We start from the raw sequence: 271,487 nt of genomic DNA, 5'->3' as shown, positions 1-271,487 counted from the left end.
GTGTCTGCTCAACTGCCCATGTTGCTGGACCTCAGCTTAGAAGAAGAGAAGAGTTTGGATTTGATATCCCGCTTTATCACTACCCGAAGGAGTCTCAAAGCGGCTAACTTTCTCCTTTCCCTTCCTCCCCCACAACAAACACTCTGTGAGGTGAGTGGGGCTGAGAGATTCCAAAGAAGTGTGACTAGCCCAAGGTCACCCAGCAGCTGCATGTGGAGGAGCAGAGACGCAAACCCGGTTCACCAGATTATGAGACTACCGCTCTTAACCACTATACCTCACTGGCTCGCTCCAGGACCACTATGGGTTTGTGCTTCCTGACTGCTGTACTTCAGACTTTGGATTGTCCCTGGACTGTGTTTCCTGACCATTGGGCTTTGGACTTGACATACTGTTTTCGCCAGTGGGACTTGCTGTCAGGTAGGCTGGGGGTACAGTGTAAGAAAAACACTGGGGCCTCATTTGATCAGTAGAATGTCTGGTATCTGGTGAGTGGGGCTTGTATGTTCTCCTCTGGAATCATCCTCTCCCCTCAGGGAGAGGACGGGGGACTACGCACAGGACGGGCGCCGCTTCAACGTGCTCCTGGCGCAGTTTGCCCCATGCTCCTGGCTGCATAGCGTAAGGTCACGGATATAAGCCTCACTTTAACTTCTCACAGATGGAATATGGGAAAAAAGTGAGGCTTATATTCAGGCCAATACGGTATTTAGTTTCTCTCATCATGTTATTTTGTTAGTTTTCTTTATCATTGAAGCTTAGCTTACACTTAGGTGAGCCACTTATTTTTCTCAAAGAAAGAGAAACTCTGCCGAGGAAAGGTATGGGGTGTCCTAAACTGTGGGAGTGAGAGGATATTCCCAGTTTGCCAGGAGGTTTCCTGACCACTGGGCTTTGGACTTTGCTTATATGGATTGATCCCAGACCGTGTTTCCTGACTGCTGAACTTTGGACTTGACGTACTGTATATGCCATCTAGATGGCTCTTCATATGTTCTTATATGAATTTCAGCTCGATGTGATGTTGGTTTGGATGGAGGTGGGGGAGTTGATAGGGGGAAAGATTAAATGGTTGATTTTGTCTGATGCATTAATGTGTGAAATGTACATATCTGTCTGGCATTTTCTGCTGCAACAAGCAAAATCCCCACTATCGATCTATGCTATCCCTGCTAAAGAGGTCTTTATTGACACTAAGCAAGTGTGACGTGGCATTCCGGATTACCCTTTCCTTGCAGAAAGAGTCTCCCTTTTCTCGTCGCAGCAGAGAGTGGCCATCCAGTCTCATTTTGGTGACCCTGATGCTCTGAAGCAAAGTTTTTCCAGCTCCAGTAAGCAGCCTAAACAGGTTGAGTTTTTGACACTAGCAAGTTGTAGTGGAGGCAGGTAGAGAGAGTGGTGGCCAGACATGGCCTATGGTAGAACTGTAGAGTTGGAAGAGACCCCAAGGGTTCTCTGGTCTAATCTCCTGCCGTGCAGAAATTGCAGCTAAGAATCCCTGACCGGTGACCATCCCTCCTCTGCCTAAAAACCTCCTATGAAGAAGAGTCCACCACCTTCTGAAAGAGTCCATTGCACTGTTGAGCATCTATTGCCACCAGAAAGTCAGAATCTTGTTTTTTGTTTGAATCCTTTAGTTTGGGTACTATCCTCTGGAGGAAGACAAAACAAGCTCCATCTTCCATGTGACAGCCCTTTAGATATTTGAAGTGAGGGGCATCTCAGAGGGGCTTTGGGGCTGATTAGGTCAGCATCAGGCTATGCAAGTGAGAGATCAGGATTGTATCTGCTCTGGCTCCAGAAACATCTAGGCAGGGCCACAGAGGCAACTGTAGAGCTCGCTAGAAGCCGTACGTAGCACCAGTGTGGCAGTAGGCAATCTAAGGTTGAAACAGGGGAAGCTTCCTTATGCTGAGCCATAGCATTGGTCTTTCTAGCTCAGTATTGTCTGCACTGACTGGCAGCAGCTCCCCATGATTTTAGGTAGGGGTCTCTTCCTGTCCTACCTGTAGATTCCAGGGATTGAAACTGGGATCATCTGCATGCAAAACAAATGCTCTAGCATTGAGATACTGCCTCCCACTCCCTATTTGGCATGGTACAGACAGAGGTATGTGGCACATCTCTCAGGGATGGTTGCCAGCTCTTGAAATAAAAAACTCTGAAACCTTTTGGGTCATGATGGAAGAGCTCTCTTGTTAAGGAGCAGAGTGGAGAGCAGGTCTGACCCTGGATCCCTGTGTTTATTGGTGGGTTTGGGGAGGGGAAGCTGAGCATCAAGGAGATTTGATCACTTAAAACCCTCTGTGTATGTTCAGACAATATGTGTGGGCATCCAGAGCACCACCCCAGCCCTAACATCCCCTTCGTGCCTGAACTTCCTGAATTGAACAGGAAGGTCAGAAGGGGGATTATAATAGCATTCTTCTGGTGAAGCAGGGGGTTCTGAAAACAGCCCTTCAGAGATTTGAATATGGTTCTCATATCATCCCGCAGTCTCCTCTTCTCCAGGCTAAACATACTCAGCTCTCTCAACCATTTCTCATAAGGCTTGGCTTCCAGACCTTTGATCAGCTTGGAGGGACATGGAACTGGGATGGCATTCATTCCACTCTCCATGTACACATTTATGTCCATGCATGTTTTTTTTGAATGCCCCACATATCCACTGAACTATAGCTACCGCTGTTCAGCTTTTTAAAAACTGCTTGAAGCTCTCTCTCTCTCTCTGTAATGTGTGTGTGAAAGGCTTATCCCCTCCCCACTCTTCTGAAACTGATGCCACAGCAACACACACACACACACACACAGAGAGAGAGAGAGAGAGAGAGAGAGAGAGAGAGAGAGAGATGGGGCAGTCCTTGCCACTCTCCTGGTCAGTTTGTACTTTTTGATTGCTTGTGGCTGTGAGTTCCGTTCCATGTATAAATCACATACATTTGCTAAATGGTCACTTATTTTGCATAAAATAAATTATTTTGCATAAAGGGAAAGGGCTATATCTTAAAACTCATCTAGATGGAGCAATGGTCTCACCTAGTATAAGACAGATTCCTATGTTCCTATACATTGCTAAAGTTTTTCATCTCCTTTTCCTTTTAAAAAAGCGTTTGTGTAATTGTAACTCTGCTTCTTCTCCTCATTCATGCATCAATGGATCCCAAACTGTATCTCAAGAGAAAAAAAATGAGGGGCACAGTGCTCATGGGAGGGAGGGAGGGAGGGAGAGATGGGGAGAAATGGCACGCACTAGAAAGATTTCCCTCCATGGTCATGTCTGCCCATTTAATCACAGGTTAATTGCCATGAAGCGGGCATCAGGGGGAGAAGCTTCCAGGCCAGTTACATCGTTAGAAGAGGGATAAATAAATAAAAAATGCATTGTCTTCCAAAGCCCACTGTGTGCAAGTTACATGGTAGCCATAATTACTTTTTTTTGGAGATGCAATTACTGGGCAATGTGGTGGAACGTGTAATTTTCAGAGTATTGACACAAGCCCTTTCCCAAGAACCCTCTTTATGTCTGGGGAAGGGGTCAGACTCTAACATCTTGCTGAAAAGTGGTCAGAAATCAAGAGCTCCTGCTGATTTTAAACAAGTCTGTAGTGGATAACCCATCTGAACTTCGTTGTTGTTACACATAAAGGGAAATGACCCATATGTAATGTTCACCAGCAGATGACTCCATAATCAGCATATGGAATTCACTGCCACAGGATGGCATGAAGGCACCTACTCTGAGGGCTTCAAAAGTGGATTAGGGAAAGCTCATGGAGGGGAGGTCTTTTCACAGCCAGAATAGCTTAAAAAACACCCAGTGCTGTTACCCGCAAGACCTGCAGTACACTTGACAGAGGGATGTACAGCAGAGTTTTATAACATTATTCAGGATGTGTGGGAAACGGATTTTCTCCTTCTCTTATACTGCTGGAACTCAGTGGGCTCATTCAAAAGCCTGAAGATAAAGGACAGACAAGAGGAAGGAATTGTTTACACAATGCATAGTTAACCTATGGTATTCACTGTCACAAGATGTGATGGTGCTCAGCAGCTTAAAGGTAAAGGGACCCCTGACCGTTGGGTCCAGTCGTGGCCGACCCTGGGGTTGCGGCGCTCATCCCACTTTATTGGCCGAGGGAGCCGGCGTACATCTTCTGGGTCATGTGGCCAGCATGACTAAGCCGCTTCTGGAGAACCAGAGCAGCGCACGGAAACGCCGTTTACCTTCCCGCCAGAGCGGTACCTATTTATCTACTTGTACTTTGACGTGCTTTCGAGCTGCTAGGTTGGCAGGAGCAGGGACCGAGCAACGGAAGCTCACCCCGTTGTGGGGATTCAAACCGCCAACCCTCTGATTGGCAAGTCCTAGGCTCTGTGGTTTAACCCACGGCGCCACCCGCGTCCCTTCCTGGTCAGTAGCTTAGATGGCTTTAAAAGAGGGTTAGACAAATTCTAGGAGGATAAGGATATCAACGGCTGTTCATCATTATGGCTATATATTAGGGGTTTGCAAACTATATGTGCTGTGTTCATATATATTTTGTGTCTTGAAGTAGCCTGATCTGCTTTGGATCTGCTCTGTGTTGTTCTGATTCATTATTGTGCTCTAAATCTGATCTGCTAAATCTGAAGCCCTTTCTCACCCCCACTGATTCTAATTGGGAATGTAAAAATGTCTATATCCTTTCCCCCACTTCGCATAAGTGGATAAAATTTGCAGGCGAAGGAGTCCCTCCAGAGTGGTTTAACATGCCCTTGTAACTCTTGTCTAATTATTGTATTTTCAAATGCATTGTAATAAGCCTCCTCAAGAACTTAATCAGTAGGTGAGGGAATAAACATGCCATGTAAACACATAATAGATATTAGACCTCCACAAATCTCATATATTGAGTCATTCCAAGCAAACTTAATATGGCACAACCTTGGTTGTAGCTGTGACATTTCTGTCCAGAGAAATCTGGAAGAAGAAGCAGGGGAGCCATGAGCATAGCAATGGAACTGCCAAGCCAAGGTGAGAATTTTGCAAAGGGGAAAGAGCATCGGCGAGAGCAAGATTTGCTCCAGGGCTCCAGCATTTCAGTAATGTGACCGATGTTTTTGAATGCGAAGCTGTTGACCCAATCAGGCTTGATCACTCTCGGCCATTCATCTTGTTGACTTGGCAAAGCACTCGCCTGTTCCAGCAAAGCATGGTGGGGGTAGTGGGGGAGAGGAGGCGATGTATTAAGAGCTGAAATGGTTTCACTGTCAGGAGCTGGAAGGAACACGATGCATGAATCAGCCCTCTTAGTCCCAGGAAGAAATAAGCAAACAAGCCCAATTAATCCAACATGTTTATACTTCCACAAATGTTTTGTTACTAATAATATTTCGGGAGGACTCATCCATCTTGCAGATGTCCACGGGCTGCCTAGCATTCATTCCATGAACACTTCAAGCTCAGGAACATGTGATCAGAGTCACATGCCGTGCTTTCTTTTCAGGGAGTACCTAATAATAATAATAATTTATTATTTATACCCCACCCATCTGGCTGGGACCGACACCTCTTTTTTGTTGTTGCTAAAATGTGTGGCACTTAGTGTAACAACTTCCTGGTGAGTACCAACACCTATTTTTATAGAAAAGAAACACTGGTCACATGTAACCTGGGATTATTAGATGCCAAGAGCAGATTCAGACAAACAATTCTTCACGCTGTGGCTGCAGGCCAAAGCCACCTCTTGTTGAACTTTGGGAGAGAGATCTTGCAGTGTTCTTGTGAATGACTACAGCATTCACTGCATTAATTGAATCAATGGCTAAATCCCAGGTGGGAAATGGGCACAGTCTCAGAGCTCTGGCCTCTGATGGCTATAGTAAAGGTAAAGGGACCCCTGACCATTAGGTCCAGTCGTGGCCGACTCTGGGGTTGCGGCGCTCATCTCGCTTTATTGGCTGAGGGAGCCAGCGTACATGTGACCAGCATGACTAAGCCGCTTCTGGCGAACCAGAGCAGTGCACGGAAATGCCGTTTACCTTCCCGCCGGAGCGGTACCTATTTATCTACTTGCACTTTGACGTGCTTTCGAGCTGCTAGGTTGGCAGGAGCAGGGACCAAGCAATGGGAGCTCACCCCGTCGCAGGGATTCAAACCGCTGACCTTCTGATCGGCAAGTCCTAGGCTCTGTGGTTTAACCCACAGCGCCACCCGCGTCCCCTTGATGGGTATAGGCCTTGTATAAAGCAGCTTTCTGGATGTCCCTTTGGGGTTCCATGGCTGGAGAAGCCAGAAAGCTCCTGTTTCAGAGAAACAGCAAAGGAATTTGGAAGTGAAGTAAAGAGAGGTTTCAATAAGACCAGACGAATTGTTAAGCCTTTCCATGTTTTCACTCCGCTGAACCCCCTCGTAACCCCTTTGGGCCTGCCTGATTGCAAAATGACGTTGAATCTCGGTGGCAATTTCTGAAGGGATGAAAAGTGGGTCAAGGCAATCTGTGAGAAGATCTCTCCCCCCACAACACACACCATTTTGTGTGTGAGGGGGGAGTGACGACGAGAGACAAGGAAAATCCGAGGACATGATGGAATACGAGTGAGATAACAAAGCCGTTTTGCTTGTGTCCTAGAAACAAGGTGCAAAAATGCCAATAAGAAGAAGACTGTAAACAGGAATGAATCACTAACAGTTGGGAAGTGAGTGACAAATGATGTGATTTTAAGAAATGTGTTCACAAAAGACCTTGTGTGTAAGCAGGCGCTTTTGTAAGATTTTATGGGGGTTTTTTGCGTGTGCATGAGTAATTCTATACATTTTTAATAACAGACCCTGGAAAGGGAAGTCAATCACAGGGTGCACCTGCTGTTTCCTCTAGCATGATGGTGAATGCAATGCGCACTTAGCGGCAAACACATCACTTGCAGCCCTGCAGCCCCAAGACACAGCACAAGGGAGCTGTCCGTGGAAGGAGGGAAGGAAGTTTTGGGTCAGAATTTGTTTAAGCAGGGAGATGCACAAACCCTGTCCCATGATTTTCATTGATTCCACCACCTTCTTGCATGCTTGTATCACATGATCAGGATTACTTAATCACAGCCACCAAAGTAGACTGGAGAGTTGCACACACTGGATCTGAATTCCATTTCTGTGTTATTTATCATTGTACACTGAACTAGATGGACCAATGCAGTCTGTCTGGGTATAAGGGGTTTTTCTGTGTTCTTCCCCTTTGAATCAGCGCTCAGTGAGAGAACATCAGCTCTGCATGCTGAACGTCTCCAGTTCAATCTCCAGCAGCATTTCCAGGTAGGGCTTGGAAAGAACACTGTTTGAAATTCCTGAGAGTTGGTCAGTGTGGCCAACACTGAGCTAGATGGACTTGTGGATCCAGAATTGGCCTCCACAGTCATTTACAGACTCATTGTTAAAACCATTTTTATGGAAGACAATCTTGCTTGGCTACGAGTGATCGCCAAAGGAGGAGGAGCTCATTTCTGTGCCCTGTTCCTGGAAACAGAATGCTGGAGGGCATGGGCAGGATTCTAACGATGGTATGAGGAACACATATCAAGCTGACCTTAACAGTGACCAATGCCAGATCACAGTGGCAGAGCACCTGCCTTGTACCCAGAAGGCAGGGTTCAGTCTCTGGGTTCAGTCTTTACAGAGGGCTGGGAATGCCTCCTGCCTGAAACACTGGAGGGCTGCTGCTAGTCAGTGCAGGCAGCACTGCACCAGATGGGCCAATGCTCAGAGTCAGTATAAGGCAGTTTCCTGTGCCTAGGCTCCGTTAGGATCAAGAATTCCCAGCACATTTAATCAGGTGCCACTGCATGGTCAGTGCAGGGGGAGGGGCTTTTCCCTTCACTTAGGCTCCCCTGAATCTCCATACCAGCTGTGCTAGTGTGAAGAGCTTTCCCTTTTGAGCTGTGGTCCAGAATCTTCTATCACCTGCCATGCCATTTCTGTTCACTATTCCTGATCCAATCATGTTACTTCTGCATTGTCTGTTTTGTGATGAACAAGGTTTTCTCTTTCTGACACTGATTATTAGACTTCTATTTATATTTAATTTATTTGATTTGCATGACATAACTGAACAGCGAATGCAAAAGGGGAGGTGATGTCTGACCTACCTTAGCTGCATAACTTAATCTCACCCTTAGTTTCTCTTGTGCAGTGAGCCGGTGGGGAAAGGAATTATTTTTAGAAAGGGGAGTGTTCAGGTATGTTTCAGAATGAGCAAACATTTGTTCTTTCACATATTTCTGGTGGTAAGTGGGCGGGTGGGGGCCCAGAACAACTAACTTCCTTTTCTAACTTCTAAAATGCTTTATGAAGTGTAACATCCATCTCCAATCCACCCTAAGCACACCAGCAACAGGAAACCATATACATAAGCAGCCTTCTTTGCACACTCTGAATATGGGTGCTATTGTCTCAGCACCATCACCATCGTGACATCCATCCTGGACCTGCTAAAGTGGCTGGCTATGTCTTTTGATGGAGACCAGCGGGGATGCCTGAATGCTTTATTTTCATTTCAAGTCAGTTTCATATTCGTTTAACAAAATTTCTGTGATGCTTGATTGTAATAAAACCTCTAGGTGGTTTACAAGAAATATTAAAACTCATCAATAGAAAACAACAAGTAATGAATAGCATTTAAAAGACGATTAAAGTTAACAAGAAAAGATTAAAACACATCAACGTCTACATGCCTGGATAGGCTTGCCTAAATGAGCAGGTATTGAAAAGTGTATAGCAAAGGCATGAGATGCTTTGCAGGAAGTACTTCATCAATGAAAACAACAACAACAATGTCTCTAGAAGGTCTGGTGCCTGGTGGACCCATTCCTAACCCTGTGACCTGCTCTACGTCTACCTCAGAATGTTGTGGCTCAGGACAGTGCTGTTAATCCATGCCACCAGAAAGGAGAGCATAACCCCCCCCCCCCCGACCATCTTTCACTATCCTTAGGCGAATATCCTGACGGTAATCTCAATTCTCCTGGTCCTTGATCTCAACTGAAGTTCTGTAATTTTCACTACCATCCTTTCAATTTTTTTCTGGTGCTTTAATTCTATCTCCATAGTATTTTCTGCCATCAAAGCAACATCAGGCACCTTTGAGATGAATTTTTGCAGTCTATCCTATGTGCAATGCAGATGCTCTAACACTGAGCTATGGCCCCTCTCTAAATACCAAATATCACTGAGAAGACAGTCCCTGTCCTCAGACTCACAAACAAAGAGGCATGGCACACAAGGAAAGGGGAGGAGGAAAAAAAAGCAAGAGTAGGCACTAATTCTTTTTTAAACAGATCATGTAGTGAGCAGCAGGGAAGTAATTTGGGAGAGGGTGGAAAGTTGGTGGTCTCTCAGCAGAGTGGAAAGAGAGGCCCTGCAGTATCCATCTAAACATGCAGATAACTGGGTGTTCTGATATTGATAAAAGGGAGCATTTTATTTACATTAGATGATGCCAGCCTGAGGCTGTACAGATTTTAATAATTAGACGTTTCAGACACCTGCAGTTTGGACAAGTGTGTGCATGTGTGAGAGAGCATGTTCTGTATTGTAGTACGTTATACAGCAAACCTAATTCCAAGGAGTTGTGAGTGGTGGGGGCGAGGGGAGGGGTGACATTATCCAAGCTAATTTTGTAGCATGTTCAGGTCTGAATTGAATCTCTGTTCCAGCCTCCCACGTTCCAGCTGGAAGCTTTGAAAGCAGCATAGCAAGGTGGAGTGTAAATGCAACGAGGCCCAGAGACAGAGAGAGGGAGAGAGAGCCAGACAGGAAATGTGTGTGCTGAGAAATTGAATTTTTATCTGTTTCTATGTAGATTGCGTTTATTCATGTGCCAGCTATTCATCTCCGTCTGCATCACCTGATTCTCTTTACAAAATGACTTTCCTCCCTTGCCCTAATTTTGTTTGTACAGATAGCAGCTGCTTTCTCCCATTTCAGCATTTTAAAAAAGCCACCTTAAATGATGTGCTATATATCCCTGTTAGAAGTTTTAGCGGCTGCCTGACACACATTAGCTGCTTGCTCCAGCCAGGCTGATTTTCCATCACAAAGAGAGAAATGTTTTTGCTTGCCCTTGCAGATAAGGGTTCTGTCACTTTAGCCATTGAAGGCAAACTGGGGGTGGTGACTCCGTCGGGTACATAATAGGAGCCCCAGAGAACAAGAATACCTTGGGCATCCTTGCCTCTTTTCCTGCCCTGCCACCAATTATGCCATTAAAGGGCCTGGTGGGGCAGCCAGTTGGATTCCACTATGGGCACACCAGAGAATCAGAGTGGACAAAAGAGCTGGACCTTCATCCAGCAAAAGTCAGCACCCCAGGCCTGCCATGCAGTTGTCCTGCATAAATGCAAGTACCAACTTACCCATCATCCAGTCTTCTGTGGTCACCAATGCTCCTCATCCTGAGATGCCAAGTTCAGGAAAAATCCCAGGAGAGCCAGAATGAAACTGAAGGGGAGATCAGGAGGCCTCATTACAAGCTGAAATTGGTAATCTCCGAAGGTGGCGAGAGGCTGCTGCCTTTGTGCTGTCAGTTTTGAGGCCCAAGCATCAAAGAAGATGGGCACCAGAGGAGGTGGGGGTGAGAAGGAACAGCCAACGTTGCAAGGCCCCCCAAGGCCATGTGTGTGCCTGGCAGAGATGGAGAGTGGGGCTTTGTTGGGGCTGTTGCTGTTGCTGCCTGCCTCTCTCCCCTGGTAGCTCCTGGCTCCTTGCAGACAACCTGTTGTCTCTGAAGTGATCCATGGGGGGAAAGGATGAGCGGAAGAAGAAGAAGAAAGGGACATAAATGACAGTGGTAATAAAAGATGACAAATGGAGAGAGGGAAGAATCAGAGGGCTCCAGTGGGGTTTGTATTTGCACAGAACTGCCAGGAGCAGATATGTCATAGTGTGCATGGCGGGGGGGGGGGGATGCTGAGGTGTGAGAGAGTGAGAGTGAGAGAGCAGGATGTGTGTGTATGGAGAAGGAGACCCTTCTCAGTCTCTATCAGTTAAATCTATCAGGCTTTGCCACTTGTTTGAGGGGATCAAGGCAACCTGAGCTTCACCTAGTCAACCATGATCTGGTTGAGAGCAAAGAGCAAAAGATATTCCAGACACAGAGGAAGCCTGAAATCCTGGGTCTGCCTAGTTCAGTAGTGTCCACACTGACTGGCAGTGGCTCACCAAAATTTCAGGCAGGGACATTCTTACCTGGAGATGCCTGGGATTGAACCTAGGACCTTCTCGGTGCAAAGCAGATGTTTTGCCACTAAACTACTGCCATCCTGCAACTTGCTATTTCAGATATACTGTCTGTCCCCTGACTGAGGCCAGGTGGGAGACCCCCGGACCTCCCAATACCACTCCTCCAGTCAGTTTGCAAAGCAATTCACAGAAATGGAGTATTGTACATAAGAATCAGGCAACCACAGGCAGTTGTGGATTTGAGTACAGAGTTTATCTATGAGCACGTGTATAAACCTACTTTGTCCCTCTCGCTTGCAGAAACTAGCCACTAGCCTCCCATTCTTGCAATCCTGCAGTTCATATAAGTGCTTTTGCATAAGCATAATTACAACCAAGAGAAACAAACGAAAAATAATAATGAAAGAAATGGTTGTCATTGAGCTCCTGCAGGCTTTTATTTGCCATGCTATTTTTTAAAAAGGACACTAATTTCAGAATGGCATATTACACTCAGTATGGTCGCATCTTACACAGCAGTTTGGTTCCAAGGCTTCTGCATATACAGACTTGAACCTCTCCCATGTGAGCATCTGGAGCCATTGCACTGAACGGGCCTTGCCCACTAAGCAAGGCAGAGAGCTTAAAAGCTATTTCTGCCTTCGCTGCCTTGGTTATTAGAAGCTCTTTTCATGCCAGGAAAATGCTGTGGGCATTTAATTTGCACCATTTCAACTGGACAGACTTCAACAGCGAAAGGTTGAAATCACGCAAGTTAAATGTAGGTAAGATGCAATCATACTGTATTGTTACAATTATCCTCTTCCAGATCTGTTATGGGTAGGTGCCTAAACACTGATTTTGGAGTCTAAAATATTTTTCACCATCTGTAGACCCTTCCTGCTTGCAACCCTGTGTTGTAAAGGTGAGAAGAAGGTAGATCCAGATCTACTAGCAGATTTCTATGGAAGCTCTGGTAGAGCACCATGGGTTTCTGCCTCCCACTTGTTTAATGATAGTGACAACTCTTCTCCCTAAATTAGACTCCTCAGAGAAAGAAAACTTGTTGGAGGAGAGCAGGAATAGATTTTTGTGTGTAAGGACTGTGAGCTCAGTTCTGGTACTGAAAACTAATTCCTGGTCTGAGATGCACTTAGATGAGATGTCTGGTTCTTTTATTCTAAGCACATGCCTTCCATCACCCCCTCCACTATGTTACACTTGGCTGCAGCTGGTGGGAAACCGGTGAAAGGGGGTACTAAATAGGTCCTACAAGCTTGAAGTCTGCCCACCTCCATGGCTCTACTGCCAGTTGTGCAGGAGTTTTAGGTACACCAGTGGAATAAACATCTGGATTGTTTTACGCACTTGCTTTAAAAAGTGCTGTGCTGAAACCAATTTCTCCAAAGTTTTCTTCCCCATGAAAGGAGGCTTACATTTTTCTTCCTCATTCTCAGGATGCTTTAGAATTTCTTTAGGATTTCCGTGGCTGCAGCAGTGGGTGTGCTTTTCTTTCCATTAAACATGTTCTACTTTAGAAGGCTCCAGTGCTCAGCTGTCTACCTAGCTGGCCACACTTTTTGAGCTGGAAAAGGCCCAGGAGAGAAGTTATCTCATGACATCTTCCCCAGGACTTTAATTCAAATGCAGAAAGCTGGGTTGGTTTTAGGTAGAGGCCATTTAGTCCAACACATCCAACTTCTACCTTAAAACATCCAATGATGTTTTTCCACCTTCCAATGTTGCCCATTCCACTATCAAACAGCTCATCCCATCAGAAAGTTATTTCTAAAGTTTAGTCGAGTCTCCTTTCTTGTAATTTCAAACCATTAGTTCAGGTCCTATCCTTTGGAGCCGCGGAAAACAAGCTCACTTCATCTTGAGGGCATCATTGTTTTCCTAGGAAATGGGGGCACCCAGGAAGGCTACTGGCTGAAGAGTACTGGTAAGTTCTAGAATGAAAGAAAAGACAGTCACAACCCCCCTCAGTCACCTTTGAAAGCAAGGGAATCACAACCAAACCAAACCCCACCCCACACCCATCGGAATATCACTGATTTCTTTCTCTCCCCTTTGCTAAATTTCAAATGCTATTTTTTATTTTTGTTAATTGAGGGAGAAGGGAGGGGTAGGAGAAATTTTCAGCACAGCACTAGTTCAAAGTACACACATTATCTCGTGATTTTAAAACCTAAATAATCTCTGCCTCTCTCTCTGTCTCTTAAAATAAAACCCCAATATGTTTCTCACCTGTTCTATTTTAAATGGCTTTTGTTTAATGGCCCATATGCTGCCTGGTAAAATTAGATGGCTCCAATTCTGTTTTGTTCTTGGTCACTTGCTGATCCCAAAGCTCCAGACGTTTGGGGGGAGGTGTCAGGGACACTCAAGATCCAGACTTCCGGGTTAGCGCCTCCGGCAATGGCGGAGCTCCTCCGATCGGGAGGAACTTGCTCCGTGGAAAGTAGGGTCTGAACCGCCACGGCGAAGGCGGAGACCCATTGAAATCACAGGCGGAAGAAGCCTGTGAACTTGGGATTCGGCTGGCACCCTTTGCGCCTCCCCTACTCACAGGGAAACCCAGTTTTGGGGATCCAGAGTGATGTGGGGTGAGCGGCGCAGTGCTTTGAATCGACTGCTTTTTTCATGGAGTGAAGCCGCTTTGCTGCTGCCAAGAGTGCTGACTTTAAACAACAACCTGTGAGTAGTACGGAAAATTGGATCTTTAAATACCTTAATTTGACATCGAACGGGGAAGGTTCAAAACAGGAAGTCCGCCTTCCCCTTTTGTAAATAGACTGAAGCAAAGAGCTTACAAGTTAAGGTCTTGGAAAGCCTTATGTAAAGGATTAAACTTCCATCGATTGAAATTATTAGACCCCCCTTGGAAGCAAGAGAAGAGGGGGGAAATTTTGGACCATGTAACCTGCAGGAGAGAGTGATTAGAATTAAATTGCCACTGCTCTGAATCTGGGAACGGACTGACAGTGATTGATATTTTGGGAGAGTTCATTGACAGCGAAGAGAACGGATGTTGACAGTCGGTTGAATAAGAGGAATATATTGTTTCCATTGTCCGCTTCTGCGTTTATTTTATTTTTTTTATAATAATTTTTATTGCATTTTTCACAAAAAAGAACAAAAAAACAGATTTTCACAAACATTACAAAAGAAAAGGAAAACATAGACAAAAAAAGATAAGAAAAAAAGAAAGAGATTTTAACATAAAAAAACTCACTTTCCAGTTATAACCTTTAAAACCTTATTTTCCTTACTTCCACCCGCCTCCCGATCTTGTATTCTATGTAATAATTAGTTCAGCAAGCTCAATCTTGTTCGTTTTGATTCTTGATCCCTCCCTTTGTACTCTTATTTAACTCAGTCACTAGAACCCCTTCTTTTCCTTTTCAATGTCCTCAACATTCAAAGATTTTACAGTGTTTTTGTAAATAGACTTTAAACTTCTTCCAATCTTCTTCCACCTGCTCTTCTCCTTGATCTCAAATTCTGCCGGTCATTTCAGCCAGTTCCATATAGTCTATTACTTGCATCTGCCATTCTTCCAGGGTGGGTAGGTCTTGCGTCTTCCAATGCTTTGCGATAAGTACTCTTGCTGCTGCTGTAGCATACATAAAAAATGTTCTGTCCTTCTTTGGCACCAATTGGCCGACCATGCCCAGAAGAAAGGCCTCTGGTTTCTTCAAGAAGGTATACTTAAATACCTTTTTCAGTTCATTATATATCATCTCCCAGAAAGCCTTAATCCTTGGGCACGTCCACCAAAGGTGAAAGAATGTCCCTTCAGTTTCTTTACATTTCCAACATTTATTATTGGGCAAATGGTAGATTTTTGCAAGTTTGACTGGGGTCATGTACCACCTGTATATCATTTTCATAATATTCTCTCTTAAGGCATTACATGCCATGAATTTCATACCGGTGGTCCACAACTTTTCCCAGTCAACAAACATGATATTATGACCAACATCTTGTGCCCATTTTATCATAGCCGATTTTACCATTTCATCCTCAGTGTTCCACTTCAACAGCAGATTATACCTTCTCGACAGTGTCTTAGCATTGGGTTCTAACAATTCTGTTTCCAACTTTGATTTTTCCACTTGGAAACCAATTTTCCTGTCAAAATGATAGGCCTCTCTTACTTGAAAATAGTGTAACCAGTCTCGCACCTTGTCCTTAAGTTTCTCATAGCTCTGCAATTTCACTTTGTCTCCCTCCTGCTCCAAAATTTCCCAATATTTTGGCCAGTTAGATTCCATATTAAGCTTTTTCAGGGCCTTTGCCTCCATAGGTGAAAGCCACCTTGGGGTTTTATTTTCCAATAAATCTTTATATTTCATCCAGACATTAAACAATGCTTTCCTGACAATATGGTTTTTAAATGCTTTATAAATTTTAGCTTTACCGTACCACAAATATGCATGCCACCAAAAAACATTATCATATCCTTCCAAATCTAAAACGTCCGTGTCTTCAAGAAGTAGCCAATCCTTCAGCCAGCAGAAAGCTGCTGCTTCATAATATAACTTAAGGTCCGGCAGGGCAAACCCCCCTCTTTCCTTTGCATCAGTAAGAATTTTATATTTTATTCTGGGCTTTTTGCCCTGCCAGACAAATCTAGAAATTTCTTTTTGCCACTTCTCGAAGCAGTCCATTTTGTCAATGATTTGTAACGTCTGAAACAAAAACAACATTCTTGGCAATACATTCATTTTGATAATAGCTATTCTACCCAGTAAGGAAAGCTTCAAATTTGTCCAAATTTCAAGATCTTTTTTCACTTCTGACCAACACTTCTCATGATTTTTTTTTTAATACATATTTATTAAAGTTTTTTTGGATACAAATGCATAAATAATAAACAACATTACTTATATCATAACATAATTTCGTCACTTCTTTGGACTCCCTCACATCTCCCGCTCCCACTTACATCGTTACGAAAAAATTTTTTTCCAAGCAAATTACCCACTTGTTTACAATCTTATCTCCGCTCATTTAAATAAAATCTAGAAGTTTTCCAGAAAGTTTATATTTTCCTTAATCTCACTTATCGTCAAATTCAAATCTAATTCAGTGGTGGGCAGTTATTTATGATCTAGCATCCTTCTTAACATTCAACCAGATTACAATATTTTTGTAAATAAATCTTGAATTTCCTCCAGTCCTCCTCAACCCTCTCCTCTCCCAGGTCTCGGATTCTACCAGTCATCTCGGCCAGTTGCATATAGTCCATCAGCTGCATCTGCCACTCTTCCAGTGTGGGTAGATCTTGAGTTTTCCAATTCTTAGCGATGAGTATCCTTGCTGCCGTTGTTGCATACATAAAAAATGTTCGGTCCTTCTTTAACACCTTCTGGCCGACAATACCCAGAAGGAAGGCCTCTGGTTTCTTAGTAAAGGTATACTTAAATACCTTTTTCAACTCATTATATATCATTTCCCAGAAGGCCTTCACTTTAGGGCAGGTCCACCAGAGGTGAAAGAATGTTCCTTCATGTTCTTTACATTTCCAACATTTATTATCAGACAAATGGTATATTTTGGCAAGTTTAACTGGGGTCATGTACCATCTATATATCATTTTCATTACATTTTCCTTCAGAGCATTACATGCGGTGAAGTTCAGCCCAGTGGTCCACAACCTTTCCCAGTCCTCAAACATAATATTATACCCAATGTCCTGAGCCCACTTTATCATAACCGATTTAACCATTTCGTCTTGTGTATTCCATTTTAACAGCAAGTTATACATTCTTGATAATACCTTAGTCTTTGGTTCTAACAATTCTGTTTCCAACTTCGATTTCTCCACCTGGAACCCTACCTTTTTATCATTTTTAAAGACTTCTTTAATCTGAGCGTAATGTAACCAGTCTCGCACTTTATCCTTCATTTTCTCCAAACTCTGCAATTTCCAATTGTCTCCATCTTTTTCTAATATTTCCCAATATTTTGGCCATTTGGCCTCCATATTGGGTCTTTTTTGGGCCTTAGCTTCCAGAGGTGAAAGCCACCTCGGAGTTTTGTTTTCCAATAAGTCTTTGTATTTTGTCCAAACATTGAATACTGCTTTCCTGACAATATGGTTCTTAAAGACCTTGTTGATCTTAACCTTATCATACCATAAGTATGCATGCCAACCAAAAGCGTTGTTAAAACCTTCCAGGTCCAATACATCAGTGTCTTCGAGAAGTAGCCAGTCTTTTAGCCAGCAGAAAGCTGCGGCTTCATAGTACAGCTTTAAGTCTGGCAGGGCGAAGCCCCCTCTTTCTTTCGCATCAGTTAGTATCTTAAACTTAATTCTGGGCTTTTTGCCCTGCCAGACAAATTTAGATATATCTCTCTGCCACTTCCGGAAGCACTCCGTCTTGTCCACAATCTGCAATGTTTGGAACAAAAACAACATCTTTGGCAATACATTCATCTTAACAGCAGCAATTCGGCCTAACAAGGAAAGCTTCAATTTTGTCCAACTATCCAAGTCTCTCTTAATTTCAGACCAGCATTTTTCATAGTTATCCTTAAATAGACTCAGATTCTTTGCTGTTATATTTACCCCTAGGTACTTTACTTTTTTAACCACAGTTAGTTCTGTTTCTCTCTGAAACCGTTCCGACTCTGTATCTGTCAGATTTTTTCCCAGCACCTTAGTTTTCTGTTTATTTAGTTTGAATCCCGCCACCCGACCAAAATCTTGAATCAATTGTAATACTCTTATTGTACTAGATTCTGGCTCCTGCAGGATCAGAACTAGGTCATCTGCAAAAGCTTTAAGTTTATATTGTTTCGCTCCGACCTGAATCCCTTCCACCAACCGGTCCCCTCAAATCATATTCAAGAGCACCTCCAGAACCGATATAAATAGCAAAGGGGAAATCGGGCAGCCTTGTCGTGTTCCTTTTTCAATTTTAAACTCTTCTGTAACCACATTGTTTACTATCAATTTAGCCTTTTGTTCTGAATATATTGCATCAATCCCATTCTCAAAACCCCGACCCACTCCCATTTCTTTTAAGTTTCCCTTCATAAATTTCCAAGAGATATTATCAAAGGCTTTCTCCGCATCTATGAAAATTAGCACTGCTTTTGTATTTATGTCTGTTTGCAAAAGTTCCAAGATGTCAATAAAGTTCCTTGTATTAGCAAACATGTGTCTACCTGGGAGAAAGCCTGCCTGGTCTTTGTGAATTACTTCATTTAAAACTTTTTTAAGTCTACTTGCCAGGACATCTGCAAATATTTTGTAATCCACATTTAACAGGGAGATGGGACGGTAGTTCTTAAGTTGTGTCTTTTCAGAATCCGATTTAGGTATCAATGTGATGAATGCTTCCTTCCACGAATCCGGCGCCCTCCTCCCCTCCATAATTTCATTGCTAACCTCCATCAGTGGTTGTATCAAGTAGTCTTTTAATGTCTTATAATACTTGGAGGTTAGCCCATCTGGCCCTGGAGATTTGCCCAATTTCATGTTCTGAATGGCTTTTTCAATCTCTTGGCGTGTTATTTTACTGTTCAGGAGTGATCTATTTTCTTGTGACAGTTTTTTAAGTCCATTTTTCTCCAAAAATTGTTTAATCTCAACCTCATCCTGCGGCCCTTGAGTATATAATTTTTTGAAATATTTCTGGAAACACTTTCTGATCTCCGTGGGGTTCTGAATGTTTCTTCCTTCAATTTCCAAATTTGTAACTGTATTTAATTTTTGTCTCTTCTTCAACTGCCAAGCTAGCAGTTTCCCACATTTATTTGCCGATTCAAAAGTTTTTTGTTTCATTAATTTAATCTTCCACTCTATTTCCTGGTTTATCAATTTAGAATATTGTGCTTGATGGAGTTTGATTTCTCTCAAGATCGGCTGTGACTTCGGGTTTAATCTTAACTTCTCTAGTTCTTTTAGTTTCTCCAAAATCTTATCTTTTCTATCATTTTGTATCCTCTTCCTTACAGCATTCTGTTGTATCAAGAACCCCCTCATCACAGCTTTACTTGCATCCCAAATAATTCTTTTTTCCACCGTAGTGTTCATATTTATCTCAAAGTAATCCTTCAAAGCTTTCTGGGCCTTCTTAATAGTCTCCTGATCTCTGAACAAATTGTCATTCATCTTCCATCTAAAGGAGCCGGTTGGTAATAGTTTCATGTCCATTTTCAATGCGTTATGGTCGGAGCAGGTTTTTGGGCAGATTTCCACCTTTCTGACCTTGGGTGCCAGACCTCTAGTTATCCATATTTGGTCGATTCTTGTCCAAGTCAGCTGGGCTTCAGAGAAAAATGTTCCTTCTTTTCCCAAGGGGTTCTTCGTTCTCCAAATGTCAATCCAGTCCATATTGTCTGTCAATTCAAAAAAGGTCTTTGGTAGTCTGCCGTCTTTTGTGACATTTTGGCTTTGTGACTTATCCATGTTAGTTGATATGACCCCGTTCATGTCTCCCATCATAATGATGTTGTCATAGTCCAGATAATCCAGCATGGTCTCATGCAACTTCTTGAAGAATTCCGATTTCCCTTCATTTGGTGCATAAATTCCTAATATCAGAATCTTTTCTCCTTGATGTTGTATTTCAATTGCCAGAATTCTTCCATGTTCATCTTTAAATAAAAATTTAGGTGACAGGCTCTCTTTTGCATATATCACCACGCCTCTCTTCTTTACTTTGTCTGAAGATATAAATTCCTGGCCAAGTCTTTTGTTTATTAATACTTTTCTGTGGAGCCTAGTCACATGTGTTTCTTGTAAGCAGATAATGACCAGTTGTTCCTTTTTTAATATATGAAAAAAAATTCTCATTTTTTCCGGGATGTTGCAGCCATTTATATTCCAGCTCAAAAGTTGCAGAGACATCCTGAATAAATCTGGTTATTTTTCTAGGGGTGGTACCTTGTTCGCTGGATCTTCAGGATCCGAGGGTGCAGGCACCCCTGGTGCTCCAGGCCCCGAAGGTAGTTCAAGTCCTTTTTGAAGGTCCTCTCCGTAGGCGATCAGAAACTTGTCTCTATCTTCCAGTGTTCTGATTTTAATCTTCTTCCCTCTAAAAGTGAAAGATAATCCTTGAGGAAAATCCCACCTGAAGATGATTGAGTTGCTCCTCAACAGTCTTGCTAGTTCCAAATAATCAGATCTAAGGTCCAACAGTTGTTTAGGAATATCCTTGTAAATTTCAATTCTTTTGTCCAGAATATCCAGTGACTTTCCGTAATGCAGGCCCAAAATCTTGTCCCTTTCCTCCTTTGATCTCAATGTTATTAAACAGTCTCTGGGCTTCTCTTTCTTTATAAGTCTTCCAAGCCTGAAGGCTGATATGATTTTAAGATCTTTTTCCTCTAAGTTCCAAAACTTGGAAAGTTCTTTAGTCAAAAACTCAGCTAGGTTGCCTTCTTCCACCTCTGGTACCGACCTTATCCTTAAATTGGTCTCCCTGTTCCGCAGTTCTATCATGGAAAGATAGGTCTGGTGTTCACCTACTTGTTTGCTGAGTGGTCTTACCTCTTTTTCTAAATTTCCCAGTCTCTGGCTGGTATCCTCAGCCAATTTCCGATTTTCACCTGCAGTCTCCTTCAGTTCTCCAATTGCTTGTACATTCTGTGCGACTTGTCCAGTTAATCTATTTAAACATTCTGTGTTTTGATCAATTTTAGCTGTTTGCTGATCAACTTTTTTATCCAAAGATTCCAATTTTTCAAGAATTTTCTCTAAAATAGAGCCAGTTGCTCCTGAGGCCATCTCTTCCAATTGTAATTCCTCAGTTTCTCCCTCCCCTGCCCGTGGCAGAGAAGCAGCTTCTTCCTCAGAAGTCAAAATAGGCAAAGTAGGCAAAGTAGGCACAGATGATCTACGTGCCTGAGAGGCTGCGGTAAAGTTGTTAAAGTTGTTTGTCTGGTTCTCGGTCCCTTTTTTCTTGCACCACTCATTCCAGAGTTATCTAAGAGTCAAGGTCAAGCTGAGTTGTTCCCATGAGAAAACAACGGCCCAGATGGTAACAGTCAAACAGGAGGCCGGGAAAAGGAAAGTAAAACAATGTCACTGCTGTAAATCCCAAATCCTCTAGGGGGAGCTTAAAATGTCTTTAGGGAAGAAATCAATTCCAATAAAATTAATAAAGTCTAGTTTAATGTCCAGGAACCTTCAATAAGGTAGGTTTTAGCAGAGTTAGTATTTAAAAAGCCACAGTATTTCAGACAGTGCTTACTGGTGTTCCGAAAGGTGTTTCAAAATAGTCAGTCCAAACTCCCTCAGATTGTTTCAAAGTTTAAGTTCAAAGTATCCAGCCCTGCAGACTGACTGCTCAGTTACTCAGGCAGTTCCAGCACCTGGGTTTCTTGCTTAAATTGTAATCCAAATGGAAGAAAGGTATCACAGTCCAAATAGAAGTCATATAATCAATTACTTAAAGTCCTTATTCTGCTTAGAAATAATTTCCACGGGTGCCCAGATCAGTTAAGTTAAAAGTTCACTCTTTGCCTCCACTCCTCCAGCTCTTTGCTTTGAAGTTCAGTGTCAGCGGAAGACGGACTTCCTATTTTTCGTCACTCCGCTTTCAGCCAAATTCAATTCAATGTTTTTAGGTCTCAAAATTTTGTAAGATCCTTATTACTCACGGATTGTTGCTTTCCGAATCAGAAGTTTAGGAAGAAAGGTCAGCGCTCACCGGCAGCAGCAACGCGGCTTCACTCCGTTGACTGCGGAACGACCCACAGCGCTGCAACCCCCTCCGCGATCCGGAGCCCCTTACGGGGTTCCTTCAACGTTTTGGGGACTGCTCCTGGCGCCCGCCGGGTCCCAAGACCACAGGCTTCTGCCACCTGTGGTTTTCCAAAATGGGTCTCCGCTTCGCCGCAGCGGACGACCCGTTCTCAGCGGAGCTTCCCTCTCCTGATTAGAAGAGGGCAGCCATTGCCGTTCGCGCCGTCGAAGTCAGATTCACTCCTAGGTATTTCACTTTTTTCACCAATGTTAAACCTGTTTCTTCCTGAAACCTTTCCTTCTCTGCTGTTGTTAAATTTTTCTCTAAAACCATAGTTTTAGATTTATTCAATTTAAAACCTGCCACCTGACCAAATTCTTGTATTATTTCCAAAGCTCTTTTAGAGCTAGGGATTGGCTCCTGTAATGTCAGTACTAGGTCATCTGCGAAGGCTTTAAGTTTATAGTGTTTAACTCCGACCTGTATACCCTGAATCTGTTGGTCCCTTCTAATCATGTTCAGCAAGACCTCCAGGACTGAGATAAAAAGCAAAGGGGAAATTGGGCAGCCTTGTCGTGTCCCTTTCTCAATCTTAACTTCTTCTGTAACTGCATTGTTCACTATTAATTTTGCCTTTTGTTCTGAATATATCGCACCTATGCCGTTTCCAAACCTATCTCCAACCCCCATCCCTTGTAAATTTTTCTTCATAAAGCTCCAAGAAATATTGTCAAAGGCTTTCTCCGCATCAATAAATATCAATACAGCTTTTGTATTTATATTAACTTGTAATTTTTCCAAAATGTCAATTAAATTTCTCGTATTATTTGACAGTTGCCTACCTGGGAGAAAGCCCGCTTGGTCTTTATGTATCATTGTTACTAAAACTTTTTTCAATCTTTTAGCCAAAATATCAGCAAAAATTTTATAATCCACATTAAGTAGGGATATGGGGCGGTAGTTCTTGAGTTGTGTCTTTTCTGTCTCATTTTTCGGGATCAACGTGATGTAAGCTTCTTTCCACGACTCCGGCGCTTTTTTCCCTTCCATAATTTCATTGCAAACCTCCCTTAGAGGTTGAATTAAGTAGTCTTTCATATCTTTATAATATTTGGAGGTTAGCCCATCCGGGCCTGGAGACTTGCCTAGTTGCAGATTCTTGATGGCACCTTCAATCTCCTGTTCAGAAATTTTGTCATTCAGTGTTAATTTGTTCTCTTGAGATATTTTTTGTAATCCATTTGTTACCAAAAATTCCTCAATTTTACTTTCATTCTGTGGCCCTTGTGTGTACAATTGATTGAAGTATCTCTGGAAACAGTCCTGAATCTCCCTTGGGTTTTGTATATTTCTTCCATTTAGTTCAAGATTGGTAACAGTGTTTAATTTCTGTCTTTTCTTCAGCTGCCAAGCTAGCAGCTTTGCACACTTATTGGCCGATTCAAACATTTTTTGTCTCATTTGCTTAATTTTCCATTCTATGTCCTGATTAACCATTTTCAAATATTGTGCCTGATGTAGTTTAATTTCTCGTAGGATGTCTTGTGACTTAGGTTTAATCCTTAATCTCCTCTCACCTTCTCTAATTTTCTCTAGAATCTTTTCTTTCTTCTCCTCTTGAAGTTTCCTCTTTATGGCATTTTGCTGAATCAAAAACCCCCTCATTACAGCTTTGCTTGCGTCCCAGATTACTCTTTTCTCCACAGTAGTCTTCAAATTTATTTCAAAATAGTCTTTCAAAGTTTTTTGGGCCTTCTTAACAATTTCAGAGTCTCTAAACAAGGTGTCATTCATTCTCCATCTAAAGGAACCAGTCGGTGTTAGTTTCATATCCATCCTCACTGGGTTATGGTCGGAGCAGATTTTTGGGCAGATTTCCACCTTTCGAATTTTGGGCGCCATCCCTCTTGTAATCCAAATTTGGTCTATTCTTGTCCACGTCAAATTGGCTTCAGAGAAGAAGGTCCCCTCTCTACCTAGGGGATTTTTAGTTCTCCAAATGTCAATCAAATCCATATTGTCTGTCAGTTCAAAGAAGGTCTTTGGTAGTCTTCCATCTTTTGTAACTACCTGTCTTTCAGATTTATCCATATGTGTCATTCATGTCAACGCCATTCATGTCTCCCATCAAAATGATGTTTTGATCTATAAAGTCCATTAACGTCTCATGCAGTTTCTTATAAAACTCTGATTTCCCCTCATTAGGTGCATAGACTCCAATTATTACTAATTTCTCTCCTTGAAATTGTATTTCAATTGCCACAAATCGTCCATGTTCATCTTTAAGGAGAAACTTTGGTGATAACTTCTCTTTTGCATAAATCACAACTCCTCTTTTTTTTTACTTTGTCTGAAGAGATGAATTCTTGGCCTAACTTTTTATTTATCAATAATTTCCTATGGAGTCTTGTTATATGTGTTTCTTGTAGACGAATTAAGTCCAATTGTTCTTTTTTTCAACATGTGAAAAATCCTCTTCCTTTTACTAGGGGAGTTCAAACCTCTAATATTCCAGGTTAACATCTGCAGAGACATGTTGTTGTTTTTATGATGTTCCTCCAACTGCTCCTAGGAGTTGCTCTTGGTTTGTCGGCTGTGTCTCCTTCTCTAGTTGGTCCAGTCCCAAGGGGGCTCTTCCTAGGTCAAGCGGTCCCAGTCCTGGCATTTCCGGGTCTTTTGTTCTGGCCTCTCTTTGTAATTCTTCTCCAAAGTCTCTCAGGAAACTCACTTTATCCTCCTCTGATCTTATCTTTATTTTCCTTCCTTTAAATGTAAACGAGAGGCCTTGCGGAAATTCCCACCTGAACAGAATACTGTTTCTTCTTAACAGGTCCACCAAATCTCCGTAGTTGGCTCTGAGGTCAAGTAAATATTTCGGAATATCTTTGAAAATCTCAAATCTCACCCCTTGTATCTCCAGTGCTTTCTTGTAGTGGAGACTCAATATTTTATCTCTTTCTTCTTTTGACCTTAAGGCAATCAAACAGTCTCTCGCTCTGTTCTTCCTTTTGACCCTTCCCAATCGAAAAGCTCTCACTATCTTGAACTCTTCTTCTTCTGGATCCAGGTCCCAGCACTCCTTGAATTCCGATGTAAGGAGTTCTATCAAATCTCCTTCTTCTGTTTCTGGGACCGCCCTAATTCTCAAATTAGTCTGTTTCTCTTTAAGTTCAATCAGAGAGAATTGTGCCTTGTATTCATCCAGTTTTTTATTTATCGGCGGTATCTTTTGTTCTACTGCCAGTACCCTCTCTTTCGCCTCCTCCGCTGTCTTCTTTGTCTCCTTGGATTCCTGCAGCAATCTGTCAATCGCCTGAGTGTTAGAATTCACATTCGTCCCCAAGTCATTTACTTTTTGCCCCAGGTCATTAATAGTTGAAGTATTTAAATCAATCTTAACTGTCAAATTTTGTAAAGCCAGTAAAATCTTGTCTAGTGTTGCAGAGTCCGAGCCTGTTCCTTTTGGTTCTTCCCTTTCTGTAACTTGTGGGGCAGAAAGTCCTGCTGATGATGTTCTTCTATGCAGAAATTGTTGCTGTGCCTGCAGCTGCTGCTGTTGTTTAGCTTTGGCTCTTGTGGATACTTTTTCTGGAGGCTTTTCTTGCAGCTTATCTAGTCACACACACAGTTCTCAAACTTCCTTCTTGACCATAAGCAATAACAGCTGCAGTGGAAAATCCCCAGCTATGACACAAAGTTCCTCTAGGGGAGCAGAGTACCAAATTGTCTCATCAATGGTTGTTATACAGTAACTTCATCAACTCCCCAGTTGTCTTCCCAGTTGTTGCAGGAATAAAACAGTTACAAACTTAAAAGCTCCCTTAAATTGTTGCCAGTCCTTCTCAGAGTTCAACAACAAAAGTTACAATGTCCATAAAACGGTGCTTTCAGAGTAGCCTTGCAGTTGTTTAAAGCAGACCAACAGACCAATATCAAATGTAGAGCAGTGGATTTTTTCTTTTAAATTGACAGTGAAATTTAGCTCTATATGAAAGAAAAATCAATGGTTCAAAGCTCCCTTGTCCCTTGCTTTCATTCTATTTACAGGATCGGCAAAGCGGACTTCCTGTTTGCACTTTACCGATTTCAGGTCCGAGTTTAAATTCAAGTTCAAAGTCCCGATCAAAGTATCAAGTTCAAATTCAAAGTCCAATCAATTCAAATTCAAAGTCCAATCAAGTTCAAATTCAAAGTCCAAATTTTATAGGTCTTAAGCTTTGATCTTTTCCAAGTTCCAAATTCTTACTCATGGATAGCTGTTTTAATCTGACGTTTCTCAGGGAAAAGGCCAGCGCTCTCCGGTAACTGCTATGCAGCTTCTCTCCGCAGAAGTAGCAATCGGCTCCAGCACAGCGCTGAACCCCTGCCCCGCTCCGGAGCTCTTTTCAGAGCTCCTTTGACAGTTCGGGGGGCGCAAAGCGTGCCCACTGAGCCCCACGGCCCCAGGCTTCTCCCGCCTGCGGGTTTTTTAAGGGTCCTCCGCTTCGCTGTAGCGGTGGACCCGATTTCTGCGGAGCTTCTCCCTCCGTTTCAGAGGGAATCCGCCATTACCTATGGCGCCGCCTCCGGAAGTGTCCGCTTCTGCGTTTAAAAGGGAGGAAAAGTAACTGAAAATTGAAACCAACTTTACTTTTTGAACTTTCTTTGAAAGGATTGATACAAGTGGAGACTGTTCCCCTCTAGAGGGAGCTGTTGAAACTGTTATAAGAGTGGAGCTGGGAAATCTCCAGCTTCTTGATAAGAAGTGTGGGAACTAGAGATTGACCTTGGACATTCGAGATGTCGACAGGAGAAGACTTAGTAACTGCATTTTGCAAGATAAACTATTTGTTGGAACAGCTTCATAAAAAAATGGATGTTATGACTACTAAAACTGATATTTTGGGACCAAAAGTGAGCACCAATACAGAAATTATTCAGGATTTGGCACAGGAATCTATTTTAACAGGACAAATTGTTGAAAAGGAGAAGGAGAAAGTTGCTGTTGTCGAACCTAAAGCAATACAAGGGGGAGCCTTAGTCTTACAGAGGCAAATTGAAGACTATAAGTTGAGGCCCTTTATGATTGAAACTAGGAAAAGTCAGACTCTGAAGATCGGAGCCCGGCCTGGACTGGAAAAGGAAAGTTGGAAAGATCCCTCTATGCAGGGATTAACTGACTTTTGGAATATGGACTTGGGTCAGGAGGAGATTGGAGCTTGGGGGGCCTTTGGAGTTGGAGGAATTTTGAAATATGTCCTGAAATACTTTATGGATCCTAGCTTTAATTGTGGAAATTTGGCTGACCTGTCGAGAGGGAGTGGAGGTGTCGTTGGATTGGAGTTTCCTCGAGATCTGCTCTTTAGCATCAAAGAATATGAAGAAGAACTGCAGAAGGGACGTGGAAAAGAGTTAAGAGCCTCGGACATAAGATCTCCAGGTTGATGGACTGTATGGAGTGGACGGAAGTGTCTGGCAGAGCCCAAGACTGGGGAGAGGAGATGGTGGAAGAAGATTGGAAGATTTAAAGTCTATATATAGAAATATTGTAAAATTAATGAGTGAGTGACAGGAAAATGTTGGAATGAATTTTTATGGCCTTAGTAGAAATGCTATAAGGAGTTAAGCTTAAATAAGTATACTAATTTTAATGGAAATAAGATTAAAAATAGGTTAAGATATTTATATGATAGAAAATGGAGAAAGATGGAAAGGAATTTCTGAAACAATTAATGGAAGTGGAATACAAAGAGGGAGGTGAGAGGAGGCCGATGATATAAGGGAATGAAAGTTAGAATATGGAAAAGGTATGATGTATGTTTTTAAATTGTTTTTGTTTTGTTTTGTTTAGTTCATTGTGTTAGATAATGTGTTAAGGTTGTGTTTTGTATGGTTTACATATTGTATTGTATTGTTTTATTTTTTCTTGATCTTCTTGTTTTTTTCTCTCTCTTGTCTCTTTTTCCTTTTTAAAAAGTAATATATATATATATATATATATATATATATATATATATATATATTTAAAAAAGGGACACTCAAGATCCAAAACCTCACAGCAAGAGGGTGGAACCTTGTGGCCTGAGGTTTCATGTCCTCAAGTCCTCTGCAGGCACAAATGATCAGCTGGCAATATATGGCCTCTGGTCAGACCGGATATAAACATAAGAACCTGGACTTCTGCTCTTAACAGGTCAACACAGCAGGACTTTTCCTGGAAGGTCCCAGGTCTGAACACCTGCGCATGCATGCATGTATGCACGCACGCACGCGCGCACGCGCGCACACACACACACACACACAAATATATATTCCAGTCTTAAGTTTAGTTCACTCCATTTCTTCATTAGCTAGCTATTTTAAAAAATCTGTATATTTTTGTGTGCATTTCTCCTAATACATTTGTAAATGTAAATGTGCCTAAAATGCACTTCTACCCACCATCCTGGATCCAGGGTTAGCAATCCCTGAAAATAATGCTTCTTTTATTATTTGATTTATATCCCACCTTCCCTCCAAGGAGCTCAAGGTGGCCCATGTAGTTTCCCCTCTCCCCATTTCATTTTCAGAACAACCCTTAGGTTACAAGATCCCCCACTGAGATTCTTGGCAGAGTGGAGAGTTGAACCATGGTCTCCTAGTTCTAGTCCAACACTCAAACCACTACAGCACACTGGCTTTCTCAGGAAGCTGCAGCGTAGAGAATGAGAGCACCTAGCTCATGACAATCTATGCTGGCAGCATCTCTCTATGGTTGCAGATGGACTCTCTCCCAGCCCCACCTACAGATGCCTTTAGGGGTTGAACCACTGAGTGATGGCCCTTCCCCAAAAGCAGGATGACTGCTCTGACCTGAAAAAACTAACAAGCCAGATGTTTCTGCTGCATTATACCATTTCTGTTTTCTCCAACTTTGTGATTTCCAGTAGAGTTCCTGCTTTATTCAATTTTATTCTCTACAGATTGTCACTTGTTTAGCAGTTCTCACCTCCATCTCCATCCTTCTTGCTCCCAAGTCCATTTTCACTGCTAATGATCCACTTTTTCCCCTCCCCTCCCGGCACAAAAAATGCCATCTGCCTTTTCACCCTGCATCTTCCTCTGACACGCACACACACGGCACTGAATTAAGATTCGTTTACCCGGCCTCTAAAAACTCCCCGAGTCGATAATTTTCCTGCAAGCAATTAAGGGAAGCCATTTCTCCTACATCAGTCCCATTTGAATATGGAAATGATTTTTAATTACTTGGAGTCAATATCATTTTATCACCCAAATGTGTTTGAATTAGGTTTGCCCGTATTTGTAGGGTGTTCTAATAAGCTTCATGCAAATTTTCAATCCAATTCATGTGGGTTTGTGGGTTTTTTTTTAATGTTATCATTAGCTGGGAAAGGCTTTGTCCTTTTCAGGTTTGGAAGCATTTAATTTATGGGTTTCTTAGCAGAGCACAAAATGCCTGGGCTGCCATGTCATCTTCCTGAGATGAAGGGGAAATATTCCTCTTCATACAATGAGAAACTGAACCTCCAGCCTCTGCAGCAAGAACCCTTTTCTTCACAGGATGTGAGATACCATCCTCTCAACCTTGGTTTTCCCTGTCTCCCCAAACCTTATAAATTAAATGACCCAGAAACCCAAATGTTGTGATCTGAAAAAAATCTGCATATTAAGTCTATTTGTGTGTGTTTTGAACAATGTACTCTGAGATGCATGTGATGATCCACTTGCCAGATGCTACTGCTGCTGACTTCTGCACCGTCTTGGCAACTCTGTACATGCAGTGAATGAATATGCTTGTGCTTAAATAGGACCTTGGGGTCATCTTTGGTGAGTCTACATCTGAATAGATATAAGGGAGCTGGGGAGACACTTTGATCCAGTCAGGAGAGTCAGAATTGGATCTAGGGAGGCAGGTTTCACCCCCAAGGTGTTTCCTTCTGAGAACCTGAAGCTACTGTCACCTGTGAAGATGATCCTCATAATAGGTGTGTGTGTGTGTGTGTGTGTGTGTGTGTGTGTGTGTATGAGTTCCCACCATTCTGTCACATTCTAGAATGGGTAGAAATAGAACTCAACCCAGGATGGAGCTTTTGCAGACATTGCCAAGGTTCACTGAGGAGCAGATTTAACCCCTGCCTCACTAGTGTCTCTTTCCTTCTTTTGTTGTAAATGTACAGTCACCACTCATAAAAAGGAAATGATCCTGGTCTAGGGACTGGGTCTGAGTCCTGCTCATTTGGGGAGCTTCTGTGATGTTTCTCAGTATGTGTGTTTTAATTTTTTCCAAACTTTGTAGCTCCTCAGCATTCAGTGATCTATTTTATTTGGATGCTGATTTTATACCATTGCTGCTTAAGGCTAATTGCATATATTGGCAATTTTATGGCATTTTCAATACTTTGTTGTTAACTGCCCTGATACTGTATTTGTTTTTTTTTTTTTAAAAAAATATTTATTACCTTTTCCAACAATTTAAACACTACAAAAAATAAAAACCATACAATACAATACAATACAATACAATACAATACAATACAATACAAAAAACACACACACTACATTACACTAACAAAACACTAACATTAAACCAACAAAACAAAACAAACACAATTTAAAACACATCAAATAATTTCAATATCTTATCTTTCATTCCCTTATTTCTGCGACCTCCTCACACCTCCCTTTTCGTATTCCACTTCTATTAATTTTTTCAGCAATTCCTTTCCATCTTCCCCTATTTTTAATCCTATAATTATCTTAACACATTCTAACCTTATTTTCCCTTTAATACTCTATTAATCTATTTATCCTTAATTCCTTATAACATTTCTACTAAAGCCATATAACTTCATTCCAACATTTTTCTTGAATCAGTTCCAATACCCTTTTAGTACTAGATTCTGGCTCCTGTAAAGCCAACACTAAGTCATCAGCAAATGCTTTCCGTTTGTACTGTTTAACTCCCACTTGTATACCTTTAACCTCTTGGTCCTTTCTAATCATATTTAACAAAACCTCAAGGACCGATATAAAGAGCAATGGAGAGATTGGGCAACCTTGTTGTGTCCCTTTCTCAATCTTGAATTCTTCTGTCACCACATTGTTCACAATTAGTTTTGCCTTTTGTTCTGAGTAAATTGCACCTATACCATTTTCAAAACCTTGGCCTGCCCCCATCCCCTGTAGATTCTTCTTCATAAAACTCCATGAGATGTTGTCAAAGCCTTTCTCTGCATCCACAAATATCAAAACTGCCTTGGTATTGATATTCATTTGTAATTTTTCTAGAATATTAATTATATTCCTCGTGTTGTCAGACAAGTGTCTGCCCGGGAGAAAGCCCACTTGGTCTTTATGAATTTCTTCTACTAGAACCTTTTTTAGTCTTTTAGCCAAGATGTCTGCAAAAATTTTGTAATCCACATTGAGCAGCGATATGGGGCGGTAGTTCTTAAGCTATGTCTTTTCAGTCTCTGTTTTTGGTATAAGTGTAATACAAGCTTCCTTCCACGACTCTGGTGCCTTTCTCCCTTCCAAATTTCATTCAATGGTTGTATTAGCCATTCTTTCAAAGATCTGTAATATCTTGAAGTCAAACCATCTGGTCCTGGAGATATACCTAATTGCATATTCTGGATGGGCCCTTCCACCTCCTGATCTGTTATTTTATAATTCAACATTAGCTGTTTTTCCTGAGAGATTTTGTGTAGTCCGTTTATTTTCAGAAATTGATTGATGTCTATTTCTTTCTGCTTCTCCTGTGTATAAAGTTGTTTGAAATAACTCTGAAATATCTCTGATCTCCACTGGGTTCTGTATATTCTTTCCTTCCACATCCAAATTCGTAATAGTATTTAGTTTTTGTCTTTTTTTCATTTGCCAGGCCAATAATTTTTCACACAAATTTTCCATTTGCTGATTCAAATGTCTTTTGCCTCATCTGTTTGATCTTCCATTCTATTTCCTGATTCATCAGCTTTGTAAACTGCCCTGATACTGTATTTGCAAGGGTGGAGTATACATCTAAATATTAAATTCCATTCTGCTGGATTTAGTTGCAGATAAAGCTAGCAAGTTTTATTATTGGGGAGCTCCTATGCCATCTTGATTCAAGGAGGGAGAAGTTCAGTTTGGTTCACATTTTAACACAGTCCTAACTAATTCATCCTTCCTAAAGCAATATGCAGACCCGAACACAGGATCCTTTAGAATTTGCATTTCTCCAAATTTTGGGATGCAGTTTTCCAACCAAACAAGGTACACAAATATCTGTATGTCAGGGGAAAGTGTGCATACAAATTAATATATAAATAATGCACAGAAATGCATTAATTTTTGGGGGATTACTTGCAAAAATGTGTATATTAGGCAAAAGTGCATACAGGTGATTATATTTTAGGATTGTATATTCATGGCTTTACATGAGGTGTCCCCCCCCTTTTTAACTTGCAAACTGATGCAGAAATGTGGCAAACTGTCTTGGCTCCCGCCTAAAACACACAGACAGAGGCTCTCACTTGTAAGAAAGAAAAGGGTTCAGGCAAGTAAGGGTATAGGTTTGGCAGAGGACACTCTGTTAAGCAGTTCAGGAGAAGACAAAAAAACTCTGAACTTGGATGGAAGCAATGGAGATATCCCAACAAGTTTCCTGACCCTTTCCCAGCAAACTCTGAAAGATAAGATGGGACTTCTCTTGCCTTGCACAGATACACTGCATTGGGGCAAATGGGTCTGCTCCCTTCTGTGATGGCCACGCCTGGTTTTGGTCAACAGGGTTGCACTCTCCTTTTAATCACTGCCACCTCCTGTTCAGCCTCTTGCATGGGCTGATCACAGTCCGCCACAGTCTCCACTGCTTTCCCTTCCAAAATGACTGAGGTCAGGGCAGAAATGGGAGATCTTCCCTCCTCCAGCCCAGGTTGCCATAGCTCAGCTCCCTTCTGTTTCCTCCTCCTCCATCTAGGGTGCAGGCTTGGACTAGCAGGCCAAGAGCACTGCAGGCATCATGACACAAAATGAACTTAAACTGGAAAAGCGGGAGACAGAGAGAAACCAAAATGGGCAGGTCTGCCCATCACCAGAAGGTGCCTAGAGAACACCCTGCTTCCTGTCATCCCTACTTTGACTACACGCTGCCTTTGGCTCTGATGCCGCTTCAGATCTCCAGGAGCTGAGGCTTGTTACCAGCAGTGAGTGCTGACCTAGAAAAGGGAATCCCCAAGTTCTAACATCTAGCCAACCTGAAATGACTGAATTATTTGAAGTTGGTTGCATGACCTGGGTTGCAAGACGCCAACGTGCCTTAGGGCCCTAAAGTGCTTTTTGCATTAACCTTGTTGTTGTGACACAGCTGCTGGGAGGGCCCCTGCCCCACAAGGTGCGAAGCACCAACCCAACCCTTCTGAAATCCATCACTGCCTGTCCCCTGGTGGTTGTGAAGGGCTCTGTACAGGATGTTGCAGATTTCCAGGATGCTCTTTATCAAGTTAAAGCAGCCTCTGGCTGTGATGACAGAGTGCAATAGCACGTCTTCATCTCCATGCTACTTACAGGGTCTTGTATTTTGCTTGATAGGGTCAGCTATCCTGTATGCATAATTGTTTTGACATTTCTTCATTAGGAATCCCACCACCACTTTGAGTCAGGGGTGTGTGCATTTTGTACATAGGCAATTGTACCCTTTAAGGATGAAGTCTGGTATGGGGCACAAAATGTAACCTCTTGATAAACTCAGCAAGCTTCTGGTTCTCATGAATATGGAGATACACATGAGACATGAGTGGTTCTTGTGCCTTGTGAAAATCTCAAAGCCCAATTTTCACCTTTTTGTAGTTCTTGGCTTCTTTCTCTTGCTGCCTACCCCTAGCATTAAGCCCTAATCTCTCAGATCTTTTCAGCAACAGCAGAGGCTTCAGGACTAGGAAATTAGATGTTCCCAACAATCCCCATTTGCTACAGCAAGCCACAGTTTTCTTTCTCTGTCCTGATGAAAACAAGGAAGAATACTGTGGCACCCTGAAGACTAGCAAACTTATGAGGAGCATCTTATTCATTGAAAAGTGAGCTATGGATCACATGAATGAATGAAATAATAAATGAACAAACATGGCGTTAATACAGTTATTTGATTGTATACACTAGGGGCTTGATATTCATTATGGTTTGTTTTCACAATAAAGGTATAATAAACCCCTATAAGAACTTTAGAATGTTTCCTCTTGGTCTCTGGGTTTTAGCTGCCTTTTCCATCTTACTTTTTTCTGCCATTTTACCTTCTAACAGGATCACCTCACAGTGCCATTGAACCCATAGCTTCAGATTTTCATGCATGCGCTTTGGTGGCCTAGAATCCTCTTCGTCTAACACTTTCCACATTCCCTCTTTGGGGTCAGACTTTGGGGGTGTCATTTGGTGAAGCGGGGAATGCACCTTGACTTGTTCACCCCATCAGTCTACCAGTTCACACACTGGAACTGCTGTGGCTCATTTTGAACTGTTGAGACATTGCAGGCCAATTCTGAATCAAATGAGCTTCTTAGGTGGTTCCTGGCTGCAGTGAGAACTTATTTGGCCCAGAAATGGAAGACACTATACAACTTAAACCTCCCATTGTGGTGCAAGGATATGTGGGCTCTGGCTGCTGCAGAGATAACTCACAAATTGCACATTTCTAAGGATAAGGAAGTCCTGGAACATTTCTATGATGTTTGATGGGATTTCATTTCATATGTATCAAATTCAGATATACAAAACTCTCCACCCTCCCACCAAATTGTGAAATTTGGCTTTCATGATCTGTTTTGTTGCTTTTATTTTTCTTCATTATCTGCTCTCTACCTATTTGGAAAAATAGATAGCATTGTACTGTTCCTATGTCTTATAATTTTGATTAGGGTTTTTTGTACTTTTGTAAATATTAGGAGAAAGAGTGTATAAAGATTTATGGATTGGTAAATATAACAGCAGCGGCTTGCCAGCCAAGGAGGTAGGCAGCAGAACGACTATGCCAGTCTCCCAGCAGGTGGGTTGCTGTTGCTTCATGAGAAGGATTGGGGAGGTGTTTAGGAGGTTGGCAGAGTGCAAAGGCACCAGCAGGATTGGCTCAGCCTGATGAGATTGGTCAGTGCATTTGCACTGTGCCAACCTCCCCTCCATCCCCCCTTCCTCCTGGGAAGCAACAGTGACCCACCTGCCTGGAAGATATCTTAGTGGTTCTGCCCCTCCTGATGAGCCACTTCTGGAAAATGAAATACATTATATGGGGGAAATTGCTTGCAAATGGTGTGTAGGAGGCACTATTTAGCCGGGAATGTGTATATTAGGAGAAATGTACACTGACAAATCTTCAAAAATTGTCCCCCCCCCCCCAAAAAAAAATGCAAAATGATGTGGAAATGTGGCAAGCCAAAATTAAGATGGCAGAGAAAGAATCCAAGAGAAACCAGGACTGACAGGTCCAGCCATCCCAATCTGCTGTCCCCGCTAAATTTTCTAACTGAAAAGCAGCACACCCATCTTGTTTTTTCAAATCAGTACTGGGGAAATGATTGCATAATAACTATGGTGTACAACAGAGCCTTGAGCAACCTGCCACGGTGGTCCATGGCATGTGTGCAGTCCAGGCACTGAGTCCCTGTGCGGGAGGAGGGTCATTATGAGCACAAAAGCATGTCCTGATCTTCATCTGTAAAATATCAGAGGCTGCACAATGGCAATTTGGAGCCATTAACTCCTCTGCTCCTTTTCTCCCAGGTGATCTACTAAGGTGGCTCTCTTTCCAGGAGAAGCTGGCTTGGAGGGTCAGATGCTTTTATGGATGCCTTCTGTGCAGGCTCAAGAGGCATTGTCAGCCGTGGTCCTACAGGGCACTTATTCTGTGTGACAGTCAAGTTCCAATGCTCTGCTGCTGCACTCTCTCCCCCTCTTCCTCTATCCTCATTGTCTGTGAGCCACGCTGTTTAAAGAGCCACTGGCAAGAATATGGTGTGTTGTTGACATAGACCCCTGCCTGGCACGTCCTGCTGGTTTCTGCCTTCCGAGTTGAAATGAATCTGCTGTTTCCATGTTAGCCAACAGCTCAGGAGTTGGAGAGCTACAGGCTCCATGACAAAAGAGTGGACTGTACTGCTGGAGGGGAAATCAGTTCTTGGTGTGAGGGCCAAAACAAAGTAAAACATTGCAAGGCTCATGTGCTTGTTTCTTTAATTGTTAAAGTTTTCACAAGCAGGCTTTTGACTTAAAATCTCCAAGTGGTTCACAAAGTGAAGCTCAGGTAGCTTCAGACAGACTGAGATGATATCATATAAAACCAAAATGAATTAAGGAATGGCCATTGCTAAAATTCTGTCAAGAGCCATCAGTTTTCATACAAATGTAAGAAGAGCACTGCAGGTTCAGCTCAGAGATCCAACCTGGAGCTTTCTGAGTGTTTTGGACCACAACTCCCATCAGCCCCAGCCAAGGCCATGTTCACTAGGGCTGATGGGAATTGTAGTACTAAACATCTAAAGGGCACCAAGTTGGCAAAGGTTGAGCTTGTCCACAGTAGCCAATCAAATTCCTGTGGGGCACCTGGGAGCAGGGCAAGAAAGCAATAGCAGTTCTCCTCTCCATAATTAATCTTGAAAAGCTCTCTGGAAGAGGGTTGTTTGAGATGGAGCCTGAAAGCTGCCAATGAAGGAGTGAGGCAAACTTGGTGTAACAGGTAGTTAGTGAAGAACAGGTGGTGCCCAGCCTGGAATCTAAGTAAATGAACTAATAATAAAGCAGATGGTGTCTCTGAGCACACTGAGAGTACTGTCAGCAATGTGTGGTCATAAGCAGCCCAGAACTAAGAGGCCCCTTCCCCTAGGATTCACCAAGCACAGGGGAAATACCAATGGCTGCCCAGTGGGGCTAGCCCAAGATACATTCTGCTTCCTGGGGTGAAAGACAAGATAGTGCCCCCTCCCAAGCTTCCCACAGAATTTCTGAAGGGCTGACATGTGGAAAATGGAGCACACTTATTTTCTGCTGCTCCAGAGGGTACGACCCACACCAATGGATTCAAATTATCCAAAAGGAGAATCTGACTAAACATTAGGAAAAACTTTCTAATGGGAAGAGCTGTTTGACAGTGAAGTGGACACAACACCTTGGAAGGTGGTGTGGTCTCCATTGGTTTTGTTTTGTTTTAAAGAAAGATTGGGTTGCCATCTGCCAGGCATTCTTCAGTGATTCCTGCATTGCAGGGGATTGTGCTAAATAACCCTTGGTTTCTCTTCCAAATCTAGAATTCTATGATTCTATGGTTATGTTTTAATCCAGCCAGAGAATCTTTTGAACAGTTTAGGATTTGTTGCTAGCAGCACTCCAGATTTCTCTGGTCCCCTTCTGAATCCCAGACACCACCTTTAGAAAGCCTGTGCAGGTAGCTTCAGATTTTTGCAGCTGAGCGTTGTCCACTCCAAGCATGCTTTTATTTCCTGATGATTCAGAAGCACTCCCTGCTCTGAGTGCCGATTGCTCCTGGGACAGAACCCTCCAAGGCCTTTTGACTCACAGAGCTGAGGCAGCCCCCTTTCTCCTTATCTTCCCCATTTGAGATGCAAGGCCTCCTCAAAGATTCCTTTTCAGCTTCAAAAGCTTCTCCCGCCCCCACCTCCTTTGACTTTCAAGATGTTCTGCCCCACAACAACTCTCCTACTCAGATTTGTCACAGTTCAGACAGAGGCAATTGTAAACATGGCTTTGTTCTCTGTTCAAAATGGCAAGTAACTGATTTGAGCCTCCACTGAGCTCGGCTGAATTAGTAAGAGCCAGAAAGAGTCTCCTGTCATTGAAGGGCTTCCAGTGGAAACTTTTGTAAGCCAGTTAGTGTTAGTTCCACCCCCAAGTGTTTGACTAGAACTCCCCACATCTCTGACAATTGGCCATGCTGTCTGGGGATGATGAGATATTCCAATATATGGAGGGTCACGGATTTTCCACTCTTGCATTAAGAATTATCTTATCTGGCTGGTCCAAGACAATTTGCTGCCTGAAATAAAGGGCAAGATGGTGCCAAGTCTCCATTCTACATATAAAAGCCAACTTGACCAGAAGATGAACTTCAGCCCTGCTGATTGGGCAGCTTCCTTCACTCTACTTGAGAGCAACAAGCTGGCCTAGGAAGTGCAGGGTAGACCACATGGCACACCAACCCAATGCTATCCCTCACTCCCCACTCCACCTGGACCCTAGCTGATGCCCATTCAAGCAAATGGTGCAGGGTTTCCTAACTCCTCCCCAAATATGCAGACAGGCTCTTGTAAGTAAGTAAGTAAGTAAGTAAGTAAGTAAGTAAGTAGCCTTTGTTCAGGGAAGTAACAGTACAGGCTGGGCAGTGGACATGATGCAGGGCAAGAAGTTCAGAACCAGATGGAAGCGACAAAGGTGGTTCTGAGCAACAAGGCTGCATCCTCCTGTTCAGTCACAGCCTCCCTCACCAGCTGATCAAAGCCCTCTCCAGCCACTACGGAGGTTCTCCATTCCATAGGAAAGTCAAAGGGAAGAGCCAGCATCCCTCTTCCAAGGTGACTAAAGACAGGGTGGAAAGGGGCTATCTAAACTCCTTCAACCTAGGTTCCCCCAGGTTCCCCACCTACCCATTTCTGCCTCTTCCTGCACCAAAGCCTGCCAAACTGGTCCCAATCCTGACAACGCTGTAGGCTTCATGACACAAGGCAGCAGTGGGGCCAGCATGGATCATATTAGTAGACCAGTGCATGTGTAATGCTGCTGGGGTGCATTGCCTAGACTGGCTCTTTCTGTCAGTGAGGAGCCTTTTCCAATCATACTAGCTGTGATGCACTGGGAGAAGGTCAGTGTATGAGGCAGGCAGCACAGTCAAGCCACAAGGAAGCACTCCTACCCCTGGTCCATGATGTGGGGGCTTCTGGTAGTTCCAAGGGCCAGAAAGAAAGGGCCACAGGGCTGCATTCAGCCTCCAGGCTTGAGGTTCCACACACCTGGAATTCCAGGAGGGAGCCGCCGGCAAAGGGGACATTGAAGGAGAAGGACTGGAAACACTCATGGGGGGTAGCTGAGAGCAAGGCTGCTGGAGGTATGTGGGGATCACTCTGCCCTGCTGTCACACTTCCTATGAAACCAGTTATTCAGTCACAGCTGAGGTGTCTCAGGATAGAAATTAAAGCTTTTGTGTCCCTGAGAAATAGTTGTGGAAGGTCCCTTTTTGAGAAAAAGAAAAAGCCTTTCATTGTTCACTGCTTCAAGGTGTTCCGTTGCCCGCTGCATAAATGGGGCCAGGCGGTTAAGCTGTGTGTTCCACAGTGGGGGGGGGGCTGGGAGGCTGATTTTCCCATACATTAGAAGGAGAAGCCACTTTGGTTAGCTGCTTTGAAAAAAAGCTGCTGGGTGTATTTTCTTCCCCATAAAACGCCTCGCGACAGGGTGCGGGTGGGGAAAGGAGCAAAAAAAAAGAGATAACACTCCCATGAAAAGCTCAGACAGCGTCTTTTGCAGCTCTCATGTATATTAATTACCATGAATATTTATGGCAACTTTCTTGCTCCAGAGCACTTCCTGCTCTTGTAGAATCTTTTAATTTCCAATGTTAGTTCATAAAGCAAAAGTAGAGTGGCATTATATGCCAGGGTGTGTGGTTTTAGAATCTAAAGTTTAGATCCGAAGCAGATCTGGGGTCACAGCTGTCCCACAGGCTAATTTCATGAGAGGGGGGGTGAGAACGGGTGCAGAAAGAAAGAGAGAAAGGGATGGCCCACATTTATCTATGACTCTCTGGCCCCTGACAGATTACCGACCAAGGGAATGTGACCTTCAATAGAAAAAACGATTATCCACCCTGGTTTGGATGGTCTTGTGAACCTTCTTCACACCCAGACTTTCCTGATGGATGTAGCAAACTGTCAGTCACCCACAGAAATGTTGACCCAAGTTGGATTAATGCTAGAAATTCTAGCTGATGGGAGCTGGAGTCTCATTTGCCACCCCTGATTTAGGGTTGCCAAAGGGTATCCTGCTGACATACGGACCCACTTGCTGCATTCCGGATGATGTCATAAGGACAGAAATAGGATGCAAATCTCTGGCTTACAACTTGGCTTGGAAATAACTGACACACACACACACACACACAATATATATATATATATATATATATATATATATATATATATATATATATATAAATGGAGGCCAATTACAAATCATGCGAAGGGGGCCAGGGAAGGGAGATGGAACCACCACAACACCAGACTGTGGTAAATTTTCCTCAACTGACACTTGTGTTCCTGAAGTGACCCAGGGTCATTTCCCATTGCTTTAGGCATGAATGTCTGAACCAGGCCTTTGGACAGCCTTCCCCTAACCTCACATCCTCCAGATATATTGGACTATAATGCCTATTAGTCCCAACTGACTGGGACTGATGGGGATTAGATTGTTATACGATGTACATTTTTTTGTTTCTTCAGTTTGTAATCCGCCTTGAGTATAGTAAGATAGAAAGACGGTATACAAATTAAAAATGATGATGATAATGATTGTACACCCACGCTTCTGGCTGGCCTCTGGTTGGGAAAGGGCTGCCCTAGAAGCTCAGACGCCTGGTTCAGCTGATCTGATGCTGTCTTTTCTGGAATAGCAGCAAGGAGCCTTCCTCTCTCTGTGTGCCTCACTGACTCCCCCCTCTGCAGCCTTTCCTTGGAGCTGTCGAGATTTAATCCCTTGTCGAAAGGTCCCAGATGTTGCAAATGGATATGCACATCTTTTAGCAATCCCGTGGCCGCCCTTCATTAACATGTACCTGTTTCCACGTGCCCCGCCATGTTAGTTAAAGGTTGTGTAAGTGTCAGTTGCTACGGTAACCAGGGGGCTTGAGAAGAATGATAAATCCACCCACGAGAAGTCAACAGGGGGAGATTTGCCAATAACTTCAGCAGGCATATGGCTGCTGGAAATACAGATATCCAGGAAGGGAGCAGGCTTGAGCGACTGTCTTATTACTCATATTCAAGCCAGCCAAAAGCCCACCCCCCCACCCTGCCTTTTACCCCATATACCTTTTACCTCTCCCAGGTTGAACTAGGCAAGGACACATTTGTCCATTTCAGTATCCATCAATTTCTCCCTTTTCCAATCTGAAATTGTCCACATTTCCACATATGTTTTCATTAAAAATAAATAAATCTAATATACACACTTCGGCAATCTTGTCTACTGTACATATCTTTTTGCAAAGCAAGTTCCACTAATACAGGGGTGGCCAATTCCCAAGACACTACGATCTGCTCACACATGAAGGTTGTTGAGCTTTCTTTAGGAAGGAAAGCCCTGTTTCTTGGGGTTCAGGTCAAAGTTGCTGAGCTTCTTTGGGGGGAGCCAGTAATCTACCAGTGATCTACCACAGACGTCCAGTGATCTACCGGTAGATTGTGATCTACCTGTTGGACGTGCCTGCACTAATATAATCCCTTTTAACGTTACTTTCATAAATGTATGCATTTCCATGCACAGTTGCCCCTGGTATATGCATTTGTTTTACACACTGCTTGGCTGCGGAGCCACCTTGCAAAAGTCAAAGAAGTGCCAATTTCAAAGGACAGCTGTATCTCTGTTTTGAAAGTGCAAATTAGAGAGGCTGGTGTCATGAGCCCAAAAGAAACATCATGGAGAAGCTGGTTGGAGCAGGATACGTGGTGGGACTTGCCTGCTGGGGTGGGGGCCAGTGGGTTGGAAGAGGCTGCATCAGGAGTCAGGACCCTGGGGGGCAGAGGAGTCATCCCAGGAGGGGGGTTACAGATGAGGAGTCATATCCTGGGGAGGGTTTTAGCAATGTAACCACCCAAAAAAACTCTACCTTGTTCTCTCTTATATCATCCAGGCACACTGTGCCCACTTCACCCCTAATTCCTGTGCCAGCCTTGCCTCTGATTCATGAGAAATTGAGCTTAGAGCTCCAGTTCACCCCACATTTTGTTGCCCTAACAGTGGATGCAACCAGATGGACTAACTGGAAGCCAAACTCTTGAAGCACAGAGCCTGAGGTGCCTTTGAAATGTCTTCCATGTTCTGCCTCAGGACCCCAACAGTTGCCTCACCCAGGGGCAGAGGAAGGGGGTGTGGTGGGGGCGGTTCACCCTGGGTGTCACCACTGGGGGGGGTGACAAAATGCCGGGCGCACGCAGGCTCCACGCTGCCCCAAATGGTACACCCACTGCCTCCCCCTCAGCTCTGCTGCTGGTCCAACCTTCACCATTGAAATATACTCAGAGTCACAAAGTGATTTCATGCTCTTTAGTCAGCTCATAGTGGTGAGGAGGAATGAATGAAAGTCCCCTCAAGGTATCTGCTTTATATACATTATTTACACAATGGGCTGCACATGATTGGCTAATTCCGGAATTCTACTGTAAGCCAATCAGGTTGTGGATTCACTTCTATCTGGAGCATGATTGGGTAGTTCCTGCCAACCAATCATACTGCTGCATTGTTCTAGGACCAATCAGACTGCTGCATTCTGAATCCTATTGTTCTAGGACCAATCAGGCTGCTGCCTTTTGGATCCTATTGTTCTAGGGCCAATCAGACTGCTGCAGTTTGGATCATATTCAACCCAGTACATAACAACCATCCTCCAGAGCCTGCCATTTGTTAACCAACACCATCTCCCCTGCTCTCCCCCTTCCCTGTCACTTTTTGGTATAACCCTCCATACATTTATGTACTGTTTCCTAAATCTCTGCTGCACAATGTGTGCTTTATGTAAGCAGTTCTTGTTCTGTAAATTACCGTTTTGTTTTGTTTAATGTTGTTGTTGTTCCTTTTTTTAAAAAAAATCGCTAATCAGCCTTAAGGTGAGGCAACCTCCTGACTTAATACATCGAACAACCCGGTAAGAGCCTAGATAAATCTGTGTTCTTGTCAATATTTTCATTCAGGCTGAACAACTTGTCCAAGCTGAACTTATAATTGCAGAGAGATGCATTCCAGACTTGTTTTAAAAATGGAATCTCTGCATTGATTTAAACACTAGGGTGAGTACACAGACTGTTACAGTGTTACTTATGTGCACACACGTGCATATTAAATATTTTCAACATAGTCCACCCTCCACATTGCTTAATCTACACATCTGTTAAAGTATTGGACTGCCTTTTAGGACATCACTATAGTTGTTGAGAGATAGATGAGATACCAAATTAAAGCTCAGAACATCTAAATGAGCAAGATGTTCAACAGCAGGGATGGGATGATCTCAATTGCAACCATAGTGCAGAAGGAAGGGTGTTTGACTCTTCATCCCAGCCAATTTCTCAGTGGAAATCCATCCCCAATAATTCCTCTCTCCTTGCACTGTGCTCCCTGTCTGGATTGGGCTCTACAGGAATACTTTATGGGTTTTTTTTTATGGGTAGCTATATTAATGTAACAAATCAATGAACATCTGGGGGTAGGGTTTTAAAGAGGAGATGCATTCACCCCACTCTGTCATCAAGCCTGGTTATTTGCTTACACAATAACCAGGCTAGCCTTCTATGGCTCAGTGCTGGAGTATCTGCCTTGCATGTGGAAGGTTCCAGGATCAATCTCTAGCATCTCCAGGTAGCCCTGAGAGAGAACACTGTCTGGAATCCTGGGGAGCCATAGCGCAAACAATATTGAACTAGAAGGACCAGTGGTCTTACTCAGTTTAAGGCACTTTCCAATAGCCACACTCACAAATGCTACTCAGATGTGCCAGTCACAGAGCCCCATCATAACATGCAGTTTGGTCCTGAGTAATAGCCTGACAATGAAATGGTACAAGACTGTTAGCCCTACTCAAGCACTGTTGTAAACTGGGAAGCCTTTTCTATTCATTCCAAGCAGAGGTTGTGTAGGATCCTGGAAAAACCAAAGAACAGATGGGGAACCTAGAACAGCAAGCTCCCTTCCTTCTTCACTCAGTCAGCCTTTACCTCATGGAGAAGAGGTGGGGATAAACGAAAGAGCCATCATGTATGGGAGTAAGAGGTCCTGAAGAGGGCTGTAGAGATCCTGTTGCACATGCACATCCCAAGCAAACTATGAATTGCACATGCCTCCACTCGTTCAGAGATATTTTTGGGGAATGCTGTACATCAAGGCTTTTAGGAAGTTGTATGTGTGTGTGCGCAGTGTATTTGTAATGTGAAAGTTTTGCCTCTGGTTTCTCTCCATCTTTCCAGCCTTGAGTTCAATTTGCTCTATTTTCACAACTTGCTCCATTTCCATAAATCTATGATTTTTTTTAAAGTCACATTAAGTCACATTAATTTAGGGCACATTTTTCTGAATATATAAAATTCGTAGGTGTTGTCGCCTGATAGAACATTTTAGTGAGCAATTTTCTTTAATGCCTTTTATTAGGGAAACAGAGCCAGTATGTTGCAGTGGTTAAAGTCTTGGACTAGGATCTGGAAGACCAGGGTTCAAATCCCCACTCAATCATGAAAGTTCACTGGGAGACCTTGGGCCAATCACTGGCTCTCAGCCTAACCTACCTCACAGGGTAAAATGAGTGTGTGTGGGACCATGTACATACTCCCTGAGCTCCCTGAAGGAAAGGTGGAATAGAAATGTAACAGATGAATAAATAATACATAAATGTGCTATGTTACCTATAGATTTTCCATGTGCACTTTAATATGCACATTCCTTGTTCAAGATCTGAAAGGCAGAATTTGGAGAAGTGTGGGCTTTGAAGTATAGCTGTGCGTCAGTTCACATTTTTTGCTTGGGGTACGTGTGAATAAGGGCAGGTTCTCCTTAAAATGCCAACCAAATTAATCTCCCCACAAGTGCCTACTAGGGAGCTGTCTGTGGTGCTGAATCTGTAAGCCCAGCTAGAATGGCCGCCTTCTTCAGATTCCTGTTTGGCCATTTCCTCTTTCCACCCCATTGGTGGGTGAAAATTATAAGAAGGCACCCAGGTTCATTGATCCTTAGCAAAGCCCTCCATCTGAACACATTTCATATTGCTGATCCTCTAGCTAACATGAGTGCAACTGTTAAACTCAGCCTTATATTATCTCTCCCTCCCTCCAAATCCCTCCTCAAAAGCCACCTCTTCCGTGAAGTGTTGGATTCGATGCTTTCGACTTCATCCCCAGCAGAGATGAATCCTAAGTTCACAAAACTGCAATTTGCTCACGTCCACCCGCTTTCTTTGCCTTCCACCCTTTCCTCTTTCCTTGTGTCGTCTCTCACACTGTTGAAATTCAGATTGCAAAAATTCAACTTGGCAGGGCCTTGCACTTTCAGTGGCTGCTGTTTACAGTGGTACCTCAGGTTAACTATTTAATTCGTTCTGGAGGTCTGTTCTTAACCTGAAACTGTTCTTAACCTGAAGCACCACTTTAGCTAATGGGGCCTTGCACCGCCGGAGCACGATTTATGTTCTCATCCTGAAGCAAAGTTCTTAACCCGAGGTAGTATTTCTGGGTTAGCAGAGTCTGTAACCTGAAGCGTATGTAACCTGAAGTGTATGTAACCCAAGTTACCACTGTATTGTACTCAGCACAGCTTCACTTTTGTTGCTGGAGTTATGTAACGAAATGCACCATATGGGGTCAGTTTCTCATCATGCTCCCCACCCTGAACTGGCATTTCATTTGAACTGTAGGGCATATTGTGGACAATAATACTCTGACTGGGATGCCCTGGAGAAAGGGGGGGCTAGCTCCCTACATCTCCCACTAAAACAGATCCTTCGGGAAAATCAATTCCTCCTTTTTATGGCTACGTATATTGACCCATCCCAAACTTCCTTTCCTTTCCTTTCCTTCCCCTTCCCCTTCCCCTTCCCCTTCCCCTTCCCCTTCCCCTTCCCTTCTTTGTGAAGTTTTATGGAAGGATTGGTCAGTGAGGACATGGTGGCTACAGTTGGGGTGTAACATTACTTACTGGCATTTGGAACATCTTTGTGGCCTTTGAGAGATTTGTGGAGCGAAACCTGGCCCTTTTGTGATTTCCTGTGAAATCAGCAACATCTGTAGGGCCAAAGGTCAGCCATGTCTGCACTATTGCCTCATGCCAACTTTGTTTGATGGCAACTGGAAGGCTGGGGTGTGAGCAAGTGGCATTTCCAGGAAGATGAGGGGAAGTCTCACTGAATAACTCCAGAATCAGTATCCTTTCAGCCCGTCTCTAAGATTCTTTTGTACCAACATTAAGGCTGATATGCCTGATTGTCAAAACAGACATGTAAATATTACTAGTTATTATTGCCCCAAAGGACAGGCCCAATTTCCCCTCTTTCCCACAATGCCCTGGTCTTATAACCTTCATAATTGCGTCTGCCATTCTAATTGCAACCTCTGTGTGCAGCCACAGTTAAATTTGATCTGCAGTGCCATGGAAATTTGCATTAATTGGTTCATAATGCACTGCCGGGAACTTTTAATATCTTTATGGGTGACAGAAAACATCACTTGAAAGAGGGCATGGAAGAGGTTAGGCTTCAGTCACTTGGGTGAATCCAATCCCACATTACAGATAGTAAGTGCTCTAAAGGATGGCTTGGTTTTTAAGTGGACATGGATGTTTTTCTAATGACCACTAGGGGGCACATCCTAAACTTAAAAACAAAACAAATCCCTGACCTGTTAATGCTATTTCAGTGCCTCAGAAGTGTAGTTAAAAGTCCCACTGACCTCACAGGAATCTGGCATTCAAGGAAAGTCACTTAGCACCACCATCTTAGCTACCTTTTAAGAAACTGAAGCCAAATGAGATCGCTGCAAATACCTTATTTAATAGTTGGGTTTTGGAGTTTACATGAAATTTCATTTAGACTCTGAGTGGAATGAGTTCCAGAGGCATCCCAAATTGGTAGCAGCCAAGATTTGCCTGCCTGCATGAAGGGATCAGAGCAGGCAAAAAGCTCCAGGTTCAATCCCTGGTGTCTCCAGATAGAATTGGAAAAGGCTCTCCATCAGAAACTCTGGAGAGATACTGCTAGTCTGTGTAGGCCAGACGTGGGGAGCCTCAGGCCTGTGAGCCAAATGTGGGTGACCAGTGATCTCTGCCAGGCCTATGGTTCCTCCCCAGGCCACACAACCCACTCAGCCACGGGCTTTACTCTTAATTTTTGACCATGTGTGGGGAACCCTTTTCACTCAGAGGGCATCTGGGTAACCTTCTGGGGTCCACCTGCCAGTGCTGGGTGGGGCTAGAGGCCAATGTGGGCAGAGCAGCCAATGGAAAATTTACGTTTGCGCAGCTGGCTAGTTTCTACACACACCTCCCTGTCTTCCATCAAGACATGCAAAAGACATATCACAACCAGCACAGACAATCAGGGCGCGTAGTGGGGTCAGTGAGGGACATGGCCGGAGGAAGAGTTCCAAGGACCAGGTGGAGAGGTTAGGGAGGGGGGCTGGATTTGGCACCTGCGCCCAAGTTTTCCCACCCAAGACACATGCATTGTTATTTTTTCACTGATGTCAGCTGCTTTGAGCACAACATTCAGAGTGAGAAGGTAGGATAAACACCTGACAATCAGATGAAGCATTGCATGGACTTTGCATGACCCTTGCAAACGCACACACACACACACACACCATGCTTTGTCTAGTCTAGAAAGTAAAGGCAGGATTTTCTTCTGCCTATAAATCTTTCCAAGTTTAAATCCATTGTCTGATGAGAAAAGATGCTTGTGCCTTAATGGTGACCACAGCCAGATTCGGTTGCCACTTATCTGCATAGAGTTACTGCAGGGCATTTTTCTCTAATGTAGCTACAACATATCAGCATTTGCATATATTAATCCCTGGGTAGTCCCTGCATTATACACTTATTAATTGCATTTATGAGGATATAGCTATATTATTGTGTCCTAGACTTTCTCTGCTAATTGCTTTTAATTACAGTTTCTTTCTCCCTGTTTATTACCACATAGACACTAATTTGCCATTATTGGTGGCACACATTTAACCAGGGGGTGGCAGCTCAACTAATGATGATTCCTATACCCCACCGCCCCGCCCTTCATCAACAAAGAGAACAGTGTTTCTTGTGTAATTATTTGATGCATCAAAGGCTTTTAAAGCAGTAGAAGGTCTGTGGCATATTAGAAAGCAGCTCTAAAATCATCCACTAGAGGGCAGCAGTGCATACAAGAAAAGGCCAGTTGGATTTGACCAAAGGCCTGTCTAGTTCAGCATCCTGTTGCAACCACTGGAAACAGCCAGCTCACAAGCAAGGTGTTCTCAACACCTATTATTCAGAGGTGTACTGCCTCTGAATCTGGATGATCCATTTAGCTATCAAAGTGGTGGGAAATAATGCACAGTTCTCTGCACCAATAGACAGCTGTTGCCCCCCAAATTTAGTTGCTTATATCAAAGGAATACATGCAACACAGACCTTCTTCTACTACCTCCATATTTCCCCATCTCAATGACCTGTTGGATATGTTCCCAGCAACTGAAAACATGTCATTCCTGTCCCTAGGTTTTTCCTCCATCCAAAGTGACTTTTTGCCCTGGTTGTCAACATCCAGTCCTTGGCCTTCCCTCTCAGAAGTCTGAATGTGTGACAACAGTCTATGACATCACAGTAGCTCAACCAGTTAAAAATTGGCACTGCTAGTGAAAGGCAGCAGCCATTTTGAACAAATTTTAAAATATACTTATGAAGTCCAACGTGATCTGATAAGAACTTCTGCATTTTAATTTCTGGCTCTTAGAGCTTCTTTGGATACTTACTTCTAATGGTCACATGACCAACACACACACACCACATGCAGCAAAGTTGTTTGGGTTTGTGCAGCCCAGTGTTGGCCAATACTGCAGAGTCTCCTGTGGATACTACAAAATCTCAGACTACACTGTTGTTGTTTTTAGTTTGGGACCTATCCTCAAATAAAAGGTTATGTCTCTTCTGAAGAAACCCCCAAAAGAGGGTTGGGGTGCTGTAGCCTCCCAAATGCTATTGTTTGACTTCAGCTACTATCATCTCAGACCCTCCAAGTGTCCCTATTTTCCAGGGATGTCCCTGATACATGTAAGCCGTCCTAGTTTCTGATTTGATCCTGGAATGTCCCACTTTTCCTTTGGATGTCCCTATTTTCATGGGAGAAATGTTGGAGGGTATGGAGTTATTGAAGGCAATCCTGTATAAGGTAGGTTTTTTAAAATGTTGAATGCGTTGTTATGTTTTTATATATGTTGGAAGCTGCGCAGAGTGGCTGGGGCAACCCAGTAAGATGTGTGGGGTATAAATAGTAAAATTATCATTATGGAATGGGACGTCCCTATTTTCATGTTGGAGGGTATGTCATCTCCATAACCAGCATGGCCAATGGACACAGATAAGGCAGTTGTAGCCTTCCAGACGTTGTTGGACTACAACTTTCCTAATCCATGAGGAACGGACATCAGCATGAACACAGGAAGCTACCTTATACTGTGTCAGACCATTGGTCCAGCTAGCTCTGTACTTTCCTACTGGCAGGGCCTCTCCAGGATTTCAGACAGGCTTCTCTCCCAGCTGAACCTGGAGATGCTCCTGGGATCGAGCCTGGGATCTTCTGCATGTAAAGAAGATGCTCTACCACTGAGCTACGCACCTTCCTCCTCAGTGAATGAGAATGAGAGATTCCTTATAGCATGTATCCCAGGGCAACTTGCCCAGTCGCTATGAACTTCCTCCAGGTGCCCACGGTATCTGAGGTGGCAACCAGAAATGGGATGTTCTCAGCTATGATTTCATGTCAAGGGAATTCTTTCCCAATGAAATTTATATGATACCAGTTTTGTCATCATTGAGGAACCAGGTAAAAAGGTTTTTGTTCTTTTAGTCTTTGCCAACATGATGCCCTCCAGTTGTTCTGGACTCCAACTCCCATCAGTCAACCAGCACAGCCGTATGATGCTGAGATCCCAGCTGTTCTTATGGGACTTATAGTCTGAAGCACACAGAGGGCACCAGATCTCCAAAGGCCTTTTAGGATGTGGGTTTTAATATTTGCAGTGTTCTAAAACTTGGTCTTGTTGGCCACTCTCTAGTTTGCTGCCTTTAGTGTCGTTAACGTTTATGTGTTATAAGTGTTTGATTTATTTTGCTGTCCAATTACTGTAAAACGCCTCCTTTGAATCCTGCTGACATCAGAGCTCAGGCATCGGCTAGGGCAGGGCCTCAAAGATTTCTGCAGCATCAGGAAGTGGGATTCTGACGTCAGATCTCCCTTTCTGACACCAGAGCTGTGTCCAATAACTGGGGACCATATATTTCTTACGGGTCGCCCACCATGGGGATGTGGAACTGCACCCTAAATGAACAAACATGTGTGGTTATCATTGTCTGAAACAGAGTTCTGTATAATTCAGAAGTTAGTGTCTCTTTTTCTCAAAACATCAATGTGTGAATGAACCTCTGGGGAACCACAGAACTTGGGTCCAAATGTGGCCCTCCAGACCTCTCAGTCTGGCTTTCAAGGTTCTCCTCCAGTCACATGCCTCTTTCACAAACCTTGAGTGCTTGGCTGAATTGTGTTCCTGAACTCCAATAATGCCTCTTGCCTTCTTAGATGGATGACAGAGAGGGATGCAAGGGTGTGTGTAGAAACAAGCTGACTGCACAAAGGTAAAATTCACATTTGATGCCCTGCCTTCTTTTCACAATGGCCCTGCCCACCACTGGCATGTAGCCCCCAGAAGGTTGCCCAGAAGACAATGCTCCCCCACCTGCTCTACATGGGCAGGACAACCAGCTGGACATGCTATCCACACCTTGACGAGCTGGGCAGGAAAGTGGCAACATGTCACACAGGAGACAGGGAAGAGACTCCATCGTTCATCCCACCAACCCTCTTCATCATCATTCATAGTCTTCCCCTTCCTCCAGAAAACCTCAGAGTTGTGTGCCCACGTCTCTTCCTGCCTTTCAACCCAACAACAGCCCTGTCACATGTGGGTGCTTCCAGAAGATGTGGGCTCTGGTTGCATCAGAGAAAATAACTCACCAATGATGCATTTCTAAGGGTTATGAAGACCCAGCACATTTCTACTCCGTTGGGTGGGATTTCATTTCTTATGCGTCAAGATTAGATATAAAAAACTCTCTTCCCTCAGAAAATCGTGAAATTTGGCTTTCATAATGTGTTTTGCTGCTCTTATTTTTCTATATTTTCACCTCTTTCTTTACTCGACAAAATACAACTGCTGCAACGCTCCAGTTTTGTAACTTTGATTGTGCTCCTTTGTTTCATTTCTAATTTTGATTTTCCATTAATTATTTTTTTAAAACAACAACAACAACACATGGGTGATTCTTCCAGGCTGTTGCTATTTTCAGGACGGATTCCATCACAGGCAGGTAAATTCAGATCGCTCAAGTAAAGCTGCTCTGGAACTCCTGGTTGTGGGTGTCCCAAAGGCATCTGGCTGGCCACTGGATGTAGGATTAGATGATCCACTGGCTTGATCCAACTGCAGGTCTCTTTTTATGTTGTGTTCTGAAAATGCCTGAGGTTGGGCTGTGAGAAAGTGATTGTCCTCCTAGCTTTTGTGCCTTAGCTGGGTTTGGAGCTGGATCTTCCTTGCATAGGACACCCTGTTTCTTAAGCAGTCAGGCTGATTGGTCTGCACAATGTGTGTGATGAGGTTCTACAGCATCTATGGTTCATTGGGCATTTGTTCTAATGTGTTTTTGAGGAGGTGAGATGACATCACATCAAGCTACTGGGATCCCACACGTTATAGTGCATTTCCCCTTCATTTTCCTCAGCACAAAGTCAATGTTCAATTAATTTTCTTAAAAGTGAGCCCCCCTCCCCAGCGTCTGATGCATTTTGCTTTTTTATAAATTGTTTATTGAGGTTTTCAATTAAGTACTGACAAAAGAGATAATGGAAGGAAAAACATCACTTAAGCTGCAACATAATTTAACATAAACATTTCTTTTGTAGGTGGCAATGTGGATGAAAGCAGAAGTGGATATCACTGGAGAGGAGTCAGTTCACATGAAAATAAGCTCAGGTATGTGTATTTTCTTTAAAAAAATACTTTCTTTAAAAAAATATGTAGATGCTGTTTCTTCTTGATTTTTGAAGGTTATAAAGTGCCACTACTCTGCAGTGAAAGAGTCTTTTTAATAGAATTATAGAGCTGGAAGGGATCTCGAGGGCCATCTAGACCAGGCATAGGCAACCTTTGGCCCTCCTGATGTTTTGGACTACAATTTCCATCACCCCTGACCACTGGTCCTGTTAGCTAGGGATCATGGGAGTTGTAGGCCAAAACATCTGTAGGGCGGAAGGTTGCCTATGCCTGATCTAGACTAATCCACTGCAGAACAGGAATCACAGAAAAATAATCCCTGAGATGTGGCCACCCAACCTCTATTAAAAAAACCTCCAATGAAGGAGTCCACCACCTTCTAAGGTAGCTCAATCCACTATCAAACAGCTCTTCCTATCAGAAAGTTCTTGCTAATGTTTAATCAGAAACTCCTTTACGATAATTTGAATCAATTAATCTGAGACCTACCTTCTGCCGCTGCAAAAAACCAAGCTTGCTCCATCTTCCATGTGAAAGCCCTTGAGATAGTTGAAGGTGGCTATCACATCACCTCTTCTCTTCTCCAGGCTAGACATACCCAACTCACCATGGCAAAATAGCACCTGTCTCCCTTGAGCCCTGGCTTGGATCATGCCCTGGGGCCCTTTACCAGCAATAGCATTATATCTCTTACCGTAATACCGGAATAAATATCTACTGTGCTGGCCACCAGTGATCTACAGGGTCCAGTTCAAGGTGTTGGGGATAGCATACAAGCCTGACATGGACTGGGACCTGAATAGTCCAATATCAATTGGCTTGGGCCCTGCAGTCAACAGAGGAGGCCATGTTGGTGCTGCTGCTGCTGCTAGATGTTGCCTGCTTGGCTATGCCTCACCACAACGGGGACTGCTTGGTGGTGGCTCCTCCTTTGTGGAATCCCCTGGAGGGATGCACCTGCCTATTTCCTTATTATTTTATGGTTGAAAGAGTCTGCTTTTGGCAATCTTGGAATAATTAACTCTGAGGGTATCTGACGATTTAGAAATGTTTTTAGATGTTCTGAATTGTTTTTATTTTAATTTATCTCAGGAAGCAGGGGCCTGTCTAGGAACATAAGATCCGGTGGATGGGGCCAAAGGCTTATCTCGTCCTGCATTTGCTTATCACAGCGGCCAACTAGATGTATGTGGGCAGCTCACAAGCAGGACATGAGGGAGTCCATAAGGCACCCTGACGGTATGGCAGAGGACTTGCTTGTCTTCTTCTTGCCTCGCTTTTTAACCCATTGTGTTCTTTGTGTACTTCTAAGGTATTCCATAGAAGTGTCATTCCAGTACTGGGGTATTGATTGGTTTACATCCTCGTCAGAGTGGGGTTTGGAAGGACGAGGGTGGAAACCAATCAATACCCCAGTATTGGAAAGACAGGCTGGAATGTACGCAGAGGAGGGCGACCAAGATGATCAAGGGTCTAGAAACCAAGCCTTATGAGGAATGGTTGAGGAGATGAATATGTTTAGCCTGGAAGAGAGGAGACAAGGAGGAGATATGATAGCCATCTTCAAGTATCTCAAGGATTGGCACCTGGAAGAGGAAACAAGCTTGTTTTCTCCTGCTCTGGAGGGTGGGATCTAAACCAAGGGCTTCAAGTTACAAGAAAGGAAATTCGGCAAGGAAACATTAGGAAGAACTTTCCGACAGCAAAGGCCGTTTGACATTGGAATGAACTCCCTTGCAAGGTGGTGGCCTCTTCCTTGGAGGTTTCTAAGCAGAGGTTCAGTGGGCATCTGTGAGGGATGCTTTAGCTGCGACTCCTGCTTTGCAGAGGGTTAGACCAGATGATCCTTAGGATCCCTTCCAACTGTACAGTTCGATGACATATGAGACAACGATCCAGCGCTAAACTCGGCTTTACCTCTACCTCGCGTGTGAACCGGTCCTTACTCCCGGGCGAGCCCGAATTAGGACTGCAGCTTTACGGGGACGTCTGAACGAGCCACTTCCCCACCCGCACTGTCGGAAAGCGGGTCGCCCGCATTTCCAAGCCTCGATCTGTCCGGGGCTTCCTTAAAGCCCAGGAAGTCCTTTTCCTCTCTTCTCTCCCTCTCTCCTCTCCTCCTCCTCTTTGGGTCCCCCCCTCCCTCCTTCCTTTCCGCGCAAACTCTTCGCCATGCCTGCTGCTGCCGCCGCTGCCGCCGCCGCCGCTGCCATTGGTATCACACACACTCCAGCGAGAGCCCTGCAGGAGCCGGAGCAGCGCGAGCCCAACCCTGCTGCTGCTGCTGCTGCTGCTGCTGTTGCAAGGAGAGGCGAGGGAAGAGGATCAGCGGCGGCGGCGCCCGGCAGCCCCGGGGCCAGGCGCGCGTGCCTGCCCGCCTGCCTGCCCGCCCGCCTGCCAGAGGGAGGAAGGATGCGAGCCGCTGGCTGCGTTTGCTCCGCAAGGGTCCGTCGTCTGCAGCAGCAGCAGCCCAACCGCTGCCGCCGCCGCCGCCGCCACCAGATCTGGGAAGCGCTTGTGCAATAGTTCAAGTGACGCACCGAGGGAGTAGGGAGGGGGGAATCTCCCCCTCCTCCTCTAATTTTCTTTCTTTCTTCTTTTTTGGGAAGAAGGTGGAGACTTTTTCATTTTTTGTATCAACTACGGGGTTCATCCGCAGTGCAAGTTAAAAGGAGCCTTTTTAAATGAATCTTCCTTGCATTTGCGCCCCATCATTTTCTTTCTTTCTTTCTTTTATTAAAAATAATAATATAAATGAATCACCCCCAACGCAAGGGATGGCAAACTTCAGCTCTCTGGCTGCTTCATCGTGGAAGATCTTAAAGTCCTGCTGAACAAAGATCAGGTAAGGAGCACAGGGCTTTGTCCGAGGATGGAAGGAACGGAGAGAGGTGGGCAAAGGCGAGCGCTTGGTCCCCACGCGTTAGCCGCTCGTCGGAATGCCAGCAAACGGCGCTCCCCGCCGCGCCATCGCACCCACCTGCCTTGCCCATCAAGTGCCCGCGGAGAAGCCGCCGCCGCCGCCGCCGCCGGGCTCCGGAGTAAAGTTGGTTGCGATTGATTGCAGGATGAGTTCTCTTTTCACCCCCTCTTTCCATCCAGCACCTTCCTGCTCCTCTCTTATCTCCCCCCTTCCCCTCCCCACCGGATTCCATCCCGATTCCTCCTCCTTTCAAATTGATGGCATGGAACGCCAATTAATTATTAGTATCTCTATTTTACTGTTATTCCTAATTGCCCCGCTTGTGAACGCCGCTCGCTAAATGGCACAACTACTAATCGCAACCTGCCCTCCCCCACGCAAAATTTTCTCCCTCCGTCTAAGGTAGCAAGTTTGCTTCTGCTTTTTAGAGCTTGCACATTTAAATAAATAAACTATAAAAAGGTAGCTTTTCTAATGATGATGATTGCAAATGAGAACGACTCCCCCCCCCCACGGATGAGTCGGTTTGGAAGTTTTTTAGACTGATATTTATAGTGGCAGATTGCGGCGGCGTGGGGGTGGCAGAGGCGAGAGAATAAATATCTTTTTGTATGTGTTTCTCGCTCTCGTCTTTGGCCGGGGAGGCGAAAGATACAAGTGTCCGGTTCTTCTTCCTCCTTCTGCTGCATTCACGCGAAAGGTTCTCTTCCCTCCCCTCCTCCCCGCCAAATTCAGCTGTCCGCCCCCCCCCCCGGCTGCTTTTTGCTGCTAGCTTTTAACGCCATGAAAACGAATCAGCGTAAATCGGCAACGTTTAATTCGAGGCTTTTAGGTGGTTTTGTTTTTTTGTTTTTTAATGCGTATGTGGATTTATTGATGCAAAAGAGCCGGGGGGTGGGAGGGAAGGAGGGAAGGAGATTTTCCCAGCGGATTCCTTTCTTTTGTGCATGCAACTTCCCAACATCGTTTGCATCTGAAATGGGTGCGATCTGAATCATCGCCTGCAAATTTTGGAGAGGTCTCTGTGCATCGGCGGGGGGGCGGGGGGAGAGGAAGAGAAAATCGGTGGTCGTTTGGTGTTGCATTACCTAATGCCAGGAAGAAGAAGAAAGAAGGAGAAAAAAATTCTCTTTCTCTCGGCGGAAGGCAACAGAGTGTCTCGTTAGCTGGCTAAATTGCAATTGGATTCGGCGGCTCCGGCAGTTTAATTGCTTTGGCTTGCAAGCCGCAGTGTTTCTTCTTTGGGGGGTGGCAACAGGATGCAGGACTCTCCACCCGCCTCCCTTCCCCAAAAGGAACAGATCCAGAATACGGAAAGGCTTCTGCTTTGAAGAGAGAAGGTCGATGACAGAAGGCGAGGCGAAGAAGGAAACGGGATTCATTAGGGAAGCTTCACTTCCAACTCCCGTTTTTAAAAAAAGTAATACTGCCCTTTTTTCTTTTTCTTTTACAAGGTGGGTGATTCTGTTCAGAAGTGTTTTCTGGCGCCCACTCTAGGAGAAGGAAGAAATGACACTTGGTGGCCAGAGTGCCCTTCTGTCTAAAACACACACTCTTTTTCCTGGTAATGATGATTGGTTCTCACATGTATGTAATCCCTTGCTTTCTCATGACTGACATGTGCATGTGTGAACCAACACCATTAAAAAGGCTTGTGTTTTGGGGTACAGGCATATTCTATCAGTGGTGGTGACAGCTGGATAGCTCATGTATACAACCCCATTTCCACTTGATGCCATAGGCACTGGGTTTTGACTCTTGAGTTGTATCTTAAAATAAAATTGTGTTATGGGTGCTAGGAGCAGGGTTGAAGTTTATTTCCCGATAGATTCTTGTTTGCTTGTGTTGCATTGAGTTACCACTGATTGGAGGTTGGCTTGTAAACATGCCAGCTATCGCTTGGCGTAAAACTCTCAAGAGGTAAAATGCAACATGCCTACATATTTTCTATTCTTACAACCCATGTCTCACTGACCTCTGCACCTTTGTAAGTTGTGCCATCCATGTTCTCAGGCAGTGTCTTAAGAGTGTGGCAGTGAGGCCTTCCAAATAGCTCCGGAGCACAGAATTTTCCCTGGAGATTCGCCAAAGTCAGAATCTGAGCTTTATTTTATTATCTCTTTGTACCGTCTTTCAGCAGCTGTGGTTAGAGAGAGAACACTTAGGGCATGCTGTTCCGTCTATATTTTAATAAAAAATGTGGGTTACTTGCTCCTAACCCTTCTAGTGTGTGAACTAAATATCTTCATATATCTAAATCAACTTTTGCCAGCCTGGTCATTGCTAGATGTTTTGGACTACGATTCTTATCAGCCTCAGCCAAAACATATGGAAGGGAGCACCAGGTTGAAGGCTGGTCTCAATATAAAGTATTTGGCTGGATTCAAATACCTGCAGCAGCTTTTGCTATAGACGCTAGTCTGACATTATTCTTTTTGGAGCGATGAATAAGAGGATGTGTGTGTAACATGACAGGGAGTGAAAATGTGCATTTAGATGCTGGTGGGGAGGTGTAGTGAAATGAGTCACTTCTTTGCATCTGCCTTGTTTTTTTCCTTCCCTTCCCTCATTTGCACTGTTGGTTAACATTCTGCTCCGTTCCTCTATGCACTCGCCTCACTGCATTCAGAGGGACAGATTTTGTTGCAATTTCTGGGAACACTTCTGTGACACAAAGGGCGGCTTCAGCTCCCGCGGACCATAGAACAGGGGTGTTGAACATGTGGCTGCCCATCAAACGATGTCGGACTCCCAACTTCCATCAGCCCCGGTGAGCATCTTCAAGGATGATGGGAGCTGTAGTCCAGCGGCATCTGTAGGGCCACAGGTTCCTCGCCCCGGCTTTAGAGACTAGTGATCCCTTCAAACCCTATTTATTTAATGGGTGCATATGGAACAGTGGGGCAGTTTTTCTGTTTGGTTGAGAGCGCAAGCCACTAGGGGTTGGGGAAGGGCTGGAACTCAGTGGTGGAGCACCTGATCTGCAGGCAGAAGCTTCCAGGTTCAGTCCCCAATGGCAACTCCAGGCAGGGCTGGGAGAGACTCCTGCCTAAGCCCTGGTGGGGATTCCCTGCCAGTCAGTGATACTGACCAATGGTCTGACTCAGTATAAGGCAGCTTTCTGTGTTCCAGGAGCAGAGCAAATGCTTTGCATGCAGAAGGACTTAGGTTCAGTCCCCAGCAGCATCTCCAGGTGTGGCTGGGATAGAGCCCTGCCTGAAGCTCTGGAATGTTGCTGCTGGTTGAAGTTTCCAGAGCCAGAAGGACCAAGGATCTCATTTGTTGTAAGGCAGCCAAGAGGTCCTCCTGGTCCCCTCCCCACACCTCAGTGAAGATATACTTGCCAGGAGGGTTGCAGGGTTGTGTGTGTGTGTGTGGGGGAACTATGCTCTCAGCTTCATCTCCTTCTCAACCATATGAGGGTGATATTAATCCTGACCTGCCTTACAGCATCATTGGAAGGATTCGCCAGATAGACATGGAGCATTTTGCATGCTCAAATGTGCTACAGATATTCTCAAGTGTTGTTCAGTGTAGAGAATACTATTTTTTTTTGGAAAATCTTACAATTAAATCTTAGGCAGGCTTTCCTAGAAGTAGGTTCTATGGAATCCAACAGCTCTCACATTCTAGTAAGTGTGCTAAGAATTTGAGCCCATTCTTAAGTGCTATGGTTTTGGGTGATTGTGTGTGTGTGTTTTGCAGGATGTTTTATGATCATATTGTTACATAAATCAATATATGTTTAGTGAGAAGCATGCCCCTTGCTGTTCATGGGGCTTGTTCATTAGTAAATGTGTTTTGAATTACAGCCTAAACGTGATTTCTGGATTGCAGAGAAATCTCTGTGTGTATTATATCAAACGTTTTTTGGCATGGCATGCTACAAGACCTTATGGAGCTGGTTCGTTTACTTGCCTCATCACTGAGATTCTTAAGCCAGACTTATAAAATAGTCACTCATCTGCAGTGAGTAGGTTTACCTACTTCCCTTTGCTCATTGTTTGATGCTATGGATTTACAGGTGGGAAGGATTTTCTTTTTTCCTGCCACATCTGATTAGTTAGTGATTCTGGGGCTTTACCTTCTCCAGGATCATGCACCTTGCCTCAGTTTCTTGAACTGCTTTGAGCTGGGACTCTGCTCCAGAGCTTGTTTGAACTTCAGGGCTGGAGGCTGTCAAATAACCAGAGCATGTGCAGAGTGCCTATGGCCAAGTAACAGCAGCTAGGCTCCCCAAATTTGGTTTGGGAAGCATGGGTCTCCAGGATGCATCACACATTTTACATGCAAGCTCAAACCCACCCCCTTCAGCCTCTCTCTTTTTAGAAATGAACCGCTGCTAGGATTTCTCTGCTCTGTACAGTTGCCTGCCTTGCTCTCCTTCCTTTAGATGCATTAGAATCTGGATTGTGTCAATCAATCCAGGAGAGATTAATTGTGTGTGTGTGTGTGTGTGTGTGTGTGTGTGTCTCCATCTGGGACAGCCTTCCCCAAGCTGGTGCCCTCCAGATGTTTTAGATTGCAGCACCTATCAACCACAGCACAGCATGACTACTTAGGGCTGGTGAGAGCTGGAGTCCAAAGCATCAGCTTGGGGACAGGCAGAGCTAGGAAATCCTTGCACCCCTCTTGCTGTACAACTCTGTGGAGAGCTTTGCAGATTGGAGGCAGTGGGCCTCAAGTTGACCGGATGTGTCCCCCACCCTCCACAGCAAGAAAGCCAGCTTAGAGCGGGCTGATGGGTTTTATTTAGTCCTGGTCTCAGCTGGCCATGAGATTGGCAGCATCTTCACTCACAGGAAAGGGCCAGTGATGGCAGCCCCCTCCGCTGCTCTAGAAATATGTCTCTCACTGAGTGACCCCTTTTGCCTTTCTAGTCCACTGCTTAACGCTTTGCTCTCTGCGACACGCTCTTGAGATGGCTCCATTTGGCATCTCATTCAGGCACAAGAAGGCAGAAATTGTGAAGTTGCGGAACGGGCATCTCTAGTGTACAGCTGTGAATGGAACCTCTACCCCCAGATGGCGGTGGAGACAGTGCTGGTTGGGCCCCAGGCAGATCTGTCATCACAGGGTCTTTCCATCTGTGGGATGGAGCTGCAAGCGAGAAATGGAACCAAGGGTAGTGCATGGAGCAGCTTCTGTGGCAGAGTGGGGGACTGGGGTGCCTGGGAATGTGCGCAGGGAATGAAACAAAGCCACCATGCTAAATGTGGAGTGTTTAAGTAAGTGGGCTGTTGCTTCTGTGTTCCCAGTAAAGTGACAAGTTCCAGTGGTGGTGGTGGGGGTGTTGTATTTTAAGGAGCTGAATTTGGACATTCAGAGTAAGAATCACCTTCACTGGAATATGCTAAAAGGTTTGGTGGTGGCCACGAAATCATTGCCAGTGATTGGCTGAGATGCCGGAGTATCACAGAAGAGCACAAAGCAGGCTGCCATTGGACTGAGCTGCTCTGATGATGGAGAAGGGGAAGGCCATGCTAGAGTGGGAAAATAGAAAGAAGTCTGCCTAAGAAACTGAGCATTCTAAGAAGGAAGCTTTGAAGACTTATCCAGTGGAACAAGGTTCACTCAGCCAGGAGGTGGAGAGGTGAAGATAAAAGGGCCCATTCACATTCAACCAATGGCCAACTCTTTGGCTGCAGGCTTTCAGCAGAACTCTTAACCTCATATCTGATGAATGTCTGAAGCTGCTTATGCTGCCGTCTATTCTAGCTGGCAGTGGTTTTCCAGGGTCTTAAGGAGAGGGAAGCCTTTTGTAGTTCTCCACTTCAGACCACATCAGGGATTGAACTCAGAAATATCTGTGTGCAGAGCAAGAGATAGACCACTGGAAGGGACCAGGGCTTTATTTTGTGAATTCCGAGAACAGGAGATATCTGGACAGGATAAGAAACAGTCTCCAAACCCCTACAGCAGCTGTGCCCAACCTGGTGCCCTTCAGATCAGCTTCCATCAGCCCCCAGTCAGCATGGCCATTCATCTGTGGCTGCCCCTCCCTTGCAGATCAACTCAGGAAATCCAGTTGTAATTCGGTGAGAGTGCTTAGCTTCTGTTTCATCCAGAGTCTGTAATTCCTCCCGATGCGACAGCTGTCACGGCGCAAGGGAGAGCACGAGGAACGTGTCACATTTGATAAGGACACTCTAGCCAGCTAATTTCTGCCCAGGAGGACAGGGAGAAATTGCTCTGAAATCCAGTGCAATCCTGCAATGCTCTTTTCCATGCATCTCCTCCCAAGTCCCTTTGCCTGTGTTTTGCATGACAGAATTACATCGCATGGCATAGTTAGAGAAGTTGTGCTTAAAACAGCTCCCTCCTCCCCTCCTGCCCCTTGGAAGACTCCCGTTTTCTTGCTTCATCAAGGGAGCTGTGCATTTTGAAGCAAACTGACCCAATTTGCAACTCCCAGATAAATACATAGATTAGAACGTACTTATACTTTGGATTTTGCACTTGTGAATTTTGCAGCGGAGTTCTCTGCTCAAAAAACATGTCACGATTAATAAAAAAAATAGTTTTGAATAAAATACATTTAGAAATGCATTCATTGAGATAAAATACTTTTTTAAAAAATCACAAATTAATGTGGGAGCACAAATTAATGTGCACCTGCAAAATGAGCAGAGACCAGAAATAGACTGATCTGTCTGTTCTTAACCCCTTTTGTAAAAGAAGCCCCTTGTGCAGAGATGTTTGTAAGGCTGTGGTTGGATATACACTTGGGGAACCTTTTTCAGACAGGGGGTCACATGCCGGGGTAGGCAGGGCCAGAGGAAGTAGTGGGTGGGGCAATGGGTAGGCAGCTCCCACTTTTGTAGTCAGCTGCATTCCAATCACACACAAAAAGTCAGAGGCTTCCACCCCAAGCCATCTTTCCATCTTTCCAGCTTCCAAGCAAGCAAAGAGATTTTCCAGCTGCAGAACTGCACTTGCAGGAGTAGGCCTGGGGAGCGATATAGCCTCAGAAGGGGAACCATGGCTTGGGAAGAGTCCTGTTGGCCAGATAGAGAGACCTGGAGGACCTATGGGTCACTTCCACCTGGGTTGGGAAACCTCAGGCTGGTTCCCCAACCAGGGTGGGAGTGGCCCATAGGTCTCTTCGGGGGAAGGGGTTGGAGTCTTTGGACTATTAGAGGGTTGAGTGACATAAGAGAACTTTGTGACTGCTGTGCAGGAACCTGTCCTTTTCTTAATTTTGGTTGTCAACAGAGATAGAAGCCATGTTAAGTTAGAGTAGGTCCATTGAAATTAGTGAATGCTAATTTCATGCTATGAGTTCATAGAATTATAGAGTTGTAAGGGACCCCAAGGGTCATGTAGTCCAACCCCATTCACTGCAGGAATCACAGCTAAAGAAACCCTGACAGATGGCCATCCAACCTCTGTTTCAAACCACCTTCTGAGTTAGGTCCATTGATTTCAATAGATCTGCCCTGAGTAAAACTTTAGTTGAGTATTATCCAATGTTGGGGCAAGCCTGTTTATCATAGTGAAGGACAATGAGCCAATGCTGCAACTAAGGCAGGTATCCCGCTTTCTCATAGACCTCTGTGGTCCCTTTTCACTTTCAGGGAGATTGTGAGAGAGTCCTGCTAGGAACATGGGGAGCTGCCTTACACTAATTTGGGCTGTCGGATGATCTAGATTCTAGCTCATGTTCAAGCAAGCCACAGTTTGCCTAGACAAACTCTGTCTTTGTGTTATGTGCTAACCAGGCCATTTTGTGATTTAAGACAGTTTAATACCTGCCAATATATTACATGCAGAGCCTACTGCAAAGATTGTTATAGGTTTAACTCTTTTTTACCACGAAATGGAAACACAGCTTTGGCATGGTTTTCCAGTGTGGTTGCCTGGAGACCAATCTTTTTCATCCACAGGGGACTTGGTTCCTTTTCTGGAGGTTTGCATTATGCTCATCACACCATCCAATTAAGCTGCACCCCATGAGGCATCAGGGATCTGAAGCAGCCGGAAAGACTGGGTTTGAGGGCTATTGCCAATGTGGGTCAGCATTGCTGGATGAGACCAGCAGGCCATTGGTCTGGCTTGGCAGGATGCAGCTCCTTCTATCATTAGAGAAGCCTTTTTTGGAAGTGCTGTCCACTGCCCAGGAGAGTCAGCATCTCTTGATTGTAGCAAGTATCTGGGTCTCCTGTCAGCTCCTATCTCAGAAGCAGATCTTCCAGAGCAAAGCAGTCTGTTCTCTTGAGGTTTGCAGGATTTGACTAATAAAAGTCAAGATTGAGAAGATAAGAAAAGGAGAGGCAAGGAGAGATTAGTGATTAGACAAGGAGCAGAGAGAGAGACATAAAAATACTCATTGTCTTAAGAGCCCAAGGACTGCCTTAGTAGATCAGACCAATGGTCCAGTTTAGGCTGGGGACATTCCAGCTGTGGCCCACAAGAAGAGTGTGAGGGCAACAGTCATCAGGCCTCAAGGATTGGTATTTGCTGTTGTTGTTTTCAGTCTGCACATGTTATGTAATTGATTATGTCCTCCCCCCATCCCAATTTGCAGAGTGATTCCTTTGCATTGAAATGAATGGGGTGTAATGATATAATGGCAATGTAATTTACTTTAAGTGATGTGATGAATTACATAATTTTGCTACAGTGGACAATAACAGCATGAGAAGAGCCTGTTGGATTAGGCCAATGGCCTCTCTAGTCCACCCTCCTATTCTCATGTGGAAGGCCTGCAAGCAAGACCTGAGCACATAAGCACTTTCCTCTCCTGTGGATCCCAGCAACTGAGATTCAGAAGCATTTCTGCATCCAGCTGTAGACACTGATAGCCTTCTTCAACTTGAATCTGCCCAGTCCTCTTTTAAAGCCACCCGAGTTGGTAGCCATCACTGCCATCATAATGAAACAAACAATGCCATTTTTGGCAGAAGACAAAGTGCAGCCCACTGCAGAGAACAAGGTTTCCTTACATCCCTAGAGGCAAGGCAGGGGTTGACTTCCAAGGAGAAATAGATGGTTGGAGGGGCAGAAGTTGAAAGGCAGGCAGGGAGGGCTCACAATTGAATGCAACAGTCAGGAAACAGCAGCTGCTGCTGAGTGGGTAACAGGATGCTTAAGAGGGATGAGCTGGGTTGGTTGCAAGGGCCTGGTGCTTCCTGATTGGCTTGCAGAGTCAGCTGAATATATTCAAGCAGGATGTCAGTTGACTTTCTTTAGGCTGGAACTGCAGTCTAGGGGGCTCCCTTCCCACCTAAGACCTGGCCACATCCACACCTCACATTTAAAACCCTATGATACCACATTAAACCATCATGGCTCCCCACAGGGAGTTTGTTAAGGGTGCTGAGAGCTACAACCCCCAAAGTTCCTTGTGCAAAGGGATTTATTACTAAACCACTCTGAGAACTGTAGCTCTGAGAGGGGAGCGGGGGTCTCCTAATACAGTAACTCTCAGTATCTGGAACAAACTACAGATCCCAGGATTCTTTGAGGGAAGCCATCCCTGTTCACAGTGGCATCATGGTGATACTGCAGCCCCAAGGAACACAGGAAGCTGCCTTATACTGAATCAGGCCTCTGGCCCATCTAACTCCATGTTTGTCCAATACTATTTTAACACTATTGAAATACAACTCTCCTCAGCCCCAGCCAGAAGAATGCACCCGGAGAGCACCAGTGCAGTGAAGGCCCTTCTACATCCCCTCCACACAGCAAAACGGGGGCCCATCTGTGAAAATAGCATAGCAGCAAGCTTAAAAAAATGAAGAGAAGGAACTCCATATAAATAGCCAGTGAAATTAATTGCTATGGGATGCTGGGAGTGGCCATTGCCTCAACTGCCTTTAAAAACAAATTAGAGAAATGCACTCGGATTGGGCCTCTTCATGACTGCCAGACGTGACAGCTAGTGGAGCGGTACTCCCCCCACCCACCCCAATCTGGAGACAGACTGCAGCAACTGCGGATCACATGGGACTCCCCCTGCCACCACCGCCCCTCACACAAAATACAGCAGATAAGAAACATATGAAGAGGGAATCTGTGGCAGAGAGAAAGGAAGAGAACAGGAAACACAATCCTAATAGGGCATGGATTTTGCCATTGTATGTAGTCATTGATTTACAGTGGCTTTCACCAAGCTGCTGCTCTCCAGATAAACATCTGGAGGGCACCAGGTTGGTGAAGGCTGTTCATGGAGGAAAAGGCTACCAATGGCTACTAGCCATGATAGCTCTGCTCTGCTTCCATAGTTGGAGGCAGTAATGCTTCTGAATACCAGTTGCTGGAAGCCACAGGAGGGCAGAGCGCTCTTGTGCGTGGGTCTTGCCTTTGGGTTTCCCACAGGCGTCTGGTTGGCCACTGGGAGCCCAGCTTAGTGGCCTAGGTGTGTCATTGGCCTGATTCAACAGCAGGGCTCCTCTTACATTCTTAACCAAGTTCTGCTTTTTGTTTTTCCCTGCTTTACAATGCCAGCTCCCAGACTAAGCTAAGGAGAGTATGCTACGTTAACATTTCTCAAACTTCCAGTAACCGGGGTACACACTTCTTTGTTCTGTGCTGAAATTGGGGTTGTGCTTTGCTTCTCAAAGTTACAAAGCCAGAGTTGCCTGTGATTGTCACAGGTGCAAAACTGGTCATGTGGCAAGGAAAGGAGGAAGGAAGGTCGACCCAGTGTAAGCAGATCCTGAAAACCTCTTGGCATGGTTCTACTGCTAATGTCCACTCCTCCATTGGGTATCCCAGGGCCATTTGCCTCCTGCTGCAGCCTCGATCCAGGTCAGCCCTTCTGCATCTCCAAATAAGGCTCCCACTGATGTGCTGGGAGGTTTCTTTCCAGTGCAAATAGCAATTCTGTGTTTGTCTCTCTGTGTATGTGTCTGCTCCAGATCAGGGCAACAGCAGGGAACAGAAAATGTTTAACCCCCTTCTGCTACTCCTAAGAACACAAACAGAGCCTGCTGGATCAGCCCAGTGGTCCATCTTGTCCACCCTCCTGTTCTCATAGTGGTCAACCAAATGCCCCAATCGGAAGCCCCAAAATAGGACCTGATCACCTGCCCCCCACAGTTTGTACTCTACTCTGCCAGGTAGCTGATCTGGATTCAGCTCATGTACCTGTGTGTTGTTAAACCATTCTTGCAATTGTTCGTGTGGTATAGATGTTAGAGTGTCAGACTAGGACCTGGGAGACCAGGGTTCAAATCCTCACTCAGACAGGGAGCTCTCAGGGTGACCACAGGCCAGTCACTGTCTCTCAGCCTAAACATACCTCACAGGACTGTTATGAAGATAAAATGGGGGTGGCAGGGAGAAGAGTCTACATCTACCTGAGTTCATAGCAGGAAAGGTGAGGTGTAAACTAATTGCAAATTGGGGTCACAGGGAAAAGGAGGCCCTAAATCCAGGTGTTCCCTTATTAGGATGACTGCATGTGAATTAGTAGTTATGAAGGTTCAATGTTGAGCTAGATGTGCCTTGGGGCAAAGCAAGTCACAGCAGCTCTTATACTGGTGCAAAGCAAAGGATGTTACAGTATTCCATTGGATTAGCTTAGTGGTGGAAAGACTGATGCATGAATTGGGAGGTCCATTCCATGTTCAGATTTTTGCCTCTTCCAGGAACTCTCTGGGGTGTCTTAGAATGGTCAGCCCCATATCTGTCTGCACTGTGAGACTAACAGTGCCCGCCTACCTTGCAGGGTGGTTGTAAGGATGGTAGTATAGTAATGTGAAAGACTTTTTTTAATAAATAATAATAATAATAATAATAATAATAATAATAATAATAATTTATTTATACACTGTCCATCTGTCTGGGCTTCCCCAGCCATTCTGGGCAGCTTCCAAAAAAATATTAAAATACTGTAATACATCAAACATTAAAAGCTTCCCTAAACAGGGCTGCCTTCAGATGTCTTCTAAAAGTCTGGTAGTTGTTGTTCTCTTTGACATCTGGTGGGAGGGCATTCCACAGGGAGGGCGCCACTACCGATGTTCAATGTTTCTGTTGCTGCTGTTGCCCCCAACTCTAGTCCCAGTGCTCTCCCTGATCTCACCACTCTCTCCCTCTCTCTCTCTCTCCCCCTCTCCCCCCTCCCCCCCCACCAGGCATGGGCAGTCCTGTAAATCACTCAAGGCTATAAGGCAGGCACAGAGTGTTCTCTGGCAGGGAATAATCCTTAATCTTGGAGCAGCTTTTAAACTCAAACTCGCATTTGGAAGACCTTTGAAAAAATTTTTTTTAATGACAGTTAAGGTAAAATAAATTCCCAAAAAGGGCCGCCTGGCTGCCAGTGATAGCGACTCTGATCCAGCGATTGGCAAAAAGCATCGCTGTTAACGACATCAGCTTGGTGAATTGTGCCAAAGATGCATTCAGGCTCCTTGGAATGGAGAGTGGCAGCGGGCCAGGAAGGGAGAAAAGGAGCCTTCCCCTGGCTCCCGGCCCAGTGGGATGTTCTGTAGGCACTTCTGGGCAAACCCCTCTCCTTCCCCCACCAACCTCCCTCAACAGTGGGCTGTACTCTGGAGAGCTTTCATTGCATGCCACACGAAAGCCAGTTTGCTGGGATTGTCTTTTTTTTTTTTAATATAATTTTTATTAATTTTCCAACATAGATTTAAAACAAAATAACATACACACATAGACATACAAAAACATATAAACAAGTATAATTTCAGATCCTCTTTTCATAAACCTTCTTTCTCGGACTTCCCCTTACCTCCCCCTCTCTGCATCCTTATTTTAAATTTTTTCAACAACCCTTCGTTCCAATTAAATAATAACTTATTTTCTTTTTCAATTTTTTCTTCTAATTCATCAACCAAATACAGCTATAATTCTATCTTTTCCTTTCCTTTGACATTTTAGCACTCATCAATTTTACAACAGTTCTTAAGATATACTTTAAATGTCTTCCAATCTTCTTGGCTCCTTTCTTGGGGCTTGAGCTGGCTTCCAAGTTTGCTGGGATTGTCTCCCTTGTGCAGCCTCCTGTGAAACCATTCTTCAGTCTGGGGCCTGCCATTTACCAGGCAAGCACTGGGGCTCTCAAAGAGGAGATCCCAGCCACTTTGCTCCTCCCCAGACCTCCTTGGCTTGGTTAAGAAGGGAAGAGCTCAGCCCTAAGCCTGGATTCAGATGACCTGCTAAGCCAAAGTGTGGCTTAGCTCAGTGTGGCCAGGGAGCAGAAGGGACCAGAGAGGAGCACAGCAGCTGCAGCTCCTCTCTGAAGGCACGACCTGTTTCAGTGAGCCATAGTTTGGCTTACAGTGTCATGAGAATCCATATTTTTTTTTTGAAATTGGGTGCAAGTGTCAAGCTGATGTCTGAATGCAAAACAGGATTATGAGTTCCAAATTTCATTGTGATGTCTCACTGCTTGAGGGAGGTATTAGTGTGCTCTACAACTTTCTTGGCTCCTTTCTTGGGGCTTGAGCTGGCTTCCAAACTTCAAATGGAGAAATTTGCCCAGAATTTGCAATTTTCATACCTCTGTGTTTGAAGCAGATACTATTTTGCTAAGGTTCAAGTTTTGCAAGCAAACAGGGGGCTGGCATACTGCCAAATTAGACCAAAATCTCGCTGTGCTCATGCCTCCCCTGCCTCCAATAGCTCTTGCATACTTTGGCTAGAAATGGCCCCAGAGGTCTAGTAAAACCCCAAAGGAGGATCATTTGCTAACAACAATTAGCCCCAACGAGAGCAGACAGAGGTTGGCCAAGGGCCCCTTCTAACTGTCAGTTAGGCTGCTTTGGCATCACAGAGAGAGAGAGAGAGAGAGAGAGAGAGAGTGTCTGAAGCATGAAAAGCAAAAATGGAGATTTCCCAAACACAAGGAGTGAATGTGGTGGTGAGGACATCTCTTCTTCACATCTGTGGGAAGAAGAGAGGCAAAACTATTAAGGATGGCCTGAAAAATGAGTCCAAAGCCTGAAAAATGAAAGAACATGTAAGGCCACATCATCTTAAAAAAGGAAACACATCCTGCTTCTAGTCTGCTAACCACCAGGGCATACAGGTGCCTTCCAATTACTCTTTAAGTTGTGCAGGTTCCCTTGGTGGGAAGACTCACTTCAGAATCTAGAGCAGTTGCACTTTAATAGCAACAGCCCCAAAGGGACATCCAAAGATGTAAGGAAGAAGTGCAGATCAACTGAGGAGGAGGAGGAGGAGTTATTGTCCCTTCTCTTTTCATCAAACAGTCAGTCTGATGACCAGGGAGAGAGTGGATGGCAGGTCCATCAATTAGTGCACTGCACTCTTCCCAATTACTTCATTTCCCCCTATGGTCACTGAAATTGGTGGGGTCACAGTGGAGCCACCAAGCTCAAGGTTTAGTGCCCTTGCCTTAAGGTATACTACATCTAAGCCATGTACAGCTTTAAAGGTACTCAACAACACTTTGAACTGTGCACTGAAACAGATGGATAACCACCAAGGCAGCTGTTGCAGAATTAGTGCAACACATGTGCGATCACCAACATCCTTGCATCTGCATACTGGAACAGCTGATGCTTTTTGAGGATTTTCCATGGAGAATGTGTTTCAGTCATCCACCCTGGATGTAACTGTGGAGGCTTGTGTTCCTATGGTCAAGATGGATGAGTGCAGCTAGCTCAACAGCTTCAGCTGGCCAAAAAAACACTCCTGGATGGAGTTGCCAGCTGGCCATCCAGGTATAATGCCTCCTCCAGTGTGATCCAGCGTGTCTTGTAAATTTAGTGCATCTTCACAGGGAATGAAAGGAGGATTTTGAGTCTTTTGCTATGCACTTTTGACTGCAGCCGTAGTCAAGAGGTCCAGGGGTCTTAAAAACTTCCTGGTGAACATTGTAGACCATGGTTTGGATACAGCTGAATTTGACAGCAGTGACCAGGCTTAGTTGCTGATAGGTCTTGTTGCTGCTCAGGAGGTACGACAATTCCTTGCTGATCCCACAGAAGTCAGGAGTGCAGCTTCCTCGTGCCTGATATAGACAGACCTGGCTTCTAGATAGCTCCTTGCTTGGTCTCCCATGATAAATACATTTTGTCTCCCAGGTGACCAGGAATCAAAAGCTTTGTGAACGCTTTGTCCCAACTCCCTGGCCACAAATGACTGAACTTGGGTCTGTGTGGCCCTATGGATTACTCAAAATGGTGACAGGCTGGTCTTTACCATGGCCATTCTTAGAAGATGGCACAGAACTGTAATTCATGTGGGTCTTGCATTTTACCCCGCAATGTGTGTGGGTGAGATTGACGTAGCACTGCAGAATCTCTGCCTGCCTCTCTTATCCTCTGCCCTCCAAGCTGATGCTGCTCCTTCCTTTCTTCTGTGAGACACCCTCACAGAAGTCATTCAGTCACTTCTAGCTTTGGGGAACGAGAAGCTTTGTCTGGCTTTTCTTTTCTCTTTTCTTTCTTTTCTGCCCTTAATTGAAATTCTGTGAAGTCTCTCTGAATTATAATCAGGTCTTTGAGGAATTGCCCTATCTTCCTGTTGCTACTATGATGTTATCAGGAAAACATCTATACCCTTTTGAAGAAATCTGTCTTCTGATGGAAGAGCAGAGGAGGAGCCGTTCTCTGGCATTACGGAGCTTAAATTCTGCTTTCAAGGTAAAAATTGTGGGGATGCCCCTTTCCACAAAGCCAAAACATGGGACTCTCCTTTTTTTTCCTCTGCAAAACATACATTCCTTTCCTGAAAACATCACCCACAGAGGGGAATCCAGCAACAGCAGTTGTGTTGTGGCCCCAGACCAGGACTCCATGAAGCCAGAGTCCTCTGGCAGCTGCAACTCCAAGGATAAGCTGGATCTACTTCTTGGTCCATCCTGTGCAGGTCTGTGGGCACAGGAGCCTCACCTGAGAAGGCATCTCTGCTGCTAAATGCCAACGTCTGATCCACAGACTCCTCAGGGGACCATGAGAGGGCCCCAAGGAGAGAGCCCCACATTTGAAAAACACATTGCCTTGAAGGAGGCAACAGCAGTACAGCACGTTGCAGAACCCAGCTAAGCACCCAACACACCCTAAAGCAGCCTTCACCAACCTGGTGCTTTCCAAATTTTTTGGACAACAACTCCCATCATCTTCAGCCAATGCAGAACTTGCCGGATGGCTGATCCATCCCAATTCAACAGCTTCAAAAATACCTTAAAAACATCAACAACTGGATAATGCCAAAACATGCTTTCTAGTGCTGGTCAGCAAGAGTCCCTTGGAAGCTCACAAAGAGGTGGTGGCTACCCCACCATTTATTCCCAGCATCTAATCATTTTGTAGTCTGCCTCCCTAAGTGGAGGCTCAGTTCAGCTGCTATGGTTAAAAGCCTTTGACTTGACCCATCTTTCATTAATTCCTCCGAGCCTTCTTTTTAAAAGCTGCATCTGTTAACATTGCTGTATTATTTTTGATCCTCCTCCTCCTCCAAGGAACTCATGGCAGAAAATACGGTTCTCTTCTACCATTTTTATCACCACAATTGCCTTGTGAGGTGGGTTAGACTGACAGATGGTGACTGGCCCAGGCTCGCCTAATGAATTTTATAGCTGTATGGAGAACTGAGCTGTGCTTTCCTGATCTGAGTCCAATACTCTAAGAGGTTGATGGAGTTCATCTCCCATCAGTCTCAGCCAGCCTGGCCAATGATCATGGATGGTGGGAGATAGAATCCAGCTCCATTTGCAGAGCAGCAGGTTCCTTTCCTCTGCTTCAGGCCACTACACCACGCTATTCCCCATTGCCAACCTAGTGCTCTCAAGCCAGCACAGCCAGGATGATAGCACCTGAACTAAGTTAATATTTTATTGAACAATATGCCTTTTGGCACGATGAAAAATGTCTGGTCGGTGGGATAGGCCTGCCAATAACTCTTTCCTGGAGGCTGTGCAGAGGAATCCTGGGTTCCGCCACCCAACTGGGGAGGCATCTGCAGCTTGGCTTTGGGATTATGAGATGGGGAAGCTGGATTGCAGTGGGCCAGCTTTTCTGCAGCAGAGCACTCCCTTATTCTCACACACCCCCTTGCCGGCTGCTGCTGAGTGAGATAATGAACATTCTAAACAAAGGCTAATTGTCTTATAACTGCGCCGGCCTCTCTTGGCTGCGGAAAAAGACCTCACAGGCTCCCCTCTGCCTGGTAAATGACTGGATTGGGGCTGCGGAAAAGGCAGCGAGGGGGCATCACTGCCTCCCGGTGCTCAGTTCTCCTGCTGCTTGTGATGCAACTGTCTGGTGCTACTAGGGAGGGAGGAAGAGTTTTGTCAGTTTGTACAGTGGTACCTCAAGTTACAGATGCTTTAGGTTACAGATGATTCAGGTTACAGACTCCACTAACCCAGAAATAGTGCTTCAGGTTAAGAACTTTGCTTCAGGACAAGAACAGAAATCATGCTCTGGTGGTGCGGTGGCAGCGGGAGGCCCCATTAGCTAAAGTGGTACCTCAGGTTAAGAACAGTTTCAGGTTAAGAACAGACCTCCAGAACGAATTAAGTTCTTAACCCGAGGTACCACTGTATTTTAGAGTGGGGGGGGGGACTAGCAGCGCCATCCCAGATGGTGTTGTTGGGCTTCAGCTCACATCATCCCTAATCATTATTGGCCGTGTTGACTGTGGCTAATGGGAATTGGAGTTCCAAGAGGAAGGGTCGTAGCTCAGTGGTAGAGCAACTGCCTTGCATGCAGAAGGCGGCATCTCCAGGTAGAGTTGTTAAAGATTTCTCCCTGAAACCCTGGAGAGCTGCTGTCAGTCTGTGTAGACAATACTGAGCTGGATGGAACAATGGTCTGATTCATCACAAAGCAGCTCCCTAACATCTGGAGTGCCAGCGGTTCTCCGCCTTTGCCTTAAAGCACTCTGACCTCATTGGCTGGCTTACATGCAGATTGGAACATATTTCTCCAAAATCTGTGGTGCAGGTTTGGTAGGAAAACATGTATAGAATTGTAGAGTTGGAAGGGAACCTGGGGTCATCTAGTTCAACCCCCTGCAATGCAGGAATCTCCATTCAAGCATATGTACCAATGTGCAATTTCTGGGGAATATTTCTACAAAAATGCATATTTTAGGGAATATGTCTAAAAAACCTGCATATTTTAGAGGAAGAGCATGTGGAAAATTAGATATTGGGGGTTGTTCATTGGAAACAAGATGGACTACATCTGTGTCTGAGCATGTGCTAAACTGACACGGAATGGAATGAAGCTGATCTGCACTACCAAGAGCAGCTGAATGTAAGTGAATGGATATGCATAAATCTGGATTAATAAGCAAGGCTCTGGGGTGCAAGGGGCTGCGTTGTTGAAGTGACATGACTTTTGTTTCCTCACCAATCCTGAAAAGTGTTGGGATCTTTTTAGTCTTTTAAGTGAAATTGAGGCTTTTGAAGCCCATGGTGGTCAGATGCCTGCTTCTGTTCCCACTACCTTTTCCAGTTCTTCCTGGCGTAAACGTTTTTACAAAGATGGCTGGCAATGCAGAACATCTGCTTCTTTACTTGCCTGGGTTCTTGCGGGGTAAGCAGATGAGCAAATCCTCCTGCTTCTGATCCCCTCTTTGCTGCATCTTCCCTTTGGGGTAACTTCACAACGGGGGAAGCTCAGAGCACATTAAACGGCTTACAGCATCTTAACCAGCCGTTAAGCGATTAAAAGCCCATGTAAAACACTTTGCTTGGCAGCTTAGGCCGGGTTCATGCATGCAAAGGGATGAGGTGGTAGAGGCCTGTGGCGGATAGAATGGACTGTACCACTTCAGACTGCAGGTGGGGAATCATATGTTTAAAGGCACCCCAGCAGTTTTCTTTTAAATCACTACTAGTAGAAAAAGAACGGTTTAGCAAGGGATAAGGTAGGATAGCATCTTTCCCCTGGTGTCTTTTCTTTTCTTTTCTTTTCTTTTCTTTTCTTTTCTTTTCTTTTCTTTTCTTTTCTTTTCTTTTTTCTTTTCTTTTCTTTTCCTTCCTTCTTTTTCCATGCAAAAATATTGGGGTGGTGAACCAAAAAGGCATACAAAAAAAACCAAAACCCGAACACCAAATTTAAAAGACTAAAAGTACATTAAATCCATCTGTACAACCAATACTTGTGTTCTCTGTAAACATGAGTCTTCAAAAATTGCATTTTGCACCTGTGTTCCAAAACAATCCAGTCTTCTTTACCGCTTTGCTCTGCTGCCCTAAATGTAGTCTACGTATTCAGAAGAACTGAGTGGTAAAAGCTTTTCCTGATCCGAAGGCAAAATATTGAATGTCTGAATACAAGGAGGGCCCAGTAGCATCAGGGTGTAGTAGGGTAGGAAATATCTATATCTCAGGGAACCTCAGCCTCTTACTCATTTGGTGGTTATTATTATTTTTATTACTAGCCACCCACTGGCTTCTGGATTTTCGCCAAAGTACTGTTGCAGGTTTTCAAACTCTCCCCTGCAACCCTGAGGACTAGACACACGTGTTTGCAGAAATGGTTGAATGCTTGTGACTGAGCAGATTTGAGGTGACCCAGTTACCTTAACCTTGGAGAGGTGAAGGAAACAAATAACAGGCATTGAGAGGCAAAGCTTGATGCTGCTTCCCTGCTGAGGGTGATGGGTCTTGCAGTCTCAATATGGGACCTTCTCAGCATTTGCCCCAGCTGTTTGTCTCCAGTTAAACATTAGGAAGAACTTTCTGACAGTGGGATTGAATACCTTTTTTTAAAAAACAGAAGTTGGATGTCCATTTGTCAGGGATTCTTTAGCCGAGATTCCTGCGTTGCAGGGGGCTGGACTAGATGACCCTTGAGATTCCTTCCAACTCTCTGTTTCTGTGTCTTTGATTCGATGATTCCTTACGCTCTCCAAGGAGGCATGCCCCTGGAGCATCAGTGAGCATTTGACTCAGGTGCGCAGAAAGGCACAGCCTTTTCCAGGTCTAACTTTGGGATGCAGGAAATTCTTGTGCAGCTGCTTATGGGAATTACTCTTGCCCTGCCTTTCGCTCAGCAGAAGCTCCTTTTGCAAAGTGGCTTTTTAATCATTTGGAAACATTTCAGGCAACCCTTCCTCCTTTATTCCCCCTCTGCTCCCCTCCCCCGACTTGTGCTTTTGTGCTGATCATCCCAGTGGGCGCCTGGGGCGAGTTTCTCAAGTGGACGACCATGATAATTTCTTAACAGGGTGACCAAGAACAGAATATTATCTCGTTACAGTTCACGGCGTCTCCTCGTAAAGATAGAACCAGTAAAAAGCATGGCTTGTACTGCCTGTTTATGAGCTTGTACTTTGGCCGTGTCCTCCATCAGGCAGGACGTCTCTCAGAGGCAGCCATCGTCACCCTGGGAGGAAGGGGAGGGGGCAGGAGCAGCAGAGAAGAGGCAGCACAGCCCTCAAAATGGAAAAATTCTGAGAAGGGCAGATTTCAAAGGATTGCTGTGTTTCTGTTATGTTTCAGACGGTTTTGCTTTAAAATGTGATCCAAACCGAATTTCTCCCCCAGTGATGGCACAGGCTTTTCTGGCTGTTTTGGAAACGGTGACAGGTGAACTCTTTATGGCCTCCTCCCCACCTCACCTAATTACAGTGGTACCTCGGGTTAAGTACTTAATTCGTTCCGGAGGTCCGTACTTAACCTGAAACTGTTCTTAACCTGAAGCACCACTTTAGCTAATGGGGGCTCCTGCTGCCGCCACACCACCAGAGCACGATTTCTGTTCTCATCCTGAAGCAAAGTTCTTAACCTGAAGCACTATTTCTGGGTTAGTGGAGTCTGTAACCTGAAGCGTATGTAACCTGAAGCGTATGTAACCTGAAGTATGTAAGCCGAGGTACCACTGTACTAGCATCGTGCTTTTGAGCTTACTTGAGTGAGGCGGAAGGTTGCAGGAATATCATTTTGCCTTCAAGGATGCAGGAATATCAGTTTGCTGGGTTTAAAAAAGGGAATCAGGCCCCTTTGAACATTTGCCTTAAAATATTGAAGCCCCTCAAAGGGAAGGATTGATGTTTGACTCACTGATCAAAGGGCAGATTCTGTTTATGTTGGCTGGCCAGGAAGCTTCTTTGAGGTGCAAACTTGAAAGGCGGTTGTTGAAAGCCACCCATGGGTGGCCACGACTTCCGGCCCTCATCTTCTAGTTTTGGTTCCTGAAGGTGCTTTTTCCTGTGGTTGTTTTTTCATACGTGGCATAGGTGGGGGCTGAAAGCCACATCAGTGGATAATCATGACCTTCATTCTCCGCACTCTTACTAATTTGATTGTATGGGAAAGACTCTGGGGAGGAGGAGTCCTAGTGGGCACTGGGAAGGTGGGAACCATCAGGCACCAGCAGAGCTCTGCAGATCTGTAGCAAGATGATTTTCTCTGTTCAAGATAATTATTAGCTAGTTATGACTGAGCATAGTTTAAAAGTCCCTGCCCTGCTTATGATGAAGTGCTAACAAAGAAATCCCCTCTCCCCCAGCCCTGCTGCTCTCTCAGCCACTTATGGGTTTTGAAGGAAGTAAAGCTCATCTAATTCTGTAATTTTTCATAGAGCCAGGTTCATAGACAGGTTTTGATGAGACTAGCTCAATTTCTCCAGTGTTTTTGCACGTGCCTGGATTAAGAACGGATGGATCTGTCAATTTCATTTTCCTTCATTTTCTTGTTTTTCCAGTCTTCGGTTCAGTTCCTCACATAATCTTCAAACAAGTTGTCAGCACTTTAGACCACTTTTCTTCTAATTTTTGTATGCAATATTGCCTAAAATGCACACTTTTTGCAATATTCTCTCTTTGAAAGATCTGGAGAATTTCAGAGGGTAGCTGCATTTTAAGCCAACTTTCATTAAAAGGGGAACCAAACGGACTTTCTCTCACTTGCCCACTGAATTTTGCCAGTTTAGGAGAAACTTGCCTTGCCTTCTTGGATGTCACATTTGAGGAATTTCAGTGGAAGAGTAAAACAGTTTTTGCAAATCAAACACAATTCACCTGAAGGGGTCTGGGCAGCCCTAACATCTGGCTTATTGGGATGTGGGTGGCGCTGTGGGTAAAACCTCAGCGCCTAGGACTTGCCGATCGCATGGTCGGCGGTTCGAATCCCCATGGCGGGATGCGCTCCCGTCGTTCGGTCCCAGCGCCTGCCAACCTAGCAGTTCGAAAGCACCTCCAGGTGCAAGTAGATAAATAGGGACCGCTTACTAGCGGGAAGGTAAATGGCGTTCCGTGTGCTGCGCTGGCTCGCCAGATGCAGCTTGTCACGCTGGCCATGTGACCCGGAAGTGTCTGCGGACAGCGCTGGCTCCCGGCCTATAGAGTGAGATGAGTGCCCAATCCTAGAGTCTGGCAAGACTGGCCCGAACGGGCAGGGGTACCTTTACCTTTACCTTTAACATCTGGCTTGTATCTACCCTTTCAAGCAGGAGCAAAGTACCTTTGTTTTGCAGTGCCCACCCTGAGAATGCAATGGGGAGTCAGCTACTTCTGTGGGTCCACCTGTACCAAGAAGAAGTATTTTACTGCTAGAATTTGTGAGGGCAGGTGACGCTGCACACACACACACACACACACACACACACACACGAACTTAATTGGTAAGGTGAGGCAGCATCACTTGCATCAGTGTGACACAAGGGGGCGCTGTGCTGCAGACTTTGATGAAGCAATTAATGACTGCTTTCTTTGACTTTTTGAATTTAAAGAATTTACAGAACCACTGCCGTATTGAAAGCAGTTAACTTTCCCAATTGCTTTTGCACCTTCAGCTTTTGTTTTGTTCCTTTTGTTATGAGTTTGCTCCTGCCTCCTGCTTCAGAGCCAGCTAGAAGCTTCAGGCATGTCTGTCCTCACCAACTTGGTGCTTTCCAGATGCTTTGGACTACAACTTCCATCTGCCCCTGCCACCATGAGAACTGTAGACCAAAACATATGGAAAGCACCAGGATTGGGAGAGTGTGATACATCTTCTCTTGCCGATTCTGACCATGATCTAGACAGAAATCTCATGGTGAAAGCCATTCAGATATGGATGTTTGTACCTGTTAGGACTCTTTTGAAGCAGGCATGCAGAGAATGGTTGTAGTTCAATGGTCAAACTGCATGCAGAAGGTCTCAGGTTCCATCACCTGGGAGGGCCAAGAAAGACCCTCTTCTGAGGTCCTGCAGAGCCACTTGCGTTCAATGCAGAGTTGCAGACGATGCTGAGCAACACAAGGGAAATTCCTCTGCAGTAAAACAAAATACCATCTTAATATCTGCTTTGGGAAAGGGCTGTAGGGCACATGCTTTGCATGTAGATGACCCCTGGGTTCAGTGTTGACTATGTTGAGCTGGATCAGGGTGGTGGACCGTTTCTCATTGAGGGTTCACTCTTGGCTAACTGTTTGTCAGTGGTGGTGTGGTCACCTCCTTCTCTCTCTCTCTCTCCTGCTCACACAGCTCTCTCTTCAGCTGTGGGGTAGGAGATAGCCAGGAGAGGAGGCCTCTCTTCCTCTTCTCCGCAGGGGAAAGCATGCAGTTGAGCGCTCCAGTGATTCTCAAGCGACAGTAGTGATTGCTGAGCACGCTTAGGAGAAAGCAGAGCGCTTGGCCGCCTACTTCCACCTCAGCACCCCCATCTGCTCGGATGTTTCCTGAGCACCAACGACAATAACCAAGCACTCAGGGAAGACTGGAGCGCAGTAGCTCAGCTGCTACTTGGAGTTCGCCGCTGCCACCAATGACTTCCACTTCAATGGTCTCGGGGAAGGCGAGGGGAAGGGATTCCACCCCCCCCCACTTCAGCAGCCACTGGCTACTGCACAGATGTTGCTTTTCAATGATTTTATTATTCTAGCACTGAAAGGAAACATGGTAGGGGGCTGGCAGGCCACTGGAAATGGCTTGGGGGGCGCAGGAGATTCCCCAGCCTTGAGTGAGATGGTGAGTGGCCTGACTCTGTATGAAGCACCTTCTTGTGTCCCTTCTGCTTCATTGGCTTACATGGTGACTGCACAGCCAGTGTGTGGACTCATCCTATTGGCAAGTGGGGTGCCTGAGAGGCAGCCTATAAATGCTGTCTGTGGTATTATAATCTGTGCTGGCCCATTCACATAAACCAGCCTTTGATGCTGAAGTTGCCAATGGCATGCAATCACCAGCCCTTAGTGGCTGGCAGCTGAATGTGTGAATGGATTTCCATTTTTTTAAGACAAAGCATGGGCATTCTCTGGACGGGAGGCTTGGCCCACAAAGGTATATCAACCACCGAATTTATCATCCCTTGACGACTCATGGCTGAATGTGTGAATGGAGTGCAAGTCCACTGCAATGCCTCAAGGCGATGTGAGGAGATAGGAAATTTTCAGCTGTGGTAATACAGGAAGGCATTGATTTCCATTCCATCCATCTGCGTCATGGGCAGTGCTGTTTCTGTTCTGCTGCAATTTGGCTTCATCTTGCTGTCTTCTAGGGCAGAATTTGCATAATTACATTATCTGTATGTTATTCCACAGCATTTCAAGTCAAAGGCCATTCATTTCATAGCAAAGGAAAAGCAGTACAAATGGAGGGGAAACACCATCAATCAGAAGGTGGTGGACTTCTTTGGAGGTTTTAAAGCAGAGGTTGGATGGCTGTCTGCCATGGATGCTTTAGCCGAGATTTCTGCATTGCAGGGGGTTGGACTAGATGACCCTTGGGTCCCTTCCAACTCTACAATTCTATTATTTTAATTATGCCTCATTTGCCAACACAAAGCAGCAACAGCAGCATATACTGATCATACTTGCTGGATTAATTTCCATTCTGGACATGGGACAAATAAGTAACCATCCCCAATTTTCACTCTGGTTTTCACTTGCATTGGAATTATTTGACATCCCTGATTGTTCATAGTAGCATTTATCATTTTGATGACTTTTCACACTTGCATCACTCGTTGAAGGGTGGAGCATCCACCGGGGAGGCAGTCTCAGTTTTTGCCCAGGACTGACTTTTTCCCATGAAATGGTGGCTCTGAAGGGACCACATGAATCTTAACTGTGAAATGGCTGCAATGCAGACCTGGCGAAAGCACTACGCCTCCGTTTCACAGCTGGGACAAGGGCCAGCAATGAGCTGCCCAGCAGAAAGGTGGGATCAAATTTAATAAGAATAGTAATGCCCTTTCATGGGGTGCTTGCCTAATAATAATAATAATAATAATAATAATAAATTTTATTTATACCCCGCCCTCGCCACCCAAGACCAGGCTCAGGGCGGCTAACAACCAATAATAAAAACAAGTTGATTAAAATACAACTTAAAAACAAGATTAAAATACAACATTAAAACATTAAGATGCAGCCTCTTCATAGGAGGAGAAAGGAAAAAAGAAAGAGGGGGAGGGAATCAAATTGATTCTAAGCCAAAGGCCAGGTGGAACAACTCTGTCTTACAGGCCCTGCAGAAGGAAATCAGATCCCACAGGGCCCTGGTCTCATGAGACAGAATGTTCCACCAGGCTAGATCCAGTGTTGAAAAGGCCCTGGCTCTGGTTGAGGCTAATCTAACTTCCTTAGAGCCCGGGACCTCTAGGGTGTTGCTATTTATGGACCTTAAGGTCCTCCGTGGGGCATACCAGGAGAGGTGCAGCTGTCCCATGCAGGAATTGAACCTACAACCTTGGTGTTACCAGCATCACACTCTAACCATCTGAGCTAGCCAGGCTGTAGGCATGCATGGTTAAGGGTTAAGCTGCCACTATTTTATTTTAGCAAATGCCTACCATTATGACCTACCAAAACATCACAAAAGTGTGAGCAAGCTTTTGAGTCCACCAGGGGTCTTTCTCAGGCTGGATGTCGAGCAAAATGTGTAGCTGAGAGCCAGCAAGAAGCTGGCTTAGTACACTCCTGCCATCATCTCTGCCCTGTTCAAACTCTGATTTCTGTTTCTTAGAAGCGACTGGGAGGGGGTGCGTGTTGTTGTCACAAAGAGGGTCTGCACTTCAGAACTTATCCGCTCCGCCACTGCCTCTGAAGCCTGGGAGCGGTCTTTCATAGGATGTCCCCACCTGACCCGCCACTTTGCTGTGCAGCTCACAGCTGTTGGGGGTGCAAGGGAGGGTGTGTGCGATGGAGAAAGCTTCCCCTGTGGAGGGCAGCCGAGTCTCTAATGGAGGCTTTAAAAATATCAACAGGAAATTAGTCCCTGGCACCCCCCTCCTGCTCTTTCTTGTCAGCCGGCTCTCCATTATCGCAACAAAACAGTCGCCTTTTTTTCTGAAAGCTGCGCTGGGCTGGGATCTCTCGCTGCCTCTCAGTAGTTGTTTGCCTCTGGCTTTGAGAGCTGATGGGGGATTAATAGGAGGGGGATGCTGTGGGGAGCAAGGCGGAGGGGTGCTTGCCTTCAGCCCTTGGCGGGTTCATGCAGAGAGGGCTTACGTGCCTGTCTCGGAGCGACTGCACCATTTGGCGGCCTGCCGTGTGTGTGTGGTGTGTGTGTGTGTGTGTGTGTGTGTGTCTTGGGCAAACGGGAAGGGAGATTGAGAGCTTTGCATCAAGGTAATTGAGCTTCCGTGCCGGGAGAACTGGGATTCTGTAGAACTCCGAAACCGCTGTTCAGCTTGGCATGATGTCTCTTATTTTGCATAATGTCCGGTTTCTGCCATTTCAATATAATAATGATTACTCTTTATTATTCTGCTCTTCTGCTTAATGTACCCAGAGTGACACACAGCCATATAACCAACAAGGTTTCTCTTCCTAGATTTGAGCATGACTTTGTTGTGAGACTCTCTTTCGTAAGCCACTTTGCTAACCTCTCAGGGCCTTAAAGCAGGACCTGAGTGTACTGAATGGATAACTGGAGTCAGTAAAATACTGTCACAGGTCCAGGGTAACAGAGTTTGGGGGTGCACCCATAACTGTCAGAGTTAGGGAATGTTGGCAATTAATACAGTGGTACCCCTGGTTACGTACTTAATTCGTTCCATAGGTCTGTTCTTAACCTGAAACTGTTCTTAACCTGAAGCACCACTTTAGCTAATGGGGACTCCTGCTGCTGCCGCACCGCCGCCGTGCCATTTCTGTTCTTATCCTGAAGCAAAGTTCTTAACCCGGGGTACTATTTCTGGGTTAACGGAGTCTGTAACCTGAAGCGTATGTAACCTGAAGCATATGTAACCCGAGGTACCACTGTGCATGGTAGAATTTAGATAATATGTGCAGTATTGAAGGGAAGGTGCCAGGGCTGGTCTGAGACAGAAGGTGATAAGAATGGTAAGTCATTAATGAAAGCAAGTCATTAACCCCTCAATGAAAACCATCAACCGGGTAGGAGGCTCTACTGGGTGAAGGCAGGAGGCTGCCAAGGTAATGGGAGCTGTGGCTATAGGGAGAAGGTGTCATTTTACACAAGGCTTCAGTTTTTTCTGGCAAGGGTCTTTGGGAAGGAGAAGGGTGGAGCCACAACTCAAGGCAGAGGCCATGCAGGGCAGAACCATCTTGGCAGATTGGGACAGAGGCACCGAGAAGTTTTGCAGGATGCCTTGGGCTCCAATGTTGCACTGCTCTGGGGAACAAGCCCCTCTTGAGATGTAATGCTCTGAACTCTCTTCAGTGCAGACCCAGGTGTAAATATGTGTACAAGAAACCATATTTCTTAAAGACACTACTCTCCACTGTGCCTTGATTTCCCATAGAAAACAGAACCCTAGGTGAGCACCTGGAACCCTTAGGATCTCGTGCAGTTATTTGGTGGAGATTGGGGTGGGATGCAGCAATAATTATCTGGTTTTGGGGGACAGGCCATGGCCCCATCAGGCCACCAGAAATCTCAGCTGACCTTTCTCTCTTCCACCTGAGAGATTAGCTGGCAAAGAATCACAGAATTGTAGAGTTGGAAGGGAACCAAAGGGCCATCTAGTCCAACCTTTGCAATGTGGGAATCACAGTATCGCCTTCACTCATTTTTGCTGTTTTTTAAAAGGGTTCTGAGATCTTTAGGGAGCTGAATTTTGCATCAGGGCCACGTTGTGTGCACAGAATCCTGGCCCATGCACAGCCCTAATTGTAGTGGCAAGGGATCCTCAGAGCCCATGTTGCAGCCAAGATGCTTATGAACCTCCAGCCACCAAGCCTCCCTCCCTGGCAATGCCTGTGTTGCTTCACTCAAGGCACCTTCCTCCTGCAGTGTGCTGCCTATCAGTATTCTAAGCCTTGCATTGCATCCCTCCCTGGGCAGGTATAAGGGGATTGTTCCTTGTGATCCAGGCTGTGTCAGATGCCTTTTGCCTCATGCAGTCCCCAGAGTTCCGTTGCTCCAGAAATCAAAGGCAAAAGGGATCAAGGAATGTCATGGCTGCAATTGCAGGCATAGGTGACATTTCGGCATCGGACCAGATTGTGCCTTGCGCCCATCCTGGGGGAGTGGCCTGTTGAACGCCCTTTGATCCCTGGGTCCCCTGAGGGAATAGGCACAAATGGGACTCAACAAGAGAGTGCATGAACCTTGGTTTTATCCTTTGTTGCAGACAAAACAACAAACATTACATTCATTATAATATCAAGTGCAGTAGTGTATAAATGAAGCAAACAGCAACAAATTCATCAAAATAATACAATTCAATAATTGGAGTCCCTGGGGTGATACAGTATCTGAAGTTGTCTCAAAATACAGTGTACAGTAACTAGACAATTCAGATACTTCAGCACCACCTAGCCTGGACAGCTGCCCAACCTCTGGAGAGCATCATGTCAGCCACCCTGGTGTAGGTTTTAGTCTCAGCTGGTTAGGAGGAGGCAAATAATGGCAAGGGAGTAAAGGGGAGGCGCTGGATCCCTCACCCCTGTGGCTTTTTCTAGATCAGCCCACTGACCTACTTGCTCTCGCATCCAGTTCTCAGGATTGTCTGGGGGAGCTATGTGTGTGCAACCGGTTGCTGCCTAATGGTCCCATGCGTGTGCTCTGATGGAATCCTGCCATTAAAATAAATAAATTCTAGAGGTAGTGCCAAGCGTTCCATGCCAGATGTTCCCTGAGCCTCGGATAAAGGCTTGCAACTCCTTCACACAGTCCTGTTATCTGACACAAGTTGAGCTTTTTGCACTGGGGTCAACAGCTCTCTTAATATATGGCTCCTGCTGCAGCTGCACCGCTAATGGGTCTGTCGCTCAGGTGAGAGCTGCTGAGAGAGATCTGGGCATCCTTCCGGCATTCCAGGTCATTGGGAGGAAAGTGTGGAATGAGGCAGCTGCTTGCGCCTGGGGCAAGCTGACCTGCCCCCCCCTGCCTTGACTGTCTTCTGCAGCTACAGAAAGACTGTCAAATCCTCCTCCCTCTGGTTGGCAAAGGGACCCTGGGATTCTGCAGAGGGGAAACCAGAAGACCTGAATTCTGTGCTCGAAACAAGTGATGTAAATTCTCACCTCATGATTTACATCATTGCATAATTTGTGGGGAGTGTGTGAGGAGGAATTGCACAATTCAGAATGTAGTGTTCAGTGTTGTGTGTGTTGCAGTGAAGAAGGATTTTAAAAGCCTATTTGGGATGAAGGAACATGCAGAGACAGAGAATCATGTGAGAAGGAGCTATGAGGAGTGGGCTGAGCTAGTGTGGCATAATGGTTAGAGAATTGGGCTAGGATTTTGGAGGCCAGAGTTCAAATCCCTAGTCAGCCATGAAACTCACTGGGTGACTTGGCCCAGCCACCATCTCTCAACCTAACCTACCTCGCAGGGTTGTTGTGAGGGCAAAATGAAGAATGGGAGGGAGGAGAAACATGTATGCCAACTTGAGCAGCTCCAGAGAGGACCCTCCTGAGAAGATGGGGGCAGTGGGGGAGAGGACATGAATGTGTTGCACCAGTGGAACTCTTGCCCATGCCACTGTGGATGCAACCCTTTCAAGGAGGTGCACAGAACCCCAGTTTGGTACTATGCTGCATGATACAGATTAGGCCCTGTGCTGGTTTCCAAATAATTCTCCCTGGTATGTCTTTTTGGGGTGCATGGGTGGGTCCTGTTTTCTGCAACTGCACCCGTGGAGGCAAAGAGCAGCTGGGAGGCAAAAAAACCCACACAGGGGCCCACTCTGGATCAGCAGCCCAGCCCAGACCAGGACTCTGTGTTGCTGCTTTCCCTTCAAAATAAAGTGGCTTGGTTTGTTTATTTATGAAATTTCTATTCTGACCTGCCTCCCAAAGGAGCCCAGGGCAGTAAACACAGAAGTGATAAAATGATACAATTATCACATTTTAAACAATTAAAGGCATTTTGAAACATATAAAAACCAGCTTGTTAAGCATGCTGTTTGAAAAAGATACAGAACCTCCCTGCTTTGAGTCAGCAAGGGGGCTGCATCACCTGCCTTCGGACTGTGTCCTGGGACTCACTTGGATACCTTCCTTTCACCATGGGGTTAGCTGACCCTCTTGGCTGCCCTTTGTCACACAGTTCCTTTACAACAAAGGTAGCCTGCATGTTCCTGGTCTACAACTCCCATTATTTCTGGACCACTGCCCATGCTGACTGCAGGGGCTGATGTGAGCTGGTCATCCATCAACATGGGGAAAGCCACAGGCTCCCCTAATGCTGCCCTATGGGATCCATCTGCTATCATGCTTTGGATATCCACCCCCCCCAACCTGGCCAAAGCAGCCCAAAGGCATGTTGAAGGTGGACCCTGGACCATAGGTGCCAACTCCTAGAGGCCGAGATCCTTCCCCACCCCAATAAAATATTTGAAGGGGCCAGGGGCCCCCTCAAAATTGATGGGCATTGCTATTCAAATGGTGTAATTGGACAGCGTCGTCTGATTGATTATGTGGAATGGGGCTTATCTGAGCTCCCAGTTATTTTATTCTAGTTGCCACCACCCTGCCTGGCCTTGACAAAATGTGGTGCGTTGGGGCAGAGCCTGGGCAGAATCTGGAATGAATGGGCTTTTCTTCCAGTTCTTCCATTTGCAAGGCTGAGGCGTCCCAGATTTGTAGAATCCCATTAAAAGGCAGCAAATTCTCCATCACTGGCTGTGCTGTTGTTTTTTGCCAAGCCCCAGAGCATCTTTGCTCCAACTCTGCTTACCTGACGAAACATGGCTTTGTTGGTTGGATCCATAGCACGCTAGCTGGTGGGCATCTCCGCCTCCCAGTCTACTGAAGATACTGTACTTAGCAGCGAATGCTTTCCTCCGCCTCAGGGAAGTTGTCAGACTCTTCCCTGCAGCTAACCAACGTCAGGTAGGCCACTGTGTCTTCTTCCTTGACCTCTTTATCCCCCCTCCACTGTGCAACTCCTTCTCTCACTGGGCCAGAGCAGGGATCAGAGCAGGCAGAAACGATCCTGAGCCATCAGGAGGAATGACTGTCAGAGGCTTGCTCTGTTGGAACTAATTAAAGCAAAGAGACAAGAAGTTGGGAGAAGAGTGCCCTAGGGGAGCATTTTGCTGCCGCTTCCCCCACTTCATGCAGGCCAGCTTGACAGAGTAGAAAGATGGCAGGACATCCGTCTTCGTGGAACAAATTGTGGGGGAGTGGGGTGAGAGAGGGGTCCCCAGCTGTGTGTTGGGTCCAGGCCAGATTTAGACTCAAGACAGGTGTTTCCAGTGTACTGTAGGGATGGATATATTTGTCAATTTCAATTTAGGAATGTAGGAAGCTGCCTTATACAGAGTCAGTCAGTCTATTCAGCTCAGTATTGTCTACACTGGCTGGCAGCAGCTCTCCAGGGTCTTAGGAAGGCTCTTTTTCCACCTCTACCTTGGAGATGTCAGAGGTAAAACCAGGCAAAAGCACTTTGCTGTGGACCCTCTCAACTTCTCATTTTTCCAAGCTAAGTTCCGTTGGACACATTTCTGCATTAGTTTGTCATTTTTTAAAATAAATAAATTATAAGATACGCATGTTTGTATGCAGACATTTTTGCAACTAATTTTTCACCAATACAATGATATATGTGCCTTTATGCCCACTTTCTCCTAGTATAATTGTGTGTTTTTGTACACATTTTTGGTTGGAGAACTGCACTGCAAAATTTGGAGAAGTGCAAATTTCAAAGGATGGCTGCATTTCAGTTTATAGGTAGATTCAGGAGGGGCGAATTGGGAAGGCTTGCATAAAACCTAAACAGAACCAAATTTCTCCGCCTTCCCGAGCCCAGGACCCCTGCGACCTGTGGCTAAAGATCCACGAGCAAATGATCTGCTCTGTTCACCAGCCAAGATCCCATCTCGGCCAGGCCAATCCAGAAGCTTCACACTGCCAGCAAATTTCAGGAGCTGATGCTGCTCCCCCTTGCTTCCTGTGCTGCCTTGCTGAGAAAGTCCTGCATGTCTGCCATGGAATTATGTGCAAAAGCCCAGGTTCAATCCACAGGTTCCCTAAATCTTGGAGAGCTGTTGCCAGTCAGTATAGGGAATCCTGAGCTAGATGGACCTGTGGTTTGAGTCTGCTTCCTATAACCTTTAACCACCAAACTGTCTCAGTTAGTGATGGTTGTTGTTTTAAGCTCCTAGGCAAACGGCACCCAGGGTTTAAAATGTGCATGTACATACACTTACTTTTTTTCTACTTTGGCAGTCTACCCTGAACTGCAAACACTATTGGTTTTTCTTGTCTTTCAGAGCTGCTCTTGACTTTACTCTGGGAGCAGCAAATCAGCTTTCACGTCAGCACAATAGGTGCGAACGTGAAATTTGCTCAGAAAATCCTAATGGTTATGTATCTCCAGCCCTCCATCAGGGCTAATTGTCTGGAAGTTCAATGGAAATTCTCTCAAGACTAGAGATGGGGAAGAAACTGAGACAGGGAAAACTGAGAAAACCAGAACAGAAAGAGCCATCCATCCCTACTCAGGAGGACAGATATGGTTTTGCTGACTTTAACAAATGCTCCCAAGCAAGAAATGGGTGGGCTGGAGTGATGTAGCAGGCAGAGACTTGGATAGAAGACCTGAGTTCAAATCTCTGCAGATGCCAGCGCATTGTTTGGCCCTGCACACCCAGGCAGCGTCCTTCCCTCCACTTAGCCATACCCCATAGGGTCGTTGTGATGATAAAATACAATAGCCCTTTGAACCCCCTTGGAAAAAGTGCTGGATGTAAATGTAACATAAATGTGTGTGTTGTTAGCTTTTGCACTAAGAAGTGCAAGTTATTTGGTTGTGATTTCTGCATTGCAGGCAGTTAGATTAGGGGCTTTCCACACTTCCACTTGCCCCATGCCTAGAAAGCAGGGGTCCAAGCAGTTTCCCCCTTGCCCCGCTCCTTTCCCAGGGAAAAACCCGCTCTTTAGTGCTTAATTGGAGCAAACATCAATCCAGCAGAAATCTGAATTGCCATTTGCTCCAATTGAGCTCTAAAGGGCAGTTTCCCCCCGGGGGGGGGGGGGAAAGCAGTGAAACAAGAGGGAATGTGAGTAAGCCCTAGTTAACCCTTTGGGTCCCTTCCAACTCTACAATTCTATGTTTCTGGGTGAAACTGAATGGTGTGTGTGGTTCCCTCTGCCCATTTTCTGCTCTGTAAATTTAGGAGAGTCAAGTGGTAAAGCTTTTCACGGCCTGCACCAGTTCAGGCTGCACGAGGTGGTGATGTTGAAATTTTGTATTATACTTCAAAGCAACTGGAACGTTTAATGTATCCCTGTGGTCCAAAGCCCCAACTTGGCCAGCAGTCAGGGATGAGGATGGAAGTTGCAGTTCCAACAAAACCTGGAAGGTCACAGGTTCTCAATCCTTGGTTCTGCCTTTTCCTTCTCTCTTTTTCTGAAAGGCAGCTGTGAGTTACAGAAAGATGGGAAAGGGAAGAGGGTGGTGTTTGTTTGTTTGTTGCAATGAATCTGCTGACTAGTTTGACCCCATTTCTGTAATTGTCTAAAACCCACAGCAAATTGCACACACATAGATCATGTAGATCTTTAGCAACCAACACAAATGGGTACAGACACCAGCCCTGTACTCATTTCTCTGAGTGCAAGCCTCATTGAACTCAATGGGACTTACTTCTGAGTAGACATATATAGAATTGCACCTATACAGTCAAATCTAGTAGTGCAGACTTAGCTGCTCAGCCCATCCCTATTTTTTGCATCTATTTAATCCTGTAATTATTTTACTCTCTCTGTGTTTGTGTGGTGTAGCAGCAGGTTCCTATCTCTGTTCCACTGTGTTTCCACCAGGGATTTGAATTAAGTTTGCCAGCCATATGTTGTGAACTACAATTCCCATCTTCCTAGACCATTGGCCATGATGGCTGGAGCTGATGGGAGTTGAAGTCCAGTAACAACTGGAGAACACCCAGGTTGAAGAAAGTTGGGCTAGAGTGGGCGATTGCTGGGTGTAAATCCCTTTGGGGCCATAAAGCTCATTGAATGATCCTGAGCCAGCCACCATCTCTCAGCCTGAACTACCCAACAGGGCAGGCATTAAAGGGGAGAAACCCAGTGCACGCATGTCACCCTCTTCGCCTTGGAGGAAAGACGAGACACATACATACAGACATCATTTTATCTGTGTGACACTTTACCATAGTTAAAACCATGCTCAAGGAGGCTTTATAATATGCGGGGGGACAGGACATAATTACAAATAACAAAAGCAGACATAAATGAATAAATAAATCACATCAAAAAGTGCATGACCAAACTGAATGATTTCCACATAAATAATAGAAAGATCTAAAAAAAAGAGATACACAAAATTAATAACAGCAGCAGCAACAAAACACAATACCCCAACAGAAGAGTCTGTTATGTTTTTATATGTGTTGGAATTTGCTCTGAGTGGCCGGGACAACTCAGCCAGATGGGTTGGGTATAAATAAAAAAATTATTTTTATTAAATTATTACCAGACACAGCTTCTCTATTCAGTCAGAGCCCTGCCCTCCGAGGCCAGGTGCAAAAAGGCCTGCAAGGCAGGGAGCAGGTCTTCCAGGACTCACAGCCAAGAGGGGCTCAGCTGCAGTGTAATAATAGTTGGATCTCTCTAACTTTTAAGAGTTTCAGGTAGATACTTCTTTGTTCCTCTGTGTCTTTGGGGGCTGCCTTCTTGAGCTTGGAGCATCTCCAAATAATTGCTCTATTGCCCCCATGGTCCCTTCTGCTGTATTGGATCACCAGTCCCAATCTCCCTGGTGTGCAAGGGCTGAGCAGGCATGAATGGAGGGGAATTGATTTTCTTATCTCTTTGGATCAACCTCCAGCCCTTTCCCTCCACCTCTCTGCAGACCTTCGACCCCTCCTTGGCACCGCTTTACCTTCTCCACATGTCTCTTTGCAACTGTGTGGCTCCAAGGTGGCCTTAAACCCATTATGCATTCAGAGCCCTGACTTAAGAAGGCAGCCCCAGCCTCATTACTTTATTAATGAGTTATCAAATAGCTGTTTGAAGGCTAAAAGGCTCTGCATGTTGGATTATTTTCCAGAAATCAAGTATCTCTTCCAAAAAAAGATCCTTTAGCCTTGCTTTTAAAAAACAAAAAAGACTTGGAAGCATTCTTACTTGTGTAGGTGCTGGTGTGGGGAGGGCGTTCTCAGAGGTTTTCATTCCCCATGTTATTCAGCACCCTTTGCAGATTTTTTTAAATAAAAAAATATCTAAGGCAGGGGTGACTATCCTTTGGCCTTCCAGGTGTTACTGGACTACAACTCCCATAATCCCTGACTGTTGGTCATGCTGGTGGGGGCTGATGGGTATCAGAGTCCAACAACACCTGAAGATCACATGCTCCTTGACCCTGGTCTAATGCGTCAGCTGACTTAATATACCCTCCTGCCCACCTGAAACTAATGAGTTGGGATGAGAAATGGGGCCCTGGTTAATTCAGGGGCTGTCAAAACTCTCTTAAAAACATCTGATTCATCCATTGAATGCATTTAAAAATAACCTTTAGCTGAAGTAGGCTGGTACTTGAAATGAAATGAATTTGCTTCCCAAAAAATTCCTCCAAATTTTGATGTCTAATCTAGTATTCATCAGGTGTTTTCTGACTATTTCTGTATTAGTCCAAATATTTGCCAAATATTAGATCTCTTTTTATTTTATTGCAGTCTTTAATATTCGACAGTACTGAAGGGCTGACAGTCAGTGGCTTTCAAGAGTTGATGGTATTCAATGACTGGCATGTGATCATTTTTAGTAGTAACAATTTAAGGCTTCAGAGATTTCATATTTGACAGGGCCACCATACTCAAGAGATGCCAACGAGTCTGACACAGTCAAATGCCAGGGTTTTTCTGGCAAAATTAAACTAAAGTAGTTTCCAGTCCCTGGTGATCCCCCTCTCTTGGTCATTTATGATTGACAATGTGAGCATCACCAAAGCTCCGCCTCTTCATCTGCACAGCCGTATTCTGGGTTCTTTTCCATTCATGATGCTTGGTGGAAAGTTGGGAACCAGTGCATATATTGGGAGAGCAGGGGAAATGTGGTGCTGCTGTATGTTTTATTTCCCTGACAACAGCTTTGCATTCGGAGTACACCTGAGCATTCATATGGAAATTAGAATGAATTTAAATACAATTACAAGAAGCATTGTGTCACAACAGGGCTGCATTCCATGTAACAGCATGCTCAAAAGGCAGAAGTAAGAACGTCCGTAAACCTTCCTTCCGAATGCCTTTGGGAAATAGTTTACTCCATTTGCTAGGATATAAAGTGCTTTGTAAAAAAATGACAACTGAAAGTTCTTGGCGGAAGGCGGTGATTTTTCAGATGACGCTCCAGGGAGCCTGATAGTTCCTCAGAAATTTATCAAGGGTTCCTCAAGGAGAGGATCAGTAATGGCGGACCAACTTCCCTGGAAGACAGTTTATGTGCTGCTGCCAATCTCCCATAGCAGCGCACAGTATCTCTGGCAATATTCACAGCACACTCCCTGCTCACTCAGAACAGTGGCACTGCACTGGCCAATATCCCCTGTGAGCAGAGGGTGCCACCTCAAGCACTTCCCAGAATCCTCTGCAACCCACAGACATTCCATATCCACCACAAATTTTGGTCTCTGGCTCAAGATCTGGGATGAGAAACCTTTTTTCATGCTGAGGGCAGCATGCACTTTTCCTGAGGGGTGCATGCCAGCAATGGGCAGTGCCAGAGACAAAAGTAAGCACAGCAACAGATGAGGCTCTTTCCTTTCTAGAGTAGGCTACATCCCAGTCATGCAACAGCCAGTATTTTCGATAAATGTACATCTAGTAGTTGATGGCATGGTGGGGCAGAGACACTTACCTGACCTCCCGGACGTTGAGTTGCTGCTGATTAGCAGGAGGGAGGAAGGTGAGTCAGTGAGGAGGGGTGTGCCGTACCAACACACCAGCAGAAGCGCCCGGTTGGTGCAACAGTGCATTTGCACTGCATCGGCCTCGTAGTGCCTTTCCTGGTAAACAGTCAGGTAAGCCCCTCTACCCCATCACACTGTCCAATTCAGTGTGGGAATGTTCAGGGTGGCAGGAGAGGATATATTGTTTATTAATATCCTTCCTAACTTGCGCTAGTAAGTTACTTTACTTAGCAGAGTTACATCCCCCTTTTTAGATGCACAGCAGATAGCTGGTTGCAGTCTCGTGTGAGCCTCTCACTATTATACAGTTTAGTCTGTCTCAGATTGAATTGTATGTTCCTGGTAAGTTCCACTGAATCCTTCTTAAAAGAATAAAGATGCCACAATCTTATTCAAAGTCAATAAAAGAAGTTTACTTACATCAGTTCACAGTTGGATCTCTGAAAGCAGACTTAATTACAAATATGTACATGTGGATCTACCCCTTATGGGGGAATAATCCCAGTGCTTCTGCTAGCTGAGAGCTAACAGAGCAGTTCTAGCTAAAAGCTGCTCAAACGAAGAAGAAAGTCAAAAAGAAAGAGGAGGTGCTGCATGACTCATCCTTTTGTTACCTAGACAGGTTAGGTCATGCCCACCTTCTATCACATACAAAAGGAAGGAGGCTCCAGCCAGGAGGAACAGGAAATTTCGACTGGCTGGACCAAATTTTCCCTCGCATGTCTTTTCTAGCATTACAAGGAATGTTGTACTTGACTGCCTCTCATGGATCACATCCCATATTCAGCATCTTCTCTTCTTCCAAGCAGGCATCATGACAGGGTCAAGGACAAATCCTCTCCAGGCAAAAGTGCTCAAACAGGACTTGGAGCAGGGCCAGTGAGGGTGACAGCCTGGACGAGTGGGCATAGGACCACAAGAAGCTATTGGTCCATCTATAGTCAGGCTATTGGTCCATCAAGCTCTCCAGGGTTTCAAGCAGGAGTCTTTCCCATCAGTACTTTGAGGCACCAAGAATCTGAGAACTTCTGCATGCTAAGCATGTGCTCTGCCCCGAAGCTATGGCCTTTTCCCAATGGCCTGCGGAGACCCCTGACGGCTATAAGGCTGCATTCAGGACAGAGGCCCTTCACCCCAGTTCTAGATGTATTGATTCTTATTTCATTAGGAGAACTTGCTGAATCAGGCCAGTGGCCCACCTAGTCCAGCATCTTGTTCTCACAGTGGCCAACCAGATTCCTGTGGGAAACCTGTAAGCAGGATTTGAGAACACAAGCCACTCCCCTTCTGTGGTTTCTTGCAGCTGGTATTCAGAAGTATTTACGCCTCTGACTGTGGAGACAGAGCATAGCCAACATGGCTAGTATCCATTGATGAATTTGTCCTCTCCTCTTTTAAAGCCACCCAAGTTGGTGACCATTGCTGCCTCCTGCGACAGCAAGTTGTTGTGTCTGTGCTGTTGTGTCTTATTAATTGTGGGGAAGCACACAGCTCAGGGTAACAAGCCTGCCACAGCTCCATTGACCCCTGAGCTGAAGTCAAGGTGTTCGTTAAAAGACCCTCCAAGGATTAATTAGATTGCCTGACCAATAAAGGAGAAGTGATCCCCTTGCTCCTGTCCTTGAACCAAGATGCAGCCGTTAATTTGTGTCTATAGGGAGAAATCAGGTTGAGGGGTGGACCAGAGTGTGACCACAGAAGAAAAATATCTCTCTCTACATGCTTAGCAGGAACAGGTGGCATAGCAGGGGAAATCTCTATCACAACCCTTAACATTTATAATTCCCTGTTGACACATATCTAAAATTCAAAGTCAGTGCTTGAAGATGTGGAGCAAGGCAGGGCAAGTTTGCAGCAGGCTTGGAATGTAAGATGTACGATTGCTATGTGAACGGTTACACAATGGCAGCCTGTGCTGCTATTTCACATCTGTTCCATTGCCAGCAGTGTGATGGTTTTTCCTCCAAGAACACAAGCGTCACAGTCTCTTCCTAAGGGGCTAAGTTTAGGGAATCAGATCCTGGACAAATCCACCTTTCTTTGATGTGGTGCCAGGTCCCACAATGACCAATCCAGAGAGGATTGTGGTGGGACGGATAATTTTGGAACCACATTGAGGGATGTTGAATTGGGCCTTCCACGCACAGCATTTTATCTCCCCACAAGTCCAAAAGGTCTGGCTATGGTTCCTCTAATCCATAAGGGAACATGGACATGTTTGGAGACACTCTATGTTTCACAATTACATCATTTCCCTTATTGTTTAATGTTTTAAAAGCTGGCATCAGTCATTCAAAACCAAGTTGTGCTCCTGAGAACTAATACCCTTCTGCTCAAGTCCTGTTGATGGGATCATCTTCATAGCACTAGAACAAAATAAAAGCCCTGTTGGATCTGGCCACAAAGCCCTTTTGGCTGCTGACAACTTACTCGAGATGCCCCAAGAAGACCATGAAGAAAAGAGTCCTTTCTTGTTGTTTTCTCCCTAGCAGTCAGTATTTAGAGGTACACTGCCTCAGATCATGGAAGTTCTATTGACTTCTCATCATGACTGATAGTCATTAATAGACCTATGCTCCCTGCCTCTCTTTCTCCCTAATTCAAGGATGGGGAGTCTGGCTCTCTGGATGTTGCTGGGCTCCAACTCCCAGCATCCCTGTCCACTGGCTGTCCTGGGAGTCGGAATCCAACAACATCTGGAAGGGCCTCAGATACCCCAGCCTTGCTCTGACTTCGCCTCCGTCCCCCTGAAGGCCAACTAAGCTAGGTAAGGGAGGTCTGCTCTGCTCCCACACTGCTTATTTCCCATGCTTGCATGCACACTTTCCAACGTGGCTGCCTCCTTGACAGCAGCTCATTTGTCTCAGTGTCAGGAACTACCTTTCAGCTCTAAATTTAGAAGGAGAGGTGCTTCTGTTTCTGTGGGGCTCCTGTGTGCAGGATACACCCTCTTTTACGCTCCCCGGGCTATTTCCGCTCGCCACTGCCTAGTAGCAACATAGCAGGTGCAGGCTGAGCGTGATAGTTTGTTGAGGAGCTGAGGGCTTCGCAGAGACAGTGGACTGCCAGAGCCTCTGGTTCAGTGCTGCTTTGGGGATTATTTTGATTGGGTGGGTTGAGTGGTGAGGAAAGAAAGTAGTGTGGTGCAGTGGTTTCAATGTTGGACTAAGACTTGGGAGTTCGCACACGGGTGGAGGGAAGTACTGGGTTGTGGGGGAGGGAGGTGAAGGGATTAATTGAAATTGTTAAAGACTGGTATAGGATTTAAGAGATTTAAATTTTTATAAAGATTCTATAAGGAAAGCAGAAAGCAGCAAGAAATATCAAGTAAAAGTATCGGAGAGGAGATCAGGGTAAATGAAAACATGAGATTTACAGTTTTGTTAGATATGATTTTATTTTGGAGTTGTCTGCTTATTTTGGAGTTGTTTGCTGTAAAGAATGTATATTATGTCAATAAAATAATGAAGGATTTGGAAAAATAAAAAAATCTATAAAAAGACTTGGGAGTTCGAATCCCTGCTCAGCCATGAAGTTCACTGCATAACCTTGGGCCATTCACAGTCTCTCAAGCCTAGTCTGGCTCTCATGGGGTTGTTGTGAGTATAAAAAGGGTTGAAGAGAACCGTGCTCTTTGAGCTCTTCGGATGGAAGGTGGGGTATAAAGGCAATAAAACAAATAAAACAATAAATACAGAGCTGGAGCCCTTCAGGTCTGGACACAATACCAGATTCGATTTGTAGCAGACCTACTGGAGTGGCTTGTAACACCAACTGAGGCAGAGGCTGGCCTAACCTATGTGATATCCCAAGCACCGTGTGACCCAAAGATGTGCATGTGTATGCATAGATGCAAATGTAGACACGATAGAATTGTGGAGCTACAAGGGACTACGAGGGTCATCTAGTCCATCCCCTGCAGTGCAGGAATCTGTTTACCCTATCTTGGACTCAGACTCACAATCCTCAGTTTAAGAGTCACACACTCTACTAGCTGAGCTAAAAGGGGTTGCGTGTTGGTGTCTGGGTGTGTTAAGCTGAGCCAGGCTTTCTAGTTGGACCAATAATCTGTTTGGCAAATGAATCATTCTGGTTTGAGATATGGGTTCAGGATTCCATAGGCCTGGCTCTCCTTGCAACTCTGCCTGCTTCTTTTGGGCGTAGGGGTTGCCCTCTCTGCCTCTCTAGACTCTGCTGCCCCTACCACCACCACTCCATGCACAATGCTCTGGCTCAATCACACCACACAAGTTCCATAATTTCAAGTGGTAATTTTTGCATGCATGCACCTTCCGTTACAGTTAAAAGGTGAGAAGCCTGTATTGTATCCAATTCATCTCCTCCTCACTGGAATTAATTCTTTTTTCTTTTCTCCCTTCCCCTCCCTGCCACAATTTCCCACAATTTTGCAGTTCCCACAATTTGCAGTTGCTGGGTATCTCATCAAGCCAGCAGACTCTGCGGATTTCACCTTTTATCTTTCTTGGGGTGAAGAGGCAACTCTAGCCTGGCTCTCATTTTGTGTCTGCACAGGGGGCAGCATGAGTTGTGGCCCTAGATGATGGAATTCCTGAACTTGAGCCCCGCGCCCTCTTTGGAGGAGCAAGGCAAGTGAGAGGTGACATGGGAGAAGTACATGGCTTGGAGAAAGAAAAGTTTCCGGACAAATAAAAGAAAGTTCTTTTTTATTCAGAGCATAGTTGAACTATGGAACTCTCTCCCACAGGAGGCAGTGAAGGCTACCAACCTTTAGACAAAGTCATGGAGAAGAAGGCTAGTATCAACAGATACTAGCCATGATTGCTATCTTCTGCATCCATAGCTGAAGACAGGAATGCTTCTGAAAACATGTTTGCTGGAAACCATTGGAGGGGAGAGCGCTGTTGTGCTTGGGTCCTGTTTGTGGGGCTTCCCATAGTCATCTGGTTGGCCACTGTGAAAACTGGATGCTGGCCTGGATGGTTTGGCCTGATCCAGCAGGCTATTCTTTTGTTCTTTAGCTGATGGACTTTGCACACGGACTCTCAGGGCAGAAAAATCAGAGGAGCTGGGTACCCAGACATTTAAGGCAACTCTGGTGCTTCCTCCTGAAAAATGATTTTATGCTGGTGCCCTGGCACTGGAAATGCTTCTTTCAACAGCCATTTCCTCTCTTTGGTGCAGCTGGGAATTCTGCTGGGTTTCCATATTCCCTCCCTGGATTGGGAAACCTCTCAGCTTCCCGACTCCACATCCTGCAGGCTTTATGAGGCTGAGGTCTGGCTCTTTATGACTCCATAAACAGCACTTACCCGTGGCCAGCTTGTTCGCACTTAACGGCTTGGTAGATTAAAACGAAAATGCGGCAAGTGGGTGGGGCGGGGTGGGGGGGGGAGAGAAGAGAATTCTAGAGGGTGAGTGTAAATGGGTTGTTCCTCTGTACAGAAGAGACGACACTCCCCAAACCGTTTGGTGGAGTGGTGTCTGAGAAACTATGTTATGGTCTCTGCAGTTTGCCTAACTGGTGTTTAGAAGCCTAGGCTTGCATGCTTTTCAGATCACACTGACCTCCTTCATGCTTCAGTTTTGATGCTGGAGCAGTGGCAAGGAAGGAGGTGACTGCAATGATACCCATCTGGGCAGGTAGCAAAGTCATACCTCCTTTACCACAAAGAAGGAAATTCTAGCAAGGAATTGCGTTAATTGTTTTTAAGGTTGATCCACAGCTAGAAGAAAATATCATGTGGTACAGTCCTCCTGGGATTGTACCTCTTGAAGATGGAGGTGGATGTGGAGCATTTTATGTGTGTGATTCTCCCCATCCCCTGGTCAAACATTCCCTAAAGGAAATCAGGGAGAAAGGAGCTAGCCTCATGTTGTTTTTGCCATGTTAGTTTTCTGAGTGCCCCTCACCCCTTCCTTGGAGAGTATGCAGTCATGCTGTCTCTCACTTGCTATCTGAAGTGGCACAGTCCTCAGAGGGGCAGTACCGCATAATGTATCATTATATGATAATATTAGGGTTGCCATATGTCTGGAATTTTCTGGACATAGCCGATATTCAGCCCCCTTAAGCAGCTCAACAACTTTTGTGTCCAGAATTTTCACTTTTTGAAATATGGCAACCCTATGATTGCTCATATGGGACGCAGGTGGCACTGTGGGTTAAAGCCTCAGCGCCTAGGGCTTGCCGATCGAAAGGTCGGCGGTTCGAATCCCTGTGGCGGGGTGCGCTCCCGCTGCTCGGTCCCAGCGCCTGCCAACCTAGCAGTTCGAAAGCACCTCCGGGTGCAAGTAGATAAATAGGGACCGCTTACCAGCGGGAAGGTAAACGGCGTTTCCGTGTGCGGCTCTGGCTCGCCAGAGCAGCGATGTCACGCTGGCCACGTGACCCGGAAGTGTCTCCGGACAGCGCTGGCCCCTGGCCTCTTAAGTGAGATGGGCGCACAACCCCAGAGTCTGTCAAGACTGGCCCGTACGGGCAGGGGTACCTTTACCTTTACCTTTACCTATGATTGCTCAGCAATTAGTCATAGGCAGGCACCCCAATTCAAAGCATCCAGGGGCAAATTCCTAGTTGTCTTTGCAAAAGTCACTGTCCTTTACATATTTCCTGACCAGAAAGAGGCAAGCTGAGACAAGAGGCTTGTACAGAGAAACAACAGGCAGCCATCTCAGAGGGTGGGGTGCATTTACCGTTTTTGCAGTGTAAAAATACATGGGGGGGGGGGGGGGTGAGTGTGAAATGTGGTTCCAATATACATTTGTGTGTGTGTTTGGGGGATGGGGGTTGAAGGAGGCAGACATTTGGCTTCTGTTGCTCATCTGTGAGCAAAATGCACTTTACACATGCTTGGAGGTTTTTTCATCAGTAATAATGATGAACTAAAGATGCTGTTATTTTAGGCCCAGCAAGACTTTACACAGAGTCATCTAGGAGGGAGACAGAGTTGGATATCTGAATATGGCGGGGGGGGGGGAGAGACCCTGCTCTTGCTGGCACATTCTGGTCTTTCTCCCTGCTCCTTGCATTCCTGGAGGGATGGAGAGAATTCATTTCGTTCACATTTAATGCAATTATGCCTCATTTGCACTTCCCAAGCCAAAACACAAAGCAAAACACCACTGCCCTTCAAAATGCACACCCCTCAAACAAACAGAAAAAGTGCCAATAGCCACAGTGCCCCTATGTGTTGCTTTAATGGGGCTGTTTTATCACACATTTTAATAATGATCAGTTTTATAGTAATATCTTAATGGGTATATTCTATTGTTTTAAATATGCTGTGTTTTCAATTCTTCTGTATTTTAACAACATTGTGCAGTCAGTATTTATGTCTTGTTAAACTGCTTAGAAACCGTCTGGGCATTAAGTGGCCTAGGAATCAATTAATAATAATTATAAGTATTGTGCAATAGTTGTGTACAAAAATATGTATGCGGGAAGGAATGCATATTCCTTATTGGGCAACCTGAACCTAAGCTTGGTAAAATGCCCAACATATTGGGCAACCTGAACCTAAGCTTGGTAAAATGGCAAGCCAAGAAGAACCAAAATTGACAATTCTGTCCATTGTTACATTTCAGACAGCGAGGCTCCAGCTTGCCCCAAAGCCACAGCCTTTCTCCAGAGTTGGGATTTTTCCCCTCTAAGGACAGCCTGCCAGTTGCTGTGGCTCCAGGGTTAGCAGAAAGCGCAGCCCACCCCTGACCATTGTTTTTCAGCTCTAGCCCCCTTTTGCACCTTCAGCTTCCTGTGTTTCAGGGCTGGGTTGCAGGCCTTGGGGTGGGAGATAAATTCCATTCACTGCGAATTTATGGGCAATCCTGTCTAATTCAAATTCTCTGAAACATAGCAACCCTTCAAAATTCATGGTTTTTTTGAATTTTTCAATGTGGTTCTCTAGCCACTCAATGTGTATGAAATTGCATATGCAAGTGTGCATTAAAATGCATGTGAAAATAACATACCACAAATGCATTATATAAGTGAAATTTCATTTGCAAAAATGTGTATATAAGGCCAAACTACAAAGAAGGGCATGTATACAGTGGTACCTCGGGTTAAGTACTTAAATCACTCCGGAGGTCTGTTCTTAACCTGAAACTGTTCCTAACCTGAAGCACCACTTTAGCTAATGGGGCCTCCTGCTGCCGCTGCACCACTGGAGCACAATTTCTGTTCTCATCCTGAAGCAAAGTTCTTAACTCGGGGTACTATTTCTGGGTTAGCGGAGTGTACCAGTGTATTAGGAGAAATCGGCAGCAAAATGCTGCCAAATTTCCATAAGAACATTAAAAAAGACAATCTGCAAACTGGTGTGAAAATGTGGAGAAATGAACTGGAAAATTGCTAAGCGGAAGAAACCAAAATTGTCAAATTTGAACAACCCTAGACTTGCAACTTTGAAAATAGATTCCAGGGTTAAGACTCTTCCCCCAGTTAAACTCTTCTTTTTCTTCTTTTAAGGGCAAATGTCATAGGATGAACCCTGCTGGACCACTCTTACTGTCTGTGATATCGTGTCTCCTGTGGCTGTCCCGGGGCTTTGACCCAGCTCCCAGCGCCTGCTCCGCCTTGGCCTCCGGGGTTCTCTACGGCTCCTTCTCACTGAAGGACCTCTTCCCCACCGTTTCCACTGGCTGCTCGTGGACCCTGGAGAACCCCGACCCCACCAAGTACTCCTTGTACCTCAGGTTCAACCGGGAGGAGCAGGTCTGCACCCACTACTCGCCCATGGTGCTGCCACTGGACCATTACCTCTCCAACGACACCTGCAGCCAGCCAGAAGTGACAGCCTCAACCCGGGAAGAAGAGGAGGAAGACGGAGGGGAGGTCAGGTTGGAGCTGTGCCAGGGAGGGGGCCCCTTCACCTTTTTCCACTTCGACAAGAACTTTGTGCAGCTGTGCCTGGCAGAGGAACCCGAAGCGGCCACCCGGCTCCTGCCCCCCGAGGCTGTGGAGTTCCGCTTCGTGGAAGTCCTCCTGATCAACAACAACAACTCCAGCCAGTTCACCTGCAGCATCTTGTGCCGCTGGCTCGAAGAGTGCCTTCGCCTGGGCACCAGCCAATCCTGTGGCCTCTCACAAACCGGCTGCACCTGCCAGACCCCCCAGACCCTACCGGCTCCTCCCCAATCCAACCAGTCGCTCTCCAATGCTCTGACACCACCCTCGACAAGCAGCAGCAGCAGCAGCAGCAGCAGTGATTGCTGCGTGACCGAATTGCATTCTGGGAATGCGAATGATGTATACTCTCCGGAGATTAAATACGGTGAGTGTGGATGCATGGTAGGGGGTTCAGGCATTGTGGAAATGGGTCCTGCAGTAAACGTCACAGAAAGGGTCACTTGTGGAAGTCTCTGCCCTTTGTATGTTCAGAGTGCTTCAAATAATTTTGAATTACTCACTGGTTCTACTAATGACTGGTGTCAGGGATGAGCTGAAATGGGATTGGGACATATTTTGCAAAAGAATTTACCCCTTGCAAAGGGTTAGGTGATAATGCTATTTCTTTAAAAACATTTTCTTAAAAAATACTTGAGCAAAATATAACAATATTTGACCAGTCAACCATTCAAGCCTTTTTTTTATTATACCATGCCATGTGATACATTGTGTAAAAGGAAGTGTGGACACTGAAGTATGGAGACTACGGAAGGGCTGACAGGCATGCACAGCACATTTTGTTGGGTTGCACATCCAGGGAATATTTTTAAAAAATTATTTCAAGAAAGGACAAGATAAAAAAATGGTAAAGTTAAAAAGGCAAAAGACTAACAAAACAACCATATCACAAGAGGTAAAAAAGCCAAAACAAGAGATTTTCCCTCCAGAGAAAAAGACCAGTGCTAAGCTGACCAGAGGCAGGGCAGATCAGGAGGGCCAGGGCCAGGGTGGTATCTCCTCCTCCTCCTCCTTGCTTGTGCACTACAAAAGCAGCTCCACACCCCCACCCATCTCTCTCCACAAAAGGTGATGAGTGGACCTCACATGGAGACAGCCATGAGACAGATATAGGCAGAGGAAAAACACTGGAATGGATCTGCAGCTTCTGCCTGTGTCCATCTCTGGAAGTGATGGTGGGGTGATTGGCTCCAGAAACAGCAGCCCCTCCTCTTCCCTTACTGCTGCTACTGCCAGAGTCAATCACCCCACCACCTCTTCCAGAAATGGACGCAGGCAGAAGCTGAGGATCCACTCCAGATCCATTCTAGCCTTTTTATTCTGCCCGCATCTCTCTGGCTGCTTCCCTCCCCCTGCTGCCTTTTGCCTTCCTCTCTCACTAGCCACCTCTTCCCTGGTCCGTACCCTCTTCTCCTTGCCACAATCCACAGTTTTTAGAACAGGATGTGCCAGGGCACACCCAGCAAACCCTGTGCACATACCTATGGAAGGGCTAAGCATTTGACCTGTTACTTGTGCAAAGATCCTGTATTTCTGTGTTGTGTGAATGGGATAAGGGGAAGCAGGGAGCTCCTGTGCCCAAGAAGCAAATATGGCTTGAATCCCTCTTCTGAAGGAGCTGAAGTTTGTTTTCTTGACAGCTCCGTGAGTATTGGAGGCTGGGTCTGTAGGTACCTCTGGCCCCACCCACCACTAGCATGTGCCCCCTCCCCCAGAAAGTTTCTCACAATGGTATGTGGCCCTCAGACTGGAAAAAACTTCCCCACGTCTGCTTCAGTGCCATTAGTTAACCATGTCCTGTGTCAGAATGAAGTATCTCATTTGTGTGTGTTACGGATGTGTTTTGTGGTCCTGAATTAACACGTTATGAGAGAAGGAGAGTAACATCTCTCTCTAGCACTCATATCTTCTGAGCTGGAAGGTGTTGCTTCTTAAGCGGGTCTTTTGCCCCAGCTGAGCCACTCTTGCTTCTCCCCCGCTGACCTTCCACTCCCTGAGCTGATGAGGAGGCAGAAGTGTGTGAGGAGGCCCTGTTGTCACTCTGCCTTGGCAGAGACATAGAAAACAATTTACAGGGAAAATGACCCCTTTTCCCGTGGCAAATTACCCATGACTATGATGGCCCAGGTGCCTGTTATTCCAAGCCGGAATATAAAGGAGCTGCAATTCAGTCCGAGCAGACTATTAACCAGGCTGAATGAGGCCATTTGCTTGTTAGACGGTAGCGCAAGCTGAAAGTGGAATGAAACCTTTTCTCTCTGGTCCAGCGGACGACCGCCTGTGAAGTGATTCCCTTGGGAAAAGGTTGTTCCTCCCGCTCCACTCCCCACCCTGCCTGATCTGGAGCCCTCTCTTGCACACTGGCCTAAGTGTGCCAGCCCCCTTAAGGTGGGGTCTCTCAAGTGACTTCCCTTCCTTTCTGGGAGGGAATTTGATCTTTGCAGATTCTAATACAAACCAATATGATCCTTATCTCCCAGACTAAACTGACAATCAGAACTTAGCTGCCCACTGGTTTTTTGCTCTTCCTATAAGCTTCAACACAGTACCTGACTCATAAAGCATACCAAAATACATTTTGAAACGTGTGTTTTGAAAGATGGGGGCATTATTTGTTTTAAACTGCTTCTAATTACTGTATTTTTAAATTGTTGTGACGTGCCCTGGGACCTTTGAGTGAAGAATCCCATGAAGAGATAACTGGTAATCATTTTTGCCTTGAAGAAAGTGGCTCCTCCTTCTCTTCTTCCTTGACACGCCTTCCTTGACATGGTGGTGTATCTGGTACAGAGTGCCATCCCCATGGAAGCTTGCTGGACCCCATAAGCACCTACTTTTTATCCATACTCTTTGATTGTGTAAACTGATGGCTGCCTGTGACTTGTTGCAGCTGCGTGGCTGTGGTTTTGCCACTTCCCTTAGTTTTCAACATGCTTTTGACTGATAGTTGTTAGCTGATTTGAATTTTTTTGAAAAAAACACACAACAATTATTATTTGAGGCCTTTATGTTGTGCTGTTGAGTGTTCAAAGTACATCACATCACATGAACCCGGGGATCTTTACAACAGAGTTGGGCTGAATGTGGCCTGTGTAGGAGTGTCCTGTGACCTTCACAGGCTGCCCCGCTGCCCTCTGACCTGACCTCACTCACCTGACCTGCCGCCAAATTCATTACAGTGACTTGCACTCTCCTCATCCTCCTGAAAAGCTGTTTGGCAGGCTGCAGTGAACACAAGTAACATGTTTCTGTGGTGGGGGAGACATACTTCGCTCATCTCAGCTGCTCAACCCCAAAGCTCAGCTTGGAGTTCTGCCTTCTCTGCTGAGCTGCTGGGGCCGAGTGTCAGCGAGGAGAAATCTTCGGGGTGGGGTGGAGTGTGGGGAGAGTAATCTCCCAGCCTTCTGCTGCGGCAAGCATGTGGATAAATTTGCAATCGCCAGAGCCGCTATTGCTTTCGAAGGGCAGTAGCTTGAACTCTCCGTTACCTTCCTCAAATTATGTTTGACATTCAATTAAAACCCCGAGGCACCTGGACGTAAAACGTTAGTGTAGCTGGAAAGTCGCGGGGGTAATGTGTTTTTTTATACATTATTTTATTTGCAGAGTCATCAGACACTGGGCCAGAGGGAATTGGACTTGTCCTCGACTGCAGTTGTGGGGCGGTGGCAGGGGGTGGGGAAGAGAGGTGGCTGAAAAAGAGCCAGGCTGGGGCTGGGCATCATGTAAGAGCTGAGTTTCAAGGAAGGTGTCTCTGCTAAGGATGAGGGAAAGATTCAGTTCTACATGGATTCAAAGGCAAACCTGCCTAGTACAGTGGTACCTCGGGTTAAGTACTTAATTCATTCCGGAGGTCCGTTCTTAACCTGAAACTGTTCTTAACCTGAAGCACTACTTTAGCTAATGGGGCCTCCTGCTGCTGCCGTGCTGCTGGAGCATGATTTCTGTTCTTATCCTGAAGCAAAGTTCTTAACCTGAAGCACTATTTCTGGGTTAGCAGAGTCTGTAACCTGAAGCATATGTAACCTGAAGCGTATGTAACCCGAGGTAACACTGCACTCTCTTTCTTAAACAATGCACAGCCTGAAACTCAGCCATCTTTCAGAACTCACAGGTCTCTTGATTTTGCAGTGTAGTTCTCTTTCCAAATAATGTGCACACAGATTCATATACTAGGGTAAAGTGTACATAAAAACACACATATTCGTGAAAAATATTAGGAAAGGTTCTTTGCAATAAGGTATGTATTAGGGGAAAAATATGGATGAATATTCATGAATACTTTTTTAAAAAAATTATCATCATCACAAACAGATATAGAAAAGTAAGAAAATCAGGCAGAGGGCCTTCTCAGTAGTGGAGCTCACCCTGTGGAACACAACCCCCCCACCATTAAATGTCAAGGAGATGAGTGACTATATAACCTTTAGAAGACATCTGAAGGCAGCCCTGTATAGGTAATCTTGTTAATGTTGAATGTTTTATTATGTTTTTATATATTCTGGAAGATACCCAAAGTGGCTGGGAAAACCCAGTCAGATGAGTGGGGTACAAATAATAAATTATTAGTAGTTTTAACATTAGTTTTAGTAGCAGTATTAACTAAAATTGACAGATTTGCCAGTCCATACTACCAGTCTTGCAGAAATTTGAGATTATGCAAAAGTGGACTTGTATTGAGTAGGTTCAAGGAAAGTGGCAGGCAGGAAAAAGAGTCCTGGATGGAGCCCCAGACTGTAGGTCTCATTGTCTCATGTTTTGCTAGGGAAATGCCTCACCTCTTTCACTGGCAGCTTCCAAGTGGATGTGGGTGTCCTCTTCTCATTCTACAAATCATCTCACAGCTGATCTGCATTCTGCAACCTTCCTGGGTGCAACACTGCCTGAAAACACCATGATGTCCTTGCCTTTCCCAACATGAAATATGGAGACCATAATGTCGACTTGCCTGTTGTACTGATTACTTTGCAGTAAGGATCCCTGACATAATTATGGGAAGCTCATTCAGCACTCTACGGTGCTATATAAATACAGAGCTTCGTTATTTTAAGCATTCAGTTTTTCAGCTCTAACAGAGTTGCAGAAAACCTGATTCATCATGTATCTGATGAAGTAGACTGTTTGTGGAAGTTTGTTTCACCATAATAAAATGGTTATTCCTTAAGGTTCCATTTTGCAGAAAACCTATTGACTCTTCAGCCCAGTTTGGACATAACTCTAACCATGGCCAAATGTGAACATGCAAGGATGCAGGTGCCCACAGTAAATATTGTGGCAGCTTTATTCTTTCTTTGGTCCTGCTTCTACTGCACCATCCAGAGCTAAACCATGACTTGGCTTAGCATTATGTCCAAACTCAGGTATATGGTTTGTCTCAAGCCCTACAAACCATGAAATGTAGCCAAGGCTTGTTCTTGGCTTAAAGGTTGTGGCTCATGAGTTCAGAGGTAATGGTAAGCCAAAGCATGACTTATTTATGGGTAATGTGACAGCAGTAGGGATGGAGGAGAAATTTAACTTGGTTTTCATTTAAAGACAAACTTGCCTAAGTGCCACTTTCCAAAAAGATACGAGAACAGAAAAAAACAGCCATCCTTCAGAATTCACACTTGTCTGAATTTTGCAGTGCAATTCTCCAGCCAAATATTGTGCACACAAATACTTATATGACGGTGAAGTGTGCAATGTAAATGCAAGTATTAGTGAAAACAGCACACAAAACTACATTATAATAGGAAAAAATGCTTTGCAAAGATTTGAATATTAGGCAAAATTGTGACAGCTCCTCAAAGTAGTTTACCCTGAAACAATAACAGGAAAAGCTTTAACTACCCTTCTCCCCCACCCTCTGTCAAATCTCCCCAATTCTGTTGGTTGCATAAATTGGTCCTGATTGTGTCCTCTAGACAGTTCCCTCCAGGACTCATGAGTGCATCTGAGCATGTGGTTGAAATATACAGCATGAGAATGTGCTCAGAATAGTGGTTTTTTGGGAATCTGGGGATGATTGACAGAGGACGGAAAACTCCACTCAGTCACTTTGTTCTGGCTGCTGTCAGAGTCAGGACTGTGGGCCTGCTGGACTCACACCATGGCCGGAGCTGGCACCTCTCGCATCTTTAATTCGCAGTTCTGGGCTTTGATGGTTCCCAGCTGTCTTTTCTGCGGGCTGTGTGTGTCTATCTCGCTGGCATCTCTTCTGGCCCATTTGTCACTGTGGCTCACAGATGTCATGCAATTTCTCCGCTGCCCGGGTGCAGCTCGCTGGCACGCAGAGCTCCTTTCTTACTGTGCGAGAGAATCTTCCAAAAACCCCTGCAGGGCCAATATGCCTTCTGTGGCACTAAAACATGGGCCTGTGGAGGCACCCCCTCCCCTCGTGCCATGCTGGCTGGCTGGCTCTTTGGGAAACGAATCAATTCACAGGCCCCTGCCCCCCCCCCAATTCAGGCATGTGCCACACCGGCCTTGGAGACTACTCTGCTGAGGAGGTTAGAATGAAGATTGCAAGAAACCATCAGGTCACCATGGCAACTGGTATACCAGAGGGAATTGCCTTATGCAAGGATGATTAGGGAGAGGAGAGAAATATGTATGATCTTCAGCTTGGTTTTATGGGGTGGAGGGGAATCAATAGCTCACGGAAAGAGGAGCAGTGCTGGTAGGTTGGGGTTTGTGATGGGTGGTCTGTTCTTTGGAAGGCAGGTACGCCACAAAATAACACTATGATGTTCTGGGTTCGAGTCTATTCAGCCAATCAGAAGCAGAACTTCAGGCTTCACATAGTTGCCAGGTTCTATCAAGGACAGGCAAGAGGGGATCAGGCCTTTGGTGTTGCGCTGTGGTGGCTGATGCCCATTTGGACTGGTATGGTGGAAGGCAAGGAGGCCGTAGTAGGTGGAGCCAGACTGAATGATGGGCAGAGTCAGAGCCAATGACAGGTGGAGCCAGCTAATTCTAGTTCACTCCTCATCCTCTTTGCCTGATGTCGTCTTTGAGGTAAACAGTAAGACTAAGCTCACCCAGTCTCTGCCACTCTTTGGATTGGTTGTGAATTAGAAGGCAGGCAGGTGGGGCCCAACTGAGGTTGTGGGGCAGTTCCCCATTCACCCCAATGGACCAGCCTTCCATAGGGTAGCAGTATCCAAGCAATGGAATGCTGTCTCCCTGGAGGTTTGGACAAGGCTCCCAATGCTTCAGAATTTCTATTGGACCATCACGGCTAGAAATAGGGGAGAAATCTGATTCAGTTCACATATGAATCCAGTTTTATCAAATCTGCACCCTCCAGAAGAATGTGAGAACCAAAACACAGCGATCCTTTGAAATTTGCACATCTATGAATTTTGCAGTGCAGTTCTCCAACCAACCAATGTTTACGAAAGTTAGGTAAATGTGTGCCTAAATATGAAAGTGTTAGTAAAAATAACATACCAAAATGCATTATACTAGGATAAATTGCATGCACAAATATGTACATGAGGCAAAACGGCATGCAAAAATTTGTTTATTAGGGAAAATTTTGCACACCAAAATGCTGATGAAGTTTCAAGCAAAACAAAATCTGCAGATTGCTGTCAAAATGTGGGAAACGAGATCTAAAATAGGAAAAAATAGAAACTGAGAGAACTGAGATTGACAGATTCCACCCCAGTCAAGATCTGCACCATTTTGCTGGTCTTTCGGTGAGGGTGTTGCTCTTGAGGCTTGTGGTTACCTGTAAATTCTTTGGTTTTTTACTGGTATGTTTTCACTGTGAATGTTTTGGGTTTTTTTCATAGTAATTTAATTGCTGGTTGTAATTTTATCTGTGAACAGCCTTGGGGGGCCTTGAGGCAGAGAGGTGGCCTATATACATATTAAATAATCAAACAAAGCAATAAAGGTCACATAAGCAGCGAGGTAAAGGAGTCACATAACCCACTCCCCATTGGATCTTGGTGCAGATTCCTGTTGCTTGGTTGCCACGTGCCTAGAGTATAAATGCTGCATGGATTACACGACCCCTTTGCCTGGTGGCATCTGCTTGGTCTGAAGGGGTTGTGTCATCTGGAACAGTGTGGGGTCACGTGACTCCCCGTTGCAATCTGATTGGAGGACAAGCTGGGGTTAGTGTGGCCCTGTCATTGGTACATTATCTCTGCTTGTTCCACCCCTTGGCTTTGCTCTGTCCCCACTGTGGGAGGCAGTATGCCTCTAAATACCAGTTGGAGGGTGAGGCTGTTTTGCTCATGCTTGTGGGCTTCCCATTGGGGCACCTAGTTTGCCATTGCAAGAACAGGATGCTAGACTAAATCAGACTTTGGAGGCTCTTCTTATGTTCTATTGCTAATAATTGTGTGTGTGCAGTGTGTGTGTGTGGAGGACATCATTGCAATGCTGACGTTTTAGACCGTGGATCCTGTTTCCTAGGACTATGGTGGCAGTAAAGAAGCAGGTTTGTTTTAAGGAAGAATAAATTTCTTCCTCTGTAGCTGGTAGGGGATTGTTTTTTCCCCCTGGTGGAATTTTTATTTTATTTTTTAAAATGGTGCTTGCATGCAGCGGAATGAATGCTTTCAGCAATGAAGGCGGCAGGGCACGGATTATAGAGTGTGCAGGGAAAGTTAGTAAATTTGGACCCATTTTATGGAGCCAATAAGTGTCAAGGCGATCAGTGCAGCAGCAGCAGCAGCAGCAGCAGCAGCAGCAGCAGCAGCAGGGGGAGCAAGAAAGGCCCCAAACAGAGAGGCTGGTGGACTTTTGGTTTTGGGGATGGTGGTGGTGGCATGCCTGTGTGCTGAGAGGATAATGCCCAGGTTTTGATAGCTTGGGAGGGAACGGAAGAGAGAATTGCTGATAAATTGCACCAGTGACCAAGTCCTAAAGGAGGCGATGATGGACTCCCAATTATGCTGCTAAAAGCCTTCCAGACATGTCGCCCTTCCAGATGACCTGTTTGTTCAGCATTCATCCTGATTTGCTTTCACAAAGCTTACGTGGTGGTTAGACCATGTCCGGCCTTTATTGAGCATTCATTCTGGTTTGTTTATGACAATGAGCATCCATCCTGATTTACAGTACTTGCACGGTGATTGCCCTTCTTTGGGTTACTGATTCGTCCATTCTGCATTTTTCAATGCCTTTCTTCGCCACTTCTTCACAACTTCAGTTGTTGTTGATTTTTTTGTGCTAAGGCAACAGAATGTTTTAACGCACTTCAACTGCATGAACCTAAAGTTGTGGTGTGCTCTTGGATCCCTGTCACAGAATAGTGAGGGCCCGGAGGCAGCCATAGTTGTAACTGGCTAGTAAGATAACGATCATTCTGTCAGGGGGGTGAGTCTGGAGAGGACGCCGGTATGTTGCAAAGCACCATGGGAGGGGAGAATCATTTTGTGTGCAGGTGTCTGTGGCTGCCATTCATGTCTATGGGATGAGATAGGGGAGGTTGCAGCCATCTTTCTTCACTTCCACAGAAGCTATAGAGGGATATTCTGAGAGGAGCAATGGCAAGTTCTGAAAATTGCTAAAATGCTCCCCTCCCCAGCTGCCTGCCAACAGGACCACATCAGGTAAACATAGGAAGCTGACTGATACAGACTGGCATCAGCTATCCAGGGTTTCAGACAGTGGACATTCTTGGAGATGCCAGAGACTGAACCTGCAAAGCAGATGCTCTACCACTGAGCTACACCCCTTTCCCTTAATCAGACCATTGGTCCAGCTAGCACAGTATTGTCTACATTAATTGGCAGTGACCCTCCAGAACATCAGGCAGGGGTCTCTCCCAGTCACCTTTTGCATGCAAATAATGTGCTTGGCCCGCTGAGATTTTGGTGGCAGTTTGAATCCCCATGATGGGGTGAGCTCCCATTGCTCGGTCCCAGCTCCTGCCAACCTAACAGTTTGAAAGTATGCCCCAAAGTGCATGTAGATAAATAGGTACTGCTCCGGTGGGAAGGTAAACGGGTTTCCGTGCACTGCTCTGGTTTCGCCAGAAGCGGCTTAGACATGCTGGCCACATGACCCGGAAAAACTGTCTGTGGACAAAGGCCGGCTCCCTTGGCCAGTAAAGCGATATAAGCACCGCAACCCCAGAGTCGTCTGCGACTGGACTTAACTGTTCTTTACCTTTAACTTTTTTAGTTTCTTTTATTCAGGCTGCAGATGTGCCTCAAATGACCTCCACTCATCAAGTGCCTTGCGTTGCATTCCCTGTGCAGCTTCTTTAAGCCCAGGTGGGTGCAAGGAGGCCCATGCCATTGGTGGGCCTGATCCCTGGGAGCATTTCCACAGGGGCCGCCTGAACTCCTGCAGGAGCTGTGGTGGCAGCTCCTCTCTCCCCACGCTCCCTCTTTTCTGTCCAGGGAGATTATTGGTGATATTACGGCCAATTAGCATGTTTGCTTTTTATTTGTGGCCATTTGTTTTCCTGTGACACGAAGCATCTGCTGGGCCAATAACGGGACTGTCTGCGGGGTGGGGGAAGCAGCCTCCATCCAGCCCCCTCCCCCTCCCTCCTTCCTGGACATGAGCACAGGCCCTGTGTGGGCCGTCTGTGGCAGCCCTCAGCCACTGCTACCAGATGGGAGGCTATCATCAGGAGTGGCAAATAGCCCTGTGTAATTGTGTAATTTTGTGTAATTGACAGATTGTTATCAGCAATACTTGACTTGTGCCTAATAATAATAAAAAGGAGAAGGGGGGAGAAGAAGGGAGGTGGAAACCTGGCACCGCTTCTGATGGCTAAGCAGGGGAGAGCTTGGAAAGCCTCTTGTCACATCTGAAGGGCAAGGGAGTTAATTAGGGCTGGTGCTGCAGCCTGCGGGTGCAGCTTGCTGGTGTTGCTATGTGCGGAAGCCCTCTTGACTTTCCAGGTAGGACAAGAGGGGGAGGTGACAAGCAGGAAACCCAAGAGATGGCATTTCGTCAGTGCAGAATGGGAATGCTACAGTGCAACCACATCTTACAAGGGTGTTCAGTTCCAAGAGTACTATGTAGACACGAAAACATGTATACCCCAACAATTCCTATGGAACTGCCCCCACACGAGTGGCCCTATCCTTCCAGAGCTGGCAGGCTGAGTGGGCCATGCCCCTCAAGCAAGGCAGAGAGCTTAAAAGACCTTTCTGCTCCAGGAAAACCTGGCATGGAAAGAGCTTTTAAGCTCTCTGCCTTACCCGCATTTAACATGCAAAATTTTGCCCAGCCGCCCGCCAAACTCCTATGGTTGAAACTGCGTTAAGTTCAATGCACATAAGATACAATCAGACTACATTTGCAAAACCTGTTGCCCATTTGGTGTGTACGGAATGGAAAATCTGTCCCAACAATATAAATCTCAGGTGTCAAGGGCCAGGGTAAAGGGGTGAGTCTCAGAACTTCCTCTCCCCGTATAAAGCGACCTGGACTCTGTGTTCATTATTTGAGGCCCTTCTTCATGTGCCTCCTTCACATGAGGTCCAGAGGGTGGCAACATAAGAAAGGACCTTTTCTGCAATGGCTCCCCATTTGTGGAATGCACAAATATATTTTTAGACGCCAGGCAAAAAATGTTCTTCTTCAACCAGGTCTTTGGCTGATTAATATTCTACAGCCTTTTAAAAGTGTTTGTGGATTACTGTTTCGTTGTTTCTATTTTAACTATTTACTTGTATTTTTATCTTGTGAACCGCCCTGAGATCTGCGGATAAAGGGCAGTATATAAATCTCTCCCCCCCCCCAAGCTGTATAATGAAGGTGCCAGACACACCTTTGTGGGGAGTTCCAATGTGGGTGGGTGGCTCACGCACCCCCCCCATCAGGTGGTGTGGTAAGGTGGGTGGGGTGTTGGTCATCTTGTGGGCTGACTTTGGCTCAGTCTTGGGGCTGCCCCTACACTGTTGCCTATTATATCCAGTGCTATTTTTCTAGAAAAAGAGGTGCCGGAACTCACCACAAACACCTCCTTTGTTCTCTTATAAAGGCAATGTCACCAGCCTGAGAGGTATCGGAACTGAGTTCCAGTAAGTTCCAGCTGAAAAAAGCCTTGATTGTAACGATATATATATATAATTCTTTTTTTGTCCCCATTCCTCTGCTAGGGGAGGTTTCCAGGGTCCTGCACCTCTGATAAGCTGCATGGTTTTGGGAAGAGGTCTCAGGTTGCAGTAAAAGCCCAGCCTGCTCTTTCTTTTTAAATCACTGCACATTCTCTCACACTGGCATTGCCTGGTCCGATTTTAAATAAGCCCTCTCCTGCGGTCCTTTGCTGCTTCCCTTGGGAGTCTCACTCTCCTGCCTAATAGAATTTTCACCCTCCCTGATAACCCCCTTTCCGCTCTATTCCTGGCTCCTTTCACCTTCATTGCTGCCCATTTTTTCTTCTGTCGATCACAGATGACACAATCTGGCCCCCATTACTGCAGCAGATGAGCATCACATTGCCTTTCCTGTATTTATTGTTACTGGAAACCCCAAGAAAGGCAGAGCAGTGTCATTCTATTACAGTCTATCTAAAAGGGAACAGCAAATGAGGACCCAAATGCACCAACAGAGCACTTAAAAAGCAAATACAAGGTCCTCTTCTCAGTTCTACTGAGATTTTGTATCTGGAGTGTTTGGTGTAGAGAGATGGCAGCATTGCCTTTGCTTAGCAGAGGCAGGACCAAGGCTGGGCAGTGAAAGTTGGATCCCCTCTTTGACCAAAGAGCTTTGACTCTGGGGAACGTTGAATGTGATTTATTTCTTGTTGTGCTATAGCGAGTGCCTTGGGGCTGTATTTGAAAATAACTGAGCTACTTTGTAAATGAGTTTGCAGTTCTGGGTCTTGGTGAGAATAATTCCCCCAATTTTTTGGCTTCATTTTCAGGCCATTAAACTGTGGTGGAGGGGCATTCTGGCTGTTATTGAGGGCAGGGTGCAGGATCAGTGCTGGATGTAGGGCAGTGCAGGCGATTCCCCCACACAGGGTGCTGAGCCGAGGGGGTGCCCCAAGACCTACCTGTGGATGAGGCATCCTCGTGGTCAGAGCTGGCACATCAGCATTCACTGCTTTCTCCTGCCACTCTCCCAGAGTCACTGCTGAAGTCAGGAGATTCACTTTCCTGGACCAGGTGCAGTGGCTAAGCAGATGCCCATGGGAAGCTCAGTGCAAAAGCCCCCAGCCCTCTTGTGATTCCCAGGAACTGGCAATCAGAGGCATACTGCCTTCAGCACTCCAGAGGCAGGACACAACATAGTGATGGCCACCCACTTGGATGGCTTGAAGACAAATTCAGGGCAGTTAAGGCTATCAGTGGATGATAAGACTATGGGTGGCTGGTTGGCATGATGGCTATGCTCATGGCTGGAGGCAGTAATGCTTATGAATACCAGCTGCTGGAGACTGCCAGAGAGGAGAGTGCCCTTGTGCTCATGTCCTCCTTCCAGGCTTCACACGAACAGCTGGCCGGCCCCTGGGAGAGCAGGTCTCACCCAACAGGCTCTTTTAACACCACTAAACCCAGTGGGACTTGCTTCTCAGATGGTACCATGATAGCCCATTGATTATTTAATTTCTATACCACTTAATGTATTAAAAATACATATTTCCAAGCGGTGTACACCAAAGAAGCAGCAGCAGACAGTTAAAACAAAATGTTGCAAAGATACAGTCACACATAAAAATGTTACATTAATACGAAGTTACTAATAAGTATCAATCAATATCCATTCATTTTCCTTCTGATGCACCCTCTTTAAATCTTGCAACTGCTTACCCCACCTTGTTCAGAGCAATGCGGACCTCCAGCCTGCTTCAAACCCTCTCCGCAGCAGGGAGCAGCCGGAGGAAGCCTGCCAGCGCCTGGCTTTTCTCTTCCCTGCACTGGAGAGTTTATGGAGTCATTAAAGAAGGCAGCTGGTCCAGTTTACAGCCAAGAGTCCTGCTCGGTTTACCCTGAGGGTTAGACTTTGCGGCAAGGTAATCACATGGGGATCCTATGTGGGGAGGGGCATCAGGACCCCCTCCAGAGACCCTGTGTGCTCTGTGGAATAAACCCTCGAAATGGGGAACAAAGGGTAAAATTCTGTAAGATTGGTTTGAGCTGAGCTGCCCTCCCGACCGCATCTCCCCAAGCTCTTTTTCTTGAACAGGGAAAATCCTGGATAGCTTTTATCTCCGTATATATAAATGTGTTAGTGGCATTTCTCCTAAAAGTATTCAAAGCTATTTACAATCAAATAATAAAAAACACAGAATAATAAAACCCAATTTAAAATGCCGATAAAAATAAAAAATCTGCAGTATAAAAAGGAAAACATCACATGACACAAGCCAGGGAGAAGCAACCTGTCAGAGTTAGCTAGAGGAGACTTCATGTGGCCCTCTGCTCCTCTCCACCTGGCCCTTGGAACTCTCTCCAGGCCACACCTTTTGCTGGCCTTCTGTCTCACTGTCCTTGAGGGTTTTTGCCTGGAATTCTGAATTCTGATAATGTTTCTTGCTTGCCTGGATGGAGGAAAGAGAGGAATGTGAGACGGTGCCTGGAAGCTAGCCTACAGTGCCTTTCAATCATCTTTTTTTTGCTTTGTTATTATTATTTATTTACATTTATATGCTTTGACTTTTTTTTTTTTTAAAAAAAACACCATTCAAGTTGTGTATAGCTTTTATGAAATAAATAATACATAAATTGTATGTGCCCCCACCATCCCTGAGAAGCTTGCCTAGGAAGGAATGTGACTGTACCCCTGACCTAAAGCCTGAAGGTAAAGAGGCCCACCTGTGTTGTCCATACTAGGTTAGAGGGTTGGGCTCTGGGTACATATACCAGTCCTGGCCATCACAGGGCCTGATGCCTCATCCTCCTGCGCTGGTGCACCCAGGGCCAAACAGCACAAATTCTCTTGATTGGTCCAGCATGGTATAAGTGCCATGAATGATGATTTTTGCTTCTCGTTTTGTATTCGAGAAAGACCCCTTCTCCAGACTAGGGCTGAAATATACACCATACATTTAAAGCACATTCCACCCCCCAAAAAACCCAAAGAATCCTGGGCACTCTAGTTTGTTAAGGGTGCTGAGAATTATAGTTCTGTGATGGGTAAACCACATTTCCCAGGATTTGGGGGGGGGGGAGATAGAGGAGATGTCCTTTAGATCTATGGTGTGTAAGCTGCCTGGGTGGCTTTTAAAAAACCTTTGATGGGGAAAGTAGGATAAGGGGGAAAGAATCAAACAGCCCCTTCTCCTTTCCCCTCTCTTCCCCTTCCTGACTCGCAGCTGACAATGCATCTTTGTCAGGCTTTTATACGTTCCTGTTAATTTCACGCAAAGTGCCCTTGATGGATCTCTTGTTATTTTTCGTGAGCTGAGCCATAAATTTGTGACATCTCACTGTAGCAATCTGTTAAGTGCATCTTGAGGGTGGCGGGGAGGAAGAAGGGCTCTCTGTGGGTCTGCATGTGCCTCTTACATACCACATGGAGAGGAGAGAGAGAGAGAGAGAGAGAGAGAGAGAGAGAGAGAGAGAGAGAGAGATATGCTGGTTCCCAGAGGTGGTAGAGTTGGAGTGGAAACTGACCAGGAGACTCTGCCTAAACCTGGTGCTTCTATGTTGTGCCAATTACTTCTTCTGGAGAGGCCAAGAGAAATGTAGTTTAAGTGACACCTCCCCCACCACCCTCACACACTTCATTTACTCTGTCTCCCTTCTGCGTCCAAATTTATTATAGGTCATGGTTAGGAATTCAGTCCAAGCTCCCTCCCTCAGAGCACTCTTTGCAGTAATGGGTTGTCATGTCCCAAATAGGAGTCGCCTTGTCAAATTGTAACCTATCCTGGAATTTGCTGCTGAAGGGTGGAAAATTAATGTTATCACCATCATCTGACTGACCATAGTGATGACAGGAACCTGGACTAGATGTGTCTCTGCTCTGATCCAGCAGCCAGGCCCTTCTTATACCCTAATCTTCTTCCTCCCTGGCACCTGAACCATTATTGTAATTGTGCCGTGAGTGACAGGAATTCTGGGAAATCTTCCATTCCGCTGAGGAATCAGGATTGGGGCTGAAGAATGAGGGGTGGAATCCAACCTTGTTGTGCTGCAATGTCATCTGCCATGTGACAGGGTCTGAACTGGGATCAGAATAAAACTATTTTCTTTGACATGATTAGTTTGCCATGCCCAGTTCTAACCTGACCCATTACTTCCCTCTGCTTCTCTCTCTTGGTTTTCCTTTGGAAGGGGGAAGTACCTTTGAGAATTCTGAATGCTCCCCACCCCACCCCCACAAGCAGGCAGGGGAAACTGGAAGATAGAAATTGCCCAAAGTGGGGGCCGCCCTATTGTGGTGGTGGACAAACTTAAGAACATAGGAAGTTGCCTTATACTGAGTCAGATCCTTGGTCCACCTGACTGGCAGTGATGCTCCAGGGTTTCAGCCCCGGGACATTCCCAGCCCGTGTATTGAAGGTTTTTAATGCTTTTATGTTTTTATATACAGTGGTACCTCAGGATGCGAATGGGATCCATTCCAGAGCCCCGTTCGCATCCTGAATAGAACGTAAGATGCGACAGTGCATCTGCGTATGCGTGGGTCATATTTTGCCACTTCTGCGCATGCGCGTGACGTCATTTTGACCGTCTGCACATGCGCGAGCGGTGGAACTCGGAAGCAATGCGCTCCATTACTTCCGTGTCACCGCGGAGCACAACCCGAAAATACATGAAGCATATTTATCCTGAGGTATGACTGTATGCTGTAAGCCACGCAGAGTGGCTGGGGGAACCCAGCCTGGTGGGTGGGGTATAAGTAATAATAATAATAATAATAATAATAATAATAATAATAATTACCTGGAGATGCCATTGGGGATTGAAGTAAATGCTCTGCCACTGAGCTGCGCCTCAAACATCCGTCCCCTCATCTCAGATTCATTCACACACACTGAATTCTTGCAGAATGTTTAGTGGAGGAAACAACTGGGGTCTTTTTAAATTTTGCCCTGAGAGAGTTCAAAGAGGAAAAAACAAATTCTGCTTGAGAAACAGTGATGAACCAGATGCCACCAAGGGGAGGTCGGCAAGCAGAACTGTTGCTCAGAGGCATGCATTCTGCTTGATGGAGGGCAAGAAGGCTTGCACACTCTAACACTTTGTAGAATGCAGAGATGGATGTTTCACTTATCTCTCATGCACACTTATGAATACACACACACCTGACTGCTCATTGTGTCCTTTGTTTGTATGCATGGGGTAACATTCCCTGCCTTACAGTCTCTGTGATCCTCATCTCCACACAGCTGCCCTGTACATAAATAACCTCTGCTGGTTCCTTTGTCTCTAGAGGGAGACTTGAAAACAATGGAGACCCACCAAGTCCACAATGGGGATGAGGAGCTCTGTAGACAGTGTGCAAAAGGAAGGAAGCAGCCAAAAGGCAGAGTCTTTTGTGCAGCAACAAAGACACCACTTCAGGAGAACATTAGAAGTGGCCCAATACTGAACTAGGCTCATCTGGGCCATGGGTGGGCAAACATTTGCCCTCAAGAGCCCTTGGTGGTGGTGGGTGGGCTGCATATTCGTTGGTGTGCCAGGGAGGCTGCTATTCATCCACAGCCACACCCACTCATTGTCACACTCCTGATAACTTATCAAACAGCTGTGGAAGTGATGTCCGGGGGGTGGGATTTCCAGAAGGCGGCAGTTTGTCTGGGATCTTCGACAAGTAAACCGGAAAAAAAGTTTTCAGGGTGTCCTGGTTTTTACTTTTTGAAATATGGCAACCCTGCTTGAGCCATCCACCATTCTTGCCCTGCGCATGCACACTTGCTATGCCTAACCTCCAGGGCTGGATCTAGACACATCAAAGAAGTTTTTTCAGTTAAACATGTTGCAAACTTTGTATGAGAAATCAGGTTGGCAAAAACAGAACTCCACAGTGCCATCTGGTGTCACAGTGTTAGAATGCATAAACAATGCATATAAAGCATTTTTTTTTTCTTTGCCAGTGTAGCTAAGTCCTAGATCATGTGTATTCTGTCTGCATTTTAAGATTAAAATAAAATGTTGTGCAGGCAATGCAAAATTCCTGCCAAGAAAATTTGGATTCTGTGATTTGTCTGAATTATGCAGTTAGGGCGAACTGGCACATTTTTGCTTTCACTGTGCATAAATTTGTTCTACATTTTCTTGCTGTTTCACCAGATCAGTAGTTGTGTGGTTCGTGGGCAAGCAGCTCTGCTCCAACAATTGTTGCCAGGCCTGTCCTTCCCCAGTCTTGCCTCTTTTTGGAATGCAGCTTCCTTAGGTTGACTGTGCATTTGTGTGAAGTACTTTTCGTTTTGTGATTCAGGATTAGTTTCCCCTGCATGCCCCTTGGAGTGCGCTTATTTCAGGAGAAAGTGTGGCTTATGAAACACTCAGATAAATAACACTTTGTCTTTCTTCATCTTACTGCATGTTAGTTTCACATGATACCTTCTTTCTTCTTTCCATCATTTTATAAATTTCTATTTTGTCAACCTCCCCCAGCCCAACCTCCCCCCCCCCTTATTAAGATACATGAGTACTGACTTTACATACTTATACCTAGAATTTCCTCAGAGTATCTCTCTCTCACTACCTTCAAGCCCCTTCTCAAAGCCCACCTTTCCCACAATGCCTTTGGCTCAGTTAATCAGCCTCATCCTATGGGAAAACTAACCAGATGTAACTGAAGCCCTAATATATAGGGTGGTATTCAACTAAGTTTTACCTAGAGTATTGGAATGTATGGGCCTGACTGAGCTACATTTATTGGTTTCAGTGGGTCTACTCTGAGTTAAACTTAGTTGAAGACCACCCATTTGCTTCCCCAGTTTTACTGACCCTTCCATCTTTTCAATGGCCCTTCCAGGTTCAAATGGATTGCAACTCCTTGAGGCAGGAGCTTGTCTTTTACTTGGTAAAATATTGTGCACATTGATAGCACGTGATGATGATGATGATGGTATTTTGCAGAGGACAGAGCATGCCCTTCAGAGTATGCAGATACTTCCTCCCGACTTTCTCCACTCACCAGCTCTGATAGCTCTTTCATGGTTTCCTCCCTCTTTCAGGTGATGGGGTGGAAGCAGATCAGAAGGTGAAGACACAGTGGCCGCGGTCAGCAGATGAACCAGGGGTGTACATGGCACAAACAGGTAATGAATGACCTTGACGGGGAAAGCATGGGGAAATGAGAAAATTCATCAGGGCATTCTCAGGGAATCCTTCCTTGCAGCCAGGTTCAGTCTTCAGTCTTCTCGTCAGTACGTGCCAGGGGGTGTGACTGGGTCTGTGGGCATATTTGCAAACTGGAGAAGTTGTTGTGGTCAGCATAACCACACCACAACTTAGTCTATTAGCACAGTCTCAGACCAGGACTCAATGGTAGTTTTGCTATCAGCTTTTCACCTCAAACACATTTTGAATGACATTTGGGGCGTCCTCCTGAGGTGAAACATACCAGGAATTTTGAGGGAATACAACATAGTTTTGATGAGACTTGCAGTGTTTCTGAGGATGGGAGGTGGCTGAGAGGTGAGGGGGCATTGGGGAGGTTCCACGTATTCTCTCAATTTTCACCAGAATTCTCCTAAACTGAAATTTGAAGCAAATTGTTAAGGTTCTTCATCAGAATGAGCAGCATGAAAAATTTAAAAGGAAAGGATTTTAATGTGTGAACTCCCCTCAATTTAACTTGGAATTGGATTAGCTTCTCTAGGGGACATTTGGAATCTTATCACCCCACCGACTTGCCCTGATTTCCTAAATTAAATTGTGGTGCTAGTTGTGCTATTTTGCATTGAAGTTTCATCTTCCAATATAATCAGTGCTCCTCGTCCAAGTCTCAGGTGCTAATGGCCAGACAGAGCTCAACAAAGTCACCACAAGAGGATCTTGAAGTAAGAACCTCCAGAGCCTTGAGGGAGAGATGTACAATCACTGACCAAGAATTAAGAAGCTCCCCCACCTGACCAGCCTGTAGCTTTTGCAAAGGCCTTTTATGTTTTCAACTAAACTAGCTTAGGGATGGGGAATTTGTGGCCCTCCAGATGTTGTTCTAGTCTTCTTTCTTTGGCGATCACTCATAGCCGAGTAAGATTGTCTTCCATAAACACAGTTTTAACAGTGGGTCCATATGTGACTGTGGAGTCCAATTCTGGATTCATAAGTCCTTCCACAATGGGGACATAGGTTTCCAGGTGGGAGTTGATCATGGTGAGGGTTTATCAAGTGTGCCTTCCTCTTAGCACCTTTCTCCCTTACATCCTGAATTTGAGTGTCTTCAAAGCCCATGACACCTTTGGTAAAGGCTGCTCTCCAATTGGAGCACTCGCAGGCCAGTGTTTCCCAGTTGTCTGTGTTTATACTACATTTTTCTTAAGATTTGCCTTGAGAGAGTCTTTAAAGCTCTTTTGTTGACCACTAGCATTACGCTTTCCATTTTTAAGTTCGGAATAGAGTAGTTGCTTTGGAAGACAGTTATCAGGCATCTGCACAACATGACCAGTCCAACGAAGTTGAAGAATCATTGCTTCAAAGCAATGTTGTTCTACTACAGCTCCCATCATCCCTATCCATTGGCCATAGTGGTTGGGCCCAGTGGGAATTGGAGCCCATAAACCCTCAGCTGATGCTGAGACCTCAAGAGCTTTCAGACACCTCCATGTTGTGAATTGCAAATTACAACATTAGCATCAAAAGCATAGTTAGTTTCTCAACCAGTCTAGCAACATCACTGATTTTGAATATTGATTAGACTTGTGAAATCATCGCTAATTTTAAGGAGACAACCAACTTTTTAAGACAGCTTCTGCATTTTAGCAGAAATATCCTAATTTCTGAGGGCTTTTGACTGAGATGTTGCTCATTGGAGGTTCCTCCCTGCTAGGGATGAACAGAAAGTCTGGCCTTTCTGTCATTCAATTCAATATCTTTGACTCTGATTTACTTTTGTTTCTTTTTTAAAACTCTTTTGAAAGCAAGGGCCCTCATCTTTTGGGTTCTGGGGACACATTTGAAAATCAAAATACTGCCAAGGGGGCCCCCAATATACCATTTCACAAAGGGAAACTAGTGATGCTTACACACACACACACACACACACACACACACACCGGCAACAGGCAAAAACAAAAACAAAAAACAAACAGACAAAAAAGCAGAACTCCACCCTAAAAAAAATCTCTCCAAAAAGCAAATAAATAAATAAATAAATAAATAAAAATCTCAGTGGCAGGTGGCCTTGGTGGACCCCTACGGGGTCATGCCTGAAGGCACTGTGGTGCCCACATGAGGGACCCCAATTTTAAAGCATTTAATTCCTGCTCTCATTTCTGTGTGGAGAGATTCCATCATTCCTCCTGCTCCACCTCACACCAGAATGCCCGTAAAGTGATGCTCCATAGTGATAATGCCTTTAATTTTTGGAGTTGTGTGTCCTGTTCTGACAGGGGAAATGGTACCTTTAGGCTGACCCCCATGGATAAAGCTCCACTGCCAATAAGAGATGGTGGCAAGAATACTTAAATATATACTGTGTAGTATATATTTAAAATAAGTTGGATTGATGGAAATAAGAGACCACAGCTGCTCGCTGCCATGGAATGTCCCACCATGAAACATTTCAGCAAATCTTCTCCCTCCCAGTTTGCAAATCATCCTGAAGTAATTTTAGATGAAGGATGGTATAGGAACATAAAATAGAACCCTTCTGGATACATCTGTTGCAGCATCCTGTTCTCACAGTGGCCAGCCAGATCCCCCAAAGGGAAACCGGCAAACAGGATCCAAGCACAAGAGCATTCTTGGTGTTCAGACGCAGTCTGTGTTTTCTGGGGCTGGGCAGTTGCAGTCCTGAATATCTAGAAGGCACCAGGTTGGCAAACGCAGGCCTGTGCTTTTGCCAGTACGGCATTATTATTGTCTTACAATGTTCACAACAGCCTTGCATTGCTCAAAGGCAACCAATTTTTGGGTGAAGACGCCTGCCAGATGTTACAACCAGTAGCTCGTCTAAGCTGGGACCAGCTATTCATCACCAGCTTCTCCTTCAGCTCCAATAGTCACATGCATTTTAATTAAGATGCAGCCTCCAATGACTGAAAAACCTGCATCTCATCTTCAATCCCCACCAATCCCCTGAGCCCCATCATTTTCATGGCGACAGCGAATTGAGATGATGTGCGCTTATCCCTTCTTCCTATTTCCACCATCACCACCCTCCCTGGTGCAACTGAGTTTAATTTGCTCCATTTATGCGTTCTCTTAGCACCTTCCTTGGAGACCCATAAAGAAAACAAATGTATTAATTGTTTAGCTCCTGCGTATTTATTTAGCAAATTCGTCTGGGTAATGTGAACGCCATTCACTTCCCCTCTCCTCTCCCTTTCTCCTTGCCTTTGATTTATAGTCTCTGGGCCATTGTGTGCACTGCCTGCGAAGACAATTGGAGCTACAATCCTGGAGAATTTAGAGGGATCTGCTGAGCCAGTTGTGCAAATATAGATAGTGGCAAGTCTGTTGACCTTGATAAATAAGCTTGTTTGGTGCAATGGCTACTGAATGGGTCAGCAATGTGGTGCCTGTAGCTTACATGACACCCATGAGGTCTCACTCTGGAGACTGTGAAGCTTCTGAGCCTCCCCATTCACTGTTCCCTTAGTCATGAATGGAATCAGGGTGCAGCTCATCAGCCCCGGGAGACTTGAATTCATTTAAAGTAGCTAGGCATTCCCTTTCCACCATTTTTCCTGTCTTGGGCTGCAGCTCCCTTCTTTGCATCATTTATTCTGTTATTGCCAGGTTAAGCACTGCTTTCCATTTGGGTGAAAACAGAGTTGAATAGGTGTCGAGCAGTTTTACCTTCTCTGTCACCCAGTAGCATTCCTCCAGCTTCTCTGCGCAGAGAACCTCCTACTTGTTAGTTCTTCCTCTTGTTTCAAACATAGCCAAAGAAATCTTTTTTGTTATTACAAAAATTATTATAAAAATCCAGTTGTGTCCTTGGGCTGATAAAGGGTTGACTTACGGACTAGCTACATGCTTTTTCTTTTCTTCCCCCAAATGCCAGTCATTCTCAATATCCTGCTGAAACCATTGGTTCCTGGCTTGCAAAGAAGGCCCTATATCAAGATAAACACAGCGTGCTGATAGCAGCCATACTCCCCAGGCTGACATCTCCTGATGTCCTTGGAAATACACTGGATTTCACCAACTGTGGCTTGGGCCTCTTATTTCCTAGCAGAGTCTTATTTTGTCTACTCCAGGCATTCTGGTAACAGAAGGCATCCACCCCCCTCTCACACACAATAATATCCATTTTACCCTCATACTTGAAGGTCAGTGTTCTGCAGGAATGCCTTCTCACATGGACGCCCCTTTCGGCTAATATTTGCGTTCTCTTTCTTTCTCTCTCTTGCTCTCTGGAAAAATGTAACCCACCTCCCTCCTTCCTCCTCCATCTGTTCCTCCGTAATTTAAATGGATGTCCTCTACGGCAAGCCCGTCCAATAACTTCAGATAGATCATCAAGTCTAATAAAGAGCCAGATTGTTGTAAATGTCAATGCCTTGCCTGCTCAGGGCAGAAGGAAAGAGAGGCAGGCTGGTTGAACCAGGTCTGTGCCTCAGCCACCAGCCTTGACTGGCGGTCATCAAGGAGTGGACCGCCTCATATTTCAGCAAATGACGGCTCCACATATTTTCTCCACAGGCCAACCATGGCTTTTTGAAGGGCATCCGCATGACTGAAAAAGTGGGGAGCCCTCAAGGGCAGAGGGCCAATCATGCCAGCTGTTTTTCAGATGCACCAATGCCCACAAAAAAAAAATACAGAAAAGATTTGCAAGAGTTCAACAACAGAAACATCAGTTTTTAGGCCAGGGTGAAAAAGCCCACAGAGAAATCTCTCTTTGGCCTTACAGAAACTTTGGGTTTTGCTCAAAAGTTTTGCTCAACAGGAAACTTTAGAATGCTTTTGCTTTTAAGAGCACACAGGTGGTAGCTTAGGAATGTGCAGAATCCTTCTCTGAAATTTCATTAGAGGTCCTTAAAGTTCGTTTGTTTCTTCCTTGATGGTGATGTAGTGATGAAGAAGCTTTTTTCACCATTCTTTAGATGTTTTCACTGAAGCCGATGCCTCCAGAATTACTCTGAATTTTGTTTTAGGTGAAACAAAAGGGAAAGAAAGGGATGCAGCTCAGTGGTATATGGAGCTTCTGCTTTGCATGCAGAAGGTCTAGGTTCAATTCCTGGCATCTCCCAGTAAGACTGGGAATGTTCTCCTGGCTGAAACCCTGGAGAGCAGCAGCCTAGGTGAGCCTGTGGTCTTGCAAGGTTGGATGGCCATCTTTTGGATTATTTAGCTGTGATTCCTGCATTGCAGGGGAATGAACTAGATGACCCTTGGGGTTCCTTCCATCTCTATGATTCTATAAAGGAAAATTCTTATGTTCCTGTGAAAATTCAGTAGCAGCTCCAGTGGGGAAAGAAGACTCATCTTAGCTGTCAGGTATTAGCTGTCAGGGAGCTGTCCAAAAGAACAGTGCTGAAACCTACTTTTCCTACATGAGAGGGTTACCCCAAGCTCCGAAGGGTGAAAAATATATATGGTGTGCCATATATATAAAATAGAATCATATAACTGTAGAGTTGAGAGTGACTCCAAGGGTCATCTAGTCCAACCCCCTGCAACGCAGGAATCTCAGCATGGAATCATCAAATTGTAGAGTTGGAATGGACCCCATGGAAAAATAATGTCTGTGGTTGGATCAGTGAATGGATGTGTGTCATCTCTCTGGAAGTTACACAGCTGCAAGATGGTAGAAATATTCTTGTGCCACAGGTAAAAGGTATTTGTTAGAGAAGCAAGTGGTGGATTTTTTGAAATCCTGTGTTGAGCGGCTTTGGGTGGGTTCTAAGCTGATGGGGTTGGGTACAAGCACACCTTGGACACCCTGAACTACACTGCCTTAATTCCTTTCTAAGTTATACAGTTCACATAGTCATTTCTCACTCAATTACTCACTTGATGGCTGATTTCTGCAGAACAAAGTGGTAGAATTCTTGATTGTAGTACCCCTTGCTTATATCTTTGTATGCTCCCTCTCCCATGAAAAAAGAAACTTTTTTGTATATTGTCATGAGTTCATAGGTGCCAGACCCCTCTAAGTTCCTGGATCCAGTAAGTGTTAGAATTTAATCAAGGCTTGGGGTATTAAACTGGGTGCCAAAAACCTAACCCCTGGACCCAGCATGTGTTAAAAGCTAATTAACTTAGCTTTTTAGTTAGCTAAATTAACTTAGTTTCCTGTGTTCAGGTGAACACCAGGGGTGTGTGTGATGACAACGATTAATTGATGGGCCATTAAGAGAACAAAGGAAACAAGATGGGCCATTAAGAAAGCAAAGGAGAGAGAGCTGATAGTGAAATGGACAAAAGCCAGAGTTTAGAGTTGAAAGTGTGTGTGTGATGTGACCCAGGTGCAAATAGCTGCAAGCTGGAAATGCAGAGAGAGAGAGAGAGAGAGAGAGAGAGAGAGAGAGAGCGCCATGGCTGAATTCTGCTGGAAACCAAGGCTATGACTTTGAGAGAGGATACTTTTTGAGTGTGGATGTTGTGAACCCCTCCATCATAGGCTCAGATTGTATATATGTGTAAATTAACCACAAAGACACCACAGTCTCCACAGTGCCTCATTTCCAAAATGAAACTTGAACCCTGGGCAAGCTCCTGGGACCCCTGAAATCTTGCACTACTTGAAGATTGGGGTGGAGTGCAAAAATAAACAGATGAAGGAGATGGGTTCTGGATCCAACCTCTCCCTAGTGTGCAAGTTTTCTCCCTGCAGCAAGGAGCTTTTTGTCTGTGGAACATCAAAACCCACCCACGCCCTGATGTCAGACCTGAAATAATGCAGCCCAGAATTCTACCACCTCATTATGTTTAATTTGTAAAGCAAATATGAGCATTTGAGGTGATTCATAGGGTAAGGAAGTTCTATCAGTGGTGATTAGCCGGTTCTGTCTCAATTCAGGTTATTGTTTGATGTTTAATACACTGTGGGAAACAGCTAAATGTCTAACTACTCCAGCTGCCACCCACCCCCAGCAGATTACAGGTTAGGAATGAGTGAGGAATTTGATCTTTGCAGATTCAGAAACAAATCCACACCTTTTAAACTAACATGCATATTGGAACTAAGGTTTGTAGTCAACTGACTTTTAATCAGAGTAGACCCACTAAAATAAATGAAACCTAAGTTAATAAGGGCCATTAATGTCAATGGGTCTACTCTGAGTAAAGGTTAGTTGACTGCAACCCCTAGTGCCAACTTTCTTATGCAATTCTCAGTTTGAAAGTGTACTTTGTAGGGAAGAGCACTGGATTTTATTGAATCCTGAACCAGAAGTATGGTGTCCAGACCAAGGCAAGTAATAGTACCCAGTGCTTTTTTCCTCTAAAAAAAATATTTAGGGGTACTCTCATTTTGACTCAAGAAAATCACCATTTTATAGTTAAAATCGGGAAAAATAAATACAGTAAATGGACAAAAGTGCAAAGATTCACAAAATGTATAGGCGTATGCATCCCCCCAGAAAAAAGCACTGATAGTACCTCTTCAACCTTGGTCAGACCACACCTGGTGATCTGTGTCCAGTGCTGGACACCACAATTTAAGAAGAATATTGACAAACTGGAATGTGTGCAGGGGAGGGCAAACAAGATGATGAATATTCTGGAAACCAAGCATTATGAGGAACAGCTGAGGGAGCTGGATCTGTTTATCCTAGAGAAAAGAAGACTGAGAAGTGATATGATAGTGACCTTCAAATATCTGATGGGTTGCCATGTGGAAGATGGAGCAAGCTTGTTTTCTGCTGCTCCAGAGGGGAGGATCCAGACCAATGGATTCAGATTACAAGATAGGACTAAAATTAGGAAGAACTTCCTGCTGGTAAGAGCTGTTCGAAAGTGGAACGGACTCCCTTAGAAGTTGGTGGAGTCTCCTTCTTGGAGGTTTTTAAGCAGAGGTTGGATGGCCATGTGCCAGGAATTCTTTACTTGCAATTTCTGCATTGCAGGGGTTTGGACCAGATGACCCTAGAGGCCCCTTCCAACTCTACAATTCTAGGATTATGTGAAATTGGGCTTATTTTGGAGTTATCCAAGGCTGAGCTCCCTTCAAATCCCTCTGAACCAAAACTGGGGGCCCCCAAAGCTTTGTGAGCAATTAGAAAATTTGGTGCCAAACAGAGCTGTGGATAACGTGATCTGCAAAAATCGCAATGTTTCTCCCCAATTTCCCCATACAATATATGGAAATTGCCAGGGTTGGGAGAGGGTGAGGCAGTATGTTTGTGCGTTTTTGTGACTGGCACATCTTACTTCTAATCAGAAGGGATTCTATCTTTGTCTGTTAGTCGCTTTGTGCATTGTTTCCCACAAAAAAAATAATCTTGAAGTGATTTAACAGCAACAATAAATACAAAGTGCAATGCAAAACAAATATAGCAATTTTTAAAAACAAGTCCATCCACACACAAAAAGGATTTGCCAAGGCCCTCCGGCCAAAGTGCTTTGCGGGAGGGATGTTGATCTTGTCTGTTCTATGTGCTTTGCTAGTTTTCTCTCTTCTGAGTTGGCTGTTTCAGTTAGGATAGACATTTTGCCTGTGGCAGCCTCCTCCAAACACTGTGCTTGCTTGCTTGCTGCTCTGTACACTACTTCAGCTCTGAACCTTACACATACATGGCTGCTTGGCTATAGCTGAGTGGTAGAGCATCTGCCTTGCATGCCAAAGCTCGTAGGTTCAATCCCTGGTACCTCTGGGTAGGGCAAGAAGAGACCCTCTGATACCTAGAGAGTTATTGCTATCAATCAATACTGGCCTAGATGCACCAGGGATTCTTTAGCTGTCATTCCTGCGAGGGCAACTAGTTGGACTAGATGAGCCTGTGGGTTCCTTCCAGCTCTACAGTTCTCTGATTCTATTACGCTAAATCAGGCACTGATTTGGTCTCTGAACCACATCTTGTGGTCAGTGCACACCCCAGAAGTCTGACAGAGAATGGGAATGGACATCTTGAGAGAAAATACATTTTATAAGTATCTTGAACACACATTTGCATGAAATGTTTGATGCTCTTAAAAAAAACATGCACACACATACACAGATTAATGTGGAAAGAGAACAGAAGCAGCAGAACACCAGCAGAAGTTATGCCCACCAGCAGAAGTTATGCCCACCAAAAATAGCCAGCAGAAGTTATGCCCACCAGAAATAGCCTGATTTGTCCAGCCCTAGGTGCATGGGCACAGCATCAGAGCTACTTCCAGGTCTTCCATCTGTTCTGGAGGTGGCTGAACCAGTTTTTCTCTGTGTCTGTATGCTTGTGTGCGTGTTTCCCTCTTTCCCACAGGAGACCCTGCAGCAGAGGAGTGGTCCCAGTGGAGCGTCTGTTCACTGACCTGCGGCCAAGGCACCCAGGTGCGGACTCGCTCCTGCGTCTCATCGCCTTACGGGACACTATGTAGCGGGTTGTTGCGGGAGACCCGGATATGCAATAATACCGCCACCTGCCCAGGTAGACGGGGCAAATGGGGAGGGGGCTTGCTGCTGTTTCCCCTTCCTTCCACCCCTTTGTTACGTCTTCCTTCGTTGTGTCAGGTTGCTTTCGTGAGAGATGCCTGTCTGTCATCGCGCTTTGTTTTGTATTCCCAGAATGTTCATTCCAACTGGCATTATTAACATTCATATGCTAATGTGGCTGCACTCTTAGAAGCAGGAATAAACATCCTCTGAAATATTTGGTTCTGTTCTGTTTTCGATTTAGCTTTGCCTCTGTTGCTTCCAGTTCAGTCCCAAGGAAGATTTAGTAACCCATTTGGCACCCCGCCCCACCCCGCCCCACCCCCACCTCACCCAACCCCCAAGGACAGGTTCAATTCTGGTTCGCAAGGATGAGACACTTAATAGGTTTAATTAGTTATAAAGCCAATTCAGCCATAACCCATAAGCACTGTGAAGTATTAATGAAATAAAAATGACTAAAACAGCTTGCCGTAAATTTGCCACACGTTTTTTAATGTGCCCTGTTTAATTAAAGAGTATTTTATCCATCCTGCAACAAGGCATCTCTCCTGCCTGATCAATGCCCCATTCCGTTAAAAGGACATACTGTAATGCAAAATTGTGTAGAAACTGAATCTGTTCTCCTTTGAGCCAGTGAGTGTATCAGGAAACCTTTACCTCAGGGCAGCCCAACTTTCCTTACCAAGTGAGCCACAAGAGTACTTTGAACCTGCAGGGCTTGTCCTGCAGGGTGGGGGTGAGGGAGCGAGGCCAAAATTTGACACACAAATCCCAGGGTCCTAGAGCTCTCCCACCTCCTTCCCAAAGCTGCGAAAGCACTAACTAAGCTTTGGGAAGGAGCATGGAGGACTCTAGGACCCTGTCAGAGCCCTCACACCTCCTTCCCAAAGCCCAGCACCTCACTAACTCAGCTTTGGGAAGGCAGTGTGAGGGCTTGGGTAGGGGGTACAAAAGGGCCGTGCATTGAACCACCTTACTTTAAATGGACCCTTATTTTGAGAGCTGGGTGATTGCATCTCCCAAACAGATTCAGCAGGGGTAGCCAACCACAGTGGCTTGCAGATGTTCTTGGACTCCAGTTCCCATCAGCCCCAGCAAGCATGGCCAATGGTCAAGGATGATGGGAATTGTGGTCTAAAACAAGAGCACAGTGTTGGCTTTCCCTAATATACAGAATTTTCCTTCCAGCACAATCTTGTGTATGTTTACTCAAAAGGATGTTCAGCGGGGCTTACTCCCAGTCAGCATGCATAGGATGGCTGCCTTAAAAGCAGCCAGGATGATACTGAATTGGGGGCAGTGGTGCTGAGGATGGAATGCTTAACCCTCTCGCCTCTTTCTCAATCTCTCTTCTCCCTCCCTTCCCTGCCTTTACCCTACTGAGGGAAAATGCAAGGTAGGCAGCAGCTGGAGGTGAGTTTGAGATTATGGGGTTGTCAGGTGAAAGAGTGAAACATCTGACCCTGGCACTGTTGCTCCTTTCCCCCAGTCTGCTTTTGTTTCATTCAGCCATAAATAAATGAATAAATATAAAATTATGGGTTTCCCTTCATAATGGGTGGTTTGGCATCGAACTGAGCTGCTGAGGAAAGCCAAGCCAAACCACACTTCAAAGTGTGGGGCCAAGGCTGTTGTTGCTTTTGCCACTGTTGTAATCCAAAAAGAAGAGGAAGCCCCCTTGGCCATCTTGTAAACAAGGATCACCACCCCCACCTGAAAATTCTTAGAAACTGCCTTTCATCATCCCGCACACCCCTGAAACATTACCAAAACTGCAGTCCTACACATGCCTACCCAGAAGCAATTCCCATGAGGTTCAATGTGGGTCATTCCCAGGAATATAGGAGCAGCCCCACTGCTGGGAGGCGTCCTGCCTCTAGGCTGGGAGAGAGTCAAACGGATATCAAAGATATCAAAAGCATTGCCAGGCACAGGAAGGGAGGGAGGGTGGGAGTCTTCTCTTGCATTTTGTTTTCCCTTTGTTTTACAATTTCCCTCTCCTTGCTTCCACTGGGATGAAAGTGCTTATTCCAGCTGCATGGCTGGTATATCCCCACCTCCCTCATTTTGGTGGGCATACTAGGGGACTAGGAAGGTTTCAGTTCTTCAGATCCAAATTCTTCCCTCGATAAGTTCCTGGTGCACCCAGTTTTACCTCTAACAGACATCCAATGAAGCTGAATTGTAGAAGATTTGCAACAGTTAAAAGAAAGTGTTTCTTCATGCAGCGTATAGTTGAATTATGGAACTTGCTCCTCCAGGAGGCAGTGATGGCCACCAATTTGGATAGCTATAGAAGAGGATTGTACAGATTCCTGGAGGAGAAGGCTATCAATGGCTACTAGACACAGAGGGAGGCAGAAGGATTTCTGAATACCAGTTGCTCAGAACTGCAGGAGGGGAGAATGTTCTTGTGCTCAGGTCCTGCTTGTGGGTTTCCCACAAGTATCTGGCAGTGTTCGAAACTCCCATTGTTCTAGGCACATTTTGCGGCAGGGAATTTCATTAGTGTGAGCAGTTTCTGAGCTCTGGGTGCAGCACTGCACCTAAAATTTCTGATTAAAACTGCAGAGTGGAAGGAAAGGAGGACTTTTTCTATCTCCCCACTTCCAGTTAGTCTCTGAAGACTGGAGAAGAGACCCTCTTTAGAATATTAGGGGGGTGGGCAGGGGAAGGACTAGACCATGTGAAAAATGAACATAATGTTTTAGCTGCATTTTGTTCATTTTCAGCTTTGTATTCTTGTTTTAAAGAAAGTGTGCCTAGACATTCCGTTGTTGCGCCCATCACCTAGGTTTAAAGTGCCATTTAGCTTTTAGCTTTCATATCTCAGTTTCTAACACTGGTATCTGGTTGTCTGCTGTGAGAACAGGATGCTGGCTTAGATAGACCATTGTCCTGATCCAGAAGATTCTTCAAATGTTACTTTGCCTCATTGTCTTTTAAAGCCATCAGAGTCAGTGGCCATCTCTAGCATGACATGCTGCAGTTGCAAGTTTCAGAACTCTGGTGCGACATACATACCTAATTGACATGCTCATTTTTTAAAATCAGAATATTTACTTTAGGCACGCTTTTGAAAGTGTCCTTGGGCTTCCTTCTTCTTTTCAAGTCGTGCTGGCTTTTGCATGCCCTGGAAAACTGTGGTGCTTTTAGTATCTTTGATTTAAAGGAGGCTGAAGAGTTGAAATGCATTAATTAGCATTCAGAGCCTATGACAGCTAATCAATGATGGATCACTATCTGCTTGAAAAATCTAATGCCAGCGTGAAGACACTGAACAAAGCTGAATCGGGAGAGCTCAGGAGGTCATTGTAGAAATATTTATATATCTGTATAAAAGTTGTTTTTCCCCCTCCACATCATTCTGTTTAATCTCAACTCATCAAAGGCTAGATATCCCTGAATTTCTCGTTGGCCTGTTGGAGGTGAAAGATAATTCCTCATCTTGTTTTTAGGTTTCACCTCATGAATCTTTCAATGGATAAACAATCCAGAAAGCGTATTTAGATTCTGGAGAAAACTACACAGAACAGCAAAAGGCATCCAATAGGCATATTATGGGGGAAAAAAGGGGGAGCAAGGAACAACTTACACAGGAATGGTCGTTGGATTAGCTGGAAATTAGAAAGTAGTCCAGTAGCTGCTTTGTTTCCTCAGGCATGAAATTAACCAAATCCAAGAAAAAAGTGGGATGTATCAACAAAAAGATCAGAAGAACAAACTATGTTTTTGGTAATTTTTTAAAAAGTCCCTATGAAAATCCACCAGCATTTTACTGCACATTTCTCCTAATACATTGGTATGCAATTCTGCCTAACACACACATTTATGGAACTGCATTTTTGCATATTGTTTTCACTAATATATGCATTTTATGCATACTTTCTCTAATACATACATTTTGGGGTTGGAAACAGGATTGCAAAATTTAGAGAAGTGCAAATTTCAAGAGGTAGCTGTGTTTTGGCTTGCATATTGTAATGGGAAGTGTGAATTAGACAGGCTTACAATTGAAATGTGAAGCAAGCCCAATTATCACTCCCTACTTGTAAAAGCCCATTACACTGGCTCCTGCACGTCACAAAAGGTCTCAGGTTTCCCCAAAGTATGCTGGTATAACCAAACAATGTCCTCTCTCCCTTTGAAAATATTAAAAGCCAGTAATTATTAATATCTGTCTTGAGCGCTAATCAGCACAACTCCTGGGTCCCTTGTAAGGCAGAGAGATCAGAATTAAAAAGAAAACCTGCTAGTTCTTACATTAGCAAAGCTGAATATTAATTTTTGGAAAACACAGCAGACTTCAAAGACAGTTTCCCCAGGTTTTTGCAAAGAGAAAATGAAGTACCATACTCCATTCCTAATTTCAATCATTAAAACATCTGCAAGTCTGGATGTAAGATATTGTGAATGGATTTAATGATAAATGAAGCATTGTTTAAGTTTGACCAGGAAGCTGTTCAGGTGTTCTCCAAAGAGTTATCAGCTTGGGAGGAACTGGATGATGGAAATCAGTTTTCTGTGTATCAGCATCCACTGTCAAGGCAAAACCCAAATTATCTTGGGAAATTTCTTCCTCTTTCATATTATTTGTAATGGCTGCTGTGATCTCACATCCAAAAGACATGGGTTTGGTAGCAACTGATGGCAGCTTAACCTTTACACTTACTTTCCTCTATTTTGAAAGCTTGTGGAAAGAGGCAGAAATGGGACTGGAAAAAATAGATCAAAATGACCACAAATTTTGGCTGGGTATGCATTCAAAGCACATTTCCACCCTCCAATAATTCTGGGCAGTTTGTTAAGGGTTGCGGAGGATTGTAACTCTGTGAGGGATAAACTGCAGTGCTTACAATTCTTAGTGGAGGACGGTGCTTTGAATGTGCTTTAAAATTACACCTTAGCCCAAAGCTCACTTGATCCCATCAGGAACAGTTGCTGGAATGATCTTTTAGAGAGTGGTGAGTAGGAGTTGACATGATAGAAATTTATAAAATTATGCATGGCACGGAGAAAGTGGGTAGAGGAGGGGAAGTGAACCTTCTCTCATTACATGCAAATCGCAGACATCCAATGAAGCTGAGTGTTCGAAGATTCAGTAGAAATAAAAGAAAGTACTTCTTGATGCAGTGCATAGTTAAACTACAGAACTCACTCCCATAGGAAGCAGTGATGGTTACCAATCTGGATGGCTTTAAAAGAGGATTAGACAAATTCATGAACGAGAGGGCTATCAAAAGCTGCTTGCCATATTAGGAGGCAGCAATGCTTCTGAATACCAGTTGCTGGAACCAAAGGAAGGGAGAGTGCTCAGGTCATGTTTGCTGGTCTCCCCCAGGCATCTGGTTGGCCACTGTGTTGACATTCTTATGTTCTTAGAATGTCAGGTGGGCAATTTTAGTATGTTGTGCTCCAGAGGTGTTTCTGCATCCAAGCATGAAGTATTGTTCATGTAGAGTGTGCATGCATGAGCCCTCTACTGCAGGGCACTGGTGCTGAGCCGTTCTTTCTTGGCCAGCCCCCGCCAGTGGCACAATGGGTCAATGCATCTGGCTGTTGATCAGAGGATTGGTAGTTCAAACCCACCTGGGGTGGCTGTGGGCAGGATTCCTTCGTTGTAGTGGGTTGCACTAGATGACTTTCCAACTCAATCATTCTATGATTCTATGATTCTAACCGCACATTGGTATTATGTAACAGGGGTGGGGTGGGAAACTGGTGCCTTTGCCCTGGAAGGTATTTCTTCCTTCCCACATGAGAAGCATATTTGAGAGGCTTGTCATCAGCAAATGTGGATGTGTCATTTTTTTTATTTTTGAAAAGCAGATCCAGATTGTGATTGCCAATTGTCAATGTTGTCATTTCCAGTTGATTGATAGACCACATTACCCCAAAGTACAACTCTGTTCAATGTGGTTTGCAGAAAAATCTAAATCTAAATACAGCAATACAGTAACAATGCATGATTAGACTTATAACTGCTAAAATAATCATGTTGTACACCACCCCAATCTTCAAGCGGTGCAAGATTCCAGGGGTTCCAGGCACTTACCAAGGGTTCAGTTTCCTTTGAATGAGGGACAACGGAGACTGTGGTGCCTTTATGATGGTTTATTTACAAATATATACAACCTGAGCCTATGATGGAGGGGCTCAGGCACCCCAGAAGGTTTTGCTCCTCCAATCATCACAGCCTTGGATCCAAGTACAAATCCAGAATGGCTTTCCTTCTCATGGTGCTGCCTACAGCCTGCTTCTAACCCAGTTCACACGCTCAGCTCTACCTTTTGTCTTTCTCGCTTCTAGCCAGGTGAGGGAGGGGGCCCATCAGGAGTGGGCCGACCCATTTGCCTTCTGCGACCCATGCTTAGGACCATTACCAAGAAGCTGGCCTGGCTATTTCAAGAATTGAATCTGCCATTAGATTTTAACCCTTGCTGGATTCAGGAATTAGATGGGATGCAGGCATACAACCTAACTCCCCCCCCCCCAAAAAAAAAAACTTGCAACAATAATAATCAACAATTAACCATTCATTTAACATATATTAACATTTAAGCAAGCATACAGCTTACTAAAAGGTTAAACCAGAATATCCATAAAGCAATTGCCTTATGAAGAGTGTGAAGGCAGGTGAAACCCTCCATCCCCTGGTGGCAGCCAACTGCAGGCATTATGCTGTCCATTCAGGAACAAAAGCAGCAGTGCATATATGAATCATTGCCACTTGTTGCATACACATAGAAAGCTGCCTTAAGTCACACTGGCCCTTGTAGCTCAGTATTATTTGCACCAGCCTTCCCTAGCATGGTGTCCTCTAAATGTCCCCTACAGCCTCCACCATCCCTGACTATTGCCGTGCTGGCTGAGGCTGATGAAAGTGGTAGTGCAAAACATCTGGAGGGCACCAACTTGGGAAAAGCTATTCTACACTGACTGGCAATGGCTCTCCAGGGTTTTGTGCAGGAGTCTTTCCCAGGCCTACCCAGAGATGCCATCAAGGATTGAACTTGACACCTTCTGCATGCAAAGAATGTGCTTTAGTACTGAGCAATTTTTCGTTGTGCATCACCCTCCCCGTTCATTCATAAGTATCAACTGGAGCATAAATGAATGCAGACAGGAGTATCTGTCGTGGATTGCATGTGCAGCTGCCTTAATTCCACATCATGCTTGTCCCCATTCAAAAGCACAGACTGTAGTATACATTTATGCAGATCTTGATAATTGTTGCACATTGCATGCACAATTGGCTTAATTGTACAACAATCTAGCCTGCTACAGAAGTGTAGAGAGGTTCATTTTCTGGTACATTTCTTGTTGTCATGCTTCACCCAATTATGCTCAAAAAAGATTTAATTTTGCCAGCTTTTTTAAAAAAGCCAAATTTATATTTTTGTCAATCTAGCAATGTTATCCCTGAAAGGTAGAACACTTCAGATTGCAGTTTTTTTTAGAGCAGATAAATTCCAGTTGCATTTTAAAAACTGAACACTTCTAGCTAGCTCTCTGCAAAGCTTAAATCAAGAAGAGGATGTGCTCGTGATGTATACCGACCATTTTTAGAACAGAATTTGACTGCCTGTCTGTTCCTCTTTCCACCCAGGCTGGACTAGACAGCAGAACGGAGGGCGTAATAAAGCTCCGATGTCTGTTTATGTAGCTGTGTACTTTCATAACAGGGAAGGAGGGGAAGCAAAATGTATTCTATTTTTCAGTAATGGGGATTCTGCTGCTCTCTTGAAATGACAGAGCACTGATTTGACTTTGGGGGAATGCGACAGAAGATAAAAACTGTCTTTGTGGGCAGGTGGAAAGTCCAGATAATTCAGCATTCTGCCTTCTTTTTTTAAAAAAATAATATTTATTAACATTTTAAAGGCTACAAAAAAAGAAAAATAATTTAACAAAACAATACAATACAATACAAAAACAAAAACATCACACAACCCCAACCCCAAAACGTTAAATTAACAAAACCAAACAAACACAATTTAAGACACATCTAATAAGTTCAGTATCTTAACTTTCATTTACTTGTTTCAGCAACCTCCTCACACCTCCCTTTTTGTATTCCACTTTAATTAACTGTTTCAGCAATTCCTTTCCATCTTCCTCTGTTTTCTGTCCTGTAATTTATCTTAACATATTCTAACCTTATTTTTCCCTTTAATATATAATTGTCTTAATATATTTTAACCTTATTTCCCCTTTAATACTCTAATAATCTATTTGTACTTAATTCCTTGTAACATTTCTACTAAAGCCATATAACTCCTTTCCAACATTTTTCTAACACTCATTAATTTTACAATATTTTTATAAATAGTCTTTAAACTTTTTCCAATCTTCTTCCACCGACTCTTCTCCCTGGTCCCGGATTCTGCCAGTCATATCCGCCAATTCCCTATAGTCCATCAACCTGGTGATCTTCTGTCCGATGCTCTTAACTCTTTTCCAAGTCCCTTCTGCGAGTCTTCTTCATATTTATACATGAGCTTTACTTTGTCTTCCACTGATCTTATTTTCATTTTCCTTCCTTTGAGGCTAAAGAGTAGATCTCGGGGAAACTCCCACCTAAAGATGATTTTATTCCTTCTCGACAGGGCAACCAAATCTCCGTAGTTAAATCTAAGATCCAAAAGGTATTTCAGGATGTCTTTCAAAATTTCCACTCTTGACTGTTGTTCTTCTAAGTTCTTCTGGTAGTTCCAACAGTCTCTTATTTTGTTCTTCTCTTTTTTCCCTCCTCTTCCAAGTCCGAAGGCCCTCACAGTTTTAATCTCTTCTTGACCCAAGTCCCGGTCCCAAAAATCATCAAATTCCTGTGTGAGGAATAATAATAATAAATAATAATAAATTTTATTTATATCCCGCCCTCCCCAGCCGAAGCTGGGCTCAGGGCGGCTAACAATCTGTCAAACTTTCCTTCTCCAGTTCAGGCAGGGCTCTGATCCTCAAAATCTGATTCTCTTCAAACTCAATCATAGCAGACATCAACTTATGGTCATCAAATTGCATCTGTAAGGCTGGGACTCTCTCTCTCTCCAATTGTGTTACTTTAGGTTCAACGGCAATAACTTTCTCCCTAGCCTTCTCCGCAGTTTGCCATGTCAAAGTAGATTCCTGTGTCAGTTTCTGAATAGTTTCTGTATTGGTGTTCACTTTTTGTCCCAAATTGTCAATTTTGGTAATTACCACATCCACCTTTTTGTGAAGCTGTTCCAATGAGTCACTTATCTTGCATAATACATCCACTAAGGCCTCTTCTGTCAACATTCTTAACCAATTCAAGGTCCCCAGAATCTCACAGGTTTTTATCTTGCAGCTGGAAATTCCCCCAGCTCAACTCTTGTGACAGTTTCAAAGGCTTCCTCTAGAGGGAAACAGTTCCTCTAGAGGGAAACAGTTTCTATTTGTATTAGTCCTTTTAAACTCAATTCAAACCATAAAGTTAGTTTCAATTTTCTGTTACTTTTACTCCTTTTTAAACGCAGACAGAGACAGTGGAAACAATGTATTCCTCTTATTTAACTAACTGTCAGTGAACGTTCTAATCATGGTCAATGAGCCTTCCAGAACACGTCAGTCCTGTTGGCAGCCCGTTTCCAGGATCGGAGCGGTGGTATATTAACTCTGTTCGCTCTCTCCTGCAGGTATACTCAATCCAAAACTTTCCCCCCTCTTCTCCTGCCACAAAGGGGGGATTAGTATTTTTTACTGATGGAAATTTAGTCCTTTACAATAGGCTTTCTGAGACTTCAGCTTGCATCCTCGTTGCTTCAATCTATTTACAAAAGGGGAAGGTGGACTTCCTGTTTTAGACCTCCCTGTTTCGGCACCAAATTAAGACGTTTAAAAATCCAATTCTCCGCTCTACTCACGGGTAGTTACTTTAAGATCAAATTGTTCACAGGAAAAAGTCAGCGCTCTCCGGCAACACCTATGCGGCTTCACACTGTGGAAGAAGCAGTCAATTCGAAGCACCGCGCCGCTCACCCCATGTCGCTCCGGATCCCTGAAACCGGGTCTCCCCGTGAGTAGGCGAGGCGCAAAAGGTGCCAGCCAAATCCCACGTTCACAGGCTTCAACCGCCTGTGATTTCTAGTGGGTCTCCGCCTTCGCCGTGGCGGCCAGACCCGGATCCCACGAAGTAAATTCCTCCCGATCAGAGGAATTCCGCCATTACTGGAGGCGCTAACCCGGTAGTCCAGCATTCTGCCTTCTGACAGTAGGCAACTAAATGCCTTGAGGAAGATGTTTCCTAGCACACAATAGAGACAAGGTATCTCTTACTTATTTATCAGAATTATTATTACATGCTCTTCACCAGAAGGTTCCGGGGTGGGTCATAGCAATGTAAAATACAAGATAAAAAAAAGTTTGAAACAAATTTCAATCACAGCTAGTGTGGATCACTATATATCTCAAGCAGGCCTGCCAGCTTGGACCCAGGACTGTGGGTCCCTAGGGTCATGCATGCCATGGGCGTACATGCATGCCCAATGTCAGCAAGCCTACCAGCGTGTGACCTGATATCAGCATGCCCCTGCAGCATGCTGACATCACACACAGACATCAGTGGATGTGCTGACATTGGACGTGCTGACGTTGGATGCATACGACCCCGGCACAAAAAATTGTGGGTACCTGACCCCTTCATGGGGAATGCTGGGGGGCTGAAGCACTCAGGGGGCCCCATACCTGGCACATAAGATCTCAAATTTCAAAAACCAGGGCAAAGAGGTGTGTCTTCCATATGTGATAGAAGCTGCACAATGAAGCAATGAAGGTGTCAAGCACAGCTCTGTGGGGAGGGGAATTCCACAACTTAGGAGCTGCCACAGAGATTGATGTCACCTTGGCCACATCTCCCGTCTGGATAGACTTGCTAGAGAAACCCAGTAGACAGACTAGCAAATATGGACACTGATCAACTGGAACTTGTAAACTAGGACTGACTAGCATTGAAACTTCATACAGTTTGGATATTCCATAGATACATTTGAGATGAGAAGCATTTCCTGAAATGGTTAGAGATTCAAGAAGAGGACTGAAAGGGAGTCTCACACAGGAACACTGGAGCAGCTTTGAACTCTATTTGCCCAAGCCGATAAATTAGCTTGATCTGGCAGCTTTTATAAGGTCAGGCAATGTCACATGATCCACTCTGGCTGAATGTTGTTGAGAGGCTTCCTTGGCTGGTGTACGTTGTCTCTTTGCAGTCCTTCCTTTGGCTGTTTGTTTGGTTGTTGCCCTAGGGAAAAGATAACTTCCTTTTTACCCAGTCACACCATTGGTTTATACAACCAAGTATTGGCATTCTAGGATTTCAGTCAGGGGTCTTTCCCAGCCCAATGTGGAGATGTTGGGAATTGAACTTGGGGTTCCTGGTTGAATCCGCTCCTGAATTCCTTCAGGCAACATTTTGGGTAATGGGTTCAAAAAAGCAAAAACAAAACAAAACACCAGCATTGAATGGGATGTGTCAGATCATCTAATTCACCAGCCCTTTCTTGCAATGATGTATAAGCAGAAAGATATTCATAATGTTAAGCCTTATAAGTAGAAAGTTACTCATGGTGATGTGCCTGTACCTCTGCACCCCGCGTCTCAGACCAGTTGCTTTGCGTTCTATCCTCAGAAGATAGGGCGAAGCACTACCCCTTTTTTCTCTTTCATTCTTCCTCCACTGACCCTGTGCAAACCTTCTTTGTACCCCCAATATACCTTTCCTGCTCTGCTGCTCCCAAGCCCACGCCTTTCCCCTCCCTGGCTGAAATGGAGGCCCAGCCATGATTGCTGTGTGCTGTGTTGCAGTTCACGGCCTATGGGAGGATTGGTCCCCCTGGAGTCTGTGCTCGATGACTTGTGGGCAAGGGTCGCGGACCAGAATGCGGCAATGTGTTGCTCCACAGCACGGCGGAAAGGCCTGCAAGGGGCCTGAGGTGCAGAATAAATCCTGCAATATCGCTCTCTGCCCTGGTTAGTAACTAGCTCCTTGGATTCCCCCCTCCCTTCCTTCACCCCTGCCAAGGTTTTCCTACTTTCCCAAAAGATAAGTTCTCTTTTGTCTCCATTCTGTACTAATAGACCAGAGGTCACAAACCTTTGGCTCATTAGACATTGCTGAACTACAACTTCCATCACCCCTGACTATTCACGATAATGGCTAGGGTTTATGGGAGTTGGAGTCCTACAACCTCAGGTGAGCTTCAGGTCCTCTGCCCCTTGACTAGACAGAGTCACACAATCATTTCTAAGCATGATAAAATGGTCTTCTGATATCACTAACATGGTCTGGGGGTTGAAATTTGTTTTTTTAGCCTTTCAGGGCCTAGGCAATTTGTGATTTTTTCAACATGAAGTGGGGAGTGTGAGAGGGAAAATCAGCTTGTGGTAGCCTTTTCCTCAGAAATGGTCTTTGAGGCTAAAATTCCTCCTGGGTGAGAGGGAAACTGCATTGCTGAATGCTGCAACCACACAGAAGCACACACATGCTGGCCTTACCCTAAACTACGGTTAGCACTAACCACAGTTTGAAGGTGGCTTGTTTTCTTAAACCATAGTGAGAACCATGGCTTCTGCTAGTTGGAAAACAAAACTGAAAGCTTCCAATGTGAAGACTGGAAGCTTTTACTTCTGTTTCCAACTAACTGTGGTTACTCATTAGAAACCATAGCTTAGCATTAAGTCTAAACGTAACCAATTTGTTCCCATAGAAAAGGAGTGTAAGTCCTTTCACCTGAAGAGCTGTCTTTCTCCTAGAAGGAAGTAGGTTTCTTTCCACTGCCCACCCCCCACAACAGAGTAGTCAAAGGTTTGAAACTCTCACATGGTATAATCCAGGAAACGTTTCGCCACATACTGATGTTCACACCAAGCCCTGAATTAGACTTGGCCACAGAAAAAGGTCTAATTCCTGGGAGAGTAAACAAAGGAGGGGCTGTGCCTTTGAACAGAATCACTGGAGTGCCACTTGAGTGAAAAAGACAGGTCAAAGAGTGGGGATAAAATAGACGTTGTTCTTTCCACCCTCTAGCTGGAGCCAGTACAGTAGGGATCTCTCTTCTGATGTATGGAATTGACTTAGATTTGCCATCCTTCCCCCAATCTCTGTCCAGCACATACATGCATGCTTTATGAAATCTTCGGACTATTAGTGGTAGGCAGTGTCAGGAAGTAGGATGTCTAAGTGAATTAAAGACCCTCCTGGCTATAATGCTTCCTCCTGCTGCTTTTATCAGGTAGTGGAAATAAAAGAATAAAGAGTTAGCTCCCCAGGGAAGCTCAGGCTTTCACTTGATGCCTGCAGCTTCCATCACTAGCACAGAACACAAACAAACTTCTCCCCCAGCTGGCTCAAAGACCTTTGCACTCAGAAATCAGACTTCCTGTAACTTTCACTACTGCTTTGAAGCAACAACAACAAAATATTTGAAATAAAAATGCAAAGGTGTCCTAAGACCCTTTAAGATATAAAGTGACAAATAATTAATCAACAGTTTAAGAGCATTTGGAGTACAATTGACTCACACTAAAAAAATTGTTTAAAAAGAAAACTACCTTAGCTTGCTCATCGGTCTCGATTCATCCACCCTCCAAGGCAAAATCTGGTTTGTATGCCTTTGATCTAAAAGCATGCTTCACCCATTTTAAATGTATTTATTCTGTTATTACTTTTATATCCCAGCTGTTCTCCAAGGTGGAGAACAACAACCCTGTGAGGTAGGTTGGACTGAAAGATGATGACTAGTCCAAGATCTCTCAATGAGCTTCATGGCTGAGGATTTGAACCTTGGTCTCCCAAGTCCTAGTCCAACACTCTAGCCACTACATTGCACTGGGCAAACCATTGTTTTCTTTAGCCTAACTGTGGTTTGTTGTTGGTTTACAAATTGTGGCTTGTTTTCACTATTGTTTGGCAGTCTTTCCAAACCCAACAGCCATGGTTTGTTCACCCCACACTCTCATCAAGCTACAAAAGCACAAGGCAAGAGCAGTTGGAAAACAATCCAAGTTTAGAGGAAACAAACCATGTTTTCTTTTTTCATCTGCGAGGTGATCTGTGGTTTGTTGAAAAGCTATGGTTAAAACAACCGTGGCTTTGCATTAATGGCAGGGGGTCTTTGTATTTTTAAATGTGAATGCCAAATGGAATTAGATCCAGCTGTGCATTTCAGTACTGATTGTTCTGAAATATAGCTTGTTGGGTATTTTAGCATTACAGAAGAAGGTGTTTTGCGTTCTAAGCAGAACCAAGTAGCGTCAGATCACAGCCTGTCTGTAGTTCCACTAAGGAGGCTGCGACTCTCACTGGTTGCCATAAATCTCTTCAGAGAAACCAAGAGGGCTGCCTCCCGCATGCTTTTGTTTTTCCTCCTCTCCACGCTGCTCCTGTCCTTCGGGTGTTGTGTGCTTTTCAGAGCAAGACTGTCGGCCAGGCTTGTACAATAGGGAGCCCCTCTGGCCATACACGGCTCACCATCCAATTTTTGTGAGCTGCCTGGTGCCTGGGGCCACAAAAATGGGAAGGAGAAGAGTGTCTGGTGTCATGCAGCCCTGTTGGAAACAAAGCCTTCCTTGTTTGATTGGTTCATTGGGCAAAGGGGCCTTCTTAATGACTGATTTTGTACATGACCTCTGTCAACCTTCTGTGCTAAGTGAGGATTTTTGCAGTTATATCCATGTGTCAGACACTGCAGGGTCTCTGGCTGTTGGCAGGACCAGACCTTGGAAGCAGTGGGTAATTTTCAGGAACATAGGAAGCTGCCTTATTCAGTGTCAGACCTGTGGTCCATCTAGCTCAGTATTGTCTGCACTGACTGGCAGCAGCTCTCCAGGGTTTCAGACAGGGACCTTTCCCAACCCTCTTTGGAGATTCCAAGGATTGGAACTAGGACCTTCATGCAGAACAAACACTCTGCCACTGAGCTGTGGCTCCTAGACAGTGCTTTATACCACTGGTCCATCTAGCTCAGCATTGCCTACACTTACTGGCAGCAGCTCTCCAAGGTTTCTGATGGAGCATCTCCATTCCTGACTTATCTGGAGATGGCAGGGATTGAACCCGAGACCTTCTGTGTACAAAGCATGTGTTCTAGCACGCTGCACTATGGCCCTTGCCTAAAGCTGCACTTGGTTAGCTGATTAGATGCCAAGGAGTGAGGAGTCCCAGACTGGAGAGGTGGTCTGCAGTGGAAAGGGCAAGGCAAAGGAGGCGGGAAGGGAAGCACTTTAGCAAGGGTAGTAACACACCCAGTGGCTCATCCAGCATCAGACCGAGACGTCAAAGCTGAACGGAGGTGTCATTGCCCCCTGCCTCTGCCATATCTCTGTCTTGGCTGATGCTTGGCATTGCCTGGAGCCTTAAGATGGCCAATGAGGTCACCATCTCAACAGAGCCACCTATGACATTCTGTATTGAGCCTCCATGTCATGCTGAACCACAGACAGGTGGGGGCAGGGGAAGCAGAGCCAGCAAGGATGGAGAAGAGGGTGGGGCACTGAGGGTTTCTGTCTTATCATGGTTTACCAGAAATGAGTAGCCTGCTGCTGGCTGCCCAGTTGTTTCCACCTTGTTCCCTCCCTGGATAAACAAACCAGGGTGAAGCCTTCTCTTCCCTTTCTGCCTGAACCAAGGACTGCGGTTTGTTGCTTCCTAACAACTCGTGCTCTGTAAGGGCTCAACAAACTATGGCTTAAAGCTGGTTAGAGATCATGGCTTGTTAGGGAACAAGAAACCACAATCCCTGGTGATTGGTTGTTTAAATTTATATACTGCCTTTCTGCTCAGGTACTTAGGGTGATTTTATTTTAAACTCGCTAAAACAAATACATAGTTTTGAACCCAAAGGTGACCCTGTGGTCGTGACCAACTGAAGCAGGTCCTGGTTTTATTTTCCCTACTTGCCTCCCTTGCTCTCTTCTTCCTTCTCACAAGCTAATGGTCCTGTGCATGGGAGGAAACAGTAGGACTGGAACAGACTCTGAAGTTGTCTTTGCCTGCCTCCCTCAAAGGATGGTTAGGATGCAATGGGAGGCCAAGCCCACTTGCACCAAGGGAGGAGCAAAGCAGGAATGCACCCTCACTTATTATTACAAGCAAATGTGACCCATGTATATGTCAAGCCTTCGAGTCTAGATACACAGGCACCATATTTTTGTCTATTTTTATCATTCGGCCTTTAGACTCACCATTTGTTTCTTCCCTGCCCTGCATGTGGTGCAAGACTGAGCTTGCTGACTGGAGCCATCTCAGTGGTGTTGCTGAGCTGTTCCTTGTGGGAAGAGACTTCTAGCAAATGGGCTTCCACTGGGTGTAGTGATGATGGTCATCAGCTTGCATGGCTTTTACGTACTGCATATTTATTTCATTTGCAGATTTATAAACAGCTTCACAACTGAAAGCTACCAAAGGGATGTGCAAGAAGATAACACTCAAAAGATTACAGGCTCAGTAAAGTTGAAGCAATAAAATTTACAGATTTTTTTTTAAAAAAGGATTAGACTAGACAAATCCAAAGAAACTCCAAAGAAACACCAGCATCAAAAAGCATCTCTCTGCTTTCCAACCATCCAGCCATCAGCTCATGCTGGGGAGAGTTGAGTCATGCTAAACCTTCAGAGAAGGATAACACAAACTCATGGAGAATGGGGCTATCAGTGACTATTAGTCACAAGGTCTCTGTTCTATCTCCACTGTTAGAGGCAACAGGCCTCTGAATAGTGGTTTCTGGGGACCACAAGTCCAGCTTGCAGGCTTTCCAGAGGCATCTAGTTGATCCCTGTGGAATGCTGGGCGAGATGGGCCTTTTACTTGATCCACCAGGGCTCTTCTTATGCTCTTAGCTAGTAGGTGGCTCCTTGGGCCCAGACTCTCAAGGCCATGTCCACTGACCCCACCATCTGCTTATGCTTCCAGTCCCCAGCTGCTGCACCCTCTTTACTCTTGTTCCAGAAGCCCTTCCACCATGGTAGACTGGGTGGGTGGGATTTGTTAGCTAATTTATTTCCACAAATCCTAGTGATCCCTGCCAGAGGTGACCTGCATGGTGGGTAGGCGGGAGAGCTGGCCAGTTATCAATTGGAGTTGGCCCTGTGAGCTGCCGTGGGATGGAGAGTCTTATACTAATATTGAAGGTTAAGCTAGAAGAGAGTTTAATGTATGGGGCAAATGTGGGTTGGAAAATCCTGCCTTAGAGGAGGTGGATGAGAAGCTGACAAGGACTGGTTGGGTGCCAAAAAAGAGACAGAGGGACATCTTCATGGGGCATTTTCTTGTGCAACCTCGTCATGCACTAATTGAGCTTTTCCCTGTGCTTTTCTCTAATAGTGGAAGGCCAGTGGCTGGACTGGGGATCCTGGAGCCGCTGCTCAGTGTCGTGTTCCAATGGGACTCAGCAGCGTACCCGCAAATGCAGCGTCTCAGCTCACGGCTGGGCAGAGTGCCGAGGGGCTCATGCCGACGCCAGGGAGTGTTACAACCCCGAATGTCCAGGTAGGGAACCCACCAGTCTCCATACACAGGTGGCAAGCAGACAGGGGAAGGTTGCAGTTGTAGCTCCAGAGGGACTGCAGAGCCAGTTGCCACATCTAAGTGAGAATCCCCAGCATGCTAGTGATGAACGTGGCTAGCTTGGGTGTGGCCGTGGCTTGTGGGCACAGCTTGAGTCTTTTGCAGCCAGTTCCCAGGAGAGTAGGCAGGTCAAGCTATCACAGGTAACTCTTCCAAAGACTTCTAGAAAGTCATTTCCCTAGGAAGCTACAGAGTGAGAAAAGTGGAGGCCTCTGGTGCTTGTATATCGCTTAAGAGTGTGTGCACTAAGGCCTTGGCGTTCCCTCCAGGTAGGAACAGGAATCTGTGTGTGCAAAGTCAGCACCTGCAATTGGTAAGTCTCTAGAGTGGTTGAGCCTGGTCTCCTCCTTTGTCTGGTCAGCAGAGCCCCTGCCTGCTGCACCATAGGCTATAGCTGCTTTAGCCTGAAACATTTTCATTACAATTCACCACCCTGTGTACAGTTTCTCCTGACAGAGTTAGTGGTTTTATCAGTGCAGCAAATAAGGAACAATTATCTCTAAATAACTCAAGCCCAAGCCTCCAGCTCTGATCATCACAGACCTCCAGGGACCACAGTCTGAAGCACAAATTGTCCGAGTCTCATTTCGGGTTCGGCTGTCCATAGTTAGGGGAATATTTATTCTTTCTTTTTTAAAAAGGAAAACCACCCTGTGATCATTATGTGCACGTCAACTAAGCTCTCAGGTTTGCTTTCCATCAAATGAAAATCTTTAAAAGAATCACGAAGCAATTTATAAAACAAAATAACAGCAATATAGTTAAAACAACCAGGTTAAAACAGCAGGGGGCAGGGGAACCACAGCCAATCCAGCAAAACCGAGCTAACATTTACATGCTGTGCCAGGGGCGAAGATAACAAGATTTCCAGGACGGCATCAGAGGTGGCGTAGATGAGCTTTGCTGCGGGGAGCATCCCACAACTGGAAAGGCCTCTCCTTAGTTACCAGCTTCCTCATTTCAGAAGTCAGGGACACCTGGTGAAAGGCCTCTGACGATGGCCAACTGGAAAAGAAAAGAGGGTGCTTCTCGGTCTGCGCCCTTCCCTTGAGCAAGAGGTGCAGCTCTCTGGCTTTAAAGTCCTGTCTTGCTACTGTGATGCAGACCTTGGGATTGCTCCCACCCAGCTCCTCCTCTGACTTCCACAAGCTCAAGCTTGGCAGGGCAGGCCTTTGACGTCAGCCCTGTGCTCTGCCAATCTGTCTGGAGTGACAGCTGCTCTCCATAAAGCCGCTGCTCCTAATACGGCGGGTTCGGAGATGCCAGTCATCCAGCGGCAGTGACAGATGGCCGCCGGCTTCTGCCTCCTCTTCCCCCTCTGGCATCAATTTTCATTTGTCAGTTTTTATTGAGGAGTGACAGCCAGTGATGGAGACCTGAAATCAACAAGTGGCTGCGTCCAGGACTGGTTGTAGGGTCATGAGATCTCTGAAGCTAGCCTATGCCAAGTTGGTGCCCTCCAGATGTTTTGGAGTACAACTGCCATCAGCCGCACCTAGTGGCAGAGGAGAAATTCTATAAAACTCACATCTCACTCACAAGGTAAATCTATCAAACTCACTCTTTCCAAAACAATATGAGAACCAAAACACCATCGTCCATCAAATTCACACCTTTCCTAATTTTGCCATGCAGTTCTCCAACCAAGCAGTATTTACAAAAAATACATATATTAGAGGGAAGTGTGCCTAAAAAGAAAAATATTAGTGAAAATAACATACAAAAATACATTATATTATTATAAATCGCTTGCAAAAGTGTGTACGTTAGTCAAAACTGTATACCACATGCGCTTATTGGGATAAATTCGTACAAAAACACTGAAGAATTTTCATGAGGATTTAAAACAAAATTTGCAAACTGCTGCTGAAATGAGGAGAATTGAATTTAAGATAAGAAAAATGAGAAACTGAGTCAACCAATATTGACTGATCCTTCCATTCTTAGCCCTAGCCAACAGGACTGGGGCTTCTTCTTTTTGCAGGTGACCAAAGCAACTTCTGTTCTTATTCATTGGTTTTTAAATTTGCAAACCTGCTTCAGACTCTGGGATGTTCATAGTTTGCAGTAGTTCACATAGTAAATATGACAGAAGTGAGACTTGAACGCTGACCTCCCTGATCTAATTCTGACTTGCTATCTATGAGATCGATCCTGTGGCCGATCTACTGCAATTTTCATTGCAGTTCAAGAAATGGGTTGGCTAGCGCACACTGCTGGTTGTTGTGACAATAAAATGGTGGCTGGACGAAACCATTTATACTGCCTTGACCTCCTTGGGGGAAAGGTGGGCTTTGAAATTAATAAGTAAGAGAAGCTCTCTGCATAATGGTTCTGCTATGCCTTTGAATTTCAACATTGCCTTTCCTGCTCATACTGGCTCAGTCTTCAAGCAAAAAAGGTTTCACTGGACAAAAAGCCTCTTAACCTTTAAATGCTGCATAAGAGCATCTCAGATGGACAGGTGGACCAAAAAGAGTAAAACAGTATCATGGGTGCTGCTATCTATACATTGCTTCTTTGTGACCTTGAGCCCTGGCTGTCTCTATTGGGGACAGTTTCTCATGCTGACCTTTAAAGATGGCCCCAAAGAGGATCTCAGTATGCAGAAAGGCAGGAACCCAGTTGAGGTTGGTGCTTTGGTTGGCTCATGGAGGATTTGCCAGTGGGCTGGCTCTGGGAGCAAAACTTTTGCCCAGCCCAGATAGGCTCAAGCATAGTTTTGAATACAGAGAATCAGGGACTGGCAGCACATTCCAGTGGTAAAAGCCTTATTCTGCCTACTGCAGACATGAGCGTGGGGTGGGCTTGCCAAGTTCAAGTGTTCTTCCATTTTAAAAAATGAAACAAAACTCATTGAACATATAGAACATGATGTGCTATCAGGCTGTGTGCTAGGAGTTTGTCTCTCCATTGGAGGGGGGCCACACCTGAATCCTGAAATGCCTAGGAAAAGGGCAATAGCGTTGACAGAGGAGATGGGATTTAAAGGCAGAAGGAAAGACAAGCTGGTGCTGTGTAGAGGAGGCTGGAGCAATCGTTCCCCAACTGTGCCAGACGAGAGCTGTTATTGTGTCCCTGATAAATGCATCTGCGGGGCTCAACAGTGTGCCCCCCCCCCCGTGCCTTCTATGCTACCTTCATAAAGGTCTCAGTAAATACCCTCTCAAAAATTCACAATGAACCAGATACTGTTTGCTTTTCCTGCTGTTTGCACTGGCTCAGCCTCTCCTCCACTGAACATGTCCACATTGCACTGGATGTCCATCCTTCCGTTCTGAGCAGATGAGAGGTGCAAAGAGCTTCTCTCCATGAGCAAACATGGATGTCAGAGCCTCTCCCTCCATTAATGGGGTGGCCACTGAGGGGCACGTTTGCATACCACCCTGTGGTCTTCTCCAGGGTTTATTCTAAGCTCCCCCCACCCCACTGCATAAGCAGGCAGAACACTTCCCACTCACAAACTTTCTGTACCTGAAAGAAATAACATGAAAGAGGAAAGAGAACATAAGAATCTACAGAGAAAGAGACAAGAAGAATAAATAACAGAGAACGGAGGACAAACAGGAAATTTGGAGAAATGAAAAAGATAGTGAGGGAGCAAGAAAACAGAGGTGCCTTGAAAAGAATCCCCTCCTCCAGTTATTTTGAGGAAGATATTATCTCCTTTACTTAACCTGTATTGATTCCTTTTCCCCACAAAGCATGACTGAAGCTGTGCTCTCACCAGAAATGACTTGAATTTGCCTCCTATTACAAAACAGCTGTAAAATATGATGGCGATTCTGTACTGAGGGTTAATGGAGCACCTTCACAAAATGGCTGCTCAAAGACAGAAAAGTTGTTACCTCTAACCCATGTATGGAATAAGGCCCAGGACACAAACCTATTAATATCAATGTATCTGTCTGTCCTTGAGTCAGTCTGGGGCTTCAGTTTGCCTTGTGCTTCTTGCCCTACCTATTCCATCCTGTAAAGCCTTGCAGTCTGTGGGGCCTGGCAGAGGAAGGGAGCGAGGCCTTCTTGTGTCAGTCTGGGAGTCTCTAAGATGAAATGAACTTTCCAGAAGTCTTTAGTATTAGAGATGAGTCATCTTCAAGGATTAGTTCTCCATGGCAGGTGAAGAACAAAATACTGTCAAACAGAAACAAAGCTCCAGGAATCTTAGGAACTGTTGTGTGACCCATAGGACAGGGCCTGTCCTCTGTTGCATCTACTGTTACGATCAGCAATAGAAAATAGAGGGGTTAGAGAAAGAAGAACAAGGAGCCTCCACAAAGAGCTGAAAGGACATTCTTTAGCTCTGATTTCTGTAGTGAAGGAGGGTGGACTAAATGACCCTTTGAGTTCCTTCCAACCCTACAAGTCTGATTATGTGAGACTGGCAGGACTTGCCAAGCTCCCTGTTGAAATATAGAGAACTAGCTGTGCTCCCAGGTTTAAGTTCTGCTGAAAGACCGAGCAGCAAGAAGTCACGTCAAGGCCCGAGGAGAACTGCAGCAGATGGAGACAGTTTTGGGACAACAGTTTGCTGAACACTGATTGGCACCACTTTTCCCTAGAAAATAGTTTCTTGCTGGCTGAGACAAACACATAGTTTGTGTCTGTAGGGATGTTTAGATAGAGACAAAGGAGGGAAATTGGTTATACTGCTTTCTTTTAACCCATGCATTCAATTCAGCCACCCCAGATGCTGATATTCTGTATATGCTTTCAACATAAAACTTCCTTTTGCCAAGACTGTTGTGGTAGCACTTTGTACAAGAATGAAGAAATATCCAACTAAGGCTGTTGGTGCAAAACCAGCTCCCATGCAGCACTTCCTGGTGGCACCAAACAATTTACCACCTTGTGCATCATACACCACCTACCAACCAGAGGCAGAGCTAGCTGCTCCAGCACCCAGATGCTGTGCACCTGGGGGCAGGGCGAGCATCTGGGGGGGGCACATCCCACAGCGAGCATCCCAGGGGGGCAGGGGGCAATGTCACTCCACCTCAGGGATGACACCTGGGGTGTGCTGCAACCATTGCACCCCCTTCCTCCACCAGTGCTACCAACACAAATTTTGTAGCTATGTTTAAGGGTGTGGTTCCCCCCCCCCCAAGAGCAAAACTACTCACATCCTCCAGTCCCAGACAATTTGGCCATCTTGAATCAAAATAAATTTTAACATAGAATCATACTGAGCATAATGTGAAAGGGGGCCCAATGACACAACTGTGTGATCTTTTGTTCTGTGTTTGTTTTGTGGTGATATATAATGATTTTATATCTATATATATTGTTTAAGTAAAGTTCAATATGGGTCAATAAATGTGTTTGACTAGTCAAGTAATTGGTCCCATAATACACGATTGAGACAAGGTTATGAAGATTTGAAAGGAACCAGCATACATCTTCATTTTCTGTTTCTTTTTATCTTTTCTCATCTACCTTTTTTAGAATCTACCCAACTCCTTGTTAAATCCCATATACTCAACTGTGCAAAAGCTTATTTCACCCTGAACCCTTTTTTGACATTGCACAAAACGTGTCTAGCTGCTCATTAGAAAAAAAAAACTTTGGTCCTGTCTCCTTTTCTGCTCTTTGGACACGGCAGTCATTTTGTGTAATGCCAACGCTCCATGAGAGCTATTGTGTGATACTTTATCATGATACTTTAAATGCCCCCACTGGCTCAAAAAGGTTGGCAACCCCTGCAATAATGAGAAAAGGCTCCTCCATGCCCAAAGTATATACCCATGAATCTGCCCACTGTGTCTCTGAAGGGTTTCCTGTGCCAGCCTAGCTTTCTTCCAATCTGCCTCTGTCATACGTGAGCAATCTACTGCACCTCTATATTAGGTAATATTGGATCATCCCTGATGCAGAGAGGCAATAGAATTACCCACCTGTGGAAGAGGCCTCCCACTGTTTCTCTGAGTGAGTCACTGGAAGAAGGCAAGGCCAGAGCAATCAGTCTCCAGTGGAGGCAGGAGATTCTGGGCCATTCAGTCAAGAGGCAATGATCTCTCAGAGGATGCATGCCTAGAGCAAGGACTCACACAGAAGCTAAGGTGTGGCTCCACTCCTCCAAGGATGGGCAATTCTTGCACAGCCTTTTTGGTGGTAGATGATGAAGTGTGCTCCCAGTTTTAATTCAAGGAAAGTGTGCCTCTGCTATCAACAGAAATTTGGGAAATTGGAGGCTTTTGTGCTGGCTTTGAATGTGGGAAACCTGGATCCAGATCTGGCCAGCTGTCTGCTTATTGGTTTGAGGTGGGTTTCGGTTCTTGATGTGGTGTTGTCTCTTACTGCATTTGGTAGCAAGGCACGTTAAACCCTGCTACTCAAGCTGGTTGAAATCTGCAGGATTCAGAACCTTGAAAGAAACTTGCCTCCTGAGGAATGAAAATGAATCCCATTTGTTAAAGGGCACCCTTGCGGTCATGGCCTGGTTGGGAAGGGGAGAGGGGCATTTTAGCTTAAATGAGATCTGAATTATTGATAAATGCGTTTAATCATCTGTGGAATATTTGATTAAAGTAATTATCAGCCGGCACAGTTGCATCCCAATGATAAAGAAGGACTTCTTCTATCTCCTTGCCATTCTGTCAAGTCCTCCAGCTAATATGACTCTAAATTGGGAGGGTGTGAGAGAGAGTGAGAGTGAGAGATGGTTTAGAAAGCTCTACTAATTCTTCCTTTCTGCTCCCCTGAACTGAAGCTGATAGCAAGTGGGGCCCATGGAACCACTGGAGTTTGTGCTCCAAGACGTGCGATACGGGCTGGCAGAGACGCTTCCGCATGTGCGAGGGGACGGGTGTGCAAGGCTACCCATGCGAGGGCAGTGGGGAGGAAGTCAAGACATGCAACGAGAAGAAATGCCCAGGTAAGTGACCTTGCCGCCTGGCCGAGTCCTTCCCAAGCAGCGCTCCACCAGACATCCCAGTTTATTCTGCAAAGTGACAAGAGGTCCTCACCTTTCCTCTATCAAAAGGATTCATTCATTCATTCATTCATTCATTCATTCATTCATTCATACTAAAAGGACTCAGTCTCATTGTGTCATTTGAGCAGCCTATCCTTCCATTGGTCCTTCACTTTTTCTGCCCACCCACCACCCCTAACAGGGTGTGCTGCCCATCTGCAATTTGTTTCTTTGTATATCACCTCTCCATTTGGTTTGTGTTGCCCATCTCTCAGTTCCCTTCCCCCAACCCCTCCCCACAGCTCTATATTATCAGGTTACCAGATGTCCCCTGATTTACAAATCAGTCCCCTGACAAAATCCATCCATTCCGACTGAAGTTGAAAAGTGACCCCAGATTCATTGGGGGAAAAAATCTGGTAACCTTACTATATTAGGGTTTCTGGGGAGATGAATTAACCTAGTAAGCCACCTAGGACTGTGTGGGCCCAGGCTGCTAAGGAAGAGAAGGTAATAAAGAGACAAGACATTCATGTTCTGTGATTGACAGACATCATGAAGGCCCTAGATTTGCAGGATCTGATATGAATTCTAGGATCATAGTTTTTGGCTTCTATCTGGTCAACAGAGCAAGTCCCAGAAGGCTCATGGTTCAAGTATGCTCTCCATTCCTGGTTCTGACAGTCTGTTGTTGTTTTTTTCCTTAAGTACAGCAAACTCTCTTATCCAAAAAGTCTATCAAAATGCATGCATGCATTCCTCAAAAAAATTGTGGCTTTTCTCACTTGATACATACATACACCTGCTATTCTGAGTGAACCATGCACTCATACAGCAGCCTGTTCACATTTCATCAACTATGGATTCAGCTGAGTTCCCATTGAAAGGCAAACCTACCTAATACAGCTTTCTGAAACAATATGCAAACCGAAACACAACCACTGTTTGGAATTCACAGGTCTTTGAATTTTGCAATGTAGCTCACCACCCAAGTTATGTATACAAAAATGCATATACTGGGGTGAAATGTGCATAGAAATGTATATATAAGTGAAGAAACATCATGTTAGGCATAATTGCATGGAAAAATGTGTATATGAGGAGAAATGAAAACTAAAATGCTGATTAAAAAGGAGGTTATCTAACTCCTGGTTGTTTAACAATAGCAGCAAAGCTCCCCTCCCACCCTAAATTAGGTTGCTACAAAGAACAAAACTAGGAGTGGGGTTCTATGAGAGATAAAACTGTAAACTCAGTTCTGCTGCTGAAAATGCTGTTCCTGAATTCACAGTCTGTCTCACACTCCTAAGCTGTTCAGGTGATGCCCTCTTTTCAGTGGCTACTAGTCATGATGACTCCAAATACCCATCATGGCAGAACAATAGCAGGAGAGGTTTCATGCAACGCACTCATTTCCTTCTTGTGACTTCCCAGAGTAGGGTGTGTCATTTTAGGAGGTGAAGGTTAATTTTTTGCAAATTTCTTCAGTGAAGGGATCATAAAAAAATATGTTTTTGGGTGTAAGGAATCTGCTATTATTTTTGTGATTAAACAACATTTAAGTCTATGTTTGATTAAGAAATACATAAACTGCTTTTGGAAAACCAAATAATTTTAATTTTGCCTTCTGAAAATGTCACGTAATGCTAAATAACAACAATAACGATGATGATGGTTATGATAATAATAATGATAATAACAACTGCAAGTAATTGGTAATCATTTTTAATGGTTTCTATTGTACACACATTTACTTACCAAGCAAAACTAAATTCTATTAATTTAACCAAAATATCTTTTGAATTCACAAGTCATGTTACAGCTTTTTTTTTAATATATATATTTATTAAATTTTTTAAACATAATTGCAGAAATAAAAAACAATGAAACATATATCATAACATATTTTCTTAGCTTCATTGGACTCCCTCGCGTCTCCCGCTCCCACTTGCATCATTGTCAATTCTTACCCGCAATTTATCATCTTGTTTACATTCTTGTATCCCATTCATTTAAAATATAATCTAATAATTCTCCCAAAGGTTTATATTTTTTCCTCAATCTCACTTGTCATCCTAATTCCATCTAGTTTAGTGGTGCTCAATTATTTATGATCTAGCATCCTTCTTAACATTCAACCAAATTACAATGCTTTTTAAAATAAATCTTAAATTTCTTCCAGTCTTCTTCAACTTTCTCTTCTCCCAGGTCTCGGATTCTGCCGGTCATCTCGGCTAGTTCCATATAGTCTATCAGCTGCATCTGCCACTCTTCCAGTGTGGGTAGATCTTGGGTTTTCCAGTGCTTAGCGATAAGTATCCTTGCTGCTGTTGTTGCATACATAAAAAATGTTCGGTCCTTCCTTAACACCTTCTGGCCAACAATACCCAAAAGGAAGGCCTCTGGTTTCTTAGTGAAGGTATACTTAAATACCTTTTTCAGCTCATTATATATAATTTCCCAGAAAGCCTTCACTCTAGGGCAAGTCCACCAGAGGTGAAAGAATGTTCCTTCATTTTCTTTACATTTCCAACATTTATTATCAGACAAATGGTATATTTTGGCAAGTTTAACTGGGGTCATGTACCATCTATATATCATTTTCATTACATTTTCCTTCAAAGCATTACATGCAGTGAAGTTCAACCCAATGGTCCACAACCTTTCCCAGTCCTCAAACATAATGTTGTGCCCAATGTCCTGTGCCCACTTTATCATAGCCGATTTAACCATTTCATCTTGTGAATTCCATTTTAACAGCAAGTTATACATTCTTGAAAGTACCTTAGTCTTAGGCTCTAACAGTTCTGTTTCCAACTTCGATTTCTCCACCTGGAACCCTAACTTTTTGTCATTTTTAAAGACTTCTTTAATCTGAGCGTAGTGTAACCAGCCTCGCACTTTATCCTTCATTTTCTCCAAACTCTGCAATTTCCAATTGTCTCCATCTTTTTCTAGTATTTCCCAATATTTTGGCCATTTGGCCTCCATATTGGGTCTTTTTCGGGCCTTAGCTTCCAGCGGTGAAAGCCACCTTGGAGTTTTATTTTCCAATAAGTCTTTATATTTTGTCCAGACATTAAACACTGCTTTTTTGACAATATGATTCTTAAAGGCCTTATTGATCTTAACCTTGTCATACCATAAGTATGCATGCCAACCAAAAGCATTGTTAAAACCTTCCAGATCCAGAACGTCAGTGTCCTCGAGAAGTAGCCAGTCTTTTAGCCAGCAGAAAGCTGCGGCCTCATAGTACAACTTTAGGTCTGGCAGGGCAAAGCCCCCTCTTTCTTTCGCATCAGTTAATATCTTAAACTTAATTCTGGGCTTTTTGCCCTGCCAGACAAACTTAGAGATGTCTTTCTGCCACTTCCGGAAGCACTCCGTCTTGTCCACAATCTGTAGTGTTTGAAACAAAAACAACATTTTTGGCAATACATTCATCTTAATAGCAGCAATTCGGCCTAACAAAGAAAGTTTCAATTATGTCCAACTGTCTAAGTCTCTTTTAATTTCAGACCAACATTTTTCATAAAGGTAAAGGTAAAGGTACCCCTGCCCGTACGGGCCAGTCTTGACAGACTCTGGGGTTGTGCGCACATCTCACTTAAGAGGCCAGGGGCCAGCGCTGTCCAGAGACACTTCCGGGTCACGTGGCCAGCGTGACATCGCTGCTCTGGCGAGCCAGAGCCGCACACGGAAACGCCGTTTACCTTCCCGCTGGTAAGCGGTCCCTATTTATCTACTTGCACCCGGAGGTGCTTTCGAACTGCTAGGTTGGCAGGCGCTGGGACCGAGCAGCGGGAGCGCACCCCGCCGCAGGGATTCGAACCGCCGACCTTTCGATCGGCAAGTCCTAGGCGCTGAGGCTTTAACCCACAGCGCCACCTGCGTCCCTTAACATTTTTCATAGTTATCCTTAAAAAGACTCAGATTTTTTGCTGTTATGTTTACCCCTAGGTACTTTACTTTTTTAACCACAGTTAGTTCTGTCTCTCTCTGAAACCATTCTGACTCTGTATCTGTCAAATCTTTTCCCAGCACCTTAGTTTTCTGTTTGTTTAATTTAAATCCCGCCACCCGACCAAAGTCTTGAATCAATTGTAACACTCTTTTCGTACTAGATTCTGGCTCCTGCAGGGTCAAAACTAGGTCATCTGCAAAAGCTTTAAGTTTGTATTGTTTCGCTCCGACCTGGATTCCTTCCACCAACCGGTCCCCTCTGATCATATTCAAGAGCACCTCCAGAACCGAAATAAATAGCAGAGGGGAAATGGGGCAGCCTTGTCGTGTTCCTTTTTCAATTTTAAACTCTTCTGTAACCACATTGTTAACTATCAATTTAGCTTTTTGTTCTGAATATATTGCATCAATCCCATTCTCAAAACCCCGTCCCACTCCCATTTCTTTTAAATTTCCCTTCATAAATTTTCAAGAGATATTGTCAAAGGCCTTCTCCGCATCTATAAAAATTAACACTGCTTTTGTATTTATGTCTGTTTGCAAAAGTTCCAAAATGTCAATGATATTCCTTGTGTTAGCAAACAAGTGTCTACCTGGGAGAAAGCCTGCCTGGTCTTTATGAATTACTTCATTTAATACTTTTTTGAGTCTACTTGCCAAAACGTCTGCGAATATTTTGTAATCCACATTTAAAAGGGAGATGGGACGATAGTTCTTAAGTTGTGTCTTTTCAGCTTCCGATTTTGGTATCAATGTGATAAAAGCTTCTTTCCACGATTCCGGCGCCTTCTTCCCCTCCATAATTTCATTGCTGACCTCCATCAGTGGTTGTATCAGATAGTCTTTTAATGTCTTGTAGTACTTGGAGGTCAGCCCATCTGGCCCTGGGGATTTGCCCAATTGCATGTTCTGAATGGCTTGTTCAATCTCTTGTCGTGTTATTTTGCAATTCAGGATTGATCTATTTTCTTGTGACAATTTTGTTAGTCCATTTTTTTCCAAAAATTGTTTAATCTCAACCTCATCTTGCGGCCCTTGAGTATATAATCTTTTGAAATATCTCTGGAAGCACTTTCTGATCTCCACAGGGTTCTGAATATTTCTTCCTTCAATTTCTAAATTTGTGACTGTGTTTAGTTTTTGTCTCCTCTTCAACTGCCAAGCTAGCAGTTTCCCACATTTATTTGCCGATTCAAAAGTTTTTTGTTTCATTAATTTAATCTTCCACTCTATTTCCTGGTTTATCAATTTAGAATATTGTGCTTGATGAAGTTTGATTTCTCTCAGGGTCGGCTGTGACTTCGGATTTGATCTTAACTTCTTCTCCAATTCTTTGATTTTCTCCAATATCTTGTCTTTCCTCTCATTTTGTATCCTTTTCTTTACAGCATTCTGTTGTATCAAGAACCCCCTCATTACAGCCTTACTTGCGTCCCAGATAGTTCTTTTTTCCACCGTAGTGTTCATGTTTATCTCAAAATAGTCCTTCAAGGCTTTTTGGGCCTTCTCAACAATCTCCTGATCTCTAAACAAATTGTCATTCATCTTCCATCTAAAGGAGCCGGTTGGTAGTAGTGTCACGTCCATCTTCGTTGCATTATGGTCGGAGCAGATCTTTGGGCAGATTTCCACCTTTCTGACCTTGGGTGCCAGACCTCTAGTTATCCATATTTGGTCGATTCTTGTCCAAGTCAGCTGGGCTTCAGAGAAAAATGTTCCCTCTCTTCCCAAGGGGTTCTTCGTTCTCCAAATGTCAATTAAGTCCATATTGTCTGTCATTTCAAAAAAAGTCTTTGGTAGTCTGCCGTCCTTTGTAACATTTTGGCTTTGTGACTTATCCATGTTAGTTGATACGACCCCGTTCATATCTCCCATCATAATGATGTTGTCATAGTCCAGATAATCCAGCATTGTCTCATGCAACTTCTTGTAAAATTCCGATTTCCCTTCATTTGGTGCATAAATTCCTAATAACAAAATCTTCTCTCCTTGATGTTGTATCTCAATTGCTAAAATTCTTCCATGTTCATCTTTAAATAAGAATTTGGGTGACAGGCTCTCTTTTGCATATATCACCACGCCTCTCTTCTTTACTCTGTCCGAAGATATAAATTCCTGGCCAAGTCTTTTGTTTATTAACACTTTTCTGTGGAGTCTAGTCACATGTGTTTCTTGTAGGCAAATGATATCCAATTGTTCCTTTTTTAATATGTGAAAAATTTTCCTCCTTTTTTCCGGGATGTTACAGCCATTTATATTCCAGCTCAAGAGTTGCAGAGACATCCTGAATTAGTCTGATTATTTTCCTGGGGGTGGTGTCTTGTTCACTGGATCTTCAGGTTCCAAGGGTGCAGGTACCGCTGGTGCTCCAGGCCCAGAGGGTAATTCAATTCCCTTTTGAAGGTCCTCTCCGTATGCAGTCAAAAAATTATCTCTGTCTTCCAATGTTCTGATTTTAACCTTCTTCCCTCTAAAAGTGAAAGATACTCCTTGGGGAAATTCCCACCTGAAGATAATTGAGTTGCTCCTCAACAATTTGACCAGTTCAAGATAGTCAGATCTAAGATCCAACAGTTGTTTAGGGATGTCCTTGTAAATTTCAATTCTTCTGTCCGAAATGTCCAATGACTTTCCGTAGTGTAGGCCCAAAATCTTATCCCTTTCCTCCTTTGATCTCAATGTTATCAAACAGTCTCTGGGCTTCTCTTTCTTTACAAGTCTTCCAAGCCTGAAGGCTGATACGATTTTAAAGTCCTTTTCCTCTAAATTCCAAAACTTGGAAAACTCTTTAGTCAGGAACTCAGCTAAGTTGCCTTCTTCCGCTTCTGGTATCGACCTTATCCTAAGGTTACTCTCCCGGTTCTGCAGTTCTATCATGGAAAGGTAGGTCTGGTGTTCACCTACTTGTTTGCTGAGTGGTCTTACCTCTTGTTCCAAATTTCCCAGTCTTTGGCTAGTATCCTCAGCCAATTTCCGATTTTCTGCCGTGGCCTCCGTCAGTTCTCCAATTGCTTGTACGTTCTGTGATACTTGTCCAGTTAATCTATTTAAACATTCTGTGTTTTGATCAATTTTAGCTGTTTGCTCATCAGCTTTCTTATCCAGAGATTCTACTCTCTTGTCCAAAGATTCCAGTTTTTCATAGATTTTCTCTAAAATAGAAGCAGTTGCTCCTGAGGCCATATCTTCCAGTTGTAATTGCTCAGTTTCTCCCTCCCCTGCTTGTGGCCGAGAAGCAGCTTCTTCTTCTGAAGGCAGAGTAGGTACAGATGATCTGCGTGCCTGAGAGGCTGCGGTTAAAGTTGTTAAAGTGGTTTGTCTAGTTTTTGGTCCCTTTTTTCTTGCGCCACTCATTCCAGAGTTATCTAAAAGTCAAGGTCAAGCTGAGTTGTTCCCATGAAAAAACAACAGCTCAGATGGTAACAGTCAAACAGGAGGCCGGGAAAGGAAAGTAAAATAATGTCACTGCTGTAAATCCTGAATCCTCTAGGGGGAGCTTAAAATGTCTTTAGGGAAGAGATCAATTCTGGTAAAATTGCTAAAATCAAGTTTAAAGTCCAGGAACCTTCAATAGCAGGTTTTAAGCAGAGTTAGTATTAACAGCCACATTGTTTCAAACAGTGCAAACTGGTATTTCAAATGATGCTTCAAAGTAGCAAGTCCAAACTCCCTCAGATTGTTGCAATTTTTAATTCAAAATAACCAAATCTGCAGACTGACAGCTCAGTTACTCAGGCAGGTCCAGAACCTGGGTTTCTTACTCAAATTATATTTCCGATAGAAGAAAGGTATCACGATGCAAGTAAAGAGCATAAAATCAAGTGCTTAAAGTCCTTGTTTTGCTTACAAGAAAGTTCAGCGGTTGCTCAGATCGATTAGGTTAAAAAATTCTTTCTTTGCCTCCACTCCTCCAGCTCTTTGCTTTGAAGTTCAGTGACAGCGGAAGACGGACTTCCTGTTTTACGTCGCTCCGCTTTCAGCCAAATTCAATAATTTTTAATCTCAAATTTTGTAAAGTCCTCTTTACTCACGGATTGTTGCTTTTCCAAATCAGAATTTTCAGGAAAAGAGGTCAGCGCTCACCGGCAGCAGCAGCGCGGCTTCACTCCGTAGCTTGCGATACGACCCACAGCGCCGCTACCCCCTCCCCGCTCCGGAGCCCCTTACTGGGTTCCTTCAACGTTTCAGGGGTTGCTTCTGGCGCCCGCCGGGTCCCGAGACCACAGGCTTTTGCTGCCTGTGGGTTTCCGACGTGGGTCTCCGCTTCATGTTACAGCTTTTTAGCACCCCTCATTTTTGCAATTTGGAAGTTGGAAAATTTGACTTTCCCAGGGGGCATTTGGTTGCTAGACTAGATAGGCCTTTGGTCTGATCCAACAACATCAAGGCTCTTCTTGTGTTCCTCCCACAGCCTACCATGAAATGTGCAAAGATGAGTATGTGATGTTGATGACTTGGAAGAAAGCTGCTGCTGGTGAGATTGTCTACAACAAATGCCCATCCAATGCTACAGGTAGGCAGCTGCATGGGTGGGGATCCACATTTTTTAAACAGAATGAAGCCTTGCGGATGACAGACAGCAAGATGAAAGGAGGTGACCTGCAGGTCTACCTGCCAACATGAGTTTCCTGCTGAGAACTCAAGGCACTGCCACTTCATAAGGGATGTCTGCACTAGCTAAGCAGATTTCAGCTACATGGTTCTGCTCTGGTTTCTACTGCAAGATGACTGGCTTCTTCAGTCCCCAAAGTAGAACTGTCCCAAGGTAGTTGCTAACCCCCCTGTGATATTCTTTGCTGAATCCTTCACCAACCTAGTGCTCTCCAGATGTTTTGGACCACAACTCCCATAAGCCCCAGCTACTGGATGGGGCTGATGGGAGTTGTAGTACAATAGCATTCAGAGGGCACTAAGTTGGCAAGGCTATCTTCGTACAAGTGTCTATGAATAACTCTTGGCAACTCCCCAGTTCTTGGGCATTGCCCTGCATTTCATTCCTTACCCATGTTGATCTTAATATTAAAGAAATCAGATTGCACACACGTTTACCTCCTCATTAAAACCAAAACCTCTTTCCAGCTTCCTTTGCAAAATTTTCACAGAGCCATGTGTTTTGCAAGCCTCCAATGAATATGTCTTTTTGAATATTCCCTCTGCTCCCCTTGCAGATTTGTGGGCACTTGCAAATTTAACAGCATTGAAAAAGGCACAGATCTGGCTGCATGCAATTTCTACATTATTGGGGTTTCTTGATGGAAATAAACACTACTACTTGAAAGAATAGCTCAGTTGCTAAGGGAGAAAGAAGCCCACACTGAAATAGAATGCAGTGTGCAAGGCTTGTCCTCAGCACTGCACATGGGGAAGCCAGGAGCATCATATTCTATAAAATAATTAGATGGTACTAGAGGCCCTGACCTCTCTGGGTCTGGAGTTCATGTCTGTGCCATGGTCTGCTATTAAAGGTACAATATTTTAAATGTTTTTATTCAAGCCCCATAATAAGCACATTTACAAACATAGTTGGAAAGAGGGGGTTTTTTGGGTGGGGAGAGGTGTTTAAAGATAACAGTCTTCAAGATGAATGGTGAGGAGCAGGACAGGGCCAAGGGATGTAAGGATTTGCAAAATGTTCACCCAAATAAACTAGCTCTCTGGAGGAAACTTAAGCTTCATCTGGGGAGCAGCAGAGCAGAGTGACACCTGCATCCAAGGCCTGTTGCTCATGCTAGGGTTAAAGGCAGCGAGGTGTTTTTCTCCTTTTTTAGGTGTGTCAGCTCCAGGCTGGCATAGCTGAGAAGCTCAAGAACCAGACCTTTGCATTTTACAACAGGTCTTTACAACTGTTCAAATATATCAGGACTGTAGAGCCTGGGGACATCAAAAGGTCCTTTTCTGGCACCTGAGAAACAATGTGGGCACCAGGGGGAGTTCCATGAGTGGGATGCTGGTGGGAGCTCTATCTTTAACATCAAAATTAGATGAAGCTCTTCAGGTGGTAAATCTGCATTTTGGGGTGATAATGGGCTGGATGAGGACCATAAACTGAGTCTAATCCTGACAAGATGGAGGTGCTATGGATTGGTGGTTCTTGGGTCCAAGGACTGGGTGATCAGCCCCTTCTTGATATGGTTGCACTTCTTCTGAAAGGCCAAGTTTGTAGTCTGAGTGCCTTTCTTGAGTCTACCTTCTTGCTAGAAGCTCAGTTGGCTGCAGTGTTGTGTGGCTGTTTGCAATGCCATCTAGTTGGTCAGCTGTGGCTACTCTGATAGCTTAGCCATAATAACCCATCCGCTAATAATCTCCAGATTTGATTATTGTAATATGCTCTATGTGGGGCTGCTCTTAAAGATGCCCCAGAGATTGCATGAGATCGCGTACCAGTCTTGACAGATCTGCACTGCTTGTTTCTGTAACTGCACTGGCTGCCAAGCTCAGTTCCAAGTGCTGGTCTATAAAACCCTAAACGGTTTGGGAATACACACCCTAGTTCATTGGTTGAGAGCTGTTGGGGCAACCTCTGTGGCTAAAGTCAGTATCATAGGGCCTTCTCAGTCGAGAGTCCTCCTCCAATAGTGGAACATACTTCTGGAAGAGATTTAGGCTAGGGTTGCCATATTTCAAACAGTGAAAATCCGGACAGAAAAGTTGTTGAGCTTTTTGTTGTTGTTGTTGTTGTTGAGCTTTTTGGGCAAAATTGCTTTAAAAAAATCTGTTTTGAAGCTATTTTTATGGGGAAATGGCAAAAATGACACCGCCAACATGGGCTACCATACATCTGGATTTTCCCAGACATTTCCGCAATTTCTGCCAGGACGCTGCTGCCAACTGCAGTATTCCAGATATATCTGTATGGCAACCCTAATTTAGGTTGTCACTGAACTGATGAGCTTTCAGTATTAGGCAAAAACATTTCTTTTTTGTGTGTTTCATTGTTTTGCCAGAGCTGCTGAAGTTCAGTTTGTTTTAAGATAGTCATTCTGACAAAGGTAGGAAGAGGTAGATTGCTTTTTAGTTTGATTGTGATGTACCTGGATGTGATGGGATTTACATAATATGTTTACGATGACTTGCCTTGTGATCGATTTATGGTGAAGGATGGGATCCCAAAAAGTACATGCATTAAATATGCCTTACTGGGCAGTTTGTGAGCCTAAAAGGACTACCAGATGCCCTTCTCCTCCAAAGTTCAGCCCATTTCCTGTCGCAAACACCCCCTTGTTTTGGGGTTCTTCCTGGGGACTGGCCTGGAGGTGGCTGGGCATTTGGGGCACCTTCAGCCACTAGTGCTACCTGTTGGTTTACCTTCTTTCCTAGGGTCTGCCAGCCGCCGGTGCTTGCTCAACTCCCAAGGCGTGGCTTTCTGGGGCACGCCCAGCTTCGCACGCTGCATCTCCCACGAGTACCGATACTTACATCTCTCAGTAGGTGCAGACTCTGGCTGGCAAACAGACCTTCTCTCTTCCCTTTTTATCCCTTTTGGCTACGGTCTCAACCCTTCCCTATTTTGTCTTTTTTATATATAAAAAGGGGGGGGAGTTGGTGTAGGGGTGGGACAGGTGCTGCTAAGCATGGAAAGGAAGGGTTGCACAAACTGCACAGAAAATGCAGTAGCAAAATCAGTTTAGATGAATGCACTGATACCGATCAAATCAATTATGACTGATACTGGCGTTTTCAGCAATGAGCTTGTTGGTGGGCAAGCATGTGTGTATGGATTTGCATTCTCCCCTGGCAAAGGTAGTGCAAAATGTGTTAGGGAAGTATTTAATTAAGCAATTATCACAGGAACATGCAATCCTTTGTGTGCCTGCTCAGAAACAAGCCCTTAGTCCCAGGATCTGCCTTATGTAGTCTGTTGACACGTTTATCTTTGTATTATTATTCTGTACCAGCTTTCACCAGCTTTGTGCCCTCGAGATGTTTTGAGGTACAGATCCCATCAGCCCCAGTCAGCCAGCTGGCCATGCTTGCTGGGACTGATGGAAGTTATAAAGTCCAAAACACCTGGAGGGCACCGGGTGGGTGGAAGCTGATCTGCATTGGTGGAACTGTTACATGAAATCCTTTTTCACTGGCTTTCCTGGGGATTGAAACGGGAGCCTTGGGCATGCAAACCAGGTGTGCTGCTCTTCCACTGAATTACAATGGGTCTTGCCTAGAGAATCCTCCACTCAGGGTCTCTCACTGTAAGCCTAATGGCACACAGATCCTACTCCATCCCTGGCCTTATCTTTCTCCATCTCTTTCTCTCTCTTACCACACTCCTCCATCTGATCAAAGCTCCGAGAGCATTTAGCCAAGGGGCAGCGCATGCTGGCGGGTGAGGGAATGTCTCAGGTGGTCCGTGGCCTGCTGGAGCTTGTAGCCCGGAAGACGTACTACAGCGGAGACCTGCTCTTCTCAGTGGAGATCCTGCGCAATGTCACAGACACTTACAAGAGAGCCACCTACATCCCTTCCTCAGATGATGTTCAGGTACCATTCTGGATGGGAAAGATGCAGTTTCAAGGCACACGTGTTGCAGGGCCATTGTAACAAAAGAGGCTTGTTTGCCTCACTATATGACAGGGATGGACAAATCAGCCAATTTCCTTTTAGTGTCAGTTTTCCATGTGTTCAGTCATGAATTCATCCTGTCTCTTTTTCTATGATTAAATACACAAAAATGCACATTTAAATATTTTCTCCTAAAAATGCATTTTTGTCTGCATTCCCCACCCCCCAAAAAGGCAAAATTTGAGCCAAAAAATTCATCACAAAATTTTTACAGGCCAAAAGAGTAACTGTGTTATAATCTGCATATTAGTCTAAGAAATGCAATTTAGGTCAAATCACCGAAAATTCAGTGACCCACTGAAATGCAGACCAGGCAAAATAGTCCAGTATCCCTAATTGGCAGTAGTAGCAACAAGAAGCCATGAATCCAGATGTCTTTCAAACAAAACCAAATTCTTCCACAAGAAAGGCAATATTCTGTGACTTGCATAATTTTTTGCAGATCAAACAGGCTGGCAGAGATCTGCTTATTTTGCATTAAGTGACTTGTGGCAGTTGTGTTCCTCCTCTTACCACTAGAAACTCTGCTTAGCTATTCCCTGTGCCTTGAGATTTTGTCAGCTGCTGCCTGCACAGTTTCACACTCATCTCTGCGCACTTAGGCTTCTTCCCTCTCCCCTGCCAAAAGCTGGATTTTGAGGAGAATTGCCTAATGTAATTTACCAACTGCAAAATGTTGAGGTTATGGATGTTCCTGCTGAGCTGAATCATTTAATACACACATGATGATATCAGCTAATATTTCATATGAACATTTTAGCAGAAAGAGAAAAAACAACAACAGTGTTTATGAGTAGCAGTATTTCTCAAGAGGGCTCCTGCCTACCCACAAGATCAATTTTGAATACAGCATCCTTCGCCAACTTGATACTCTCCAGATGTTTTTGACTACATCTTTGATTAACTCCAGCCAGCAATGTGCTAATTGGAGCTGTAGTCCAAAGCATCTGCAGGGTGCCAGGTTGGTGAAGGTTGACAGCTGGAGCCTTCCCAGCGCCTGCACTTCAACCTCTCCTCTGCTCCCACAGCGGTTCTTCCAAGTCGTCAGTTACATGGTGGATGCGGAAAACAGGGAGAAGTGGGAAGATGCACAGCAGGTGAGCTGACATGCCTTGTGTGCGGGGCTAGGCTGTGGGGACCCCCAGCCTGTGTTAACACCTCCTTCTGCCTCACAGGTCATGCCTGGCTCTGTGCTCCTGATGAAGGTGGTGGAGGATTTCATCCACCTGGTCGGAGACGCACTCAAGGCCTTCCAGAGTTCCCTCATCGTCACGGACAACTTGGGTGAGTGGCTGGAAGAGAATGGAGGGATGGTCTCCTTGCTTGGTTGTAGGGAAGGGAACAGGGCAGGGTGGTTGTACACCAAGTCCACAGTCCTGGAGGTTGTGTCTGCTCCAATCCAGGGTCCATGAGGTCACTTGCTAGGTCTTCTTGAGTATGGTGGTGAGAAGGCAGCAACTTCCATCCAGTCCTGCATTTGTTGCAATCTGCTCTGCCTCCATTCCACTACAGTTCAGCTTCTACTACAACCCACATCTTGTTTCACTATCCACTATGGCCAAAACTAATGTAATTGATTACATCATTAATTTACAGGCATTTCAATGGAAGGGGAATGTCAAAAGCACTACAGTGTAATTATTTAGGTAATGTTCACAGACTTAAAAAACAATAGGGAATACCACTCGCATTCACTTGCAGTCAAGGGGGCTCTGAGTCCACTGTCCCCACTGTCCCAATTAGCATACTAGGCTTGGTCCCTCCACCACTGAGGCTCTAGAGGTCTGGAGTGTTGGCAGAGGGGCAAAATGAGTCCCCACCACAATACCCAGTAGTGACACCCTCCCCTCCCCACTTTCTTTCTCCCACCCTTGGCAGTAATCAGCATCCAGAGAGAGCCGGTTTCTGCTGTCTCCAGTGACATCAACTTTCCCATGAAGGGGCGGCGTGGAATGAAAGACTGGGCCCGCCACTCTGAGGATAAGATCTTCATCCCCAAGGAAGTGCTCAGCCTCTCCTCATCTGGTATGTGGTCTGTGCCCGTGTGTGTTGGGGAAGGGCCAAGGCTCAGTGGTAATGCATCTAGGTCCCAGGTTCAGCCCCTGGTATCTCCAGGTAGGGCTGAGAGAGAGATTCCTGTCTAAAACACTGGGGAGTTGTGTAAAAGCCTAGCAGCCAGTGTAGACAATACTGAGCTTGATGGACTTGGTATAAGGCAACTTCCTATGTTCCCACGCCCCTGTACTGTTCTGTGACCCTGGAATTTGGGAGCCTCTTAGATCTCTTGTTCTATCTCTGGATTTTAAACATTCTTTGAAGAGAGAGCTAAGAGAGCCTGGATTCTTCCTGAAGAGAAAGGGGCAAAGCTCACACACTTGGTACACAAAAAGCCTCAGATTAAATTCATGACCTCTTCAGGTAGGGCAGGAAAAGACTCCAGAATTATACCCCAGAGAGCCACTACCTGTCAGTGTAAATAATAATGAGCTTGTTGTAGCAATGGAATGGCTGTAGCTTACTGTTAGAGCATGTGATTTGCATGCAAAATATTCCAGGGTAAAACTGGGGGTGTTCCCTGCCTGAAACCCTGCAAAGCTGCCAATCAGTGTGGAGTCTACAGAGCCAGATGAACCAATGGCCTGACTTGGAATGGGGTGGAGTGTGAGCAGCCATTTCAGCCCTCCCCTTCCCATACATCTGTATGAGGAGAATGAGAATCTCAGGAGAGTTGGGGTGTAACAGCCTGCAGTCCTCGTCATATCCCCATATTCCCAGTATGGGAGCATAACCGAACCATAGCATAAAATGTGGCCAACCTTAACCAGCTTAATTCAAGCACGTGCCAAACCAAATTACCTTGCCCAGAGCTAGCTCATTCCAGTTCAAGCCCAAATGAGCTCCCCGCATCAACTAGTATGAGCTGGTCTAGAACTGTCTTTAATCACAACCTACTGTAAATCAATACTGTTCTTTCCTCCCTCCCCCATATTTCTCTGCAGAAACAGATGAATCATCTTATTTTGTCATTGGTGCCATCTTGTATCGCACATTGGGATTAATCCTGCCTCCTCCTAGGTGAGTGGCTGTGGAGGTGGCATGTGGAAGGGGTATGTGCATGACATCACACACTCAAATGCCAAAAGGATTGCTTTGCAAACAACCTGTTTCTCTTCCACCCACAGAAGTCCCCTGGCTGTCATGTCCAAAGTTCTCACAGTGACGGTGAAGCCCCCAACCAAGGCCATGGAGCCCTTGATCATGGTGGAGTTGTCCCATATCATCAATGTAAGTGGTATAAGGTTCTCCTGCGGTAGTGCCCATACCCATTACTGCCCGCCCTTCACTGTGAGGTCCAAGGGAAAATCACATCAATGTGAAATACAACATTTAAAACACTCTAAAACAAATTTAAGTCACAAATAGAGTGTGTCCTATAAATACATGTCTTTCAAGAGACAGCATGAAGAGGTGTATCTTCAGCATACAACAAAAGCTGGATAATGAAGGTGACTTGTGTTCCCCTCAAACATAGTTGGTACAAAATACCCACAATCACAGAATTTCAAGTAGAAAACAGCCTTGGGTTTCAAGGGAAAGTGAATTTCCCTAATGAAAACAATATATGTCTGGCAAGGTAAGGGGAGACGTGCTCCCCCCCCCCCAATTGTCTTTGGGGGGTTGGTGGTCAGGGAGAAAAACAACAAATGTGGAACAAAAAGAATTATTAATAAACAGAGAAATGAGCACAAAAAGAAACAGCAACACAGTCTGGTATTTATTCCCTGTGCAATCTGAAAATATTTTTGTCAAGGGAAAATCCTCTTTAATAAGACTTCTCTGAAAAAGAAAAGAAAAATATTCCATGGCTCAATGGATTTTTGCTCAGCATGGCAGCTTCTTCTTTTTAAAAAGTATTTATTAAGGAGTAAGAATTCTCCTTTGAATCAGGTGATGAAGATCTTTCATTATTAAGGTTGTTTCTATCCCGCCTTTCAAGCACTGCTCTTAGGGCAGCTGACAATAAGCCCTTCTGAAATGCAACCTTCTGAAATACATTGCACATCTGGGCAGAGCTTTGCCCTTTTGAGGAAAAACCAAACCCCTCATAAGTAGCCACTGAAACCAGAAAATTATGTTCATTGTATTCAAAATACCCAGTTTAGCCATGCTGGCACCTGACACCCAACTGATCACTCTCCTTCTCTGCGTTGTCCACAGGGCACCTCACATCCACAGTGTGTGACCTGGGAGTACACCAAAGTGTGAGTACACTTCATCCTGCAATAGTTTGGGTTTGTGTAAGAGCACACATGCAGATGGTGGGCACACCCATATGGCTGAGAGAGGGGAAGGGTGACTGATTTGGGTAGCGGGGAAGACTCTAGTGCATAGGAATGAAGCTTGTGTGGGAACAGCTACAAGGGTCATCCCCTTGCAAACAGTCATTTTTAACCCACTGTTAATGTTATCCTATTTCTTCCATTTCTGTTTTGCCATTCCCACTCTCCTGGACACTAGATTCTCCCCCTGTGGCAGGAAGGAATACAGGAGAGCAGGCAGGAGAGCATTGTGATAACACTCACCCCTGCCTAGGCACTACATTGCTACTCAAATCCAGGGGAATAGACAAGTGGCTAATTGCACCTCTGAGCTGCAGATTTTGTCTTAGGGTAGCCCCGTGAGCTGGATCCTACTGAATCCTGGTAAGATCTGCAGCTGACACTTTCCACTATAGCTTTTCTGTGACCATGTACTCAAGGTTTGACATCTGTAAAAGCCATCTTAGAAGTGTTGGGTCAGAGTCGTTCTTTGCCTATGTTATGTGTTGGAGGGGATTACCTTGGAGAAAGAAGGATGGATGTATGGGGAGCCTGTTTGAATTGAGAGGGTGGGAGTGAGAATATTGTTATGAACTCGAGACTGCAAGAAGCAAGACCTTTTGTCTCTGTCTTTCTCCTCTCTTACTTAATACATTCAGGATGGGATCTTTGTGCATCAGTGAGACCTGGTTGGCTGCGGTATCTGTGTTTGCTCAGATATGTTTTGTAATAGTATCACTTTAGGATGGAGGGCCATCAATATTGTCTCTGCCCGTGGATGTGGAATGACAGCAATCTGTAAAAGTATATTGGCTCTTCAAAATTACCCAGTGGTTGGCTGTCTTGCCTACGAAGGAAGGTGTGCTCCTAGAATTTGAGGCCTGGAATAGTTTAGAAATTCTGTCGGCATTCTACCCGCCATGCTGCCTAATAGACTCCCTAGCTGAGTCCATCAGCTTGAAGGTTATGTTGAGATTGGCCAGACTCAATTTTCTGCTCCTATGTGGTTTTCACAGGGTGACCTTCATTTAGGCTTTTTAGTTTAGGGGGGAAAGGCAAGTATAGTGGGACTTAATAGAGGTGTATAAAATTATGCACTGTGAGGAGAAAGTAGACAGAGAGATCCTCTCACTTTTTCATGATACAAGAACTTAGGAGGAGCCAGTGAAGCTGAATGTTGGAAGATCCACAATGGACCCAAAAAAGAACATCAGGAGTTTGCTACTATAAGAGTTAGTGATGGCTAAGGCTGCACAAGCAGCAGCACCCCCCCCCCAATTCAGTTCAGACCTTGATTTGTTGCCCTGATTTGCTTTGAATTGAGTCAAACCCCAAGTCCAGAAATGTAAACCTTTGGTCCTCCCATTAACTTGCACTGGGAAACCAAAATGGCCATGACATATCAGTCCCCCCCCCCCCCATAGGTGCATGGAGTCATGGTATTCCCTCAAGAGGGGATAAATCCTTACAAATTTCAGACAGTAAAATCCAGGTTTTCTGTGCTGGCCACTTTAAAATTTGCTTTGTTCAAAAAATGAAATGAAAAAATTAAAAGCAAAATGGCCATAACTTTCTCATCCTTGTTGTTTCTTCACATGAGTTCGTAAAAGCTCGTAGAGTGCAAGGGATCCACTCTACTAGTAGGTCTCGGATCAGTACAAAGCCCTTCAGAATGATTCAACCTACTTGGGACCCATCTGAAACTACCTCAACTCATTTCAGACCAGGCCCAATTCAGGATTAATTCAACCTTGTTGTTCAACAACTTTGGGTCTTCTCTTCCTCCCCCCCAAAAGCCAATGGGTAGATCACTGCCAGTTTTTTTTATAGTGGGAGTAGATCGCAGTCTCTTGGGAGTTGGACATGCCTGGTATATCTTAATAAATTAATAAAGCAGGTTTCTTGTTTCACAGCTGATTTGTAGATACTTGGATAGCTTGGGCAGAGGAGGACCACCCAGTTAGCTATTCTTACATTGCAACACCTCTCTCCCTCTCTCAGTTATGGAGACCTACTTCGAGAACTTTTCAGTGTAAAGAAGATTTTCCTTTTCCTTTTTTCAGCACTGTTTTTCTGCAATTGTATTTGATGATGATTTACATTTATATCCTTCCTTTCCTCCAATGAGCTCAAGGTGGAGTATTTAGTACTGCCTCTCCCCTTTTTATCATCACTATGATCCTGCAAGGAGGGTTAGACTAAGAAACTGTGACTGGCCCAAGGTCATCCGGTGTGCTTCATGGCTGAGGATGGATTTGAACCCTGGTCTTCCAGGTCCTTGTCCAGCACTCCAGCCACTATCCCACACAGGTTCTGAAGGATGCAGCTATTCCATATCCCTTCTCCAAAGACACAATGCCCAGATATTGGTTTTTGATAAAGCTTCTCTCCCCCAAGATTGCAGAATGTAGGTCTTAAGCAAAGCAGCAGGGATTGTGAGATCCTCATCCCTCTCCTTTCTTTCTCTCAATGCTACCTGGAGCTGGCAAGGGCAAGGAGAGCTATCCAGTCCTTCAGTGCTGAAATGTCCCTCATTTGCAGCACAGCATTGTAGTTGCACATTTCATTATTATACATCAAAAAGGAACCTGACAATATCTCTTCTCGCTTCCTCGCCTGTGCCAAGAGTGACAGGCTCCCTTAACGAGGCCAACTGCCCCTCCCCTCTGCACTCCCCACTGTGGGTTAACTTTGTTAATAACAGCTATTGATTAGCGGGTGCTTAGAGATGGATGCCTCCTGCTTGCCAGATGTAATTCATTATCAGCTGGCCGGGAGGGAGGACAGTGGCAGAGGATAAAATAGGACAGATTCCCCTCTGAAACACGTTGTAACAGGAGTAGCTGAAGTGCTCATCTCTTGGTTTGCACTTAAGCCTCCAGCTGGGCTTCAGAACAACAGAGAGGCACTCCCACAAGCTGATGCAGTAGTTGAAGCTGTTCTTCTAGACCTGGATGAGTTAACTGTTTCTGACCCAAGGGGCACATTCACCAGCAGTGAGTGCAGCCACCAATATTCTTGCATTCACACATGCACCTACCCAGCAACTCAGCTGAGATGGGGGGTTCTCACCCTCTTCCCACTCGTGAAATGATAAATCTGATGTCTGCAGAGGGAGAACTTTGCCTTCCAAATGGGGCACTGAGCTAGGCAGGAACTAAATGCTATGTCTGCTTCATTTAAAATATATATATATTTACCACTTCTGTATACAAAATAGGGACGACAGAAACATTTGAGTGGGTGGGATTTGGGATTGAGCCTGCCCCTAGGCCAGATGTTAGACATCCCTGTTGCCAATGGAATTTGGAGTAGACCTTAGAATTGTAGGCTGAGGCAAATGTAATTCTTGGAGACATTCACGAATAACCAGTAGCAAGAGCTATGTGTGAGGCAGCTAGAATTGTGTGCCCATTCCCACCCACTGAGAATTTAAGCCCCTTTTGCTGCTGATGTCTCCTCCTCCATTTTCTTGTTCTGTGGCTCCTTATGACTCCTAACCAAGTTATTCCCCTAATCTCCATCAAGGACTGATTAATAGGAACATAGGGAACAGCTTTCTGCCAAGTCAAACTGTTATTCCACATAGCTCATTACTGCTTCCACTAACTGGGAGTGGCTCTCCAGGGTTTTTCAAGTGAATTTTCCCCAGCCCTACCTGGAAGTAACAGGGACTTAACCTAGGATCCTTTGCATGCAAAACAAGCATTTGTCCATTGAATCACTTTTCCCCCATTTGTTTTATAACTTTAATTCCTGGCTTTAGCTGTAAAGAGAAACTGCATGGGACAATAAATAAGGAGTTAGCTTTTCCCTAGAGTTGAGGAAGCTCCCCAGCTCTGCTTGACTTGGCTTGGAAATGAACACAGCTATCCCAATAGTAATTGGGGGAAATAGCACAGTTCATTTCTGAGCCAGTGCAAATTGGCTAGCTCCCACCCGCTCTGACTCTGTACATCCCACCTAATCACATCCCCAAAACTCCCTCCTCACTCTTCCATTAAGAAGTACAGGTCTAGGGTAGCATTCCCACTGCAAAATAAGAAGAGGGAGATTTTGCCCTCTCACTTCCCTCCAACACTCTTACATAGTAATTTTTGCTGCCTACTCAGCAGAAAATCCAGTGGAATTTACTACCAGATAAATGGATACAGCATTGAAGGCTTTGTGAATCATAGTTTTCCAATGGGCAACTGAATGTTGGTGGTGGTAAGATGGAAATTCTCATTTGGATCATATTTTAATCTGAGTAAGAGGGGGAAAAATGGGGACTCACGAGAAGAATCTCTTCTTTCCACAGGACTAGTACTTTTCAAACTGACATAACCAGAGTTGGGGTAAGATGTAACCATGTTGTTACATCTCACCTGCCTCCTCCTTAGATGAATTGTGGAACCTAGTCAGTGAGCAGCTGTGTAACACAAAAAATAGGGCTTACAGCTTTTATTAAGGAGATATGTTTTCTTATTTGAGCTCTTTTACTCACCATCCTGACCCTTACCTTGCTTACTGGCAACAATGGAAAAGGACAAGCAATGTTGTACCCCTGTATCACTTATCTCTTTTATTTCATATGGGTTATATCCAACTAAGTCATACTCAGAGTAGACCAATTGATATAAGTAGGCTTAAGTTTGTCATGAGTTCAGTGCATAGAGTATGATTCAGTTGGAAGCAATCATGTCTGGATCTATTTGCATAATGGCCTCATGCTTTTCCTAGAGTAGTTCAGAGTAATTTAGGTGGGACTCCTCATTGTCTGCTATCCGTGCACTAATAAGGTTTGGATCCAAGCTATTCAATGGGTTTTATGTTTCTTTCTTCTTCTGGCCAAAAGAGCTCTCATGTTTGTTTCTCCTGTGGATTTGAGCCTTCTTAATTTCTCTAAGCGAAACTCTGTCAGTTTGATTGCAAGTTTCAAAGAAATCCATTAGACATTCTTCTGCCACCAAAGTTATCTTCCACAAATGATGGATTTGTTCCTGCAGCAGATAACCCTTTAAAAACTCTTTGATCTGTACCTATGATGCTTGCAATGCAAAGCGACTAAGATTGCGCCCTTCCTTTGAAGTGGGGTCTCCCTTCACATCAAAGAATTTAGGTGAGAAGAGAGATTTCCACACCTCATGAGGATAGCTCATGAACAGTGAATGGACATTCAACATGGAGAGTTTTTTGGTGATAACTCCTGCGAACTTGTTAATCACTGGAACTCATATCCAGCTGAAGCAGATGCCTGCATGTGTTGCTTCGTTTGCATGCTTTAATGTGAATTTGAACTACAAGGAAGTAGGGTTTAATATGTTGGGTGATGCACAGATGTTTACATTTGTAGGAAATTAGTTATTATATACCAAGCTGTTAGACCCCATTGGGCAGAAGTTACATGGTTCTATAAGACAGTCATCTCCTATCCGTATTTTGTTTCCTTTCCAAACAAGTGTTAATATTTGTGTTTCAACTGATATAGCAAACCACTTCCCTTCAACCCAAGCAGTGCCTAGGGAACAAGAGGCTTGGGGCTTATGCACACTTCCTCTTGTCCTACTGCTTGCCCTCCACCCAATTCCACCAAGGAAAACTGTTCTTTAGTGTTCAATTGGAGCAAATTGCAATTGGGGTTTTTCTGGAGTGCCATTTGTTATGATCTATCACTAAAGAGTGGGTTTTCCCTTGGAAAGGAGCGGGGCAGGGGAAAAACCACTCTGACCTGTGCCTAGAAAGTGTGGGTCAAGCAGAACACTGCTCAGATCCATGCTTTCTAGGCACGGCATAAGTGTGAAGTGCTTTGTGAAAAACTTATAGTAGCCTGATCTGTAGGAAGACTTGAGAGTCCAGCCTTCTTCCAGTGGTATGGTCTGAAGGCACATGTAGCCACCACCTTATAGAAGCTATCTGCATCTGGTCAGCACTTGAATGGGTGACCACTGGGGAAACAGTGGAAGAAAAGTGGGGAAGCAATCTCTCTCTCTCTCTCTCTCTCTCTCTCTCTCTCTCTCTCTCTCATACACACACACACACTTTCAGTATCCTGCAGCATAAGTTAGCTTTTATAATTCAGTGTTACTGTCTCATTTTTGCTTGTGAGTCTCCGTGTTTTGTTTCCTAATAAATAGCATTTGATAAATTACTCCAGTAAAACCTTGGGAATTCAAGTGTTCTGTTGCCATTCTTTGGAGGCTTGTCCATCTATCTGCCAATGCTGCTGTATTGCTTAGCTACAGAATAATTACGGAGCTTAAAGGTCCCTTAAAGATACAAAGAGTGCGCCAGGACATTTCTTGGGTTGCCTGCCTGATTAGACAAAAGGTCTATCTAGTCGAGCATCCTACTTTTAACTATGGCCAATCAGCTGCTTCTGAAAGCCTCCAGGCAGGGTTCGAGGGCAATAGCCCACTCCCACTGTAACCTCCCAGCAGTTGGCATTCAGCAGCTCTTTGTCTCTGGGTGCTGTGGGAACCCTCAAATTCTGCATTATAAAGGTGTCTGCAAAGGTGACATGAAGACTGGCAACACCAACCCTGCCATGTGGTAATCCCTCACAGATGACTGCAGTGCCTGCAAAAACAAGCAGACTAGTTGTGTATCCACAGCAGTGACTAGAGGAGGAATTACCACTGGGAGGAGTGCAGAGAAGAAACACCATGGTGCATCTGCAGCAGCAGAACTGGACGCCTTCATCTGCCCCAACTGCAACAAAGCATGTCTCTCCCACATCGGTCTCTACAGCCTCAGCAGGCACTGAAACCATCCAGCATTTTGACCTCACCCCCCCCCCCAAGGAGAACCCCTCCATTGTCTCCCAAGACAGATGGATGCTAACATCATAGCAGAACCACATCTCTTGAGTGCCACTCCTGCCTCCTAATCTTCTAAGCTTCTCACTCATTCTGAGTAGCAGTTGGCTGAACATTTTGGCTGAGTGATGGGCACAAGTGTTGCAACAGCATCTTCTCCTACTCCCTACTGCATCCCTGCTGCTACTGCTTGCAAACCCCTCACCTCTTTTCATGTACTCATTTTTCCTAGTCTAATACAGTTGACAAGCCTTCTGGGTATGGGCTACAGCCCATGATGGCTATGTCCTGCCTCCACTGTCAGAGGCAATGTGCCTCTGAATACCAGTTGTTGAGAATTTCAAGTGGGAAGAGCACTACTGCACTCACCCTTATGTGGGCTTTCCACATAAGGCATGTGGTTCACCACTGTGAGAGCAGAATTCTGCCCTTGGTCTGATCTAGGAGCAAGACTCTTCCTATGTTCTTATGGGCTGCATCCTTTATAGATTCTACACAGTGCACCAGTTGTACCTAACAGAATCTTGATAGTAGCAGCTCCTTGTTTTACTTCCAGGGTTGTGAGTCATTCTGCCTAAACATATTGACTTGACTGCCAAGCAACCCCTCCATACCTGGTTAAATGTAGAGTATAGGCACATACCTGTATATTGCAGAGGAATCTGGGACATTGTTCCAGGGTCCACCCTTGATTTATGTGGTGGGCCTGTTGGGTCTTATAGTTTATTCACATGGACCAGAACAGTATGGCCCAGAAAGTACCAATAATTCTTTTGCATACCTGCAAGCTGTTTGTTGGAGATGCTTGGCCAACATGGCTGATCTCCACATTGAGAAACTCTAGTAAAAGTCCAAGGAGTCCCACAGCTTGAAACCATGTGCAGCTACATTCTGTGATTTATCTCCTGCCTTCATCTTAACACAAACTGAAGTTCTAAAGTTTGGCAATCCTACAAAACCCATCATGTCTGATTTTTAACCCCTTCTTCTCCTCTTGACCTGGCTCCATCTTCTGGCCCATCCAGAATATCTCCCATCTTATCCTTTATACTTATTGATGGATACAGCATAGATACAGCATCTTCCTACTGTGCCTGACCCTTAAAAAATGGCTTCTCAGTTCTTCTTAACCATTTAGAAATGTGTGACCAGAGAGGGGAGTTTTCTGTGCCAGCAGATGCTAAATGTGCTGGTGAAGCAGAAGCTCTTCTGATGTATCTGCACATCTGAGATCAGAAAGAGCAGTTGCCACTATCTCTGCCGTACATCATAGCCATGTATTTATTTATTACAATTAATTACATCCTGCCTCTCAGGATGCAAATCCTTTCAGTGCAGTTTACAAGTAAACAAAATTGCATTTCTGCTGCAGTGCTTCTTCCAGCTCAGAGAAAGAATGCTTCCCTTTTAGCCGAATAAAGAAATTGGAGGTCCCAGCCGCAGCAGTCTGTGGTTATTGAGGATGCTGAAACCTCCATAGAATTTACAATCTACTCAGCCAGCAATATCCACTGCTTCCCCAACAGGTGTGGAGTAGGTAAACAAGATAAAAGTCTTGGCACTGTGAATGAAAGGAGTCAATGCCTCTGTTTTCCACTGAACACGTTAAGTTCTATTATACTGATTCAGATGACTGCTGCTTCTAGTTTGGGAGAGAGAATGTAGCTTAGTGGTAGAGCACATGCATTGTTTGCCAAAGAGCACTTGCATTGCATGCCAGATTCAACCACTAGGATCTCCAGTTGGAAGGAAGAGGTAGGAGGTGATGTGAAAGAGTCTTCTCTGCCTAGGATCCTGGAGAGCTACTTCCAGCCATAATATGCTGTTGTTGTTTAGTCATTTAGTCGTGTCTGACTCTGCATGACCCCATGGACCAGAGCACGCCAGGCACTTCTGTCTTCCACTGCCTCCCGCAGTTTGGTCAAACTCATGCTGGTAGCTTCGAGAACACTATCCAACCATCTCGTCCTCTGTCGTCCCCTTCTCCTTGTGCCCTCCATCTTTCCCAACATCAGGGTCTTTTCCAGGGAGTCTTCTCTTCTCATCAGGTGGCCAAAGTATTGGAGCCTCAGCTTCAATATCTGTCCTTCCAGTGAGCACTCAGGGCTGATTTCCTTCAGAATGGAGAGGTTTGATCTTCTTGCAGTCCATGGAACTCTCAAGAGTCTCCTCCAGCACCATAATTCAAAAGCATCAATTCTTCGGCGATCAGCCTTCTTTATGTTCCAGCTCTCACTTCCATACCTCACTACTGGTGAGGAAGAAGCGGACCATTTGGATCCCTTCCAGTCGGGATTCAGGCCTCATCATGGGACTGAAACTGCCTTGGTCGCACTGGTTGATGATCTTCGGCGGGCTAGGGACAAAGGTGAGAGCTGTTTCCTAGTTCTGCTGGATCTCTCAGCGGCGTTTGATACCATCGACCATAACATCCTTCTGGACCGTCTTGAGGGGCTGGGAGCTAGGGGCACTGTCATACAGTGGTTCCGCTCCTTCCTCCTGGGCCGTGTTCAGAAAGTGGTGGTGGGGGATGAGTGTTCAGACCCCTGGGCTCTCACCTGTGGGGTGCCTCAGGGTTCTGTCCTCTCCCCCATGCTTTACAACATTTACATGCAGCCGCTGGGAGAGATCATCAGGAGGTTTGGGCTGGGTGTTCATCAGTATGCGGATGATACCCAGCTCTACCTCTCTTTTAAATCAGAACCAGTGAAGGCGGTGGAGGTCCTGTGTGAGTGTCTGGAGGCGGTTGGAGGATGGATGGCGGCTAACAGATTGAGGTTGAATCCTGACAAGACAGAAGTGCTGTTTTTGGGGGACAGGAGGCGGGCAGGTGTGGAGAATTCCCTGGTTCTGAATGGGGTAACTGTGCCCCTGAAGGACCAGGTGCGCAGCCTGGGAGTCATTTTGGACTCACAGCTGTCCATGGAGGCACAGATCAAATCTGTGTCCAGGGCAGCTGTTTACCAGCTCCATCTGGTACGTAGGCTGAGACCCTATCTGCCTGTGGACTGTCTCGCCAGAGTGGTGCATGCTCTGGTTATCTCCCGCTTGGACTACTGCAATGCACTCTACGTGGGGCTACCTTTGAAGGTGACTCGGAAACTACAACTAATCCAGAATGCGGCAGCTAGACTGGTGACTGGGGGCGGCCGCCGAGACCATATAACACCGGTCTTGAAAGACCTACATTGGCTCCCAGTACGTTTCCGAGCACAATTCAAAGTGTTGGTGCTGACCTTTAAAGCCCTAAACGGCCTCGGTCCAGTATACCTGAAGGAGCGTCTCCACCCCCATCATTCTGCCCGGACACTGAGGTCTAGCGCCGAGGGCCTTCTGGCAGTTCCCTCATTGCGAGAAGTAAAGCTACAGGGAACCAGGCAGAGGGCCTTCTCGGTAGTGGCGCCCGCCCTGTGGAACACCCTTCCAGCAGATGTCAAAGCGATTAACAACTACCTGACATTCAGAAGACATCTGAAGGCAGCCCTGTTCAGGGAAGTTTTTAGCGTGTGATATTTTATTGTGTTTTTGCTTTCTATGGAAGCCGCCCAGAGTGGCTGGGGAGGCCCAGCCAGATGGGCGGGGTATAAATAATAAATTATTATTATTATTATTATTATTCGGCGATCAGCCTTCTTTATGTTCCAGCTCTCACTTCCATACCTCACTACTGGGAAAACCACCATAATAGGCAATACTGGACAAATAGTCTGTTCTGGAATGATGCCACTTTCCATCTCCATAGCTTTATACTATCTGCTCTGGCTGGCAGCAGTTCTCCAAGGCCAGTGCTGAGTGCTGAACATGGCAGGGCTTCCATTCATAGAATACATGCACTTCATCATTGAGCCATCACCTTCTCCAATGCTTCTCCCAAGACTACCCCAGTCAGCTGGAGTGACATCAGGGCCACAGAGACTATCCTTTTTTTAGGCGGGTGCACTGACTGGAGATGATGGGGGTTTCATCTTAAAACTTCTGGGGGGCACTACCTTGACAAAGGCTGCTGCAATATGTGAAGCTTGAAATGGAAACATGAATAGGAGATGACAATGTCAGAGAGATTTGAGCCGACGGTGTACCAAACTAAATGTCAGTCATTTTTGAGAGGCTATTTTTGGGCACCTAATAATGCCAAGGGCTGGGGAAAGTCCCAAGCCAGATGTGGCCTGCAGCCTTACCCCACATAGTCTATGTGCCCCTCTAGGCCTGCTCTGGGCTTTCAGGGTGCTGTGGGCCTGCTCTTTCCTCCTGGGCTTCAGTCTCGAACGTTGCTTGTGCGCAAAAGGGAGAGGTAGGAGACAAAGCATGCACAGGGCAAAGCAGAGCTGAATCTCCAGAGGGAAGAGGAAGAGGCTCAGAGAAAGCGCTTCCACGAAAGAGACAGGAAGGAAGTGAAGAGGGTTAAGGAAAGCAAGTGAAAATTATTCCGTTCTGATTTTAGTGTGCTACATGCACACATATCTGTAGAGCCTACCAGTTTGCTCTGAAACAACTGGGTGCATGAATACTTCCCCTTCCAGTTGTTTTAAAACTACATAGAGAGCTGTGTGGCAGTGGGGCATTTTTGCATACCAGGAAAAAATGAGGATGAATGTAACAGAAAGGAAGAACCTGTACTGTGATGGAAGAATGGGGAACCTTCAGGAGGCATCAGGGGACACACAGGCCACAGGTTGACCACCTCTGTTGGAAGTCACTGGCCCTTCATGGGGGAGGGGAGGTTTTGCCCCAGTCTGTTTGCACCCCTCCCTTCCTCCTTCCCCCTCCCTTTCAGCCCACAATCACCCCATAATTGCCCTGATCCACTTCTAGCCACAGGCAACAATTAGTGTCCGTAGACGCAGCCCAGATAAATACTGCAATATGGATGGAATTAAGGTCACATCCAGATGTTCAGCTGAAGCATCAGCTCTGCACACTGGAGGCTTTTGTGTGAAAGATCAAGTGTCTGTTTCATTAGAAAAAATTGCACTGTTGGGGGGGGATCTCTAGCACATAAACATACCTTTTTAAAAAGAAAAAAGAAAAAAGCTGTACATGACTATCTTCACTACTGTCTTATGATGCAGACTGAGGAATGTACTGCTAACTGTCGTGTTTGAGACAGGGTCCAATCATAATCAGCTGTTTCCATTTAGTTCTCAGAAGCTTTTGTGGCCCCTCTCAATTCTTGGATGGTAGCCTTGCCCCTCCCCTATCATGCTCACACAAAGGGTTGGCAGACAAAGTTTAATGTCCAGTGCATTTCAGACCTGAGATCCTTCATCAGGGAGTTTCAAATACAGAAATTCATTCTCTTCTAATACCCTCCTTTCCCCCTTCTTTTGTACATTTGCTTCCTGCTTCTCCCTCCATTCCTCAATTTGCTTGAGGTTTCCATCTTTGTGCTGTATTATCATGCAAACATGAAACCACCAGAGCAGCCTGTATCAACCCTTGGCTGTTTGCTGAGCAGGCCAGAAAACTAACTGTCTCTAAACCATGGAGAACCCCTGCCTGACACACACACACACACACACACACACACACACACACACCCCTTCGTCCAGAATCCATGCCCATCTCAGTCTCTCCCTCTCCCAAATCCCTGTCGGCATCAACCTTCAAATTAAATCAATGCTTACTGCAATAGCAACAAACAACCCCGTCCCCCAATCTTCCCCACCAGGGAAATGAGTCTGTAGCAACATAGGGCTATGCCGGGAGCGGATTGGCGGGGGGGGGGGCACTGGGCTGAGATCTCTGCCGGAGGATGGGGAGGGAGTGGAGACGTTTCACCCCAACAACTGGGTCAGGAGATAAAGCAAGCCGCTCAGACAGAACCTTGGTGCCTGACTTGCACACACACACACACAGCGAGAGAGAGCCTGCTTCACCCAGTGCATCACTAGGGCCGTGCCATGCAAAGGGTTAATGCAGGCAATGCGCTGAAGGGATGTGGGCTGTGTGAGTGTTTGATCATTTGAAATCTCTCCTTCTCTCTCCTTTCTCCTTCGCATTCCATCAATCAGGGAGGTTGGCGCTGGGAACTGGGAGACCGAAAGCTGCCAGACGGTGGAAACTCTCTCGGCTCACACCAAGTGCCATTGCAGCCAGCTCTCCACCTTTGCTGTGATCGCCCAACTGCCCAAAGACCTGGTAAGTTTTGACAGAATGAGGGAGAGCAGGCTGGGCTCTCGGCCAGTGCCACATTCCTGCCTCCCACCAACGGAGGTGGCCCAACCCTGAGACAGGAGGGCCTGATAGCCAAATTAAAGGTGGCAGGGTAAGGAGCCAGACAAGAGCAATGGCAACTCTGGCTCACAGGACACAAACTCATCATTCAGCTTTGCATGTGTGCTAAGGGAAGAAGTTGTGAGTTTGCAAGAGGTACTGTGTGCTTTATGGAGGTCTACTGTTGTTAAGGGATGAGAAATTTTCAACAAGCCTACTATTGATCTGGATCAAAAGGTTGCATCCCTGCAGGGTGGTTAGGCTTAGTTGCATGTGCACACCCACAACTTTGTTGAACACTTACCCAGATTCCCTGTGCATGTTCTTGTCTACCACCTCTCTCTCTCTTTACCTTTGTCCCTGAGAGCTCTTTGCAAAGTCTGATAGTGTGGGCTATGTGAGCTGGAATGTCTCCTGGTTCGAATCTTACCTCCGCCCACTGTAAATTCACCAGGTAGCTGTCAGCCTCAGTTTCCAATCTGCAATTTGGGGGATAAGAATTCTGACCTGCCTTAAAGTGTTGCCGTAAGGATTACTGAGGTAAGGTTTAAAAGTGTGGAAAGTTCCCTGGTTCAAATGTTCCCTGGTTCAAATCTTCGCCACTGCTATACACAATACCTCAATCTCACAGCCTCAATCTTGCAATTTGAGAATAATGAAATGTTGTTTATTATGTCTTACAATGAGTTGCCTTAAAATGTTGTTGAAAGGATTATTGAGGTATTATTATGTGGAACATTTTTCACACATCAAAGTATTGATAGAAATACCAAGTTTTTATTAGTAGTGTTATTGTGTGTTGTTGCTGTTAGCGTTACCATTATTGTTAAAATAGTAGATGTACTCATTTCTTCTAGAGATATAGATGGATCAGTCTGTCTCAAACAGTCTGTGTTAAACACAATTCCTCTCAAAGAATGCATTTTTAAACATCATCCCTCAAAAGTACACATTTAAAAATGAGTTTTTGATACTTTTTTAAAAAAACGAGAGCTGTATTGGGACATTTGGGATGTTCAAAAACCAGTGGATAACCAAATTCTCATCCACACTCTAGTCTAGAGATATGGAACATAACAGATTTTATCAGAACTGACCAAGATCATATCCCTGAAGCATCCCTAAATTCTCCCTGGGTGCCTTTTCTTTCATGTGTTTGTGCATACATACCCAGAAACTTCACAGATCTCTTACTCTGACACCACTTCATTTCCTTTTCCTTTTGCAAATAAGCAGTCACCTCTGTCATGTTACCGCCCCTACCTTTTGAAAACATTCTAAGGGCATGTTCGAGCCAAAGTTAGAAAAAACAGTACTGAAGGGGTGGAGAGGAAGGGAATGCCTTGCTTTCATGGGGCAGGCTGTGAAAGCAAGGCCTGTGGCTCATGCCTGAGGGGAAGACACAGCCTCCCAGCTAGGCCTAAACCCAGAGGTAGGCTGAAATTTCTCAGAAAACAAACCGAATATTATTGAAGAAAGGCAACAAGCTGGACTTTACGAGTACCGGACATTCTCTCATAGCCCATCTCTTCCTCTGGTCATCAGTGTGAGCTAACAATACAGTTTTGCTCTATGTTAACAGAAGTGAAATGTCACAGAAGACCATTTTCTGATTTTTCTTTCTTCCACATCGCCAGTTAGTGACTAATAAGTCCAATAAATAATAATCGATAATAATAATTTTGTCCCCTCAACCAAAAATATTTGGTAAAATCACACCCACACTATTTTTGCCATCCATAAATAGGGTGGAGAATTTTGGAAGGCTGTTTCATGCTGGCCTTACAATAACTATTTGCAGCCTGAGCTAAACCTATATCATTTCCATGGCAACCATTAGGCCCCTGCCAGCGATGGGCTTGCATTAAGGGACAGTGATACACACACTCTGTACACACATAACAACGTTCAGTATGCAAAAGAACAGAGATAGCTAAGCCTCAAGCTGTAGTTGGGGAGGGTGGGGTGGTAATTTGCAAATGTATATCAACAAGCTCCGCTCCCCAGTTTTTCTGCCAGTTTCTGCCCAGTTTTTCTGCCATCCCTTCCCACTGCCGTTGTACCCCACTCAGAGTCTTGTATTCCTCTTCTCATTGATCTAAGGAGATGCAAAATAATATTTAAGTTGGTGGGGAGTAAAGGTAGCCATTTGGACCCATTTGGACCCATAAGAAAAATCACAACGTCCATAATAGAGGATTTCCTTTATAGGTCAATCAAAATGTGACAAGGTTTAACAAGGTTTAACAAAATGTGACAAGGTTTCAAGTTCTCCAGAACTCTTCATCAGGCTAAATCACCCTTTGCCAATCTGATTCCTTTCCTATGTTTTGGACTACAACCCACTGATGGAATTTGTAGCATAAAACAAAGGAAGGGACCAGGTTGGCAAAGACTGGACCAAGGGCTAATCAGACAAGTGCTATGAGACAAAAGTAGTTTGGCTGATGGGGAAAACGCAAGAGTCTGTGTCCAGTCAAAGTCTTGAGAGGGAATGGGCAGGAGGTGGCAGACATTTAAACAAAGCTCTGTTTGGTGCTATTATGCAGGCTTCAGATTGATTTAATTGGTCGGTTCATATTTGAAAATATTAAAAAGAGTGATAATCAAATAATTACTGTTAATTGTGATGCTAATATTATTGTTTGCCATCCTGGGACTTCTGAGTGAAAGGATGGATTATAAATACCTAAAATAAATTCATTCCATATCACACGCATTTTTAACCCGCTGTTCAACAGTTGATCGATCCCAGGGCAGGTTGCCATAGTTTTTAATACAACACAAATAATCCAGCAAATAAAAGCAGGGAAAAGAATAAGAATTAAATTCTTTTGCAGTATAAAAGAAACAACTGCAGCAAATGTCCAGGCAAACAGATATGCTTTAACATGGCACCAAAATGCCAAGGCTGCTACTTCGGGGGGGGGGGGAGAGCATACCATCATCAGGATGCCTGCCACCACTGAGAAGGAAGACATTTGAAAAAGTGCTTCAGCACATGTGCAAAGTGCAGGTTACCTTTTCCCTGAATAGTGAGCGGTGAGAGTCAGCTTCCCACACACATTTGCAAAACACTTCAAGGGCGTAGGTTTTCTGTTTAGAAAGACTTGAATCGCCAACTCTTTCCTATGGCAGTGACTGTTCTCTCCCACTCCTCACCTCCCCCACTCCCCAACATCTGCTCCCTTTGTCTCCTCTCTGTGCCTACCTCCTCCGCTCTCCTCTTCAGCAGCCCCCTTCACCCTTCCCATTGTTTCCACCCTCCTACTTTCTCTCTGAACTCTTCCCACTTCCAGATGCCTTTAAGTAGATAATGCCGTAGATAATGTGGATCTATTCTCTGCAGTGTTTCTCACCCCCCACGCTCGCCCGTTGCTAGAGTGGTTGAAATTTATAAGAGTTATTAGCGAGCCTTCAAAGCATTAATATGCTTAGCGATGGGGAGGAGGAATAGAGAGCCCGTGCCAGAAGCAAATGGGCAACCATCTTGGGGGCGTGCTTGGGAATCCTCCTCTGTCACGCTGGCGACGCCGCTGAAGGCAGGGGAGAGAGAGGAGCTTTGCTTGCATCCCTTGGTCACAGGCCTCTTTCATGCTCCCCTACCCAGGCGGGGTCATTGGTATTCCGGAAGCATGCCCTATTGGCAAGGAGATGGAGAGCCACCCTTGAGGAATGCAGAGAAGCGGCAACGGATTCTCTCCCCTTTCCCTCCCTCACCCAAGACCTCAAGCCATGTGCCACAGGAAGCAAAACAGAAGAAGGTGGCAGGGATAGATTGGGTTATTCAGAGATGCAGAGCTTCTTGCTTGTCAGAGAAGGGGCTGTACTTCGGAGAAGGGAGCAGGCTTTAGCCACATGCCTGCCAAAGGGGCCCTCAAGCTGTCCCATTTCTGCCCCATCTCAACAGGGACCAAAGACCAGGCGCAAACTGGTTTTGTAATAATTCTTCTCCGGTGCTACTCCCCCCAACCCAACCCTACCCTGGGAACTGGAAGAACATAGGAACAGCATTGCTGTCAGGTCAGGCCAAATACCCATCTAGTCCAGCAACTTGCTCTCAAAGGGGCCAGCCAGATTCTTATAGGAAGGTCGTAAGAGTTGTAGTTAGTGGAACAAGAATTCCCAGGGCCATCACTAAGCTACAATTACCACATTTGTGTGTATGCGCATGTATATAATGCTTTCTGCATGAAACTTTGGTCCCAAGTTATTAACAAATGTGATGAGAAGAATCTTGGAGCCAGATCTTTAATCTAGCCACTTTTACTCCTGCCAGTCAGTTGGCAAACCACTCTTTGCTTTCTAAGAGGGAGGAGGGTGTTAAACTGGTATTGCAGTTTCCTATTACACCTCTGGTCATTTCCAGGTGACCTTTCTGCTGAGCAGTCATACTGATTTGTTTCCAGGGGCTTAGAGAACAGCAGGTATTCATTGAGCATTCATTTTTATTTGCTTATGGGGTGGTTAGATGAAGTTGTGCTTGTTGGTGCAAGAAAAATAAATAAATATAGATGTAAAGTAGAATTCCTGGGTGCCAAGATCTAAGTTTGGAGCTAGTATTCTTTGGTGAGAGAACCCCAACAGAGATTAAAAATCACAAAATATGCAGCAAAATTAAGCATGGAAATGTAGGCAGTTAGATTTTTAAATATGCCTTTGTGGGTTCCAAATCGTTACTTTTCCCCAGCCTAGAAAAAGACCACACATTTGGTAAGCTAAAAATGATTTGCTTACAAACTCTCTTAAGGTCAGATTCATGTGCTTTTCCATACAGCATTTATAAAAAAACAAACTTGCACAGGCAGTAAAACTTGGTTTAGTTACAGTGATGAAACTTCCTAAATTATTGGTACAGGAACTCAAGAGTAGCTTGTGAGAACCATGAGGTCAGAGCTTCAGCAACCAGCTCTGACTTCCTTACATGCTGAGCTTCCCCTGGGAAGCAGGTCCTTAGTGGAGGAACTGCATATTGAAAGGAAAACATTATAGAGTGCTTCCAGATTGTTGCTATTTTCAGATGTGGTTCAATCACAAAGTGGCAAATTCAGATTTAGGCAATTAGAGTTGAGCTGGAGCCCTTGTGCCACAAACTCACTTTCTTCAAAGATTAGACTTTTTGCAATAGAGAAAATGCACTTGAAAGAGTGGGTAACATTTGCCTGGCACTGTGGGACAACCAGCCTCATATAACAAATGGTTAAGTCCATAGAGTAAGCTGTCCTGCCAGACTTAGCTCACCTTGTGTGAGGGGTGGGGACTCTCTCACTCTCACTCTCTCCATTTTCTGCTTCTACTCTTGCAGGCCATGGAATCTGGCAGCTCCCCCTCTGTCCCACTTATGATTGGTTGTGCTGTTTCTTGTATGGCTTTGTTGACCCTCCTGGTGATCTACGCTGCCTTTTGGAGGTAGGTTGGCTCAGCTATTCATGGCTAGAAGTAGACTCGAGAACTGCTCTTTGAGCTAGCTCTGGTTAACCAAAATCCTGGTAGAGATGTGACAGAGTTCTCTGAATGGAGTGGTGGGAGGTGGGAATGGCATTCTGAATTTGAGCTGAAATAAAGTCTTGCACACATTAGAAATTTGGGGCATTGATAAGTAGCAGGTCTATGGCTTGGCTTTTGAAAAACAGGGGTTCTGCTAATTGGGAACTGCTGGACTAGGGCACCATTTAAAAGCCTGCAACAAAACAGGTGTGGCCATAGAATCAGGAGGGGGGGACCCCCGGTAAAATCAGCATCCTAAAGGGAGTGGGGAAGGCATAGAGAAGGTACTGCTGAATCCAGGAAGACCCATACATTACTTCACAAAGTCGTTTTGAATTATGTTCTATAGTGAATACTACGTTTACCCCTTTTATTGTGATTGCATACGTGATGTCATGCGCATGATGTCAGCCCCCCCAATGTTGGGTGCAATTTGGCCCCTGTGCTCCAAGTATCTCTCAAAGCTGCTCATCCCCATCACTTTCTTTCTTGCAGGTTTATCAAGTCGGAACGCTCCATCATTCTCCTGAACTTCTGTGTCTCCATTCTGGCCTCCAACGTGTTGATCCTGGTGGGGCAGTCCCAGATGCTCAGTAAGGTGAAAAAAGTTACTCCTTTGCAAGACATCTGCAGCTCATGCCACTTTGTTTCAGCCTTTGAGAGCGTGGCTCCATGCTGATTCTGACATAGATTTCTATCTGTCCACCTTCCACTTTTTAAAACGCATCTTCTCTATAAAGCTAAAGGGAAACTTTCAAAATTTGGGCCAGATATTCAAAATATGAATAAAAAGGCCACCTTTTTGAAATGCGTGATACCTTGATTTTACAGTTTGATTAAGATGGAGATTTGAATGGAACAATAGGGAAATGATGTATCTTAAGGTTAAGCAATCGTGAACCTCTCTTTGATTTCAGTGGGGAGGTTTAAGCCAATGGGCTCTTCCACCACTTTCTTGGCTCCATCTGCAGACTGCAAAAGTGACAGGAGGAACAGCTCAGTGGCCTTTGAGGGTGTCTACCAAGCAATGCTGTATCATGATGTAACATGGCCCTGATAAGGGTTATATGGGAAAATAGTAGTCACTGCTGGCATTTGCTGCCGCCGCTGTGAAATAGCAGAAGTGGCAACAACAGGTGTGCAAAGGTGGCACTGGTTTCAGTGCCCCCACAAGTTACCAGCATTAGGCTGAACTGTCCCGTTGGAGAACTTTCAGACAAGCTTTAATTTAAAGATGAGCTTAAGTATCCCCACTGAGATCAGTGGGATTTACAAGTTTAAAGTTGGGCAAGATTGGGTGCTAAATAATATTAATAGTATCATGTAAGCACCTAAAAAGTACTTTATCAACCTAGTCGGGGTGCATGAAATAATATAATGTTAAATATTAACCCAGCAGATGGAGTATTTTATACATTGTTTTTAAATATTTAAACACAGTTGTGCTCATAAAGAATATCTATTTAATTTTGACTTCTAAATTCATATTGAGGGGATCCTCTCTACAGCTTTTCACATAATGTGTGCCTCCCCCCCCCCCCCCCGTCTCTCAAGGTTATGCTTCTGATGGTGTGTCTTCCTTTCGTTTGCCTTTGGAACCTGATATTTGAAGGTGTATAGAGACTATCTGTGCCTTAAGGCACAGATTCCCAGAGGCAAGCTGAATGCAGCTGGGAACAGAACTCTGGCCTAGAGAAGCTCCCAGCCCACCCAGAACTCTTTATATGTTCCACCTCAAAAGAGTTTGAGGAGCTTTCCCAGTCACTTCTCCCACCCCCCTCCCCCATCGCCCCCAACTCTCTCTAGCTACATCATTGTCACTGAGAGGAAAGGAAGGAGGCAGCAGCTGTTTTGGAGATGAGTCATACTGAGTGAGAGAGCCTGCCCTAGTGCTTGTCTGCATGAAGGAAATTGCAATATTTGGTTATCTGCAGCCTGCACATCCAAGAAGAAAAGGGGGGTCATGCTACATAGCCGAGTAAAAAAGCACTGTGTGCTGGAAAACGTTTCTTATTTAAGAGAGACAGACGCAGTGCTTGGGCACAGAATTCAATGCCTGAGAATTTCTGTTTCTAGTTGGTTTGTGCAAAAGTTGGTTTGAAAGAATATGGGCATCAGTTGCAGGTGGGGGAGCAGTTTTACAGGGGAGGAGAGGAGTCCAGGATAAGATGCCCTCAGCAAGCTCCCTTAAAATGTAAGGGGTGAGGACTGTACCATTCCCACTGCCCACCCTTCCCATAGTGCCAACTAAAGTCATCTCACCCTTGTGGTCCCTGATCCACTCCACCACTGTAATCTCAGAGGAGCTGCTCCAGCCTTCCTGGTCCCTTTGGACCCAAAGCTCTGGTGGGCAGAGCAGCCACCACTAGTGATGGGGGAGAAATTTCACTTTGCATTTTACCGAGAAACTGCCTAATTTCACAGTTCTCCAAATGTTGCGGTGCACTTCACATAATGCACACCAATGCATATTTTAGGGGGAAATATGTGTGGATCAATATGACAGTGAAAATAACACAGAGAAGTTGATTAATTTAGAGGAGCTTGCTTGCAAAAATGTTTGTACTAGTCAGAACTTTATGTGGTGTACACACTCATTTCTTGTGTCCAACTGTTATCCCTGGTGACGGGTTTTGCAGGTTTCAGGGCATTCCAAAACCTGTAGCAACTCTTTAACCAGTGGGGTAGGGAGGGAAAGAATGTGCCCATCTAAAACAACAATTGTTCTTTCATGCCATATTTGACTCTCTGGGGGGAAACAACTCTGTCAGGCTCTAGTTCCATTTGCTGTGATACAATCTGGGGAGCAGCATATCTTCATCCCTTCTCCCCTCCACACCTATCCTTTCTCCAGTGCAAATCCTCCAGAACTGACATGTGAATTTCAGCCCAGGGAGATCAAAGGTGGCTGCAGCCTCCCTCTCAGCCCCCAGGCAGCCCATCCATTGCTGTGCAAGGGACCTCGTGCATAATAGATCACCACCCTGCAGCGTTTCCTCTTGATGTACTAGAGACATCGAGGAGCTCAGAAAGCATGTTGCAGGCATGAGTAGTACAAGGAGGGGCACGTGTATGCCAGAGGAGCTGCTAGCACGTCTGGGCCTTGGTGGATGAAACCCTTGTTAATGAAATGGCCGGGGGAGTTGCTGCTTCTGGACTGCAGCAGGAGACAGGCAATTAGGAGTTGCTTAGTTTTCAAAAGAGAGAATTGTATTGCGATTGAGCAACTATTGCCAGCATGCGTTGCAAAACAAACAAACAAAACTATTGCAAAGTAAGTTGAAATGTATCAATTTTCAGCACTGCAGACTATCAGATTGTAAAGTTTCCCAATTGTTTAGATTTTAAAAAAAATCCTTGGTAATCAACAATGCTCTTTTGGGAATGAAAAATATCTTGTAAATTTCTCACTGTTTAGCATGTGTAAATAATAATAATAATAATAATAATAATAATAATAATAATAATTCATACCCCGCCCATCTGGTGGGGTTTCCCCAGCCACCCTACCCTATGACTCAGTGGTAGGGAACCTCTGGCACACTGGCCTAGTTAGGTTTCCATTCCAAAGATACTAGATGTGATTGTAATGGGGCACAGGAGGATAGTCTTTCTTTCTTTCTTTCTTTCTTTCTTTCTTTCTTTCTTTCTTTCTTTCTTTCGACTTTGTTTACAATTTGAAGTTTCTGAGAGAGAAATTAAAGTATATTTAAAATACCATAAGCAACAAGAGCTACTAGAGGGGAACAAATGTGTGTGCAAATATCCCCCCCCCCCCCCAGCCTTCAGGTGTCCCATCTGCCACTCTGCTTCTAAATATTTGGGCCATGCCAGGTTCAAAAACTCCATTCTGAAGGAAATCAGCCCTGAGTGCTCACTGGAAGGACAGATCATGAAGTTGAGGCTCCAATACTTTGGCCACCTCATGTGAAGAGAAGACTCCCTGGAAAAGACCCTGATATTGGGAAAGATGGAGGGCACAAGGAGAAGGGGACAACAGAGGACAAGATAGTTGGACAGTGTTTGCAAAGCTACTAACATGAGTTTGACCAAATTGCGGGAGGCAGTGGAAGACAGAAGTGCCTGGCATACTCTGGTCCATGGGGTCACAAAGAGTCAGACACGACTGAATGATTAAACAACAACAACAACAACAACAACAACAACAACAACAACAGGTTCAAAACAAGGGAGCTGCAAAGCCCCTGAAAGGCCTTAATGCACAGCTGGTGGGCTGTGTTCAGCTTCATGGGCCACAGGCAGGCTCTTGCTGTCTACCTTACCCACATCAGCTGTCCTAATTCCTGTCTCGCTCCTTAATCGCCATGGGGTGTGTGTGGAGAAGTTTGATTCAGTTCACATTTAAAGGTGAATGTATCTAATTCCAAAACAAAATGCAAGCCAAAGTACAGCCATCCTTCAAGATTCATGCTTCTGCAATGCAGTTCTCCAACCAAGTAATGCATACAGAAATTCACAAACATGGGGTGAAGTGGCATATTTGTCCATCCCTAAATCTCCATGAGAAAAATCTAAGGCTAATCACATATTATACAAATATGCAGGTTTCCTAAATTAACCAGCAGAGAAGTAAATACATACAAAATGTACCTAATGGGTTGTATGTGCTTGTTTGTTTATCATAAAATGTATACACTACTTGATTTGGGGTTTTTTTGTATAAAAAACAACAACCCTCAAAGCAGTTTACAAAAAGATAAAATAACAAAATTGTGGAAAAACTCATGATTTAGAAGCTACAATACGAAACAGAGTAAAAATACCTAAACTTTCTAAGCTTGACTAAAGAAGAATGTTTTCAGCAGGCCCTGAAAAGAGTACAGTGAAGGCACCTGCTTGATATTAGTATATATGAATATACTTGTGACATTATGCTGCAGGAATATATTACAGTACAGTGTGCAACTTGACTCTTATTGTATGTGTTTATATGCATAGTCAGGCTCTTAAGAAAACAAGGCATGGGAGACATGCACAAAAGCAGGCACTCGATGCAAGGGGTGGTTTTGAACTGCCAAATTCCATGTTTAAATCCATTTAAAATGGATTTCTTCTCTGTCCCTAGTCCCACGTTGTGCAGGCTTGGCTTAGGCTAAATGCAGAGCCCGTTAGCTGATGTTGCTGGTGGACCATCCCTTTGCCATTTGTTGCAATGTTGGGAATCTCTCGTGTTTCATGGCCCAAACTGTGCTTGTGCATTGCAGGTGTTTTGTGTCCCTTCTTCATGCTTAGTTCCTTCTCCAGCCTGTGGACCAGAGCCAGGCATGCCCTATTAGCACTTGTCTCTTTGTTACAATGCCAGTAAACCTAATGTAGTCATGGACTGATTAAAGTCGGTGGGAGCGTGAAGGTGGAGGCTGGTGGGGACAACAGCCACTTCTGCCAGTTTTTATCCAGCATCCAGGAAGGGAAGGCTTTGAAATCCAGCCCCACAATGATACAGTGCAGGGCTTTCAGTGTCTTTCAATTACAGGGTCCATTTTATTTTGAATAAATTCCCATATGCGAATGAACCCAGGGGTGGGGGCAGAGGCAGAGCTACTTGCTTTGGCACCCGGAACGACGCACATGTTGTGCACCCGGGGGCAGGGTCGTGGGGATGGGGCGAGTGTCTCAGGGGTGAGACACTCAGTGGGGTGGAGCGAGCCACCCATGGTGGGCTGCTTCCTGGGCAGGGGCAGGGGGAGAGAGCTGTGTTGCTTTGCCAGCAGCCTTCCTCCCTTCCCTCTTCCTTTTAACAGCTCGGGGGAGTCTCTCCCCCCCCCCCAGGAAGCAGCCTTCGAGTGGGAGGCAACGGCGCACCACCCACCAGCGACTCCCAAGCCTCCCCTGAGCTGTCAAAATGAAAGGGAAAGGGGGGAAGGCTGCTGGCAAAGCAACACAGCTCCGCCCCTTCCCCCAACAGCTCGGGGTAGGCTTTGGAGTTGCGGGCGGGTGGCATGCCAAATGTCAACCCCCCCAGTACTGAAACCTGGGGTGGACCGCCCCCACTGCCCCCTTCCTCTGCCCCTGGGTGGGGGAGAACATTGACTTAGTTCACATTTAAAGGAAACCTACCTAATTCACGCTTTCTGAAACATAGCCATACTTTAAAACTAGCAGTACAGTTCCCTGGCCTTGTAAGGTGACCTGAAATTCATATGCTAGGGTAAAATTCACATAAAAGTGCATATACAGTGGACACTCGGGTTGCGAACGTGATCCATGCGGGATGCACGTTCACAACCCGCAGCATTCACAACCCATGTCTGCGCACGCGTGGGTTGCGATTCGGCACTTCTGCGCATGCATGGCCACCGAAACCCAGAAGTAACCCGTTCCAGTACTTCCGGGTTTTGGCAGTCCACAACCCAAAAAAATGCAATCTGAAGTGTCTGTAACCCGAGGTACGACTGTATTAGTTAAAACAGCATTAGAATGCATCATGATAGGGGAAATCACTGTGCAAAAATGTGTGTATTAGGCAAAAATGCATACAAATATGCAGTGCTTTTTTTCTAAAAAAAAATGTTTAGGGGTACCCTCATTTTGACTCAAGAAAACCACCATTTTATAGTTCAAATCGGGGGAAATAAATACAGTAAATGAACAGAAGTGCAAAGATTCACAAAATGTTTAGGGGTATGTGTCCCCCTGTGTCCCCCCCAGAAAAAAAGCACTGCAAATATATATCTCTTAGGAGAAATTAGCCCTAAATTGCTGGCGAATTTTCATGAGGGCTTTTTTCAAAAAGGAGTTTGCAAAGTGATGTGGAAAACTGAGCATAAAACTGGAAAAATGAGGAACTGAGAGAAACTGAAATCAACAGATTTTCCCATCCCTACTGGGGCCCTGTGATCAGTGTTGTGTTTCAGGAGCTGTATGCACATGTGTGTGCATTCATGTACCAGATGGCTTCACAATTTAGAATATGCTCATTGCAGCAAGCACAGAGGCTTAAAGGCCTCCTTCTTCACAGTACAACTTTTTCAGGAGTGTCAAAAAGCACATCCCACCTTCAGTTTGTTTCCATACTGTTCTCCTTCATGCAATTTCCCCCATCCTGCTCCTTCCCTTTGCAATCATCGGCCTCATTTCCCCACACTGTTGTTTTAATCCAGTTGATTGTCAAGGTGACCCATGTGATTTGGGTCGATGACATCACAGCAATGTATCAGTGATGACAATGTCATGGAAAAGCAGAGTCACACAATATGCTACAGGAGACAGGAAATCCCTTTGCTTGGTTGTGGGTTTCTGGGCCAGACTTCCCAGTTTGCTGCATCAACTTTGATTTTTAGTAGGACTTCATGCTCTTGTAAACCAGAGCCAGGTGCAAAAGACATACAGTTAGAAAGAAAGAGCAGGGTGTCTCTGAGGCACATCTGAGCCCGCGAATTTGTTTTCAGTGCCAGAACTGAATTGAGCTCACAGTCCTTTCACACACAAAAAGTCCACTCCTGAGGTTAGCTTTCTTTATTTCAGCAGCCTAATTTAGGTCATTTTCTTGTTGTTAAACAGTTGCACGTCACAAGCCCTTTCTGATCTACTGCAAGTTACACAGAAATCTGCCAGTATGGGAGGAAATTCCCCTCGAGGGTTCAAGTACAGAGGCTCATACTAAATTCCTGAACAGCCAGCATGCAATAATGCATCACAGCATCCCAGTCTGCCTTCCACTCACCCCTGCTTTTGATTCCTGAAATATGCAAATGCTAAAAAGCATTATTAGTTAGATTTGGAAAGTGAATCTCCAAGGAAAGGGGTTCAATTGCAAGGGGTGTGCATGCATGCCATTTGTTCTAGAATACAACCCAACTCATTTATGAAGGACGCTCCTGCATTCTGATGACTCTCATTCACTCCCTTTTCTTTCTTCTCTTCCCCAATCTCCAGGGCGTGTGCACCATGACTGCTGCATTCCTCCACTTCTTCTTCCTCTCTTCCTTTTGCTGGGTGCTGACAGAGGCCTGGCAATCCTACTTGGCTGTGATTGGCAGGATCCGGACACGCCTAGTTCGTAAACGCTTCCTCTGCCTCGGATGGGGTAAGAGGGCATCTTCTCTTCTGGAACCAAAGTGTTGTCACCCTGATTACGGTGTGGGGGTGGGGAGGATCAGGGAGGCATCACACAGGGAAAGGGGGAATTTCGTGGTTCGTGCAGGAACATTTGTTGCTCGCAGGCATATCCAACATTCTCAGTCCACTAGTACAGGAGTTTAAAGGTTGCTCAACAAAGAAATCCAACACAAGAGCTGTGCTAGCAGAAGCAGGTTGTGCAACAACTATTTCTTCTGGTGCAACTTGTTGCATAACAATCTTGGGTAAAGTGCTTGTATTTATCTTGTGCAGCAACGTTCTGCCAGTGCAACAAATATACTGCTTGGTGACTTTCACACTACATTGGATCTTGAGCACATTAAGAATTGTAAGCTTGTCATTTCGTATAATAAAACTGGACGATAAAAGGACCACCTACTTCTGGGAATTAACTTTTTTTGCCCGAGAGGCATGCTTTTACTCAGTTTAGATTCCAAACTGAGTATTTGCCTGTTAGATTTTCTGATTGGCCAGAAAAGGAATGTTTTTGTGTCTGCAGAACAGGTGAAATTGAATATGGTGCACTATATCTTACATTGTTCTTTATATAATTCATTGGAGGTTAAGTTTAATCTCCCCATTCAGTCCTGCTTACAAGCCCAACCAGCTGATTTTAAAATAAGATGGCTACTAGCTGATCTAGGAGAATCCGTCGGCTATAGGGTCACTTTATTTTCACTAGCTGTAGAGGCCTTTCTGAATTGGATCAGTGCTAAATGTTAAGGGAAGAGTTTTTAATAAATGAATGTTTTAAATCTCTTTTATTGTATTGTCAGGGTTCATCCCTGTCTTATTGGTTTGATGATTATCTTTCTTTACACATGTGTGTTTTATTGTCGTGGCCACTGGCAATAAACAATAATAAAGCTTCAAGGTGAACCTGTGCATCAGATACAAACCTTACTGACTGCAGCAATAGCATCCAAGAAGTGGCTTGAAGGTGCAAGTGACTTAACTAGCAGAATCCTAGAGTTGGAGGGGTCCTTCTAGGCCACTTAGACCAGCCTTTGCTAGCCTGGTGCTCTCCAGGTATTTTGGACTACAGCTGCCATCAGCCCTGTGCTAGCTGAGGCGAATGAGAGTTGTAGTCAAAGCATCTGAAGGGCTTTTGATTGGGGAAGGCTGATCAACTCCTGCTCTGTGCAAGGAATCTAGAACTAGAACAGTCCCAGCACCCTTGTCAAATTGCTCTTACTGTTAACGAAGTTTATTTTCCGAATGTTCAACCAAAACCTACCCTCCTGTCACTTCAGCCCATTGGATCTAGTCCTGCCTTGTAGGGCAGCAGGCAGCAAGTCTTTCTCACCTTCTGTGTGAAACCCCTCTCAGTTGTATAAAGGATGCTGCCATGTGCTCTTTCAGTCTTCTCTTCTGCAGGCGGAGCTTCCTCCAGCCTTTCCTCACTGCCAGCTTCTAACACCGCAAATGGAATTCTTTCAGCACCTGCTGTCATCACCAGCACAATGCTTTGGTGATGAAGGCAATCAGTAAGGTGCAGAGCAGTCAAGGGATGTGCATGCTTATTGCAAGCCAGTCTTTGATCTCTGCAAAACACAGTTTGCACCCAATTGCTTTTGGAAGGAGGAGTTTCACAAACTGGGGAGTGTGAGGAGAATGAAAGCTTCACCTAACGTGCAACAAAATCAGAACTTGGCACAGCATCAAGGGGGTTTCCAGACCAGTTTATTGAGCATCCTTACTTTTTGCAGGGAGATGCACTGACTATTTAATGAGTGTTTATTCTGATTCGTTTGTGGGTAGGTTAGATGTTGTTGTGTCAAAGCAAGTGTTATTACCCAACACTTTCCAGTGCATTTCCCTGTCATTTTCCTTATCGCTATCTCATATCTTTTCGGGGAAGTAGTTTTGTAGCACAAGAGCTCCCAGTCAGCTTTAATAGTGCAACCTGAATTTGCTGGTAGGTGACTACCTCCTGCCTGCAAACAGCAATAGTCAGGAAGCACCCCAGATGTCCAGAATTGGGAATGTTCAGAAAATAACTCCTGCAGGTTGGAAAACTTAGGCCAGCTTATGAGCTGAGCCATTGCAAGGTGAGCCAAACCCCTCTCTGCAGATTGGCTTGGCTCATTTTGTAACCAGCAGTTCAGTCTGTAGTTAGCTGACCTCTATGCCAACTTTGCTTGCTATTCATTTCACTCCCCCCCTTTCCCAAACTTAACCTTGTGGGTAGAGAGGGAGAGAAAGGTAAGACTGGGCCACACAATCAAATAATTCTTGGTAGAAAGTTGAATGTTCCTCCATTTGCTCTTTGAGACAAAAGGTGGGCTAGTTGTAGATGAAGATAGGGACACTCCACCTGTAACTAATCAGTACAATTCAAAATCTGTGTGTGGCAATTTTACCCTCCAACCACTTTGTTACAGAGGTTTGTATGAATCAAGTGCCAGGAACGGGGCAAAACTTGTGGGCAGGGGAACTCAAAATGCAAAAGCAGCAAAAACAAAAACACTGCTTGTGGTGGGGGGAGGGGGGGAGGGAAACCTGATTCATGCAAACCTACACACCTTTTTGGGTCAATCCTCAGAATAAGTCATTAATGACCTCCCCTGCCAGTTCCCCATTGCTTTGGAAGAAAAGAAAAATAACCCTTACTATTGCAAAATGGGGAAGTAACTGACGCTGGAAGCACGCCGAGGTCACTATCAAGCAGGGTGAGCATGCTCAGAAACATAATTTCCTTGTGGGATCAAGGGACCTGCAGTTTACTCAGAACAGTCAAATTGGTCCCAGCAGAAAATGGTGGGTCTGAGCATGGTCAGAACTGTCACTTCAAGGTCAGGAGTTTAGCAGGCCTGCATGCTTCACTGGTAGTAAGCAGAACTCTCTCCTGCTGCCCGTTACCTCTCCCCCTCCATTCCAAGGATGCATTAAAAATATATCGTGCTGGGTTTTGTGAGCATTCTTTGCATGTTCTCTCAACCTCCCCCCCCCCCCCCGGGGATTTTGGACTGCTCATAGAAACCAAGCTGGTTTGTGAGATGGTCAGATGTAGGAATGGATGGGGATTTTATTCAGGTTGCATTTTAAAGTGAATCAACCTAGTTCAACAGTCCAATTTCAGAACTGCCGAACAACATGCAGAACACAGCTATCAGTCAGAATCTCATAGCCCTCTGAATTTTGCAATGCAGTTAATGCGTATGTTTTAAGGGGCGGGGTCCTTTTCCCATCCCTTGGACCCAGTTCACCCATCCCTGGTAGCTGGTTCTCCACAAAGTGCTTCAGATGCAGAATTCTTTTGTGGTTTTACCTGCATTTTCGACTCTATATTTCCCATCTAGGATTGCCAGCCTTGGTAGTTGCTGTCTCCGTTGGCTTTACTCGGACCAAAGGATACGGAACATCCAGCTAGTAGGTTCCATAAGAGGGGGCTTTCTGGCCTCATCTTCTTAAAATAAAATGGGGAGGGGGAAGGAGAATTGAAACATCTAAGGAGAACCTAAGAACCCTCAATGCGTCTGAGATGGGAGCAGGCTGTGCAGATATAGATAGGGAGGGAGGATTTAAATCAGTTTGCATTCAAAGGTCATTGAGCCTAATTCACACTTTCTAAAACAACAAGTGAACTGAAACATAGTCAACCCTAAAAGTTCACATTTTCCCAAATATTGTAATGCAGATCTCCAGCCAAATAATGCTTGGAAAAAATGCATATACTAGGGTAATGTTTGCATTTAAATGCATGCATACATTAAAACTTCATGCAAAAATGCCATGTATTAGGGGAAATTGCTTTGAAAAAAAATGTGCACATTAGACAAATTTGCTTAATGTTAGTAGTATCCTGCCCATCTGAGTGGGTTGCCCCATCCACTCTGGGTGGCTTCCATAAAAAAATGTGTTTTTGTAAGAAGCAATTCACATTAAAATGCTGATGAATTTTCATGAGGTTTTTTTATAAAAAAAATATAAAATATCAAACTAATATGAAACATGGAGAACTGAACTTAAAATTGGAAAAGTGAGAAACTGAGAAACCAAAATTGACTGTTTCTCCTGCCCCTGTTTAAAAACTCCTCTTTCTTGGCTTCTCTCCCCAGCTGCTGGCTGTCCCTTGAAGGAGGGCTGCTCTACGCCTTTGTTGGCCCTGCTGCTGTGATTGTTCTGGTAGGTGCTCAAATGCTGCCCAGTGGTGTTGGTGGCCATTAGCTTGTTCTGCGGATCATTTATTGTGCTGCCATTTCATCGCTTTCCATGCAAAAGGCCTTTAGGAGACACGTCATTTTCTCCCTTTTAGGTTGAGCACTTTAAGGAATTTTGTTGATATGCCCTTTGCTTTCATTGTTGTTGGGGTTCTTTGTTTGCTTTTAAAGGGGCTGTTTTTGCATTTTATGGAATTGTAAGTCACTTTGAGGCATTTTTTTTTTATTTAACAGCTGTCTGCTGCAATGTGAATTTTAAGGGGCCTAGAAATTAGATAGCCCTGTGGATGCTGCTGATTGTGGATCTCTCTCTCTCTCCACTGCCAGGTCAACATGCTGATTGGAATCATCGTCTTCAACAAGCTCATGTCTCGGGATGGCATCTCAGATAAGTCCAAAAAGCAGCGAGCTGGGTAAGGCCACCCCCCCCCCCGAAACACACCCTGCACACACCAGTTCCAGACACTCTTTTTTTCTAACAAAATGCTGAAGCTGTCATACCTGCCAGGAGAACAAGGTGCCATATATGTGGTGGGGCAATGATGTAGGAAGGAAGGGTGCTTGTCTCCTGCTGAGCAAAATATAAAATTTTTTTTGGGGGGGGAGCCCACCCCACTACCCTTCCATAGGGAGAAATCCCAGCAATCTGATTCTTATAGCTGATTCTGAAAATAATTAATATGGATATTTGGCTACCAGCCATGTTGGCTATATACAGAAGGGGCACTCTCTCAGTAAGCAACAGTATTGGAGGTGGTATCCCTCTGAATATCACTCACTGGGGAGCTTGAGTGGAGAGACTGCTGTTGCCCTCAGGTCCTGCTTGTGGGCTTCCCACTGTGAGTACAGAATGCTGGACTAAATGGGCCTTTGTTCCAATGTGGAAGGGCTTTTATGTTTTCTAAGCAGGGTCCTCCAAGTTCACCAAGTTCAGCTGAAAATTTGGTGGCAACTTACAGACGCACCCCCCCCTCCCAATGCAGTCTGCTTTGTATTTTTGTATTGGAAAGTAACGTCCCTTGATATCACAGACACATGCATACACATACTGCCCCTTCTGAATCCAATGTGACCTTAGCTTTTTTGGGTGCAATACAGCCTTCCCCAAACTGACACCCTTCAGATGTATTGGACTACAACTCCCATCAGTCCCATCCAGCAGTCATGCTAGCTGGAGCTGATGGACGTTATAGTCCAATGCATCTGGAGGATGCCATTTTGGGGAAAGCTTTTATAATGCATTAGAAATGCACTTTTACCATCTCAGAAAGACAAGGTATAACTCAGAGTTCCCAAGGTAGGTTTACATGCTGCCTGCGTGGCTGCTCAGATTTTACTTAGTTACCAGTTTTTTGTTACTTTAGGGAAAAGAGCATCAACTCCTCCAAGCCCTCTTTCACACAAGCACTTGCAAACAGAGTGCCACATGGTGTGAAGCCTCCAGGTGCCTGTAGCAGATAGCTGTTCCAACAGCTGCTACAACCACCTGCTGAGAGCCCGCGTGTTCTCCGATGCAGCTTCAAACCCAAGAAGCAGCTAGGCTCTGTGGGAGGGAGGGTGAACAAGCTGGAACACAGCAGCAATGCTGGGAGGAAGGGTTGTGAGGGGGCTCTCCACAGGCAGCTGCAATAGCTGCTGGAAACACTGGCTGGCTCAGCTGAGAACAGTGGGTTTAGGTTGAGAAAGTGAGCCCTGAAAAAATGCACCGCTAAAGTCACCCCATGGCGGCTTTGCTCAGAGTTAATGATGGCAATAAAACATCTACTCCACTTTCCCTTACTATTTTGAGTCCTAGAGAAATTAAAATAATGAATGGGAGTGTGCACGTATGTGAGTCTGTGTGCATGCATGCATAAATGTGTGTATATAAAATTACTTTTTGAAAGAACACTTCCAACTTGAATGAGGCAGGCCACTGTAAATTGTTCAAGGCCCCTCTTTGAATAGAGTCTGACTCAGAGTGGAACTGACTAATATCCCAGCACTGTATTTCCCTGCCAGCCCCTTACCATGAAGAAGGGAGGAGGGTAACATGCATTGGAGGGCTCCCTTGAACAGAAACCCTCCCAGGGAATGGCACTTCCTGCTCAGGATCAACAGCCCCACAATCCCCAGTGGGAAAAGGCACACTGTGCATTGGCTGCATGTTGATGGGAACTCATTATCTGCTCGTTCTTCTCCAGAATAAGGCCTTCAAGGAAATGGGGAGCAGCCCCTAAATGGGATTTTTTAGCAAATCAATCATTTGAAAAGCTTATTAAGTAATGAATACTCAAAAATCCAAATTTATTTTGGGGACGAGACATTGGGGCAAGCAGCATCCTTGTTATCAGCAGGGCTCAGCTGTACAAGCCAATCTTAGAGGGTTGGGTGCCCAAATTGCCCAGGTCTACATTGAGAGTCAGAGCTCTGCTCACCCTCAAAGTGCCATTTTTGCCATGTGCAGACATCAGTGGCCCACTGTGTAGAGTGTTCCTGCCCTGATCGTACAGCCTCTCTCTCTCACACACAGTGGCAAAAAGCTCAAACCCTCATTTTAAGAACTCCTCATTCAAAGCTTCTGGGGCAGTAGAGCTCCAGTTGACAGTGGAGTGGCAGGGAGGAGGGCTCAGCCTCTGCCTGTTGCCTGGAATTTCAGGAGACACTGCTGAGTGTGTATGGCACAGCTTGAGATAGAAGAGGGACAATGCCAAGTCCCACCCTCTCTCCCAAAAAGGCAGCCTTTCCCCTCCTCTTCAGCACCTGCCAAAGGGGCTAAATCCTGCCCTTGGAATTTCTGCCTGCCTTGCTTCGTGCTGGCCATTAACAAGCCGTGCTTCCTGCAACTAACCCGGCTCTCTCTTTCTCTCTCTCTCCTCTTTCCCCCTCCTCAATTGCTTTCTCCCCATTCCTCCTCCTGTCGGATTTGTCGCCTCCTTTTCCTTCTGGCTATTTTGTCTTCTTGCTGTGCCTCTTCCCTTCCACACCTTGATGGGCTGGTGGGTGCAACATAATGCATGTTGGTCGGTGTGGAACTGGGACCACCCTCAGCTTCAAGGATCCTCCGTGTGGCAGCCTGCTCTTGAAATGTACCAAGTGCGGTGTGGTCTCCAGCACAGCCCTGCTCACCGCCACTGCCAACAGCGCCATGTTAGTCTCTCTCTCTGTGCTCCTCACGCACATGCTCTGCTGGCTGCCTTCTCTCTCTCTCTCTCTCTCTCTCTCTCTCTCTCTCTCTCTCTCTTTCTTTCTCTTTCTCTTTCTCTTTCTCTCTCTGGCTGCTTTGTTGACAGTGCATGTTGATGGGTGCTAAATTTTTCTTTCACTCTGCTGGGCTCTGTAATTTTACAGTTAGAAATGTCACCTGCTCTCACGGGAACTGCTAACGTTTACTTAAGGCGCAATTCCTTAGCTAGCAATTACTTTTGATGCTGTGGAGCCTCTTTATAGTGCCAGTTGATGGATACCATGGAGCAGTGATGAGGAACCTCCAGCCTCCGAATCTCATTAGGTCCACCAGGCCTCCCCATTCAGCCCACAAGGCTGTTTCAGCCAAGTCACACCCACCTGCTCCTATGTGACGCTGGGTATGGGGCAGGAAAAGATGTGGCTGACGTGGCTCATGTCAAAAGTAGGGCTTGCATAGGTACCTACAAAGAAAGCCCTGTGCCTTTGCAAGCAACAACGTTCAGCTGCTTGTTGGTACTTTGGAAGTGCTGCACCTTCACAAGCACTGCTGTGATTAGGCCAAGGGAAATGGATCTGCTGTCAGTTGGCAGCGAGGAGGGGGGACCCCATCTACCTGTTTAGCTTGGCCCCTCTGGGGGTGGGGGAGGTAAGGACCTGAAGCTCATGGGCCAGATCCAATTCCCCGCCCCCACCACATACTATTGTCTACTCTGGCTGGCAACCAATTCCCAGGGTCTCTGTTTTCTGAATTCCTGTGATCCTCAATCTTTGAAATGTCATAGACAGTGGCGAAGCTGCATGCTCCGCTACCAGGGGCAGAGAGCAGGCGGGGGAGTGGCTGCCCCCCAGGGGCGTGGTGTGCATCCCGGGGGGCGTGGCACGCCACCTGCGAGGGCATGGCGCGTGTTCTGGGGGCGTGGCGCCTGGTGCGTGGGGTGTGTGTGTGGCACATGTCCAGGGGGCCTGCCGCGATGGCACCCTACCAGAATAGTGGTGCTGGGGGTGGTCCACTCCCTCCCCGCTCCTGTTCCTCCACCAGTGCATGCAGAGCACATTTGCTTTTCCACCACTGAAACCTCTTCTTTCCTTGCCAAACCAGGGCTTCTTGATTTCAGGCTGGAAGCTGCCATTTCAGTGGGGTGGAACTTCATCTCCCAAAGCACTGAGCTTCTGCAAATGCCCTGTGCCCAGTGTGGCGCCAGCCATGGTCCCTTCACGTGGCTGTTTCCCCCTCTGTGCTGCCTTTCCTAGGATGCTTCAACTACCTCCTCCTTCCTGAATCTGTCACCTAGATCAGCATCCCCCAGCCTGGTGTCCTCCTGATGATTTGGACCATAACTCTCATCAGCCCTAGCCAGCACATCTGATGGGAGTTGTAGGCCAAAACTTCCGGAGGACACCAGGCTGCAGACCTAGATCATGCAGCAAATGAGATGTCATTATGTTGATGATGCAGAATTTAGCTCCATGATGTCATGGAGGATGTTCGTAAGAGAGGGCAGTTTAAAGAACAGAGGAAACACTTCATTTGCCAGAGTGCTGAAAAATCAACATCATTTTTTTATTTTTTGAAATGGAAGATGTTTTTCAGCACTGCCAAAACTATTTGCAAGAAGCAGCCAGTAGGTCTGGCCTTCACCCAAATGGCAATGGCAGTCGAGAGAGATGCTTGTGCAGTTGAATTTATCACCTCAGAATCTTCTCTCTACTAACTGTCAAAACTCCTTCAGGTCATTTTTTTTTTTAAAAAAAGACACTTTCAAAAACTATTTTTAAAAAATCTAATGAATTGAAAAACTGTTTGTTTACTGTCCTTTTAGGGTGCCCACAAGGCAATCCCAGACGCTGCATAACGTTTGGGCCAAGCTCTTCAATAGAACAGCTGCAGTAGTAGAGCCATAGAATGTCACTCTACTCCTTTCTGCTCTCTCCACCAAGAAGGACTGTGAGCCACCTGCTCTTCCTCAGTACCTGCAAGGCCCTGAGGCTAAACTACACCCCCCCCCCACACACTGACTCTGCTGCCATCAGTTGCTCTTCTGCTCCCAAGTCTGTTGCCAGCGGCATCTGGGCTTGCTCCAGGGAGATGAGCAGGGAAGCGAAGTGACTGTGGCTTAAGGGTTTTTTAATTTTTAAAGGCAGTAAAAAAACACACACACAAAAGAACAACACCTTGCTGAAGAAGCACTTTTTGAAAAATCCCCTTATGTGTGAATTGCTTCAGATAGAAATTATTTTGGCAGCAGGGCAGAAACCATGTACCAGCTTGTCCAACCTACCCGGGGGGAGGGGAGAGTTGGGCAGCATGGAGTACCTCCATCTCCTCTTGCAAATTGATTATTCTTATAAGCCTCTAGAATTAGGCCCGGTTGGCACCCACCAGGGATGGGACAGAAATCCATTTTGTTTGCATTTTAATGTGAACCTACCACATTTGCACTTCCTGAAACGGTATGCAAACTGAAACACAGCTCTGCTTCAGAATTTGCTCTTCTCTGAATGAAAGAGAAAGGGGGGGGGAGGACAGACAAGCAAATGTATTAGGAAACTGGTGGCCCTCCAGATGTTCTTGGACTCCAACTCCCATCAGCTCCAGCCAGCATGGCCAGTGGTCATGGATGATGGGAGTTAAGAACCCGCTAACATCTGGAAGACCACCAGTTTCCCACATTCAGGTGGGATTTGGTTGCAAAAAAAATGCATATTCTAGACATAGGTTGCATAGGGAACATGTCAAGATTAACATGCATGAAAATGCACACATATTTTCACATGGACTTTCTTAAAATTTAAACAACCAGCCTATGTGGAAATGTAGTAAATTAAATGTAGTAAAACTGAGAAACTGAGCACCTAGAGCACTCTCACATTCCAGCACAGCTCCATTTATCTTAATGAGCCTTGCTTATTTATCTTTTTAAAGCATTTATGCCCCGCCCATTATAGCCAGAGAGGCTCCCAGAGTGGTAGGCAAAAATCAGTTCTAAGGGGGTTCCAGCCCTTCAGCTCGCAGACTGAAAAGACATCATGTCACATGAAAAAGGGACAACGGGGAGGGAGGAGGAAATATCCCAAGCAGAAGTTCTTAAAGTCACAGCCAATGTCAGTGACTGACTCTGTCCATTGCAATCAGCTCCATTTCCATTCCTCTACAGTTTGGCTTCCACTAAAAGCTACATTATGTTTCTCACTATCAGGGTTAGCCAAAACTGACATAATTAATTCTGATGCATTTCAACGGAAGGGAAATGTCACAAACACTGCAGAAAAGAATGTAATTTTTTACGTAACGTTTGAGGGCTAAAGAAAGAACAATACCCACTTCCGCTTGTATTCGCTTGCATGGTTTCTGTTTCAGACCTTGCACAAAACATGTGAATTACAGAAGTTTCTGTCCCCATTTCCAGTTACGACTGGATTCTCTGGCATCCTTACTTATAGTTCTGTCTGTCCTGCCCTTGACAAGGCTTGTGCAGGAGCCTTGCCTGGTGGGCTGCGCTTTCTTGCAAGATCAAAATCAGGACCCTCAACAATTTGGGGAGTGAGGGACTATGCAAAAGACAAAATGCACTGGTGGAAACAAACCTTCAGGTGATGTTTGGCAAACTGGCAATAGGCACCACTTGGTTCCATCCGCTTCCCCTTCACAGTGTCTTCTCCCGATTATATTGCCAGGAACATTCTCCCTGTTTCCTTGCATTTCCTATAATGAGCCTTTAACAGCCGAGCGAAGCACAAGAGGAGACGTTAGAATTAAAAGATAGTTAGGTCTAATTAATCACATGCATGAGCTGCGGCTGCCTCCCTTTTCTCATCTCTCTCTTTCTCTTTCTCTTTCTCTCTCTGCATGACAGAGAGAAAATGAAGGGAATCCATCACATCTGGGAAAAGTTTCCATTTTGATCTGGAAAGGCAAAGAGGGCAATGTGCATGGAGTTAAACAGCAGCTCTAAAATGGATTTTATTTTTACATTTCTCCTCACCCCACCCAAATGTGACCAGATGTGGAATTTGGGGAGGAGGTGCTATGTCTCTGCTAGAGCTGTTTTGATATGGACAGTTCTCATCTTAAAAAAAAAAAAAAAGTGCAATCGCGTTGCAAGACAACCCCTTCTTAACAATTAGGATACCTCTAGAGAAAATGTGGTTGCAGCCAGTGCTTTTTTTTCTGGGGCAATGCAGGGGGACGCATACCCCCTAAACATTTTGTGAATCTTTGTACTTTTGTCCATTTACTGTACTTCTTTTACCCAATTTAAACTATAAAATTGTGATTTTCTTGAGTCAAAATGAGAGTAACCCTAAACATTTTTTTTTTTGGGGGGGGGAGCACTGGGTACCACACTCATTGGATTGTGGGGTGGGGCATGGTGAGGGCAAAGGATGCAGTTATTCCTTAACCTCCTGGCCTACCCAGTCCGCAGTCGCTTTCTGGGCCTCTGTGAAGCCTACATCCTATTGAAAAAGCTGCTTATGGATCTCTCACCAGCTTGTCTAGTTTGACCCACAATCTTACCAATGGTGTGACTGAAGAAATAAACCTCAGGAGGGTGTCCAGTCGGTGTAGACAAAGCTGGGAGCTAATGCATAGGCCTCACAGAAATTCAAATCCCAGGTCAACTGCCTCTTTCACCCCAGTTCTTGGATACTGGGACCCTGCCAATGCCAAGGCTGCAATTACATTTATTTATTGCTTACTACAGGGGTGGCTGGGATGCGGGTGACACTGTGGGTTAAACCACAGAGCCTAGGATTTGCTGATCAGAAGGTCGGCGGTTCGAATCCCTGCAATGGGGTGAGCTCCCATTGCTTGGTCCCTGCTCCTGCCAACTTAGCAGTTCGAAAGCACGTCAAAGTGCAAGTAGATAAATAGGTACTGCTCCAGCGGAAAGGTAAACGGCATTTCCGTGCGCTGCTCTGGTTCGCCAGAAGCGGCTTAGTCATGCTGGCCACATGACCCAGAAGCTGTACACCGGCTCCCTCGGCCAGTAAAGCGAGATGAGCACCGCAACCCCAGAGTCGGTCACGACTGGACCTAATGGTCAGGTGTCCCTTTATCTTTACTTTACAGGGGTGGCTAACAATTTGTGGCCTAAGGGCCACGTTTACCTTTGGCCCACCCTCCAGGGGCCACATGCCAGAAGTCACTGTGGACACCCCTAACTCTAACAGCCCCCGTTTCTCATCTAACACAGGAAGATCAGCTGAGGACATGGGTTATTGCACCCTCCATTGTCATCAAATGATCACTCTGATGACAAGGGAGGGAGGTGGTTTGCGTCCCCATCAGGGAACTGGTATGCATGGAGGAGCCGATTTCCCCCCAGATCTGATTTTTGTTGTTGTTGCCACCCCCACAATTGGTAGGCGCTGCAGAGGGTGCGGCAGAAAAAACGGCAGGCAGTGTGGCAGATCAGGCCCCTTGAACTGGGGTTTAGCATCCCCTGGTGTATTTGCAAGGAAAAGGTGCAGAAGCCATGTACCTGTTGCCCTGACAGGCAAAGCTATGTGGCAGATAAGTTAGAGTGGGTTGGGGGACTGAGGTAAGAAGCTGAGATGCAGCTAAGACAAGGCTGAGGTCATTAAAAAATGAAGGAAAGGAAAATAACCGAGCTGCTAGATGCAGGGGAATCTTGGTCTTCCTCGTGGTCCTCATCATTAAAGGCCACCAGAATCCACTAGACATGGGAGGGTGTATCTAACAGCCATGCTCCGACATAGAGCCTTAAGGGACAAGTGGGCAATGCCTCTGACCAGGTGCAGAGTGTGTTCCTTCACTGAAGGAAGCAGGGAGCCCATACATTTTCCATGGTGTCTGCACAGAGCCCAAACATCTCTCTAGAAATATAAGCATAACTGAACAGATCCGTATGTTCCTGGAACCCTCCACCCTCTGCCATGTTGCTTAATGTATGCTCATCTGACAGCACTAAACTGCTTCCTGCCATCACCTTCTGCCCCCTCCCAAACTCCTTTGGTCACCTACCAATCGTATGCAAAGGGGCTCTTGTCGGGTGGCATGGGTGACCCGGCCTGTGTGCATTCCCCTTCTCCTTTGTGATTGGCTCCTACACCTCTCTCTCACACCTTCTCCCCTCCCGCCCCCCTCCCAGGGCATCGCTATGGAGCTCCTGCGTGGTCCTTCCCCTGCTGGCGCTCACCTGGATGTCGGCTGTGCTCGCCATGACCGACCGGCGCTCCATCCTCTTCCAGGTCCTCTTTGCAGTCTTCAACTCAGTCCAGGGCTTCGTCATCATCACGGTCCACTGCTTTCTGCGCAGAGAGGTGGGCGACATGCACTGCCAATGTGCTGGGACTTTCATTGGGTGTCCTCCTGCTGTGCTTTCTCTTTCCTGAGTCATTATTTTAACAGACAAACACAAAACACATGAAGGAGAGATCAAAGAATCATAAAATTGTAGGGGATCCTTAGATGCAGTACCAAGATGCAGGTAGACCCTATGGGGATTGAATCTGCAACCTTGGCATTATCAGCACCACACTCTAACAAACTGATGATAACTGAACTGATAATGAACTCCAAGAGCTGTTGTTGTGTAGTGGTTAGGGCATTGGGCTAGGACACGGCATACCAGGGTTTTGAATCTCATTGGGTGACCAGGGCCAGTCATCATTTCTCCGCCTAATGTACCTCACAGGGTTCTTGTGATGATAAAATGGGGGGGGGGAACCATGCACGCCACCTTGAAATAAAAAAGTGGGATGTAATAATACATTTCTCCAATTTGTAGCCTCTCAAAATTAGGCTGGTTTAACAGGCATCTAAAAAACAACAACCTCAAGCCTTTTTCCTTCTCTGACAATAAATTCATATACAGAAAACTTTTTGACATCCCCTCCAAATAAAAACCACTTAAGTCTGCCCCTGCTGGTGCTCCCATTTTTCTTGGGGATGGAACATTTCAGCTCAGCGTTAAGAACAGCAGGTTTTTCCAGTTTTCATTTAGATAATAAGTCGACCTCTCCTGTCTAGCATTTGGGAATCACTGTTCTGCACTGAGGTGAACCCAACCTCTTGAAGGCCATAGGCCACATTCCCTCAGGGGCAGCCTTCCAGGGGCCACATACCAGTGGTAGATGTAGCCAGAGGTAAAAAGTGGGAGAAATAGCAGCAACATAGCCTACATGCAAGGCATGCACAGTCCAGAATTTTACACCTGCACACCTGGCAGGCAAACAGAGTCATAGAGGGGTGTGGCCTGGGGGTCCATGGACCTGATGGAGAGGCCTGGAGGGCCACATTTGGACCCTGGGCCTGAGGTTCCCCACCCCTGGCCTACACAGAGGGGGCAGTCTTTTTGATGGGACACAGGGAAGGAGAATCCCCCAATTTATTTATTCCACACACACCCCACTGTTCAAAGCTTTGAGGTTTTTTCCTACTATCAAGCAGTATATAATTTTTATGAAGCAAAAAATAAATAAATGGCCTTTGCCATCCCAACCCACTTTCATTTGCTCAGGTTCTAAAACAGTCAGTCCAATTAATGGCTGCCTGGGACATGGGTGGAGAATTGGCTACATTTCCCTCAGCCTACATGGAGACAACCTTCTTTGTATTTCATCCATATGCACACTGCAGGCCAGAGATTTTCTCCCTACCCTTGACTTTTTACACTCCCCCATTTATCTTCGCCTGATGGGTGGTGAGCGACTGCTCCGTAAACATAAAGCACAGGCCCCGCAGAGGTGGCCCATGCAACGCCTGCTGCTGCCAGCTGCTTTCCACATCCCTCACTCTCCTGTCAGGAGTGAGGAGCTAGTAACGGCCATGTCCTTGCCACAGATTTGGTCGCTCAGCGGCATTAAGGCTGGCACCGGGGTGCTAAGAAGCTCCTCTAAAACGGCTGGTGTGCTTTAGGCACGCAAGCTGAGCGAGTCACAATTTATGCAGACTAATAAACAAAAGCATTGGGGGGGGTGGAGGGGTTGAAGGGAGGCTTGATGCTAGCTCACAAATAGTCCCAAGGTAACAGTGTATAAGCAGCAGTAGGAAATTTGTTGCCGCACGATTGGAAGCAGAAACTGAGGCAAAGCCCTCCCCAAGCACATGCCGCCCACAGCTCATGCACCTCCATTTTGCTCCGCCCACTTCTGCATCTCTCCCCTTTCCCCCCTCCCGCAGTCACTGGCATGCAGCTCCTGAAAGGTTGCCTACGAGGGAATGTGGCCCTCAATGTTTGAAAAGGTTCCCCACCCCTGGTCTAGCCAACAGGTGGAGATGGAACTTGATCCTCTCTACCACCAGTGTTGGCTCTGGTTGGTGGGGGAAGGGAGTGAGGGAGAAGGTCTGAGGCCTCCAGAGACTTGAGACCACATTGCCTGTCTGTACCTCTCCCAGGTACAAGATGTGGTGAAGTGCCAGATCGGAGTGTGCAAGAGTGACGAGAATGAGAACTCCCCTGACTCCTGCAAGAATGGGCAAGTCCAGATCATGGTGAGTGAGTGTGGGGCCCATGTTGTAGGGAGGGGGAGGGAGAACCGGTCGCATGTGCACAAAGGGTGTTGCACTCCCCCCCCCCCCGCATCCCCTTCTAGGCCTTCACAAGCTTGTTTTGGCTGAGTCCTCCTTGATGGGATATTCGCAGAGCTGATGCTGACATGATCTAGAACCTTTCTGGGCACACACAGTAAGGAATGGCCTGTGCTTATATAGTGCTTCCCACAAGTGTTTCACATATGCTGTGAGTGATTCTTACAAGTGCTCTGTGGCCTAAGCTAATGTTATTTTTATTACAGAGGAGACACAAAAGGGGACTGGGGCTGATGGGTGTCCTAGGCCAAAACATCTGGAGGGCACCAGGTTAGGGAATACTGATCTAGGGAGGTTATGTTTACTGAGACTTAAATCAATGGCTTGCATTGCTCAAGTCCTTGGCCACTATGTTTTAGCCTTTCAACACATCCAAGGTGGCAAAACTTGCCACTTTGGAAATGACATTGCTGCCATTTTGGATTAGGCATGTCCATCTTTGATAGTGTGTGTGTGTAGTCAATCAGTTGTCAGAATTTAACACCACCATGTTGCATATGAACAGGAAAATACAGCACAATCATTTGAGCTTGGGTGGGTGGGTGGGTTTTATGTGGCATCTCCAAAAGAAAGTGTTTTTGTCAATCCTAGGCCTACACAGAGTAGAGGCATTGACTAACTTAGCCCACTGATTTCCTTGAGTGCTCTGAGTAGAATGTAGTTGGCTGTAACTCCCTAAAAATGTTCAAAAAGCACTCGGTCTCCCTTCTCCAGCGTAATATTTATGCCTCTTGAAAGGCTCAAAGCTGGCTAAGGAACATCACTGAGCCACCTTTGTTGCCCACGATGCATTCATTTCTCCACTCCCACCTTCTCTCTGTCTCTTCCTCTCGCTTCCTCTCTCGTCTCTCTTTCGTTCTCTCCCTTTCTCCCCCTCTTTCTGTGTTTTTATAGACAGATTTTGAAAAGGATGTTGACCTGGCGTGTCAGACAGGTGAGTCCCTCTTCCTTTCTCTCTGGCACTCGTATGGGTCAGCCAGGGAGGCTTTGAGAAGAACTTATCATCGAATAGGGAAGGGGCAAGTTAAAGTTCTTTCTGAGGACATTGCAGAACATGGGCCTCCATAGGGAAGAGGGATCAGGAGCATAGTTTTTAGCAAGGATGGTCCTATGCTAGGCAACCAGCCCCTGAGCCCCCCAGGAACAGCACATCCCACAGGCAGGAAGGAAATAGGAAGGGCTAGGTCAAGCTGGTGACAAAAGAGACTAGCTGTCAGTCTGATGAGTTTCCAGCTTAAGGCTCAGCGGGCTTCCGATTAATCACCCACACTCAGTATTCACAACTGGCCACAAGGAACTCCCCTGTGCCATGTCATCTACCCAGCTCACAATTTCAATTCCGTGGTCGTTGCCAACCTGGTCCCCTCCAGATATTTTGCACAGCCAGTTCCCATCAGCCCCAGCCAGCATGTCCATGCTGTCATCTCTCCCAGCATTGTATAGCTATGTTGTCTGGGGCTGATGAGAAGTGAAAACCAAAACATTGGGAGGGCACCAGGCTAGCAAATGCCAGCTCGCAGCATTTGCATGCCCAGAGGTGCCCAGAGACAGTTCCACCTCATCTTCCAGGTTCTTCTGGGCTGTTCTTTAAGCATACCTGGATCTCCAGGTTCCTGGAAAAACTGCTCCTGTTACCTCCATTTATGACAACAGCACCAGCTAACACCCTCCCCTGGTGTGCTCTTCAGACTGAGAAGTGCTCCCACCAAAGGGACTTTTCCACCTTTCTCCCTTCCCACCCAGCCCCAGATCCACAGACTGAAGCATTCCCTAAGTGCAGGTGCTCCCCTTAATTCTCCCAGAAACTGTTTCATGTTCCATTTGACTGTCCACTTCCCTCCCAGTCCTCTTCAAAGAGGTTAACACGTGCAACCCAGCCACCATCACGAGCACCTTGTCGCGCATCTCCCTGGATGGGGACGAGGATCCGAAGCTCAACACCAGCTCCGAGGGCAGCCTGGGCTTCTCCACCCTTCCTGGGAATATCCCACCCACTTCCATCCTGGTCCAGGTGCCCAAAATGACACACAACATTGTGAAAGGGCTCAACGAGCTCAACGACCCTCCTGCGAAGAAGGACGTCAACCTGGATCCAGCTCGGGGGGCGGTGTACCTGTGTGGCGACAGCAGCCTGCGGCAATTGGACTATGGGTGGCTGCGGCCACAGGAGGCCACCCTGGAGAGCAACTACATGGTGCTGCCACGGCGGACAGTGAGCCTTAAGCCCTTCACCAGGGAGGAGGGCAAGCTCAACATTAAACTGGATGATGCGCCGGGCCTGGCCAAGGGCCGCCACCCCATGGAAGCCGAAGCCTACCCCAGCTTTGCCTCCATGGACCACATCAACGTGAACCTGAACCAGCCGTACGGGACGGTCAAGCACCCCTACGGCCTCCAGTTCAAGCAGCACCCGACAGTACGGCAGATCTTGGCCTCAGAGCTGTCGGAGCGCAGCCGCACCATGCCACGCACTGTGCCTGGCTCCGCCATGAAGGTGGGCTCCCTGGAGGTAAGAGTGACAGTGGGCGGGAGCGGGCCGGGGAGACATGTAGGCCAGCCTTCCCCAATGTAGCACCTACCAAGTATGTTGGACAGCAACTTTCATCAGCTCTGGCCAATACAATACAATACAAGGCTGGTGTAGACAGTGCTTTCTCAAAGTGGGAATGGGCATCGAGTCTGCATGCCTACATCTGTATTTATCTGCAGGTCACCACTTTATTGATTTATTTGTTTGAATAATAATAATAATAATAATAATAATAATAATAATAATAATTTATTATTTGTACCCCGCCCATCTGGCTGGGTTTCCCCAGCCACTCTGGGCGGCTTCCAACAGAGATGAAAAATACACTAAAATGTCACATATTAAAAACTTCCCTGAACAGGGCTGCCTTCAGATGTTTTCTGAATGTCAGGTAGTTGTCCATCGCCTTGACATCCGATGGGAGGGCATTCCACAGGGCGGGCGCCACCACCGAGAAGGCCCTCTGCCTGGTTCCCTGCAACTTGGCCTCTCGCAGTGAGGGAACCGCCAGAAGACCCTCGGAGCTGGACCTCAGTGTCCGGGCAGACCGATGGGGGAGGAGACGCTCCTTCAGATATACTGGACCGAGGCCATTTAGGGCTTTAAAGGTCAGCACCAACACTTTGAATTGTGCTCGGAAACGTACTGGGAGCCAATGTAGGTCTTTCAAGACCGGTGTTATATGGTCTCGGCGGCCGCTCCCAGTCACCAGTCTAGCTGCTGCATTCTGGATTAGTTGTAGTTTCCGGGTCACCTTCAAAGGTAGCCCCACGTAGAGCGCATTGCAGTAGTCCAAGCGGGAGATAACCAGAGCATGTACCACTCTGGCGAGACAGTCTGCAGGCAGATAGGGTCTCAGCCTACGTACCAGATGGAGCTGGTAAACAGCTGCCCTGGATACAGATTTGACCTGTGCCTCCATGGACAGCTGTGAGTCCAAAATGACTCCCAGGCTGCGCACCTGGTCCTTCAGGGGCACAGTTACCCCATTCAGGACCAGGGAATCCTCCACACTTGCCCGCCTCCTGTCCCCCAAAAACAGTACTTCTGTCTTGTCAGGATTCAACCTCAATCTGTTAGCCGCCATCCATCCTCCAACCGCTTCCAGACACTCACACAGGACCTTTACCGCCTTCACTGGTTCTGATTTAAAAGAGAGGTAGAGCTGGGTATCATCTGCATACTGATGAACACCCAGCCCAAACCTCCTGATGATCCCTCCCAGCGGCTGCATGTAGATGTTGAAAAGCATGGGGGAGAGGACAGAACCCTGAGGCACCCCACAAGTGAGAGCCCAGGGGTCTGAACACTCATCCCCCACCACCACTTTCTGAACACGGCCCAGGAGGAAGGAGCGGAACCACTGTATGACAGTGCCCCCAGCTCCCAGCCCCTCAAGACGGTCCAGAAGGATGTCATGGTCGATGGTATCATTGAAAAGATGTATATACCGCTTGATTGTAATAAAACCTCAAAGCAGTTTACAAAAATATTAAATTATGCACCCGCTAGTAGAGAGGGTGCGTGGGCAAAATCTATGTCTGTGCAGGTAAATCTATAGAAGGATGCACAAGTTGGTGGCTTGAGCATGAATACATGGTGCCACAAAAGAGGGGAGTGTGCATGAATTAATGCAATAGCTGAGGAATATTCCAAAGGATACAAAGGCCAATCTGCAGCAAAGAATACTGAATTATGTCAGTGGCGCTGTGGGTTAAAGCCTAGGGCCTAGGGCTTGCCGATCGAAAGGTCGGCGGTTCGAATCCCTGCGGCGCGGTGCGCTCCCGCTGCTCGGTCCCAGCGCCTGCCAACCTAGCAGTTCGAAAGCACCTCCGGGTGCAAGTAGATAAATAGGGACCGCTTACCAGCGGGAAGGTAAACGGCGTTTCCGTGTGCGGCTCTGGCTCGCCAGAGCAGCGATGTCACGCTGGCCACGTGACCCAGAAGTGTCTCCGGACAGCGCTGGCCCCTGGCCTCTTAAGTGAGATGGGTGCACAACCCCAGAGTCTGTCAAGACTGGCCCGTACGGGCAGGGGTACCTTTACCTTTACCTTTATAGCATCATAGCTCCCCAGCTCCAAAAAAAGAATCCTGGGAACAGCAATATGATGAAAGTGCTGGTACACAAGCCTAGTTCTTGCACAGCTACAGTCCCCAGGGTTCCACAGGTGAGCAATTGTGACGTTATTTTTAAGTTTGTAGCATCACTACACCCATTGAAAGTTGATGTGCCGGCACCAAGCAGAAAGGGTTAAGAATTGTGAGGAGGGAGAACGTTCTTTCTGTAGTGCAGCCTTCACCATCCTGGTTCCCTACAGATGCTTTGGAATGTGGCTGATGGGAGTTGTAGTCCAAAAACCTGGAGGGCATTGGGTTGCCAAAGGCTACTGCAGTAGGCAGAAGTACCCATTCAGACTTTCATCATAAGCATGGATGGTGCCTTTCCCCATCCCACTTTGGCACTCATTTCTATCCTCCAAAGGACCCTACAGATCAGTGTGGAGACCAGCTGGGTTTTGCTTCATGTCTTTTTCTCCACTCTTCACCAAATGTGGCATTTGCTCAGTGTCCTTTCCCACCCCCCACTTTGTTTGCAAAACAGATTCCCTGCAGCTGTGAAAAGGCAGATTTTGGGGGGTTTCCACCCTCAAGTCTGGCCTTTCAAAGGAGAAAAGAAGTCACTGCAGACAAAGCTGATTGTGGGAATAACCTCCCATTAATTAAGAGCTGGCTTCAGCTCACTAGCAGTTGCTAATGAACACACATATGTGCGCCCACAGTTTTTGTGCAAAGCCACAGGCAGCAGCTTTTCCAAGCTGGGAAGAGAAATGTGGCTTTCTGGGGGAGCGGAAGAGTTTCTCAGCTTCCAATAAGAACCTAAGAAGAACCTGGCTGCAGCATCAGGCCAATGGCCCATCTAATCTATCTATATACTGATCTCACAGTGGTCAACCAGGAGCCTATGTGAAGCTGAAAGCAGGACGTGGGTGCATTGGCGATCCTCCCAATTGTGATTTAAACTATGTACTGTGTGAAGAAATACTTTTGTTTTGTCTATCTACCCTGTGCCTTCCAGCATTGAGCTTCATTGGATGGGCCCAAACTCTACAATTATGAAATAGGGAGGGGGGGAAACCCTTTAGCCACACCAAGCAAATTATATATTGCCCTATCATGCCTCTTCTTACTCATCTTTTTTTCCAAACTGAAAAGTCCTAAACATTGTAACCATTGCATGGGTCAATTCCCATTTGGTTGCTACCTAAATCTCTCTAGTCAGCTGGAAACAGGAAGTGCCAGTCAAACTGCCTCAGGAATTTGGGGTAGGGACCCTTGCCTCTCGTTGCTTTTGTGCTGCTGCCATAATGGCTTGGGTCTTCCTTTCTCCTCTTCCTCCTAAAATACTTTGACAGACTTCTACTCCAATCCTCCCATCCTAAGTCATGTTGATGGGCCTCCTTTATGTGCTATTAGGTTTTGGGGGCCCACCCTCCTCCCATACACGTGCTCTCTAAATGCTGAACAAATTAGTAAAGGCTTCTTTCCCTCCCTTCCTTTCCCCCCCTTTTTTGCATCCGTTTCCTTTGTGATATGCCTACATCCCTCCCCAGAGAAAAAGACTGCGGTACTCTGACCTGGATTTCGAGGTAAGTGCCTGCCCAGTCTTCTCTTCTTCCTGATGTCGCAAAGAGACCTTCTTTGCCCCAACGAGATTATTCTTGTGCTCTGCACAGCAGATGTCTATATGATACAGATCTCTATCAGCTTCAGTTTGTTACAGACTTACACTGGTTTAAGAATAATTCCATCTCCAACACTTGCCCCACAGAACCTCAGGAAGTGTAGTTCTGAGCCCAGGAGACCTATGAATTTCTAGCTATTCATGTCAAGCAAGAGTTCCTAGGATTCTTTGGAGTCAGTGATACTTGTCTCAAACCAATTAGGTTTGTAGTCTGGATATACAGCATGCCCCTCCAGACTCTTGTTGTTGTTGGGTATATTTTGCAAGCTGTCTTTAATACTGCAATAGTTTGTTAGTGGTGGATTTATACTGGACCATCCACACGTCGATTCCACTTTATTCTGCAATGCTTCCCTAATGTTATAGCATTGTTGCTAATCTGGAGGGGGATCTCTTGCACTATAGTGCCAGAAAAGCAGGGCAAAACAAGCAAAATGGAATATGTGTCTCATGGCAAGTTACAGGATTTGGGCAGGAAGTTATGGAACATGCATTGATGGGAAACAAAGCAGTATCTCCATCCCAAAACTACACAAACAGTAGAAAGCAGCACCATGTGTAACCACCCCAATGCAATCATGAGCACAAGTAATCATGTGACAAGTTAGAGAAGGTTTTAGCCAGCTGGTGTGTGGGTATGTAAGGAGACAAAACAGGATTGGGGAGAGAACCCCCACCCCACCCCTTTACTTAAGGCTCTCTCTTCTCAGAAGCCCAGTCAGTTTCTGGAGAGTCTCATATGTCATGCATGAGGAAGGGAGTAGGCACCGCAATACCCATTTTGTTTATTTCCTCTCTCAAGCCTCTTTTCCTGGTTCTGATTTAAGCATAATCTGATGAAATAGGCCCCCAAGTTTTATAACGGGCAATAAAGAGCGTTAGCAGTTGATTAAAATGCCGGAGCCAGAGATGCGAGTATTTTAGCTGAGTTTATGGGGGAAGAGGTAATATCCTTCCACTTACTGCGAAAGGTTTGATAGTGGGGTGCAGCTCCGGCCAGCCTTAAAGGCTCATCATCAACTGATTTCCGCCCATAAACGTTGACCTGACAGACTCTCTGGTCGTTGATCTGAGGAAAAGAAAAACAACACTCTGGGCCATCCTGCCAGCCACTTAACATCCAGCAGGGGAGAGGCAATAGCTTTCCGGAGCATTGACACAAGGTATGATAAGGACCTTCCAGGCTGCACCCACCTCATGCTGTGAACAGAATTTGCTAGGCTTTGTAGTGCTTCAGGAACCTGCAACAGCCTGAGACCACAACAGGACACAAGGAATGAGAAAACCACAGGGAACAATGCCTCTTTCAGACCGCCTAAAGCTCTCTTAAAAACTACTTCCTGCCTCCAGCCAGCCCTGGTTCTTTGTGAGTGGAAGTTCAACAATGCTTTTGAATTTCCCCTTCAAAAACTAAAAGGATATATTGCAGAGGTTAGAGTAGATGACCCTCTTGGTCCCTTCCAACTTTACAGTTCTATGATGGAGTTTGCTTCATGCTTGTTATCTAAGTGGCTACTCCTTGTGCAACACTAATCAGGATAATATATTTATTGTTAGTATATTATTGGCCATCCCAGCTCACCTGATCTGGGGAAATAAAGAGATTTTCCCTTAATAGTACAAAACTCTTCCCGTTCAAAAATCTTCAGAACAGCCCTGCAATGTTGACCAGTACTGATCATCCTCATCATCTGCAACAAGGATGCGGGGCATTTTTCAGCCTGAGGGCTGCATTCCCTTCTGGAAAACCTTCTGGGGTGAGGGGAACTGCCAGGGTGAAAGGCAAAAAAGTGGGTGGAGCAATGGAGGTGACTCTTCTTCTCTCTTTTTTGCAAATGTCAGAGCTTACACACACATACACAAAAGGCATTATCACAGTTCAGAGAATGCTGAGCTAGAAGGACCAATGGTCTAATGCAGCATCTTCCTGCGTTGCAAGCAAAAGTGCTTGGGGAGGAGGGTGTGCAGGAGGGATGTGAACAGAGGAGGAATCTGCGGAAGTCCACATGAGGTTCTCCACTCCTGCTGCACAAGCAAGTGCTGGCTTAAGGCTGCCAAGGGAGTCCAAGGCTCAGGCTGGGATGGGCAAGGGACTCCTCACATTTCATGTGCTTTGAACCATCCAGAGTTGCTTTGGGGAGATGAGCTCCTGTGCCCACTGACTTCTCTGCTCTTTCTCTGCTCTTTCTCCCTCCCCTCTCGGGACTTGTTGGTTTAAAAATCTGCAGAAAGTCATGCATACAAGAAAGCGCCACTCAGAACTTTACCACGAGCTGAATCAAAAGTTCCACACACTGGACCGGTATCGGGCTCCAGCTACCAACGCAGCAAAGGTAAGAATGGGAGGAAAGCAAAGGAACAAAATCCTTCCTCATTAAGGCTCGGAGAGCATCTGGCAATAGTATTGAGCAGGGCTTAATCTGATTGGCAGGGGTGGGGTGTGTGGTTCAAACTCAGCACCTGTTTTGAATGCCTCTGGAACATGTGACATCATAATGCTCCTGAGCATATGCAGAAGTCAGGGCAGATGAAATAATTTAATTGGTGCAACACAGATTTCACATTTGGGGTTCGTTTGGACAGGATGACCACTGATTTTTTTTTTTTTTAAAGAAAGTTGCATTTAACTATGAAAGATAAAAAAGAGTCTCATGACACCTTAAAAACTAGGAACCTTATTATGGACCAATAGAGTCCACTTCTTGATGAACAGAATTGAATTTCTTTGGGTCTGAATAGAGACAATGTTTTCTTTCCCAATACTATACTCACCTGCTATATAGGAGGCATCCACAGTAGGGTGTTTCTGAAGGCAGCTAAGAGGACATTGGGTTGTATCCAACTAAGTTTTACTCAGAGTTGACCTGCTGAAGTTAAAGAACTTAAGTTAGTCATGTCCATTAACTCCAAACAGAACTAGCATTGCATCCAACCCATTTGTTTGCTTGGGCTTTTCTGCAACTACATTATTGGCCAGTTTTAGATAATGTACATATCCCCAGCATTGTTTAGAGTTTGCTGTTAATTTTATTTAGATTTTATGCTCTTAACACTTGAATGATGAATTTTGTTCTATAAACCACTTTGGGGTCCTTGAATGTATTTTAATAAATAAAACAATAAATAATTAACCCCACATTGCCAAACTGTTTGTCACTTATCACTGCTATCGGAAAAGGGTCACTGTGCTTCTCTTACATGTATTCTGGCTCTAACCGAACTGTCACTATCTGTACTTTTTCTGTTGTTTCCCCCTGGCCAACCCCAACCATCCACACTGCTTACAATTCCACCCCTGTTACAACCATGTGCATAGCTAAGCTGTGCCTGCAACTGAGGATGTTTAAAAAGCAGATTAAATGTGAAGACAAGAGGAAAACACACTACAAAGTGACATAGACTAGGAATCCTTCGATTCACCCATCCTTAGTGTAAACTCTGCTGAATTCCACACCATGAAATACCACAGTTTGGGCCCAGGTTGAGTTGGATCACAGAGTGGGAGGGGAGGCATAGTCTATGGGCTTAATTCTTCTTTTTGTTCTCACACAGAGAGAAAAGCGGTGGAGCGTCTCTTCAGGGAGTGGGGAAAAGAATATGCCTGGCGTAAGTTTTTGTTATCCTTTGATAACAGGAGAGAGGAAGGAAGAAGAGAGAGGCATTATGGGAGAGGATTTGCTGGTGCTGGTCACCTAATATACAAAGTAGGAAACAGGCCAAAGCCATCAGGAATAGCATCTGTAGCTTCTAAAGCTATTGCTGAGTCCACAGGACACCAGAGAGCCTTGGCAAAGGCAATTGCTATATGTAGAGAATACCACAGTCATGCTATGAAGGGTTTTAGACAGGATTCCAGTCTCACCTGGAGGCATCCTTGTAGGTGCTCTGCTACAGTCATTTCTGGGCCAGCTATTTTCAGCGGAAGCCGCTCTGTGTATCTTGTGCAGTTTATTTTTCACTCTGTAGCCTAACAGCACCCCTCCCCTTTTCTCTCTCTTCTTTCCCCAGCAGGAAGTCACCAGCCCAGAGAGCCGGCAGCAGAAGCAGAAGTCTTGGAGCACCTTCAAGGCCATGACGCTGAGCTCCCTGCCCTCCAAGCACCGGGAGAAACTGGAGCTGCACTCCGCCGACTGGGAGAAGCATTGCATGAGCCTGGATCTATCCGAGGGGGACTTCCAGACAGAAGTGTGAGCCTCGTGAACTCTGGGATTTATCGATCTATAAATATATATAAATATATATATATATTTTCACACTGACACTTTGGAAAAAGAAGACAAAAAGAAAAGACAGCTCCATCCCCTTCCAGCGGTTTTACTGAGGAGGGGGGCAGTTTTGGAAACAGTGGCCACCTCTTTAGATGGTCCTCGAGAGGAGGAGAGGGGGCGGGATAGCAGGAGCTGCACCCTCCCCAAGTGTCACAAAGGCACAGCCATGCACACACCCCACATAAGCACTTGCTCCACTTGGAGGTCATGATGAGGCGGGGAGGCATTCACACACAGAGAGAAAGACACACACCTTCTGCCAGCCCCTCTTTTCCCCCATGCAGTGATTCACCGGCAGGATCCAAAAGCGCTCACACAATCACGCCAGCGGCTGTTCCGGCGCCTCAGGACTTGGAGGGGCAGGGGCAGGTTTCCCCCCACTTGGGGGCAAGAGAACCAACCTTAACTCTTTTCTATCTGGACCTTTCCTCAGGCCATGCACTGTGTGCACGGCCAGCAGTCTGGGATAGCTGTCGCCACTGCCCTGCGTCTCCCCGTTTGAGACTCGGCTCCTTGCACCGTCCTCCCTCCAGCACCAGATCTCCCTGCCTGGGCAGCGGGGGAGAAGACCTGGCTCCTTCTCTGCCCCATTCTGCCCCAGGTTGAATCTGAGTCTCCCTCCCTACCTGGAACACCCTCCCCACGTCTCCCTTCCCTATCCTCACCTGCTCTATCCCAGGCCGGGCGGGCGCTATGTTTGTTGGAAATAAAACATTCACTCTGTGGAACTTTTGCTGCTGTTTTGTTCTTGGTTTTACTGCTCTTTGACCAATGATGTAAGAACAAGCAAAGGACGCCCTCCCTTATACCAAGTCAGTATATGGCTGACGAAAATTCATTAACAGTAATGTACCAAAATTCAACACGTTCTAATACTTAAGAGTCTTAAATGCTATTTACAATGCCAAAATAACATACCCAACTCAATATTTCAAAGCCAAGCAGTTCAATATTCTTGCAATAAGTCCAGCGCAGGGGGGCACATACCCCTAAACATTTTTTTTAGAAAAAAAGCACTGAGTCCAAGAGAATAACTCTCTATTTCTATATTTGTTGCTGATGCGATTCCAATGGAACTCCAGCAACAAGATAACTTAATATCAATCTTTGTTTCATAAATCTTCTTCTGGTCGGCCCAAAATGGAACTTCAGCCTTGAGAAGAGACTCTTTTAAAAGAGAGCAAAGCTGGCTCATGCTTGAGCTGCTGTCCTTGTTTTTTGCATTGACCGTGAAATAGCAAAATCTGAGGGCTTACTAAACCCCTAACAAGCCTCCATAATGGATATTATTGGGCTGTCTTCAGCCTGGAAGGTAACAGAGGTTGGGTAGGCTTGTTCTCCCTTAAAAAGGGGGAGGTAATATCATGTGCAATTTTGATCTGACCTCCCCAGTTTGGGACCTGCTAAGCCAAATGTAGCCCACCAGCTTGCTCTGGGGTCCTTCCAGATGCTTGAAATGCAGGCTTCTGACCAGACAGTAAAACCAAAATATTAACTGAACCTTAGCTGCGTCACCATACCTGGCTAGTGGACTGTATTTTACTTAGAATCATAAAATCATAGAGTTGGAAAGGACCAAGAGGGTCATCTGTTCCAACCACTTGCAATCTTTTGCCCAATGCGGGACTCGAACCCACAACCCTGAACTGTTCCTCTGAAGGCTTGGTTTCCAGACCCTTAACCATCTTGGTCACCCTCCTCTGCACATGTTCCAGCTTGTCAATATCCTTCAATTGTGGTGCTCAGAACTGGGCACAGGACTCGGGGTGTGGTATGACCAAGACCGAACAGAGTGGTGCTATTACTTCCCTTGATCTGTACACTGTTGGTTGTGGGTATCTAGAGTTTCAGATGGGACTTTCCCAGCCCTATTCAGAGATGCAAGGGATCAAACTTGGGACGGATGCAAGTCTCAGGATTTTTGCACATCACAGAACCTGGATTCCTTGAACACAGGGGAACTCTGGCTACACACTACTTAGGTCATATATATCACAGTGACAATGTGGGCAGGCGCTGTTTATTTCTGCTGGGCTCCAGAGTACCCTGAAAGGAAAATGACAAAATGACTGTGCATCTTCAGCTACTCCACACGTTTCCAGAGGCAGCAGGGAAAGCAAAAACTGTTTGACAATAAATACAGCCAGCGGGGAGTTTGGAGAACACCTTCAGCCTGAGTCACCTTGTTAGAACAGATGGGAAGCAGCCACATTGGACTGGTTCCTTGGGAGGGCTCTGCTGCCAAGTGCAGGCTCTGCTTGGCAGCTGTTCCAGCGCAACACAAAAGGAAGAAGGGAAGAGCGGCGATTATTGATCCTTCCTTGCCCACAAAGAGGAGGAGGAGGAGTCTAGAACTGCTGGCAATTTCCAACCCAGCTGCAGTTCAGAGTTTGCAGATTTGGTTGGGAAATGGTGTTTTCTGAAATGAGGGGAGGCACGAAACACAATCTGTGGCATGCCCCACATGCCCCATCTGTCCACACCACCACCCTGCCCTCCAATCAGGCCTTCAGATGGGGCTGAAGTGAAACAACTCACATGCCTCCCAATTACAACTGATGAATCTAGAAGGCTCTTTCCGTTATTATTTGTTGGGGGCACCCTTTGAACTGGCTTGTCTGGGTTTGGGGAGATCTTACTGGTGGTAGTGCCCCCCCCCTTGGATTTGGATTTGATTTTCCGCCTTTCACTCCCTTTAAGGAGTCTCAAAGCGGCTAACATTCTCCTTTCCCTTCCTCCCCCACAACAAACACTCTGTGAGGTGAGTGGGGCTGAGAGACTTCAAAGAAGCGTGACTGGCCCAAGGTCACCCAGCAGCTGCATGTGGAGGAGCGGAGACGCAAACCCGGTTCCCCAGATTACGAGACTACCGCTCTTAACCACTACACCACACTGGTTCTTTTTATCGACCTTCAGGTGTTTGCAATTTAGCAAAAGGTTTCTATCTTGGTTTTCATTCACAAAAGAAATTCTGAAGCAGTTCAGACAATAATAAAATGTAAGACTATCCAATAAAAAAAATCAATAAAGTTAACACAATAACCAAGGTAAGTGGTTATTAACAAAATTACGGATCAGAGAAAGCCTGGCTCAGGGTTCTGAATAGCAGCTCCCATCCTCAGCTACCATTGGCTATGATGACTGGGGCTGATGGGAGTTCTGAAGGGGCATGTGCTGGCTACCTGTGGCCCAAGTGAACAGGTAGGTCTTTAACAACAACAACAATGACAAAATTCTTATACCCCACCCATCTGACTGCCCCAACCACTCTAGGCAGCTTCCAACAAAAATACAGAGGGAAAGAAGAAGGATAAGGAAAACCTAACCTAACCAAACCATCAAGCCTTAAAAACTTCCCCAAGCAGGGCTTCTTTCAGATGTCTACAAAAAGTTATATAGTTGTTTAACTTTTTGACATCTGCTGGGAAGGTGTTCCACAGGGTGGTGCCTTGTAATTTCACTTCTCACAATGGGGAAACTGCCAGAAGGCCCTCTGAGCTGGGCATCAGTGTACGGGCTGAACAATGAGGGTGGAGGCACTCCTTCAGGTATACAGGGCCAAAGCCATTTAGGTCAACACCAACACTTTGAATTGTGCTTAGAAACATACCGCAAGGCAACATGGATCTTTTAAAACCAGTCCCAGCAGCTGCTCACAGTCACCAGTGTAGCTGTCACATTCTGGATTAGTTGTAGTTTCTGAGTCACCTTCAAAGGTAACCATGTAGAGCGTATTGCAGTAGTTCAAGTGGAAGATAACCAAACCATGTACTACTCTGGCGAGACATGGTTGGCGTTCACCAGATCTCAATAAGGAAGAGTATTCCTAATGGTAAGTGCTACCATTACCAGATGGGTAGCCCCTACCAGATGGGTGTCTGAAGGCTATTGTATGGTCAGGAGGACCCCAACCACAGACCAGAGAACACTCTCTCAGATAACATGGCCTCTCAGACAACAAGACTAACACTTTAAACCTAGTTTGGTTACTGATTGGCAACCAAGACAGGTCATTCAGTGCAGGAGATTATGAGTTGCCCAATAGGGTGCACCACTGTGAGATCCCAACTCCCATTCACCCCACTCACCATTGTCCAGTGATCAGACATGCAGTGGCAGTTCTGCAATGTCTGAAGAGCCACAGGATCCTCTTCCTTGATTTGAAAGCTGCCAGCAGTGCAGGCCACCACACACACAAACACATGTTTAGAACAGAATCTGTGCATCTGGCAAAGGCATTTAAAAGCCCAAAGAAAGGGAGGATGTAATTCTCTAATTCCATAATAAGGCTGCCTCTTTATGCCCTTCCATTAAAAAAAATGGAATTTTTAAAGGGCCTGGACCAAAGAAAAATAATAATTCTGAGTTCCTGGAACCAGGTCCATGGGAAGTTGATATATGGAGGATTCTGTCCTGGAACAGAGTTCTGGAGTTGATTAATTCCTGCTCTATGAGGCCATGAACAAGAAAAAGTCCTAAACACAGCACACTCACCCATTAACACCAGTCCCACCAATTTTGTCTGCATCACCCAATCCACTGTGTGCCTCTTGGCTTTCCTTGGACACTGCTAATTTGCTGCCTCTTGTAACAGCTGGCCATGTGGTGCTGAAGCATCTGGCTGGGTTTCTAATGAGACTGACCCCAGACAGTTCCTGAGAACTGCAGACTTTCAAAAAACAGGTTTGATGTGTGAGAGTAAGATTTAATCCAAGTCTATAATGGGCAGACAGGTTAGTAATAAGGGACCACACTGCCAAAAGCAGAAACACCAGAGTTTTATACAAAGGGAGTGTTCAGTTTCTTGTTACCCTCTGTTCCTTCATTATGAAGTTCCTGCTCAGACCAGGGGATAAATGCAGTCTTCAGGACTCTGACCAGGCCAGGCTTCTCAGTGACTCCTGCTCCTGGAGTGTCTGAGCCAGGCTGGAATGTGTCCTCAAATGTGTTCTGTAGTGATGCCTCTGGCTCACCTGAATGGAAGATGGAGAGATTTGGGGGGCAGCTGTTCATGTAGGAATGGATTTAAGCACTAGGAGAGGATATATATTGTTAAGTTATTATCCTTGCTTATGTGAGTAAGATTAGTAAGGTAAAGGTAAAGGTAAAGGTACCCCTGCCCGTACGGGCCAGTCTTGACAGACTCTGGGGTTGTGCGCCCATCTCACTTAAGAGGCCAGGGGCCAGCGCTGTCCGGAGACACTTCCGGGTCACGTGGCCAGCGTGACATCACTGCTCTGGCGAGCCAGAGCCGCACACGGAAACGCCGTTTACCTTCCTGCTGGTAAGCGGTCCCTATTTATCTACTTGCACCCGGAGGTGCTTTCGAACTGCTAGGTTGGCAGGCGCACCCCGCCGCAGGGATTCGAACCGCCGACCTTTCGATCGGCAAGTCCTAGGCGCTGAGGCTTTAACCCACAGCGCCACCTGCGTCCCAGTAAGATTAGTAGAGTACCACTAAATTTAGACGCTAAAACAAGGTTGATTTAACCTTCTAGAAACAATAATCCAGGATGCTTTAAGGCAAACTGGATTTTTCTGGTATTACTAGGGTTGATTTTTTTATATAGGAAAACCCAAATAGATATTACCCCATTTTCCTCCTTAAAAACATCAACCACAAAGACATTGTTTTGTGAAGAAATAAAAGTAGTATTTACTTACATAATCTAGGTCTTGAAACATCACCTATAGTAGTAAAATGAAGGCAGGTTTATAACTACAGTGGTACCTCGGGTTAAGAACTTAATTCGTTCTGGAGGTCTGTTCTTAACGTGAAACTGTTCTTAACCTGAGGTACCACTTTAGCTAATGGGGCCTCCCACTGCCGCCATGCCACCGCTGCACGATTTCTGTTCTCATCCTGAAGCAAAGTTCTTAATCCAAGGTACTATTTCTGTAGCGGAGTCTGTAACCTGAAGTGTCTGTAACCTGAAGCGTCTGTAACCCGAGGTACCAGTGTACTATGTTACAAAACTACAAAATGTAAGTTTAAAAATGGGTCTGAGCTGCAGAACTCAGACATGTACAAGTGAGCAGCATGGAAGCATGATGAAGAAAGAGAAAAATGCCTGGGCAAGCAGGAAGTATATAGGGCTACAGCTTCCTGTCTAGGCAGACAAAGCAAGTGATCTCACAGAGTTCTCTCTAGCAAATTTTACAGGACATCTCTGTGAGCCTCAGCTCCTTCATGTGCCTACCTGGCAAAACATGAATTGTTGGATTGACTGAAACAATGTCCTACAGTTGACTAGGCAAAGAGAGAGGCAGCAGCCTATCCAAGAAGAGCCTTGCTATAAAGCAGTGGGGGAGGGTTGTTTTTCTGCCCGAGGGCCACATTCCTTTCTGGGGAACCTTCTGGGGCCACATGCCAGTGGTGGTCAGGGCCAGAGGGAGAAATGGTTAGGCAGGGGTCAGCAAATGTTTTCAGCAGGGGGCTGGTCCACTGTCCCTCAGACCTTGTGGGGTGCCAGACTATCTTTTGAAGGGGTGGGGAGGACGAATTCCTATGCCCCACAAATAACCCAGAGATGCATTTTAAATAAAAGGACACATTCTACTCATGTAAAAACACGCTGATTCCCAGACCATCCACAGGCTGGATTTAGAAGGTGATTGGGCCGGATCCAGCCCCCGGGCCTTAGTTTGCCTACCCATGGGTTAGAGCAAAAGATGAAAATGTGACTTTTGTTTTTACACACACCCCTCTCTGTCATCCATCCAGGCAAGCAAGAAACATATTCAGAGTTCAGCGATACGTTTGCAGCCAGACACCAAAATACTGGCAGGGAACGAAGCAGAGGGGTGTGGCTGAGGAGGAGGAGGTGTAGCCCAAGGAGAGTCCCGAGGGCCAAAGAGGGAGACCGGGAGACCCTAGGCATGAGGTTCCCCACTCCTGTTCTAAAGTGCATAGGGTTCCTGTGTTCAGTCAGGGCAACTGGTTGCTGAGATAAGTCCCAAGCTCCCCCCTCTGTACTGCTGTGGGCCACCTGCCCGTCTGCTGGTCTGTGCTAGTTATTTGTCACTCTTTCAGCCAAAAGCCCGGAAGCTGCATGTCTCTCTCTCTCTCTGTGTGTGTGTGTGTGTGTGTGTGTGTGTGTGAGAGAGAGAGAGAGAGAGAGAGAGAGAGAGAGAGAGAGAGATATGTTGGGTGGGTGTCAGGGGAATGCTCTTGTTTAGTATTGTTATTATTGCCTCCTGAGTTGCAAGGCTGAAAGGAAAGCCTCCTTGTTTTCAGCCTCTATTTGAGACTGGTTCATCCATGGGTATGTAGAGGTGCCACTAAAGTTTGGCCAAAGCAGAATTATTTCCTCAGTTAAACCATCCAAGGAATTTGGAGTGGGGCAAAAAGAATGTTGATAAGAATGAAATTTCTCAGGCAGGCTGTCATACAACCCTGCCTGAGATGCAGAGAGGACATGAATGTAGATTGAGGCAAATGGGGCTGGAGACAGTTGGTGCCACCACTGCCTCTGACCATCAAACCCTTGGGAGACGGGGGCTGGAGGAAAAGACCCCCACCCAGGGACTGAAGTTGACAAGGCCAAGGGCAGAAGTTGCCACCAGATATGTCCAACGTGAAATTTCCAGGTGAATTTGGACATTCCCAAATCTAATGCAGCCCTCTAGATCCACTAGAATTTGGAATTCTGGTTCAAAACATCCAGAGGACACCAGGTTGTGGAAGGCTAATCTAATGCTCCCTGAGGGAAGCAAAAAAAGCATTTCAATACAACTTGTGAGTTTTTCTTAGATAGGTTTGAGACATTCCTACAAACACAGTATTCATTTGACAGATGCCCTTGAATAGGTGATTCAGGATCAAAGTCCTGTACAGCATTGCACTGCCTCACAAGCAATTATTTGCAACATCTTTCCTTTGACACAATCAGCTATGGTGGTAGGCAGCTAACATGGAAGGGACTCTGAATTTGGACTGGTGGAGAGTTGGGTTCAAATCTCTGTGCAGCCACAAAGTTCACTGGACTCAGCACTGTTTCTTAACCTAGCCTACCCTGACGGGTTGTTGTTGAGAGAAATTGGAGCAGGAGAAGAGGCAGGGATCACACACTCACCAATTTCTTGGTGGAAGATCTGGGTATAACAAATTAAACAAATAACCAAGCAATGCATATTTGTGTGAGAAAGAGCTCCTGGCTCCCAACTCCTCTGGAGTGGGTGACCCTCTTAGTAACCCTCTTTTCTCCCATGTCTTCTTGCGTTCATTCGCCTTGCCACTTCCTCCCTCCTGCCTTTCTCCTCTCGTCACAAGCACCAAGAGATTGAGCTGGCATGGCAGAAAGGTTGCCATTCACTTGGCAGGGAGTCAGGCAGTTGCCCCCGCGGATTCGGGCAAATGCATTTTCATTTTCCTCCTGGAGAACGAAAAGGCGGGCCATTACCTAGGGAAGGAGCTGACCCCTTTTTCAGAAGGAAGAAAGGAAAGGAGGGTGTGAGGCTCCCATCACTCAGCCACATAATGGATGGCTTGGCTCTAGGGCCAGAGACCAGTCTTGGCTCTTAATCGAGAGCACGCACGTGCAGGCACGCGTAAGTGTGCTTTGTGCCTTGAGTTACAATTCAATTTTTTAATATTTCAGATGGCTCAGGAATAGAATGGAACAAATCACCCACACAGACATTCGTGGCTTTATATTTCTTTTGAATAACAGGACTGCCCTTGAACACGAAGACAGGAGTGAATGTGTGTGTTTGTGTGCTGTTGGAACCACTTTTGGCACCTTTGTACCTTGAACTCCATCTCCATGGTTGGGGGTTTGTAGTGCTTAACATGATGCTGCCCGATGCTCACTCTTCTGCCAGAGTCCCAGGACACACAAAAGCTGTCTCCTGCAACAAACAGCCACCAGGCGGGATGCAGCACAACAGCTGTGCACAGTGGTCCACCCGATGAGCCCACCTGGGTTTGCTAGAACAACTGCTCAAATAAAACTGCTGGTTGCTGCTGGCCTGGGTCTTCAGAAAGGAATAAATAAACCTAAAACCTGCCAAGTACCCAGCAGGCCACAAAATGGGGCACATGGGCTGCATTCAGCTTGGTGGGCCAAAGGCTTCCAAAAAATTAACACATCTGCAATCTAAGCAATGGATATAACTGTTCTCTTGGTACAATGGGCTAGTTTCGACATGCACTCACATGGTCGGAGTTCCAGGACACCTCCCAGTCAGGCAAACACACTCAAAGCATTTACAAAGTAAGTCCATTGGGGGGAGCAGCCTGCAGAGACCTAGAGGGCTGTAATTGGCCTCTGGTCCTGAGGGACCCAATTCCTGGAGTATGAAAAGAATCCGCCACTCACACCTCATCCTCTCCCTCAAGTAGGTGGTGGGCTCAGAGAAAGAGGAGGCCAGCTAGACAGCAGTAACAGCAGAGGTGGCCAGCTTACTGAGGGAGGGGGCACCTGATGAAAAGAACTTGCCTAATGCCCTACCCATCCTGGAGCCAGCTCTAGCGTAATGCACCAGGGAGCTTGAACCAGAGAACCTGGCAACAGGGGGCAGGTGGTTTAACTCCCTGCTCCACTGGGGCAGTCTGTAGGCCGAAGGAGAGAATAGTCCACTACAGCACCCCCCGGAGGGGTACTGCATCTTATCAGCCCAGCCAGACCAGGTGATCTGAAGAGCCAATGGCAAACGACCCAGCCTAACTGTTGACTGAGGCTTGGCCATTTGGTTGGTGCAACTCTGGCTGCTAAGCATATAGAGACAGATAAGAAGGTCTCCCTTCCCTGCCCTTTGGACCTGTCCTGGCTCTCCCCATCTGATGAACTGGAACTCATGACAGCAGTTTTGCAAACAAAACAAAACCCCATCCATTTTCAGATTAGAATAGGACATAAGGTAAGTCCCTGAGTGATTGCATGAGGAGTCAAAGGAACAAGCTCAGATGATGAGCCAACCAGTGACATGGCCCCTGGCCCCTGTACCTTTCTTTGAAAGAGAGGGTTGGCACAGCATTTAACAGCTGGAATCCCATGAGTGGGCAAGGAAATGGGCACTCCTTCCAGTGGGCCGGCCAGGGGAGGTTTGTGTACACTGGCATCTTTTGCCTGCTTGGAATGTGTCCTTGAACTGTGACAGCGTCTTCCTTTCCTGGACTGAGAGGGTTTTCTGGGGGGAGGGGAAGCTGAGAGGTGTGCAGAAATATCCCACTGCTGCGTGGCTGGAATGGGGCACAACTGTACAAAAGTCTCATCCGTTGCTCTGCCTCCTTTGTCATTTGTCACATCAACCGCTGGCATGTGAGCACCTAGAAGGCTCCAGATGAGGGGAAGCGGCCTCAGGCTCCCCACCCCTAACTAGAATAACACAAGTCCACCACAATGTCACAGTTTTAAATGAAGATAGATATGTCAAGAGAGCACCGGTGAAGAAGTAGGAAACGGATTGACTTGTCATAGCCCAAGAGATGATCTCTCAAAATTTTCTGAAAAATTCCTTTTTTCAACCCCCCCACCCCCGAACTGTTGTAGAATTTAAACATGCCCACACCCACACAAACACATGACTCCTCAATATCAACATCCCTAAATAAGATTTTTGGACATAATCATGGATCCAGTTTTATTATTATTGAAAGTTATTTTTTTACAAAAAGTAATGGGCTGCTTGATCCCCCTGTTCATTCCAGTCTCCTCTTTTAGCTCAGCACTTCCTTCATCTATCCATATAAACTAACCATTTAATTTCCCTCCCCCCTGTCCCCCAACTCAGAGAATATTAGATGAAATCTCCCCACCCCACCCCACCCCATTTTGGATGTGTTTGGGGAGAGTCCTGAGGGCCAGGTAGACAGGAGTGGAGAGTTACATTTGGTCCCTGAGTCTAATATTCCCCATCCCAGGTGAGGCATACAGCCAGATCTAGCCAATAAGAAACATCCCCATCACTAGGGCACCAGCTCAGGAAGACTGGCTGGAGGTGGGCAGGGGGAAGCTACCACCAATAACTTCCTGTTCCCTGGCATATGCCACCTGAGGTGGTTGCCTTACTGTGCCTCGTGGCAGGACCGGTCCTGCACACTATGAACACCACCAGGGTGCCTCCCCTCTTCCACTTGCCTTCCCTCCTCATTATGGAGGCTCCCTCCTTCTTCCTCCCTCTGCTGTCTTCTCTGTTATTCTCCTCCAGTGCCAGTTTATTCATTTCAGCCCCATTAGGGAACTGAAAAGCAAAAAACAGGAAACACCACCCGACTGCAAATGGACTCATTCTTTTAAAGGAGAGAGATGCTGGTCTAATTGCTCTCGGATGCAGAAAGAGATGCGTTTGGAATGCAGGAGAAGGGAACAGTGGAGTAAAAAAAAGAGAAAAGCACCGCAATCAGATCAACTCTCCTTTGGAGCCATTTCTGAGAACAGAATTGTGGGGGTCTCTTTCTCTTCCCACCACACCCCCAATGCAGTTCCATCTACAGTAGGCTATTTGGTGATAAATGTCTTACATCTTCTAGAGCTGGTAATTTCAACCTTTTCAGACCCAGGTCCCACTTCTAACCCAAACATGCATTTGGCAAACCATTTTGTAACCTTTTACCACATGGTGGTAGTGCTCCTGTTGTGATCCACCTTGGATCAGGTCATGTCCCACCAGTGGATCTTGACCCACTAGATGAAGACCAGCATTCTAGAGATGTACAAAACTCCCTTCGAGAAGTTTTGCTTATCTTACCCACAGTCTTAACATAATTTCTGTGGATTTCTTGCCTGCACTGGACCATCTAAATGCACCTCAAATTTCACAACATCAAGCTGTGTGGAACTCACACAGCCAATTTTATTGAAATTCCATTCCTACCCTGCAAAAACTAATAATCCTAGAGTTGTTTTGCCTGGGCAGAATTCTTCACATACATCTCAAATTTAGCTTTCGGGCAGTATAGATTGCCAGTTTTTACTGTTGTACCTCAAGTATCACAGCCAAGCTGGTTTCTTCAAGAGTAAACAAACAAAAAACAAGGCCAGACTCACTATGTGCTCTACTTGCTACAACATTTCAGTATCCCCACCTCTTTAACCATAGTGTTTCTGTCATCCATGCTATGCAAAGCAGTAGTTTTTCTTATGGAAAACTGGGGAAATCACTATGCAATGCCCTTCAACAATTTCAGTGCTCTTTAACTAAATATAATGCACTTTAAATGATTTCATGTGCACTGCCAGGGCCAATGGTCACAAATTAGTTTTCTACCAAAATGTTAGCATATAGGGAGATAAAAGGAGCCACAGGATGATGAGCTTTTTCCTGTTGTTGTTGTTGTTGTCATCGTCATCTTGGTGATCTCACCTACTTTTAGTTATAACTAATTGCTTCTATAGATTGCCAGGAGTTTTCTATGACTGGTGGCAGCACCTGTCCTGTGTGGTCCCCTTCTCACCCTGCCCACATTCCACCCTCCATTTTGCCAAATTGAATCAACAGCAGGTGTTGGAACTGCTGCCATTTTTGCTTTCCAACTACATTCTGCTACACCAGAGGGTTGTGGGAACGTCAAAACAGTGGGTGGTTGCAGATCATGGGATCTGCTTGCAAGGCAACTTGGGGAGGGGCTGCCAGTGCTGTGAGGGGCCGACGGAGGGCAATTTGCCACTGGCCTCCTTGTACCTGAAGCCACCAGCCTTGCCCTCTTTTTTATTATTATTATGCATCACTTTGATTGGCATTTATCGGAAAGTGACCAAAACACTCTGCAAGTGCATTCTGGGACTGACCCAACAGGTTCTGGGGCAAAGCTTTGTGAAGCCCTCTGCAAAATCCCTTGAGCAAAATGTGATGGTTTGTGGGTGGGGGTTGGATTGCAGAGATCACCCTGCCCTTTGTTGCCTTTGTGTTGTGAATGAAAAGCCCCTTCATCTTCTGCAGGTTCATTACCTTCCCATTACAGCTCCTCTCATCCCTCATTGGGCCAGGGAGCTGGTGCTCTGGGGAAAAGCCAATCCCTCTAAATTATGTCTCCTCCTGCTGCTGTTGCTGCATTGTTGTTCACCTATTTCATCTGGCTGACATGATAGTGGGGAGGGCAAGGGGCCAGCGCTCTTCTTTTCGCCTAGCAGGAACAGAAATATTGCAGGAAAAAGGGCAGAGCAATGGGGTTCCCCACAACGGGGATATCTCAAGTGCCAAAGATTCCCCACCCCTGATTTAAAGGTCAAAGCCAATACTTTGAGTTGGGCTCCTTTGACTGGGGCCATATGCACCAGTCACTGTGCATGCACGAGCAGAATTCTGCTCCACTGGGCAGCCCCATGTAGAATACATGACTGCTCTTTCCTGGATTACGGAAGCAAGGTCCAATCCCACTAAATACAGCTGGCACCAGCTCTCTGACCAAGCTACTGGCTGATCCCTGAGCTGCACTGCAGTTCTTCACCTGATGCTGTGCAACAGTGCCTTAGTGATCCCCAGTGGAGCCTCCGAGCCCTGAGGTCAGAAACAGAGATTGTCTGCCACTTGTATGATGCCGATACCCAGGGGTTTGCTAGGAAACAGTTCAAGGCTCTCAACGCCTTGCTGCTTCTCATACAACATGGGAAGTTTTATGGATCCTGTCTCCGGCTGAGGCTGCCGGTAGATCTAGGGATGCTGAAGTCAATTACCCTCTTTGGCGCTTGGCCAGGCTGCAGAGCCTGCTGCCTTTTAGCATTTATGAATGTTGCTGTGGCTTTCTTTAATGACCACCCAGAGGTCAGGGCCAGTTGACGCTCGCTGTCTTTGGAGAGGTGACTCTCCGAAGCTGGTGCATTGTTACCGTTCACAGCAACACATAGTAAACTGCATGTACAAGTGTGGGGGCAGGGAGAAGCGCTGCCAAAGAGCTGCCACCCCCTGCTTATAAGATTTATCCCTCAAATAAACTCCCAAGAAACAAACACTAATGGATCAGAGGCCGAAGGGCTGCAGATTGCTAACTCCACAAGGAAATAGGATTGATAGAGAATGATTTTTTTCGTAAGAACATCCTGCTAAATCATCCCTCTAAACCCAATGACAGCGAGACAGTGCTGTGTAGTGGTTTGAGCAGCATTAATTAAGTTGTCAGGTGGGCTTAGCTCCCCAATCCATCATCCTTAAACCACCGCTGGTCCTGCATGTCGCTAGCTGTTCACAGTAGCCCTCGGCCCAATCAGCCCTACCTGCTGGGTATCTGTTGTGCTGTGGGGGTGACAGTGAAGTTTCTGGGGGTGGCGTGGGCCTCAGAGTTGGGTCGTGGGCCATGAGTTTTGAGCCAGGAGCCAGGCATGACTAGCCAGTGGTCGGAATCAACAAGCCAGGCTGTGGAGGTTTCTAAACCCAGGGTCCCCAAACTAAGGCCCGTGGGCTGGATAAGGCCCAAGGGACTCATTTATCCGGTCCGCGGCAACCCCCGCCGCCCACTGCTGCCACCCACTCTTACTGGCGCTGCACTGTGCGGTTGCCCACTTCCGGGTCGGAAGAACACCAGAAATAGCTTGTGCGCATGTGCAAGCATTATTTCCAGTGCACATCCAGGTTGGAGGAGGCCCGTGCACATGTGCACAAGCTATTTCCAGTGCTCCTCCAACCCGAAAGTGCGCCGGAAATAGTGTATGCACACGCATGTGGGCATGTGCTCCCCCGCCCTCTGGCCCGCCGCGCAATCAGCGCTGGAGATACTGGCCCAAGGCGCAGTAAGTTTGCAGACCCCTGTTCTAAACAGAGGTTGGAGAGCCATCTGCCAGGGATTCTTTAACTGTGATTCCTGCTTTCCAGGGGGTTCAACTAGATGAACCTTGAGATCCCTTCCAACTGCACAGTTCCATGGTTTTATGACGAGATAACAGACTAGAGGGCAAGAGCAAGCCAGGAGTCAGGAGCAAAAAGCAAGGGGTGTAGGAATACAGGGTTGCATTCAGTCCTACTCAAAGTTAGACCCATTGAAACCTAAACTAGCTGTGCCTACTGATGCCAGTGGGTTTCCTCTGAGTAGGATTAGCACTGAATACCCAAAGGAAGGAAACGGCCTTATAGTCAGACCCTTGGTTCACCTGCCTCAGTGTTGTCTATACTGAGTGGCGGCAGCACTTAGGCAGGGAATTCTAGCCCTACCTGCAGATTCTACTGGGGATTGAAGCTTGGACCTTCTGCATGCAAGGCAGCTAATCTGTTCCTGAGCTATGGCCCTTCCTTAAAACAAACCAGAGCTTAGGGAGACCTGATGCCATGAACTGGCAGGACAATGGGGAGGAGGAAGAGGATCCCAGTGAGGGGTGTAGCTGGGGCTGGGACACACCGGGGCAAGCAGGGGATGGGGAAGTAAGTACTCACAGGGTGATGAAGGATGGCAAAGGGATGGGCATCAGTGAGCAGGAACCACAGCAGCAGGACCCATCACCAGAGCCAAAGGGACCACTGTCTTCGTTAACACAGTGGGCTCTGAGGCATAGGGAGCAGCAGCAGGAGAGGTGCTCCAGGAGGCTGAGTCAGGCAAGGGCCCACAGCCCAGCTCCCTAGCTGGCCAGGTGGGGCTCGCTAGCTCTGGGATGAGGGATGTGATTCCTTAGCTGGAGTAGGAACAGGTGAGGGTTCCATGCCTCGTCAAGCCCAGATGCTGCAATCAGCATGCAAAGTATAGAAGGGCAACAGATCTGTGCCTGCTCAACTGGACCTCAGCTTGGATGTTCTAGGATCTCTGCGGGACTATGCTTCAGTCTGGACTTTGGACTGACTGGGAACATGATATATGGAATCGCTGCCAGATAGTCCAGGGATTCGGGACACCTTATTGTTCATGTATGACTCAGCTGCCAAAGGAAACTGTTTATACACTTGCCTGCTGAGAGAAAGCCAGTGGTCAGCCTGCGTGGGCAGAGTCAATCCAGAAGGTTTTGAAGAAGGCAACTGTCAGCAGTTCAGTGGCTCAGCACATGGGGTAAGTGGCAGTGGTACGCAGGGTTTCAGACAAAGGGCATTCCCAGCTCTTTCTGGGGATACTGGGGATTGAACCTGGGACCTTTGTGTGCAAAGCAGATGCTCCACCACTGAGCTACAGCCTTTCTCTGAAGATACCAGCTAATTGGCCAGAAGGGAGATGGCAGGAGCATGCTGGATTGGTTGTGACAGTGGCCTCTAATGCATTAGTGGTGAGTTTATGCTGGACTGTCTACTCATCATTTGACTTTATTAGTTGTTCTGTGATTCTTCCCCAATTTACATGATTGCCATCTAGAAGGACAGGATTTAAGCAGGAACCTAAGAACATAATAAGAGCCCTGCTGCTGGATCAGGCCAGTGGCCCATCTAGTCCAGCATCCTGTTCTAACAGTGGCCAACCAGATGCCTGTGGGAAACCCACAACCAGGATTTGAGCACAAGTGCGTTCTCCCTTGCTGTGTTTTCCAGCAACCAGTATTTGGATGCATTCCTGCCTTCAGCTGTGTAGGCAGAGCATAGGTATCATGGCTAATAGCCCTCTCCTCCAGGAAATGACAGGACATGCACTAGTTGGAAGCAAAGCAGTATGTCTGCCTTGAAAATTTTGCAGGAATAATAATAATAATAATAATAATAATAATAATAATAATAAATTATTTATACCCTGCCCATCTGGCTGGGTTTCCCCAGCCACTCTGAGCGGCTTCCAACAAAATATTAAAAATACATTAAAACATCAGTCATTAAAAACTTCCCTAAACAGGGCTGCCTTCAGATGTCTTCTGTATTGAGTATTAAGACAGAGGTCACATATGACCACCCTGGAAACATCATGGGCCCAAGTCATTATAAATACACCATAAACAGGACGTCTGGAGCGGCCCCTGATGGGCCCAGCTGCCTGGCTAATTTCCTCTGACGAAGCCATCCATCTTTTTCTTCCTTGCCTTTCCTGATGGCTCTCTCTTTGCCAACGCTTTGCAACAGAAATATTTAGTTTGCAACCATCAGCAGTTCGGGAAGTCGGGGGAAGAAATCCCTGAACCTCAAAGGAGGCCAAGAACGAGAATAAATGGATAGCTTATTTTAGTGAAAGTGAATTTTTTATATATATAAAAGTTGTATATTGGTGTACGTGCATCTCTGCTGAGGGAGTGGAGGAGGTGCTAACGAGGGTGAGAAATGCTGTTTATTTGCCAGCTCACGCTTTCACTTGGAGGGCCTGCGTAATTAGAATGTAACCAGTTAAATAATGTATGGCCATCCGGAGGGAATTCGCCTACCTGTGCATATGTGAGTAGGGCTTTCTCTGCGGGTAGGAGAGTTCCCAAGCATGCCATTCACCCCCCCCCCCCCCCACTGCTCCATGCTCCTTCCACAGGGAGATTTGATTTGGAGGAAAGTGCAGCTTTATTGCTGCAGAAAGGTTCACATCCTCCAACTCTGCCAGATCATCTGTACCTTAACCAGACAAAACTTAAAAATACAAATACTTGGGAACTGCATCATTCATCATGCATGCACGTAAATCTTAGGAAGAATTAGTGCTTGTTTTCTGGGCCCTCTGCTTCACCCTTTTGTACAGTGTGTGTTAGTGGGGACGTGCTAAATAAATCAACATTTTTTGTTTTGTTTATTTTTTAAAGGGAGGCTTACAGGTACAAGAGGCTGCAAAGCAGTAATTAGAAGTAACAGGGTTACAATCTAAATATGTATGATTTAGAAACTGCATTTGAAGGATTCTAAATGCTTCGCAGGCATCTGAGCCAAAATCCCTATAGCAGTCCTGTGGGGTAGACCTATGTTATCCTCATATTGTGGATAGGGGCACTGAGGCTGAGTAGTAGGAGATTCCTTAAGGCCAATGAGTGAGCTGCTGGCTGAGCTGTGAAGTGAATGTTTCCTAACTCGGAGATCACACTTGGAAAGTAGAAACTTCCCCCACCCCAGTCAACAGAATATTCAGGGATGGTTGTCAACGTATGACCTGGAAAATGCTTCCCAAGTTCTTCTGCAAATGCAAGGATTGGCCTTTGAGATAACACAGAGCTCCAGAAAGCTAGATTACACCCAGAGACCCCATGGGTTTATCACAGAGGTAGATAGGAATCTACAGGTAGGTTTCCAGATGATTTGCCTTTCATCTGCAAGGATTTCAGCTTCTCAGTTGGTTAACAATTGCAAAAACCAGTAGCATCTGGTGGGGCGACTTACCAAACCTCTCCCACCACCCAGTCAGACCAGTGCAATTGCACCAGCAGGGGTCAGAAGGTGCATTTGCCTTGCATGGACCTCACTTCCATTTTGCCCCTTGGCTTCTTGGGACACCACAGCAATGGCAGTGATGGGAGATGAGGTAAACAGGCTGCTGGAACTACAAAAGCCAGCCTAATTGGCCTCAGGATGCCATAGATTGAGCCTGGGGTCTTGTGCATGCCATCAGGGGGAGGCTGGTTCATTGGGGACTGGTGCACTGCTCTTCCCTTCTCAATTACCTGCCTGGCTTCTCAATTACCAGCAGTTCATGGGAAGGCCCTGGTTGTGCAGTTCCTCCTCCCCAGTCTCTGCTTTGCCCCTGTACAAGACAGCAATGGGGACAAAACTAGAATTAGTTGTCCCCATCTAAGGACCAAAGAAGAGCCTACTGGATCAGGCCAATGGCCCATCTTAGTCTCACAATGGCTGCCCAGATGTCCTCAAGGGAAACACACAAGCAGGATCTGGGCACAAGGGCACTCTGCCTCCCTGTGGTTTCCAGGAACTGGGATTCAGAAGCATTACTGCCTCTGGCTGTGGAGGTAGAACATAGTCGTCATGGATAGTAGCCACAGATCTCTGCAATGAATTTGTCCAGTCCTTGTTTGATACCACTGAAGCTGGTGGCCATTACTGCCTCCTGTGGGACCGAGTTCCATAGTTTAACTGTCTGACAGACTAGCATAGTGGTTAAGAGTGGTGGACTCGTAATCTGGTGAACCGGGTTCACTTCCCCGCTCCTCCACATGCAGCTGCTGCTGGGTGACCTTGGGCTAGTCTCACTTCTCTGAAGTGTCTCAGCCTCACTCACCTCACAGAATGTTTGTTGTGGGGAAGGAAGGGAAAGGAGATTGTTAAAGGGGAGTGAGAGGCGGGATATCAAGTCCAAACTCTTCTTCATCATCATCTTCTTTTATCTGTCCCGAATCTTCCAATATTCAGCTTCACTGGATGTCAAGGAGTGAAGGAGAAAAGCTTTTCTCTATCCACACTCTCCATCCGATACATCATTTTATAAACTTCTATCATATCACCTCTAGGTTGTCTTTTCTCTAAACTAAAAAATCCCAAATGCTAAATCAGTAATACTAGAATTCATTATTAAAATTCAAATAACCCTAGACAGAAAATGATTGAAGACTGCATTGAGTATATACCGTATGTTGCAAATCCAAAAGTTAAAACAGATCCATGGTTGGCTCCACCTGTAAACCAGAGAGCTGCCATTCTATTTCTACATGTTCCTGGACCCACTGTTAACCAGCTGTGCAGCTGGGCTGGAGCATCAGCTAAGCTGGGTTTTGGATAGGTTTGATTGATGAGTGCCTTAGCAGCACTGCATCGCCGAAGGGAGCTTTTTAATTACAAGAGGACTCTGCAGGGGTGCAGGCGCTGTTGATCTGAAAGCCTCCCTGTTACACCTCAGTGCTCCTGGCAAGCCATCTCTACCTAGGAACCCATCTCCAAACAGGTAGCAGAATGCAGAGGTGTGTGTGGAAATGGAGCAGCACCATTTTCTGCTACATATTCCTAGCTCTTTCTCTTGAAGCATTTTTTCTTTGTCATTCATTTGTGCATCTTTGCATTTCCCTCTGTATCCCCCATTTCTCTCTCTCTCTCTCTCTCTCTCTCTCTCTCTCTCTCTCTCTCTCTCTCTATCTCACAGACACACAGACACACAGACACACAGAGTTGTATGTTTGTTTGCTGATGAATCCCTGCTCTGGCTACCATGCCAATCTGCATTTAAGTTGGTGTGCACATGGAATAGGGCCTTCCTTGGTGGTGGTACCCTCTGTATCCCCCCCCCACCCAGGGAAGCCAGTCAGGCCCACACTCCACCCATAAATTTTGCCTAGGAATTTCAAGGAATTACTGTAGAATTTCTACAGAAGCAAAACAAAAGCACAAAACCAAACAGATGAGGGTGGCAGGAGGGAGAGGAAGGATAGTTGTATATTAGTATTTTCCACCAAAAGTAACACAGAATCTTGTGGCACTTAAAGACAATCATAGTATAAAATTTTAGCAAGTGCATGAAGTGGGTCCCCAAAAGCACCAGCCACACAGCTATTCTGCTAGACCTTAAGGTGCCTCAAGATTGTTTGTTCAATAATACTATTGCAAGATCTATGAGTGACTCTAAATATCTTTACGTTGGGCTTTTAACAGGTTAAATAAGGTAGGAACCCTCTGTGCACTTACCTGGTAGTAAGCCATATTGAATACATTGGCACCCATTTCCAAATAAACATGACACAGGGTTGTATCCAGTTAAGCTTTGCCCAGAGTAGACCCATTCAAATCAATGGGCCATTCAAATCAGTTGTCCCTGTTAATTTCAGTGGGTCTACTCTTAGTATGACTACCATTGTATGCAACCCACAGGCATTTCAGAAAACCCAATGGAATAGCAGCCCAAGTTGCTTTGTTATGTCCCACTTTTCATATCTGTTCTTTTCCCACTAGGATCTTAAAGGTAATTTTGCTTTACTACATTATATTGTTGCTTTAGATTGGGTGTGTTTTATTGGAGGGCTTGAATAATCTTAATTGAAGTTAATGCCAACATTTCACCTGAAGTCAAATTCAAAGTGAGTTTTTTTGTGGGTGTGGGGTGGGACCATCGTCAGGCGAAACAGCTGAGGAATGCCACGGGCAGATAAATTTTGACGAGATTAACAACACTCCAAGGGAGACTTTGCACAGCTGTAGGATATTGCCAGATTGTGCCCACGGCAAAATCTCAGTGTGACTCTGGAGCAAGATTTTGAGGGAACGCTACCAGAATTTCAATATCTAGCACTGTTTCTTGGGGTCACAATATCACCCAGCTCCGTAACAGCATTAGGTCTTCTGAGTCTGAAATCAATACAGAAAGCAGCAGGGAGCTCGTTAAGAGGTTTAAAAAGGAGGGTGAAATTATTCAAGGGATTGGAGAAGAGATGGGGAAGGAATTCCACTCCATCCATATTTAAAGGTGAACCTTCCTAATTTGTACTTTCCTGAACAATACATGAACCGATTCACGGCAGTCCTCTCAAATTCACATTTGTCTGAATTTTGCAATGTAATTCTCCAGCCAAATATTTTGTACAATGTTGTATATCATAGAATCATGGAATTATAGAGCTGTAAGGGGCATCACAGGGTAACTAGTCCAATTCCCTGCAATGCCAGAACCACAACTGAAGAATACCAGGCAGATGGCCACCCAACCTATAACATATGAACGTATAAAAATGCATTATATATGGGGAAATTGCTCTGCAAAAATGTGAAGGGCCTTCTCCTAGCCTTCAGTCCCAGCTCCTGGCTTGATAATTGAACTCTGATCAGTGGCTCCTGGTTCCTGTTCCCAGGTCATCTCAGACCTAAGAAAGAATGAGGTCATTTTCACGGAGGCACCTAGAAAGGAACCATTGTTGAGCTGATGATCAACACGTGTTCTCCATTCTGAACTTTCTTTAAATTCTCCTGGGGCCGTGGGAAGGAAACTTTAACGGAAAAAACACATACATGCCTTATTTCCCCCCCCCTGGATTCCAAACAGAATCGAGGTGCATAAATATGCTTAATAACTGAGCACTTAGCACTTAATGGAAATTTTCTTTTTCTCTCATGATTAGTTCTGGGTCAGTAAAACACCATTTACAGCTTACAAGGACTGATTGCTCTTGACGGAGCCTGTTTCTTTCCTGCTTTTTTCCTTGCTGCAGTTTGATTTACAAATAAGAGGCAAAAGTACAGTAAGAAGAGCCCGAGGGAGGATGGGGCAGGGGGAGGAAGCCGCAGAGCAAAAGGCCTCTGCCACCCTAATGGAACAAAAAAGCTTGCTCGGTCTGTGCAGCGGCACGCCAAGGAGCTACCAACTGCCCTTAGGCTCTGAGTGAAGCCATCAACTCAGGGCTCCACCTGCCCCCCCTTAATATTCTTGTGGAGCTGCCTCTCATCTGATAGCACTTGTCAAGCTCTCTCCAACTCACCTCATTAATTTGCTTGTTTTCCCCAGGTTTTCTGAGGGAACAGGGGAATGTTAAAAATGCAAAGAGCTCTCAAAGAAAGTTAGAGGCGGTGTTGATTCACTGGGGAAGGGGCTTCCTTTCAGACTTCCTTCCAAATCCCACTCTTCCTCGAACCAATGTAATCTGGTTAGTGATGGCAATAGCCTGTTTGTTGCATCTTCAATACCTTGACACACCTGTTGTCTCTGGAAAGCATTTCATGGAACTGGAAACTCCAATAATGGGTGCACCAAGGCCTTAAGAATAAGGTTTCTGCTGTTACACAAGAACATAAAAGCAGCCTGCTGGACCAGGCCCATAGCCCTGTTCTTACAGTGGTTAATCACTGCATCAATGTGTTGGGTGGGGGACATAGGCATCAAGTAATGGCTGGTGGTGAGCCCATTATAATGTGGGCCTAAGCTTTGGGACTCCTGCCAACCTAGCACTTCAAAAGTGCATCAAAGTGCAAGTAGATAAATAGGTACCACTCTGGCAGGAAGGTAAACGGCATTTCTGTGCACTGCTCCGGTTCGCCTGAAGTAGCTCAGTCATGCTGGCCACATGACCCGGAAGCTGTACGCCGGCTCCCTCGGCCAATAAAGTGAGATGAGCACCGCAACCCCAGAGTAGTTCGTGACTGGACCTAATGGTCAGGGGTCCCTTTACCTTTTAAGCTTTGGGTGTGGTGGCCTTACCTCATAATGAGTGATTTTTTGAGTTTTCCATTACAGATCTCCAGTTCTGAACATCAGAGGAAGTTCTCCTGGGCAGGTTCCAAATGCAGCTGGGGGAGGTGAACTGTTCACAGTACTATAATATATTTTTTAGCTGTAGCAAGGGTAAACAGCAGCCAAATATCAACACAGATATTTTGTGTATTTGCTTGCTTGTTTAAAAACAACCCTACTTTTTCACCCATGAGGCCCACAAAGCTATAAAGCAATAAAAATGAAGAGATCTACATGAGGGGTGGCAGACTCTTCAGATAGCCTTAATTGTCAGAGGGACTCAACAAATTTACCCTTAATTGTTGAGCTGTCATTTATTACACTTGTGTGGAAAACACTAGGTTGCAATAGGGAATTCTAGAATGCGTTTTGCAATCAAGGTCACCATGGAGCAGGGTTTAGGAGCTGTTCAGCAGAACCTGCCTTTGGAGCTGATTTGGGCTAGAAGTGCTTTATGGAGGCTTAATCATTTTAATCAAACAACGAAAGCTCAAGTTGCTTGGCCAGTATTAATTGCAGAGGGCAAATGTTAAATTCAAGTTAAGATCACATTTGTTTGGCGTCTTGGGTTATTTTGTTTCTAGTGCATAACTAATAGGGAATGGGAAAGAAAATGAGAGGTGCCCTTCCCTTCTTTTGCTTCAACGCCCAGCACATTCACACACACATATACACGTACATGTATAAAACTTTTAATTTTCACACCACTTTTCTATATTGTAATACTCGAGGCTGTTTACAACCCATAGAAATGACAAAATATACAGCGACAACAAAATCACATCTTGTTCAGTCAAATGAAAATAAGTCGCCATTAAAATGATAACTTAAAAAGCCCAAACAATTTAGCAATTAGCAATTAGCATAAAATTCAATAATCCATTTCATTTCAAGCTGTCTTGAACATCCTTCAATATCTCCAAGGCGCCAAATATGGAGGTTTTGGTAATATGGAAATGGATTTTAATTTCGTGATTTATTAAATGTCTACAAAGGCCTTCTGCTCCAATGTCTGAAGGGCTGGCACATCACACAAGAGGGAGCAAGCTTGTTCTCTGTCGCTCCAGAGGAACAAGACAAGGACCAAGAGGTGGAAATGGAGACAAAGCGGATTGTGGTTGACAAGGAGAAACTTCTTCATGGTAGGAGGAGCTTTACAAAGGAGGGGGGTCCCTCCCTCAGGAGGCAGTGAGAGGAGCATTCTACCTTCCCTGCTTCCCTCTGGAAGAAGAAGCAGGAGAGCCATTTGTCAGGGATGGATTGCACTGAGCAGGGGGTGGTCTAGATGGTTTTGAAAACTCCTTCCAATTCACTGGGTTGTATCTAATGTTATTCCTACTCAGAGCAGATCCACTGACTAACTTGGGCCCATTGATTTAGTTGGCTACAATCCTATGATTCTGCAATGCATTGGATTTGTCTGCAATTTGGGCCTTGTTGACCCAGATGTCTTGATCACTAGCCCTAGTCACATTTTACATGCCAGATGAATCTCATTTCTTTCTTCTTCTTTGTTATAGTTACACTACACTAGCATTTCCCTGATCCACCAAGCTTGTATCTTGATTTCAGTAACACTTTTGACAAAGTCCCCCATGATATTATTGTGAAGAAGCTGATAGAATGTGGGCTGAGTGAGATAACTGTCAGGTAAATTTGGAGCTGGTTGACTGCTTGAACTCAAAGAGGTTGCTTAATGGTTCCTCATCATTCTGGAAAAAAGTGACAAGTGGGGTGCCACAGAGTTCTGTCCTGGGCCTGTTGTTGTTCAATGCCTCGATAAATAACTTGGATAAAGGAATTGAGGGGATGTTCATCAAATTTGTAGATGACACCAAACAGAAACTAATGCTGCAGAAGACAGAATCAGGATTCAAGATGACCTTAACAGATTGGAGAACTGGGCCAAAACTAAGAAAATGAATTTCAATAGGGACAAATATAAGGTTCTACACTTAGGCAGGAATAGCCAGCTGCACAATTATAAGATGGGGAAAACCTGGTTTGCTGCTAGAACATGTGAAAAGTTTCTTAAGGTCTTAGTGGACCACAAGTTTAACATGAGTCCACAGTGTGATGCAGCAGCAAAAAAGCTAATACTATTCTAGGTTGCATCAACAGAAGTATACTGTCTTGATCAAGGGAAGTAATCATACCACTCTATTCTGCCTTGGTCAGACCACACCTGGAATACTGCGTCCAGTTCTGTGCATCACAATTTAAGAAAGGATATTGATGAGCTGTAATGTGTGCCGAGGAGAGCAATCAAGATAATCAAGGGTCTGGAAACCAAGTCTTATGAGGAACGGTTGAGGGAGTTGGATATGTTTAGCTTGAAGAAGAGACTGAGATGAGATATGATAGCCATCTTCAAATATCTAAAGGGCTGTCACATGGAGGATGAAACAAGCTTCTTCTCTCTTGCTCTGGAGGGAAGGACACAAACCAATGGAATCAAGTTACATGAAAGTAGGCCTACCTTCCTTGCACTGCCAAGGGCACATTCCTGAGACCAGGCCACCCTTCAGTCTCCAAGCCAAGCCATGCCGAGGCCGGCTCCCTTGCTAAATGGCCGCCCAGCCAGTGCTTGCTCGCACCTCACTCAGCTCACTACGCTCCCTGGATGGCAGCAGGGGCAGCCCTGGCCCACAGTGAGCTGCCTTATACTGAGTCAGACCATTGGTCCATCTTGCTCAGCACTGTCCACATTGACTGGCAGCAACTCTCCAGAGTTTCTGGCAGGGCATCTTTCCCAGCACTGCAAGGTGATGTCAGGGATTGCACTTGGAACCTTCTGTGTGCAAAGCAGATGCTCCACCACTGACCTACAGCTCTTCCCCAAGAGATACCCTTCCTCCTTTGCCTTCCCACCACCTCTTATCTCTGTCCCAATGCTCAGAATTCCTGCTTGGCCCAAAAGTATTCATTCTCTCTTGTGCACTGTTTCCTGCTACTGGGCCACATCTGCTTGCAAACCCCTGCCACTGCTTAACAAAGAAACCCTCTCATCTCTCTTTGTGACCTTCCACTTCTCAATCTCTTTTTTGTCTCTCCTCTTGTGAAGAAACCCAAAGTCTGTTATGCACACTGTGCAACCTGGATGAAGGCATCCATTTTCCTTTTAAGAAAGTGCTTTAAAACATTGGAGGTTACCAACAGTTCAGCTTTGTTCAACCATTAAAGTTCTTGCTGACTGATGGTGGGTGACCACCAGTCCCCCCACACTCTTTGATGGTTACTTTAGGATTCCATCTCACTTCCCAGCTTCTCTTGGCCCTGTGAAACCTCATTGCACATTTTATATACTCCATCCTTTATGTGGTCGTTTCCAGTGCTTCAAGAGGCTGTACAGTGTGTTGTATCACCTACACTACATATTAGAAACTCCTGCAGCTTTGCATGTGTGTCAGTTAGATCTATGCTTGGATGGCTTCTTGAAATCTTCCACCTTTATTTGCACACAGAGAAATTGCAGGGACGATTTCACTGAAGTATAAATTCTCCAACAGTTTCTCAAAGGTAGGGGTCACCATTAATAGTGACAGCAGCATAGCTTCGTCATTTTGTCCTAAGGTGTCTTGTCTCCTGTCCCAGATCACAACAGAGGATGCTCTAAAATCCAAGTTAGATCTAAAATTTTATTAAGGCAGAATAACAGAATAGACTCAGCAGCAGGGAATTGGCTACTCCTGTCCCAGATCTATGAACAAGACCAAGGCTCTCAAGTTCAGGGTCCAAGTACAAGCTCAAAATGGCACAATAATGGAGAAGTTGTCCCAACAAGTTGTCCACACCCATCCACCAGCCAAAGCAGGCCTCACACTGCATCATAGGAATTTCTGGCTACGTTCATATTAGCATCTTGAAATGTTGTGAGGTTGCTTCCTGGAGCTACATGTCCAAGTCACTTTCTCCCACTACTGTTCACATCAGAATGGGGGCTGGGATGTTACTGCCCGGTGATTTCTTCCTCCAAGTTGGTGAAGCTTCCTTCTGCGCATGCAAAAAAGCCACCTGAATTTATTAGGGTAACTATGGATTTATAACAGATGGATAATGGTAAAAGACGCAGAAAACTTTAATTATGGAACACAGGGAGGGAGGGAGGTCTGAAGATTCAAAAGAACCTTTTATTTTAATGTTTGAAATCATTGAAGTTGAAATGTATAAAATTATGTAAAACCAATAATAATATTATATATTTTTTAAAAAAGCTGCCTAAATTGTTCACACCACAATGCAATGGGAGTTTCCATCTTCAGTTTGCACAGAAGCTGGTTTGAGGGAAAGCACATCAAAGAGCAGTATTTCTTGAAAAGCAACAGGCTGCGGATGAATTGTGGCTAATGTTGTATGAACCGGACTTTATAAAAGAGAGGTCAGAACATGCTAGAGCTGAAGTAAACTAATTTCTGGAGCCACCACTGCCCCATTTTCCATCCGAGCATGCAAAGGGCATTATCAGAGTTCAAGGGCACATTACAGCTAGGCAAAAACTCTCAATGATGGGTACAAAGCAGGGCCAGTGAGAGGGTGTGGTCTGGTAAGAGAGGCTGGGAGAACTGCATTTGGCCCTGAGGTTTGTGGTTCCCCGCTCCTGTTTTAAGGCATGATGCTGGCACTACTGGCACCTCCCCCACCCCCACAAATACAGTGAAGAATATTTAGAGAAAGTTCTGTAAAGCGGCTGTCGTCTTCTAAGGGTCTGAAAAATGAAATAAAACAAAACTCCTTTTAGATTTCTCTGATAAAGTGCCTTCTGGAGAATTTCAGCTCGGCTCTCGTGTTAATGATTCTGTGATTGAAAATGGCACCAAATTGTACTGCTGTAATAAAACTGGCAAGTTCAATAAGCACGCACACAAGATTATTTTTATATGGATGTGCTGATTTTATTTGCAAAATGGAAGTTACTTTGGCTTTATCTTTTTTTTTTAACTAGGGAAATGGAGATTTGGGTTTCTTGAAACTTGGTTGGCAGGAGATGTATGACAGAATTGGTCTTGGTGGTGCAGTTTGAGGTTCCACTGGAAGGCAGTCCCTTCTGCTTTGCTTTTATTTATTCTACACTTTTGCCCCATTCTTCTTTTTAAAAGGGAGACCCCACCACATCTCATCCTCGTAACAATAGTGTGAAGTAGGCTAGGCTGAGATACAGTGACTGGTGCATTTCAGGACTCTGGGAGGGATTGGAACTTGGATCTCTCTGAGCCTAATCCAAGACTCTAACCACTACCCTATGCTTCCTCTAATGGAAAATGCCAACTCATGGGAGTACAAGATTTGTCCAGTCCAATCCTGTCCTGTCTACTCTGGCTGGCTAAGGTTTCAGGCAGAGAGAGGTCTCACTTTCTCATCGCCTGATACTTTTTAAACTGGAGATGTTGCTGAGGACTGAACCTGGGGCTTTTTGCATGCATAGAATGCCCTCTACCACTGTGCTGTGCCCCCTCCCTATATATGTGTAAGGAAATTGCACTTTGCACCAGCTGGTGGGAATTTTCTTCTATTACTACTACTACTAAGCAGGGCTTTTTTTCAGTCAGAACTCAGTTCCGGCACTTCTCAGGTGGGCACCATTGCTATTATAAGAGAATAAGGGAGCGGTACCTATTTATCTACTTGCACTTTGACGTGCTTTCGAACTGCTAGGTTGGCAGGAGCAGGGACCGAGCAATGAGAGCTCACCCCTTCACGGGGATTCGAACTGCCAATCTTCTGATCAGCAAGCCCTAGGCTCTGTGGTTTAATCCACAGCGCCACCCACGTTCCAGCACCACAGCTTAGCAACTATCAATAGAAGGCCTCAGTCCAACATAGGTGGGGTGTGTTGCCTAGCTACCGCCACCTGAGGAAAATGGCATACCAAAGCCTTGCAATAAATATAAACCCACCTCCATCCACATGGTCCACATTGCACAATTACCCAAGTCAGGAGTCTTCCACGACCAGATTTAAATGCAGACTGCTTCAGGTTATTTTTGAGCTTCCTGAAGTCTCCTTACAAATCCTCCAGTATTCTTCAGGGCTGTGCCTCTGAAACCCTGACGCTTGTGCTCTTTTGAAAACATTGGTCCTTTGAAGCCAAAATGAAGGCAACTAGATGCAGTCTTCAGTCCACCAGAGAAAAGAGAACTCCTTAGGCATTTACAGAAATGGCAGAGTTGCATGCGGGATCAATCTGACCCAGGGAGGGCAGACACAGATTTTTCAAAAGCACCCAGCATGCTAGATGGACAGAAGCAGCTGTGAGCCCGGTTTCCTACTGTACAGAGGACATCAAACACTTGTGATATGAAAGGCAGTGGCCAGCCAAAGCACCTGCTCAGTCACACCTTCTGCAGAAATCCCTTTGTGCTTATGCTCACTTGCAGTTCCTCATGTAACCATTTCCAGATGGCTTGCTGCCTCCCTGTCTATTGTTTCCTGCCTACAATGGTAGCGGCTGGAGCAATGGCCTCTTTTACCTCAGCATCTTCAACCTCTGGCTGTTAGCCAGAGGAAAGCAGGCCTGGGGAATGACTCTGAGAAGCCTGAGCTGATCAGAGCAAAGGTGCATTCTGAGCTGTTTGCAAGAGTGGCTAGGCCAGATGTCACCAGGAAGCTCCTCAAGCATCTGATATTCAGACACCACCTCTGAATACAGAAATTCCACTTTTCTATCTCCGTGCTTCTAGCCATGGGTAGGACTTGTCTGCAGGGTGTCAATATTCTAATATTATCTGAGAAGGAGAGAGAGAGAGAGAGAGAGAGAGAGAGAGAGAGAGAAGCCATCTCCTCCTCCTCCTGCACACACGGCTGTCAGGAAACAGGCCATATGGAGTGTGAACATTGATGGGCATGTTCTTTGGCCCACACTTGGCAGTGGTGCATTTCTTAGTTTGACAGTTCTGATCCAAGCGGAAAATCTTTCATAATTCAGCAAATTTGTGTGCAGTGAGTTGTTGGCATACGTCTGTCTCAGGAGACAATGGAAGAGTGCATTTTCTGGGGTAAAGTCAAACCATTGGAGAGTTACAGAACCTGCTGTGACTGTAAAGACTGATATGGGAGAGACATGTTTTATTGTTGGGGGGTCAGATGAAGGCATCTAGTTTTGCTGCTGCAGATGCACCATGATGTTTCTTCTCTCTGCACTTCTCCCAGTGGTCATTCCTCCTCTGGTCACTGCTGTGGATACACAACCTGAATGCCTCCAGGTACTATGAACATCTGCAGACATCTTTGTAACTCAGAGTTGGTCTGCCAGCAGGCCTGGTGCCTGAAGCCAGCTCCCTGCAGAGCACATCCTTGGGGATCCTGCCAGCTTCCATTCTGTGTACATGACCAAACCAGCATAGACGTCACTGAGACAGAATTGTGTGCACATGCTGGGAATGTGGGCTTGGGAGAGCACACCTATGTTTGAGACTCTGCCCCCAAATCTTCCTAACACAGTGTATATTTAAGGCATTCAGGCGTTGCTTCTGGAGGGTGCAAGTTGCCCACAACTCACTTCCATAAAGCACAATACACAAGCCTGGTAGACCTTCATTTTGTTATTGGTCATTAGCAGATGATTGCATTGCCCAGGTTGGTTCATATGGGGAGAGGACATCCTTGAGATATTGCAGTCTTGAGCAGTTACAGGCTTTATAGGTCAAAACCAGTACACACAGTTGAGCTGAAGGCACAGGAGAACAACAGGGAGAAGAATATGCCAAAGAGAGTTGGGGTGAGAACACAGCCCTGTTTCACACTGGCATCTGAGGATGAACAGTCATATTGGATGGTGCCACGCATGTTCTCCTAGAAGGATAGCTCAGATTGTAAAGCATGAGACTCTTAATCTCAGGGTCATGGGTTTGAGCCCCATATTGGGCAAAAGATTCCTGCATTGTGAGGGGTTTGGACTAGATAACCCTCGTGGTCTCTTCTAACGCTACAATTCTATGATCTTGTGGAGCTTAGGTGGATACCCTTATCTTGTTGAGCAGCCTTCTTGGCTGACGAGGGCAAAGGCCTTAACCAGGTCTATGAAGGCAAGGGGAGTATCTGCTCTTGTAATTTCTCCTGCAGCTGGCACAGTGAGAAAAACATGTCAACTGTTGACCTCTGAGCTCTAAAGCTGCATTGTGACTTGGGATAGACCCTGTCAGCGAATAACTGTAATCTGTTGAGAAGTACACAGGCAAAGGCTTTTCCCCACAGTGCTCAGCAAGAGGATTCCACAGTTCTTACAATCGTGGCAGTCACCTTTGTTCTTATAGAGGGTCATAATGCTGGGGTCACACAGTCTTATGGCACATATCCTTTTCCCCAACATTGCAGGAGAAGGCTGTGGAGGTGCATCATGAGGGAGGAATGGAGGCTGGCTTTCAGCACTTTTGTTGTGATTCCGTCCTGTCTTGGGGCTTTGCCACATGCCTGAAAGTTGATGGCATTCTTTGATGTAGTTCCACCTTGCTTCAACACTGTCTTTGGGGCAGAGCAGGTGGGGGTGGTGACATTCTTAATCTTATTATTAATAGAGGGAATTTGGCAGGTGCATCTTGTCATACCAGAAATCTGCCAAAATCCCTTCTTTTTCACACATGTGTAAAGCACATGTGACCATCTTATGCATAATTTTTGGATGTGTGGCTGCTTGAAAAAGCATAGGAGCAGGGCTTGGAGGACAATTGGCAACCTGGCCTGCATAGCTAAAATAGGGCCAGAAGAGAGCAACTAAATTAGTATGGATTCCAAAAGTGGTGGGTATGGCTCTGGGTTCCAGGCTCTGTGTGGTTACATGATTGCTGAGGCAACAATGTTCTGAGCTGGCCTGGCCCATTGGGAAATGAGCTGAAGGGTCTGATGTTGCTCGTAGCACTTCAAACCTTCTAGACTCCCACTGTGCAAGGAGAGGTTGTGGGGAAAATAATACAGTAAATCTGGTATCAGGAGCGCTTAAAACCTCATGGATGGACACTCTCAGGCCAGCTACCTAGCGACCAGAAGTGCAGGATTCCTGTGAGCATCTATGTGCCTTATCCTGAGTCAGACCACTGGTCCATTCAGACCAGTATTATTCACTTCTGGTTGTCAGCAGCTCTCCAAGGCCCCAAGGCCCAAGATCCTATTACACAGAGCAAAGTCAAGGGTTCAACCAGGACTTTTCTGTAGGCCAAGCTTGTGGAGGCTTTCCCCTTAGCTGCACAGCTGTAATCTTGCAGGAAAGAGGCAGTGTTGACAGGTAATGCTTATCGAGTTCCTGACTGCCTTACTTACTTACTTATTTATTGCTTTATATTTTTAATAAAAATATCAAAGTGGTTTACAGCATAACACACTTAGGCCCCCTAGAGGCATAGTGGGTTTGGGCAGGATGTGGCCACCAACCTTATATCTTGCTAGATTATACGAGGAGGATTTCTGAGATGGTAGTGTTCAAGGTACAGAGTTGATGTTTGATTTTATTTTGTTGCTTTGAAATTGGAGTGAAATGTGTCCTTGATGAATGGCAGTTAGGGGTGTCTGGAAGGGGAGATAGAGGCCACACAAAGCAAAAACTTCCATTTTTTTGTAAGACCTTTGAATAAAATATGCAATTAATAAATATTTAACAAAACTGAATCAGCAACTAGACCTATTTCAGAAGCCTTTCCATTTCAAAACAGCAGATGCACCACATGAAATTCAGCTTGAGCTGATAAAACTGCAAAGTGACACTGAACTGGTGAAAAAATAATTCCAGAATAACTATGTTGAAATTCTTCAAACTGTTTGTGTCTGTGGAAGAATAAGCTGCAAACGGGAGATGAGGACCAAAAATAGCATCTCTGTTTGGGACAATCTCCTGCTGTGAGGCATTGTTTTCAAAGCTGACTCAGGCCAAAATGCATCTTGTGCCAGACTGACAGATGACAACTTCGAAAGGCAGCTGAGAGTGGCAACAAGATCAGTGCAGCCAGACTTAGCAAAGCTCACAAAGAAAAAGAAGCTGCAGCCATCACACTAGAAAGTGATTGGGACTGGAGGATAAAATGGTGGCTGGAAGGGGAGGTAGAGATCACATGAAGAAAAAATGATGATGATGATGATGACGATAAATAAATTTATTATTTATACCCCAGGTTTCCCCAGCCGCTTTGGACGGCTTCCAACCAAGTATTAAAATACAGTGGTCTGTTAAACATTAAAAGCTTCCCTAAACACTTCCACTTCCTGGGTCAAAGATATGAGGTTTGGTATCAATGCTTGATTAATAAATACTTAACAGGACTGCCCGGAAGAGCACAGGAGTGATACTCTCGACCAGCATTTCTCATACAGTGGGAAGCCATCTTCTGGTAGGGAACCAGGAGCTGTTCCGCAAGATCACCAAGTGCCTGGGAAGAGCTCTTCCTTCTCCAGCCCCCCATTCTCTCTGGGGCCAGGGCAAGAGGGTGGAGCAAAGTTGATGCATCAATGCGCAGACGGCGAAACATTCGACACCGTTGTCTTACATTCAGCACCACAGCTCAGAGAGGGAGTTGGAGGTTCTTGTTTATGACAGCCTTTCTCCTTCCACAGCAAGCAGGACTTCACTGAGGAGGACAGCTGCCATGTTCATCAGTGACTAAAACAGCTCCTTAGTTGCACATGGGAACAGTTTGACCCAGGGCAGCAGATACAGGTTATTTCAAAAGTACCCAGCATGCTAGAGGGAGAGAAGCAGCTGGACATTAGGCTTCATTCTGCAAAGAGCACATTAAACACTTGTGATATGAAAGTCAGCGGCCAGCCAAACCACCTGCCCGGCTGCACTTTCTTTAGCAATCTCTCAGCCATTCCTCCTCTAACCCTTTCCAGATGGCTCACCACCACCCTCTTTTGGTCTGTTGTTTCCTGCCTGCAATGGTTGTGGCTGGTGCATAGGCCTTTCATCTCTCAGCTTCTTCAACCACTGGGGAATAGCTTGGCAGATGCCTCTAGGAAGCCCATAAGCAAAGCATGAAGGCAACAGGCCCACCCTCGAGCTTCTGTTTTTTAGGAAAAAAACACCTGACCACAGAAAAGCTCTCCAACTCCATGAATTTTGTCTCCATAGGAACATAGGAAGCTGCCTTATACAGAGTCAGACCATTGATCCACCGAGCTCAGTATTGTATACCCTGATTGGCAGTGGCTCTGTAGGGTTTTAGACCGAGTCATCTCCCAGTCCTACCTGGGAGTGCAACAGATTGAACCTGGTACCTCCTGCATGCAAAACAGATGCTCAGCCAAGAGACACTTGCGCAAAGACTCTAGCATGCTCAGAGGAGGAGAGGAAGGAGCAGGATTTTCTAAGTGACAGATAAAGCACTGAAAGTGTTCACAGGGCAAATATAACAATCCATAAAGGCAATTCAAGCACAGAACAAAGGAGAGTGGCAAACACAATAATTTCAAGGTGCAAATCACAAAATGGCTGCTATGGGGGCATGGCTTAACATAAAATGGCTGCCACATCTAAAAGACAAGACAAAGGAACAAGACCACAAAATTGTGTGGAGGTCTGCATCAGCTACTGCTGTGCTAACTCACTGAGAGAAGCTCTTTCTACCTTCCCTCTATTCTGAATGGGACGAGAGTGTGTGTCCAATTCTGACTTCGAAAGAAACATGGGCAAGCTCAGTGGAGGAGAGGCCAAACTTCTGCAAACAGGAACTGAGCAGGAAGAGCAAACCATCTTTCATGCAATGGCATTGCAACGGGGGTGCGGGTGTGTGTGTGGTACACCTCGGATGCCATGTCGGGGGGGGTGGCAAGAAGGCAACCCACAGGGGCTCGCCCTGCCCCGGCGAGGTGAGCAGGCATCAAACCACCACAGCCGCATGTGGAGGATCCTCCGTTTGTGGCTGCAGCCGCGAACAGTGTGACATCGCACACAGGCACATGCACTTTACATAGCAGTTTGCTGCTGGCGCCACTCGAGCGCCGTACAGACGGCGGTGGGATCCCTCCGTCGCCACTACAGCCGCATATAGAGGATCCTCCGTTCACGGCTGCAACTGCGAGCAGAGGATCCCGGCACTGTTTGAACGGCGCTGGAGCACTGCTGCTGGCAAACCACTATGTACAGCACATGTGCAGCTTCGCTACGTACGGCACATGCGTCATACGTAGCAACGTCGCACATGCGTGACATGTAGCGACACCCCGCCCTGGGTGCACTGTGCATTTTTGAGGGGATATTTACTAAGAACTTTCTGGGTGCTGCAGGAGGCGCTGGCAGGCATGCATGGCCATGGGCACTATGTTGGCAACCCCTGGTCTAAAACTACATAACTGCACCACTGTGTATGGGGCTGATGGGATTTGGAGTCCAGCATCATGGAAGGCCAAGCCCAAAGCAGAGGACTGTCTTGTGCTAGCCTTTCAAGCAGGTGGCTTCCTGCCATAAAGTAGGACACACACAGCCACCCTGTGCTGAGTTCAAAAGCATCCCATCGGATCTTGGCACTCCTTTCGTTTGTGCAAACTAAATTCGTTAGAAGTGAGGCATTGCAAGAGAGAGAGGAGGAAGATTTTGCAGGCTGAGAAACCAGGTGGCTCAGGTTCCCTGTCTTCATTACTGGGGTTTTCTTGATGGGTTATTTAAATAAATACATGTTAATGAAGACAGATGCAGTGCAGTGCTGTGCTAAGGAAGCAATTCTGCAAGAAGCCTTGGAGAGGGGGCCATCTGAATCCAGTCAGATGTAACACTCTTCCCACTCAGAGAAGCAGGGCAGAGATGGCTCATCTCCGCCTCGCTGAAATGCATTTCTCCTCAAGAAGGAGAACGCTGACTTAATTAAACCCGGCTTCTATATTTCAGCAGCTGCGGCAGCTCCCCGTCAGCCTTAAGTTTGAGTGGTTTTGTTAACTTCATTGTCTTGAAAGGCCTCTTCAGGTCTAGGCCTTGAATCCCCAAGTGCCTGGCTGGATGCTGATAGATTGTGATGAGTTAGCCGAGGCAATGCTTCAAGTAACAGGCTTTGGAGCTTCAGGTTCAGGGTTTAATGCTAGCATCTAAGCTGCAAAGAGCAAGACAGAGTGCATTTGTGTGTGTGCAACTGTAGCCTCTTCAGATGCAGCTCTTGAATTTAGTGGAATTATTGTCTTGTCATGCAATCCTGTGCAGGCTTACTCAGAAGTAGGGATGAACAAATCTGGTTCCGTTTCTCATTTTCCCAACCTTAAGTTGAGTTCGCCTCATTTCAGTTTGCAATTTTTTTCTTTTAAGCCCTCGTGAAAATTCACCAGCATTTTAATGGGAGGGTGGGTGCACACACACACACACACACACACACACACACACACACACACGAGAGACATTTGGTACATTTTTCCAGGCAATTTATCCTAATACAGAATTCTTCTGTGCATTATCACCACTTGTTTATGCATGTTTGTGCACTCTTTCCCTATTATGTGCATTTTTGTACATGGTTTTTGGTGGGAAAACTGTGTTGCAGAATTCAGGTGAAACATTAGTAGGAGTTTTGACAGGCACCACAAGCATTTTTATAAGATCAGCACCATTCCTAGGGGAGGGGAACAAGCAGAGTCGTCTATCATTAGAGTTGACACTGAATTTAATAATAATAATAATAATAATAATAATAATAATAATAATAATAGGAAATTTGGAGGTAACTACTCGGGCAAAACAACAGCAAGGATTTTGATAGATGTCCCAAGTGTTTGTTTTAATAATGTGCAGATTTTCTGAGAAGAGATTTCCACATTCTGTTACAGCTCACATTTAACATTTGCTTATACAGTGCTGTTGATGTGGATGTCTCTTTACAACAATCTCCCTGCAGCCTCTCCAGCTGTCCACAATTATCTGAAAAAAGCCCCACTGTAGCTCCCCTGGACTTCAAAATGAACAAGGTGCTAGTCCTCAGAGATACAGAAAAGCTTTAGGAAGATGTGCACATGGGTTAGTGAATGTGACAGCTTTTTGTGGTCCAATATGTCTTCCATCACCCTTTTCAATGTATGCAAGGAAATCTGCATACCCAACCAAACATTATTTCAACTCTAGCGCACTGTGTGTAATAATTTACAGCAATCAATTTAGCTAATTGATCCAGTGATCCTTTAGGCTGCCATAGCAACATTGTAAGGACACACACAGCTGGGCTCAAACCCCGGGGTGACATTCCTTATATATGCAACAGCACTAGCTGCCCTGCCTCATTCCTTGTACCAGATTTCATGCTATAATGTGTAAAGTGAAACAAAATGGTATTTAACAGAGTGATTGCCTTCAGAAGCACAAAATATGCATTTGACGAGGAGCTGTGAGCTAGATAAGGCTTCCCTGAGGATCTGTAGCATGGCAGATTCAAAGCGTTTTATGTCAGTTATTTCTCCACAGCAACCAAGTTGCTGTTTGCATATTGCTTAAACACAGTCACAGTGGCGGCATTTTCCTGGACCTAAGGGTGCACCAAAATGGCAGCTTCCCTGACACTGTGTGGAAACAAGCAGAACATTTTCAGAGTGTTGGTGGTACTATGATGGAGCCAAGGTGGCTCCAGTTGCTAACCTTTGTTTCTTTTATCCTGCTGTAGGGCCCAGTCAAACTGGTTTTGCAGGGCTTTTCAATGCCCTCCTAGTTGTGCCTGAGTCCTGGGGAAACCCAGTTCATAAGAATACAAGAAAAACCTTACTGTTGGATGAGGACAATGCCTCAACTAGTCCAGCATCCTGTTCACACAGTGGCCAATCAGATTCATCCACGAAGTCCACAGGCATGAAGGCAAGAAAGAGCCTGACCTAAATGTTGCCCATAAGAGCACACAAAGAGCCATCTCCCTTTGATCCATTTCCCCTTGAAATAGCAAGCCAAGGCTACAGTCCATTGTTTTGATCACGGTTCCATAGCAGGAGACCAACTTCTTCTATTGCTGAATCAGAAGAGTGTTCAGCACAGGTGGAGAACCCTTTTCCAGGCCACATTCTCCCATGGGCAACCTTCCTCCATCTTGATGTGGGTGGAGCTACAGGTTTGGCTCATACTTGTACAACCAGCTACATTCAATACAGGTTTCAGCACAGACACATCACTCCATCCTTTGTCCAGGCAAGCAGGGGGGCAGCATTTTCACAGTTCAAGCGCACACTCTAGCCAGGAAAAAAGCACTCAAGGAGGGCAAGGAGCAGGGCTGGAGGGCACCCCAAGGTCCAGCTAGAGGGGTCTGGGGGACAGCATTGAGCTGCTGGGGTTCTGCACTTCTTGTGTTGAACAAAAGTTCTTCCTGTTCAAGCTGTGCTGTTTTTGTTTCACCAGAGTGGAGATCTCCAAAAACATACCTCTTTAAACAACTTTGCAGTTCCTGCTCCCTTAATGTCTCCTTGGATGCCTCTCCCCATAAGATGTTGCTTACATTTTCAAAGATGCAAAGAGCCGCTATAGATTCTTCCCTGCTTGTTTCTCTGGAGAGCCAGAAGGGTCATTATTAGATACATATTTAACAATCAGAGGGGGGGAGAAGCAGATTATCTCTTTGGGTCTTGTAAGTCAATTACTGTGTGTTAAATAAATGTGCTCCAGCAGTGGCCTCATGCATTAAAATTCAACCGGCATTTTGCACCACTGTCACCTATATCCAATTAATGTGGCATTAAGAGCACAGTGACTTAGTAATCTATTGGAAAAATTCGTCTTTGAACTCTTATTATTGGCGGTTGTTTCCGATAGTATCTCCTTCATGGACAAGGAAGCATCTCCTGTTCCCAATCAAAGTCTTCTATTCTGCAGGCAGGCAGGCAAGCAGGAAACTCCAGTACCTACTCAATTCTGCTCACACACACCATAATTTCATAAGCTGTTCATGCCTGTGCAAATGGAGTAACAGTAGCATGCGGCAGAAATGAATATTCCCTTCACCTCGTCCCCCATCAATATGGAAATGTGTGTATACTAGCATGCAGACAACTGGGTAAAGTGTGTGTGTGTGTGTGTGTGTGTGTGTGTGTGTGTGTGTGTGTGTTAGTTCCGGGCTGCCCACCCAGTGTTGTTTTGCAATTATATTTTACTGGAATTTTAAAAACAAAAATAAACAACAATGATTATTTGGGTTTCTGCTACTCTATGGTTTGGGAAATGGCCCTTCTTGAGAAGGTATCTCACAAACTATAAGTATCTAAAGGGAAGAGCTCAAATGACAATTTTATTTTATTTTTTACATAAGGCATGATTTTATTTCTTACACAGATATTGAAGCACATGGCCAGTATATGTAAATGTCTCACTCATTTAAGACTGTACAGAACCTTTATTCTTAATGATATAACTCACAGATGGAGAAAACCTTTATTTTCATATATCTTTATTACTTGTAAAAGGAACCTTTGTATGAGTTAATTCTTTATTATCCTTTTGTGCTGTGTCTTTGTCCTTTTAGGCTGTGTTGCTTTATAGTATATATTTCTGATTCTCTGTTTTCTTTCTTTTTGTTACATCCACACTTTTTGTTTTGTTTCATTAACAAATCAATAAAACTATTTAAAAACAATATCAACAACAGCAACAATTGTTTGCGTCAACTCTGCAAAATGTACACTGTACAATCAATGCCTCCAACAGTGTGACGCAGCCACAACAGAAGCCAGACCCTATTACCAAGTTATACAAGCGTATCTCTCTCGAAAGAGTACTGGGAAGCCAAGGGATGCATTTCTTCTTCGTGATGATTTACATACAAAGACAAATGGGAACCAGATTTCATGAAATTTATCCGGCTGTATATCCCACCCCCCACCCCCGGGGCCATTCTACATCTGCCTGTCAACTTTTCAGCTAATGCTGTTTGCCATATCCCGTAGTACCCTTGTTGAATTGAAAAATCCTCTTTAGATGTCTAGAAATGTGCTATTTCCCTACAAGCCACTGTTTCATACAGGTGCATTAACAAATCTGTATACTCTACCTTTTCTTTTTATAGTACTTTTCAAATTCGTGGCAATTAAGAAAAACACATTGTATTGCAAGCTACCTTGAAACAGTTTGCTCTCCATGGTAGCACAGAAATATTTTAAATAAATAAGTGAAAAGCTGAACTTAGGATTCAAGTGCCAACCCTTACTTAGCCAACATGGTACCAATCAGCCAAGAGTAGGATGTATAGGTTTAGATGTAGATATAGATACATAATAGGGACGCGGGTGGCGCTGTGGGTAAAAGCCTCAGTGCCTAGGGCTTGCCGATCGAAAGGTCGGCGGTTCGAATCCCCGCGGCGGGGTGCGCTCCCGCTGCTCGGTCCCAGCGCCTGCCAACCTAGCAGTTCGAAAGCACCCCCGGGTGCAAGTAGATAAATAGGGACCGCTTACTAGCGGGAAGGTAAACGGTGTTTCCGTGTGCGGCTCTGGCTCGCCAGAGCAGCGATGTCACGCTGGCCACGTGACCCGGAAGTGTCTCCGGACAGCGCTGGCCCTCGGCCTCTTAAAAGAGATGGGCACACAACCCCAGAGTCTGTCAAGACTGGCCCGTATGGGCAGGGGTACCTTTACCTTTACCTTTATAGATACATAATAAGAGCCCTCCTGAATAGGGATGTCACAAAACTGCAACAATAATGGAAACAGGAGTGCTTATTCATCCCAAGTCCAGAATGGAAATCAAACCACCGAATACAGTGGTTTTTGCTGTTGTTGCTTTTGGTCTGTAAATTTTATATATATATATATATATATATATATAATGTCTGTGGGTCCTCCCCCCTCCCCCCAATTTGTATTGCATTTCCTTTGCATTGAAATGAATGGGGTGGAACAACATGATATACTTACATAACTTGCCTAATTAAGTGACTGGGGAAACCCAGCCAGATGGGCAGGGTATAAATAATAAATATTTTTATTATTATTTTTGCTATTATTACTATTATTACTACTACTGCTGCTGCTGCTACTAACATTACTACTATTTAATTATGTAAGTTATGTCATTTTGCCAATTGTGTAATGTTTGGTGGAAAGTGAACTGCAGCACTGCGTACAATGAACACAGGACAAAACAAAAAACAATGCCTTCCTCGAGCCCTGCTCCTGACGATCCATCTAGCTCAGTATCCTGTTTCTAGCAGTGGAGTGGAAGCTTACAAGCACAACGTTGTGAAGGCGTTGGCCCTTCCTTGACTATCTCCAAGCTGCACAGATTCCAGCAGCCAAGGCTGGCGATGCTCAGACTGCCCTGCTGCTTTCCATCTTCCAAGTGGCCTGCAGTCGGGGGACTCAGGTACATACATGTTCATGCTGGTCAGTACCTTTTAATGTGTAGTCCAGGGTTACAGCATGGCCTGGGCTTACACGGAGCCTGGATTTTGAGCCTCCCTGTAATTAATATTGGCAGCAACCAGAAAAACAAAGAGTGGCAGGTTTAATTTACTCCTGGCGTCCTCTGAAGCAGTGGAGCACTAAAATAAAAAATTGCAGTCATGATTCATTGGCCTGCCTGCATGTTGTTGGCACGATGGCAGGTCTCTGGAACCCTCTGATAAACTAACCTTGATCTCCTTCCTACTGGTGTCGCATGCCTGCCTTCCCGATATTCATTATAAGGCATTTCCTCCAAGGCTTGTCTGGAGAGAGGCGGCAGCTAGCTGAGCACATTGTAGGAACACACACACACACACACACACACACACGGCTGGCTACGTGTAAAGCAATGTTGTGGGTTGGCTCAAAAATACAGGAGTATCTGAATGCCTGCAGAAAATTTCCCCCAAGTATTGTCTCGCAACGGAAGTAATTAGCAGGATCAGGCTACACCAAGACAATTTTCGTACCAGGTGTTGTGTGCATCATGGATATCAACTTGTTTTCCTTGCGATCAGAAGCAAATGTTCTTTGTTAATGGGACCGGTAACCCAAGCTCTGCAATCTGTGCAGTTAGGTCTAATGGAAATGAAAGCACATATACGAGAGTTGTTGGGAATAGTAGAACGAAACAGAGAAGCTAGTGAGGAGACCCTTAGCACAGTAAGAGAGAAGTGAAACTGCCTTACCTAACAAGCTGTGCAACAGAAGAACTCTGCCAATCATCCCAGCTACTCCTCAGAAGACTTCTACCAGTGGTCCATCTATATTCTCTACCTGGATTTGCTTATTACTTCACTGAGGACTTGTTTCAGCGATGAGAAGTAACCTGCTTACAGTGTGCTGAAACTAAGTTTTGGGGTGAATCTGTTACTTGGTATGAGTTTTGGGCAAACAGACCTACCAAAGAAATATACCCAACATCGTGTGAACAACATGAGCCTAAATGAATTATTAGGTCACACCTTAGAGCACTTTCCCTCCTGGTTGCAACATGCACAACTGAACAATCCTTTACTTATTGATTAAATTTACAGGGCACTTTTTTTTTTTTACCAAGTTGACTCAGAGTGCCTGAAAATCTATAAACAAACAAACATACATTAAAACCAGCATAAATAAAAACAATCCAGAAGACAATCTTATTTTTAAAAGGTAGGATTAAAACAACACACCCATTTAAGGAGGCCACAGATAATGAAAAGCCAAAGGCCTGGAGAAAAAGAAAGCTTTTGCCTGGTGTCGAAAGATATGTAATGATGGCACCAGGTGAGGCTCCTATGGGACAAGCAGGGAGCCACAACTGAAAAGGCCCCTTCTCATGTTGCCAACCTCTGGCTCTCCCAAAGAAGGGCCTCAGATGACCACTGCAGGGTCCAGGCTGGTTCATATGGAGAGAGGCAGTTCTTGAGGTTTGGGAGTCCTGAGCCAAATAAGGCTTTATAGGTTAAAACAAGCTCTTTGAATTGCATCTGGAAACTAATTGGTAGCCAATGCAGTTGGGCCAGGATTGACGTTTTGTGCTCTGTCCATTTTGCCCCGGTGATGGAGTGGCAGCCTAGCCATTGAATTCTGCACCAGCTGCAGTTTCCAAATGGCCTTCAAAGACAGCCCCATATATAACACATTGCAGCAATCTAACAAAAAGATTACCAGAGCATAGACAACAGAAGTTAGGTTATCCCTGTCCAGATGGGGCGCAGCTGGGGTGCCAGCCAAAGCTGATGGATGGAACTCCATGCGAACAAGGCCACCTGAACTTCATGTGATAGTTATGGATCCAGAAGTACCCCCAAGCTATGTACCTGCTTCCTCAGAAGGAGTTTAATCCCAGCACCACAACCCCAGAGTCGGTCACGACTGGACCTAATGGTCAGGGGTCCCTTTACCTTTACCTCCCATCCATCTAATCTAGGGGAAAGTTTCACTAGCAGGGGCTCAGTCTTACCTGGATTGAGCTCTCATCCAGTCCATTACTAAGGCAAAGCTTGTTGGGATTCGCAGGATACTGAGTAAGTCTGCAGGCTTCAACAGGCTGATGCAACACTCTGTGAAGTGCTGGGTTGGAGTGACTCAGCAGGAATGTGATTAATGTGATTGGCTATCACCTGTTTTAAAAAGGGAAGCCTGTTCAACAGTAGTTGTGGTGGTTGTGCTGTGCTGTGGTGGTGCTGTGGTGGAGAGTATTTGTTTGCCTTAAGGAGCAAGTACTCTGTATGGACTGTTTTTGTAAATACCTGTATATAGCTCACATTAAAAAGACTGCACTGGAAAAACCTGGGACTCTGAGCGTTTCGCTAAAAAGCGCCGCGAGGAATTCACAACAAAGCTTTGGTCCAGAACATCCACTGCCTCACCTGCAAATGTAAAGGAGAAGTAGAGCTGTGTGTCATCAGCATATTGCTGATAACGTACTTTTGCACAAGATGAAGACAAGGCTACATTTGACAATGAGTGAAGATCAATTATCTGCCTTGTGTTTGTTGAGTGTACATTGAAAAATTTGAAGACTTATTCCAAGGAGAAAATTATAAAGAAGTCATTGACCGTTTTGGCCAAGATCCTTGAAAGCTCCAGTTTTTGTTTAAAGAGTGATACATTTTGTATTATATTTTCCTTTATATAGCACAAGAATTAACAAACAACCAAAAGTCTGACTGGTTTTGTAGCACCCTGCTTGTGGTTAACGCTTAGCTGGAATGAAATATTCAACGCAGCAATAGAGAAATTAAAATAATAATTTATTTGTCAGACAAATAAATATGAGGCACAGTGGTATATGGTTACCAAGCTCTGGCCTGGCCTCTTGCCATTCTGGCCAGCACTTATATTTCTTTAATCCAGCCCCCTTGCTCCTCCTGTGGCTGCCTCTGTCCAATCAGCCTGGTTGAAATTCCTATTGGTTGTTTGCTAGAACCAATCACAAAAGATACACCCATTTCCTCTTGCCCTTTTATGGGAATCAAAAAGCTATATATTCTTCTATCTATAAATGACAAATAAGTAGTAATATATCTTACATGTGTCTCAACAAGGAACCTTAATTACCAGCTCACCTCGCCCTATTGCCCTATTGCCCTCCAAAACAAATGGTTAATCTTAAATTTTTATCTTAAACAGATGACAAGGATCATCATTGAAAGATCTCCTTCCTTTGGAGGTCTCTAAACAAAAGCTTGACAAATGCTCTAATGATGTTTCCTGCTTGGCAAGGGGGGCTGGGCTGGTGGCTGATGGCCCCTGTGATCTCTTCCAACTATATGAAATAAGAATCTAGCATAAGGATTTAACATTTCTTAACTTCTAATTCCTTTGCATAATTACATTTAAGCCAATATATTTAATACATAACATAAATAACCTTTTAAAAGGAAAAGAAATCTTAAAAGGATCTCAGTTTAAGAAAGAAACAACTTTAGAAAAAGACTTCCCAAAATACTCTCTGCCTTTCTGCCAGCTAGATGCTTTTTCCCATTGCTCTTGACCTTTGAACCTTAGGAAAATATGGCTCAAGTTTAATGGGAGGCACATGGTTTTATTTTACTATTTACCCACTCTTAATTATGTTTATCTCTGCTTTTTTATCTTCTGTAATATGTAGGGTCAGTGTCCTCGCTCTCAGCCTGTAATTCCCTTTTTGACTTTGAGAATTGTTTTCTGCTATAAATCAGGGGGGCCCCCTTGTCTAGGAGGAAAAACATTTTGCCAAGGTTCTTAGGCAGCTGCTCTTCTGCCTGGCATGAAACATTTGAAGATCTTTAAGCTCATTTTAAGATACAGGCCCTGATCAAGCCTTAATAAAAATGCAGGCTATGATTAGATGCCTCAGTTTCATACCTTATGTCTGGTATTCACCACAGCCAAGGTAGATTTTGCATAAAAGGTGAAATTCAGCCTTAGGGTTTTAAAAGTTTGGTTTAAAGCCCTACAGTATTATTGTTCAATTGACAAATTAAAGCTGTATGTCTTTCTAGTGCTTTGCTTGGTTATTATTAAATCAACAACAACAAATTGTTAGAAGATGGTTTCCTCAGGTTAGGCAGTTAGAAAAGGGAAAGGCCAGAGTTGTGTGTGTGTGTGGCCTGAAGCTGGAGGAAGAAGCAGGCTGGAGCCCGTGAGGGAGAAGCATGCTTGATTTTTGTTTGAATCCAGGGCTGTGGCTGTGGGGAAAAGCAAGACCCTCTTGGGGTGTCCATGCTGTGAGCTCCTCCATCGTAGGCTCAGGTTGTATACACTTGTAAATCAGCCATAGATCATAAAGGCACCACGGTGTCCTCTGTGCCTCATTCTCAAAAGAAGCATGAACCCTGGGTGAGCACCTGGAACCCTGGAAGCTTACACCACTCGGAGATTGCAGTGGCATGCAATAGTATTTTCCCCCAAATACTGCAAACCACCCCACCATCATTTCTTGTTGCTTCCCTTTTGGGGGGGGGATAGTTGTAAGCTGCCCTTAGAATTATTTCTGTGGACACCCACACTACCTGTGGTTTGAACCTGAGACCTTCTGCAGGAGGCAAATGTGTGTTCTACTAGTGAGCTCTATTCCTGTCCCCAGAATGGATGACATAACAACTTTTGCATGGTAAGAAACTGTCTAATGCTGAGTCAGTGAGTTCTCTGGAGTTTTTGACAAGGAACTTTTCGAACCCCAAGTGGAAATGCCAAGGACTGAAGCTGAACCCTTCTGCACGCAGAGCAAACACTCTGCCACTGAGCTACCTGCCCTTCTTTTGAGGTGCTGCTCCTTGCTGCAGGTGGTTGCCCTCTAACATGTGGGAGCAGGCACAGCAGGGAGTGGACTAAGGGCGCTCATCCCCATTCCTCCTCATGCAATTTGTACCATGTGAGGGAAACTGGCACCGTTGGAAATCAGAAATACAAGACCCATCCATTTGTGCCCCTAATTTTTTTAACTTTGTCAGGGACTCAGTTATCTGCTCAACTCCCTGAGTAAAATTGCACCCTAGACATTGCCTTCAGGGAGGCGAAAAGGAGAGTGAAAGAAAAAGGAAAGAGAATGGGAGGGGCAGTTTTATTTTTAAACCAAGAGTGCTATTTTTAAAAAGATATATTTTGCTTGTCATTTGGATTATGGCCAGTGGTTCATCAAATGCACGTACATTTTTCATTATGGTAAGCGTTTGTAAATAAATCTGTAGTAACTGATAACTCGTGAAATTTAATTTGACTAATGCTGTTAACAGGATTTTAACTGCTTGCTTTATTTATATGCGTGGAAATGGCATTTGCCAGGTATGTGTGAGAAAAGCTAGTGATGATATTATTATAGTACAGTACAGTATAGTATATGAGTGTCTCTGTGTGTCTACAAACTGGATGACTCATCCACTATAGTCTTATCCTTGCAAATAACCATCACGGGGAGCACGACTGCTTTCCTGGCCCCACCCTACCAACTTGTCCCCATTGTTGGCCCTGTCCCACACACATTGGAGAGCACGTCTAAATTCAAGAGCATATTCTATGCAAATAGGCTCTACCACTCCTATGGAGCCCTGCCAAAACAAGAGTCCAGAGCAAACTCCCCTCTAGAGACATGTCCCCCAACATGTGGAGAATGGGACAGGGGCAGTGGGGATGTGGCAGTGAGGTGAGACCAATCAGTGTGGTTGTGCTCTTCCTCCCCACATTTCTCTCCAAGCCCCTCTCAGCTACTGGCTGAGGTTCTGTGACGTTGTGGAATGTTCACAAACATGTTAACTGCTTCAGGTCAGTTACAGGGTGTTGATAAAGCAGGAATGCCTTCCGAGAGGTGTAGGGAAGATCAGTATGGGAGAAACGCTTCATACAGACTAGGGACCAGACTATATGGGAAGAAGGAAGAGCCTTAAGTCTTTGGATGAATGCAGGAAGCTGATTCAGGAAACCAAAGGGGCAGTCACAGAGAAGGAAGCAGCGGAGAGAGGAGAGTTATTTGCACAGAACTGTGCATTGTACGGAGGCTCTGGGGCTAATGAGCTAAGATGGCTGAGGGCAGAGGGGCTCCCACTGAGCCTAAGGGGAGACGAGAAAGGTGAGGAGGGCTGAATTTCATATATTGATTCGAAGCAAGCAGGCAAATCTCTCATTTCAAACAAGCGAGGTGAACCACCGTGTAATAGGGTCACAGCCTGCCTGCTGTTTTACCAGTCTGCTCATTTTTACTTTTTAAAAGTCTTACACTGGTTGCCAGTGCAGGTGATGGAAGAGCTGGAGAACTGAAATCTAACCAAGCAGCACCTCTGTACTACGGCGTCTGACATAATTTGTACCTTCTGAAACAACAATCCTTCAAAATCACACTTCCCGAAATTTTGCAATGCAGTTCTCCAGCCAACTGCGTCTAAAAATGCATATACTAGGGAAAAGTGTGCCTAAAAAAAGGCATTTATTGATGAAAATAAGATTTAGGAATGCATTACATTAGGAGAAATTGCTTTGCAGAAATGTATCTGTTAGGGGAAATTGCCTACAAAAATGTGTACATTAGGATA

The 271,487-nt window shown here is 45.4% G+C and overlaps 1 protein-coding gene and 1 long non-coding RNA gene across 5 annotated transcripts; one reads left to right on the top strand and one right to left on the bottom strand.

The window, feature by feature from the left end:
- The first annotated feature begins 54,075 nt into the window (after positions 1–54,075).
- ADGRB2 (adhesion G protein-coupled receptor B2) lies at positions 54,076–224,521 on the top strand. 3 transcript variants are annotated; one of them, XM_079985251.1, is made up of 31 exons: positions 54,076–54,747; positions 100,433–101,237; positions 119,916–119,999; positions 129,264–129,428; positions 146,775–146,939; positions 153,727–153,891; positions 162,305–162,406; positions 165,211–165,317; positions 166,177–166,371; positions 167,481–167,549; positions 167,628–167,736; positions 168,331–168,477; positions 169,452–169,527; positions 169,635–169,737; positions 170,671–170,714; positions 183,580–183,706; positions 189,087–189,190; positions 189,764–189,866; positions 197,165–197,315; positions 200,671–200,740; positions 201,430–201,496; positions 201,859–201,944; positions 204,562–204,660; positions 210,813–210,984; positions 213,062–213,157; positions 214,148–214,187; positions 215,098–215,762; positions 219,395–219,430; positions 221,754–221,858; positions 223,078–223,131; positions 223,534–224,521. In XM_079985251.1, the coding sequence occupies exons 2-31, from the start codon at positions 100,448–100,450 to the stop codon at positions 223,714–223,716; spliced, it is 4,479 nt and encodes a 1,492-aa protein (XP_079841377.1). In that variant the 5' UTR covers positions 54,076–54,747; positions 100,433–100,447; the 3' UTR covers positions 223,717–224,521. The 3 variants fall into 3 exon arrangements, with proteins under 3 accessions (XP_079841377.1, XP_079841378.1, XP_079841376.1); XM_079985252.1 differs by lacking the exon at positions 54,076–54,747 and adding an exon at positions 55,756–56,245; XM_079985250.1 differs by lacking the exon at positions 54,076–54,747 and adding an exon at positions 57,400–57,595.
- LOC307221068 lies at positions 219,437–229,722 on the bottom strand. 2 transcript variants are annotated; one of them, XR_013841308.1, is made up of 3 exons: positions 229,458–229,722; positions 222,298–222,389; positions 219,437–220,594 (listed from the first exon to the last, which is right to left on the bottom strand). It is a non-coding gene; the product is annotated as an uncharacterized lncRNA (long non-coding RNA). The 2 variants fall into 2 exon arrangements; XR_013841309.1 differs by lacking the exon at positions 229,458–229,722 and adding an exon at positions 223,388–223,527.
- Between the last annotated feature and the right edge of the window lie 41,765 nt (positions 229,723–271,487).

Source organism: Podarcis cretensis, assembly GCF_951804945.1.
Source record: "Podarcis cretensis genome assembly, chromosome: 8".
NCBI lineage: Eukaryota > Metazoa > Chordata > Lepidosauria > Squamata > Lacertidae > Podarcis > Podarcis cretensis.
This window is presented reverse-complemented; position numbering and strand designations above follow the sequence as displayed.

Bases quoted from the DNA above. Each gene is read 5' to 3' on its own strand.
- ADGRB2 (XM_079985250.1), top strand. From the start codon at position 57,566: ATGTCGGACTCCCAACTTCCATCAGCCCCG. The intron at 166,372-167,480 runs GTACCATTCTGG...CTGCTCCCACAG, and splicing joins CTTCCTCAGATGATGTTCAG to CGGTTCTTCCAAGTCGTCAG. The intron at 189,867-197,164 runs GTGAAAAAAGTT...CCCAATCTCCAG, and splicing joins AGTCCCAGATGCTCAGTAAG to GGCGTGTGCACCATGACTGC.